Below are 275,598 nucleotides of genomic sequence, written 5' to 3'. Positions count from 1 at the left end.
GTGATTTTTTTGCGATTCGAACATAGTGCTCACCATAAGTCTGCTGCAGAGGGACTAGAGAGAGACATGAGAATTTGTTTTGATCAGTCATGCAAATGAAAGTGCTAAAAACAAATGGAGTCCCTATTTATTTTGTACCTTTATTTAACCAGGCAAGTCAGTTAAGAACAAATTCTTATTTTCAATGTCAGCCTAAGAACAGCAGCTTAACTGCCTTGTTCAGGGGCAGAACAACAATTTTTTTACCTTGTCAGCTCGGGGATTCGATCTTGCGACCTTTCGGTTACAAGTCCAACGCATTTAAAAAATAAGATGTAGAACAAGCTATGTGTCACGACTTCCGCCGAAGTCAGCCCCTCTCCTTGGTGAGTGTTCGGCGGTCGACGTCACCGGCTTTCTAGTCACCACCGATCCATGTTTCAGTTTCGCTTTGTTTTGTCTGTGTTAATCACACCTGGTTTCAATTCACATATCATCTTCCTTATTTAACCCTCTGGCATACATTTCTGTTATGTCCATGATTGTTGGTGTCTTTAGTGGTTGTTGATTGTGCTAGTATATATGTATGTTCCTATTTGGAATTTTTTGAGTAAACTCCATTGTGTTGCTCAAACCTGTGTCCTGCGCCTGACTCCGCTACATCTCTGCACCCAATCGCTGACACTATGAAAGAAAAATACTGGCATTTTGGTGCTGGTACAGCCAACTTGCACAAAAATAATATTGCAATATTGTCAAAATGATACAATATGATATACCGTTAAAAATGATATCCCGAAATGTAACTATCGTTTTTCCCCCCCCCATCACTAACACTTGGTTTAGATACTCAATCTAAGATCCTAGATGGGGTCACATTTCACTAATCAATTATTAGCATGAAACACAATGGAATGTGTAGATGCCTAAAACTATTGTTTACTTCCTGACCCACCTTGTAAAAACACTTTAACTCATGATCAACATACAGGGATCAATAGGTGGATTGAGCGGGAATAACAACCAAGCTAATTGGATTCCCTGGCTCCAATACAAGCCAATTAACCTTACAATGAAACAATTAAAGGTGAATGGAGTGGTTCGATATCACAACACTGAGGCCTCAGAATAAGCGCCTCATGGAATAGTTTATCTCCATAGGAATGATTAGAGAAGGGATTCATAGCTCTCTAACAACCTAACATATAGGCCTATTTAGTAACATGATTGTGCTATTACATGTTTTAATGAGGATTCATTCCTGTCACTCCGCCCCTGTAGTTGGACAGGGTTAACATTACATCACTGTGCATGTAAATGACGGCTCTCTTTTAGAGTGAGGCTCTCAGAGTGCTGCAGTGAGGGTTGAGGGTTGAGGGGTGAGGGGTGAGAGGTGAGGGGGAAGAGGACAGAGAGCAGAACAGGTTTAAAACCTCCGCCCCCCTGGGACCAACCACAGAGCTAGCTAGTGATAAACACACGATTAGGACGACAAATGATCATTTCCCGCCCACCATGATCATTAAAAGAGCACAGAGCAACAATAGATCTGTACTAATTGGTAGAGGAATATCACCATGACAACACATTACAGCCATCAATCACAGTCTGACTTTGAGGTGTACTTGAGTTGACCTCGTGATTTACTGCTGTGTAGCTGTTTTGTTTTTGTAAGAGAGCATATTCTCTCTTTTAAAAGTGGTCAAGGGCATAACTGAACTTTTTTGTTATTTAGCTGCGAACAACACAGTGCATGATGTCTTACCTAGATGTATTTTTCTTCTGATTTCCTATTCTAAACAGGTATTGGATTTCTTCATTGCAATAAAAAATAATAACCTGCATAACCGCGTTCAGCTTTATACAATTAACTGACCAATGTTTTGGATAATGACAGGGCTTTGACATTTTCCTATTGTCCATCAGTTAGTGAGGTGAGGAAACCTCAGGAAACCTCAGCATTGTTCCAGTCCACACTCTGCCCACCCAGAGAACCGTAAATCACCTCGGCATTGTTCCAGTCCACACTCTGCCCACCCAGGGAACCTTAAATCACCTCGGCATTGTTCCAGTCCACACTCTGCCCACTCAGGGAACCTTAAATCACCTCAGCATTGTTCCAGTCCACACTCTGCCCACCCAGGTAACCTTAAATCACCTCAGCATTGTTCCAGTCCACACTCTGCCCACCCAGGGAACCTTAAATCACCTCAGCATTGTTCCAGTCCACACTCTGCCCACCCAGGGAACCTTAAATCACCTCGGCATTGTTCCAGTCCACACTCTGCCCACTCAGGGAACCTTAAATCACCTCAGCATTGTTCCAGTCCACACTCTGCCCACCCAGGGAACCTTAAATCACCTCGGCATTGTTCCAGTCCACACTCTGCCCACCCAGGGAACCTTAAATCACCTCAGCATTGTTCCAGTCCACACTCTGCCCACTCAGGGAACCTTAAATCACCTCGGCATTGTTCCAGTCCACACTCTGCCCACCCAGGGAACCTTAAATCACCTCAGCATTGTTCCAGTCCACACTCTGCCCACCCAGGGAACCTTAAATCACCTCAGCATTGTTCCAGTCCACACTCTGCCCACTCAGGGAACCTTAAAGCACCTCAGCATTGTTCCAGTCCACACTCTGCCCACCCAGGGAACCTTAAATCACCTCAGCATTGTTCCAGTCTACCCTCTACCCACTCAGGAAACCTCATAGCACCTCGCCATTGTTCCAATCTACCCACTCAATAATCAGTGGGGGGAGAGGAAGCTTAACCTCCCTATGACCCATGGAGTTGACCAGCCTACACTCTTAGAAAAAAGGGTTCCAAAAGGGTTCTTCGGCTGTCCCCATAGGATAACCCTTTTGGTTCCCATCTAGAACCTTCTGTGGAAAGGGTTCTACATGGAACCCAAAAGCGTCCTACCTCGAACCAAAATTGTTCTACCTGGAACCAAAAAGGGTTCTTCAAAGGGTTATCCAATGGGGACAGCCAAAGAACCCTTATTGGTTCTAGATAGCACCTTTTTTCTAAGAGTGCAGAGGGAGAGAGGTGAATGGCCTTGTTCCCCTGCCTCCTCTACTCTACTCTTCTCCTCAACACACATAATGATCAGATCACAGGTACTGTATATCTCATCCACCTGTCAAACTGCATTGGTCCACAGTGAAGTATGGAAAGTCAATAGCAAGTAGCAACACAATGTGATGACTCACACAGGTTCAGAGGTCAGAGGAGAAGACAGAGTTGCAGGCGAGAGTGATTAGAACTAGACAGTGAAACCAAAATGGTGATCAGATTATTGACATACTGTAAATGACCAGTGTGATTTGTGAGGGTGGATTTCAGACAATGTTCTCTATTCAGCCGAGGAGGAGAAATAAATGTACTTTTAATAATCTCAAACTTGTTACTTAGTAATTGGTGTAAAGTAAAATGTATGTTATGGAACTAATGAACTAGTGGAAGGTATTATTAATAATACATATATGTATATATATACTGTATATATAATATTAATGAACCATAATATTTGTCACTAGTTTACACAGTTTAGAATAGATGCTCTATTCACTAAAAAGCAACTGGATGAGAAAAAGGACCAACGGTCCCTAAATTGAAGTGCCTGTGTGTTTGTGTGTCTCTGTGTGTGGTCTTGCTCAGAGAGTAAACAGATTGACTGATTGGACAGGTGAAGGAGAAGAGAGCAATGAGAGTAGAAGCTTCCATTAAAACAGGTGACAGAATGCCCTCTAGATTCTCAGCATGACCTCAGTCTGTTAACCACCTGACAGAGGTTGACAGAGCTCCACACTGACACTGCCTACTCTCCCTGCACTCTTAGAAAAAAAGGTGCTATCTAGAACCTAAAAGGATTATTTGGCTGTCCCCATAGTAGAAACTTTTGAAGAACCCTTTTTGGTTTCAGGAAGAACCCTTTTGATTCCACGTAGAACCCTTTTGAGTTCCATGTAGAACCCTTTCCACAGAAGGTTCTACATGGGTTTCTAAGAGTGTGGCTTACACATGAGTTAGTCAACAGGAAATATCAACCTGACTGACCAAGGTGTTAGACTGTGTGGGCTATGTAGACCAACAAAACACTGTCATGACCTAGGGACTCCAATCGGCTCTTTATGACATTATGACACGCTGAGAGATGGGGCTCTACAACAAATTCACACATGCAGGGTCAAACTGGTATTAAACAAATGGGTGTTTATCACATGGTTTATAGGCTTGTCAAAGGTTCTGAACCTGTGCTCTAACAGCTTAAGGGCATTCTAAAAACACCTTAACTAAAGTTTGTCTGATATATAGTGATACACTATATACTGTATTGGGAAAAACAATAAAAAAATGTGTCCTCGATAAATGTACATCTTGCAGATGTGTATCTCGTTCAATTTGCATTAAACTTTTGTCCTTCAATATTGTTGCCAACCAGCCAAAGGCAAAGACACTCAGTGCCAAGTCCAATGGCATAAAATGTTTTAGTACTCTTTATAAAACACTAGAGTACTTTATTCTCCGTGAGTGCCCCTCTTTGTGTAACATTTATTTTTTTCTGAGATCAAACGGAACTCTTTGGAGCTCCGAATTGGCAGTCGTTGTAGCCACTGTCCTTTGGGCCATAGTTCCTATTGGGAGACTGAAGCTTTCTAAGGTGACTTTAAAGAAACATCTCTTTGATGCTGCGGCAGCTAAAAGACCCATGTCCAGCCAGCCAGGCAGGATGATCATTGAACACGCATAGAAAAAGGCACCATGGATCCACAGGAGTGTATGCTAATAGAGGATAACTACCTCACAAGTATTCTCACATGCTAGGCACATCCCACCCCCCTATCCCACACGGGCCTTCACGTCTTTGTCAGTCTGTTTGAGCACCTGATGTGCAGGGAGAGAAATAAAGCACTATTCAGCACCTAGGATACTTGTATGTGCCTCCCTCCTTCCATCTCCCTATCTCCTTCAAACAAACTCATACTACCCTAATTACCTTCCTTTTAACTTTCCACCAACCCCTCTCCACCAAATCAGATGTCTTCCTTGACCTAGGATGCCCCCTGGTTTCCCTTTCAGCACAGATCCCACAGATCTCACAGTCATCCACATTCTGAGGGACCAAAAAGGCACAATGAGAAGAGAGGAAAGTGGGAAATATTATGCAAGCGCTGCATGTCACTGACAAATAGCAGTAATCCTGTTTTCTAATTTCTGTCCTTTTTTCAGGTAAAAACATTATATATACCATTATATATATGATAATTGATAATACAGGTATAAATTGCATTTAGGATATACAGGTACATTTTGACTTCCTCAGTGGAGGATCTTTATTTGATCTGGTGAATGGTAGATGAAAGGCTTCCTATGGTAGCATCTACAATGAGGAGGAATTAGGTGCATGGTTGAAGACCAGAACACACAACATTGTACAAAATGCTACTCTTCATCTGGTACATTTCCAGGAGCAATGTGCATCTGTTCAGCTGACTGTACTTCAATATATCCATTGGCCTGCCAAGCCATGAGTAATCAAAAGGGATGCTCTCACAGTCCGTTCTACATTCAGCTTGATCACACTGTAGAAACAACTACAAGAACTTATAGGTCAAAATAAAAGGTAGACATAATATACACATCCATTGTCTTTGGGTCAACAATAACACATAGTTGTTGAAGGGTGTGAAGTGGATTTACACAATGTATGAGAATAGAATAGTGCAAACAAAGCACGTACTGCTATCGAAATAAATAGTCCCCATTGTAATGCTAACAACACAGCCCTGCTATTCCTCTGCTGTGTGTGTTGTGACCCTCATGCTTCGTCTCCAGCCGGAGTAGGGCTTAGACTGGGGGAATCAAAGCTGAGGCAGGACTGGTGGTTCAGCTGACAGGATTAGGCTGTCAGTCTTCCAAGATGCAGCTCCATTCCACTGTCACTCGTAATGCCATGTTTATTTCTACTCTTCTCCTCACGCTCTCTCCCTGTCAGGGTGTGAGGGTAAGTTAAAGCATAATCTGTAATGAATAGGCAGCAATGAAGCAACCGCCTGACTGATGCATATTTACAGATAGAGAAAGGAATAGGGATGGGTACTGGGTACTGAGAGATACTGGCCCCGGAGCTGTGGCTCTTTAATGCAGCATCTTAGACTCAGGCTGGGTCTAGGGACCCTCATACCGAAGATATTGAACTGTTCTTTTCACCCTACAATCTCAAGGTTTCTTAATTTTTTTTCTTTCGGTGGGACGTTGGTTGAATCCTTAAAGCTAACCAATTTACACACCATGCATTCACACACAAGCGTGCAAGCACACACACACCTCCAGAGACAAATGAACATTTAATCAAAACACTCGTTGGTGTCCTTGTGTGCTCTGTCTATTGTTATGCGCTAGGAAATTGGTCACATTTTATTTAGATAGTCCTATAGATGCTCTACAGATGGTCAACCTATCTACAAATTATCTGTTGATAAGTACCTGCTTCCTTAGGTTACGGTTAGGGTTAGGTTTAGAATAGCGGTTAGGCTAAGGGTTAAGGTTAGGGCTAAGGTTAAGTTTACGGTTAGGATAAGGGTTAAGGTTAGGGTTAGTGGATAGTTAGTTGAAATGTGGTTGACAGTTATTGAACATCTGTGGAACATCGACTAATCATCTACTTGGGACTATTCAAATAAAGACCAATCTGGAATTTTTGTCATTCAATCATTCAAATATGCCCTCTGCTCTTTCTGAATTTCATCGCACAGCCTATTGTTGCATTTCCAATAGACTTATTTAGCTATCCATCAATCCATCCAAACAACTACCACGCATTCATCAGTAAAAAAAAACACTTAAAAAAAACAGTATTGAAATTTAAGTAATCCTCAAAGTTAGTCCACAGGTTTGTGAAGCGTAAAGAATTGACTGGTAGTGTTCCGACAAGCATTAATATCAATTACAGCTGGCAACTGCTTGAATGTGACTTCACCACTGAGATAACTACAACCCCTATTTCAGTGTGTTGCACAGAAAACCAAATGGTCATCCTGTAAATGGAATCCATATATAATCGAGTACAAGGCAATGCATTTCACACTCCACTAAAAGCAGTTAAAAGCAGGATTTAAGAGTCCTATAGCCAAGAGAGCCCCGAACACAAAAAGCCATCACATGGCCTTTCTTGCCTTTGCTCCAGTCATAACTGCAGTGGTGGACATTTCTCATCCAAGGCCACAGTGAATGGTGAACGTATTGGCACTATGCACAGAGTCTTATAATGGCAACAAAGGGAGGCAGTGGAGTGAACACAGCTGGGTTATGTAATCAATATGGCTGGTCACTCAGAACAGAGAAGGGTGAGTCCATGCCGCCATGCTGCTGACTGAACTACTGTTTACAGTACATAGATTTCTCTTCCCCACACTGCAGCATTCAAAGAAAGACCAACCTGATTGAAAGCACCTTCTTAAGTGCCAAGGGCCGTGACCCGCTTTAAAACAGAGCAAGGTCACAGCAAAGTTGCTTATCTCTGTAAATGATCTTGGAAAATCGACGGATGATTTCAATTAAACTATACTCTGTCTGAACAGGGCTCCAGGAGCTATTCAAGAATGCTGTAGCTTCATCACCTACAAATGATTCCCTGCTGAGATTGAAAGGCATCGAAAAAACAAATAGAGATTGGTCCTCAAGAATCGTTTCACCACTGCCCCATCCTAATCCATCCGGACCTGTCCTGTCAGTTCGTGGTAGAGGTTGACGCCTTAGACGTTGATGTGGATCTTTCAAAGTACCACCCGGTTGTCCTCGGTCGAGTTTACTAGACTAAAGTACTTTAACAGCTGCAGACTGAAAGTTCCTGTGTAGTCTTCTTCTTCTTCTTCGAGAGAGAGAGTTTCAGAGTTTCTAACCATTTCAACATTCAGCCACACTCCACATTTGTCTGGTCTAATAGAGTCTGACCATTCGTAATGTCTGGTTCAATACCTTCTACCTGGATGGTCTGATGTCAATTTCGTTAGGAGGGGTTTTATGCACTCTGGCAAAAGGAGCATTCCATGACGCTAACATAATGTCTGTGCTCATGTGGGTGTGGTCACTGACTGGGTAGAACTTTTATATGAAAAACGATTGTCATTTAGAAGGCATCCCATTTCATCTTCTCACAAATAGTTTCATATTTAATCTTATAACTTCCACAACATTTGGATGTAAACCTGACAACTGGGGAAAATATACACATTCAGAGATACAGTTATGTTGTTATGCCATCCATAATGAGATCCCAAAACAACAACTGATCTGACGTAATTGTTCTTTAAGTACCCACGGACAAATCCAACTGCTAGGATTAAAGAAATATTGTTTCATTATCCAATATTGGATGTCACAGTACTACAAAATCTCTCTCTGTTGTAACAAAGGGATTTTTATTTTATTTTTTATTATTATTTATTACAAAAACACAAGGAAGGGGTAACAAAGTATTAGAACATGAAGGACAAACAATACAGCATCAAGACACTATCAAACATGTATGTCTTTCCGCAACAGAGCAGAGCCATCCTTATGTGTGAGGATGTGTGCATGATAGTGATATAAAATATTGTCATAGTTTCATCTTGTGAAACCAGAACTCTCAAAGATCCCCCCACAGTTCCCCAATAGCCGTCCCTCAACCATTCGAGACACCTCCCATAGTCCCACCCACCCCCCCACCCCCCGGAAGAAGAAAAAATACCATTAATTCCATTCCCCACCCCCAAGAACCCCCCAATGCACCAACAACCAAGAGAATGAACTAACGAGAAAAAAGGAAAAGACAGAAGAAAACAGCAAACAACAATGCAGCATTTTTTTAAACAAAATAATACATTTAAAACACAGTACATCAAGGACAACTGAAATCATAACAGCAATGCCTGCTTTATATGTTTGTGTGCATGTCTGGAACTATTACATGCATGTGTGTGTTCTTGTATGTGTGTATTTGAATGAGAGTGTGTGTATATGCATGTGTACAAATACTGCACGGCATCAGTCTCAGGCAAACCGGCATTAGTTGTAAAAATACTGCCACTTAGTGTCATTCAAATTTACATTTATTATGTTTTATTTGGACTTTTTTTCCTTTATCTTTTGACCATCATTCTCTCTCTCACACAACAACTCCACTCCCACTTGTCTCCAATTCCACATGCCAACCCTCAGCTTCCCTCAGCTCATCCAATCTATCTCTGCTGGCCACCCACTTCATGTTTCTACGCAACACATATTTTTCAACTATGCTATGATGTTTAACATTGGGGCGGCAGGGTAGCCTAGTGGTTAGAGAGTTGGACTAGTAACCAAAAGGTTGCAAGTTCAAATCCCCCAGCTGACAAGGTACAAATCTGTCGCTCTGCCCCTGAGCAGGCAGTTAACCCACTGTTCCTAGGTCGTCATTGAAAATAAGAATTTGTTCTTAACTGATTTACCTAGTTAAATAAAGGTTTAAAAAAAACTTTCTATTGAATAGAATCTACAGATGGCGTATTGAAGATAAATACTTTTACTAAGAGTATTAGTATATTAGTAATTGACTGAGTACTATTACTAGGGTCAATTTCAGATCAATGTTATGCATTTTCAGCCATTCCTGAACCTGAGACCAGAAACAGGCTACCTGAGGGCAATACCAAAATAAATGCTCTATTGATTCTGTATCCTCACAACAACATCTGCAGAGCTTCGATGATTTTATGGCCCAAATATTCAACATTTTGTTGGTGGCAAGAATTCAAAATAGTAATTTTAGCTGAAAAGCATGAAGTCTTGAATCTTGCGTTGTTTTAAATATCAACTCATACACCCTGTACCATGGAATCGGTACATAAACAATCTCTTCCCAACTATTTTGCAATCTGTATGGTACAGTTGTCAGCATCCTGGTCCTCAAATGAAACTGGTATACTTTCCTATTTATGCTATTTTTATTCCTCTGCCAGTTTTGATCCTTTATATGGGGCAGACAGACCAGTTCTCTGCCTCCTCCTGCTGGCACCCGCCTCCTCCATTTTTGGGGCAATGCTGTAATCAATTGGTTGTACTCTTGGATTGAACAGACATTCCCGTACAATTCTGATAACTCCATGAAGGACATAACTCTACCATTACAATTTACAATATCATTTAAGAACAAAATACCCTTTTCAAACATCTTTCCCATAAATACAGGTATTTTATCAACCAGCACATTTGAGTTCAGTCATAATATTTGTTGTAATATTTGCTCTATCTTTTCAGGGGGATGCAATTGAAACTGTAGCCAGCTCTGCAATGCTTGTTTGAAAAAGATAGATACTTTGAAAAAAGTATAATTTTCAAGTAATCGAAAATGAGACATGGCAATCTGCAGAAAGGCAAAAAGGCCATTTTTAAACAATGGATGAGCTTTTCTTATTAATCTACTTGAGAACCATTTAGGGTTCAAATAAAACTTTTGAATTAGTGAAACGTTTAGAGAGAGCTTTAGTGCTTTTATATTTAATAATCTCAACCCACTCAATTCATACTCATTATATACATAGGCTCGTTTTATTTTGTCTGGTTTAGCGTCCCAGATAAAGCTAAATATTTTCTGCTCATGTGATTTGAAAAATTAATTTTCAGGAGTAGGCAGCGCCATAAGTAAGTGAGTAAACTGAGATATGACTAAGGAGTTAATCAGGGCAATTTTTGTATTTACCTCTCCATGGTTGCAGGATCTTGTCTATTTTTACAAGCTTTCTATTGAAATTCATTGTGGAGAGCTTATTTATATATTTTGTGATATGAATACCGAGTATATCTACTTCACCATCAGCCCATTTTATAGGTAAGCTGCAAAGTAATGTAAAAGTTGTATTTTTTAAGGATCGAATACATAATATTTCCGGTTCCGGTTGGAGCGAGCGGTCGCATCTACACTTCGGTCCGCAGGTAGTATAACTTTTCATTACATTTCGTTATAGTACAACGGTTTGATTTGTCTAATCTTGTCTAATCTTAGCAATTTCTTCTTAGCCAGCTACATAGCCGTCTTTGTATCAACGACAATTGCATAATTATCGTATTTCGTCGTCCTAACGTATCTGCCCAGCAGCTAGCTAAGCAGCTAGCTAACATCCACTGTCCACTAGCACTGTAGAAACTATTACACTCAACTGAACGACTCGATTAGCGTAGTGTCAGCTAGCTACATAGTTGTCTTCGCTGTCTTCGTATCCAAGATAATTGTGCAGTTTAGAGTGTGTAGACTTAGAGTGATTATCTTAATTTACCGAGGTTAGCTAGCCAGCTATTTGTCGTCCTTAACGTAGGAAATGCTGCTAGCTAGCTAGCCAACAGCTAGCCAACCTCTACCGAATTGAACTCCAACTACCCGGTCAACATTCCGCGTCGCTCCACAGGTAGTATCACATTTTCATTTCACTTCATTACAGTACAACGGTTTGATTTGTTTGATCGTAGCTAGCCAGCTACATAGCCGTCTTTGTATCTAGACAATTGTGTAGTCTAGAGCGATTTTCTAGGTTAGCTGGCCAGCTATTGTCGTTCTTCTAACGTAGCTAGCCAGCTAGCCCCGAATAGCAGCACTGTAGTAACTATTACAGTACAACGGTTTGTTTTGTTTGATCGTAGCTAGCTAGCTACATAGCCGTCTTTGTATCTAAGACAATTGTGTAGCCTAGAGCGATTTTCTAGGTTAGCTGGCCAGCTATTGTCGTTCTTTTAACGTAGCTAGCCAGCTAGCCCCCGAATAGCAGCACTGTAGTAACTATTACAGTACAACGGTTTGTTTTGTTTGATCGTAGCTAGCTAGCTACATAGCCGTCTTTGTATCTAAGACAATTGTGTAGCCTAGAGCGATTTTCTAGGTTAGCTAGCCAGCTATTGTCGTTCTTTTAAAGTAACGTAACGCAATTAACCTGCTAGCTAGCCAGCTAGCCCCCGAATAGCAGCACTGTAGAAACTATTACACTCGACGGAACGACTTGATTAGTGTAGTGTCAACATCGCAGCCACTACCAGCTAGCCTACTCCAGCAGTACTGTATCATTTCAATCATTTTAGTCAATAAGATTCTTGCTACGTAAGCTTAACTTTCTGAACATTCGAGACGTGTAGTCCACTTGTCATTCCAATCTCCTTTGCATTAGCGTAGCCTCTTCTGTACCCTGTTAACTATGTGTCTATCTATCCCTGTTCTCTCCTCTCTGCACAGACCATACAAACGCTCCACACCACGTGGCCGCGGCCACCCTAATCTGGTGGTCCCAGCGCGCACGACCCACGTGGAGTTCCTGGTCTCCAGTAGCCTCTGGAACTGCCGATCTGCGGCCAACAAGGCAGAGTTCATCTCAGCCTATGCCTCCCTCCAGTCCCTCGACTTCCTGGCACTGACGGAAACATGGATCACCACAGATAACACTGCTACTCCTACTGCTCTCTCTTCGTCCGCCCACGTGTTCTCGCACACCCCGAGAGCTTCTGGTCAGCGGGGTGGTGGCACCGGGATCCTCATCTCTCCCAAGTGGTCATTCTCTCTCTCTCCCTTACCCATCTATCTATCGCCTCCTTTGAATTCCATGCTGTCACAGTTACCAGCCCTTTCAAGCTTAACATCCTTATCATTTATCGCCCTCCAGGTTCCCTCGGAGAGTTCATCAATGAGCTTGATGCCTTGATAAGCTCCTTTCCTGAGGACGGCTCACCTCTCACAGTCCTGGGCGACTTTAACCTCCCCACGTCTACCTTTGACTCATTCCTCTCTGCCTCCTTCTTTCCACTCCTCTCCTCTTTGACCTCACCCTTTCACCTTCCCCCTACTCACAAGGCAGGCAATACGCTCGACCTCATCTTTACTAGATGCTGTTCTTCCACTAACCTCACTGCAACTCCCCTCCAAGTCTCCGACCACTACCTTGTATCCTTTTCCCTCTCGCTCTCATCCAACACTTCCCACACTGCCCCTACTCGGATGGTATCGCGCCGTCCCAACCTTCGCTCTCTCTCCCCCGCTACTCTTTCCTCTTCCATCCTATCATCTCTTCCCTCTGCTCATACCTTCTCCAACCTTTCTCCTGATTCTGCCTCCTCAACCCTCCTCTCTTCCCTTTCTGCATCCTTTGACTCTCTATGTCCCCTATCCTCCAGGCCGGCTCGGTCCTCCCCTCCCGCTCCGTGGCTCGATGACTCATTGCGAGCTCACAGAACAGAGCTCCGGGCAGCCGAGCGGAAATGGAGGAAAACTCGCGCTCCCCTGCGGACCTGGCATCCTTTCACTCCCTCCTCTCTACATTTTCCTCCTCTGTCTCTGCTGCTAAAGCCACTTTCTACCACTCTAAATTCCAAGCATCTGCCTCTAACCCTAGGAAGCTCTTTGCCACCTTCTCCTCCCTCCTGAATCCTCCTCCCCCTCCCCCCCTCCTCCCTCTCTGCAGATGACTTCGTCAACCATTTTGAAAAGAAGGTCGACGACATCCGATCCTCGTTTGATAAGTCAAACGACACCGCTGGTTCTGCTCACACTGCCCTACCCTGTGCTCTGACCTCTTTCTCCCCTCTCTCTCCAGATGAAATCTCGCTTCTTGTGACGGCCGGCCGCCCAACAACCTGCCCGCTCGACCCCATCCCCTCCTCTCTTCTCCAGACCATTTCCGGGGACCTTCTCCCTTACCTCACCTCGCTCATCAACTCATCCCTGACCGCTGGCTACGTCCCTTCCGTCTTCAAGAGAGCGAGAGTTGCACCCCTTCTGAAAAACCTACACTCGATCCCTCCGATGTCAACAACTACAGACCAGTATCCCTTCTTTCTTTTCTCTCCAAAACTCTTGAACGTGCCGTCCTTGGCCAGCTCTCCCGCTATCTCTCTCAGAATGACCTTCTTGATCCAAATCAGTCAGGTTTCAAGACTAGTCATTCAACTGAGACTGCTCTTCTCTGCATCACGGAGGCGCTCCGCACTGCTAAAGCTAACTCTCTCTCCTCTGCTCTCATCCTTCTAGACCTATCGGCTGCCTTCGATACTGTGAACCATCAGATCCTCCTCTCCACCCTCTCCGAGTTGGGCATCTCCGGCGCGGCCCACGCTTGGATTGCGTCCTACCTGACAGGTCGCTCCTACCAGGTGGCGTGGCGAGAATCTGTCTCCTCGCCACGCGCTCTCACCACTGGTGTCCCCCAGGGCTCTGTTCTAGGCCCTCTCCTATTCTCGCTATACACCAAGTCACTTGGCTCTGTCATAACCTCACATGGTCTCTCCTATCATTGCTATGCAGACAACACACAATTAATCTTCTCCTTTCCCCCTTCTGATGACAAGGTGGCGAATCGCATCTCTGCATGTCTGGCAGACATATCAGTGTAGATGACGGATCACCACCTCAAGCTGAACCTCGGCAAGACGGAGCTGCTCTTCCTCCCGGGGAAGGACTGCCCGTTCCATGATCTCGCCATCACGGTTGACAACTCCATTGTGTCCTCCTCCCAGAGCGCTAAGAACCTTGGCGTGATCCTGGACAACACCCTGTCGTTCTCAACCAACATCATGGCGGTGGCCCGTTCCTGTAGGTTCATGCTCTACAACATCCGCAGAGTACGACCCTGCCTCACACAGGAAGCGGCGCAGGTCCTAATCCAGGCACTTGTCATCTCCCGTCTGGATTACTGCAACTCGCTGTTGGCTGGGCTCCCTGCCTGTGCCATTAAACCCCTACAACTCATCCAGAACGCCGCAGCCCGTCTGGTGTTCAACCTTCCCAAGTTCTCTCACGTCACCCCGCTCCTCCGCTCTCTCCACTGGCTTCCAGTTGAAGCTCGCATCCGCTACAAGACCATGGTGCTTGCCTACGGAGCTGTGAGGGGAACGGCACCGCAGTACCTCCAGGCTCTGATCAGGCCCTACACCCAAGCAAGGGCACTGCGTTCATCCACCTCTGGCCTGCTCGCCTCCCTACCATTGAGGAAGTACAGTTCCCGCTCAGCCCAGTCAAAACTGTTCGCTGCTCTGGCCCCCCAATGGTGGAACAAACTCCCTCACGACGCCAGGACAGCGGAGTCAATCACCACCTTCCGGAGACACCTGAAACCCCACCTCTTCAAGGAATACCTAGGATAGGATAAGTAATCCTTCTCACCACCCCCCCTTAATGATTTAGATGCACTATTGTAAAGTGGCTGTTCCACTGGATGTCAGAAGGTGAATTCACCAATTTGTAAGTCGCTCTGGATAAGAGCGTCTGCTAAATGACTTAAATGTAAATGTAAATGTACACTATTGTACACACATCATAATTAGGTTTTAGTCCAAAGAGTACAGAAAAGTTATCTAGATCTTTAATGGACATTGCAGAGATCTAGCTTGCGGACTTAACATAAAACTTGAGTCATCAGCATACATGGACACCTTTGTTTTTAAGCTTTGGATTTCTAATCCTCTAATGTTGTTATTGGATCTGATTTTAATAGCTAGCATTCCGATGGCAGTAACGAATAGATATGGTGACAGCGGACACCCTTGTTTAACTGCCTCTTGACAATTTAAATTTACTCTCTGAGAAGCAACGGTTATTTACACCTGGGGTTGCTATATATTATTTTTACCCATTTTATAAGAGAATTACCAAAATTGGAAAATGTCCAGGCATTTATAAATAAAATCCATTCTTACTTTATCAAATGCCTTTTCAACATCCGCTATAAATACCATTCCTGGCTTCTTATGTTCTATTATTTCTAGTAGTTGTCATATATTATCTCCAATGTATCGTCCATGTAAAAAACCTGTCTGATCAGAATGAACAATACCTGGTAAAATCCTTTAAATTCTGAGTGCTATGCATTTTGCTAGTATTTTTGCATCACAACTGTAACGTTCGTTGATGGAAGAATCGGACCAAGGTGCAGCGTGGTAGGCGTACATCTTACTTTATTCAATGCACACCGAAAAAACAACAAATACAAATTAAACGTAAAGTTTAGTAGGGCTAAAGGGCACAGTACCAAAACAAGATCCCACAAACAACAGGTGGGGAAAGGGTCCTAAGTATAATCCCCAATCAGAGACAACGATAGACAGCTGCCTCTGATTGGGAACCATACCAGGCCAACAAAGAAATAGAAAACATAGATTGCCCACCCTAGTCGAACCCTTACCTAACCAAATAGAGAATAAAAAGGCTCTCTAAGGTCAGGGTGTGACAACAATATTGAAGTATAAGGGGCCTCCAGTTATTTAGATAGACCGGGTCTTTATATTTGCCATCTGTGTCTTGTTTTAATAATAGAGAAATCAGACCTTCCTGCTGAGTACCTGACAGACTACCATTTCTATAGGAGTAGTTAAAACAATCTAACAATGCAGCTTTTAGTATATCAAAAAATACTTGATATACCTCTACCGGTATGCCATCAAGCCCTGGCGGTTTTCCAGACTGAAAGGATTTAATAGCATCAAAAAGTTCTTCCTCTCTAATTTGGCCTTCTCACTGATCTTTCTTTACATTTGTTAATTTTCATTTTTTTATATATATTATTTGGAAAGAATTCCTTACCGTAACCCTCACGTAACCCTCATTCAGTGGGAGAGGATGAGACGGAAAAGAGAACATCTGCCTAAAATCATTAGCTTCCTCTTTTAAAATATAATTCGGAGAATCATAGATGACTCCGTCTTCAGTAACGAGTTTCTGCAAGTTATTTTTGTTAGCGTTCCTGTATTAGAGATTCAGGAAGAATTTAGCATTTTGCATTTTTCTCCATATTCCATCCAGTTTGCTTTATTTTTTATAATAGATTGCATTAGATCGTTCTTGAATAAGTTCCTCAAGTTCTTTTTGTTTTTCCTCTAACTTATTTTGTATCTCTGTAGTATCGTTTTTATTGCTATCTACCTTTACTATTAGTTCATGAATTTCCCTTGTTAGTCATGTTTCTTTAGCCATTAACTGATTTTTTATTATTGATGAATATTGAATTGAATGACCATGAAGGTACATTTAAAGGTATCCCAAACAATAAGGGGATTTGCTGAACCTATATTATACTGGAAAAATTAAAATATACTGTTATAAATGATTTTGTCTTAGTTAAAAATAAGTTGTCCTCCAGTAAACTTTGATAAAATTTCCAATATCCCTGTCCACGTGAAAAATCTATGGGAGTTATGTGAAGGCCAATTAGATGATGATCTGATCGCATCCTGTCTCCTATTAAAACTTTTTTAACCTTTGATGCAAGAGAGAAAGAGACAAGAATGTAGTCAAGATGACTAGCTTGATTAAGTCTCCTCCATGTATATCTCACTAAGTCTGGGTTTTTTAGTCTCCAAATATCCACTATTTCTGATGTGTCCATAATATTTGTGATTTCCTTAAGGGCACAGTGAGGATAAAGTGATTACCTTTACGGTCCATTGAGGTACTTAAACACTGTGTTATAGTCTCCTAACATAATGATTAGATCACAAAGGGACAAAGGGATTTTAAACTTCCATTTCTGCAGAGTGGAAGAGAGAGAGAGTTCCTGCAGGTATTTACGACCGTCATAATATGACAAACTTCACCCCTCTCCCCCTCTGCGGGAGAGAGAGGGCACTGTAGAGCGGACCCACTGTAACCTGATCCTTCAGATTTTCACAGGAGAGTCATGACAGTGGTAATTACAATTATTGAACCATTGATTCTATTCTCGGATTATACAATGTATAAATGTACACCAAGGTAATTATTTGTCATGTCTCATCTCATCAGGATCGGATAGTGACCTGGGTCTCATCGGGGTCAGGCAGCCAGGAAAGGCTAGTCTGTGACTGCACAGAGGTGAACTTTTTCAGATACAACACTTTATTCCCTCTCTACAGCAAACACTGGACAAGCCAGAAGCTTCAAAAATTGAAACTATTTTAAGGCAGTCTGACAAACCTCTAAAGTTTCAAATGTTGATAGAGACATGTAAAACAAAAATGTGAGGAAGACCTAGGAGACACTATTGATGATAATGAATGGATACAGATGTTAGAATGCCCAGTCATGATCATATAATCTCAGACATACACTACCATTCAAAAGTTTGGGGTCACTTGGAAATGTCCTTGTTTTTGAAAGAAAAGCAAATTCTTTGTACATTAAAATAACATCAAATTGATCAGAAATACAGTGTAGCCTTCTTTTTATGTTGTAAATGATATTTGAGCTGGACACAAATTATTTTCTATGGAATATCTACAACCATCACTCCTGTGTTCCAATGGCACGTTGTGTTAGCTAATCCAAGTTTATCATTTTAAAAGGCTAATTGATCATTAGAAATCCCTTTCGCAATTTAGTCGCAATGTTAGCACAGCTGAAGACTGTTGTGCTGATTAAAGAAACAATAAAACTGTCATCACTGGGGTGATGGTTGCTGATAATGGACCTCGGTGCGCCTATGTAGATATTCCATAAAAAAAATAATTAGTGTACAGATACAATAGTCATTTACAACATTAACAATATCCATACTGTATTTCTGATCAAAAGTATGTTATTTTAATGGACAACATGTTTTACTTTTCTTTCAAAAACAAGGACATTTGTAAGTGTATATTTATTTGCACTGATCTTAACTTTTACATACATAATCTTTCTGTCATCGTTTCCTATTCCTGAGAACAGCTTCTGGACATCAGAACAGCAATTACTAACCTCAATTTAGATGAGGATTTCTACTTCAATGAATCAGAGGCAAAGGACATACAGCTTATTCCGTACCAGTCCCAAATCCCTGACACTCGGAAGAGGCGGCGTTATAGAGGCCAGCGTGTGGGATACCTGAAGAGACTATGTCGGGGAGTGGATAAACAGCCTTTTGAACGGTCTATTCATTTCTGCAGTTTAAGACCTTCCAACGAACATACTATATGCCAGTGAAACGGTATGTCATGCGCTCAGAAATGAATTTATTCAGCTGGAGGTGTAAAACAGAAAGGGGACATATTTGCATCTGCTATGGTGTTGTGGCTGGCTGAATTCTGGCAAAGAGTATGTTCTTTTATCTCAGCATGTCTACGGAGTGTAGCTTCTCCCTGTTTTTGTTTGATTGGAAATGTTGATACTGGAGATTGTTATCAGAAGAAAATGTATAACCAAGCATTTATAGCAGCTAAGAAATGCATATCCATTAATTGGAAGGTTGGTTATCTTCCAACAATGGATGGAAGAAATGTCAAGTTATGTATCACTAGATTTGATTTATTACAAGATTAAGGGTATACTGTGCAACTTCCATAAGGTCTGGATGCCTTATATGGAATACTGGTACGACAAAAGGGGTCTTTATTGAAAACATGCCCAATGGATGGAAGAAATGTCAAGTTATGTATCACTAGATTTGATTTATTACAAGATTAAGGGTATACTGTGCAACTTCCATAAGGTCTGGATGCCTTATTTGGAATACTGGTACGACAAAAGGGGTCTATATTGAAAACATGCCCATGCTGCTCAGTCCTGGCTCTGGGGGTCTGCCATGCTGTTTGTTGTCACTCTGGACTTGGCCTTACACACTTGAAAACAATACTGGATGTTTCACTAAGATCCTAAAGCTGAGTGGGGTGTGTTGGGTCCGAGCGCTGCAGGGCCATGGACCACTTGGGATAGGGTGGGGTGACCCAGCTGTATTGTGTGCAAGTAAAACGAGCCAGGCCTGTGATATGAATTATATGGAGAATGTACTGTTTATGTGTGTTTATGTGTAGGTGTATGTCTGTTTTTATAAAAAAATTGTTTTCCAAAACTTTCCCTTGAGACATTTAAAAACAACATGGGAAGGAAGTTGTGTTGGGGAATTATTGACTAGACTGGTGGGTGTCGGACTTGCAGGCAGCTTGGGCTGGCTGGTTGGTCTGGCTGGTTGGTCTGGCTGGTTGGTCTGGCTGGTTGGGCTGGCTGGTTGATCTGGCTGGTTGGGCTGGCTGGTTGGTCTGGCTGGATGGGCTGGCTGGTTGGTCTGGCTGGTTGGGCTGGCTGGTTGGTCTGGCTGGTTGGGCTGGCTGGTTGGTCTGGCTGGTTGGTCTGGCTGGTTGGTCTGGCTGGTTGGGCTGGCTGGTTGGTCTGGCTGGTTGGTCTGGCTGGTTGGGCTGGCTGTTTGGGCTGGCTGGTTGGTCTGGCTGGTTGGGCTGGCTGGTTGGGCTGGCTGGTTGGTCTGGCTGGCTGGGCTGGCTGGTTGGTCTGGCTGGTTGGTCTGGCTGGTTGGTGTGGCTGGTTGGGCTGGCTGGCTGGTTGGTCTGGCTGGTTGGTCTGTTTGGCTGGTTGGTCTGGCTGGTTGGTCTGGCTGGTTGGTCTAGCTGGTTGGTCGAAATTTGATAGAGGATATCTTAATAAGACAATCAAAGTTAGGGCTGTACTTCATTTGTAAGAGTTGTTCATTTGTTAGGCTATTGGCGTAAAGGTGCAACACAATATTGATTATTGAATTATCATTGATCTAGTTCAGTCTTATCAATCACGAAAAATATTGAATAATGATCTTTAACCTAGCTTGATGACTGTGCACATTTTTGTCTAAACATTTTGTTGTTCTAAATAGAGATGGCTAGAATGGTCATGGGCCGTATCAGATTGCGTAGAAATTCAGAAAATTAGCTTTAGATGCCCCCAAAAATGAGTGGATCCCTAGACCCTGGCGGTGGCACGAAAGGGATGGGTTTTGATGAATAAACAAGTTGTGGGTGTGTTGAGGCTTGGCCCCTCACTAGTCAATCAGAACATGCTCCATGTTGGTTGCTTCAAGTTGTGTATTTACAGTCTTTTATATACTGCCTTAGAATCAACTCCAATTCCAATACTATTCTGTTATAGTTTCTGAAATAGCTTACAGAAACACAATTACACAATTTTGACCTATCACATCTTTGCTAAATATTGTATGTTATATTGAATCTGTTCGCAGAAACTAAGTAATTGCATGGCTTCAAAGTGGAAATATATACATAGCATTTCCATTGAAATAGAATGGACATGCCAAATGTTGTCGATAAGCAAGATTAAATTCATTATTGATAAGGCCTAATCAAAGGCCAAAGATGCAATATAAAGAGAAAGGGAGAATGTCCACTTACCGTTGTATTGCTGTCAAATATGTTTTATAAACATATTGGAACCATCTAACAGATCGCATTCACACTTCTCCAGAAGTTGCATAGCATGCGTGCCACATATGTTCTCACAATTATTTATTTATGGCATAAAACCAGGACGGTGAATCATTCTAATATGTTTGTTATTAATAAAAATGTAACGAAAAACAACAATAAATGAATACATGTCAAATGTAATGATATCACAAAATCGGCAGGATAAAAGAAAGACACGAAACATTGCTGTTGAACCAGCCTTCATTACAGTAGGCCTATAGGGTAAGGTAAGGGTTGCCTACCCGGGGATTTTTTGTTGTTTTATTTGGCAGTTGTAACAGGAAAATACCTTCTAAATAACTTGGCGGGAGGTCTGCAGCACAGGGATGATCTTTTGGGGCTGTGAAAACAGCAAAAATATTTCTGACACACCCCAGAACCTATAGCAGTACCGCCAGTGCTTAGATTTATCATTGCATTGCATTTGTTAAAATAGAGCCCTGAGACTACCACATTGACTGATACTACCACAGAGACTGATACTACCATAGAGACTGATACTATCCAGGAGACTGATACTGAGACTGATACTACCATAGAGACTGATTGTACCACAGAGACTGATACTACCATAGAGACTGATTGTACCACAGAGACTGATACTACCATAGAGACTGATACTGAGACTGATACTACCATAGAGACTGATATTAACATAGAGACTGATACTACCATAGAGACTGATACTACCATAGAGACTGATATTACCATAGAGACTGATACTACCACAGAGACTGATTCTACCATAGAGACTGATACTATCCAGGAGACTGATACTGAGATTGATACTACCATAGAGACTGATTGTACCACAGAGACTGATACTACCATAGAGACTGATTGTACCATAGAGACTGATACTACCATAGAGACTGATACTACCATAGAGACTGATAGACTGATACTACCTACCATAGAGACTGATACTACCATAGAGACTGATGCAGACTATACTACCATAGAGACTGATAGACTGATGCTACCATAGAGACTGATACTACCATAGAGACTGATACTACCATAGAGAGACTGATACTACCGTAGAGACTGATGCTGAGACTGATGCTACCATAGAGACTGATGCTGAGACTGATGCTACCATAGCGACTGATACTGAGACTGATACTGAGACTGATACTACCGTAGAGACTGATGCTGAGACTGATGCTACCATAGAGACTGATGCTGAGACTGATACTACCATAGAGACTGATACTGAGACTGATACTGAGACTGATACCATAGAGACTGATACTGAGACTGATACTGAGACTGATACTACCATAGAGACTGATGCTGAGAGACTGATACTGATACCCATAGAGACTGATACTACTGAGAGACTGATACTACCATAGAGACTGATGCTGAGACTGATACTACCATAGAGACTGATGCTGAGACTGATACTACCATAGAGACTAGAGACTGATGCTGAGACTGATACTACCATAGAGACTGATACCATAGCTGAGACTGATGCTACCTGATACTGAGACTGATACTACCACAGAGACTGATACTGACTGAGACTGATACTACCATAGAGACTGATACTGAGACTGATGCTGAGACTGATACTACCACAGAGACTGATACTGAGACTGATACTGAGACTGATACTACCTGATACTACCATAGAGAGACTGATACTGAGACTGATACTACCACCATAGAGACTGATACTGAGACTGAGACTGATGCTGAGACTACCATAGAATACTACCATAGAGACTGAGAGACTGATATGATGCTGAGACTACTGATACTGAGACTGATACTGAGACTGATACTACCATAGAGACTGATTCTGACCATAGAGAGACTGATTCTACCATAGAGACTGATTCTACCATAGAGACTGATACTGAGACTGATCCTACCATAGAGACTGATGCTGAGACTGATACTACCATAGAGACTGATGCTGAGACTGATGCTACCATAGAGACTGATACTGAGACCGATACTACCACAGAGACTGATACTACCATAGAGACTGATTCTACCATAGAGACTGATTCTACCATAGAGACTGATACTGAGACTGATACTACCATAGAGACTGATACTGAGACTGATACTACCATAGAGACTGATGCTGAGACTAATACTACCATAGAGACCTATACTACCACAGAGACTGATACTGCCATATAGACTGATACTACCATAGAGACTGATACTACCACAGAGACTGATACTACCATAGAGACTGATTCTACCATAGAGACTGATGCTATCCAGGAGACTGATACTGTCCATAGAGACTTAATCTACCGGAGAGACTGATTCTACCATAGAAACGGATTCAACCATAGAGACTGACACTACCATAGAGACTGATACTACAATAAAGACTGATTCTACAATAGAGACTGAACGGGAGGGTAGTACAGTTAGGATGATTGCCTGTTCATTAATCTATCTCAATCACTCTTTAGAATGGTGGAAAACAGCAAAGTGCACAGTCATAGATATGCGATGTTCCTTTTCAATGTTATTTTGAAAATATGCCTATCAAGAAATTGTTTTGATTGTGAGTTTGTCATACAGGATATTTTGCATAAATTAACAAAAATGTAGAATGACTCAAGCAAGCAACTGTAGAAACAAATATGTTTCCCGTTTGTTGAATCTAAGCAAGCAGTGGTCCATCGCATGCAAAATACAATCTCTGGCTTTTCCCTGTAAGATTAATAGGATGTAGTGGTGGTCTTTGTCATCACAAGTGAAAGAAATGCATGGCCTAGGAAGCAGAGGCACTTAAGGTAATTACATTCCAGTGAACGAAAGAGACGAGAGAGGAAGTTGGAAAATAAGGGATGAGAAAGAGAGAACAAAATAGTGGTTAGAGCTTCAGGCCGGTAACCGAAAGGTCACAGGTTCGATTACCCGAGCCGGCAAGGTGAAAAAACTGTCGGCTTACCTTTGAGCAAGGCACTAAGCCCTACTTTTCTTTTCTTTTTTTCTTTCTTTTTTTAAATTTATGGACATTTTTTGTTAGGGAAAATCAAGTCTGACATTTTAAAGTGGAAAATATAACCACTTTAAACCTCAAAAACACTACAAGTTTGCATTCTCAGCAACAAAAGAGTGATCAAATGAAGATCCTACATCTGTAGAGGAGCTGAACTCTGGTGCTCAGGTCTGATTGATAGACTTTAATTTAAAAGGAACAGCTGTCTCTCTGTCCATCAGTCATGACGCTGTGACCTTAGACCCTCTCTCTACTGTTTTAACATGGACCCCTCTTTCTGTTTCTCCTCTATCCGTGGCCCTCTCCCTCACTCTCTCACTCTCTCACACACACACACACACACACACACACACACACACACACACACACACACACACACACACACACACACACACACACACACACACACACACACACACACACACACACACACAAACACACTGTCACGGCCCCTCCTCTGATTAATTTGATCTCTAATTCTGCTTTTGTGACTATCTTTGGCTGGGAAAAAATGGCTGTGTTTTTTTGGATTTGGTGGTGTTCTAACATAAATATGTATTGTGTTTTCGCTGTAAAACATTTTAAACATCAGACACGATGGGTAGATTAACAAGATGTTTATCTTTCATTTGCTGTATTGGACTTGTTAAAACCTCTTGAACCTCTGGGGGCAGTATTTCATTTTTGGATGAAAAACGTTCCCGTTTTAAACAATATATTTTGTCACGAAAAGATGCTCGACTATGCATATAATTGACAGCTTTGGAAAGAAAACACTCTGACGTTTCCAAAACTGCAAAGATATTGTCTGTGAGTGCCCCAGAACTAATGCTACAGGCGAAACCAAGATGAAATTTCATACAGGAAGTGAGCCAGATTTTGGAGGCGCTGTGTTCCAATGTCTCCTTATATGGCTGTGAATGAGCAAGGAATGAGCCTACACTTTCTGTAATTTCCCCAAGGTGTTTGCAGCATTGTGACGTATTTGTAGGCATATCATTGGAAAATTGACAATAAGAGACTACATTTACCAGGTGTCCGCTCGGTGTCCTCCGTCGAAACTATTGCGTAATCTCCAGGTGCGTCCACTTTTCTATTTAGTTCAGAAGAGAAAGTCAACTGCCCCGAATGATTTATCATCGAAAGATATGTGAAAAACACCTTAAGGTTTGATTCTAAACAACGTTTGCCATGTTTTTGTCGATATTATGGAGTTAATTTTGAAAAAAAGTTTGCGTTGTAATGACTGAATTTTTTGGGGTTTTTCTGAGTCAAACGTGATGAACAAAACGGAGCGATTTCTCCTACACAAATAATCTTTTTGGAAAAATTGAGTCTCCTCATTGAAAACATCCGAAGTTCTTCAAAGGTAAATTATTTTATTTGAATGCTTTTCTTGTTTTTGTGAAAATGTTGCCTGCTGAATGCTAGGCTTAATGCTATGCTAGCTATCAATACTCTTACACAAATGCTTGTGTAGCTATGGTTGAAAAGCATTTTTTGAAAATCTGACATAACAGTGTTGTTAACAAAAGGCTAAGCTTGTGAGCCAACATATTTATTTCATTTAATTTGCGATTTTCATGAATAGTTAACGTTGCGTTATGGTAATGAGCTTGAGGCTATAATTACGCTCCCGGATACGGGATTGCTCGTCGCAACATGTTAATGTGTGAAAGTTAAATATTTCAAAAAAATATTTTTGATTATTCAGCGGAATGTTGAGGGGGGGGCGTGGTGGCGCTAGCGGAACCCCTAGCCACAAGAAGTTTTAATTAACCTAGTTTGTATCTTCTCTCTGGTGACCCTTACGGGCTGTCTGTGCCTCTTTCCTCTTAAATTGCTCCCCAGGTACCAGGGCTGCCGAGTTTGAGGGGCGGACAGTCAGTTGGCCCCTCAAGAAGTTGGCCTTAGCTTTCCTGACTGACTTAGCTTTCCTGACTGACTGAGTGTATTGGTTCCTGACTTCCCTGAACAGTTGCATATCGCGGGGACTATTCGATGCTATTGCAGTCCGCCACAGGATGTTTTTGTGCTGGTCGAGGGCAGTCAGGTCTAGAGTGAACCACGGGCTGTATCTGTTCTTAGTTCTGCATTTTTTGAACGAAGCATGCTTATCTAAAATGGTGAGGAAGTTACTTTTAAAGAATGACCAGGCATCCTCAACTGACGGATGAGGTCAATGTCCTTCCAGGATATCCAGGCCAGGTCGATTAGAAAGGCCTGCTCACAGAAGTGTTTTAGGGAGCGTTTGACAGTGATGAGGGGTGGTCTTTTGACTGCGGCTCTGTAGCGGATACAGGCAATGAGGCAGTGATCGCTGAGATCCTGGTTGAAGACAGCGGAGGTGTATTTGGAGGGCCAGTTGGTCAGGATGACGTCTATGAGGGTGCCCTTGTTTACAGAGTTAGGGTTGTACCTGGTGGGTTCCTTGATGATTTGTGTGAGATTGAGGGCATCTAGCTTAGATTGTAGGACTGCCGGGGTGTTAAGCATATCCCAGTTTAGGTCACCTAAAAGAACAAACTCTGAAGCTAGATGGGGGGCGATCAATTCACAAATGGTGTCCAGGGCACAGCTGGGAGCTGAGGGGGGTCGGTAGCAGGCGGCAACAGTGAGAGACTTATTTCTGGAGAGAGTAATTTTCAAAATTAGTAGTTCGAACTGTTTGGGTATGGACCTGGAAAGTATGACATTACTTTGCAGTCTATCTCTGCAGTAGACTGCAACTCCTCCCCCTTTGGCAGTTCTATCTTGACGGAAGAGTTTATAGTTGGGTATGGAAATCTCTGAATTTTTGGTGGCCTTCCTGAGCCAGGACTCAGACACGGCAAGGACATCAGGGTTAGCAGAGTGTGCTAAAGCAGTGAGTAAAACAAACTTAGGAAGGAGGCTTCTGATGTTGACATGCATGAAACCAAGGCTTTTTCGATCACAGAAGTCAACAAATGAGGGTGCCTGGGGGCATGCAGGGCCTGGGTTTACCTCCACATCACCCGCGGAACAGAGAAGGAGTAGTATGAGGGTGCAGCTAAAGGCTATCAAAACTGGTCGCCTAGAGCATTGGGGACAGAGAATAAGAGGAGCAGGTTTCTGGGCATGGTAGAATATTTTCAGGGCATAATGCGCAGACAGGGGTACGGTGGGGTGCGGGTACAGCGGAGGTAAGCCCAGGCACTGGGTGATGATGAGAGAGGTTGTATCTCTGGACATGCTGGTTGTAATGGGTGAGGTCACCGCATGTGTGGGAGATGGGACAAAGGAGGTATCAGGGGTATGAAGAGTGGAACTAGGGGCTCCATTGTGAACTAAAACAATGATAACTAACCTGAACAACAGTATACAAGGCATATTGACATTTGAGAGAGACATAAAGCGAGGTGTACAGTAATCACAGGTGTTGAATTGGGAAAGCTAGCTAAAACAGTAGGTGAGACAACAACAGCTAATCAGCTAGCACAACAACAGCAGGTAAAATGGCGTTGACTAGGCAACGGGGCCAACAGATAAAACATAAACAAGCAGAATGGAGTACCGTGATTATATAAAGAAATGTATAAAGAAATGAAGTCAGAAAAAAAGGAATAGAATAATAGAATAATAAAAATGTATGTAAGAACACTTCCAGTGTCAAGGAAATTAGAATCTTCTGAACAAGACAAGAGTATTACTGTTAGCATGATTTATAAAACTGTCAAAAAATCGCTGAAGTTTCCAAATGCACCTGTACAATCCACCCTCACCTTGATTCACCTAAATCTCTTTGCCCATTATGCCTTTCAGGACCTTGCTACTGTATTTCTAACCCAGTGATAAGACTGGACAAACCTATAAGGAAGGGAGAAAGACAAATGCAAATCATTCATTGTGCAGTGTAAAACAGACTATCAATTCCTTGTAAAATTACTGTAAACTAAATTCTTTACAAAACCGTTACAGTGTTAACCTGGGGGTAGCTTTATGACAGTCATAAATACCTCTCCCCCCCCCCCTTTTTCCTCTCTCTACCCTACTGATGTGACATGGTTAACATAGAGATTCTGGGAACATCAGAAGGTGGGGGGAAATGAACTATATTCTGGTAATCTGACCAATTGAACATATGCGGTGGTACTTAATGAATATGATGTCAGTTCTGTTGTCATCTGAGACATTCTCATCAATGATAGGATGACAAACTCTAGTGTAAAGTCTGCACATTGTAGTTATTGGATTCACATGGAATTGTTCAATTGAAATGTTTGAATATACAATTATTGGTGAAAATATGAAATGTTATTTTAGCTTCCAAATGGGAGATTTGGGCTTTCATAAGGTTAGAGCTCTGCTCAATCAGTGGCCCGCCCCTGTGAAGAGACATGGGTTATAACTTTTCAAACACACCCTTCTCGCTCCCCTATATAAAGCCTTGACAAATATGTAACCTGTTCCGAGGATGTGAGGATGACGGTCTGTACGTTAAAAGGACTAACATGTCAACTACAGAACTAAGCCAACCTCAGCGTGAGCTTTGGTTGCGAATGGGATGAACTTTGAACTGTTATTCACTACAGAAGTGATATCTCCTAGCCGTTGAGTTGGCAACAGCAGCTGCAAACGTGGGCTATGAAAGAACAGAGTATTCTGTCTACCACACAACGACGTTACTACAACGTATCCAATTTACGACCAGATATATTCTTCAAAGGACAAAGGACTCGGTTGGGCAACACGGCCTTCCATCTACCACCAACCTACCGAAGCGCAGCTCAGAGTAAATATTTATTGCATTTTCCTTTTCCAAATGGGTGGTAATTTAGAATGCATAAGATTCTGTATTTACGATAGACATCACTTCTACCTTTGTTCCTCAGTCTTCCCGCTCTTTCACTCAAACCCAGCCCCTTTTCTTTGTGTAAACAGCTGACAAATCTGTTCCGCCTGCTAGGGACGTTTTCCTTCATGATATAATTTGTAATCAAGGTATGATTTATTCTGTGTAATTCTGTGTATTAGTTAGGTATTTAGTAAATAAATAATTAAACCCAATTTTGTATTGCTGATTCAAATTGCTAGCCAGGGTTTGTGAAGATTTACAACTTTCAGATAAGACTGAAATAAGGTGACGATTAATAGTGACTGCTATTGTGTCACGCCTTGGTCCTAGTATTTTGTGTTTTAGTTTATTAGTTAGTCAGGCCAGGGTGTGACATGGGTTTATTGTTTGTTGCATTCGTATTGGGGTTTGTAGAATTTGGGATTGTAGCTGATTAGGGGTGTGTGTGTTTAATAGGTTTGGCTGCCTGAGGCGGTTCTCAATCAGAGTCAGGTGATTCTCGTTGTCTCTGATTGGGAACCGTATTTAGGTAGCCTGGGTTTCGCTTTACATTTCGTGGGTGAATGTTCCTGTCTCTGTGTTAGTTTCACCAGTCAGGCTGTAATAGGTTTCACGTTCCGTTTGTTTTTTTTGTATTTATTAAGTTATTTCATGTATAGTTTGTTTGTTTGTTTTCACATTAAACATGAGTAACTTACACTCTGCATTTCGGTCCGACTTTCCTTCAACAAAAGAAGAACGCCGTTACATATTGATGTAAAATATTACTAGGTCTTTAAGAGTTTATTCGGAAGATAACAGCTCTATCAATAAATTTTGTGGTGCCCGACTCTCTAGTTAATTACATTTACATGATTAGCTCAATCAGGTAATATTAATTACAGAGAAAGGATTTTATAGAGTAGCATGTCATATCACTTAATGTGGCATAGCCAAAGACACGACAACAGTATTAACACCAGTAACTTCCCCTCTGTCCGTCTCATTTTCCTGAGAATATGTATGTTTCTGCCAAGAGAAATAATGGGAGTTATTCCCCATGCCATGCTTGTCCAGTGCTTATTTTGTTTGTAGCCAGTAGCGTACCCATCGGTGTGATGGCTGGTAAGTGATCACTATCATGGTCCAGTGTATTTGGAGACACCACTGGATTTTTAGCTGGCCTATTTCAAGTGATTTCATGGATGCTACACCTTCAAGGTTTTTAATCTGAAATGCACCACTGTGTTTACACAAAAGCTCAAAATGAAAAGCATATCCCTTAAAATTTGCTTAATTTGATTTTCTTTCCCAACTTCGAAAGACTTGCCTTAGGTCAACTGATCTACCACCCTCTATTGGAGAGCAACATCAGCATGTATTCTTATAATCACATTTGGTTAAAACCTAATTAGCATAGGCAATCAATGAATAAATTGAGGGCTTTCAAATTGATTGGGAAAAAACATACATTTCAAAATAAAGCAAGCGTGGCCATGTAAATACCATCTATGTTACGTTTTCCTTGGAAAAGCGTAAGCGAATGAGTTGGAAACGATTCTGACTGAAAATGTGTGTTGGGAATAAGAGTGATGCATCAACAAACTCTCCTAGATATCCTCCACAATCAGATAAAATATCAATTAGGGGGCTCAGCCTTACCCACTGTGGAATGATATGCAATGTTATGTCAAGAAGCAAGCACCAATCAGCCATTGCACCAGACTCCCTTTCCCCATCACAATTAGAGGGTACCGCATCAGTTAACCCACATACATATTCAAGCACATTATGTGGCAGATCCTCGTCTTGATGCAACGCCTTGTGGGGGGGTTGTCTCAGAGCATGTGAAGTAGAGGAAGAGGGTGGAGAGAGGAAAACGGGCATCACACCCTAAAGCGACATTGCAGCCAAAGTACCCAGAGTCCTCAGTGATATCCCAGAGAGAGGGGGGGTAGAAATAGAGAGAGGGGGTGGGGAGATACGTAGCGAGAGAGAGAGAGAGAGAGAGAAGAGAGAGAAAGCGAGAGAGAGGGGGCAGGAGAAATACATAGAGAAAGAAAGAGAGAGAGTTGGTGTTCGCAGGCCAGACCTATTAGAGATGACACAGGCCTCTGATGGGTGTCACCTTACTCTCCCTCCAACATGCCCCCGGCCCCTGCTAATGAAACCAGAGCAACTACGCGGCACAGCAAGGCCTTTGATATCATCTGCCGGGGCATTTTAAGATGGAATCATGTTAATTGTGCCTAATAAATCCACCTGTTCCCCTCCATCTTCCCTTCCACCACCATACTCTCAGTCAGTGGGCTGAGCTGTGCCTGAAACCCCTTGGACGGAAGCCAGCCAGGGAGCAGGGAGAGACGCAACGTAATGAAAGAAGGCTGTGCAAAACGGAGCCAAAAATATATGCACACACACACATACTCACACACACACCACGTTACTTATTTGTTTTATAAATATGCAATAACGCCAGCTCCTGGAGCATTACAGATACATCTAACTGCTACAGATTTCCAGAATCAGTCAGCGTGAGTAATCAAGGCTTTCATTGTAACTTCTTTCAGTAATACTTATTCTTCAGGAACGTCTTAGTAATGCCCTCATTGGCTGCATGACTATAATATCTACTGCAAGTAATAAGAGTCAGTTGATCTCTAGGAATAAAGCCTTTTCTTTATTGTTCTGTGTGGAAGTCTAATCCTGATCGTCCATGTCTGAGCATGGCCATGACAGACACTGGAGACCAGTCATGAGCCCTATCCTCTATTCTCACCCAATCTATCTGCTCCACAATATAATCCAGTCCTTTATGTCTGCAGCCCTCCACTTCCCCTCTCATCATTCAGCCTGAGCCCAGATAAAGGGTTTTACATGGGAGATTATGGAAGCTGGAGAACAAAAGAGCCAAGAAGATAACAGAGACCCACTGTGATTAGAACATGTTTCTGATTCTAAATCAGAATAGAGCATGGGCAATTTAAGAGATTACAAAGTAGAAATATTCAACGTACTTCTTTTTATTTCTTATTAAAGTATGTAGTAGTTCATTTAAGTGCAGAGAACATACGCACTGGCCATAGACTTTTTTTTTCAAATCTAATATGTTTTCACATTGATTCAATGTAATCACGTTGCATTTTTGGGTTGAAATGATGTGGAAACAATGTTGATTCAACCAGCTTTTGCCCAGTGGTTACTGTATGAATGCCAACAGTCAGTTTATTGTGTTATAGTGGATGAGCTGTAGGCATAGAAAAGCAGGGTTGTTGGTAACATTGATCATTGAATCAATTAAAAAAAACACTATAGGAGGTTTGTTTTAAGTATTTACCTGGCTGTGTTAGCTGGATGTGTTAGCTGGCTGTGTTAGCTGGCTGTGTTAGCTGGCTGTGTTAGCTGGCTGTGTTAGCTGGCTGTGTTTGTATTTGTATTTTTATTTATTAAGGATTCCCATTAGTTCCTGCCATGGCAGCAGTTACTCTTCCTGGGTTCCAAACACAGTAAGACACATCACACAAAACAAAAAGATAAAACAGTACATCATATAACATTATTACACCACAACATATCTACAATACAAAATGTTTAATACCACCATTGTCAGGAGCCGGTTTCGAACCTGGGTCTCCGGAGTGAGAAACAGTCACTTAACCAACTGAGCCACGAATAGTCAGCAGAACCCAGAAGATGAGGCAGACACAGCAGTACTTAAGACGGTGTATTTAATAAAGAAAAAGGAGAAGTCCTACAATACAAAAATGGCAAATCCAAAAGGTGGTAGGTATAGCACAAAAAGCCTCAAAAGATACTCAAAAAACAAAAAAACAGAAAGCCACAAGAGCATCCACTGGAAACGACAAGAATACACAGAACACTAGGGCTGGGTGCTAACATACAAACACAGAGCACAGAACTGAGGGAAACAAAGGGTTTAAATACAATCAGGGAAAACGAGACACAGGTGCAAATAATAATGGGGATCAAGGGAAAAACATAAGGACAAAAAGCACAATGGGGGCATCTAGTGACCAACAACCGGAACAACCCTGGCCAAATCCTGACAGAATCCCCCCTAGGAACGGCTCCTGACGTTCCTACCAGCTCTCTCAGGGTGGAGGGCCCTGAACTGACGAATGAGGTCAGGGTCCAGTATGTCTTTGGCAGGAACCCAGGAGCGCTCCTCAGGACCGTAGCCTTCCCAGTCCACCAGATACTGCCAGGACCGCTGCACCCGACGGGAATCCAGTATCCGGTGGACGGTATAAGCCGGCTGGCCTCCAATGACACGAGGCGGAGGGGAGGTCTGTCTGCCGGGACAAGGGGAGAAAAAACAACAGGTTTTAACAATGAAACGTGAAATGTGGGATTAATCTTAAGGGATCTGGGTAAGTGTAGGCGATAAGAAACTGGGTTAACTCTCCTGGCAACCTTGAAGGGACCGATGTATTTTTGGGACAGCTTGCGAGACTCCACCCGTAGAGGTAAGTCTCTTGTGGAGAGCCAGACTCTCTGGCCGGGGCGCAGGGTAGGCCTGGGACGGCGACGTCTGTTGGCTTGTTGTTGATACCTCTGTGAGGAACGCATAAGATTAAGACGGGTCTTCCTCCACATAAGCCGACAGCGTCTGACGAACTTCAAGGCTGAAGGCACTCTGACTTCTGCCTCCTGGTCCGGGAACAATGGAGGAGCATAGCCAAACTGACACTCGTGCGGGGACATACCAGTGGAGGAGGAGCGCAAGGTGTTGTGCGCGTATTCGGCCCAAACAATAAAGGATGACCATGTGGACGGGTTGTCACGAGTCATACATCGGAGGGTGGTTTCCAGCTCTTGATTCATCCTCTCTGTTTGGCCGTTGGACTCCGGATGGTACCCTGAAGATAGACTGGCAGAAGCCCCCATGAGTTGGCAGAAGGCCTTCCAAAACCTTGAGGCGAACTGGGGACCTCTGTCAGAAACCATATCTTGAGGAATGCCGAAGACTCGGAACACATGATTAATTACCAACTCAGCCGTTTCCTTGGCAGAAGGTAACTTAGTCAGAGGGACGAACCTGGCCGCCTTTGAAAACCTGTCGATTATGACTAGGATAGTAGTATTGCCATGGGATGGAGGAAGTCCAGTAATAAAGTCCAATGAGATATGGGACCAGGGTCTGTGGGGAACAGGTAAAGGGTGAAGGAGTCCTTGAGGGCGGAGGTGAGAAGATTTGCCCTGGCAGCACACGGGACAGGCATTGACGAAAGTGGCAACGTCTTCTCTTATGGTAGGCCACCAGAACTTACGCTGGATGAACTCCAAGGTGCGACCTACGCCCGGATGACAGGTGAGGCGAGAGGAGTGCCCCCACAGAAGGACCTGAGTCCTCACTGCCTTGGGGACAAACAACCGATTGGCAGGACCTCCTTTCGGGTCCGGTTCGCTAGCTTGAGCACGTCTCACGGTATCCTCAACTTGCCACGAGATCGGAGCCACAATCTTAGCAGCAGGAAGGACAGGCATGTCCGTGTCATCTCGAATGGCAGGAGCGTAGACTCGGGACAGGGCATCCGGTTTGAGATTCTTCGACCCGGGCCGATAGGTGAGGATAAACTGGAATCGATTGAAGAAAAGAGACCATCTAGCTTGTCTAGAGTTCAACCGCTTCGCCTGCTGGATATACTCCAGATTTTTGTGGTCCGTAAGCACTTGAAACGGGTGAGAAGCCCCCTCGAGCCAGTGTCTCCATTCCTTCAATGCCATCTTAACCGCTAGGAGTTCACGATCCCCACATCGTAGTTCCTCTCAGTCGGGGTAAGCCGGTGTGAGAAGAAAGCGCACGGATGAAGCTTCTTGTCTTCACCCCTCTGAGACAGGACAGCTCCAACACCAACCTCTGATGCGTCTACCTCCACCACAAATGGTTCATCCGTAGTCGGTAGTATCAGGATGGGAGCAGAAGAACGCGCTGCTTGAGTCCTTGGAAGGCTGTCTCAGCTTCTCTTCCCCACAAAAACCTTGCATTGCCACCCTTGGTTAAAGCTGAGAGAGGGCTGCCACCAAGCTGAAGTTCTTGATGAACTTGCGGTAGAAGTTTGTGAAGCCCAGGAAACGCTGAACTTCCTTAACGGATTTGGGGGTGGGCCAATCCGCTACCGCCCCTACCTTCCTGGGGTCCATTTGGACTCGACCGGGTTCCACTACAAATCCCAGGAATTGTACTCGGGATGAATGGAATTCACATTTTCCGGCTTAACGTACAGATGGCTGTCCAGGAGGCGTTTGAGTACTTGTCTGACATGCTTAGTGTGTTCTTGAAGGGAGCTCGAAAAGATGAGGATGTCATCCAAGTAAACGAACACAAATATGTTAAGCATATCCCTAAGCACATCGTTTATGAGCGCTTGGAACACCGCTGGGGCGTTGGTCAGGCCGAAGGGCATCACCAAGTATTCATAGTGACCAGTAGGTGTGTTGAAAGCGGTCTTCCACTCGTCACCAGGTCTGATCCGCACAAGATGGTATGCGTTCCGCAGGTCAAGCTTAGTGAAAACAACTGCTTCCTGAAGCAGCTCGAAGGCTGTGGCCATAAGGGTAGCGGGTAACGGTTACGGACGGTTATGGCATTGAGTCCCCGGTAGTCGATGCAGGACGTAATCCACCGTCTTTCTTGGCCACAAAGAAAAACCCTGCTCCCGCCGGGGATGTGGATGAACGCATGAGGCCTGCTTCCAGAGCGTCCTTGATGTAGGTATCCATAGCAGCTCGTTCGGGTGGAGATAGGGAAAAGATCCGACCCCTGGGGGGCAAGTGCCCGGAAACTGGTCGATGGGGCAATCGTAAGGTCTATGGGGTGGTAGCATGGTGGCCCTCTGTTTGCTAAACACCAGTTTGAGGTCATGGTAACACTCGGGAACTCGGGTCAGGTCGATGGATTCTAAAGACTCGGGAGTAGAACTCGGGAATTCTGGAAAATACAAGTAGCTTGGCACGTAGGACCCCACTGCTTGATAGTGCCCACAGACCAGTCGATGTGAGGGTTATGGCTGTGAAGCCAGGGGTATCCAGGACGAGAGGGAACTCGGAACAGGAGATCAAATGAAATTTCATCAATTCCTGGTGTTGTGAAACTGAAAGTCGCAAGGAGGTAGTGACATGAGTGACAAGTCCAGATCCCAAAGGGCTTCCATCCAATGTAGTGACCCTCATGGGTTCACTTAGAAGTTCAGAGGAACGCCATTCTCCTTCGCCCAGACACCATCCATGAAGTTACCTGCGGCTCCAGAGTCTACCAAGGCTTGAAGGTGAAGCTTGTGGTTGTCCCAGGAGAGGGTGACTGGAATGAGCAGACGGGAGTTGGACGGATGGGAGGAGGTTATGTTTCCCGTTACAGTTCCCCCGGTCTGTACGGGACAGAGCGTTTCCCTGGAGCCCGGGACACGTGGAACGGAAATGGCCCGGTTTGCCGCAATATAGACAGCGCCGCTCCCTCATCCGGCGGTCTCTCTCAGCCTGGGAGATGCGTCCAATCTGCATGGGTTCCGGTGGAGCCAGCGATGATAAAGGTGGGGACTCGGAGCTGGGACTGATAGGGGCTAGAGGTCTACGGTTGAGTTCTCTCTCTCAGACGCTGGTCAATGCGTGAGGCCAACTTGATCAGGGACTCGAGATTGTCCGGTGGTTCCCGAGTAGCCAGTTCATCTTGGATAGTGTCGGAAAGGCCTTTCAGAAAGCACACCGTGAGCGCCTCGTTGTTCCAGCCACTCGCTGCTGCCACCGTGCGGAACTGGATGGCATAGTCCGTCACGCTGCGCCAACCTTGATGGAGAGTCAGGAGCTGTTTGGCTGAGTCAGAACCACTGCTTGGGCCTTGGAACACTCGTTTGAATTCCTCAGCAAAGGCAGAGTAGCTGGCACAGCAGGAACTATGGGCATCCCACACAGCAGTAGCCCAGGCCAGGGCTTTTCCGACAGCAGGGTGATGATATATGCGATCTTAGACCGGTCGGTGGGAAGCGACGAGGGTTGCAGCTCAAAGGAGAGAGAACATTGAGTGAGAAAACCTTTACAAGCACTTGGATCACCTGAGAACCGTTGGGGAGGTGGAAGACGAGGTTCAGCCAGGGGTTAACTGCCATGGGTACGTGAATCTGAGGTACTGGGACGGGAACTGTTGCCGGGGTAAGTCGATCAGATATTTGCTTAATGGAAGTCAGCATCTCCGACAGAAGATGAGAATGTCTAGCCATTAAGGCCTCTTGCTGAACCAGGGCGGCTTCGTGGCGTTGGACAGTCTCCTGGTGGTGGGACAGCGTGGCAAAAGGTCCTGGGAACTGGCTGCCTCTGGGTTCATTTTTGGCTCTGTGTTTCTGTCAGCACCCAGTTTTGAACCTGGGTCTCCGGAGTGAGAAACAGTCACTTAACCAACTGAGCCACGAATAGTCAGCAGAACCCAGAAGATGAGGCAGACACAGCAGTACTTAAGACGGTGTATTTAATAAAGAAAAAGGAGAAGTCCTACAATACAAAAATGGCAAATCCAAAAGGTGGTAGGTATAGCACAAAAAGCCTCAAAAGATACTCAAAAAACAAAAAAACAGAAAGCCACAAGAGCATCCACTGGAAACGACAAGAATACACAGAACACTAGGGCTGGGTGCTAACATACAAACACAGAGCACAGAACTGAGGGAAACAAAGGGTTTAAATACAATCAGGGGAAACGAGACACAGGTGCAAATAATAATGGGGATCAAGGGAAAAACATAAGGACAAAAAGCACAATGGGGGCATCTAGTGACCAACAACCGGAACAACCCTGGCCAAATCCTGACAACCATACAACAATATTACAACGTACGTTGATGTAGAGAGCGTGTGCTAGCGTGTGTCTACGTGTGTCTGTTCCTGAGTGTGTGTCTCTTCCTGAGTGTGTGTCTGTTCCCGTGTGTGTGTCTGTTCCTGAGTGTGTGTCTCTTCACTGTCCCCGCTGTCCCATAAGGTGTATTTGTATCTGTTTTTTAAATCAGATTCTTCTACTTGAATCAGTTACCTGATGTGGAATAGAGTTCCATGTAGTCATGGCTCTATGTAGTAATGTGCACCTCCCATAGTCTGTTCTGGACTTGGGGACTGTGAAGAGACCTCTGGTGGTATGACTTGTGGAGTATGCATTGGTGTCCGAGCTGATTACTAGTAATTTAAACAGACACATTGGTGCATTTAGCATGTCACCATTTCTTACAAAAACAAGTTATGATGAAGACAATCTCTCCTCTACTTTGAGCCATGAGAGATTTACATGCATATTATTAATGTTAGCTCTCTGTGTACATTTAAGGGCCAGCCGTGCTGCCCTGTTCTGAGTCAATTGTAATTTTCCTAGGTCCCTCTTTATGGCACCTGACCACACGAATGAACAGTAGTCCAGGTGCGACAAAACTAGGGCCTGTAGGACCTGCCTTGTTGATGGTGTTGTTTTAAGAAGGTAGAGCGCACTTTATTATGGACAGACTTCTCCCCATCTTAGCTAATGTTGCATCAACATGTTTTGACGAAGAAAGTTTACAATCCAGGGTTACTCCAAGCAGTTTAGTCAGGTCAACTTGCTAAATTTACACATTATTTTATAGCAAGATTTAGTTGAGGTTTAGTGGACGACTTGTCCCAAATACAATGCTTTTAGTTTTTTTTTGTGCTAACTTATTCCTTGCCACCCATTCGGAAACGAAAGCCAGTGAAATGAAAGCTTTACTCAAAGCCAGTGGCATATCATTAGTAAAGATTGAAAAAGGCTTAGACAGCTGCCCTGGAGAATTCCTGATTCTACCTGGATTATGTTGGAGAGGCTTCCATTAAAGAACACCTCTGTCTTCTGTTAGAGAGGTAACTCTTTTTCCACAATATACTGTAGCAGGAGGTGTAAAGCCATAACACATAACTTTTTCCAGCAGCAGACTATGATCCATAATGTTAATAAAAGCCACACTGAATTCTAGCAAAACAGCTCCCACAATCTTTTTATCATCAATTTCTCTCAGCCAATCATCAGTCATTTGTGTAACTGCCATGCTTGTTTGATGTCATTCCCTATTAGCGTGCTGAAAGTCTGTTGTAAATTTGTTTCCAGTAAAATGGTATTGAGATTTTGGTTAAACACTATTTTTCCCAAAAGTTTACTACAGGTTGGTAACTGGCTGATTGGTTGGTTATTTGAGCCAGTAAAAGAGACAAAAATAATAGCTAAAGTTAATGAGCTAGCTAGCTAACGTTAGCCAACTTGTGGATAGCTCTAACTAATGGTACAATTGTACATCATTAAATTGACTTAACAAAGGCTATAAAACATGTCCACACACACAACAGCTGTTAGATACATCTACCCGACAGTTAGCTAGCTAGAGCCGAACTGGCTGTGGTAGCTAATAGCTAGCCAACTGTCTGATAGTAGTTCATTCACTTCGGTGAAGAGGGGATGAAACCTTAGCTAACGTTACATGTCAGTTACACTACTGGCACTGCACTGGGAATGTTTTTTTTTCTGTCAAACAGCAATTACCTTGACAACTACATCAGTCAACTAAAGAGTAGCCAGTTTCTGTTCTGCTTGCTTTTACAACTTGGAGAAAAAGCGCAACACACACACAGACAGCAGATGCCTCTGCTCTTGTGCTGGTCATACATGCCAGCCTTTCAGCAGCATTGCCTTCACACAGCCTGTCCACAAGCTCTGTGGTGTCGCTGCGGTCATAAATCCAGCTGAATTAAACCACAAAACAGTCTACCCAACCGCTCTGTGGCGTCAGCATGGTCCTAAAGCAGTGAAAGTTGCGTCCCTGCTCTTACCCACTATTGCCTGACACCATATGAGTCAGTCAACACCTCAGGCCCACTGGCTTTCATGGTGTCTGAAACTGGGAGAGAGAGGTAGAGAGAAGGGGAAAGAGAGAGGAAGAGAGATTGGGAAAGCTATATAGAGACAGAATAAGAAAAAGAGAAGAAGGTGAAGAATATAGAGAGAGATCCCAATAGTCTCTCTGATCCTGCTGTGACACAGAAGTCCATGGAGCTCCATGTAAGAAATGAGGCAGAGAGCAAACATCCACTCAGAGTCACCCCAGGCAGTGGCTGAGACGTCAGGGTGAGAATACAAAACCACAGGGCGTCTGTCTGGACCCGGAGGAACATAGGGGGGAATACATTGAGAGGGTTGGAAAACAGTGTTGTGGTGTGTGAGTGGTGCCTAAAAACAAAATTCTGTAGAGGGTGAAGGTTGCAATAGATGCTCTTGGTAGACAAAAGATTGCGATTGGTTTCAAACACACACACACACATGTTTGTTGCACTATCCTTGTGGAGACCAAATATTTGATTCCCATTCAAAATCCTATTTTCCCTAACTCTTAATCTAACCCTAACCTTATCCGAAACCCTAAACCTAACCCTAATTCCAACCCTAACCCAACCCTAAAATACCCTTTTTTCTTTTGTGGACTGGCGGACTGAAAAGAAAGAAAGGGGGACACCTACAACTAAAACGAGTCTTCCGCATTCACCCCTCTGAATCAGAGAGGTGCAGGTGGCTGCCTTGATCAACATCATTGGAGCCCGGGGTGTTGGTGTTACATTCTGGTCTGTTTAACCAGTGGTTGTGCTTGTCTCCACCCCCCACCAGGTGTCTCCTATCTTCCCCCATTATCCCCTATGTATTTGTACCTGCCTGACTGATTTGGATTACGACTCTTTGCCTGCCCCTTGTGCTGTACTAATCTCTGAGACTCGTAAATCCGCCTCCTGTGTCTGCATCTGGGTCTTAGCCTGAGCCGTGCAACGGGGGGAGTAGTTGTTTGACTGCCTTGCTTAAGGGCAGAATGGCAGTCTTTTCTACCTTGCTGGATTAGGGATTTGAACTAGGGTCCTTTTGGTTACTGGCTCTTAACCACTAGGCTACCTGCTGCCCTCCTTGTCCCCACTTGTCCAAATGTTCCTTGTTTTACTGTCCTTGTGAGGACTTCTTGTCCCCACAAGAATAGTAAAACCAAAAACACACACACACTCAAACGCATGGAGAGACATGTCCATGTGGGTTAGGTAGAGGGTATGGGATGGTATGGTGGTATCACTACAGTCTGTCACTACAGCCCAGCAGGAGTCTGACTCTGGGCTCTGTAAGCAGACATAATTACTGAGACAGTGTGCGTTACTGAGGCTGAGTGTGTTACTGAGGCTGAGTGTGTTATTGGGGCTGAGTGTGTTACGGAGGGAGTGTGTGTTACTGAGGCTGTGTGTGTTATTGAGGCAATGTGTGTTACTGAGGGAGTATGTGTTACTGAGGGAGTATGTGTTACTGATGGAGTATGTGTTACTGAGGGAGTATGTGTTACTGAGGGAGTGTGTGTTACTGAGGGAGTATGCGTTACTGAGGGAGTATGTGTTACTGAGGGAGTGTGTGTTACTGAGGGAGTATGTGTTACTGAGGGAGTATGTGTTACTGAGGGAGTATGTGTTACTGAGGGAGTATGTGTTACTGAGGGAGTGTGTGTTACTGAGGGAGTGTGAGGGAGTGTTACTGAGGGTAGTATGTGTTACTGAGGGAGTATGTGTTACTGAGGGAGTATGTGTTACTGAGGGAGTATGTGTTACTGAGGGAGTATGTGTTACTGAGGGAGTGTGTGTTACTGAGGGAGTATGTGTTACTGAGGGAGTATGTGTTACTGAGGGAGTGTGTGTTACTGAGGGAGTATGTGTTACTGAGGGAGTATGTGTTACTGAGGGAGTATGTGTTACTGAGGGAGTGTGTGTTACTGAGGCAATGTGTGTTACTGAGGGAGTGTGTGTTACTGAGGGAGTATGTATTACTGAGGGAGTATGTGTTACTGAGGGAGTATATGTTACTGAGGGAGTGTGTGTTACTGAGGGAGTATGTGTTACTGAGGGAGTATGTGTTACTGAGGGAGTATGTGTTACTGAGGGAGTGTGTGTTACTGAGGGAGTATGTGTTACTGAGGGAGTATGTGTTACTGAGGCAATGTGTCTTACTGAGGCAGTGTGTCTTACTGAGACAATGTGTGTTACTGAGGCAATGTGTGTTACTGAGGCAATGTGTGTTACTGAGGCAATGTGTGTTACTGAGGCAGTGTGTCTTACTGAGGCAATGTGTCTTACTGAGGCAATGTGTTATTGAGGCAATGTGTGTTACTGAGGCAGTGTTTTACTGAGGCAGTGTGTTATTGAGGCAATGTGTGTTACTGAGGTTGTGTGTGTTACTGAGGTTGTGTTTGTTACTGAGGTTGTGTGTGTTACTGAGGTTGTGTGTGTTATTGAGGCAATGTGTGTTACTGAGGTTGTGTGTGTTACTGAGGTTGTGTGTGTTACTGAGGTTGTGTGTGTAACTGAGGTTGTGTGTGTTACTGAGGTTGTGTGTGTATTCAGTCTCCCTGTGATGCTGCAGTATCATCTCAATGTCTCTCATTCTCCCTTTCCCTTTCCCTTTCCCTCTCCCTTTCCCTCTGCCTCTGCCTCTCCCTCTGCCTCTCCCTCTCCCTTTCCCTCTCCCTTTCCCTCTGCCTCTGCCTCTCCCTCTGCCTCTCCCTCTCCCTTTCCCTCTCCCTTTCCCTCTGCCTCTGCCTCTCCCTCTCCCTTTCCCTCTGCCTCTGCCTCTCCCTTTCCCTCTCCCTTTCCCTCTAACTCTCCCTCTCCCTCTCCCTCTGCCACTCCCTCTCCCTCTGCCTCTGCCTCTGCCTCTGCCTCTCCCTCTCCTTCTGCCTCTCCCTCTGCCTCTCCCTCTGCCTCTCCCTCTGCCTCTCCCTCTGCCTCTGCCTCTCCCTCTGCCTCTGCTTCTCCCTCTCCCTCTACCCCTCTAACTCTCCCTCTCCCTCTGCCTCTCCCTCTCCCTCTGCCTCTCCCTCTGCCTCTGCATCTGCGTCTGCCTCTGCTTCTCCTTCTCCCTCTCCCTCTACCCCTCTAACTCTCCCTCTCCCTCTGCCTCTCCCTCTCCCTCTCCCTCTGCCTCTGCCTCTGCCTCTGCCTCTGCCTCTGACCTCTCCCTCTCCCTCTCCCTCTCCCTCTGCCTCTCCCTCTGCCTCTCCCTCTCCCTCTGCCTCTCCCTCTCCCTCTCCCTCTCCCTCTGCCTCTCCCTCTCCCTCTCCCTCTCCCTCTCCCTCTGCCTCTCCCTCTGCCTCTCCCTCTCCCTCTGCCTCTCCCTCTCTCTCTGCCTCTCTTTCACCATGAACATGAAAGTGAATAAATGTACAGTATTAACAGTAACATTAGAATGAGGTTCAATGACCAACACTGACCCATAAAGTTTTAATGACATTAATCTTTCCAACTGCCAGGGAGACATCTGTTTACTTCCGACAGGAAGTAGAAAAGAGAGAATGATTCAGATATGGATCTCTGCTCCTATTCCTGTCCAGTTGTTGTCTTAACATTGTCAAGAGCAAATGCATCATTAGGACCATAATATTCTGTCAGATTTGATTTCTATTTGCTTTCCCTAGCGAGAGTGACACAGAGATATTGGAGGAAAGTGTATCACCCACTCCACTCCACAACACAACAGTACAAACTAATATCCTGCTGATTGCACCTCATCTGTATTGGAGCCTGAAATAAAGTCTCCGGTGCAGGGGACACATAATGTATAGGAACTGACAGTAACCAGGGTGGGCAGAGAGCACTCCTGGGAGTTATGACAAATATGATATGACAGATGAGATACTATCTATGTCATCTATACTAATTCATCGTAAAACATAATGATTATCCCCCATTTAATATACAAAAATTCAGAGTTACTGAAGAGGTACTGTGTTTTGTTTGGTATTAGCAAGACACATTGTGTATGTTTGGATGTGGGGTAGATTACTAATGTATCGCACATAGTGGACCAATAATTGCTTTGTCAGGACTTTCACGGGGCAGTGGGCATTCGTTTGAAAAGAATCCATCGGTTTAATTATTCGTTTGTATTTCACAGAGAGAGAAACAATCCTTGTGGGAGGGGACTAACGTATTCTGCACAAAATCAACAATAAATAAATGTAATTAAGCCTGCAGCAATTATTTAATTGATTTGATTGGCAACCTCTCATTAAAGCCCACTAAAGACAAACCATTTAATGTGAACCTACTGGAAGGATCTCTGTTTCTGCACACCCCAGCTCTTTCTCATTCCAGTAAGTGATCAAAGCATGTAGTCATTCATTTACACTAGACAGACAGCCACACAGGACAGGACTACCACTCTCTCAGGCTGCTGTCTCCTGGTAGAATACAACACTACCTTCTGCCTTCTGTAGTGTTCAGGCCCTGGACATGTAATAAAAGGATGAAGACAGAATGTACCTTATACAAATATGGGATCTTAATTGGACCAGTTTCATCGCAGGAGTAAAATAATCCTGCAGCAGGAGTTGTACATTTGAATGTTGCAGTTGTAGGACATTTACTTTGTCTGGTGCTTTAGCTTTTCTGTGAGCGAGAGAGGACAGATAGTGTTGGAGTCGTGCTTGGCCACGCAGTCATGGGTGAGCATGTTAAACAGGAGGGGACTAAGCACACACCCCTGAGGGGCCCCGTGTTGAGGGTCAGCATGGTAGATGAGTTGTTGACTACCCTTACCACCTGGGGGCGGCCCGTCAGGTAGTCCAGGATCCAGTTACAGAACGAGGTGTTTAGTCCTAGGGTCCTTAGCTTATTGATGAGCTTTGTGGGTACTATGGTGTTGAACGCTGGGCTCTAGTCAATTAACAGCATTCTCACATATGTGTTCCTTTTGGGGCAGTGTGGAAAGGGCAGTGTGGAGTGCGATTGAGATTGTGTCATCTGTGGATCTGTTGGGGCGGTATGTGAATTAGGGTGGGTCTAGGGTTTCCGGGATGATGGTGTTGATGTGAGCCATGACCAGCCTTTCAAAGCACTTCATGGCTACCGACGTGAGTGCTACAGGGTGGTAGTCATTTAGGCAGGTTACCTTCGCTTTATTGAGCACAGGGACTATGGTGGTCTGCTTGAAACATATAGGTATTACAGACTCGGGCATGGAGAGGTTGAAAATGTCAGTGAAGACACTTGCCAGTTGGTCGAAGCGAGCGTAAAATGGATTTAGCCTGTCTGGTAGGCTCGTGTCACTGGGCAGCTCGCGGCTAGGTTTCGCTTTGTAAATGTTGCTCTTTGTTGTCTCATGCAGTGTTGTGTTCCCCAAACACTGGATAGGCAGACAGGAATGTAATCCTATTGGAGCACCATTCCAGACACAAGGAGAAACAGAATGAACCAGAGAGCAGTTCTGCCAGCTCTAAAGTCTTCTTATGAACAAGAGGGCTGGATTACAGTAAGAGGCAGACAATCACACATACTCATCCAACAAACTCTAAAACAGAAGACCAACAAAACCAACACAATGCCTCTCAATATGTGGTATATGATAGGGTCCTCTGACTATTATTGCCATAATACATTCTGGTGTTTACAGACCTTACCAACAAAGAGCCTCTGTTGTGCTTAGTGCTCAGAGGCTCACGGCTCCTCATCATTTCATTTAGATACAGCTACAGGCAAATTGTTTGTTTGCTAAATAATTTGACTGTATATCTTTGATAGTGGCAGGTTATTAAAGCCAAATGGTTGTTTGACATGTCATAAGTGTTTCCAGTAGCATTTCTGCTGTAATGTTGTGATAGACAATTGTGAGTTAGTATGGATGTGTTTGACAAACCGTCTGACTAACTGAAGCCCTTTGAGGTAGAGAGAGGATGACAGGCTGCTCTCCTCCTGCAGAATCAAATAAAAACCATGTTCTGTGGCTTTTCTGGAGAACAGATGAACTTTTCCCATTAATCACCTCCATTAACATACTTCCTAAATATGCCAATTCCTCACTTTAAGGGGCTACCACAGCTATTTCCATATCCACATATCTACATCAAATAATATAGCATATTTACCCAGGCATGGTTTAGTCTGAGTTGAGTCTGAGGTTAGTCTGAGGTTAGTTTGAGGATAGTCTGAGGCAGTGGGTAAGTAAAAATACTTGAAAGTACTACTTATAATTTTTACAACTTTTAATTTTACTTCACTACATTCATAAAGAAAGGTATATAATTTTTACTCCATACATTTTCCCTGACAACCAAAAGTGCTCGTTACATTTTGAATGCTTAGCAGGACAATAAATGGTCTACTTCACACTTATTAAAATAACATCCTTGGTCATCCCTACTGCCTCTGATCTGGTGGACTCACGAAACACATGCTTTGTTTGTAAATGATGTCTGAGTGTTGGTGTACCCCAGAGGCTATCCATAAATACATTTTAAAAACTTTCAAAAATGATGCTGTTTGATTTGCTTAATATAAGGACTTTGATACTTAAGTACGTTTTATAAATTCCATTTTCTTTTGATACTTAAGTATATTTAAAACCAAATACTTTCAGACTTTTACTCAAGTAGTATTGTACTGGGTGACTTCCACTTTTACTTGAGTCATTTTCTATTAAGGTATCTTTACTTTTACTCAAGTATGACAATTGGGTACTTATTCCACGACTGGTTAGTCTGAAGTTAGGTCATAACTCTTTCCACTCTCACTTGATAGAAGTTTGTAAGAGAGCCCAGAGGGCATGTGACATACTGTATGTAGAGTCAATATTTCAAAGATTACTACCAAGAGGAGGACAAAAGAAACATGTTGTCTCTGTTCTGCCAAGGCATAAGCAGAGCTGTCAGGGTTTGACAGGGAATAGTTAAGTCCTCCTCTACTTGAGAGAGGAGAGGGACACAAGTGCGGTTTTGATCACCCCTGACTCCTGATTAGTGAAGAAGGCTGAGGGACAGTGGCACAGCCAGGGGCTCACTGATCACACAGATGCATTCTGGGCTGGGAGAAAAGACAGATAAGGCATAGTGCTTCTATCCATCTCTGGAAAGAGTCTAGTTTGTTTGGCACACAGACACTGCCTGAGGCCCAGACCTCCAGGAGTCAGCACTGACATTACCATATACAGATGTAGGCTCTTCATTTGAGACAGTTTGCTACTGCAGGAAAAGAATCCTGCAGCGACAGGAAATATGAATAATCCTGTGGATTATAATTCATAGATAGTTTTGTAGGGGTTGATACATTTTTCGTAAGGGAAAATCAAGTCTGAAATTTCAAAGTGGAAATGAAAAACTTCAGAAGCCTTTTTAGACCTCAAATATACAACTTGTTTTAAATGTCCTGCATTGCAGGAAAGTTCTCCTGCAATTGGGTGATCAAATTAAGATCCTACATCTGTACTGTATATCTCTGTCTTTATACATGAGGCAGCTAGCTCCAGGTCATGGTAAGTGAAATGAACATTCAAGTGTTGAATTCGAAGCAGGTCACAAATGCATTAATGTGAGATTGCTCCTGGAGAGAGTTTAAAAATCTTATGAATGGAAATAACAGTTAACAAATGTTTTGTCAGTGCAAGTAAACAGCATGTTCTACTGCTAAGCTGGCATCTTGTGCACATATAATACTGCTCCCATTCTGCACACATAGACCTATATGTTGATTCTTGTTTTACAGATTCTCTCTAAACCCCTTATTATTTGGCGCAGACTTGATTGATAAGAGTGTATTGGAAAAGCCATGCATCTGGGCCGACCTTTACAACATTGCAATAACTTTGATTCCTGCTTAAAGTCAATGAACACAAGAGAGAGGAAGGAATACGATACTTTTGGCCAGAAAAAGTGCAAATGAGGGAGGTGATATTTCTTAAAGCTTTGAACCCTGTCCAATAACATTGGATTCCAGTGACCTTTCCTAGCAGGGGATCTGTTCACTGAGGGGCTCCATGGATTAAGCACAGCATCATTAGAATGACCCATGCTGACAGATAGACTGCCCACATCGCAATGAAACCAAATACTACAGCACCTTATGGAGTGTGAAAGGTTAACCGAGTAGGCAAGTAAGGAAAAGGAGTCGGAAGAATATGGAGTGCAGATCATGTATACATTCCAATCACACTGCATTGTTCCGACACTACACAGAGTCAATTACATTTCATAGGAGAGTCTCTTAGAGAACATTCACTTTTTTCAGAATTCAGAAAATGATTCAGAACACTCCTTGGCACCTTCGTAAAAGCAATTTGATATTAATAAACGGACATATTCCATCTCCACCAGCCAGGTCCAAAGTTCCATGCCGTGCGGTCGGTGTCTGAGTCTTTTGTAGCCTGTTTAGCTTGCCTGGCGCTGGGGGAATAGCCCCTTATGGTGGGCCCAATAGTCAGATCAGCGGAGCCACCCTGGCCATGTAAATGGCCATGTCAGAGGCCCAGTAATTGATATGGATGATTACAGGCCTCTCTATGGCCCACAGGAATAAGGACCAGGAATATCCTGCTAATTGTCAGTGAAGGATTCAAACTGGCTGCAAGTCTACATTTTTCCCCACTACTCCCAGTAGCCTCTTCTGCTCCAAAACACACTCCTCGGCCCTATAAACTGAGGATAATACTGCCACACCAATATGCTTAGAGTCTGACTCGAGCTGGAATGCGAAGGCGGAAAGTATGGTAGATTTAATGTAGAGAGTGAAGACCTCACCAACATCCTCTGTGCTCTTGGAAGATCATAAATCAAACTTTAGAAGTTACATTTTATTTTTCTATTTTGTTTTTATTCTTATCGACAGTCTCAATAGCCTTGGTTTCTCAAATGACTACCTCGCCTGTTTCACCAACTACTCCTCAGATGGAGTTTAGTGTGTCAAATCGAAGGGCCTGTTGTCCAGACCTCTGGCAGTCTCTATAGGGGTACCACAGGGTTCAATTCTCAGGCCGACTCTTTTCTCTTTATATATCAACAATGTTGCTCTTGCTGCAGGTGGTTCCTTGATCCAACTCTACACAGACAACACCATTCTGGATACATCTGGCCCTTCTTTGAACACTGTGTTAACAAACCTCCAAACGAGCTTCAATGCCATGCAACACTCCTTTCGTTGCCTCCAACTGCTCTTAAATGCTAGTAAAACTAAATGCATGCTCTTCAACCGATCGCTGCCCGCACCTGCCTGCCCGACTAGCATCACTACACTGGACGGTTCTGACTTAGAATATGTGGATAACTACAAATACCTAGGTGTCTGGCTAGACTGTAAACTCTCCTTCCATACTCACATCAAGCATCTCCAATCCAAAATTAAATCTAGAATCAGCTTTCTATTTCGCAACAAAGCCTCCTTCACTCATGCTGCCAAACATACCCTCGTAAAACTGACTATCCTACCGATCCTCGACTTCGGCGATGTCATTTACAAAATAGCCTCCAACAGTCTACTCAGCAAACTAGATGCAGTCTATCACAGTGCCATCCGTTTTGTCATCAAAGCCCCATATACCACCCGCCATTGTGACCTGTATGCTCTCATCTGCTGGCCCTCGCTACATATTCGTCGCCAGACCCACTGGCTCCAGGTCATCTATAAGTCTTTGCCAGGTAAAGCTCCTCAGCTCACTGGTCACCATAACAACACCTACCCATAGCAAACGCTCCAGCAGGTATATCTCACTGGTCATTCCCAAAGCCAACACCGCCTTTGGCCGCCTTTCCTTCCAGTTCTCTGCTGCCAATGACTGGGACGAATTGCAAAAATCGCTGATGATGGAGACTTATATCTCCCTCACAAATTTTAAACATCAGCTATCTGAGCAGCTTACCGATCGCTGCAGCTGTACACAGCGCATCTGTAGATAGCCCATCCAACTACCTACCTCATCCCCATATTGTTTATATTTACTTTTTTGCTCTTTTGCACCCCAGTATCTCTACTTGCACATCATCATCTGCACATCTATCACTCCAGTGTTAATTTGCTAAATTGTAATTACTTCGCCACTATGACCAAATTTATTGCCAAACCTCCTTACTCCATTTGCATACACTGTGTATAGATTTTTCTATTGTGTTATTGACAGTACTTTTGTTTACCCCACGTGTAACTCTGTGTTGTTTGTGTCGCACTGGTTTGCTTTATCTTGGTCAGGTCGCAGTTGTAAATGAGAACTTGTTCTCAACTGGCCACCTGGTTAAATAAAGGTGAAATAAAAAATATATATACAAAAATAACCCTTGTGTAGTCTGGACATTCTATACACTCTCAAATGATCCGCCTTCACTAAACCCCTCAAATAAAGCAGCTTAATTGAAGTTTAAACCCCAAATCTATTTTGCATGAAGAAACAACCTGTCATTCATCACAAACTTTGTGAATATTTGGGTTTTCCCTCTTCACAATGCAGAAAGACTGCTTTTAATCAGTGGACACCACTTTTATTACAACACATCTGTCATTATTGTTTTCTTTACTGAGGTAGAGGTTTATTATTATTATTATTATTGCTAAAGGTACTGCATAGGTGTAAACATAACCTTTTTGCAAGAGATTGCACTTGTATAGCATAAGAAAGTAGCAGAAATGTGCAGAAAGTAGTTTTGAATGCATTTTATTGAAGGGAAATAATAACAGTCAAAGATTTTTGGCAACATAGTGATATATTCTTATATACTGTACAATGAGGAATTCAACAAAATACTAGTCTTCTCCCATTATTTTACTATTGCCCCCACCCACAAGGTGTATAAACAACAACAATAAATACAAATACAATAGGATAATAGATACAAAACAACAATTTGAAGAACATAAATCAATCAACTCTAATTAGCACATGTAGGACAGTATGCAAGTGTGTGTGCATGGACATTGCAGATGTATTTCTCACATGTGCATCACATAGTATTTGTTTTACAGTCCTTCTTTTGGGGGGGGGGCAGAATTGGCATCTCCTCTTCTTGCCAGTCCCAGCTGCAGCCTTAGGTGGATCAGAACAAGATTCAGCGCCCTGAACAGCTTTCACAAGCGCTGTAAAGGCTGCTGTGCGGGAGAGGCACTCCCTTCTTTGAATGTGTGGTGTTACAAGTGCCTTTCCCATCTGCTCCAGGAACACCCTCCTCTTGTTCCACTTACCAGGCATCCAGGTAGGGTTGATCTTGTTCCATATCACAAAGGCATTGTAACATCAATGACGTTATGGAAGACGACCAGGGGCCAGTGGGCAGTCATCCTCCTGCAGCTGTAAGTTCCAATTACCTTGTCCAGGTTTTCCGCGCCTCATTTGTTGTGGTTGTAGTCCAGGATGATGGCTGGATTCCTGTCCTCACGATCACTGATCTCAGCCGTTTTGTGCAGTGCTCAGGAGGACCACATTCTTGTTCCTCTTCGGGAGGTAAGAAACTGGAGTGGTGGTGGGGGTGAGGGCAAACTTTGATGAGAAGGCCTCTCTCCCACTTGTTGTGAGGAGTGCAGAGGGGAGCTCAGGCTTGTTCTTTCTAACTGTGCCAACCATGGTGATCTTCCTCTTCAAGAGCTTCCGGCTGAGTTCAATCAGTAACACACATCATCTCAATTTCTCATTGTGTGTGTGTGTGTGTGTGTGTGTGTGTGTGTGTGTGTGTGTGTGTGTGTGTGTGTGTGCGTGCGTGCGTGCGTGCGTGCGTGCGTGCGTGCGTGCATGAGTGCGTGCGTGCGTGTCCTTGTGTTTTTATGATATTAAAACTGCTGGCGGAAATAACAAATATGTTTAAAAAAAGAAACAAGGTATTAAAAGTCAGAATTTGAAAAATACTGCAGTTACAATAAGATTGTTGCCTGTTTCAGTCGGAGCGATGGAGTAATAACTCACTTGGACTAAGTGAAATGAGACCAGAGCACTCCTTCAGAGACACATAATGGAAGTTAATGAAAACCTTGTGGAGTTCAGGTCCTCCTCCGGGCTGTAGGCTGGAACAGGGAACAGGGTTATGTGTGTAATTACTCTCCCTGTGTGGCACTGCTTCAGATGCCATTACAATAAACTCCATCGGGACAAGGCTACATCAGGACAGGGCTAGGCTATATCAGGATAAGGCTACATCAGGACAAGGCTATATCAGGATAAGGCTACATCAGGACAAGGCTATATCAGGACAAGGCTACATCAGGACAAGGCTATATCAGGATAAGGCTACATCAGGACAAGGCTATATCAGGATAAGGCTACATCAGGACAAGGCTATATCAGGACAAGGCTACATCAGGACAAGGCTACATCAGGACAGGGCTATATCAGGATAAGGCTACATCAGGACAAGGCTACATCAGGACAAGGCTACATCAGGACATGGCTACATCAGGACTAGGCTAGGCTACATCAGGACAAGGCTACATCAGGACAGGGCTAGGCTATATCAGGACAAGGCTACATCAGGACAGGGCTATATCAGGATAAGGCTACATCAGGACAAGGCTATATCAGGACAAGGCTACATCAGGATAAGGCTACATCAGGACAAGGCTATATCAGGACAAGGCTACATCAGGACAAGGCTACATCAGGACAAGGCTATATCAGGATAAGGCTACATCAGGACAAGGCTACATCAGGACAAGGCTAGGCTACATCAGGACAAGGCTAGGCTATATCAGGATGAGGCTACATCAGGACAAGGCTATATCAGGATAAGGCTACATCAGGACAAGGCTACATCAGGACAAGGCTAGGCTACATCAGGACAAGGCTACATCAGGACAGGGCTAGGCTATATCAGGACAAGGCTACATCAGGACAGGGCTATATCAGGATAAGGCTACATCAGGACAAGGCTATATCAGGACAAGGCTACATCAGGATAAGGCTACATCAGGACAAGGCTATATCAGGACAAGGCTACATCAGGACAAGGCTACATCAGGACAAGGCTATATCAGGATAAGGCTACATCAGGACAAGGCTACATCAGGACAAGGCTAGGCTACATCAGGACAAGGCTAGGCTATATCAGGATGAGGCTACATCAGGACAAGGCTATATCAGGATAAGGCTACATCAGGACAAGGCTACATCAGGACAAGGCTACATCAGGACAAGGCTATATCAGGATAAGGCTACATCAGGACAAGGCTACATCAGGATAAGGCTACATCAGGACAAGGCTACATCAGGACAAGGCTACATCAGGACAAGGCTATATCAGGATAAGGCTACATCAGGACAAGGCTACATCAGGATAAGGCTACATCAGGACAAGGCTAGGCTACATCAGGACAAGGCTACATCAGGACAGGGCTAGGCTGTATCAGGACAAGGCTACATCAGGACAGGGCTATATCAGGATAAGGCTACATCAGGACAAGGCTATATCAGGACAAGGCTACATCAGGATAAGGCTACATCAGGACAAGCCTATATCAGGACAAGGCTACATCAGGACAGGGCTATATCAGGACAGGGCTATATCAGGACAAGGCTACATCAGGACAAGGCTACATCAGGATAAGGCTACATCAGGACAAGGCTAGGCTATAACAGGACTAGGCTACATCAGGACAGGGCTAGGCTATATCAGCACAAGTCTACATCAGGACAGGGCTATATCAGGACAAGGCTACATCAGGACAAGGCTATATCAGAACAAGGCTATATCAGGACAAGGCTACATCAGGACAAGGCTATATCAGGACAGGGCTAGGCTATATCAGGACAGGGCTAGGCTATATCAGGACAAGGCCACATCAGGACAGTGCTATATCAGGGTAAGGCTACATCAGGACAAGGCTATATCAGGACAGGGCTACTTCAGGACAAGGCTATATCAGGACAAGGCTACATCAGGACAGGGCTATATCAGGATAAGGCTACATCAGGACAAGGCTATATCAGGATAAGGCTACATCAGGACAAGGCTACATCAGGACAGGGCTAGGCCATATCAGGACAAGGCTACATCAGGACAGGGCTATATCAGGATAAGGCTACATCAGGACAAGGCTATATCAGGACAAGGCTACATCAGGATAAGGCTACATCAGGACAAGGCTATATCAGGACAAGGCTACATCAGGACAAGGCTACATCAGGACAAGGCTATATCAGGATAAGGCTACATCAGGACAAGGCTACATCAGGACAAGGCTAGGCTACATCAGGACAAGGCTAGGCTATATCAGGATGAGGCTACATCAGGACAAGGCTATATCAGGATAAGGCTACATCAGGACAAGGCTACATCAGGACAAGGCTACATCAGGACAAGGCTATATCAGGATAAGGCTACATCAGGACAAGGCTACATCAGGATAAGGCTACATCAGGACAAGGCTAGGCTACATCAGGACAAGGCTACATCAGGACAGGGCTAGGCTATATCAGGACAAGGCTACATCAGGACAGGGCTATATCAGGATAAGGCTACATCAGGACAAGGCTATATCAGGACAAGGCTACATCAGGATAAGGCTACATCAGGACAAGCCTATATCAGGACAAGGCTACATCAGGACAGGGCTATATCAGGACAAGGCTACATCAGGACAAGGCTATATCAGGATAAGGCTACATCAGGACAAGGCTAGGCTATAACAGGACTAGGCTACATCAGGACAGGGCTAGGCTATATCAGCACAAGTCTACATCAGGACAGGGCTATATCAGGACAAGGCTACATCAGGACAAGGCTATATCAGGACAAGGCTATATCAGGACAAGGCTACATCAGGACAAGGCTACATCAGGACAGGGCTAGGCTATATCAGGACAGGACAAGGCTATATCAGGACAAGGCCACATCAGGACAGTGCTATATCAGGGTAAGGCTACATCAGGACAAGGCTATATCAGGACAGGGCTACTTCAGGACAAGGCTATATCAGGACAAGGCTACATCAGGACAGGGCTATATCAGGATAAGGCTACATCAGGACAAGGCTATATCAGGATAAGGCTACATCAGGACAAGGCTACATCAGGACAGGGCTAGGCCATATCAGGACAAGGCTACATCAGGACAGAGCTACATCAGGATAAGGCTCCATCAGGACAAGGCTCCAGCAGGACAAGGCTACATCAGGACAAGGCTACATCAGGACAAGGCTACATCAGCACAAGGCTACATCAGGACAAGGCTACATCAGGACAGAGCTATATCAGGATAAGGCTCCATCAGGACAAGGCTCCATCAGGACAAAGCTACATCAGGACAAGGCTACATCAGCACAAGGCTACATCAGGATAAGGCTACATCAGCACAAGGCTACATCAGGAAAATTCTACACAAATACACTATTCAATGCAGTCCAAACCCAAAGCTAGGCTGAATTTTGGTTAAATTCTCTGACCCCAGTACAATCACTGGTGCAAAGTTTTGAATAAAAATAGAAATATAGATCGTAATGATGTACTGAAGGCTCCAGTTATTTCTCAGAATGACAGTCAAAAAGACACTCCGTTTTCATTTTGAAGAATAATACAAAGTGAGAGCAAAGTTTCTGCTAGCTACACCATGAATCTGAAATCCACACGCTGTGTTATGCAACATACACTCTCATCATCAGCTCTATGTTCCTCCTCTTGGTGAGATTCTTGTGTGGATGTTGTCTGGCGGGTTGGATCTGCATCAGCAGCATCACATAGCAGAAGATAAAGAGCAAAGGGTTTGTTTGTGCTGTATGCTATTGATTAGAAACCCCTTGATTAATCAATGAACTTGAACATGCTAATTGTTGCACTGAATATCTGTGTGTAATGTCATGTCTACCAAACGTTGCAGATGGATGAGTGGTTTGGTTTTTAATTAATGACAGTAGGAAAATGTAATCATTACTAATCATCAAAGAATGAAATACAAGTATTGTTTTTTTTTCACAGCTCTCATTACATTGGGGTTGTATGAGAGTACCAGTAAACATGCTATTACAGTAATGCCTGAGTTCAATACCTTTCCCCAGGGCTTGAATGAAAAGACATGGAAACTGTGTGACCTGATATTTATGTCAGTTTTCTTGAGAAAACAAGTACTTTTTAAAAGTCATGCATCACTTACTGGTCATTGTGTATCATTAAACTCTGACAAAATGAAACATTAAATGTGACTTCCAGAAAAAGAAAATTCAATGCGAAGAAGAAAATGTAGAAAGATCGAAAGATTCAATTTCAAGACCCATTTTTTTCACACTATAATTGTACTGTTCAGCACTAAATCCAGTACATTTCATGAGCCTTTAAGAAGACTTGGTTATATTACTATTTTATGAGCATAAAATGGGGCAGTTTATCTAAATGATGTGCATTTCATCTCCTCTAATTGTACCAGGCTCCAGGAGCTTTTTAAACCCAGTGATCCTGGACACCACTGATATATTGAGGACAAGGGGCTATTACTCCAAGGAGGACAAAGGGAGATAAAGCACAGTACAGCAGGATTATGTAGAGTGATCGTAAGACTCTCGTAAGCATAAGACCCTCGTAAGCGTGTGTGAATGGAACAGCCAGTTTGTGCTCCCTGGTTACAACCTGCAGTATACACCTTCTCTTTTCCTTCCTATCCCAACTCAGTTAATGAAAGATTATTTCCCCTCCCAAAGTCCACAAACAAATATTGGATGTTGAAATAACGTGAGATGGAAGAGAGGGGAGAGGAGAGGAGAGGAGAGGCGAGAGATGTGAGGTAGGAGAGAGGTAACAGGTAAGAGGGTATGAGAAAGGAGAGGAGAGAGGTGAGAGGGTAGGAGAGAGGTGAGAGGGTAGGAGGGAGGAAAGGAGAGAGCAGAAAGGGTAGAAGAGAGGAGAGGAGAGAGGTGAGAGGTAGGAGAGAGGAAAAGAGAAGAAGATAGAAGAAGAGAGGAGAAGAGAGTAGAGGAGAGAGGTGAGAGGGTAGGAGAGAGGTGAGAGGTGAGAGGTTAGGAGAGAGGAGAGGAGAGGGGTGAGAGGCAGGAGAGAGGAAAATAGAGGAGAAGAGAGCAGAGAACAGAGGGTGGGATAGAGGAGAGGTGAGAGGGTAGGAGAGGAGAGGAGAGAGTTGAGAGGATAGGAGAGAGGAGAGAGGGTAGGAGAGAGGTGAGAGGTAGGAGAGAGGAGGAGAGAGGTCAGAGGGTAGGATAGAGGAGAGGAGAAAGGTGAGAGGGTAGAGGAGAGGAGAGGAGAGGAGAGAGGTGAGAGGATAGGAGAGAGGAGAGAGGTGAGAGAGTAGGAGAGGAGAGAGATGAGAGGTAGGAGAGAGGAGAAGAGAGGAGAGAGGTCAGAGGGTAGGATAGAGGAGAGGAGAGAGGTGAGAGGGTAGGAGAGAGGAGGGGTGAGAGGGTAGGAGAGGAGAGGAGAGGTGAGAGGTAGGAGAAAGGTCAGAGGGTAGGATAGAGGAGAAGAGAGGTGAGAGAGTAGGAGAGAGGATAGGAGAGAGATGAGAGGGTAGGAGAGAGGAGAGAGATGAGAGGTGAGAGGGTAGGAGAGAGGAGAGGAGAGAGGTGAGTGGTAGGAGAGAGCAGAAGAGAGGACAGAGGTCAGAGGGTAGGATAGAGGAGAGGAGAAAGGTGAGAGGGTAGGAGAGAGGAGAGAGGATAGGAGAGAGGAGAGAGGAGAGAGGAGAGAGTAGGAGAGAGGAGAGGAGAGAGTTGAGAGGATAGGAGAGAGATGAGAGGGTAGGAGAGAGGAGAGGAGAGGTGAGAGGTAGGAGAAAGGTCAGAGGGTAGGATAGAGGAGAAGAGAGGTGAGAGGAGGTGAGAGGAGAAAGGATAATAGAGGTGAGAGGGTAGGAGAGAGGAGAGGAGAGGAGAGGAGAGCATCCGAGCGAGTGAGAGGAGAGGAGAGGAGAGGAGAGGAGAGGAGAGGAGAGGAGAGGAGAGGAGAGGAGAGGAGAGGAGAGGAGAGGAGAGGAGAGGAGAGGAGAGGAGAGGAGAGGAGAGGAGAGGAGAGGAGAGAGATAGGACCACAATAGCAACTACAGCAGACCTGTAGTGGAGCCGGCTGTCTTGACCTTTTCAGGTATGTGTGGTGATCCCTCCACATGACTCCAGACTGAGAGGGCTCAGAGACAGGGATTTATTACCGTGGATACATGTGCCTCATATCTCATACCTTATTCCATGATTTGCTTTGTCTACGTATGTTTCAGACATTATTGTTATGGTGAAACACGTCTTTCCATCCCAGTATTTTAAGTGTCAATAAAAAGCCAGTTAGCAGCTAATAAACCTCAGTCCACAGTCCTCTTTCTAGGCTCTGAGAATAGCTTGATCACTGGATGATATTATAATGCCAAGTCTTCCATGCTCAGTGGTTTTAGTACATTTTAAAGACAAGGCATTATTAGTTGATGAACCTCAGTTAGCTGGCACTAACCTCCATCAGGGCCTCAGCTTCATGGAGATGAATACAGTGGTCTGTTAAACAGCCAATGAATGGCATCAGAGTGTAATCACTGCTTTGAGACAGCCTGTATCACTGTGCCTGTTCCTCTATGAGCTGTACTGGGATTGGCTGCCTCAGTCTGCTGCATCCAGAATGTCTGTATCAGTCATTCCATCACTGAGGGAGGAGAGGCCTCTCACAGTCAGTGATTCCATCTTGGGATGAAAGTGACAAAATTAAGGCCTGTCCCTCTCCATCACTCTGTAGCAGTGAAATGAGTACTGTCACATGGCGTCTTCGTTTGGGGTGAAGAGGCCAGGCTCTGATGGGGCTGAAAGTTTCTCAAACAAAACGTGTCTTCAGAAAGAAATGAGGGTCAACCTGTCTCATTCTCTCAGCTCTCTGCCATTACTGGGTTTTCTTACAGGTGACAAAGCTATCAATCATTGTCACTTTTGGCAATAGGGTTGGAGCCTACATGCAGATTCTATATACAGTGGCGTGTAATTCCATTCAATTCACAAGAGGCTGAATGTGTCTCATAGGAGAAAGCATCCGAGCGAGTGAAACAGCGCCCCCTCTGTTTCTCTACGTGTAGGTCATCTATCTGATGCTGTAGCATTGAAGGCAATGGAAGCCTGCCAACATCTGGCCTCCCTTGACAAAAAAAAGTATAAAAATTTGCCAGTCACCGTTGAGCTAAACTGAGCGAGCTCAATTGTGAATGATCCTGCAACTCCAAAAAAAGTGTCAAGGGAAACTAGCTTAGATTTGGCGTCACTCCTTACAGCCAGCTAGATAAAATTGTCTCTTTATAAAATTAGCCATAGATAGAGATAGGGATTTGGAACGCACAAACACACACACGCACACAGAAATCAGAACCAAGGACAGCCACATGATATTTAGCTTATGTTGACTGGACTAAATTGTTGTTGGTATATTATAGTTGTCACTGTATTAGACTAAGCAGTGGTGATTTAATAATGTTGAAATGGTGCTGGAAAAGTGGAGGCAGCTCCTGTTTTCTTTGTGACTTGTGAACTCTCCATGGTTCTAAATCAATAGCTGTTTAGTGGTCCGAAAATGTCAGAAACGTTAACTTGTTTGACCATGCTGTAGGTCATGTTACCATACTGTACATGCAATATGCTTTGTGGACTTCACTGGATAGAGGTTGCTCTCAGGTTTTGTGATGAAACGAAAGTGTGGTTGAATTTATTCTGCCACTGTGTCTTCATATTGTCTCGGCCTTTTGGCCTATATATCACGGTGGCAAAGCATACGAACTAACAGGTTATATATATATATATAGGAGAGAGGAGAAGAGAGGACAGAGTATATACAATATATAATGACGCAATTATCACACCAGTGTTTATATGACGGCGCCGGAGAAGATGGCTGACGTTTTACGTGCTCCTTTGCGTTGTTTGTAACTTATTGTTTTACTTATTTTGTACATAATGTTGCTACTACTGTCTCTTATGACCGAAAATTACTTCTGGACATCAGAACAATGATTACTCACCACAAACCGGCAGAAGATTTTTTTTTCCGTTAACAAGTCCTACGAGCCCAACGTGAACGACATACTGCTTTCCCGGGAACAGGCCCAAAACCCTGTCATTTGTGTGAAGAGAAGACGGAGAAAAAAAAGACAGAGGTCGGGCTGCCTTCTGAGAATTTGTAGGCGATTGAATAAACCCCCCTATTCCGTTCTTCTAGCTAAAGTGTAATCACCTACGGGGAAGATTAAACTACCAACAGGACATTAAAAACTGTAATATCTTATGCCTCACGGAGTCGTGGCTGAACGAGTAAAGAGGCGGAGAAGGACTATGGTGGAGTGGGGCCCACGTCCCGCGCCAGAGCCGCCACCGCGGACAGACACCCACCAAGACCCTCCCCTATAGGTTTAGGTTTTGCGGCCGGAGTCCGCACCTTTGGGGGGGGGGGGTGTATGGTCAGGGCGTGAGTTGGGTGGGTTAGCCATGTTCGTTTACAGGACTGTTTCAGTTTCATTTTGTTCTCTTTGTTGTTTTATTATTTAGTGTTCTGAGTTATAAATAAATATAATGAACACTTACCACGCTGCGCATTGGTCCTCCGATCCTTCTTACTACTCCTCCTCGGAAGAAGAGGACGAGAATCGTTACAGCAGAATACAAGACTATATACATAATCATGTTTCAGGAGATGTTGTGATCTGCAGTGATATGTTTCTGCTGACTCCTCTGAATCATAGAAGTGGTTCATTAAAGATGACACTAACTTCCCTCAAGTTCACTGTAATATAGGTTCAGAACACCAATAGAACCTTCTTCCCACCAATCCCTCCAATAGAACCTTCTTCCCACCAATCCCACCAATAGTATTCCAATCCTGTTTGGAACACAACATCCTGTCCCTTTCATATGCCACTGGCGTCCAATGGTTGGTAATTACCGTGGTTATCCTGCCTTTGACGCCAGCTGGCTGGTAGAAAGCAAACCCTGTTTCCGTCCCATAAAAGAGCTTATCAGGAAACTGTCAATGACTTGAAGCCATTTCTGACCACAGAAATCACCACAGAAATCACCACAGAAATCACCACAGAAATCACCACAGAAATCACCACAGACATGCAAACAAGATCACCTGGCTACTGAGGATGATGATCAGCAGCCTGGTAAACAGGGTACAACTCAATACTTGTGGACACAAGTGGATTTTTCACCAATGGTGAAGTTGTGTCTGACCGCTGTTTATCTAGCAAACATCGAGGAAACAGAGGAGGTGAGATGCTGCTGAGAAAGAAAGGACACAATTAGCTATGCAATCAATTTGTCAGGATGAGGGGCTAAAAATCAATGGTCTGACTATGCATGCGATCATCTGCTTCCAATGAGATCAAATCATCAATGAACCCAGCTAAAGCAGGAGAGATCCATCTATGGGTGATCTATACCGCGTGTGTGAAGGGGTGGTATCAATGAACCCAGCTAAAGCAGGAGAGATCCATCTATGGGTGATCTATACCGCGTGTGTGAAGGGGTGGTATCAATGAACCCAGCAAAAGCAGGAGAGATCCATCTATGGGTGATCTATACCGCGTGTGTGCAGGGGTGGTATCAATGAACCCAGGCAAAGCAGGAGAGATCCATCTATGGGTGATCTATACCGCGTGTGTGAAGGGGTGGTATCAATGAACCAAGCTAAAGCAGGAGAGATCCATCTATGGGTGATCTATACCGCCTGTGTGCAGGGGTGGTATCAATGGAACCGTATCAAACATATAGAAACCACGTCCGACTCTATTCCATTTATTCCATTCCAGCCATTACAATGAGCCCGTCCTTCTATAGCTCCTCCCATCAGCCTCCTCTGATATACAGATAGACGTGTACAGAAGGGTAACTTAAAAAAGAGAGTGAAAATGAAAAATATCATGACTGTTAAACCAAGACCCAAAAGAAGAGAGAATCCCTGGAAGTCAAATCCCAGCTTCCTTGCATTCCACATCATCCAGATGAGAGGTAGGGTGAGAAATAATTGAGCCAGGACATAGACATGTATACAGGGGTGTGGTGGAGGGGGTAACATGCCACCACATATGTAAATGGAGACAACTCATCTTCTCCCCAGGAGTCCATGATTTCACTTTAATTATCTAATTTGTAAGTTGAAACTCTCTGTGGCACCTCCAGGTCTCTGTGGGGAGTCAGATACATGTTTCAAAAGAGAATGGAATGAAGGGAAAGGTCTGGATATTCCACATTATACTTTACTCTTTTCCAAAGAACTAGATTTAATTAGAACCCTGACACACACAACTAAAAGAAGCTTCAAAAGCAGCTTTCATTATTTTCTTAAATTAGGAGAAAATGTGGCAAACTTGATATGGAAATACAGATGCTTGGTTCATACTGATATATCACACAGTGTTTTGTCTTTGAATGACAGGGGGTTGGTTCGTACTGATATATCACACAGTGTATTATCTTGAGTGACAGAGGGTTGGTTCATACTGATATATCACACAGTGTTTTGTCTTTGAATGACAGGGGGTTGGTTCGTATTGATATATCACACAGTGTATTATCTTGAGTGACAGAGGGTTGGTTCATACTGATATATCACACAGTGTTTTGTCTTTGAGTGACAGGGGGTTGGTTCGTACTGATATATCACACAGGGTTTTGTCTTTGAGTGACAGAGGGGACTCTAATTCAATACAGGAAGTCCAGCATGTCTTGGCCCTCACACTTGAAGTTAGGAAAGAGTCTAGGATACCAGCAAAGAAAAGGAACCAGAGATTCGATATTCATGACATTTCAGGGGCCGTGTTCTTTATTCTCTCCACACAGGTCAAAAGATTTGTTCTCTGTGAAGGATTCAACATCAGAAGACTCTCTGTATCTATTGACTTGCAGGTTGCCTTTGCCACTCACACGTGGTTAATGATGATTCAGCCTCTGAACTATGTCCAGCGATCCTAAAACTGGTGGTGGCATTTCTCAGTCCATTATTGTGCATAAATCATCAATTACGTTGAGATGTCTCCTATTCTCGCTATACACCAAGTCACTTGGCTCTGTCATAACCTCACATGGTCTCTCCTATCATTGCTATGCAGACGACACACAATTAATCTTCTCCTTTCCCCCTTCTGATGACCAGGTGGCGAATCGCATCTCTGCATGTCTGGCAGACATATCAGTGTGGATGACGGATCACCACCTCAAGCTGAACCTCGGCAAGACGGAGCTGCTCTTCCTCCCGGGGAAGGACTGCCCGTTCCATGATCTCGCCATCACGGTTGACAACTCCATTGTTTCCTCCTCCCAGAGCGCTAAGAACCTTGGCGTGATCCTGGACAACACCCTGTCGTTCTCAACTAACATCAAGGCGGTGGCCCGTTCCTGTAGGTTCATGCTCTACAACATCCGCAGAGTGTATGCCTCACACAGGAGTGGCGCAGGTCCTAATCCAGGCACTTGTCATCTCCCGTCTGGATTACTGCAACTCGCTGTTGGCTGGGCTCCCTGCCTGTGCCATCAAACCCCTACAACTCATCCAGAACGCCGCAGCCCGTCTGGTGTTCAACCTTCCCAAGTTCTCTCATTCAATCACCCCGCTCCTCCGCTCTCTCCACTGGCTTCCAGTTGAAGCTCGCATCCGCTACAAGACCATGGTGCTTGCCTACGGAGCTGTGAGGGGAACGGCACCGCAGTACCTCCAGGCTCTGATCAGGCCCTACACCCAAACAAGGGCACTGCGTTCATCCACCTCTGGCCTGCTCGCCTCCCTACCACTGAGGAAGTACAGTTCCCGCTCAGCCCAGTCAAAACTGTTCGCTGCTCTGGCCCCCCAATGGTGGAACAAACTCCCTCACGACGCCAGGACAGCGGAGTCAATCACCACCTTCCGGAGACACCTGAAACCCCACCTCTTCAAGGAATACCTAGGATAGGATAAGTAATCCTTCTCAACCCCCCTCCCCCTTAATGATTTAGATGCACTATTGTAAAGTGGCTGTTCCACTGGATGTCAGAAGGTGAATTCACCAATTTGTAAGTCGCTCTGGATAAGAGCGTCTGCTCAATGACTTAAATGTAAATGTAAATGTTCTATCCTGCAGGTTTGATCAACAAGGAGGTCCAGTCTTTTGAGGTTGGGATGGAAAGAAGAACTGGGTTTGGGGGGCAACCAGGGCCCACCAATCAGGGTGTGCCAGATTCTTCAGAGATGAAAGCAGAGTGCACCTGGCAGAGCCGCGCTCTGTACCATCTTTGGTCCACTGTGACGAACATCGCAGCCTCTGTTGGGGGCTTTGTGAGGTGACCAGCCTGCGACACACTCCATCCCCCAGTGCCAATCTACAGTATAAAGAGTCCCACTCTACAATGGGTAAAGTAGAACATGGATACAGTCCAGAAAATTATAGCAATTCTGCTGTCTGTAAAGGCAATGGAACTCTGAATTGATCCATCAATAATGATACCAGGGAAATTTCACTGCAATTACCCTGAGAGTTAGCTGTTATTTGTGGACATAGAAAAGATGCTACAGTGTGTACTGTGAGAGGTGTTTACGGGTTTCTAGGGCCATACAAACCAAGAGATTGTTATTGCAGATGTACAATGGTCCTCTAAAAACACTCCACACCGCTGCTTCTGACACCCTGCAATCACTAGCACTATCATCACCACTTGCAGACATGTGTTTTCCATCAATTTTACTGTACATTGGGAGGCTATTCAAATTCTGCTAGTTTCATAAAATGTGCCTGTATAGAGGGAAGCGTACAGACCATACACTGTAGAATGAATTTGTTTTGTATGTGTCCTATTCCTCTCATTGATAATCACTGGTATAGACACTGGTGATGTCCAGAACATACTGTATGGAACATGTAATAATACTGGATCAAATGCTTTGAGAACAGCAGTAAAATGAAGAAAATGCCAGATTATATCATTTGTTGAAAGAACCGTGGGTTTTTTCTCCCTTTGTTGAAAGACCAGTGTTTTTTCTCGCTGCCTAGTAGGTACTGTTTGTCCCCTTTAGTGAAGATGCTTGTGATTTTTTCATGATAATGGTCCATGTTCTTTTCCCTTGATGATAAGTAGCCAGCAGAGCTCTTAGTAATCAGCTCCTCAGCTAGAGTGTAAGATGCTATACAGTAGCGCTGACTTGCTACAAACCCATTACACTACAGTACACTAAGCTATGTTTGGGAAAGTTACATTCTATGTTACATTTGATGAGAGCACTTTCAAAAGATGTAAGGCATAGATTGAGCTGTTGCTGAAAAAAGAATGGGTAGATAATATATCATTATTGAACATGCCGTAAAAAATAAAAGCAATTAATTACATTAAGAGTGCCTTGGTCGTTCCTGTTTTTTATGGTAAATATTGTAATCTACAATAGTAGACTCAGGCCTAGCAGACTGTCATGTATATCATCTTGCTTGTAAAAAATAATTGCTCCCCTGGCAACTTGCAGGCCAGAGTGGATACTCCATTAAAACAGTGTTACTTACATTACATTACCTTAACTAGGAGATATTAAGAGGTCTGTCCACCATGTTCCATCAAGAGGTCTGTCCACCATGTTCCATCAAGAGGTCTTTCCACCATGTTCCATCAAGAGGTCTGTCCACCATGTTCCATAAAGAGGTCTGTCCACCATGTTCCATCAAGAGGTCTGTCCACCATGTTCCATCAAGAGGTCTTTCCACCATGTTCCATCAAGAGGTCTGTCCACCATGTTCCATCAAGAGGTCTTTCCACCATGTTCCATCAAGAGGTCTGTCCACCATGTTCCATGTTCCATCCATCAGAGGTCTGTTCCATCCATGTTCCATCAAGAGGTCTGTCCACCATGTTCCATCAAGAGGTCTTTCCACCATGTTCCATCAAGAGGTCTTTCCACCATGTTCCATCAAGAGGTCTTTCCACCATGTTCCATCAAGAGGTCTGTCCACCATGTTCCATCAAGAGGTCTTTCCACCATGTTCCATCAAGAGGTCTGTCCACCATGTTCCATCAAGAGGTCTTTCCACCATGTTCCATCAAGAGGTCTTTCCACCATGTTCCATCAAGAGGTCTTTCCACCATGTTCCATCAATAGGTCTTTCCACCATGTTCCATCAAGAGGTCTGTACACCATGTTCCATCAAGAGGTCTGTCCACCATGTTCCATCAAGAGGTCTGTCCACCATGTTCAATCAAGAGGTCTGTCCACCATGTTCCATCAAGAGGTCTTTCCACCATGTTCCATCAAGAGGTCTTTCCACCATGTACCATCAAGAGGTCTTTCCACCATGTTCCATCAAGAGGTCTGTATCACCATGTTCCATCAAGAGGTCTGTCCACCATGTTCCATCAAGAGGTCTGTCCACCATGTTCCATCAAGAGGTCTTTCCACCATGTTCCATCAAGTCTCCATCCATCAAGAGGTCTGTCCACCATGTTCCATCATGTTCCATCAAGAGGTCTGTCCACCATGTTCCATCAAGAGGTCTGTCCATGTTCCATGTCCCATCAAGAGGTCTGTCCACCATCCATCAAGAGGTCTGTCCACCATGTACCATGTTCCATCAAGAGGTCTTTCCACCATGTTCCATCAAGAGGTCTGTACCACCATGTTCCATCAAGAGGTCTGTCCACCATGTTCCATCAAGAGGTCTGTCCACCATGTTCCATCAAGAGGTCCATCAAGAACCATGTCCATCCACCATGTTCCATCAAGAGGTCTTTCCACCATGTTCCATCAAGAGGTCTTTCCACCATGTTCCATCAATCTGTCCACCATGTTCCATCAAGAGGTCTGTCCACCATGTTCCATCAAGAGGTCTGTCCACCATGTTCCATCAAGAGGTCTTTCCACCATGTTCCATCAAGAGGTCTGTCCACCATGTTCCATCAAGAGGTCTGTCCACCATGTTCCATCAAGAGGTCTGTACACCATGTTCCATCAAGAGGTCTTTCCACCATGTTCCATCAAGAGGTCTGTACACCATGTTCCATCAAGAGGTCTTTCCACCATGTTCCATCAAGAGGTCTGTCCACCATGTTCCATCAAGAGGTCTGTCCACCATGTTCCATCAAGAGGTCTGTACACCATGTTCCATCATCAAGAGGTCTTTCCACCATGTTCCATCAAGAGGTCTTTCCACCATGTTCCATCAAGAGGTCTGTCCACCATGTTCCATCAAGAGGTCTGTCCACCATGTTCCATCAAGAGGTCTTTCCACCATGTTCCATCCACCATGTTCCATCAAGAGGTCTGTCCACCATGTTCCATCAAAAGGTCTGTCCACCATGTTCCATCAAGACCATGTTCCATCAAGAGGTCTGTACACCATGTTCCATCAAGAGGTCTGTCCACCATGTTCCATCAAGAGGTCTGTACACCATGTTCCATCAAGAGGTCTGTCCACCATGTTCCATCAAGAGGTCTGTTGTTCCATCAAGAGGTCTGTCCACCATGTTCCATCAAGAGGTCTTTCCACCATGTTCCATCAAGAAGTCTTTCCACCATGTTCCATCAAGAGGTCTTTCCACCATGTTCCATCAAGAGGTCTGTCCCATGTTCCATCAATAGTTCCATCAAAGAGGTCTGTCCACCATGTTCCATCAAGAGGTCTTTCCACCATGTTCCATCAAGAGGTCTGTCCACCATGTTCCATCAAGAGGTCTTCCACCATGTTCCATCAAGAGGTCTGTCCACCATGTTCCATCAAGAGGTCTTTCCACCATGTTCCATCAAGAGGTCTGTCACCATGTTCCATCAAGAGGTCTGTCCATCTCAAGAGGTGTTCCATCAAGAGGTCTTTCCACCATGTTCCATCAAGAGGTCTGTACACCATGTTCCATCAAGAGGTCTTTCCACCATGTTCCATCAAGAGGTCTGTCCACCATGTTCCATCAAGAGGTCTGTCCACCATGTCCCATCAAGAGGTCTGTCCACCATGTTCCATCAAGAGGTCTGTACACCATGTTCCATCAAGAGGTCTTTCCACCATGTTCCATCAATAGGTCTGTCCACCATTTTCCATCAAGAGGTCTGAACACTATGTTCCATCAAGAGGTCTGTCCACCATGTTCCATCAAGAGGTCTGTCCACCATGTCCCATCAAGAGGTCTGTCCACCATGTTCCATCAAGAGGTCTGTCCACCATGTTCCATCAAGAGGTCTGTCCACCATGTTCCATCAAGAGGTCTGTCCACCATGTTCCATCAAGAGGTCTGTCCACCATGTCCCATCAAGAGGTCTGTCCACCATGTTCCATCAAGAGGTCTGTACACCATGTTCCATCAAGAGGTCTGTCCACCATGTTCCATCAAGAGGTCTGTACACCATTTTCCATCAAGAGGTCTGTTTACATAGCTGACAGGATTATTAAGATTTTACATTAAGTGTCATATGTACATTTTAAATGTATTTACAGTAACAATCAAACGTTTGGACACACCAACTCGTTAAAGGATTTTTCTTTATTTTAACTATTTTCTACATTGTACAACAATAGTGAAGACATCAAAACTATGAAATAACACATATGAAATCATGTAGTAACCAAAAAATTGTTAAACAAATCCAAATATATTTTAGATTTTAGATTCTTCAAACTAGCCACCCTTTGCCTTGATGACAGCTTTGCACATTCTTGGCATTCTTTCATTCTTTCAACCAGCATCACCTGGAACGCTTTACCAACAGTATTGAAGTAGTTCACACATATGCTGAGCACTTGTTGGCTGCTTTTCCTTCACTCTGCAGTCCAACTCATCCCAAACCATCTCAATATGGTTGAGGTGGGATGATTGTGGAGGCCAGGTCATCGGATGCAACACTCCATCACTCTCCTTCTGAGGAGATCATCCGTTCAACTACCCTGCGTCTCACAAAGACATGGCGATTTAAACCAAAAATCTCAAATTTGGACTCATCAGACCAAAGGACAGATTTCCACTTGTCTAATGTCCATTGCTCATGTTTTTTGGCCCAAGCAAGTCTCTTCTTATTATTGGTGTCCTTTAGTAGTTGTTTCTTTGCAGCAATTTGGCCACGAATGCCTGATTCACGCATTCTCCTCTGAACAGTTGATGTTGAGATGTGTCTGTTACTTGAGCTCTGTGAATAATTTATTTGGGTACCAAATTCTGAGGCTGGTAACTTTAATGAACTTATCCTCTGCAGCAGAGGTAACTGTGGGTCTTCCTTTCCAGTAGAGGTCCTCATGAGAGCCAGTTTCATCATAGCGCTTGATGGTTTTTGTGACTGCTCTTCAAGAAACTTTCAAAGTTATTGACATTTTTTCGGCTTGACTGACTCTCATGTCTTAAAGTAATGATGGACTGTCATTTCTCTTTGCTTATTTGAGCTGTTCTTGCCATAATATGGACTTGGTCTTTTACCAAATAGGGCTATCTTCTGTATACCACCCCGACCTTGTCACAACACAACTGACTGGCTCAAACACATTAAGAAGGAAAGAAACTCCACAAATTAACTTTTAACAAGGCACAACTGTTAATTTAAATGCATTCCAGTTGATTACATCATGAATCTGGTTGAGAAAATGCCCTGACTGTGCAAAGCCTCTATCAAGGCAAAGGGTGGCTACTTTGAAGTATCTAAAATCTAAAATACATTTTGATTTGTTAAACACATTTTTGGTTACCACATGATTCCATACAGTGTATGTGTTATTTCATAATGTTGATTTCTTCACTATTATTATACAATATAGAAAACAGCAAAAATAAAGAAAAACCCTTGAATGAGTAGGTGTTCAAACTTTGACTGGTTCTGTACACAAAAATGAAAAGTATTTTAATACAAATGGGTCTTTCTAAAATACCTCCACCACCTTCAAGATGTCATGGCTAAGGCTACCAATGAAAGATAATTCCATGTCCTCTGTGGCAAACAAAGCAGTACTATTCAGCAGTAGATTGCCTAGATTTCCTAGACTGCCTATTGCTAGCTTGCAGTTTCTGGCATTCCATCATCATCTGGGCCTATTTAGAGCAATGGGCGTAAATACAGTGCCTTGTGAAAGTATTCGGCCCCCTTGAACTTTGCGACATTTTGCCACATTTCAGGCTTCAAACATAAAGATATAAAACTGTATTTTTTTGTGAAGAAACAACAACAAGTGGGACACAATCTTGAAGTGGAACGGCATTTATTGGATATTTCAAACTTTTTTAACAAATCAAAAACTGAAAAATTGGGCGTGCAAAATTATTCAGCCCCCTTAAGTTAATACTTTGTAGCGCCACCTTTTGCTGCGATTACAGCTGTAAGTTGCTTGGGGTATGTCTCTATCAGTTTTGCACATCGAGAGACTGAAATTTTTTCCCATTCCTCCTTGCAAAACAGCTCGAGCTCAGTGAGGTTGGATGGAGAGCATTTGTGAACAGCAGTTTTCAGTTCTTTCCACAGATTCTCGATTGGATTCAGGTCTGGACTTTGACTTGGCCATTCTAACACCTGGATATGTTTATTTTTTAACCATTCCATTGTAGATTTTGCTTTATGTTTTGGATCATTGTCTTGTTGGAAGACAAATCTCCGTCCCAGTCTCAGGTCTTTTGCAGACTCCATCAGGTTTTCTTCCAGAATGGTCCTGTATTTGGCTCCATCCATCTTCCCATCAATTTTAACCATCTTCCCTGTCCCTGCTGAAGAAAAGCAGGCCCAAACCATGATGCTGCCACCGCCATGTTTGACAGTGGAGATGGTGTGTTCAGGGTGATGAGCTGTGTTGCTTTTACGCCAAACATAACATTTTGCATTGTTGCCAAAAAGTTCAATTTTGGTTTCATCTGACCAGAGCACCTTCTTCCACATGTTTGGTGTGTCTCCCATGTGGCTTGTGGCAAACTTTAAATGACACTTTTTATGGATATCTTTAAGAAATGGCTTTCTTCTTGCCACTCTTCCATAAAGGCCAGATTTTTGCAATATACGACTGATTGTTGTCCTATGGACAGAGTCTCCCACCTCAGCTGTAGATCTCTACAATTCATCCAGAGTGATCATGGGCCTCTTGGCTGCATCTCTGATCAGTCTTCTCTTTGTATGAGCTGAAAGTTTAGAGGGACGGCCAGGTCTTGGTAGATTTGTAGTGGTCTGATACTCCTTCCATTTCAATATTATCGCTTGCACAGTGCTCCTTGGGATGTTTAAAGCTTGGGAAATCTTTTTGTATCCAAATCCGGCTTTAAACTTCTTCACAACAGTATCTCGGACCTGCCTGGTGTGTTCCTTGTTCTTCATGATGCTCTCTGCGCTTTTAACGGACCTCTGAGACTATCACAGTGCAGGTGCATTTACACGGAGACTTGATTACACACATGTGGATTGTATTTATCATCATTAGTCATTTAGGTCAACATTGGATCATTCAGAGATCCTCACTGAACTTCTGGAGAGAGTTTGCTGCACTGAAAGTAAAGGGGCTGAATAATTTTGCACGCCCAATTTTTCAGTTTTTGATTTGTTAAAAAAGTTTGAAATATCCAATAAATGTCGTTCCACTTCATGATTGTGTCCCACTTGTTGTTGATTCTTCACAAAAAAATACAGTTTTATATCTTTATGTTTGAAGCCTGAAATGTGGTAAAAGTTCGCAAAGTTCAAGGGGGCCGAATACTTTCGCAAGGCACTGTAGTGTATTTTTGAAAGTGCTTCAACAGTATTAATTTATTTAAAGATATTTAGTGATGGTGCATTCATCGTGAATATAGAACCCTGTTGGTTTGACATGTGTTCTCTGCTGATCTAACACAGGGCTGACTTGACATGTGTTCTCTGCTGATCTAAAACAGGGGTGACTTGACATGTGTTCTCTGCTGATCTAACAGGGCTAACTTGACATGTGTCCTCTGTTGATCTAACAGGGCTGACTTGACATGTGTCCTCTGTTGATCTAACAGGGCTGACTTGACATGTGTTCTCTGTTGATCTAACAGAGGGGTGTCTTGACGTGTGTTCTCTGTTGATCTAACACAGAGCTGACTTGACATGTGTTCTCTGTTGATCTAACACAGAGCTGACTTGACATGTGTTCTCTGTTAATCTAACAGGGCTGACTTTACATGTGTTCTCTGTTAATCTAACACAGGGCTGACTTGAGACTGGAGGCAATTCAGGCTATACTGTAAAAAATGCCTCATCTCCCATCTGCACTCTGTAACTCCCCTCTCTTTTCTCCTTCCCTTTCTCTCCTTCCCTCTCTCTCTTGCACTCTTTCTCCCTCTCATCTTTCTCTCTATCTCTAAGACCATGTCTTATACCCAGTAGAGATCATTTCTGCCACAATTCATCTCTTTCTAAATGAGGCCAACAGGGGTGAGGGAATCAATGTGGGGGGTTTTGCTGGTCACAGAAAACAGCTTTCATGCTATCTTCTAGCTGTTACAGAGCAGTGGATCGTCCCCTTCCCATCCGCTCATAATAAACCACATCACCTGAATTAATTATATTAGTCATCTCTCCCAGCTACATCCACAGATAGAGGAGTGGATAGAGGAGGGGAGAGAGGAATAGATAGAGGACATAGAGGGGAGAGAGGAGGAGAGAGAGGGGAGAGAGGAGGAGAGAGAGGAGAGGATAGAAGAGGGTAGAGAGTAGAGGAGAGAGGAGGGGAGAGAGAGGGGAGAGGACGAGAGAGGGGAGGGGAAAGAGGATGAGAGAGAGGAGAGAGAGGATGAGAGAGAGAGGAGGAGAGAGAGGATGAGAGAGAAGAGGGGAGAGAGGAGGATGGAGAGGATGAGAGAGAAGAGGGGAGAGAGGATGAGAGAGAGGAGAGAGAGGAGAGAGAGAGGAGGAGGAGAGAGAGGAGAGAGAGCAGGGTAGAGAGGATGAGAGAGAGAGGAAAGGGAGGAGGGGAGATAGGAGGAGAGAGAGGAGAGAGAGCAGGGTAGAGAGGAGGTGAGAGAGAGGAGGAGAGAGAGGACGGGAGAGAGGAGGGGAGAGAGAGGGGAGAGGATGAGAGAGAGGAGGGGAGAGAGGAGGAGAGAGAGAGGAGAGAGAGCAGGGCAGAGAGGAGGTGAGAGAGAGGAGAGAGAGGGGAGAGAGAGAGGAGAGAGAGGGGAGGAGAGACCAGGGTAGAGAGGAGGAGAGAGAGAGGAGAGAGACCAGGGTAGAGAGGAGGAGAGAGAGGAGAGAGAGGAGAGAGAGCAGGTTAGAGAGGAGGTGAGAGAGGAGAGAGACCAGGGTAGAGAGGAGGAGAGAGAGAGGAGAGAGAGAGAAGAGAGACCAGGGTAGAGGGGAGGAGAGAGAGAGGAGAGAGAGCAGGGTAGAGAGGAGGAGAGAGAGGAGAGAGACCAGGGTAGAGAGGAGGAGAGAGAGAGAAGAGAGACCAGGGTAGAGGGGAGGAGAGAGAGAGGAGAGAGAGCAGGGTAGAGAGGAGGAGAGAGAGGAGAGAGACCAGGGTAGAGAGGAGGAGACAGAGAGGAGAGAGAGAGGAGAGAGACCAGGGTAGAGAGGAGGAGAGAGAGAGGAGAGAGAGAGGAGAGAGACCAGGGTAGAGAGGAGGAGAGAGAGAGGAGGGGAGAGAGAAGAGAGAGAGAGGAGAGAGAGGAGGGGAGAGAGCAGGGTAGAGAGTAGGAGAGAGAGAGGAGAGAGAGCAGGGTAGAGAGAGAGGAGAGAGAGCAGGGTAGAGAGGAGAGAGAGGAGAGAGACCAGGGTAGAGAGGAGGAGAGAGAGAGGAGAGAGAGGAGAGACCAGGGTAGAGAGGAGGAGAGAGAGAGGAGAGAGAGCAGGGTAGAGAGGATGAGAGCAAGAGGAGAGAGAGAGGAGCGAGAGCAGGGTAGAGAGGAGGAGAGAGAGGAGGAGAGAGAGAGAGAGAGAGCAGGGTTGAGAGGAGGAGAGAGAGAGGAGAGATAGGAGAAAGAGTATGGTAGAGAGGGGGTGAGAGAGAGGAGAGAGAGGAGGAGAGAGGATAGATAGAGGAGAGAGAGGAAAGAGAGCAGGGTAGAGAGGAGGAGAGAGAGAGGAGAGAGAGCAGGGCAGAGAGGAGGTGAGAGAGAGGAGAGAGAGGGGAGAGAGTGAGGAGAGAGAGGGGAGGAGAGACCAGGGTAGAGAGGAGGAGAGAGAGAGGAGAGAGACCAGGGTAGAGAGGAGGAGAGAGAGGAGAGAGAGCAGGTTAGAGAGGAGGTGAGAGAGAGGAGAGAGAGAGGAGAGAGAGAGGAGGAGAGAGAGAGGAGAGAGAGCAGGGTAGAGAGGAGGATAGAGAGAAGAGAGAGCAGGGTAAAGAGGCGAGAGAGAGGAGGAGAGAGAGGAGAGAGAGAGCAGGGTAGAGAGGGGAGAGAGAGGAAGGGGGAGAGAGGAGGAGAGAGAGAGGAGAGAGAGCAGTTAGAGAGGAGGATGTAGAGGAGGAGAGAGAGAAGAGAGAGCAGGGTTGAGAGGAGGAGAGAGGAGTTAGAGAGGAGGGGAGAGAGGAGGAGAGAGAGAGGAGAGAGAGAGGAGAGAGAGAGGAGGAGAGAGAGAGGAGAGAGAGCAGGGTAGAGAGGAGGATAGAGAGAAGAGAGAGCAGGGTAAAGAGGCGAGAGAGAGGAGGAGAGAGAGAGAGAGAGAGAGCAGGGTAGAGAGGGGAGAGAGAGGAAGGGGGTTAGAGAGGGAGGAGAGAGAGAGGAGAGAGAGCAGTTAGAGAGGAGGATGTAGAGGAGGAGAGAGAGAAGAGAGAGCAGGGTTGAGAGGAGGAGAGAGGAGTTAGAGAGGAGGGGAGAGAGGAGGAGAGAGAGAGGAGAGAGAGCAGGGTAGAGAGGAGGAGAGAGGAGTTAGAGAGGAGGAGAGAGGAGGAGAGAGAGGGGAGAGAGAGGAGGAGAGTGGAGGAGAGAGAGAGGAGAGAGAGCAGTTAGAGAGGAGGATGTAGAGGAGGAGAGAGAGAAGAGAGAGCAGGGTTGAGAGGAGGAGAGAGGAGTTAGAGAGGAGGAGAGAGGAGGAGAGAGAGGGGAGAGAGAGGAGGAGAGTGGAGGAGAGAGAGAGAGGTGAGAGAGAGGAGAAGAGAGGAGGAGAGAAAAAGGAGAGAGATAGGAGAGAGAGAGGAAAAGAGAGAGAGGAGAGAGGTATGAGAAAGAGCAGGGTAGAGAGGGGGTGAGAGAGAGGAGGAGAGGGGAGAGAGAGAGGAAAGAGAGCGGGGTAGAGAGGAGGCGAGAGAGAGGAGAGAGAGCAGGGTAGAGAGGAGGTGAGAGAGAGGAGAGTGAGGGGAGAGAGAGAGAGGAGAGAGAGGGGAGGAGAGACCAGGGTAGAGAAGAGGAGAGAGAGAGGAGAGAGACTAGGGTAGAGAGGAGGAGAGAGAGAGGAGAGAGAGGAGGTTAGAGAGGAGGTGAGAGAGGAGAGAGAGAGGAGAGAGAGGAGGAGAGAGAGATGAGAGAGAGAAGAGAGAGCAGAGTTGAGAGGAGGATAGAGAGAAGAGAGAGCAGGGTTGAGAGGAGGAGAGAGGAATTAGAGAGGAGGGGAGAGAGGAGAGAGAGCATGGTAGAGAGTAGGAGAGAGAGAGGAGAGAGAAAAGAGAGAGGAGAGAGAGGAGGAGAGATGAGGAGAGAGAGAGAGGTGAGAGAGAGAAGAAGAGAGGAGAGAAAGAGGAGAGAGATAGGAGAGATTGTGGAAAAGAGAGAGAGAGGACAGAGAGCCGGGTAGAGAGGAGGTGAGAGAGAGGAGAGAGAGAGGAGAGAGAGAGGAGGAGAGAGGTGAGAGAGAGGAGAGAGAGGAGGAGAGAGGAGAGTGATCAGGGTAGAGAGGATGAGAGAGAGAGGAGAGAAAGAGGAGATAGACCAGGGTAGAGAGGAGGAGAGAGAGAGGAGTGAGAGCAGGGTAGAGAGGAGGAGAGAGAGAGGAGAGGGAGAGGAGAGAGACCAGGGTAGAGATGATGAGAGAGAGAGGAGAGAGAGAGGAGAGATAGAGGAGAGTGAACAGGGTAGAGAGGATGAGAGAGAGAGGAGAGAGAGAGGAGAGAGGCCAGGGTAGAGAGGAGGAGAGAGAGAGGAGTCAGAGCAGGGTAAAGATGACGAGAGAGAGAGGAGAGGGAGAGGAGAGAGACCAGGGTAGAGAGGGGGAGAGAGAGAGGAGTAGAGACCAGGGTAGAGAGGAGGAGAGAGAGAGGAGAGAGACCAGGGTAGAGAGGAGGAGAGAGAGAGGAGCGAGAGGAGAGAGATCAGGTTAGAGAGGAGGTGAGAGAGGAGAGAGAGGAGCGAGAGCAGGGTAGAGAGGAGGAGAGAGAGGAGAGAGAGAGGAGAGAGACCAGGGTAGAGATGAGGAGAGAGAGAGGAAAGAGAGCAGGGTAGCGAGGAGGAGAGAGAGAGGAGAGAGAGAGGAGTAGAGACCAGGGTAGAGAGGAGGAGAGAGAGACGAGAGAGACCAGGGTAGAGAGGAGGAGAGAGAGGAGAGAGAGGAGAGAGAGCAGGTTAGAGACGAGGTGAGAGAGAGGAGAGAGAGAGGAGGAGAGGGGAGAGAGAGAGCAGAGACAGAGGAGAGAGAGAGCAGGGTAGAGAGGATGAGAGAGAGAGGAGAGAGAGAGGAGAGAGACCAGGGTAGAGAGGAGGAGAGAGAGAGTAGCGAGAGCAGGGTAGAGAGGAGGAGAGAGAGAGGAGAGGGAGGGGAGAGAGAGAGAGGGGAGGAGAGAGGAGAGAGAGCAGGGTAGAGAGTAGGAGAGATAGAGGAGAGAAACCAGGTTAGAGAGGAGGAGAGAGAGAGTAGCGAGAGCAGGGTAGAGAGGAGGAGAGAGGAGAGGGAGGGGAGAGAGAGAGAGGGGAGGAGAGAGGAGAGAGAGCAGGGTAGAGAGTAGGAGAGATAGAGGAGAGAGAGCAGGGTAGAGAGGAGGTGAGAGAGAGGAGAGAGAGAGGAGAGAGAGCAGGGTTGACAGGAGGAGAGAGAGAGGAGAGAGAGAGGAGAGAGAGCAGGGTAGAGAGGAGGAGAGAGAGAGGAGAGAGAGAGGAGAGAGACCAGGGTAGAGAGGAGGGGAGAGAGAGGAGAGAGAGAGGAGACAGAGGAGAGAGAGCAAGGTAGAGAGGAGGAGAGAGACGAGGGGAGATGAGAGAGAGAGGAGAGAGAGCAGGGTAGAGAGGAGGAGAGAGAGGAGGGGAAATGAGAGAGAGAGGAGAGAGAGCAGGGTAGAGAGGAGAGATAGGAGAGAGAGAGAGGAGAGAGAGAGGAGGAGAGAGCAGGGTAGAGAGGAGAGATAGGAGAGAGAGAGAGGAGAGAGAGAGGAGGAGAGAGCAGGGTAGAGAGGAGAGATAGGAGAGAGAGAGAGGAGAGAGAGAGGAGGAGAGAGCAGGGTAGAGAGGAGAGATAGGAGAGAGAGAGAGGAGAGAGAGAGGAGGAGAGAGCAGGGTAGAGAGGAGAGATAGGAGAGAGAGAGAGGAGAGAGAGAGGAGGAGAGAGCAGGGTAGAGAGTACGGTAACAAAGAGGCAGCAGCAGCACTGCTCCATCGGGGGACCTGTATCAGTCTCAGGCTCCTGGAACACATATGTCTGCTCTAATTAAAGACCTTTCACTTTCAATACCTTGTCATACTGTATGAAGGCAGTAGAGGGAGAATATGGTGAGAATGGGGGTGAGAGGGGAGAAGAATTGGGAGAGGAGGTTTGGAGCCAATGAGATGGCTTGAGTGAATAAGCCAAATGCAATTAAAAGTTAAGGCGAACCCTGTGTGTATATGGTAGCATGCGTTACATTAGCGGGACCAGCCCTGCTCTCCCTGGATGCCCTTAGACACCGCCAGCATGCATAATATCAGGCCCTCTGTGCCAAATGCTGGGGGGCAAAGCCAAGACCACACCTCCCATAACATAGACCACAACCGTCCTCCTCTCAACCACAGCAAATGCCATACAGCAGCCCCAGTAGGAGCCTCCCTCTCTCCTCCTCCATCTCCTCCTCTTCAGTCATACACTGCCTTCCCTTCTCCCTTCCCCTCCCCCTCTCCTGTAATTTCGTCATCATCCCCTGAATCAGGAAGTGTGTGTTATTGTAATCAGGCACACATCTGCAGACGGAGACAAGAGCTCGGGATGGGAATGGGGCTGGGGGCTGAGGCTACAGTCTTAGAAAAAAAGGTGCTTTCTTGAACCTTAAAGGGTTATTAATCGCTTGTCCCTATAGAAAAACACTTTGAAGTACCATTTTTGGTTTGAGGTAGAACCCTTTTGGTTCCAGGTAGAGCCCTTGTGGGGTCCATGTAGAAACCTTTCTCCAGAGGGTTCTATATGGAACTCGAAAGAGATCTACGTGGAACCAAAAAGGGTTCTCCTATGGGAAGAGCTGGAGAACCCTTTTGGAACCCTTTTCTTCTAAGTGTAGGGGTGAGGGCTTGGGCTGGGGGAGAGGAGGTTTATTAACCATGCAACCTGAAACCAAACAGCCAGGGCTGAGAGCCAGGGAAAGGTGGTGAAATGTCTTTGTCATCACCCCAATGTATGCATGTCACTTAAATTACTTTCATTGTTTTAATTAAAGATAGGGAGCGGGAGGAAGGTGGAGGATGTGTGTGGGGGGAATATTTTAGAAGAGCGTCTGAGCACAGCACAGGCAAGAGCGAAGGCCACTACGTCCATATTCATAGGACCCCTCCTCCGTGACCTTCCTCTGTTAACAAAGAATATTAAACACTAAATCAGAACTTGATATCATTGGCCACTTTAATAAATGGAACACTAGTCACTTTAAGAATGCCACCCTAAGAATGTTTACATATCTCACATTACTCATCTCATATGTATATACTGCATACTGTATCCTTCACTATCTATTCTTTACTCTCTCTTACTTTACTCTCTCTTTACTCTCTCTTTACTCTCTCTTTACTCTCTCTTTACTCTCTCTTTGCCGCTCCATCACTGCTCATCCATATGTTTTATACTTACATATTCTCATCCCATTCCTTTAAAAGATTGTGTGTGTTAGGTTTTGTTGTGGAATTGTTAGATATTACCTGTTAGATACTGCTGCATTGTCAGATCTAGAAGCATATGCATTTCACTACACTCACAATAACATCTGCTAACCATGTATATGTGACAAATTAAATTTGATTTGAACTAGACTAATGAACACATATTACCACGCTGAGTAATTCATTGACAAACATCTTCCTCCATGAAATATTTATTGAAACAATTTTTCTGAGCTGGTCAAATTAAATGGGTCTGTTTGGACTGAGGCTCTTACACTACATAACTAGTAGGTATGTGCACACCTGTTCGTCATACATCACATTCCAAAATCATGGGCATTAATATGGAGTTGGTCCCCCCCTTTGCTGCTATAACAGCCTCCACTCTTCTGGGAAGGCTTTCCACGAGATGTTGGAACGTTGCTGCTGGGTCTTGCTTCCATTCAGCCACAAGAGCATGTGTGAGGTCGAGCACTGATGTTGGGCGATTCGGCCTGGCTCACAGTTGGCCTTCCAATTCATCCCAAAGCGGTTCGATTGGGTTGAGGTCAAGGCTCTTTACAGGCCAGTCAAGTTCTTCCACACCGATCTCAACAAACCATTTCTGTATGGACCTCGCATTGTGCACGGAGGCATTGTCATGCTGAAACAGGAAAGGGCCTTCCCCAAACTGTTGCCTCAAAGTTGGAGGCACAGAATCATCTAGAATGTCATTGTATGCTGTAGCATTAAGATTTCCCTTCACTGGAACTAGCACGAACCATGAAAAACAGTCCAAAACCATTATTCCTCCTCCACCAAACTTTACAATTGGCATTATGGATTTCCGCAAAACCCAGCTTTACACCACTCCAGCCGACGCTTGGCATTGCACATGGTGATCTTAGGCTTGTGTGCTGTAACGATTCTCGTCCTCATCTGATGAGGAATATGAAGGATGAGACCAAAATGGAGCGTGGTACGTGTCCATGTTAACTTTATTGATCTGAACACAAAATAACAAATATGAAACAACGAAAAAAACGAAACAGTCCTATCAGGTGACAAAACACAAAACAGGAAACAACTACCCACAAACACAGATGGGAACAGGCTACCTTAGTATGGTTCCCAATCAGAGACAACGATAGACAGCTGCCTCTGATTGGGAACATTACCAGGCCAAACACATAGAATTACAACACACAGAACAAAACATAGAATGCCCACCCCAACTCACGCCCGGACAGGCGAGAGACTCTGGCGGCGCCGGACAGGCGGGAGACTTTGGCGGTGCCGGACAGGCGGGAGACTCTGGCGGCTCAGGACTGACGGGCGGCTCTGGCGGCTCCGGACTGATGGGCGGCTCTGGCGGCTCCGGACTGATGGGAGGCTCTGGCGGCTCAGGACTGACGGGCGGCTCTGGCGGCTCAGGACTGACGGGCGGCTTCGGCGGCTCCGGACTGACGGGCGGCTCCGGGCAGACAGGAGGCTCTTGCGGCTCCGGACAGATGGGAGGCTCTGGCGGCTCCGGACAGGAAGGCGGCTCTGACGGCTCCGGACTGGAGAGAGAACCTGGAGGGAGGAGACGGAGAGACAGCCTGGTGCGTGGAGCTGCCACAAGACCCACCAGGCTGGGGCGACCAACAGGAGGCCTGGTGCGTGGAGGAGGCACCGGATGGACCGGGCTGTGGGGGAGCACTGGAGCTCTGGTGTGCAGCCTTGGCACCACTCCTCCAGGCTGGATGACCACTTTAGCCCGGACCCTCCAGAGTGCAGGCACAGGTTGAACCGGGCTATGGGGGAGCACTGGAGATCTGGTGCATACTACTCGCACCTCTACCTTAGGCTCAATGCACACATTTTCCCAGCACGGGCGGAGCGCAGGCATAGGGCACACTGCACCCTCCCAGCACCCCGGAGACACAGCACGCAGAGCCGGCGCAGGATACCCTGGGCCGAAACGGTGTACCAGAGACCAAACACGTTGAGCCGGCACAATACGCCCTGGCTGGATGCCCACTCTCGCATGGCACTTGCGGGGGGCTGGCCTATAGCGCTCCGGGCTATGAGCGCATACTGGCGACTCCGTGCGCTTGACCGCATAACACGGTGCCTGACCAGTACGACGCTTCTTCCGGTAAGCACGGGGAGTTGGCTCAGGTCTATCGCTTGACCCCGCCAATCTCCCCGGGTGCCCCCCCCAAAATTGTGGACTGCCTCTCGTGCCTGTTGCGCTGCCTTACCTCATATCACCGCCCCTCAGCTTTAGCTGCCTCCAGTTCTTCTTTGGGGCGGCGATAGTCCCCAGCCTGTGCCCAGGGTCCCTTGCCATCCAATAGCTCCTCCCATGTCCATTTCTCCAGATAGCGCTGCTCCTCCTTACCATGCTGCTTGGTCATTTTGTGGTGGGTAGTTCTGTAACGGCCGTTGGTGGAAGAAGGTGAGGACCAAGGTGCAGTGTGGTACGTGTTCATTTTTTATTTGGAACTGAACACTGAATACAAAAAACAACAAAGAGAACAACAACCCACAAACACAGGTGGGAACAGGCTACCTAAGTATGGTTCTCAATCAGAGACAACGATAGACAGCGTTCTCTGATTGGGAACCATACCAGGCCAAACACATAGAATTACAACACACAGAACAAAACATAGAATGCGCACCTCAACTCACGCCCTGACCAAACCTAAATAGAGACACAAAAAAGGAACTAAGGTCAGAAAGTGACATGTGCGTCTGCTCGGCCATGGAAAGCCATTTCAAGAAGCTCCCGATAAACAGTGATTGTGCTGACGTTGCTTCCAGTGGCAGTTTGGAAGTCGGTAGTGAATGTTAGAAACGAGGACAGATGATTTTTATGTGCTGCGTGGATCACCACTCAATGGTCCCATATCTGTGAGCTTGTGTGGCTTACCACTTTACAGCTGAGCCGTTGTTGCTCGTAGATGTTTCCACTTCACAAGAATTGCACAGTTGACCGGGGAAGCTCTAGTAGGAAGGAACACACAGGATCCTTGAGTCGACTTCTGTATAAATGAAAATGAATAATAAAACTTACAGCGAAGAACAGGAATTATCACTGTGAATCATTGTTATGTTTGTTTATGTGTTAATTAATCCCATAAGGGAAGGGGTGCCAACTGGCGATTTTACAATTAATTAATTCCTTCATACAGTATGTCAAAGAAGTAGCCAGAAGTGTATTGCCTGAATCTAGTCTCAAGTCTTGTAATCAGTCTGTGTAGAGTCATCGGTCTGTGTAGAGTCATCGGTCTGTGTAGAGTCATCGGTCTGTGTAGAGTCATCGGTCTGTGTAGAGTCATCGGTCTGTGTAGAGTCATCGGTCTGTGTAGAGTCATCGGTCTGTGTAGAGTCATCGGTCTGTGTAGAGTCATCGGTCTGTGTAGAGTCATCGGTCTGTGTAGAGTCATCGGTCTGTGTAGAGTCATCGGTCTGTGTAGAGTCATTGGTCTGTGTAGAGTCATGTGACGTGTCTCTCGTGGCGCTGTCAGTCTTAGGGTGAGGAGAGATGGCTATTGGGCTCCCTCTGTTGGTTCTCAACCCCCCATCTGTTTCCTCTTGTCCACTGGCTGGCTATATATACTCAAGTGAAGGGGCTATGGCTTATGTCTCCATGATTTTATTATATGCCAAAACCATAAAAACAAATGAGTACAAATAATTCCTTGCCCAAATCTAGGACACTATTATTGTGTTTCTACCAACGGCTGTCGATTATCTTATTTTCACCTTTCCCCGGGCAGGTAGTCCTAATATTGTACTCCATTCATTTACAACATCAGTTCACCTCAAATCATTCTGGTGACCTGGTGTGATTAGATGGGACCGATCCTATCAATTCACTAATCATGGTGCCAGTCCAACAGTCAACTTCCCAAACACATTTCCCTGTGATGAATAATACATGGACCAAAAAAGCAGAACCCGAGCTCATCCATCAGCATCACAAATGAATAAATATATAAACAACCCGGTTCAGAAATAGCTTAGCCTTGAATTCCAGTTCAATCATTCACTATCCATTACTGAGTTAAAGCAACCCTTATGGTTATATTTCCTTCATTTATAGTAAATCGTGGGTGTGCTTAAAATAATTTTATCAATTTGGCCAAGGTCAACAGCAAGCGTATTATTACTTACACAAATAGAATGTCCTCAGGCTTGATAATATGAACAAATGTGCTGGACAAAGAATGATGTGTTTCGCAACCTCACAGCACAATGAAGAGTGCCTTACCTTCTAACCCAGTCTATTGGTAGACACTTTATTTTCTCTAACTTAAAACAGTCCGTCCTCAAAGGAGACTTCAAAGTTAGTATTTTTTGCTTAAGCAGCAGGATCTCATGGAAGTTTCAAGGGGGTTAAAGTCCAAAGAAATAGCTCTGCTATCAACACTGCTTGAAACATATGTACGCTCAGTAGAGACCTGTCCCAGAGGAGGAGGTCCTCACGTTCCCAGAAATCTACATCTTTTTTTACATAGTGTGTAAATAAACCAACCAAAAACATACCATCCTATCCTGTAGTTCTGTGAAGTCACCTATTTTTTCAAACTGTCTGGGATTACTACTATCCCCTCAGGGCCAACAGGAAACAGCAAACAGACGTTTTCTGAACATGACACAAAATCTATAGCTTGGAGTTTCAAGATTTTTTAGTCACGTGCACACGTGCAGTGAGATGCTTAACTTGCAATCGCTACCCAACAGTGCACTATTCAATATCAAACCGGGTTGGTAGTGGAGTCCTATGGCATGTTGCAGCAGCACCTCAGATAACAGGGTTGGTAGTGGAGTCCTATGGCATGTTGCAGCAGCACCTCAGACAACAGGGTTGGTAGTGGAGTCCTATGGTATGTTGCAGCACCTCAGACAACAGGGTTGGTAGTGGAGTCCTATGGCATGTTGCAGCAGCACCTCAGATAACAGGGTTGGTAGTGGAGTCCTATGGTATGTTGCAGCAGCACCTCAGACAACAGGGTTGGTAGTGGAGTCCTATGGTATGTTGCAGCAGCACCTCAGATAACAGGGTTGGTAGTGGAGTCCTATGGCATGTTGCAGCAGCACCTCAGACAACAGGGTTGGTAGTGGAGTCCTATGGTATGTTGCAGCAGCACCTCAGATAACAGGGTTGGTAGTGGAGTCCTATGGCATGTTGCAGCAGCACCTCAGACAACAGGGTTGGTAGTGGAGTCCTATGGCATGTTGCAGCAGCACCTCAGACAACAGGGTTGGTAGTGGAGTCCTATGGTATGTTGCAGCAGCACCTCAGATAACAGGGTTGGTAGTGGAGTCCTATGGTATGTTGCAGCAGCACCTCAGATAACAGGGTTGGTAGTGGAGTCCTATGGTATGTTGCAGCAGCACCTCAGACAACAGGGTTGGTAGTGGAGTCCTATGGTATGTTGCAGCAGCACCTCAGATAACAGGGTTGGTAGTGGAGTCCTATGGCATGTTGCAGCAGCACCTCAGATACCAGGGTTGGTAGTGGAGTCCTATGGCATGTTGCAGCAGCACCTCAGACAACAGGGTTGGTAGTGGAGTCCTATGGTATGTTGCAGCAGCACCTCAGATAACAGGGTTGGTAGTGGAGTCCTATGGCATGTTGCAGCAGCACCTCAGATAACAGGGTTGGTAGTGGAGTCCTATGGTATGTTGCAGCAGCACCTCAGATAACAGGGTTGGTAGTGGAGTCCTATGGCATGTTGCAGCAGCACCTCAGATAACAGGGTTGGTAGTGGAGTCCTATGGCATGTTGCAGCAGCACCTCAGATAACAGGGTTGGTAGTGGAGTCCTGCCACATGTTGAAGGCAGAGTGGGTGAGTGGATGGGGCAACAGGATTTGGAGTGGAGTCCTGTGGCATGTTGAAGGCAGACTGAGTGAGTGGATGGGACAACAGGGTTGGTAGTGGAGTCCTATGGCATGTTGCAGCAGCACCTCAGACAACAGGGTTGGTAGTGGGGTCGTGTGGCATGTTGAAGGCAGAGTGGGTGAGTGGATGGTACAACAGGGTTGGTAGTGGAGTCCTGTGGCATGTTGAAGGCAGAGTGGGTGAGTGGATGGGACAACAGGGTTGGTAGTGGAGTCCTATGGCATGTTGAAGGCAGAACTTCACATCATTCAGCAGCAGTGTCACAATCTAGTTTCTTCCCCTTCACCTGCAGGCCAGTGAGATGAGTGAATAAACAAGCAATGCCTCTGTGACTACATATCCAGCACATAACACGTACATATCCAGTACATATCCAGTACATAACACGTACATATCCAGAACATATCCAGAACATAACACGTACATATCCAGAACATAGCACGTACATATCCAGAACATATCCAGAACATAACACGTACATATCCAGTACATAACACGTACATATCCAGTACATATCCAGTACATAACACGTACATATCCAGAACATACCCAGTACATATCCAGTACATATCCAGTACATAACACGTACATATCTAGTACATAACACGTACATATCCAGTACATATCCAGTACATAACACGTACATATCCAGTACATAACACGTACATATCCAGTACATAACACGTACATATCCAGTACATAACACGTACATATCCAGTACATAACACGTACATATCCAGTACATAACACGTACATATCCAGAACATAACACGTACATATCCAGTACATCAAATCAAATCACATTTTATTTGTCACATACACATGGTTAGCAGATGTTAATGCGGGTGTAGCGAAATGCTTGTGCTTCTAGTTCCGACCATGCAGTAATATCTAACAAGTAATCTAACCTAACAATTTCACAACTACCTTATCCACACAAGTGTAAAGGAATGAATAAGGATATGTACATAAAAAATATATGAATGAGTGATGGCCGAATGGCATAGGCAATATGCAGTAGATGGTATAGAGTACAGTATATACATATGAGATAAGTAATGTAGGGTATGAAAACATTATATAAAGTGGCATTGTTCGAAGTGGCTCGTGATACATTTAATTACATCAAGATGGCAAGATGCAGTAGATGGTATAGAGTACAGTATATATATATATGAGATGAGTAATGTAGCGTATGTAAACATTGTATAAAGTGGCATTGTTTAAGTGGCTAGTGATACATTTATTACATCAATTTTTCCATTATTAAAGTGGCTAGAGTTGAGCCAGTATGTTGGCAGCAGCCACTCAATGTTAGTGATGGCTGTTTAACAGTCTGATGGCCTTGAGATAGAAGCTTTTTTCAGTCTCTCGGGTCCCCGCTTTGATGCACCTGTACTGACCTCGCCTTCTGGATGATAGCGGGGTGATAACAGGCAGTGGCTCGGGTGGTTGTTTTTGGCCTTCCTGTGACATCGGGTGGTGTAGGTGTCCTGGAAGGCAGGTAGTTTGCCCCCGGTGATGCGTTGTGCAGATCTCTCTACCCTCTGGAGAGCCTTACGGTTATGGGCGGAGCAGTTGCCGTACCAGGCGATGATACAGCCAGACAGGATGCTCTCAATTGTACATCTGTAAATGTTTGTGAGTGTTTTTGGTGACAAGCCAAATTTCTTCAGCCTCCTTAGGTTGAAGAGGCGCTGCTGCGCCTTCTTCACTACGCTGTCTATGTGGGTGGACCATTTCAGTTTGTCCGTGATGTGTACGCCGTGGATCTTAAAACTTTCCACCCTCTTCACTACTGTCCCATCAATGTGGTTAGGTGGCTGCTCCCTCTCCTGAAGTCCACGATCCTCTCCTTCGTTTTGTTGACATTGAGTGTGAGGTTATTTTCCTGACACCACACTCCGAGGGCTCTCAGCTCCTCGCTGTAGGCCGTCTCGCAGTTGTTGGTAATCAAGCCTACCACTGTAGTGTCGTCTGCAAACTTGATGATTGAGTTGGAGGCGTGCATGGCCACGCAGTCGTGGGTGAACAGGGAGTACAGGAAAGGGGTGAGAATGAACCCTTGTGGGGTCCCAGTGTTGAGAATCAGCGAGGTGGAGATGCTGTTACCGACCCTCACCACCTGGGGGAGGCCCGTCAGGAAGTCTAGGACCCAGTTGCACAGGGCGGGGTCGAGACCCAGGGTCTCGAGCTTAATTACGAGTTTGGAGGGTACTTTGGTGTTAAATGCTGAGCTGTGATCGATGAACAGCATTCTTACATAGGTATTCCTCTTGTCCAGATGGGTTAGGGCAGTGTGCAGTGTGATTGCGATTGCGTCATCTGTGGACCTATTGGGGCGGTATGCAGATTGGAGTGGGTCTAGGGTGTCAAGTCGGGTGAATTTAGGGAGCCTTGTTTTCAGATTAGCCTTATTAAAATCCCCAGCTACAATGAACGCAGCCTCAGGATATGTGGTTTCTAGTTTACATAGAGTCGAATGAAGTTCTTTCAGGGCTGTCGATGTGTCTGCTTGGGGGGGGAACATACACGACTGTGATTATGATCGAAGCGCTTTCTCTTGGTAGATAATGCTGTCGGCATTTGATTGTGAGGAATTCTAAGTCAGGTGAACAAAAGGATGTCTCGTTAATCATAAGGTATACATCCCCGCCCTTCTTCTTACCAGAGAGATGCTTGTTTCTGTCGGCGCGATGCGTGAAGAAACCAGGTGGCTGTACCGACTCCAATAGTGTGTCTCGAGTGAGCCATGTTTCTCGGAAACAAACAACGTTAGTCTCTGATGTCTCCCTGGAAGGCAGCGCTTGCTCGGATTCTGTCTACCTTGTTGTCAAGAGACTGGACATTGGCGAGTAGTATGTTCACGATGTGCCCGTCTACGGAGCCTGACCAGAAGACCGCTCCGTCTGTCCCTTCTACGGAGTCGTTGTTTTTGGTCGTCGGCTGGGATCCGATCAATTGTTCTGGGTGGTGGGCCAAACAGAGGATTCGCTTCGGGAAAGTCGTATTCCTGGTCGTAATGTTGGTGAGCTGACGTTGCTCTTATGTCCAATAGTTCCTCTAGACTGTATGTAATAAAACCTAAGATGTCCTGGGGTAACATTGTAAGAAATAACACATAAAAAAACAAAATACTGCATAGATTCCAGAACAATTCAAGAACATATCCAGTACATAACGAGTATTTGACTCTTTGCAAACTGGAATCCATACATCCTGAGGCTGCATTCATTGTAGCTGGGTATTTTAACAAGGCTAATCTGAAAACAAGACTCCCTAAAATGTATCAGCATATCGATTGCGCCACCAGGGCTGGCAAAACCTTGGATCACTGTTATTCTAACTTCCGCGACGCATATAAGGCCCTGCCCCGCCCCCCTTTCGGAAAAGCTGACCACGACTCCATTTTGCTGATCCCTGCCTACAGACAGAAACTGAAACAAGAAGCTCCCACGCTGAGGTCTGTCCAACGCTGGTCTGACCAAGCTGATTCCACACTTCAAGACTGATAGTGGAATTTCTAAATTCCTGTATGTTTTATAGCCAAAACCAAATTCGCACTCATTTCTAATTCATTAATGATTTGTAAGTTCATTAATTATACATGACGTAGATTGAGACCAGTCTTAAAAGCCAAGGTAACAGCGTTTAATTCAAGTGAGTACTAACCGCATACACATATTTCCACAGGTTATAAACTGAAAATGACGTCAGCGTTTTCTAAACGTTCTATCTATTTCACAAGTAGAGGAGCCCTCTAGCTCTCGAGCCTTCGCGTTATCAGCATGAAGTCAAGGCCAGTCAGTATAAATCAACATTCTAGACAATCTGGAGATGGGCCGTTCCCGCCACCTGGAGATTGTACAACTGAATGAACTAAGGAACAGACCTTCATTGTTACTAAACTCCTGACTACATTATATACAATTGGGAATGGGAGCAAGAGAGAAAGTTCACATGTACAGTACATTATAGCATTTTGACTAGTCAGTTCTGATTGGAATGTATACATAATTAGTCATGTCAACCATAATTTCCTCTATCAAAGACTGCTTCCATCACGTGGACTGAGACATGTTTTGTATTGCGTCAGGCAACAACATTGACGAATACGCTGATTCGGTGTGCGAGTTCATTAGAACATGCATTGAAGATGTCGTTCCCATAGCAACGATAAAAACATTCCCTAACCAGAAACCGTGGATTGATGGCAGCATTCGCGTGAAACTGAAAGCGCGAACCACTGCTTTTAATCAGGGCAAGGTGACTGGTAATATGACTGAATACAAACAGTGCAGCTATTCCCTCCGTAAGGCTATCAAACAAGCTAAGCGTCAGTATAGAGACAAAGTAGAATCTCAATTCAACGGCTCAGACACAAGAGGTATGTGGCATGGTCTACAGTCAATCACGGACTCTAAGAAGAAATCCAGCTCAGTCACGGACCAGGATGTCTTGCTCCCCGGCAGACTAAACAACTTTTTTGCCTGCTTTGAGGACAATACAGTGCCACTGACACGGCCTGCAACGGAAACATGCGGTCTCTCCTTCACTGCAGCCGAGGTGAGTAAAACATTTAAACGTGTTAACCCTCACAAGGCTGCAAGCCCAGACGGCATCCCCAGCCACGCCCTCAGAGCATGCGCAGACCAGCTGGCTGGTGTGTATTCATATTCAATCAATCCTTATCCCAGTCTGCTGTTCCCACATGCTTCAAGAGGGCCACCATTGTTCCTGTTCCCAAGAAAGCTAAGGCAACTGAGCTAAACGACTACCGCCCCGTAGCACTCACTTCCGTCATCATGAAGTGCTTTGAGAGACTAGTCAAGGACCATAGCACCTCCACCCTACCTGACACCCTTGACCCATTCCAATTTGCTTACCGCCCAAATAGGTCCACAGACGACGCAATCTCAACCACACTGCACACTGCCCTAACCCATCTGGACAAGAGGAATACCTATGTGAGAATGCTGTTCATCGACTACAGCTCGGCATTTAACACCATAGTACCCTCCAAGCTCGTCATCAAGCTCGAGACCCTGGGTCTCGACCCCGCCCTGTGCAACTGGGTATTGGACTTCCTGACGGGCCGCCCCCAGGTGGTGAGGGTAGGAAACAACATCTCCACCCCGCTGATCCTCAACACTGGGGCCCCACAAGGGTGCGTTCTGAGCCCTCTCCTGTACTCCCTGTTCACCCACGACTGCGCGGCAACTCACGCCTCCAACTCAATCATCAAGTTTGCGGATGACACAACAGTGGTAGGCTTGATTACCAACAACGACGAGACGGCCTACAGGGAGGAGGTGAGGGCCCTCGGAGTGTGGTGTCAGGACAATAACCTCACACTCAACGTCAACAAAACTAAGGAGATGATTGTGGACTTCAGGAAACAGCAGAGGGAACATCCCCCTATCCACATCGATGGAACAGTAGTGGAGAGGGTAGTAAGTTTTAAGTTCCTCGGCATACACATCACAGACAAACTGAATTGGTCCACTCACACAGACAGCATCGTGAAGAAGGCGCAGCAGCGCCTCTTCAACCTCAGGAGGCTGTAGAAATTTGGCTTGTCACCAAAAGCACTCACAAACTTCTACAGATGCACATTCGAGAGCATCCTGGCGGGCTGTATCACCCCCTGGTATGGCAACTGCTTACATACTCATCTCATATGTATATACTGTACTCGATACCATCTACTGTATCTTGCCTATGCTGCTCTGTACCATCACTCATTCATATCTTTATGTACATATTCTTTATCCCCTTACACTGTGTATAAGAAATTCGTTTTGGAATTGTTAGTTAGATTACTTGTTGGTTATTACTGCATTGTCGGAACTGGAAGCACAAGCATTTCGCTACACTCGCATTAACCTCTGCTAACCATGTGTATGTGACAAATAAAATTTGATTTGATTTGACATATCCCGTACGTAACCAATACATAACCAGTACATGTCCAGTACATATCCAGTACGTATCCAGTACATGTCCATGGCACATGTGATCATGTATGACTGGGAGATTAAGCAGGCAGACTTAATGGAGTCTGGAATCCCAGACAAACAGGTGGTGTTGGGTTCTCTGTCAACCAGGGTCCAACTGGGACCAGAAATCGGCCCTGGCATTTCTAACACAACAGACCTTTTTTTTCTTTGTGGCCCCCATTATTAGCCAGATAATATAATTTTGCACCAAAAAAAAACAAGTCAGACAGGCCCACTGGGCTAAAAATGGACCAGCCCATCTGGCATTTGCCCGAAATGCCAGATGGCCAGTCCGCCCATGCTGGCAACACAACAGCATGCTGGGCATTTTTTTGGCATGTCTGACATTTCAGAAGGGACTGTGTTAACCCTTTGTCTCTGACACAAAGCCATCCGTCTGCTGAAATATTTATGAAGTGTGTGCGTGTGTGTGTGTGCGCGCGTGCATTGGTTGGAAGAGAGGTGGTGGGGAAAGGTGTTTGTGTTCCCCATAAATAACTTGACTTTGAAAGGTCAAGCAGAATCCATCAGTTTGACAGCAGAGACTATCACACATGATGGTGATGTTTCGATGGGGTATGGCTATAGATGACGTCCTACAATACCTGCACTGAGGAATCTCCTACAGGAGATTAGGTTTATCTTTTCAGTTTTTGTCATTTTTAAATATGACTGAAACAGAGACAGATAACGGAGTTACTATACTGCCTGGCAAAGAATATCAGCAGCTGCCAACACCTTCGGTCTGTGTTTGACCTTTACTGCCAGGATGGGGGTGTTTAGAGGAGGCTGCCCTGCGTGGCAAGCTGATGGAGCGCTGTCTTTAATGATGGGGCTGGGGCCGCTGTCTCTCTCGACGTTTAATTAGACAATTATGCACCCTACTGGGGGAGCGAGGCCATCTGGGGTCACCAGGGAGGGGGAAAGCGCTGGCTGCCATGGTGCCACCCTACCTGTCACATAGGTAACGGGTTTAAATCACGGGTGAGTCCCTGTAATGAGGGGAGAGGAGGCCCAGCTACCCACCTGTCCTATTGGGAGCCATTATGAGACCATCCTATTTATATGCAGGTTTAGCTGTCTGTCTGGTGGTAATATTATGTAATGAGGTGGGTATGACACCAATCTGAAGGTACATTAACACCTGTAGTGTTATGTTGTTCTATGGATTTTTATGAAATTCATTATTACCCTTCAGAGATTGACAATAAAGGACATTTCTCCATAGAAGATCAGTCAACCTTTGGCCAGATAAACAAAGACTTGAGAGAGTGCCGTTTGACATGGAGACAAGACTGCATTCCACCAGTCCTCCATTTTCTCACTAGATAATTCTGATTATAGATTCATTGTCATCTGGTAGACTACCCATGCGTGTCTCTGCCCATTTCTCACTGGTGCCAAAACATGGGCCAAATTCTTCCACACTGCATTGCTTTACCCTCATGCCTGGAGTCCCCATAGCCATGAGAAGTAGGGGTGCTGATGGTGCTGCAGCACCCCCTAAAAAATCAGAACAATAAAACAAATATTTTTTCACAAAAGTAGTGAACTGGGTCTTTGCTAGTCCTGTGTTAGCGGACCAATATAGAAAAAAATCATCTGCATCTCTACTTTGGCAAAAAAAAAAATTGTTGTATAATTTAGAACAGCATCTGGTAGGATTCAATAGTTGGTCTGTTGAATCCAGAAACAACAAAACCCTGTACTCAAATATTTACACAAAAGGTGCAAAGTTATTGGCAAAGACCCCAAATATTTTTCTTGATCAAACATGGAAAACAATCACTTTTTTGTGTGGTATTAATTTACCATCCTTACAAACCACTTAATGTAAATGTACATTACTGTATTGTTCATAGGCTGGTCATCTAGGTTTGTACCTAGATGACCATCACCATGAAGAATCACCATCACCATCACAACACCATGAAGAAAAACAATGTACAATACAGTAAGGGTCTTTACTAGTCCTGTATTAGTGGAACAATATAAACTTCTGTAGCGCTGCCCAACCTCCCTGTCGACGATCACAGCACCCCCAAACTTCTTCCCGCGTCTATGGGAGTCACTATGGGTGTGTACAGTACATGTTCACAAAGCAAGCCCAGAAGAACAGTACGTGAGAGATGTGCACTTATACTAAGGCTGGAGGCTGAGACAGTACAGGTAGAAAATACAGCTGGCTTGATTCTCTTCCTCGTCTGAAGGCAACCATAACTCAAATAGATGAATTGTCTGAAATCTAGCAACAGATGAAACCAAATTAATTTCAGTGATATATGGAACCACTCTCTGACCAACAGTTTGTGTGTGTCAGGATGACGAAATGCCCTCCATTTCCTGTGTCTGTCTGTCTCTTTTCTTTAGCCCTCAGGTGGTGAGGCAGGAGACTAGGTCCCTGTCCAACACAGATGCAGTGTGTGTCACACAGCCTGATCACAAACAGCTAAGACTAATGGACAGTGTCTAGCTATAAAGCACAATGTAAAATACCATTTTTGGACCACTGATGACACAGTAATGGCCACTTAAATTTACATTTGTGAAATGACCCACGTCTGAGTGGCAATAATGGAAAAGTGTGTGTATGACTTTTTGTATCAAAACCAGATTCACAGGTAATGTCTAAATAAGTCCCCAATCAAATCCTGTAGGAGTAGGTGACTGTAGTGACACCGTCACTCGCGCTACCTTTTTATATGGAGATCATTATATTGGCTCTTGTTGGCTACCACTATAGTGTTAACAGCCGTGGGTGAAATGTCCTGTTCTCCACATTCACCACCATGCAGCATCCTCCTTGTTGACCAGAAATCATCATCAAACTCCAATCTTTCCTGCACGTATTCATACGAAATCCTGAAAATCAGCGACATGTCCCAGGGAAGCGGTTACCCAGCAGAGAGCTATACATCATCTCTCACCACTGCCTGCCAGTGAGTGGCTATAGCTGGGGACATACACAGCGCCAAGAGCACTGAATCATTCAATCACTCTGCATGAAAACACACTCACACTCAGAGGGAGAAACACATCCTGGTATATAGAACCCATCTATCCGTACTCCTCTTCCATTCTTAAGACTGACATCAGGGTGAAATGGGGACAGATCCACTTCAAGACTGAACACACATGTGGGCGATAATGGGGGAATCGGCAGCATTTGATAGAGTCAGCTGCCGGAAAGGATACATATGTAAATAGACCCAGCAGTGGAGCATTATGGTGGCGGTGGAGGGGAAGAGGAGGCTTCAGTAGACTCCAGGAGGTTAACGTTTTTCTCCACAACACCACAGAGATACAACAATTCATACCCCTTTCAGTTGCAGTACTGCTCTCTGACACGGATGTGCTGTTCACAGCTTACAGAGGCCAACCTTGAATAGCCCTCTCTGTAAGCATGCAGGGGAGATAGAGAGGAGAGGTAGAGGGACTGATATAGTATATTGTCTAAAACTACTCTCCAATTACATGTTTGAAAGTTCAATACAGTTGCACTTCCTTCTGTTTAAGGGGGAAGGTAGCCTAAAGGCAGGTAGCCTTGTCGTTAAGAGTGTTGGGCCAATAACCAAAAGGTTGCTTGAATCCCTGAGCCAACTAGGTGAAAAATATGCCGATGTGCCCTTGAGCAAGGCACTTACTCCTAATTGCTCCTGTAAGTCACTCTGGATCAGAGCTTCTGCAAAATTACTGAATTGTGTACCTACATTCTCCTACATCAGTTAGCTCAGGGGGTAATGTAAAATCAGCTGCTTTGGAGCAGGACAGAAACCCTATAAACAAAGCTGAAAACTCCTTTTCAAAAGCCTCAACAATGAATATGCCATGAAGCTCACATAGTGAACGATCTCTCTCTGATCCTGTTCAGTACAGAGTAAACACATCCCTGAGAGAAATGTCCCTGTTTCTGTTGGACCTGGCGTGTCCTGTCTGCAGACATTAAGGCACACAGTTCCTTTGTGGGCAGATGGTTGAAGTAAACAAGCACAACAGGGAGAGAGCCTTGTCCCATGTCCTTACAGAGAGCCTTGTCCCATGTCCTTACAGAGAGCCCTGTCCCATGTCCTTACAGAGAGCCTTGTCCCATGTCCCTACAGAGAGCCCTGTCCCATGTCCTTACAGAGAGCCTTGTCCCATGTCCCTACAGAGAGCCTTGTCCCATGTCCCTACAGAGAGCCTTGTCCCATGTCCCTACAAAGAGCCTTGTCCCATGTCTCTACAGAAAGCCTTGTCCCATGTCCCTATAGAGAGCCTTGTCCCATGTCCTTACAGAGAGCCTTGTCCCATGTTCCTACAGAGAGCCTTGTCCAATGTCCTTACAGAGAGCCTTGTCCCATGTCCCTATAGAGAGCCTTGTCCCATGTCCTTACAGAGAGCCTTGTCCCATGTTCCTACAGAGAGCATTGTCCAATGTCCTTACAGAGTGCCTTGTCCCATGTCCCTACAGAGAGCCTTGTCCCATGTCCCTACAGAGAGCCTTGTCCCATGTCCCTACAAAGAGCCTTGTCCCATGTCTCTACAGAAAGCCTTGTCCCATGTCCCTATAGAGAGCCTTGTCCCATGTCCTTACAGAGAGCCTTGTCCCATGTCCTTACAGAGAGCCTTGTCCCATGTTCCTACAGAGAGCCTTGTCCCATGTCCCTACAAAGAGCCTTGTCCCATGTCTCTACAGAAAGCCTTGTCCCATGTCCCTATAGAGAGCCTTGTCCCATGTCCTTACAGAGAGCCTTGTCCCATGTTCCTACAGAGAGCCTTGTCCCATGTCCCTACAAAGAGCCTTGTCCCATGTCCCTACAAAGAGCCTTGTCCCATGTCTCTACAGAAAGCCTTGTCCCATGTCCCTATAGAGAGCCTTGTCCCATGTTCCTACAGAGAGCCTTGTCCCATGTCCCTACAGAGAGCCTTGTCCCATGTCCCTACAAAGAGCCTTGTCCCATGTCTCTACAGAAAGCCTTGTCCCATGTCCCTATAGAGAGCCTTGTCCCATGTCCTTACAGAGAGCCTTGTCCCATGTTCCTACAGAGAGCCTTGTCCAATGTCCTTACAGAGAGCCTTGTCCCATGTCCTTACAGAGAGCCTTGTCCCATGTCCCTACAGAGAGCCTTGTCCCATGCCCCTACAGAGAGCCTTGTCCCATATCCTTACAGAGAGCCTTGTCCCATATCCCTACAGAGAGCCTTGTCCCATATCCCTACAGAGAGCCTTGTCCCATGTCCCTACAGAGAGCCTTGTCCCATGCCCCTACAGAGAGCCTTGTCCCATGTCCTTACAGAGAGCCTTGTCCCATATCCCTACAGAGAGCCTTGTCCCATGTCCTTACAGAGAGCCTTGTCCCATGCCCCTACAAAGAGCCTTGTCCCATGTCCTTACAGCGAGCCTTGTCCCATATCCCTACAGAGAGCCTTGTCCCATGTCCTTACAGAGAGCCTTGTCCCATATCCCTACAGAGAGCCTTGTCCCATATCCCTACAGAGAGCCTTGTCCCATGTCCTTACAGAGAGCCTTGTCCCTTGTCCCTACAGAGAGCCTTGTCCCTTGTCCCTACAGAGAGCCTTGTCCCGTGTCCCTACAGAGAGCCTTGTCCCGTGTCCCTACAGAAAGCCTTGTCCCGTGTCCCTACAGAGAGCCTTGTCCCGTGTCCTTACAGAGAGCCTTGTCCCATATCCCTACAGAGAGCCTTGTCCCATGTCCTTACAGAGAGCCTTGTCCCATATCCCTACAGAGAGCCTTGTCCCATGTCCTTACAGAGAGCCTTGTCCCGTGTCCCTACAGAGAGCCATTTCCCGTGTCCCTACAGAGAGCCTTGTCCCGTGTCCCTACAGAAAGCCTTGTCCCGTGTCCCTACAGAGAGCCTTGTCCCATGTCCCTACAGAGAGCCTTGTCCCGTGTCCCTACAGAAAGCCTTGTCCCGTGTCCCTACAGAGAGCCTTGTCCCATGTCCCTACAGAGAGCCTTGTCCCATGTCCCTACAAAGAGCCTTGTCCCATGTCTCTACAGAAAGCCTTGTCCCATGTCCCTATAGAGAGCCTTGTCCCATGTCCTTACAGAGAGCCTTGTCCCATGTCCTTACAGAGAGCCTTGTCCCATGTTCCTACAGAGAGCCTTGTCCCATGTCCCTACAAAGAGCCTTGTCCCATGTCTCTACAGAAAGCCTTGTCCCATGTCCCTATAGAGAGCCTTGTCCCATGTCCGTACAGAGAGCCTTGTCCCATGTACCTACAGAGAGCCTTGTCCCATGTCCCTTACAAAGAGCCTTGTCCCATGTCCCTACAAAGAGCCTTGTCCCATGTCTCTACAGAAAGCCTTGTCCCATGTCCCTATAGAGAGCCTTGTCCCATGTTCCTACAGAGAGCCTTGTCCCATGTCCCTACAAAGAGCCTTGTCCCATGTCCCTACAAAGAGCCTTGTCCCATGTCTCTACAGAAAGCCTTGTCCCATGTCCCTATAGAGAGCCTTGTCCCATGTCCTTACAGAGAGCCTTGTCCCATGTTCCTACAGAGCCTTGTCCAATGTCCTTACAGAGAGCCTTGTCCCATGTCCCTACAGAGAGCCTTGTCCCATGTCCCTACAGAGAGCCTTGTCCCATGCCCCTACAGAGAGCCTTGTCCCATATCCTTACAGAGAGCCTTGTCCCATATCCCTACAGAGAGCCTTGTCCCATATCCCTACAGAGAGCCTTGTCCCATGTCCCTACAGAGAGCCTTGTCCCATGCCCCTACAGAGAGCCTTGTCCCATGTCCTTACAGAGAGCCTTGTCCCATATCCCTACAGAGAGCCTTGTCCCATGTCCTTACAGAGAGCCTTGTCCCATGCCCCTACAAAGAGCCTTGTCCCATGTCCTTACAGCGAGCCTTGTCCCATATCCCTACAGAGAGCCTTGTCCCATGTCCTTACAGAGAGCCTTGTCCCATATCCCTACAGAGAGCCTTGTCCCATATCCCTACAGAGAGCCTTGTCCCATGTCCTTACAGAGAGCCTTGTCCCGTGTCCCTACAGAGAGCCTTTTCCCGTGTCCCTACAGAGAGCCTTGTCCCGTGTCCCTACAGAGAGCCTTGTCCCGTGTCCCTACAGAGAGCCTTGTCCTGTGTCCTTACAGAGAGCCTTGTCCCATATCCCTACAGAGAGCCTTGTCCCATGTCCTTACAGAGAGCCTTGTCCCATATCCCTACAGAGAGCCTTGTCCCATGTCCTTACAGAGAGCCTTGTCCCGTGTCCCTACAGAGAGCCTTTTCCCGTGTCCCTACAGAGAGCCTTGTCCCGTGTCCCTACAGAAAGCCTTGTCCCGTGTCCCTACAGAGAGCCTTGTCCCATGTCCCTACAGAGAGCCTTGTCCCGTGTCCCTACAGAGAGCCTTGTCCCATATCCCTACAGAGAGCCTTGTTCTGTGTCCTTACAGACAGCCTTGTCCCGTGTCCTTACAGAGAGCCTTGTCACGTGTCCTTACAGAGAGCCTTGTCCCATATCCCTACAGAGAGCCTTGTCCCATGTCCTTACAGAGAGCATTGTCCCATGTCCTTACAGAGAGCCTTGTCCCGTGTCCTTACAGAGAGCCTTGTCCCGTGTCCTTACAGAGAGGCTTGTCCCATGTCCTTACAGAGAGCCTTGTCCCGTGTCCTTACAGAGAGCCTTGTCCCGTGTCCCTATAGAGAGCCTTATCCGATGTCCTGACAGAGAGCCTTGTCCCATGTCCTGACAGAGAGCCTTGTCCCATGTCCTGACAGAGAGCCTTGTCCCATGTCCTGACAGAGAGCCTTGTCCCATGTCCTGACAGAGAGTCTTGTCCCATGTCTCTACAGAGAGCCTTGTCCCGTGTCCTTACAGAGAGCCTTGTCCCATGTCCTTACAGAGAGCCTTGTCCCATGTCCTTACAGAGAGCCTTGTCCCATGTCCTTACAGAAAGCCTTGTCCCATGTCTCTACAGAGAGCCTTGTCCCGTGTCCTTACAGAGAGCCTTGTCCCATGTCCTTACAGAGAGCCTTGTCCCGTGTCCTTACAGAGAGCCTTGTCCCGTGTCCTTACAGAGAGGCTTGTCCCATGTCCTTACAGAGAGCCTTGTCCCGTGTCCTTACAGAGAGCCTTGTCCCGTGTCCCTATAGAGAGCCTTATCCGATGTCCTTACAGAGAGCCTTGTCCCATGTCCTTACAGAGAGCCTTGTCCCATGTCCCTACAGAGAGCCTTGTCCCATGTCCTTACAGAGAGCCTTGTCCCGTGTCCTTACAGAGAGCCTTGTCCTATGTCCTGACAGAGAGCCTTGTCCCATGTACTTACAGAGAGCCTTGTCCCGTGTCCTTACAGAGAGCCTTGTCCCATGTCCTTACAGAGAGCCTTGCCCCATGTCCCTACAGAGAGCCTTGTCCCATGTCCTTACAGAATGCCTTGTCCCATGTCCTTACAGAGAGCTTTTCTAATCCTAGTGGCTGGGAGCACCACTCTATTATTTGCTTGACATACAAAAGCCCAAAAGACAAACCACCACCAGTCCCATTGATAGGGAAGGCTGCAGGGCAAAATGACTGATGTTGAACCTAATTCAGTCAAATGGGCCCAACCAAAGATTTATTTAAACACACACACACACACACAGAGCAGTAACCCATGGGATGGTTGGGTTATCATAGTGTTCAATAATCAACATCTAAATGGTTTTCATTACAAAATATCCTTTGTGGCATATAAGGTACTGCATCCATGAATATCAATTAGGGAAGGATATGAAAAAAAAACACAAATTCGCTTCTCTCAATGCTGCAGCACAATATCCTGGGCATTCACAGTAATTCATGAGGGGCTGAATTTAATCCAGTTTGAGCAAAACACCATATGCCAACCAGTACCCACGTACCCTGGGCAGACGGGCCTGGGAGCCCACCTCCACAGTGGGATATGCATTTGTGTGCATGTTTTCAACTCACGGCTCAAGGTCGTGGTTCTCTCTGGTTCTGCTCTGTTCTTCCCTGGCCTCGGTATTGGTGCAGTACACTGCTCTGCTCTGTCTGGCCTCAGTATTGGTGCAGTACACTGTTCTGCTCTGTCTGGCCTCAGTATTGATGCTGCACACTTTTCTGCTCTGTCTGGCCTCGGTATTGGTGCTGTACACTGCTCTGCTCTGTCTGTCTGTCCTCAGTATTGGTGCAGTACACTGTTCTGCTCTGTCTGGTCTCAGTATTGATGCTGCACACTGCTCTGCTCTGTCTGGCCTCCGTATTGGTGCAGTACACTGTTCTGCTCTGTCTGGCCTCCGTATTGGTGCTGCACACTGTTCTGCTCTGTCTGGCCTCGGTATTGATGCTGCACACTGTTCAGTTCTGTTTTACTCTGCTCTGCTCTGGCCTCGGCGTTGGTGCTGCACACCATTCTGCTCTGGCTGGCCTCAGTATTGGTACTGCACACTGTACTGTTTTTCTCTGGCCTCAGTATTGGTGCTGCACACTGTTCTGCTCTGTCTAGCCTCGGTATTGATGCTGCACACTGTTCTGCTCTGTCTGGCCTCGGTATTGATGCTGCACACTGTTCTGTTCTGGCCTCAGTATTGATGCTGCACACTGTTCTGTTCTGGCCTCAGTATTGATGCTGCACAATGTTCTGTTTTACTCTGTCTGGCCTCGGGATTGTTGCTGAACCCTGTTTTGCTCTGCTCTTGCCTCGGTATTGGTTCTGCACACTGTTCTCAGACAGGGCCTTGCTGTCTCAGGTTTCTGTCCCCAATTCGCAAATGCTGCCCTCACCCTCAGGACCTCCCTGTCAACACATGGGGGAATGGGGGTAGAGAGGGAGTAGAGGAATAAAAAATAAAGAATGAGAAGAAAAGATGCAGTAGAGAGAGAGAGAGAGAGAGAGAGAGAGAGAGAGAGAGAGAGAGATTGAAATGCCTGCTCCTCTCATTTTCCCCATATATATCAGCTCAGAGGGCAGCCGGCCTCCCATCCCTTTCCATTCACTTCTTCACCATTGGCTGCAGGTGAAAGGAAAAAGGCAATTTCCCCTCAGCCACCTGAACACACTGCTCCATTCCTCATTGATAAAGTGTACTTTTAAAAGGTGTGGAAGCTAGGGCATTCATCATCAAGGACTCAGGGCTCGTCCGCTGCTCCCCTCTCTGCAGAACAGTAAAAGCTGGGAGATGCAAGCACCTCTGATGAATGGTTTTCTCCTTGTGCAGTTAAAGAGCTTGTGGCAGGGCTACTGTCTGTCAGGGAGGGCCAGTGGTGGGCACAGTGCCGACCTAATTGACTTACTGAGCACCGGGCAGTGTGCCCACCACCCACTGAAGACACAGAGCAGAAAGGCTCAGCCTGTCTGACTTTTATCTCTGAGATCCTCCATGCTGGGCATGCTAATGAAGAGACCAGGGGTCTGTTCCAAGTCCAACCAGAACTCGAGCGCTCTGTCCCTCACACACATAAGTTTAGTCAGAGATGCTGAGGTAAGAGAGGGAGTGTGAGAGTCATGGGATGTGAAAGAACAAAAACAAAATAAGCTGAGGTGTTAGGAAGGTTGTGGATCCAGAAGTGGATGCCTAGATTTAGAATGCAGAGGCCAAACTAGAATAGCTTTATTCTTATTCTATCAATAATTCCTAGAAGCTGCAACAGGAATAACTCTACATGATCCCTGACAAGGTAGCAATACCAAGCCAACGTGCTCTTTCTGTCCTTCTCTAGTTCTCTTTCAAATCAAATAACATTTTACCTACAAGCCCATAACCAACAATGCAGTTAAGAAAGAGTTAACAAAATATTTACTAAATAAACTAAAACTTTTTTTTTTAAGTAATCAAAAAGTAACAATGTACATTTGCATAACAATAACAAGGCTATATACGTACAGGGGTAGTGGTACCGAGTGGTGCGGGGGGTACAAGTTAGTCCAGGTCATTTGTAAAGTGACAAGGCATAGATAATAAACAGAGAGTACTTCAGAGAGATGGAGAGGAGATAAGAGAAGGGTCTGGAAGTATAGGTGGATGATTATTCAGGCTCTCTCTCTTCCCATTGATCCCATCAGAGGAGTTATACATATTCATACCAGGGCTTTGTTTTAGAACACTGTGAATATCAGACAGCAGAACAATAGACATATCTGGACATGTATTTTCTGTGGAGAACCTGCAGAGCTTCACTGCGGGAGGGGAGTATTGAGGGGCCCCAGCCTGTCTCAGTGTGTTAGAGTGAAGGGCACCTCAAGGGGACCAGATTCCAATGAGTCACTCAGTGGGTTGGCAGACAGCCGTGTAGTGAAAGTACTCCCGCATCACACCATGCAAACACACAACACAAGCTTATGTAAACATACGGTAGGTGAGTGCACACATACACACTGCATGAATACAAACTTGTACCAAAACACACAGATAAACATACATTGAACCTTACACAATAACAAAAAGGGAGAAAAATGAGACTTGCAACCACTCAAAATAAAATTGCAGTTATAATAATTCAAAAGTGTTTTAATAAACCTACACTACCGGTCAAAAGTTTTAGAACATCTACTCACTAAAGGGATTTTCTTTATTTTGTACTATTTTCTACATTGGAGAAAACTAGTGAAGACATCAAAACTATGAAATAGTAATAGTAATAATAATAGTAATCATGTAGTCATATGTAATCATGTAGTAACCTAAAAAGTGTTAAGCAAATCAAAACATATTTTATATTTGAGATTCTTCAAATAGCCACCCTTTGCCTTGATGACAACTTTCCACACTATTGGCATTCTCTCAACCAGCTTCACCTGGAATGCTTTTCCAGCATTCTTGAAAGAGTTCCCACATAATGCTGATGTTCCTTTACTCTGCGGTCCGACTAATGAACACAAGGGGAGACAGAGAACTGGTATCAAATGCAGGGTGCAGCAGGTGTTTATTGCAAAGGACCATAGAAGGCAGGTAGCTGGGTCCAGGGGCAGGCAGAAGGTCATACAGTGGTTTAAGAAAGTATTCACCCCCTTGGCATTTTTCCTATTTTGTTAAATTACAATCTGGAATTAAAATAGATTTTTGGTGGTGATGATTTGATCATTTGATTTACACAACGTGACTACCACTTTGAATATGCAATATATATATATTTTTTGAAACAAACAAGAAATAAGACAAAAAAACTGAACACTTGAGCGTGCATAACTATTCCCCCCCCCCAAGTCTCTTGGGGTGTCTCTATTAGCTTCGCACATATAGCCAATGGGATTTTTGCCCATTCTTCAAGGCTAAACTGCTCCAGCACCTTCAAGTTGGATGGGTTCCGCTGGTGTATGGCGATCTTTAAGTCATACCACAGATTCTCAATTGGATTGACTTCTGGGCTTTGACTAGGCCATTCCAAGACATTTAAATGTTTCCCCTTAAACCACTTGAGTGTTGCTTTAGCAGTATGCTTAGGGTAATTGTCCTGCTGGAAGGTGAACCTCCGTCCCAGTCTCAAATCTCTGGAAGACTGAAACAGGTTTCCCTCAAGGATTTCCCTGTATTTAGCACCACCCATCATTCCGTCAATTCTGAGCAGTTTCCCAGTCCCTGCTGATGAAAAACATCCCCACAGCATGATGCTGCCACCACCATGCTTCACTGTGGGGATGCGGTTCTCGGGGTGATGAAAGGTGTTGTGTTTGCACCAGACACAGCATTTTCCTTGATGGCCAAAAGCTCAATATTAGTCTAATCTGACCAGAGAACCTTCCTCTATATGTTTGGGGAGTCTCCCACATGCCTTTTGGCGAACAACAAACGGGTTTGCTTATTTGTTTCTTTGAGCAATGGCTTTTTTCTTGCCACTCTTCCGTAAAGCTCAGCTCTGTGGAGTGTATGGCTTAAAATGGTCCTATGAACAGATACTCCAATCTCCGCTGTGGAGCTTTGGTCTTTGATCTTTGGTCGCTTTGTTTCCACTCAGATTAATGCCTTCCTTGCCTGGTCTGTGAGTTGGGTAGGTGGCACTCTCTTGGCAGGTTTGTTGTGGTGCCATATTCTTTCCATTTTGTAATAAATGGATTTAAATGGTGCCCCGTGGGAGGATCAAATTTTCTGATATTTTCTTATAGCCCAACCCTGATCACTACCTCTCCACAACTTTGTCCCTGACCTGTTTGGAGAGCTCCTTGGTCTTCATGGTGCCACTTGCTTGGTGGTGCCACTTGCTTAATGGTGTTCCAGACTCTGGGGCCTTTCAGAACAGGTGTATATATACTGAGATAATGTGACAGTTTCATGTGACACTTAGATTGCACACTGGTGGACTGTACTTAACTAATTATGTGACTTCTGAAGGTAATTGGTTGCACCAGATCTTATTTAAGGGCTTCATAGCAAAGGGGGTGAATACATATGCACGCACCGCTTTTCTGTTTAATTTGAGCATTTTTTTAAATTTCACTTCACCAATTTGGATTATTTTGCATATTTCCATTACATGAAATCCAAATAAAATCAATTTAAATTACAGGTTGTAATGCAACAAAATAGGAAAGACGCAGAGGGGGATGACTACTATTGCACGACACTGTACACAGGGGGTCCAAAAGGACAACAGTACAGGCAGAGAAAAGGCTATAACGTAGTCCTGGAGATCAGGCAATATCAGGCAATAGGAAATCCGAAAGGCCAAAGTACAGGCAGGGAATAGGTTAAAGGCATCATTAGTGAGGCAGGCAAAAACTATCATACACAGGAGTAAATCATGGGAAAAACAGCTCTGAAGACGTGTGTCACAAAACAAGTACTACCTCACATTTATGGGGTGTAAAGAAATAACTAAATAGTGTGTGATAATGACATACAGGTGTGTGAACAGGTGACTGGGATCTGGAGAGTGAGCTGTGTTCGGGGAATCTAGGTGTTTGAGAGTGTGAGCTGGAAAGTGGGCTGCGTTCAGGGGATCTACCTGTGATGGTGTGAGTTGAAAACAGATGTTACACTGACTCATCCCACACCATCTCAATTTGGTTGAGGTCCGGGGATTGGAGGCCAGGTCATCTGATGCAGCACTCCATCACTCTCCCTGGTAAAATAGCCCTTACACAGCCTGGAGGTGTGTTGGGTCATTATCCTGTTGATAAATAAATGATAGTCCCACTAAGCGCAATCCAACATCAGTTTATGCAATGGAACTGACAGAGTGTTCAAACCTATTCCCCTAATTAGAACACTAGTCCCCAAATCAGTGTTAGCAAAGAAGGGTAACAGACACCAACACAAATGATTCAGAGGCACTTGTGTATCAGGATCTTCACTGGCACTAGGTCCTTACTTCCTAACATAGATACAAAACCCTCTGTAATGAAAGGTAAATAGTCTGGGTCAATATGGACTTTCACATGTCCCTGTGCATGAGACAATGTGTCAGGAGTGAACTGATGTGGAAAAGGCACAACTAAAGCCGTAGGCTTAGATTTAACGTAAGCACAAGTACTGAATATACCCCAAGCCCTGAGAACCGGACATTCATTTTTCCAATGACCCGAACCTTGACAGTAGTGACACTCTTGACCAAAGTCAGCTTAACCACGGGAGACAGGCTCAACCCTAGGTGAATGGAACTTTGCCCGTGAACCAAAGAATCTCGGTGAGCGAGGCACAAATCTCTCCGAACGACCCCACTCACTCTGAATACGGGGCTCTGCAAAGACACTTGTGAATCAAAACATACTCATCCGCCAAAACTACAGCGACAGTCTTTACTTTTTGTTCATGTACGTGGCTATATGATCAGGGATTGTGTCCTTAAATTGCTCTAGTATAATCACATTACACAGCCCTTGGAAAGTAATAACCTCAGAGGGGGAACACCAGCGATTAAACTGAAGATAATTCTCACGCAAACGCAACATGAGTCTTTATCATCCCTTTTTAAAGTTCTAAATTGTTGGCGGTAAGACTACTGGAACGAACCGATGGAGCGGTCATTGTAACGTTACAGGGAGGCAGCGACTCCTCAGCAGAGGCTGCTCCAGTGGTAACTTCAACAATACCGCTCCATCAGATTGGCCTTCAATATTAACCTAATAGAATTTTAGGCATTTATCACTCATTTCAACCTTTGTGTTCAGCAACCTTCAACAGTTGTTCCTTAGTACATAATTTTAACAGTTCCTCTGATGGAAAGCGAATGAACTCAGCTACGTAAGACACCATATCCACAAGAAAATACAAAATAAAAATCTCACGCTTCCCCTCTGCTGAGGACACCAGACCAAAACCAGAGAAATGACAATCACACTGGGCACCACAGAAGAGAGATGAGATATGGAGCTTCCCCAAAACCTACAATAACTCAACCCTAGTCTTCGTGCAGATTTGTGGTGGGTAACACACTGTAGCCCGCTGGCAAGTAAATAAACCACCCAACACGCTGGCAGGGGCCTGGGATCTAACAAATGTACTTTCTCCAACACAACACACAACAAACTACCTACCGCAGCGGCAAGTTTACCAAACAAACAAAGGCAACCTGTACTGGGCACCAAACATTACAACTCAAACAAGCTGATGCAAACAAAGCAACTACAGAGTTTAACATTAACTCCATGTTTTCTCCCAAACACAACACACATACTAGTAAACCAAACAACACTAGTATTAGTGCTTCATAATGCAACAAAGTGCTATACGCCAAAATGTCTAGGAACCAACCTTATTATCCTGGATGAGCCCCCACTTGTCACGAACAGGCTCAAAGTCCGTAACAAAAAAGGAGACAATGTGGAGATAAGGAATAACAAAATATATTTAACTAAAGTAAACTAAATATAATTAACAAGGGTGTGTGTAATCAGTAATGTAAGTGAGTGGTTGCGAGCATAAATGTGATAATGAGGGGTATTGACCGGTGCCACTGCAAACCAAAACCAGCCACAACCAAAAATCTGCATCTGCATGGAGAGAGTCTCCCCAAGGAATGGGGAAGAGGTGTATTTATCCTGGGACACACCCGAGCCCAAGTGTGTCCTATTTCGCTGACGACCCTCCCGGCTCCACCCACTGACATCCTATTAAGGAAAACAAGAGCTAAGAAACAGAATATGGAAGACAGAGTGGGAGGGTCATCATAATATTGACCTCATTCCATCAGTAGAGGATGCCTGGTTATTCTTTAAAAGTGCTTTCCTCACCATCTTAAATAAGCATGCCCCATTCTACTAAGAACAGATAGAGCCCTTGGTTCACTCCAGACTTGACTGCCCTTGACCAGCGTACTGCATTAGCATCGAATAGCCCCCACAATATGCAACTTTTCAGGGAAGTTAGGAACCAATATACACAGGCAGTTAGGAAAGCAAAGGCTAGCTTTTTCAAACAGAAATTTGCATCCTGCAGCACAAACTACAAAACGTTCTGGGACACTAACGTCCATGGAGAATAAGAGCACCTCCTCCCAGCTGCCCACTGCACTGAGGCTAGGAAACACTGTCACCACCGATAAATCTACGATAATCGAGAATTTCAATAAGCATTTTTCCATGCTTTCCACCTGGCTACCCCTACCCCGGTCAACAGCTTTGCACCCCCTACAGCAACTTGACCAAGCCTACCCCTTTTCCTTTTACAGACCTATATCTATCCTACCTTTCCAAAGTCTTTGAAAGCCAAGTTAAACAGATTACCGACCATTTCGAATCCCACCGTACCGTCTCCGCTATGCAATATGGTTTCCGAGCTGGTCATGGGTGCACCTCAGCCACGCTCAAGGTCCTAAACAATATTATGACCGCCATCGATAAAAGACAATACTGTGCAGCCGTCTTCATCGACCTGGCCAAGGCTTTCGACTCTGTCAACCACCGCATTCTTATTGGCAGACTCAGCAGCGTTGGTTTTTCAAGGGACTTCCTCACATGGTTCACCAACTACTTCTCAGACAGATTTCAGTGGAGTCAAATTGGAGGGCCTGTTGTCCGGACCTCTGGCAGTCTCTATGGGGGTGCCACAGGGTTCAATTCTCAGGCCAACTCTTTTCTCTGTATACATCAATGATGTCGCTCTTGCGGCTGGTGATTCTCTGATCCACGTCTACGCAGACGACACCATTCTGTATACTTCTGGCCCTTCTTAGGACACTGTGTTAACAAACCTCCAGACGAGCTTCAATGCCATACAACACTCCTTCCGTGGCCTCCAACTGCTCTTAAATGCAAGTAAAACTAAATGTATGCTCTTCAACGGATCTGTCACGGCTGCGGAAAGGAGCGGACCAAGGTGCAGCATGGTGAACGTTCATGTTCTTTACTTAAGAAAAAGATGCCGAACAAAACAATACACACCACAAAACAAAACCGTGAAACTTAAGGCTAAGTGCCATAAAGAAAGTCAACTTCCCACAAACACAGGTGGGAAAAAGGGTACCTAAGTATGGTTCCCAATCAGAGACAACGATAGACAGCTGTCCCTGATTGAGAACCATACCCGGCCAAAACATGAAGATAGAAAATCATAGAAAAACAAAACATAGAAATACCCACCCCAACTCACGCCCTGACTAAACCAAAATAGAGACAATAAAAGGATCTCCAAGGACAGGACGTGACCTGGACTCCGGCCGCACCGTTGGTGTGACAAGATCGCTGCCCGCACCCGCCCGCCCGTCTAGCGTCACTCCTTAGAATAATATCTAACTTAGAATATGTGGACAACTACAAAGACCTAGCTGTCTGGTTAGCCTGTAAACTCTCCTTCCAAACACACATTAAGCATCTCCAATCCAAAATTAAATCTAGAATCGGCTTCCTATTTCACAACAAAGCATCCTTCACTCATGCTGCCAAACATACCCTCGTAAAACTGACTACCCTACTGATCCTTGACACTGTATTGTTTGAGTCGCACTGCTTTGTTTTATCTTGGTCAGGTCGCAGTTGTAAATGAGAACTTGTTCTCAACTGGCCTACCTGGTTAAAAAAATGTAAAAAATATTTATATTTTATTTTTATCCACCACGAAGTGAGGCGTGCAAAGCTGTCATCAAGGCAAAGGGGGGCCATTTGAAGAATATATTTTGATTTGTTTAACACTTTTTTGGTTACTACATGATTCCATATTTGTTATTTCATAGTGTTGATGTCTTCACTATTATTCTACAATGTAGAAAATAGTCAAAATAAAAAACACTTGAGTAGGTGTTCTAAAACTTTTGACCGGTACTGTACATGCACCTTGAGAAGAAGCTAAACACAGAGGTCAGAGCTGAGTCCCAGTAGACCTCCCATTCATTATGGTGTAATTTAGTCTACAGTGGCAAAGTGTGTGTGGCCTCCATTTTCTCCTCATGATCCGACCAATAAAGCCCTGGGTTGGAGTCTGTGGGTGAGGAGCCCTCTGCCTAGTTGAATCACTTAATTCAGCATCTAGCCAGAGATAACACACCAACCACCCTGCCTGGGGGGGGGGGCTCTTCACAGCATCGGACCAGACAGTGATGGAGGGTCTGGCCCACTGAGGTTAGGGACAAGCACAGAGAATAGCCTACTAAGACAATGGCTTTCCACAGTAGCCATCCTATCAGACACTTCTAAAGTCTACTTTCTCTGTTTGATAGGAAGCATGTGGTTTAATGCAGGTCTTTCCTCAACCCCATTTACACTCCAAGAAAAAAGGGTTCCAAAAGGGGTGTTCGGCTGCCCCCATAGGATAACCCTTTTCGAGATCCAGGTAGAACCCTTTTTGGTTCATGTAGAACCCTCTGTGGAAAGGGTTCTACATGGAACACAATAGGGTTCTTCAAAAGATTCTCTAATAAGGACAGCTAAAGACACTTCTAAAAGGTTCTAGATAGCACCTTTTTTTCTAAGAGTGTAGAAATAATAAGTATGATATGGGGGTGGTTTCTAGAATGGAACAGATTGATGATACAATAGGGTCCTATGGGATGTTATGCTTGCTCAGCCCTAGTGCATGGCTATTAGGAGCCACGTCCACAGGAGCACAGGACCTGTCTGTATGATGTATAGGGGCAGTGAGGGGAGACAGACGATAGGGAGAGGATAACAGCTCACTGGAAGGCCATGCTACATACAGACACAACCCTTCTCTAAATCTGACTCTCTGACTCTAACTCTGGCCCTCTGACTCTGACTCTCTGACTCTGAATGACACACTGCAGTGCTCCACATCACTGTGGATATCTGGACAACGCAAGGTGTGGCTGAGGGTGCTAAAATAGACAAATGTACTGTATGTGTTGTCTATAAGCTGTTTGTAACATTCAGAAGTAATTGTGCATTGTCACCATTATTTAGAAATATACTGTATGTGTGTGTGTGTGTCATCATAAATCTGTCATTATAAAATGCACCTCCTTTGATTTTAAAAATGCAATTATTGAATTAAATATGGAAAAGAGATTGATGAAATTGTAAGAGAATACCATCACATTTCCCATTGAAAGTGAACAGAACTATTAAAGGAGATGCATATGGCCTCCCCTCTACTCCACTGTACAGACTGGCAGGTCACGACAAACTGTGATGATTGCCAACAGGAGATTGTGGCTATGAGTATACACTCCACTGCTCTAACTATATGAGGGGGCTTTCGGCTGCCTCTGGCTTAACGGATCAACCCTATTGGGAGATCCAGGCAAGGTGTGCACATGCATTCCATTCTGTGTGCCACTTGAGAACCCTCAGACAGACCTGTATACAAGGTTACCCGCTCCACATCCAGCCCAGGAGTGGGCCAGGCCTCCCATGGCTGCCTGTGACAGTGCCGGGCGGAGCAGAGCGTCGCCCATGTCACGCTCCGATAGCTCAATTTAAATGGAAATTGGATGAACTGTTGGAAGTGATCCAACCATCCAGAACAATTAACCCATATTACCGGCAGGCCTAGAAGGAGAGGTTTAGCTTTGAATGAGTATGGGGGGAGAGCCAGTGCTATTTAACACTGGTGGAAACACAGTAGCCTGCAGTGCAGAAATGATTTTGTTTTGTACTTTCTGCTATGGGATGCTAAACGCAGGCCAACTTTGTTTCTAAGCTTCTCTTTTCAAATCATGGTGACACTAAGCTACTGTTTACAGCTAGCGAGTACTGTATAATAAACAGCTGGGATATGTTCAATGGCATGTTGCCCAATCCTTTTTGTGACTGACTCATTGTGATGGTTGGTGTGATCTGACATGTATGTGTGTGAGTACGTCATTTACCATTTCTGCATTTTAGTCCACGAAAAGGGGATCCATGTATTGCTACATACACAACAATATGTATACATGCAGGTACTATCTATAATAGAAGTACACATTCAATCATCCACTTTGAACCAGACCCATTGTACACACATTAACATAACTGGAGAGAGAGAGAATATAGAAAGAGTTCCCAATATTCTCTCAGATACAGGGAGTTTATTATACAGCTGTCTCAGAGAAGCCTTCCTTATCACTGATTTATAAAAAAGCATGCCGGCATGTGTCAAAAGAAAGTCACCCACGAATCATCAAGCTCCATCTCGATTTCAGAATCGATTGACATGGTGTAATACACTCGACAGGCGGCAATTCAGAGAGAAGCCTAATATCACAGAGGTTACAGTGGAGGGCACCCAGACAGACACTGGTCATGTTTTAGAGATGGGAGAAATGAAACATGACATGGAGTCTCACATCAACTCTGTCAATAACAAGAAAATAACTGATAGTGGGTGACTGAAAGGCCCGTTTTGCTTTTGTTTTTTTGGTGGCTTGGTGTTCAACCCCTGAACAAAAGAGGCATGTCAAGAACCGAAAACATAAGGGGCCAAATAAAAACCGGGTAGACAATGTTCCATCACTATTGAGTTAGGTGACATTTGACACACTCACACACACACACACACACACACACACTCACACACACACACACACACACACTCACACACACACACATGAACTCTTTCACACACATACTGTAAAGACACAAGCACCAACCAAAACAGACACTGTAACTTGCATAAAACACAAACTTGCCAGAAATAAAAGATTGGGGAACTTGGAGTGCAGTAATAGTGTATTCTTTATAGGAAAATGATAGGGTTTAACATACACAACAAAACAATGATTAAATAATTAACAAATAAATAAATCTGTCAGAGCCAATAGTCCAAAGACAATATCCACAATAGGTTTGAGTCCTTAAATCCAAGTCCAAATCCAAGGAAGTATACTGTATATAATCCAATGACAACAGATGTCTAATTTCTACATAGAGTTAGTTAGAGGACCTATTTTGCATGGACATTGCCATTGAGGGCTTTCGCAATTTTAAAGTAGTCTGGGTGGCGATTACTATGGCTTGGGAGCGATCAGCCCATGATCTGAGCGTTGTATTCTTCAAATCTGGTTGATTGGTTTGTAAATTACTTTAAGCTAAATCACTGCCATCTAGTGGCCACAATAAATAAATGAAACACAAGATTTGGTTCAGGACTCCGATACTGCAGTTGGAGGTAAATCACCAATATTAGATTGATGCTTTTTTCAACAACAAAAAAATGGACTACTTCAAAATGGAGATAGTCTCAATGGCACTGCCCATGCTCTTACATATGCCGTAATGGGACAGATACAAAGATGAGTCCTCTAATTAGCTCTATGATTTTCTAACAAAGCAGTGTGAAATGATGGTTGAAAAGAGGCCTGAAGTAGAATACAATGCTCTCCAAACAATTGGCTTGTAGCTTATTTCAAAATGGCACCTGTGAGTTGGACAAGCCTCCAACCGCACCCATGCCTGTGGCCTTATGCTGCATTCATAACATGACGTAAATACCGGCATACCACTGTGTGATAGTGAATCAAATCAAATCAAATCAAATAAAAGTTTATTTGTCACATGAGCTGAATACAACAGGTGTAGACCTTACAGTGAAATGCTTACTTACAGGCTCTAACCAATAGTGAAAAAAAGGTATTAGGTGAACAATAGGTAAGTCAAAAATGAAAACAACATAAAAAAAGACTGAAAATAACCGTTGCGAGGCTATATACAGTAGTGAGGCTATACAAGTAGCGAGGCTAAATACAGACACCGGTTAGTCACAGGCTGATTGAGGTAGTATGTACATGTAGATATGGTTAAAGTGACAATGCATATATGATGCACAGAGAGTAGCAGTAGCGTAAAAGAGGGGTTGGCGGGTGGTGGGTGGCGGGACACAATGCAGATAGCCCGGTTAGACAATGTGCGGGAGCACTGGTTGGTCGGGAATAACAGTAACAGAGTAACAGCAGCGTAAAAGAAGGGTTGGGAGGAGGCACACAATGCAAAAAGTCCGGGTAGCTATTTGATTACCTGTTCAGTTTTATGGCTTGGGGGTAAAAACTGTTGAGAAGCCTTTTTGCCCTAGACTTGGCACTCGGGTACCGCTTGCCATGCGGTAGTAGAGAGAACAGTCCATGACTGGGGTGGCTGGGGTCGTTGACAATTTTTAGGGCCTTCCTCTGACACCGCCTGGTGTAGAGGTCCTGGAAGGCAGGCAGCTTAGCCCCAGTGATGTATTGGGCCATTCGCACTACCCTCTGTAGTGCCTTGTGGTCAGAGGCAGAGCAATTGCCATACCCGGCAGTGATACAACCTTTTGAGGATCTCAGGACCCATGCCAAATCTTTTTAGTTTCCTGAGGGGGAATAGGCTTTGTTGTGCCCTCTTCGTGACCATCTTGGTGTGTTTGGACCATTCTAATTTGTTGGTGATGTGGACACCAAGGAACTTGAAGCTCTCAACCTGCTCCACTACAGCCCTGTCGATGAGAATGGGGGCGTGCTCGGTCCTCCATTTCCTGTAGCCCAAAATCATCTCCTTAGTCTTGGTTACGTTGTGGGATAGGTTGTTATACTGGCACCACCCAGCCAGGTCTCTGACCTCTTCCCTATAGGCTGTCTCGTCGTTGTCGGTGATCAGGCCTACCACTGTTGTGTCGTCTGCAAACTGAATGATGGTGTTGGCCCGGCCATGCAGTTGTGGATGAACAGGGAGTACAGAAGGGGACTGAGCACGCACCCCTGGGGGGCTCCAGCGTTGAGAATCAGCGTGGCAGATGTGTTGCTACCTACCTTCACCACCTGAGGGCGGCCCGTCAGGAAGTTCAGGATCCAGTTGCAGAGGGAGGTGTTTAGTCCCAGGATCCTTAGCTTAGTGATGAGCTTTGAGGGCACTATGGTGTTGAACGCTGAGCTGTAGTCAATGAATAGCATTCTCACATAAGTGTTCCTTTTGTCCACGTCGGAAAGGGCAGTGTGGAGTGCAATAGAGATTGCATCATCTGTGGATCTGTTTGGGCGGTATGCAAATTGGAGTGGGTCTAGGGTTTCTGGGATAATGGTGTTGATGTCAGCCATTACCAGCCTTTCTAAGCTCTTCTTAGCTACGGACGTGAGTGCTACGGGTCTGTAGTCATTTAGGCAGGTTGCCTTTGTGTTCTTGGGGACAGGGACTATGGCGGTCTGCTTGAAACATGCTGGTATTACAGACTCAATCAGGGACATGTTGAAAATGTCAGTGAAGATACCTGCCAGCTGGTCAGCACATACCCAGAGCCCACGTCCTGGTAATCCGTCTGGGCTTGTGTATCTTGACCTGTTTAAAGGTCATACTCACGTCGGCTACGGAGAGCGTGATCACACAGTCGTCCGGAACAGCTGATGCTCTCATACATGCCTCAGTGTTGCTTGCCTCGAAGCAAGCATAGAATAGCTCATCTGGTAGGCTCGTGTCACTGGGCAGCTCCCGGCTGTGCTTCCCTTTGTAGTCTGTAATATTTTGCAAGCCCTGCTCCATATGACGAGCATCGGAGCCGGTGTTGTATGATTCGATCTTAGCCCTGTATTGATGCTTTACCTGTATGATGTTTCGTCGCAGGGCATAGCAGGATTTCTTGTAGAGTCCCGCACCTTGAAAGTGGCAGCTCTAAATCAAATCAAATCAAGTCAAGTCAAATGTATTTATATAGCCCTCCTTACATCAGCTGATATCTCAAAGTGCTGTACAGAAACCCAGCCTAAAACCCCAAACAGCAAGCAATGCAGGTGTAGAAGCACGGTGGCTTGGAAAAACTCCCTAGAAAGGCCAAAACCTAGGAAGAACCCTAGAGAGGAACCAGGCTACGAGGGGTGGCCAGTCCACTTCTGACTGTGCCGGGTGGAGATTATAATAGAACATGGCCAAGATGTTCAAATGTTCATAAATGACCATTATGGTCAAATAATAATGATCACAGTAGTTGTTGAGTGTGCAACAAGTCAGCACCTCAGGAGTAAATGTCAGTTGGCTTTTCATAGCCGATCATTAAGAGTATCTCTACCGCTCCTGCTGTCTCTAGAGAGTTGAAAACAGCTGGTCTGGGACAGGTAGCACGTCCGGTGAACACTGAGCTACCCTTTAGCTCAGTGCGAATGTTGCCTGTAATCCATGGCTTCTGGTTGGGGTATGTACGTACAGTCACTGTGGGGACGACGTCCTCGATGCACTTATTGATAAAGCCAGTGACTGATGTGGTGTACTCCTCAATGTCATCGGAAGAATCCCGGAACATGTTCCAGTCTGTGATAGCAAAACAGTCCTGGAGTTTAGCATCTGCTTCATCTGACAACTTTTTTATAGACTGAGTCTATAAGCCTTCCAGGTTATGTCGATATAGGACACGTTTTACTGTGGATATAGATACTTTTGTACCTGTTTCCTCCAGCATCTTCAAAAGGTCTTTTTCTGTTTTTCTGGGATTGATTTGCACCTTTCGCACCAAGGTACGTTCATCTCTAGGAGACAGAACACGTCTCCTTCCTGAGCGGTATGATGGCTGCGTGGTCCCATGGTGTTTATACTTGCGTACTATTGTTTAAACAGATGAATGTGTCACCTTCAGGCGTTTGGAAATTGCACTCAAGGATTAACCAGACTTGTGGAGGTCTACAATTTTTTTCTGAGGTCTTTTCTGATTTCTTTTGTAAAAAGCAGGACTGGATCAGCGGGGAGGAGATTGTCATTCTGTTGTGTGGACGAGGGAGAAGAAGGGAGGATAGCGGGAGAGAGGGAGAAGGAGAGAGAGGGAGAAAGGGAGTGTCAGTACTTCTGCCGAAGTCGTTGCCTCTCCTTGTTTGGGCGGTGCTCGGCGTTCGACGTCACCGGTCTTCTAGCCATCATTGATCCTTTTTTCATTTTCCATTGGTTTTGTCTTGTCTTCCCACACACCTGTTTTCAATCCCATTCATTACCTGTTGTGTATTTAACCCTCTGTTTCCCCTCATGTTTAGTTGTTGTGTTGGTGCGCGACGGGTCCTCGTACCCATGTTTTTTCATGTCTGTACGTTTTAGTGTTATGGAGCATGTTCTGTGGACATTTATTAAAATACTCCATTTACACTCCATTTTGATTCTCCTGCGCCTGACTTCCCTGCCACCTATACACACGACGCTGACAGGGAGAGAGAGTCTGGAAGCACCCTAGTCTGTATGCAGTAGACTCTGTGTAGCCCTGTGTGTCTTGTCCAGTCAGGTAACGGGTGGAATTCTTATAAATCACAGTGCTGGCAGTATTTATCTCTGTCTCAGACAACCCTACTGGGACATGAGGACGGGCGGTGAAATGAGAATCAACAGCCTGGGACCCCTCCTCTCCAACCTCCCATCAGGTCATGTCATCTCCTCCTGCTACACCTCCATGGCAACATGTGAAAAGAAACATATAAATACAAAGCAACTGACTCAGACATTCCTCAGGTCAATTTAATGTACTTGGTCCAAACTCAAATAGACCTGCAGTCTCTCCTGGTGTATTTACATGGAAAGACTTGATTTAAAGGTTTTAGTGTCTCTTTAGAATAGTCCCCACCACACTCACTCATCATCCACAGCCACAGTCCATCCACAGCCACAGTCCATCCACAGCCCATCCACAGCCACAGTCCATCCACAGCCACACTCCATCCACAGCCCATCCACAGCCACACTCCATCCACAGCCACAGTCCATCCACAGCCACACTCCATCCACAGCCACACTCCATCCACAGCCACAGTCCATCCACAGCCACAGTCCATCCACAGCCACAGTCCATCCATCCCACAGCCACACTCCATCCACAGCCACAGTCCATCCATCCATCCACAGCCACAGTCCATCCACAGCCACAGTCCACAGCCACATCCACCATCCACAGCCACAGTCCATCCACAGCCACACTCCATCCACAGCCACACTCCATCCACAGCCACAGTCCATCCACAGCCACAGTCCATCCACAGCCACACATCTCCCATCCATCAGCCACAGTCCATCCACAGCCACAGTCAGCATCCATCCACAGCCACAGTCCATCCACAGCCACAGCCACAGTCCATCCACAGCCACAGCTCCATCCACAGCCACAGTCCATCCACAGCCACAGTCCATCCACAGCCACAGTCCATCCACAGCCACAGTCCATCCACAGCCACAGTCCATCCACAGCCACAGTCCATCCACAGCCACAGTCCATCCACAGCCACAGTCCATCCACAGCCACAGTCCATCCACAGCCACAGTCCATCCACAGCCACAGTCCATCCACAGCCACAGTCCATCCACAGCCACACTCCATCCACAGCCACAGCCACACTCCATCCACAGCCACAGTCCATCCACAGCCACAGTCCATCAGCCACACTCCATCCACAGCCACACTCCATCCACAGCCACAGTCCATCCACAGCCACACTCCATCCACAGCCACACTCCATCCACAGCCACAGTCCATCCACAGCCACAGTCCATCCACAGCCACAGTCCATCCACAGCCACACTCCATCCACAGCCACACTCCATCCACAGCCACAGTCCATCCACAGCCACAGTCCATCCATCAGCCACAGTCCATCCACAGCCACAGTCCATCCACAGCCACAGTCCATCCACAGCCACACTCCATCCACAGCCACAGTCCATCCACAGCCACAGTCCATCCACAGCCACACTCCATCCACAGCCACAGTCCATCCACAGCCACAGTCCAGCCACAGCCATCAGTCCATCCATCCAGCCACACTCCATCCACAGCCACAGTCCATCCACAGCCACAGTCCATCCACAGCCACAGCCACAGTCCATCCACAGCCACAGCCACACTCCATCCACAGCCACACTCCATCCACAGCCACAGCCACAGTCCATCCACAGCCACACTCCATCCACAGCCACAGCCACAGTCCATCCACAGCCACAGTCCATCCATCAGCCACAGTCCATCCACAGCCACAGTCCATCCACAGCCACACTCCATCCACAGCCACAGTCCATCCACAGCCACAGTCCATCCACAGCCACAGTCCATCCACAGCCACAGTCCATCCACAGCCACAGTCCATCCACAGCCACAGTCCATCCACAGCCACAGTCCATCCACAGCCACAGTCCATCCACAGCCACAGTCCATCCACAGCCACAGTCCATCCACAGCCACAGTCCATCCACAGCCACAGTCCATCCACAGCCACAGTCCATCCACAGCCACACTCCATCCACAGCCACAGTCCATCCACAGCCACAGTCCATCCACAGCCACAGTCCATCCATCCATCAGCCACACTCCATCCACAGCCACAGTCCATCCACAGCCACAGTCCATCCACAGCCACAGTCTCCATCCACAGCCACAGTCCATCCACAGCCACAGTCCATCCACAGCCACAGTCTCCATCCACAGCCAGTCAGTCCATCCACAGCCACACTCCATCCACAGCCACAGTCCATCCACAGCCACAGTCCATCCACAGCCACACTCCATCCACAGCCACAGTCCATCCACAGCCACACTCCATCCACAGCCACAGTCCATCCACAGCCACAGTCCATCCACAGCCACACTCCATCCACAGCCACAGTCCATCCACAGCCACACTCCATCCACAGCCACAGTCCATCCACAGCCACACTCCATCCACAGCCACACTCCATCCACAGCCACACTCCATCCACAGCCACTTTAAGGGGCACTCATCATCAGTTCTAATCAATAGCTAATCTTTGACTTTGACTTAACATAGGTCTATTCCTCATCCCAAAACATCACAGATATTCCTTTCTGCCAATGGCAGGTCTTTAATTGAACATACTGCCGCTCTGTTCAGTCCCCAAGCCCATAAAGATGACATGCAAGACCCTATCACAGTGGTGTGTGCCATTATGGTGGTAGTTTGGGTGTGCTGAAACATTGGGATGGAGCAGCATTGGGCCTAGGCTGAGGAAGGACGGAGAAAATAGGGAAAGGTGGAAATATAATAATAATAATAAACCATTTCAAGCCTCATCTTCATGCTTCTCTCATTCCTCTCCCTGGAGACAGCCAGTGAGCCGCCCAGGATTATAATCATGGCTGTTGTTAGATTGCTACCCCAAGTGAGATTGAGTTCATTGCTTGAACAAATTTACAAAGTAACAATGCAATTTGTTGCTGTGCGCCACTGAAGGATTGGTCTCTGTGAAACTGGGAGGATCTCTGGAGCAAGAATGGGATGGAGAAGTCATCTCTTTCTCAAAGGGACTCGTGTTTTCAGTAGATTATTCTTACTCTTGATGAGTACACCTGTAAACCAATCAACAGGCTCATTTAAGCATGGGCTCTGCTTCACTAAGACTCTGAAGAGTGGTGAGGAATCATGACTTAAATGAAGTACACGTCTCAGTTCTTTGAGCTCACAGACAACAAGGTGTTGTTGCCAGGATTCTGTTGTATTTACAAACATCTCAGACACAGTTTCAGAGTGTTTCCTTCAAACTAATAAGATGTGTCATTTCTATGAACTATAATCACTGACCATAACAGACTGACAGTGCTCTCTGAACAGGCTTGATATGGGAATAGGAATTGGTCTGTCATCTTAGGCTAACGATGAAACATTCCAGGGAGACAGAAGAGCGCTTCAGAAAAATGGCCTGCCATCCACTCATGAACATGACACTTCCTATTCTCAGAAGTAATTACTCTGTAATAGACTTGGACCAGTTTTAATACAGAAGAGGTGAAGGAGGAGAGGACCAAGGTGAGAGAGAGGGGAATATATTTGTCTGGAAAGAAAAGGCCAATGTCTTTTGTGAAAGACTTGCGACAGGTTCAGAGGCTGTGTGTGCATACTGGTAGTACATACATGTACATGCATTCTACATCCGCTGTGTTTTACAACAGGTGTATATATACGCTATGTCTGAGGCAATACAAGCTGGGATTTAAGATAAGTGTCAGAGAAATCAAAATCAGGGGGCACATAGATGTCAATTTCCAAACATGCACTTTTATTTTCTTCCCTATCTCCAACCTTTTCCTCTGACAATGATACATTCAATAAGGAGAATTACAGTGCATGCTGGGGAGATATTTTACGTGTCCAGAAAGCATATGCTGTCATTTTGATGAATCCATGTCTAAAATGAACACTCTCTGATTGAAGAAAATATTCACCCTCCATACCAGCGAGCACAAATTAAAGTCAGCTCCCTGCAAAGCAGGATAAAACCAAGGGGGAAATTCAGCTTCTAACACCTCTTAGTGGTATGTCACGCCCACTAACGTGACTACCAGAGGAGAGAGGGTTAAGGAATATGCCCTTTGAACCTTTCACTCAATGCACATGGGACGAGAAACAAAAGACACCGAAGGAACCTTCCATTAATAGGACCAGACACATGTATTTGCATAATATATTCCCCATGAACATCCCCAAAATCAAACTGAATCAATCAACCATTTTCAGTCACATTACATTTGATGTGCTCTGAATATTGTGTTATAGGAGACATGACAAAGGAAACATAAAACCATCAGCCCTGAAGAGAAAACGTAATAGAAAAACTCTGGCATTATTTGTGGCCTACATTTATCTTGATTATGTATAGTACTACCTCAAAATACTAAAAAGCTTTTGACACATAGGATGTCTAAAGATAGTTGCATTTTAATTTTGCCATGAAAGGCTAGAAATGTAAACAAAACATCTGAAAGCCAACATCAATACGCCCACATGATGAATAGGTCCACATGATGAACATCAATACGCCCACATGATGAACATCAATATGCCCACATGATGAATACGCCCACATGATGAACATCAATACGCCTACATGATGAACATCAATACGCCCACATGATGAACATCAATACGCCCACATGATGAACATCAATACGCCCACATGATGAACATCAATACGCCTACATGATGAACATCAATACACCCACATGATGAACATCAATACGCCCACATGATGAACATCAATACGCCTACATGATGAACATCAACACGCCCACATGATGAATACGCCCACATGATGAACATCAATACGCCCACATGATGAACATCAATACACCCACATGATGAACATCAATACGGCCACATGATGAACATCAATAAGCCCACGTGATGAACATCAAAACGCCCACATGATGAACATCAATACACCCACCTGATGAACATCAATATGCCTACATGATGAACATCAATACGCCCACATGGTGAACATCAATACGCCCACATGATGAACATCAATACGCCCACATGATGAACATCAATACGCCCACATGATGAACATCAATACGCCCACATGATGAACATCAATATGCCTACATGATGAACATCAATACGCCCACATGATGAACATCAATACGCCCACATGATGAACATCAATACGCCCACATGATGAACATCAATATGAACTCCATCGCCCACATGATGAACATCAATCACCCCACATGATGAACATCAATACACCCACATGATGAACATCAATACGCCCACATGATGAACATCAATACGCCCACATGATGAACACATCAATACGCCCACATGATGAACATCAATACGCCCACATGATGAACATCAATACGCCCACATGATGAACATCAATACGCCCACATGATGAACATCAATACCCCACATGATGAACATCAATACGCCCACATGATGAACATCAATACGCCCTACATGATGAACATCAATACGCCCACATGATGAACATCAATACGCCTGGAAAGAAAAGGCATGATGAACATCAATACGCCCACATGATGAATACGCCCACATGATGAACATCAATACGCCCACATGATGAACATCAATATGCCACATGATGAATACGCCCACATGATGAACATCAATACGCCCACATGATGAACATCAATACGCCCACATGATGAACATCAATACGCCCACATGATGAACATCAATACGCCCACATGATGAATACGCCCACATGATGAACATCAATACGCCCACATGATGAACATCAATACGCCCACATGATGAACATCAATACGCCCACATGATGAACATCAATACGCCTACATGATGAACATCAATACGCCCACATGATGAACATCAATACGCCCACATGATGAACATCAATACGCCCACATGATGAACATCAATACGCCCACATGATGAACATCAATAAGCCAACATGATGAACATCAATACGCCCACATGATGAACATCAATACGCCCACATGATGAACATCAATACGCCCACATGATGAACATCAATACGCCCACATGATGAACATCAATACGCCCACATGATGAACATCAATACGCCCACATGATGAACATCAATACGCCTACATGATGAACATCAATACGCCCACATGATGAATACGCCCACATGATGAACATCAATACGCCCACATGATGAACATCAATACGCCCACATGATGAACATCAATACGCCCACATGATGAACATCAATACGCCCACATGATGAACATCAATACTCCTACATGATGAACATCAATACGCCCACATGATGAATACGCCCACATGATGAACATCAATACGCCCACATGATGAACATCAATACATGATGAACATCAATACATGATGAACATCAATACGCCCACATGATGAATACGCCCACATGATGAACATCAATACGCCCACATGATGAACATCAATACGCCTACATGATGAACATCAATACGCCCACATGATGAACATCAATACGCCCACATGATGAACATCAATACGCCCACATGATGAACATCAATACGCCCACATGATGAACATCAATACGCCCACATGATGAACATCAATACGGCCACATGATGAACATCAATACACCCACATGATGAACATCAATACGCCTACATGATGAACATCAATACGCCCACATGATGAACATCAATACGCCCACATGATGAACATCAATACGCATCAATACACATGATGAACATCAATACGCCTAAATGATGAACATCAATACACCCACATGATGAACATCAATACGGCCACATGATGAACATCAATACGCCCACATGATGAACATCAATACGCCACATGATGAACATCAATACGCCCACATGATGAACATCAATGCGCCACATGATGAACATCAATACGCCCACATGATGAACATCAATACGCCTACATGATGAACATCAATACGCCCACATGATGAACATCACGCCCACATGATGAACATCAATACGCCCACATGATGAACATCAATACGCCCACATGATGAACATCAATACGCCCACATGATGAACATCAATACGCCCACATGATGAACATCATCATACGCCTACATGATGAACATCAATACGCCCACATGATGAACATCAATACGCCCACATGATGAACATCAATACGCCCACATGATGAACACACATGATGAACATCAATACGCCCACATGATGAACATCAATACGCCCACATGATGAACATGATGAACATCAATACGCCCACATGATGAACATCAATACGCCCACATGATGAACATCAATACGCCTACATGATGAACATCAATACGCCCACGTGATGAATACGCCCACATGATGAACATCAATACGCCCACATGATGAACATCAATACGCCCACATGATGAACATCAATACGCCCACATGATGAACATCAATACGCCTACATGATGAACATCAATACGCCCACATGATGAACATCAATACGCCACATGATGAACATCAATACGCCCACATGATGAACATCAATACGCCCACATGATGAACATCAATACGCCCACATGATGAACATCAATACGCCCACATGATGAACATCAATACGCCCACATGATGAACATCAAATACGCCCACATGATGAACATCAATACGCCCACATGATGAACATCAATACGCCCACATGATGAACATCAATACGCCCACATGATGAACATCAATACGCCCACATGATGAACATCAATACGCCCACATGATGAACATCAATACGCCCACATGATGAACATCAATACGCCCACATGATGAACATCAATACGCCCACATGATGAACATCAATACGCCCACATGATGAACATCAATACGCCCACATGATGAACATCAATACGCCCACATGATGAACATCAATACGCCCAATGATGAATATCGCCCACATGATGAACATCAATACGCCCACATGATGAACATCAATACGCCCACATGATGAACATCAATACGCCCACATGATGAACATCAATACGCCCACATGATGAACATCAATACGATGAACATCAATCCACATGATGAACATCAATACGCCCACATGATGAACATCAATACTCCTACATGATGAACATCAATACGCCCACATGATGAATACGCAATGACATCAATACGCCCACATGATGAACATCAATACGCCCACATGATGAACATCAATGATGAACATCAATACGCCCACATGATGAACATCAATACGCCATGATGAACACATGATGAACATCAATACGCCCACATGATGAACATCAATACCCACATGATGAACATCAATACGCCCACATGATGAACATCAATACGCCCACATGATGAACATCAATACGCCCACATGATGAACATCAATACGCCCACATGATGAACATCAATACGCCCACATGATGAACATCAATACGCCCACATGATGAACATCAATACGCCCACATGATGAACATCAATACGCCCACATGATGAACATCAATACGCCCACATGATGAACATCAATACGCCCACATGATGAACATCAATACGCCCACATGATGAACATCAATACGCCCACATGATGAACATCAATACGCCCACATGATGAATGACATCAATACGCCCACATGATGAACATCAATACGCCCACATGATGAACATCAATACGCCCACATGATGAACATCAATACGCCTACATGATGAACATCAATACGCCCACATGATGAACATCAATACGCCCACATGATGAACATCAATACGCCCACATGATGAATACGCCCACATGATGAACATCAATACGCCATGATGAACATCAATACATGATGAACATCAATACGCCCACATGATGAACATCAATACGCCCACATGATGAACATCAATACGCATCCACATGATGAACATCAATACGCCCACATGATGAACATCAATACGCCCACATGATGAACATCAATACGCCCACATGATGAACATCAATACGCCCACATGATGAACATCAATACGCCCACATGATGAACATCAATGATGAACATCAATACGCCCACATGATGAACATCAATACGCCCACATGATGAACATCAATACGCCCACATGATGAACATCAATACGCCCACATGATGAACATCAATACGCCCACATGATGAACATCAATACGCCCACATGATGAACATCAATACGCCCACATGATGAACATCAATACGGCCACATGATGAACATCAATACGCCCACATCAATACGCCCATGAAACATCAATACGCCCACATGATGAACATCAATACGGCCACATGATGAACATCAATACACCCACATGATGAACATCAATACGCCTACATGATGAACATCAATACGCCACATGATGAACATCAATACGCCCACATGATGAACATCAATACGCCCACATGATGAACATCAATACGCCCACATGATGAACATCAATACGCCCACATGATGAATATGATGAACATCAATACGCCCACATGATGAACATCAATACGCCACATGATGAACATCAATACGCCTACATGATGAATACGCCCACATGATGAATACATGATGAACATCAATACGCCCACATGATGAACATCAATGACGCCCACATGATGAACATCAATACGCCCACATGATGAACATCAATGAACGCCCACATGATGAACATCAATACGATGACATGATGATGAACATCAATACGCCCACATGATGAACATCAATACGCCCACATGATGAACATCAATACGCCTACATGATGAACATCAATACGCCCACATGATGAACATCAATACGATGAATACCCCACATGATGAACATCAATACGCCCACATGATGAACATCAATACGCCTACGATGAATACGCCACATGATGAACATCAATACGCCCACATGATGAACGTCAATACGCCACATGATGAACATCAATACGCCCACATGATGAACATCAATACGGCCACATGATGAACATCAATACGCCCACATGATGAACATCAATACGCCTACATGATGAACATCAATACGCCCACATGATGAACATCAATACGCCTACATGATGAATACGCCCACATGATGAACATCAATACGCCCACATGATGAACATCAATACGCCTACATGATGAACATCAATACGCCTACATGATGAACATCAATACGCCACATGATGAACATCAATACGCCCACATGATGAACATCAATACGCCTACATGATGAACATCAATACGCCTACATGATGAACATCAATACGCCCACATGATGAACATCAATACGCCCACATGATGAATTCCTACAATGCAACAGCTTCTTGTCTTTCCCTTTTTCCATCTCTCCAGTACATCCTAGTTTTCTAGCTCAGCAGGAGAGGCTGTCTGGCGCGGTTCATCCATTGTTTCCTTCCCTCCTGATTCGTGTGAAGTTGATCCACCTCAGTGTTGTGCAAACTACCCTCCTGTGGTTTTGATTGATTCACTATGACCTGACTGACTCAGAGCCCAACGGTGTCTTTCCTGATTACCAGAAACTACAGATCTCCAAAAAAGAGGAAAAACAAAAGTAACCATCTCAATAAACGCACATTTCCACCAGAAAGCCTCTAAGGGTTTTGAGAATCCTCATTCAGTGAAGTGGATATATTCACACCATGAGAACCAAGAGGAGGATGCATCCTACAGGGATTTCTACCATCTCTCCCAAACCTTGATACCAGGTTTAAGATGAAGCTGCTGTTCACTTCCTTTATCCAGGCTGTTCTCTCGATGTGTGATTAAAGTGCTCAGCAGTGAAGATATGAGCCCACTCCACAGCTCTTAGAGGAAAAGCAATGTTCCACAAGACTACACATTCATTACTCAAGATAAATCTCCATTACACAAATGCCGTATGCATAATTATAGAAATAATTATAGTTGTGATTATTTTCTCCGTGAGCCGAACTCCTTTAAATTGTGATTGACACATAGTGTGAAAGACTAACACATGCACATGTGAATAAATAAATCTAGTCACATACACTCACACACGTTGAATATGCATTAGAAATGTGTTTCAGCGTGATGGCAAACAGTAGAATAAAGAAACATAACAACGGGACTCAGCATGGATGGCTAAAAACATACCACCGCTCATTCATAATGATATGGAACAGTATGAATACATTTGAGGATACAGGAAAATCAGAGACAGAAATAATTATATTTCCTTGCTTTTGAAGAGCACATTTTCATGTAAGTACATAATTTTCTAATAGAGATAATAACTAAGGTCAAATCTATAGCATGTTGTTTAAGCATACAGATGTATAGGCTAAAAGAAACTCAGTTGTGGGTGGAAGTATGGGAGGGTAGCAGGACATTGATATGGATCACCTCCATCAACAAGGCAGTGAACTCAGACACCCTCCCACTGTGAGCCAGCATGCCTCAAACTAATCAAACTACGGTACAAATGAGAGACGAGGGAACACAAGCAAAACCCCAAACACACAACCAACCCAGTCTGAATGGGGCAGGGAGCTGGCCGATCCCTTATAAAGGACCTGATTACCGCCAAGCCCTTGATGTGTCCCACAGCGCAGCAGTGCAGTCTCGCTGGCAGGGAATAGGAGAGATATCCTCGTGATGAGTGTCCATTACACGTCTGGGCCTGGACCACTTGATGTGCACCTTTCCCCCCAAAGTCATCTCCTATGGAAACAATAACCAGCCTATATACAGCATCCCTCCCTGGGCCTTTTGATTTCATCCCTCCCTGGGCCTTTTGATTTCATCCCTCCCTGGGCCTTTTGATTTCATCCCTCCCTGGGCCTTTTGATTTCATCCCTCCCTGGGCCTTTTGATTTCATCCCTCCCTGGGCCTTTTGATTTCATCCCTCCCTGGGCCTTTTGATTTCATCCCTCCCTGGGCCTTTTGATTTCATCCCTCCCTGGGCCTTTTGATTTCATCCCTCCCTGGGCCTTTTCAATACAACAGGAGGGGGAAAGCATACAGACATGAATTAACAGGTGACATGGGGTGACCTCTGCATGTTATTCACGCATGGGCCTTGCACCAATAGAGAATGATAGAGGCCAAAAGGCCTTATTAGCATGGACAGCGCAATTGAGGGCTTCCACCATTTTAATCTAGTCAACTGGGTGGGACTTCCAAATTCATTGGCTGATCCTTCCTGGTGACCCTGTTGGAGTCATGTCCAACCGGGTCATCAGGAGGGATCAGCCAATCGTGAAGATTGACTACTTAAAAATTATCCTCAATGGCGCTGCCCATGCTGTCACATACTCTACAATGGCACAGATAAAGAGTAGTCCTCTATCTATCTCTATGCTTGCACCTCTCACAATACATTTGGTAAAACCAATGTCAGCAGGTTTCATACATATGCAAAGGACTAGACAGCCTGCACAGTCTGGCTTCGCTTCCATTTTAATGGGATTACCAGGAATGTCAGATAAAAAAAACATTGATTGAAAATTGAGGATTTATGTGGTTCTACCACCAGTTACAAAAAGGAGACAATTAACAGACTAATCCACAACTGCCTTTTGGAATACAATCTCACCAATCCACATGGCTTCACACAAACACGTCACACCAAAACCATGAAAATTATTCCATTAAGCGGGTGAAAAAAATATGCAACACCAAAAATAAGATATGTTCACATTTATTTCTTGTGCAGGGACTTTTATATACAGATACATTTTATACACCTAATTTACATGAATTGTGAAATAAATGTATCAGCTCATGTTCCAATATTCCTAATTTTTAATGTTGACTTTGGAAGTACTAACATAACAGAATTAGAAAAAGGAGCACAATGATAAGTGAACAGTGACATGAGATACAGTATAGTATTATACAATTCAATCCAGTCTAATTATGTCAGATATGTAAAATATAGAAACACTGTTTAATTTTGTTAGTCAAATAACTATTGCACTAAATACTTCTGACAAACACATTTCATCTGTATTTTATTATTATTTTTACATAAAAACCACAACTAGTCTGATTTGTTCTCTAATACAATCAATAATGAGCAACTGTGCAACTGCTCCTTAGTAGTGTCCATTCTAGTGTATGAAAACAATAGAAAATACATTACGTAGAGGGACCATGGCCCAAACAGAGCAAAAAGTGGTACAAAAAAATGGTAATAAATAAAATCATAAATCATTCTCTCAATGTTATCCCTGTCCCAGGGCGGTGACTAAGGGAGACAGATACTGACCTGCTCTCAGCTACTCAGTGGAAAGGACCTGACAGTGACAACTAATCTACTACTAGCTAGCTTATATATTGATAGATACGGATACAGGCTAGTGACATGCCTTACAAACACTTATTAACAGGTACAGAATAAAGCCTCTTTACCATGAAGTAGCACACATCTAGTATGTTACAATAACGAAGAGTTCAGCACTAAACCGCTGCAGGCAGATATGAACCTGGTTATTCCTCTAAGCTATTAAAACATGCAGTGTGTGGTGAAGTCCTACACTACTATTTGGTGGTGGTGGTTACCAGCTGCGGTTGACTGACTCAGATAGAAAACTCAGGCCTTGAGCTGTTGTGTTTTCTAAGTCACTTTTCCATGATCAGAAGTCTATTTTCACCATTGCCTCTTGTTGTTGGCTGAGCCCTAGTCAGATATAGCCAGGCCCCTACATTAAAGAACCCACAGCACAGTGTGTGCTGCTATATAACCGTTTGGAAGCCATTCTACCAACACCACATACAGGAAAGTCTGATTATTGCACAGAAGCACTGAACTTGCAAATGTTCATGCAAATGTAGGGGAAACGCAACTACAGTACACTCTGAAATCACTGGTTGTCACTACGACGTGACACGATTATTCACTTCTTTAATGGAAGACTAAAACACACTGCTTGCAGTGGGGGACATGAAGCTCTCTAGGTGACTCTCTACTTGGGCTCTTAGAGCCTCAGTTGGACAGGAGTAGAGGCTGAGGAGTGTACAGGGTAATGACACGGTAGAAAACAAACATCAGGAGACTCTACGAGGCTCGACAGTGACTGCATGACCTTCTTCAGACACCAGTAGAACATTTAAAAAAAAGAGGTGCTGTTACTGTTTGGGGAAGAGCACGGCCCCATGACTCTAAAAGAGGTGCTGTTACTGTTTGGGGAAGAGCACGGCCCCATACTGTTTGGGAAGAGCACGGCCCCATGACTCTAAAAGAGGTGCTGTTACTGTTTGGGGAAGAGCACGGCCCCATGACTCTAAAAGAGGTGCTGTTACTGTTTGGGGAAGAGCACGGCCCCATGACTCTAAAAGAGGTGCTGTTACTGTTTGGGGAAGAGCACGGCCCCATGACTCTAAAAGAGGTGCTGTTACTGTTTGGGGAAGAGCACGGCCCCATGACTCTAAAAGAGGTGCCCCATGACTCTAAAAGAGGTGCTGTTACTGTTTGGGGAAGAGCACGGCCCAATGACTCTAAAAGAGGTGCTGTTACTGTTTGGGGAAGAGCACGGCCCCTCTAAAAGAGGTGCTGTTACTGTTTGGGGAAGAGCACGGCCCCATGACTCTAAAAGAGGTGCTGTTACTGTTTGGGGAAGAGCACGGCCCCATGACTCAACCATAGTTGCAAAGAAATTAGATGTATTTCTGTGTAGAATCCTCCTAGCTTCCTACAGTGAAGTAACATGTAGTTACATCCCATAATATGAACGCTTCCTGCCAGACATGGTTTCTGCTAAAACACAAAAATAGTGACAAACAGATTAAATCCCAAAAACAGAACAAACAATGGGCTGTTGTCAGGGCTCATTCAGTTTGAGTACAAAGCTAAAGGAGAGTTATACAGTAGATGTATAGAAAAACACTAGTAAGTAAGCATTAGTAAGTAAGCATTTCCTCAGTTACATATAACTCCATGCACTAATGAAAGGACTATCTCTAAGGAAGGCCAAAAGGAGTGTAAGGCCGACAGAAATGGCAGAAAGCGAGAGAGAAAGAGGAGAGAGGAGTGGAGGAGTGAGCTGGAGCTGCTGTGATGGGTTAGTGTTGGTGGGGAGATCTTCTCTCTTCTGCTCAGGGGGAATGGGACCCTGACCTGTACTGCTTGAAGCTTCCCAGCAGACTCTGGACCCCCATCCTGACCCGGCGGGCCATGGAGTCAGCAGGCGGAGTGGGCAAGCAGGAGCCCAGGCTGGGAGGCCTCGCGTCCAGACACTTCTGGTAGCGCAGCTGTGGACAGAACACACATACACAGCAGGACTCCATCAGTACAGACACTGAAACACATCAATACCATTCCAGTTTATTAATAAAATGTTCTATACTATAGACAACATATTCAAATTTCAAATGTATTTATATAGCCCTTCGTACATCGGCTGATATCTCAAAGTGCTGTACAGAAACCCAGCCTAAAACCCCAAACAGCAAGCAATGCAGGTGTAGAAGCACGGTGGCTAGGAAAAACTCCCTAGAAAGGCCAAAACCCAGGAAAAAACGTAGAGAGGAACCAGGCTATGTGGGGTGGCCAGTCCCCTTCTGGCTGTGCTGGGTGGAGATTATAACAGAACATGGCCAAGATGTTCATAAATTACCAGCAGGGTCAAATAATAATAATCACAGGCAGAACAGTTGAAACTGGAGCAGCAGCACGGCCATATCATCCTTCAGCCCGTCTCTCTAGACCACTGATTAATCAGTCTGTTGACTCACCATGCAGGCGGCCTGCACCGCCTCACTCAGGCTGGCAGCGTTGGGCTCACACCAGAACATGTGACAGATGAAGTCCCCGGGGCCCTTGGCCATGATGAAGGCAAAGGTGTGGATGTCCTTTCCCACACCCATGAAAGACAGGAACCGCACCCGGCACTCTGACATCACCTCCTCAGTCTGGGGAGGACAGAGGACACAGCATGGTCAGGAGAGAGCCATACTGACATGACTGCTACCAAATGTCTGTGTGTAACGGAGATGATGTTGTGGATGGGTTAGTTAGTAACTACCTCTCTGGTGAGGATGGTGAGAGTGGCAGGGGCCACGTTGACAGAGACGGGGGTCCAATCCTGCTTCCTTGTGCTGTTCATTGCAGCCTCCAAAGCATCATTGATTGTGTCCACACCTAGGAGACGAGAAAGTTTGACTGTTAACAGTATCCACAGGGCAAGGTAACCTGCATGGGAGTAGCTAGCTAGCCACATGTGAAGTGAAGCAAAACACAGTCCCACACAAAGCACAGCCATATGCTTTATTGCACAGCTAGATATATTGACCTAACTACTAAGTAAATAAAAGATGTCCTTACCCATGCGTCCCTTACCTACAGGCTTGGTCACAGGTACGTTACCAAGGTAATACACAAGGAAACGTTGGAAATGCTCATTTTTTGGAACGGGAAACTCTGAAGAGGAAGAAGATAGGGATGGAGTTAGTGTCTGGTGTTTTACTTCTGTTCTGAAATTAACTTTAGAACTATCACAGGGGTTACCTTGAGTAGGAATCTCCATGGCTTTGCACTGGTCAGAATTGTACCTGCTCAGAAATGGCTTGGATAGTTTCCTCTCCGTCATTATCTGAATGTAAAGAGAGACATGTTCAGCTCATCGTGAAACGAGATTCCACAGGAAATAGTATATTAGATATGTGACATACAGTGGAAGTTTGCATACATCTTAGCCAAATGCATTTAAAACTCAGTTTTTCACAATTCCTGACATTTAATCCTAGTAAAAAATCCCTGTTTTAGATCAATTAGGATCACCACTTTATGTTAAGAATGTGAAATGTCCGAATAATAGTAGAGAGTGATTTATTTCAGCAATAATTTATTTCATCACATTCCAAGTGGGTCAGAAGTTCATAAACACTTAATTAGTATTTGGTAGCATTGATTTAAATTGTTTAACTTGGGTCAAACGGTCCAGGTAGCCTTCCACAAGCTTTCCACAATAAGTTGGGTGAATTTTGGCCAATTCCTCCTGACAGAGCTGGTGTAACTGAGTCAGGTTTGTAGGCCTCCTTGCTCGCACACGCTTTTTCAGTTCTAACCACACATTTTCTATAGGATTGAGGTCAGGGCTTTGTGATGGCCACTCCAATACCTTGACTTTGTTGTCCTTAAGCCATTTTACCACAACTTTGGAAGTATGCTTGGGGTCATTGTCCATTTTGAAGACCCATTTGCAACCAAGCTTTAACTTCCTGAATGATGTCTTGAGATGTTGCTTCAATATATCCACATAATTTTCCATCCTCATGATGCCATCTATTTTGTGAAGTGCACCAGTCCCTCCTGCAGCAAAGCACCCCCACAACATGATGCTGCCACCCCCATGCTTCACGGTTGGGATAGTGTTCTTCAGCTTGCAAGCCTCCCCCTTTTCCCTCCAAACATAATGATGGTTATTATGGCCAAACAGTTCTATTTTTGTTTCATCAGACCAGAGGACATTTCTCCAAAAAGTACGATCTTTGTCCCCATGGCGGTTTGTCTTCTTCCTTGCTGAGCGGCCTTCCAGGTTATGTCGATGTAGGACTAATTTTACCGTGGATATAGATACTTTTGTACCTGTTTCCTCCAGCATCTTCACAAGGTCCTTTTCTGTTGTTCTGGGATTGAATTGCACCTTTCGCACCAAAGTACGTGTGTGGTCCCATGGTGCTTATACTTGCGTACTATTGTTTGTACAGATGAACGTGGTACCTTCAGGCCTTTGAAAATTGCTCCCAAGGATGAACCAGACTTGTGGAAGCACCATTTTTTTCTGAGGTCTTGGCTGATTTCTTTTGATTTTCCCATGATGTCAAGAAAAGAGGAACTGAGTTTGAAGGTAGGCCTTGAAATACATCCACAGGTACACCACCAATTGACTCAAATGATGTCAATTAGCCTATCAGAAGCGTCTAAAGTCATGACGTAATTTTCTGGAATTTTCCAAGCTGTTTAAAGGCAGAGTCAACTTAGTGTATGTAAACTTCTGACCCAATAGAATTTTGATACAGTGAATTATAAGTGAAATAATCTGTCTGTAAACAATTGTTGGAAAAATTACTTGTGTTGTGCACAAAATAGATAACCTAATCGACATGCCAAAACTATAGTTTGTTAACAAGAAATGTGCGTAGTGGTTGAAAAATGAGTTTTAATGACTCCAACCTAAGTGTATGTAAACTTCCAACTTCAACTGTAGAAGACATGGGAGTCTCACCCTGGAGCACATCTCATGCAGACTGGTGGCGATGTTCTTGGCAGGTGAGTCACAGCGGAACACGTGACACTTGAGTACCTGGGTCAGGTTGTCTCGCGCTACATAAGCAAAGTCTCTGTTGTAACAAATACAGAAAAGTACACCATTTACATACTGGTACATGAACCCATGCATTTCCCCAACTTTAATGATAACAACCCACAAGAAAAAAACTGGCAAAACAAGAATGATTGCATGCAATTATGTTAGATATGACAATACAATACAATTAACTATATGTAGGATAAACAACATCGGACATGAGAATACATTTCTCAAAGAAAAACTGCAAATAATCATTTCTGTACAATACCTTTCCCTGTATAGGGCAGCAAAATGCAGCATGAAAATAAATAATGATCAGTTAATCACAGTTACTACAAAAACACTAGCAGAAAATTCAAATCAGATTCGTAGTGAATGTCATTGAAAGGAAATGTTATTGCAATACCATGGACAACCCACCAGAGGGCAGCTGTATGGACAACCCACCAGAGACAACCCACCAGAGGGCAGCTGTCTCATTGCAACACCATGGACAACCCACCAGAGAACAGTGTTGTCTCATGGGTGCAGTTCTGTATTTAAGCATGCCAATGCCAAGTTGGGTTCAAATCCTGTTTGGACCCATAGGCCGCATTTACAAAGGCAGCCCAATTGAGATATTTATTTCACTAATTGTTCTTTTGACTAATCAGTTCAGGTCTAAAAAATTCTAATGTGAAAAAATCTGATGTGATTGGTCAAAAGATCAAAATATGGAAAAAATATCAGAATTGGGCTGCCTGTGCAAATGCAGCTGTAATGACTCACACAGCTGGGCAAAGAACTGCTATGTGCAAATTCAGCAGGAAAACAGACCCATATCCACAGGATGGGAAAACACTACCCGAAGGCATGAAGATGAACATGTTTTAATAACACTTCTTTATTTTTTAAATTTATTTCACCTTTATTTAACCAGGTAGGTCGACCTGGCCAAGATAAAGCAAAGCAGTTCGACACAAACAACAACACAGAGTTACACATGGAATAAACAAACATACAGTCAATAATACAGTAGAAAAAAGTATATATACAGTGTGTGCAAATGAGGTAAGGGAGGTAAGGAAATAAAGTAGGCCATAGTGGCAAGGTAATTACAATATAGCAATTAAACACTGGAGTGATAGATGTGCAGAAGATGAATGTGCAAGTAGAGATACTGGGGTGCAAAGGAACTAAATAAATACAGTATGGGGATGAGGTAGTTGGATGGGCTATGTACAGGTGCAATGATCTGTGAGCTGCTCTGACAGCTGGTGGTTGAAGTTAGTGAGGGAGATAAGTCTCCAGCTTGGAGAGCGTGCTGTGGATGGGTGCTGCTATGGTGACCAGTAAACTGAGATAAGGCAGGGTTTTACCTAGAAAAATGTAATGCTGCAATATCTAACCTTTTGGGGGGGCCCGACCATGTTCACATACAAATGAGAGTTATAGATCTGTCACTCATTGAAAGCAAGTCTAAGAAGTGGTAGATCTATTCTATGTGCACTATTTCTATGCTTCAATGAGAATGAATATTTTTTGTGTACACCAAATTCAAACAGCTGAAAAAACAATATTTTTAGTTATGCAAAATATATTTCACAGTGGTTTAGAAGGTACAAACATTCTCTACACTTAAACTTGCTTGTTTTGCCACAAACTGAAATTTGGTAAACTATTAGAATTTTTGCAACCAGGAAATGGAGTAGCAATTTCTACAGTGTGCATCTTTAAGAAAATGGCCCAAATTACCAGCTATAAAGTCATTCCCAGTGTCTAATATCTCTTAATTTGGTGTGGATGGGTCATGATGAAGTAATAGTTAAGTGACGGCTAGACCAAGATTGTGCTAAATAAACACTATATCAAATAGTACAAATTCCAAAGAGTTAAACAGCATTTTCTGTTCCTGTAAAAGTAGCTCCACCACTTTATCGGACTACAACAGTTGTGCAGTGCTTTACAACCTCCAGATGTGGTGCCAAACGGTGACTAACTAGTAGACACTGACCTGCCGTTGTCTCGGCCCACACCCCACACGCGGATGCTGGCAATAGGCTGGGAGTGCAGCAGAGTCTGGCCTAGTGGGTCGATCAGATTCATAGTGTCATTCTCCAGGACCATCAGCATGTCCTTACCCTGGTAACACAACACAAACATATCACGATCCTCCTGAAGCACCACCATGCACAGCAAATTGAACCAAATTACATTTGAATGTGCCATCTGTTCTACAACTGAGAATATTCTAGCAAACACCTGTTAGACTTGGTCCCGTTTTAGATCGAGACATTCCCAAGCATTGGTGCATATGGATGACTATAATTACTCTGATGTCCAACATTATTCAACACAGAGCAGCTACAGGGAATAGCAGTAAATGTGAGAGGTTGCTGGGTAAAAATAGACCAAGCAAGGTAAACAGAGGGTGTTGCCCAGACATCAACCCCATGCCCAGGCTCTTCCCCCAAACAGGAAGAGCACACCCCAGTCCCTTACTGTAGCCCTGCTCCTCAGACTCCCACCCCAGTCCCTTACTGTAGCCCTGCTCCTCAGACTCCCACCCCAGTCCCTTACTGTAGCCCTGCTCCTCAGACTCCCACCCCAGTCCCTTACTGTAGCCCTGCTCCTCAGACTCCCACCCCAGTCCCTTACTGTAGCCCTGCTCCTCAGACTCCCACCCCAGTCCCTTACTGTAGCCCTGCTCCTCAGACTCCCACCCCAGTCCCTTACTGTAGCCCTGCTCCTCAGACTCCCACCCCAGTCCCTTACTGTAGCCCTGCTCCTCACAGTAGCCCTGCTCCTCAGACTCCCACCCCAGTCCCTTACTGTAGCCCTGCTCCTCAGACTCCCACCCCAGTCCCTTACTGTAGCCCTGCTCCTCAGACTCCCACCCCAGTCCCTTACTGTAGCCCTGCTCCTCAGACTCCCACCCCAGTCCCTTACTGTAGCCCTGCTCCTCAGACTCCCACCCCAGTCCCTTACTGTAGCCCTGCTCCTCAGACTCCCACCCCAGTCCCTTACTGTAGCCCTGCTCCTCAGACTCCCACCCCAGTCCCTTACTGTAGCCCTGCTCCTCAGACTCCCACCCCAGTCCCTTACTGTAGCCCTGCTCCTCAGACTCCCACCCCAGTCCCTTACTGTAGCCCTGCTCCTCAGACTCCCACCCCAGTCCCTTACTGTAGCCCTGCTCCTCAGACTCACCTCTCCCCAGATGCCAGCAGTGTCGTGGAGGTTGTGTTTATGGTAGGACAGCTGTCTAATGCAGTTGTTGACAGCCACGCTGCTCTTCGCTGGTGCCATGTCCTCTTCAGACATCTCCACCCAGCCCAGAGAGCGCACAGCAAAATACTGGAATAGCAAATTGATGCAGGAGAGAACACAGGATGGCCCGGAGAGAGGGAGAGGGTAAACCGACAGACGCAGTCCAATTAGGAAAGGGAAGAGTAGTTGTATGTTGACAGGGAAGAGACAGATGACTACAGTCTTCCTGCCTCAGTGCATTAGTGAGTGTAAATGTAAGTGAATTTGAATGTACCTTAGCCTCCAAGTCAGTGCCATGGGGATCAAGGTTCTCCTCTTCCTCAGATTGGGAACAGCTAGTTACCAGTCAGGTATAGTTTGAGAAAGAATAAGAGAAGGGTTTAAGAGAAACTCTTTTGGCTGAGAATGAGAAAGCTTATCACATAATGTACTACCACCACACCACTTACTTCAGGTTGATGGATGCATAGCGCAGGGTTGCCCCTTCAAACTCCTTCAGGCTCTGATCAGAAGCCAGCTCTCCCTCCTGCAATCACAAAAAATACGAAGAATTTGTCAATTCATTATCACCAAGTTGATCAACATCCAGATGTGCTGCATTCTAAACTCCACTGTTTCTAAAAACTGAAATATTGAGGGTTGAAGCTGGGAAAGGTTGTGTGCTCTGTTATTGTATTATTATTTTGGCTATTGAAGCGTAATGCTCTGCTTCTGTCCCTTAGTACATGCCAAGAGAGTAAAAAAAAAACCATAAGCCTACTTTTTCCCATGTCAACTATTTTCCACATAATAAGGATTTATCCGCAGTCTGTGGTGAGAGTTTACGTTGAATGTATATTACAAATTATGTTTTTCAATGAATAATCGGAGACATAAAAATTTCGTTTTCCATACTCATTAAAATAAATAGAACTTATTTTAACTGTCAGTGTTGACCTTTTGGTATAGGATATCCTAAATGTGAGGTCTTAGCCATGTCAAGATTCTCATTAGTACTTATTAATATTCCCTCTGTCTCTTACCTTCCACAACTCTCCATCACTTGTCCCTTCATCTGGGTTAGAGAGGTCTCCCCATGTTTCCTAGGAGTCAGACAAAAACATGATGCCGTTTTTATTCTAAATTGGGAGAGCATAGATATAAGTCTTCTACGAACAGAACATGTCACAAATCATCCCTAAGGCCTATGAGTAAGAGCTCACCTCCTGCTCTTCCTCACAGGGTGTTGTCTCCAGGGACATACTGGAGGACATCATAGAGTCTCCCACCTTGTCCAGAGGGGAGGGGGGCTCCCACTGAGTAGTGCCAGTAGGGATGTGCCAGTAGTAGGTGCCTGAAGTGTCTCGAACCCGCATCCACCCAGAGGGCAGGTCTGTGTCCGCCTCAAAGGCCTCAGAGTCCCAGAAGGACTCTGTGTGGAGAGAAGGGAAGGGTTAGAACGAGGAGTTCGCCAACGTTGCTTGCAACCTGAGAAGCACTTGTTATGTTAGACTAGACTATAATCATCATTGCTCCAACAAAACAGTCACACGACTGATTTCAACAACTCGCCCTTACCTTTGTTTCCATTTGGAGGGATTTCAGCAGCGCTTTCCTGAGACAGTGCAGGCCAGTTGGTGTCTTCATCACTTGGTGTTCCATTCACATTAGAAAACAGCAGACAGGGATTTCTAGCCACCTCACCTCCCTCTCTTTCAGCCTCCACATTACTCTGTTCGGACTCCCTCTCTTCCTCTTTAAAACTGCAGGCCTCTTCATCTGCCTCAGATGGATCTTCCTTTTCTTTGTCATGTTCTTCGCCCTCACCCTCTTTATCCTCGGCAGACAGTAGAGTATCAATGAGTACTGGCTCCTTGAGGATGGTCTTGGCGGTCTTGGGAGATTTGGTCTGCTCCTCGTTCCTCTGCTCCTCCTCAGTGGTGTTATGAGGGGAGAAGTCCTCTTGGTTCCCATTCTGGTCCTGATGTTTCTCAGCAACTTTCCTCAGCTGGTTCTGGCCCTCCTTGACCCACTTAGCATTGTTACCGCCAGTGGATTCTTGGTCACTCCAAAGGCCACTGTCATTCAATTTGTTTTTTAGCACTTCATCTTGATGATGGTTGTTGGCTACATGATAAGACATATCATCATCATCATCATCATGGCCACCCATGGTACTATACAGCAGCTCTGAGGGGAATACAGGGGGTATAGTTTGAGAGAAAACACATGCCTTTACCCATCTGATCACTCGAATGTCCAGAAAAATAACTATTGAGAGGTGTGTCAGTTTAGTAATGAGAGAAAGTGACCTGGCTGGCTAGTCAACTGTTTGACATTGTAAGGTTAACTAACATTAGTTAACTTCCCAGCGAGGTAAATGTAATGTTAGCAAGCTAGCCAGGTAGCTAGCTACCCAGCCTAACTAGTTCGCTAACTAACGTTGACATATTAAAGTAGTAAGCTAGGTAGCTAATGTTAACTGCGCCATTAGCAAGCTACAGTACATTATCCATGATGACACAAATCGCTACGCTATACAGCTAGCAAACGTTACTAAATAACGATAGTTTGCTAGGCCTCTCTAGCTAGCTTGCTAGTTGCTAATTTAGCAATCAATCAATAACAATGTAAATGCCATGATATTGTCAAGCACTAGCTACTGTATTATTGCTAAGTTAGCATACCAGCAATGTGGCTTAGCTAACGTTAAGTCAACTGAAAGGCAAGGTACGCGGCTTCATTAGCCTCCTCGCTAGCTAGCTACAGAAAGTAGCTAGGTGACCATCTGAAAAAAGGACATCATCCGCCATCATCATCCCATAATATAGCCAGAATTGGTACACGAACACAAAGGACGGCACTTTAAAATGTGCGCCATTAACTACTAAATATACTTACTTGTGCTGTCAGTGTGTCTTCGATTAAATATGTTCTCGTTATTGTTACATATTTCCACACGTATAGAGGGGTCGTTTATCTGGATTCCCAGGCAATACTGATGCTGCGCTGTTGTGTATAGTGATGATGAAAGATGGGAAGGGCGAACGTCAAGAATGTGTCGCTCTGTGTTGCCTCGAGGTTCTGTGCCTCAACCCTCTTACGATCGCTGATCGGAGTCCACAGAATACATTATCAAAATAGATTTATAGAGGTGTTTTCGTACTAAATCAGTGCCATAGTACAGTTGTATGAACTAAATGACTATCGCCCCATAGCACTCACTTCTGTCATCATTTAGTGCTTTGAGACTAGTCAAGGATCATATCACCTTTTTATTTTTTATTTATTTTTACCAGGCAAGTCAGTTAAGAACAAATTCTTATTTTCAATGACAGCCTAGGAACAGTGGGTTAACTGCCTGTTCAGGGGCAGAACGACAGATTTGTACCTTGTCAGCTCAGGGATTTGAACTTGCAACCTTCCGGTTACTAGTCCAACGCTCTAACCACTAGGCTACCCTGCCACTTTACCTGGCACCCTAGACCCACTTCAATTTGCTTACAATTTGCTTAGCTCCAATAGCCCTATCCCATCTGGACAAGAGGAATACCTATTTACAAATGTTGTTCATTGACTATAGCTCAGCATTCAACACCATAGTACCCTCCAAGTACATCATTAACCTTGCGGCCCAGGGTCTCAACACCGCCTTGTGCAATTGGGTCCTGGACTTCCTGGCGGGCCACCCCCAGGTGGTGAAGGGAGGGAACAACATCTCCACTTCGCTGATTGTCAACACTGGTGCCCCACAATGGTGCGTGCTCAGCCACCTCTGGTACTCCATGTTCACCAATGATGCCTCCAACTCAATCAAGTTTGCAGACGACACAACAGTAGTAGGCTTGATTACCAACGAGACGAGACAGCCTACAGGGAGGAGGTGAGGGCTCTCAGAGTGTGGTGTCAGGAAAATAACCTCTCACTCAACGTCAATCAAACAAAGGAGATGAGCGTGGACTTCAGGAAACAGAAGAGGGAGCACCCTATCCACATAGACGGGATAGTAGTGGAGAAGGTGGAAAGTTTTAGGTTCTTCGGCGTACACATCAAGGACAAACTGAAATGGTCCACCCACACAGACAGTGTGGTGAAGGCGCAACAGTACCTCTTCAACCTAGCTGAAGAAATTTGAAGAAATTTGGCTTGTCACCTAAAACCCTCACAAACTTTTACAGATGCACAATTGAGAGCATCCTGTCGGGCTGTATCACTGCCTGGTATGACAACTGCACTGCCCACAACTGCAGGGCTCTCCGGAGGGTGGTGTGGTCTGCACAACACATCAACGGGGGCAAACTACCTGCCCTCCAGGACACCTACAGCACCCGATGTCACAGGAAGGCCAAAAAGATCAAGGACAACAACCACCCGAGACACTGCCTGTTCACCCCGCTACCATCCAGAAGGCAGGGTCAGTACAGGTGCATCAAAGCTGGGGCCGAAAGACTGAAAAACATCTATCTCAAGTCCATCAGACTTTTAACAGCAATCACTAGCACAGAGGCTGCTGCCTTCATACATACTTGAACTCATTGGCCACTTTAATAAATGGAACACTAGCCACTTTAATGATGTTTGCATATCTTGCATTACTCATCTCATATGTACACTACCGGTCAAAAAGAAATGTCCTTTCTCATTTGCTCATTTCTTGTCCATTAAAATAACATCAAATTGATCAGAAATACAGTGTAGACGTTGTTAATGTTGTAAATGACTATTGTAGCTGGAATCGGCAGATTTTTTATGGAATATTTACATGGGCGTATAGAGGCCCATTATCAGCAACCATCACTCCTGTGTTCCAATGTCACGTTGTGTTAGATAATCCAAGTTAATCGTTTTAAAAAGGCTAATTGATCATTAGAAAACCCTTTTGCAATTATGTTATCTCAGGTGAAAACTGTTGTTCTGATTAAAGAAGCAATAAAACTGGCCTTTAAACTAAATGAGTATCTTGAGCCTAAGCATTTGTGAGTTCGGGTTACAGGCTCAAAACGGCCAGAAACAAACAACTTTCTTCTGAAACTCGTCAGTCTATTCTTGTTCCTAGAAATGAAGGACTTTCCATGCGAGAAATTGCTAAGAAACTGAAGATCTCGTACAGCGCTGGGTACTACTCCCTTCACAGAATACCCGCAAAGCACCAGTCTCAACGTCAACAGTGAAGAGGTGACTCCGGGATGCTGGCCTTCTAGGCAGAGTTGCAAAGAAAAAGCCATATCACAGACTGGACAATAAAAATAAAAGTTTTAAGATGGGCAAAAGAAAACAGACACGGGACAGAGGAACTCTGCTAGAAAGCCAGCATCCTGGAGTCACCTCTTTACTGTTGACGTTGAGACTGGTGTTTTGCAGATATATATATATATTAAAAGGAAGTCCGGGTTTAAAATTACACTTGAAAGTTGGAATTGTAAAATGCACAAGGTACAATTCAGAAATGGGGTAGTGCATCATCAGTTCCTCTTGTCTGTTAATCATTGCATACCTTAGAGCTATCTATAACGTGTCAGAAATGTCCAGAAACTAGCCTGTCAGCTAATCTTTTCCCCCAATGCTGGAAGGGGGGGCCCCAAGTGAAAAGGTTTGGAACCCCTGATAAACACTGAACAAAAATATAAATGCAACATGTAAAGTGTTGGCCCCATGTTTCATGAGCTGAAATGAAAGATTCCAGAAACTTTCCATACAAAAGCTTATTTCTCTCAAAATGTATGCACAAATTTGTTTTCATCCCTGTTAGTGATCATTTCTCCTTTGCCAAAATAATCCATCCACCTGACAGATATGGCATATCAAGAACCTTGTGCTGGTGACAATAAAAAAACAAATCTAAAATGTGCAGTTTTGCCACACAACGCAATGCCAGAGATGTCAAGTTGAGGGAGCGTGCAATTGGTATGCAGGAATTTCCACCACAGTTGTTGCCAGAGAATTAAGTTAATTTCTCTACCATAAGATGCTTTCAATGTCGATTTAGAGAATTTGGCAGTACGTCCAACCGGCTTCACAACCACACCAGCCCAGGACCTGCATATCCAGCTTCTTCACTTGCAGTATCGTCTGAGACCAGCCACCCCGAAAGCTGATGAAACTGAGTATTTCTGACTGTGGGGAAAAACTCATGATTGGCTAGGCCTAGCTGCCCAGTGGGTGGGCCTATGCCCTCCCATGGCTGCGCCCCTGTCCAGTCATATGAAATAAATTCATTAGGCTCTACTTTATGTAAGTTCACAGATTTCTTATATTAACTCAGTAAAATAGTTGCACTTATATTTGTGTTCAGTATAGTAGACCTAATATATTTTTTTTAAAGTCAGATAATTGAGGACAAGCATTTCACTACACCCACAATAATATCTGCTAAATGTGTATGTGACCAATAAAATTTGATTTGACAAACTTTGTAGTAAATGCTGGTAATTCTGCCAGATACTTTCCTGTCTGTGCCTACCTGCATGGATTAACCTCCACTATCATGCACTAGTCTGAGAAAAACACCAAAACAAGATCTTTCGGACTAGATACCAATATTTTTTTTATTCATATACTTATAAATTACATACATTTGTATAAGACATGCTTGGTTTTGACTTTTACCCCAGTGATTTGGCAGAAATAAGCAAGCTGGTGGAGGCACGAAGAACTTATGTTCAAAAACAAATAAGTAAAACATTGACAATAAAGACGGAACTCATATCAGGGCACAACAATGCAGTGAAGTCAAAAAGCAAGCGGAAACAAAGCAACAAGATAGACAATAAGGGGATAACATTAACATTCTGCTATTTCATCTTCACTCGCCTGGGAAAAGTTGAGAATTGCCTCAGGCATAAACATAGCCACAGAATTCAACGAAGATGAGAGTTGAAGAAAACAAATCCCAATGATCTGAGGGCAGAAAATAGTGATAAAATATACCAAACTGTCTGATGCAGTGCACAGAGAGGTATGCTTCCCAGTCGAAAAATGGCATTTGTTTTGGTGTTCAGCAGCATTCGACAGGTGTTTTTTTTCACCTGTTACAGCACACTTCTCTTCCTTGATGCAAGCTGAAGTTTGGTAGCCAAAGACCACGCCCTTTCATCAGTGATTGGTCAACAGGAATTCTTCAATTACATGTTGTCATTCTATGAGAAGTTTTCACACACATTTTGTTAACTTGAGAAATACTGCAACATGCAGCTTAGATGTAAAATTGTGCAACTAAGACCTCAGCAAAAAGGTCAATATTGATTACAGATTCCTTGATTTATGTTAGATTAATTCAGGCAATTTTGAGGAAGTATTATGGCTGTGTTGTTGTACGGCTTCTGATGCGGGCTGAAGTAATATTGACGCTTCTTTCTCGTTTTTCAAACAAATGTCTTGATGAAGTATGCAAGGCACAAACATTCCCGTCGCCTAACCAAGTTATGCTGGGATCAAACCAAACCTAGTATGCGGATGCCTTATAAAGTCAGATACTATACTTCTGACTTCCCACTCAGAGGGCAGTTCCCTCTTTCAACATCCATTGGAATCAAAGATGAACAATTAACACAAAGTAGCGCACGTGTAAAAAGTGGTTCCGCTCATTCCCCTGCACTTCCTGAAGAATACTGGACATGGAAATGCTTTGTTGGATAAATAGTCTAACAGCAGGAGCAGTCCTATAACCCTGTTTGAATACATACTACTTGCACTTGAAACAATAAAGGAAACAAGCCATATATAGTACACACTCAGTTCCACAAGACAAGCTTCAGGATAATACAGCAAGGTGTTGTTTTCGTAAGAGCTTTCATTATCAGGAATAATAGGTTACAGGTCACTTTACAGCGTCTGACCCCTAGTTAGTGACACCTCCTCCAAAGGTAAAGAAAGGAAGCAGTGCGAAAGACAGATTGTCATCCTGACCTCCACAGGTTATTCAGTCACAGAGGCTTGTACTCAGTCCACATGATTAGAACACAGTCGTAAGTGTCAGTTCTTAGCTCCAGCATGGACGCGATAAGACAGTGACGTAGATGAAAGTACTGATAAAAACGTGTCTTGATAAGTCAAGTAAAAATCATAATCAAGAATAGAATAAGTGACTGTCGCCGGTTTCAGAGGCTTAAGTGAGTGACATTGAGGGCAGCGGTAAGTAGTGAGAGTAGGTCGAAGGCACCACTGGGAAGCACCACATCTCTGGATGATATCTGGGGTTTTGCTCTGCTCAAGGCAGAGCAAAAAAGCAGTTCACTTGTCCTGCATTTTCTCTAGGATGGGTACGATCATGTCAAATTTAGGCCTCTTGGCTGGATCTTCGTTCATACAGATCTTCATGAGCTTGCAGATGTGGGGTGAGATGCCCGGAGGAATTGTGGGTCGTAGGCCTTCCAGGGCCACCTGAGGGCAGAACAGAGATAGAACCATGTCAGAGACACTGGGAAGGACAAGACTAAACTGAGACATGTGTTTTGAGATTCCTGTTGTAACGAATCCTATAACTTCCAGCACCCTGAGCTCCAGCGGTCTCACCTTCATGCCAATCTCCATGTTGGAGAGGTCAGCGAAGGGCACCTCCCTGGTCACCAGCTCCCATAGCAACACAGCAAAGCTCCACATGTCTGCTGACCGCCGGTTGATCTCCTCAGGCTTCTTCTGCAGGGCTGCATGGGCACAGGACAGAGAGAAAGATGATTCATTCATAGCTGTAGGAGTTGTATGCCTTCTAGTTACATAAAGCAAATATTTACATTCTCAACGGTGAAAAGCGATAAGCAGAGAAAAAGTTGCTGAGTGTGTAATGTACCTTCAGGGGCTACCCATGCTGGGGAGTACATCCTGCCAGGACACTGGAAGGAGAACTTGACGTCTGACATGCTGATCCTGGCTGTCATGTCCTCGTCGATCTGTCAAGGAATATCAGGGCATTATAACAGTGGGTTTCGAACACAAAGTCAGTCATCTACCAAGGCATAAGAAGCATGAGTGAAACACATGACAACTACAATACATCACTGTAGTGAATGCCATGTTAATGTGAGGTCATCTCTCACCATGACACTCTTGCTGTTGAGAGAGTGCCGCGAGATCATGGGCTCGAGCGTGTGGAGGAAGGCCATCCCACAGGCAATGTCCAAAGCAAACTTCACCGCCTGTGTCTGGTCAACCACAAAGTCTGACAGAAGACAACAGAGCCATGTCAGTCATTTTCACACGTCAGCAACAGCTGTAACATTGTACTCCGTCTCTAGTAACTAGTACAGTAATATGAATTGCTCTCTTCTCCAATACTTAAGCCTGCACTTCCAAAAGACGTCCAGGAATATTCTATGAATCAATGACCTTATTGGAAGTCTTTAGTACAGTGCAGGTTAAGGTAGTACTCACTGGTGCCCTCGTGAAGCACGTTGTAGAGGGAGCCATAGGGCATCCAGTGTGTGATGATGATGGGGTGAGGGGCGGGAGGAGACTGACACGCTCCCAACATGGGCAGCACATTGGGGTGGGAGAATATCCTGGGATGGGCCCGAGGAAGAGGGACAGGGGGGAGGAGACAGACAAATATGCATATAGGATGGGACATATGAGGGACAATCCAGTAAATAAAAAAAGGTACAAGAGGAAGACAGACATGATATCTACACAACAGGAGAAATTACACCTACAATGAACAATAAGCAGGTAAACCGGTATTACCGAAGTTTGGGATACTCCTCATTGAAGTCTCTGCTTTTTCTGGTGGACCAGTCGCGAACCTTCAACACTTTCACCACAACCTCATTCCCCTGCCAGCGGCCTTGCCACAACTAAAGAAGAAAGAAGCATTGAGACAGTTCAGGCATAACCTCCACAATATGACAATATACAGTGTAACTATGCAAAACAAAACCTATGCTGGTGTGAGATTGATCACTTTGTAACATGCCTTATTGTGGACATCAGTAACAGATAAAACAACAGTTATGTAGAAACAACAGCTCCATACCTCTCCAGACTGGTTCTCATTGATCTTAGCCAGGAGGGAGAGCTGTTTGAAGTCAATGCCCGCTGCTTTGTTCAACGTGCCGTTACCTGCACGCATTGACGCACAGAGGACAGAGTTGAAGAGCATAGCTAAAGCCCTAGGCCTGGCAAAAATATCTACTATTTCTGCACAATTTAGCACACTGAAAGGCAGTGGAAATGTCATCAGGCACCTTGGGGACTACCAGAGACCTCAGTGGGACATTTACTGGATATTCATTCCTACAAACTGTACCCTATATTCACTTCTCTTCTTGCTAGTAAATGGCTTTGTGGCTGTGGGACTTACGGGGTCGAGTTCTGGTGGTGCCTTTCCAGAACGTGTCCTTGAAGGGGACCTTGGTCAAACTCTGGCCCAACTTCTCTGCCTTCTCTGAGAGGGGGGCGAACACAAAGCACGCATTGATTAGGTAACAGGGCTAACACACAGATAATAATCACCTTTTTCTTGCCAACATTGCAGAGTAATGGGATGTTGAATACCTTGGAGGGCTTCACGCAGGTGAGGTTTGGCTTTGTCCAGAGGAGTTTCTCCATACTTATTACAGATGTTCACCTGAGCTCCATTAGTCACCAGGTCCTGAGGAAGACAGACATTAATGTAACTCTAGTGGTACAAAAGCTGTTGTTCACACAGAAAACAGAGAGTAGCCAGAGTAGGCCACCAGGGGGCATACTGACCTCAGCCACTAACTCCTGTCCCCAGAAGCAGGCGTAATGCAATGGTGTGTTGCCGTGCTCATTGGCAGTGTTGGTGTCTGCTTTGCACTGGATCAGCTAGGAGACCGAAACACAAGATTAGACACAACAAAAGGCTGTCCAGATCCTGTTTGGATTATATACAGTGATGCTAGTAATCCAACTATGGCAGGCCTGGAAAAGGATATCTCCTGTCTGCTCACACATTCCAGAGGTTATCGTGACATGTCTAATATTAAACCAAATCATAACCATGGTGATGCAGCGCTACCAAACCAGAAACTGTGACTGATGTCAGTCAGCACTGCAACAAGAGCAGACAAATCATAACCATGGTGATGCAGCGCTACCAAACCAGAAACTGTGACTGATGTCAGTCAGCACTGCAACAAGAGCAGACAAGTCTTAACCATGCAGTGACTTGGGGTGTTGGGCAGCCAGCAACTATGGTTTCTTACGTTCCTTCATGGCCTTTAATAGCTGAAGCTATATCAACCTAAAGAGAAGCTGTATCAACCCAATGATATAATTGACATCAAGTGTTTGTAGTAAGTGCAGTGTGTATGTATGTAAGTAGTTTTTGTGCAGTGTCTCCACTCAGCCCCACCTTGCCCACGATGTCTCTGTGGCCGTGGCTGGAGGCCAGGTGCAGGGGCGTGTCATCTCCTCTGTTCATGACGTTGATGCGAGCCCCTCTCATGATGAGCATGTCCACCACGCTGGAGCGGCCTTCCCTGCAGGCCCAGTGGAGAGGACTGAAGCCATGGTCATCCCTGAGGACAGAATAACATCACACCATACTGCTTTCACACCACGGACCGTTTACTACCATCAAGGAGGAAACTACTAGCCCCTGGTCATTTAACAACAACCACCCAACCCTGTCATATAACAGCAGTATAGAACTGAAAGCACCTAGCAGGACTCTGTCTGACTAATGGTGTAGGCCTATCTGGATTCTCAGTACTAAAGGACATGATACTGCTACCTACAGCATAGCCTTGTTCATAACTGAGAGGTAAGCAAAAACTCCCTGTGCCTGCTTGGCCTAATGGCTTATAGAAGCATGAAGTGCCTTTAAGTAAGCCTAAGCCTATCTAGTTAAAACAGAAGAGTTTGGCAGTAGGCAGGGGAATGCAGTGCAGCAATGCACAGCTGTGAGCAAAGAACAGAGAAATGGTGAAAACAGATGATCATGACTGATAGTGAAATTCTGTCAACATCCAGCCAGGAAACAGGAACTGAATATGAACTCAGCCTGCCCTGCAGTCAGTCACAGAGCAACAGAGGAGATGTGCTGCTGGCAGTGGCAACCCGTCCCACTCTGCCTTAGTCACATTGACAGAAACACATGTTAGGACAGTGGCCCGACAGGACAGGAGTGACACCTCATGACAGCGTCCCCGCGATGACCTTAACAACCATAACAGTGACAATGACAGTCAGACAGAGGGGCAAGAGAGCAGGGTTAGTGCGTTCAATCCGATTGGACGTTTGGTACGTTGCGTGACGCTTTGTACTGAACAACATGTTTCTCCAAAGCTTTCACAGGAACGGTTTAACTGAAAATGTCACATTTTTCTTTTTCATACTGAACCCAGCCCAGGCAGAGAATGTGTGCATGAAAAGGAAAGTAGAAATGTGGACAAACAGAGCTGGCCGGCGTATGGTAGAGGCAGTGGGGACACACCGAGAGCTGGCCGGCGTATGGTAGAGGCAGTGGGGACACACCGAGAGCTGGCCGGCGTATGGTAGAGAGGCAGTGGGGACACACCGAGAGCTGGCCGGCATATGGTAGAGAGGCAGTGGGGACACAACAAGAGCTGGCCCGGCGTATGGTAGAGAGGCAGTGGGGACACACCGAGAGCTGGCCGGCGTATGGTAGAGAGGCAGTGGGGACACACCGAGAGCTGGCCGGCGTATGGTAGAGAGGCAGTGGGGACACACCGAGAGCTGGCCGGCGTATGGTAGAGGCAGTGGGGACACACCGAGAGCTGGCCGGCGTATGGTAGAGGCAGTGGGGACACACCGAGAGCTGGCCGGCGTATGGTAGAGGCAGTGGGGACACACCGAGAGCTGGCCGGCGTATGGTAGAGGCAGTGGGGACACACCGAGAGCTGGCCGGCGTATGGTAGAGGCAGTGGGGACACACCGAGAGCTGGCCGGCGTATGGTAGAGAGGCAGTGGGGACACACCGAGAGCTGGCCGGCGTATGGTAGAGAGGCAGTGGGGACACACCGAGAGCTGGCCGGCGTATGGTAGAGAGGACACACCGAGAGCTGGCCGGCGTATGGTAGAGGCAGTGGGGACACACCGAGAGCTGGCCGGCGTGGTAGGCCTGATCACCAACAACGACAAGACAGCCTATAGGAAGGTCAGAGACTTGGCCGTGTGGTGCCAGGACAACAGTCTCTCCCTCAACGTGATAAAGATGATGATCGTGGACTACAGGAAAGAGAGGACCGAGCACGCCTCCATTCTCATCGATGGGGCTGCAGTGGAGCAGGTTGAGAGCTTCAAGTTCCTTGGTGTCCACATCAACAAACGAACATGGTCCAAGCACACCAAGACAGTTATGAAGAGGGCACAACAAAGCCTATTCCCCCTCAGGAGACTAAAAGGATTTGTCATGGGTCCTCAGATCCTCAAAAGGTTCTACAGCTGAACCATCCTGACTCGTTGCATCACTGCCTGGTTTGGCAACTGCTCGGCCTCCAACCGCAAGGCACTACAGAAAGTAGTGCGAATGGCCCAGTACATCACTGGGGCCAAGCTTCCTGACATCCAGGACCTCTAATACCAGGCGGTGTCAGAGGAAGGCCCTAAAATGTGTCAAAGACCCCAGCCACCCTAGTCAAAGACTAGTCTCTCTGCTACCGCACGGCAAGCAGCACCGGAGCACCAAGTCTAGGTCCAAGAAGCTTCTAAACAGCTTCTACCCCCAAGCCGTAAGACTCCTGACATCTATTCAAAATGGCTACCCAGACTATTTGCATTGCCCCCCCCCCCTTTTTACAGTGCTGCTACTCTGTTATCATCTATGCATAGTCACTTTAATAACGCTACCTACATGTACATATTTCCTCAATTACCTCGACTAACCGGTACCTCCATGTATATAGTCACGCTATTGTCATTTTACTGCTGCTCTTTAATTACTTGTTACTTTTATTTCTTATGTTTTTTTTTAACGGCATTCTTGGTTAAGGGCTCGTAAGTAAGCATTTCACTGTAAGGTCAACACCTGTTGTATTCAGCGCACGTGACTACTAAATTTGATTTGGTATAGTAGTGAGGCAGTGGGGACAGACAGAGCTGGCTGGCGTATAGTAGTGAGGCAGTGGGGACAGACAAAGCTGGCTGGCGTATAGTAGTGAGGCAGTGGGGGCAGACAGAGCTGGCTGGCGTATAGTAGTGAGGCAGTGGGGGCAGACAGCTGGCTGGCGTATAGTAGTGAGGCAGTGGGGACAGACAGAGCAAGCTGGCGTATAGTAGTGAGGCAGTGGGGACAGACAGAGCTGGCTGGCGTATAGTAGTGAGGCAGTGGGGGCAGAGAGAGCTGGCTGGCGTATAGTAGTGAGGCAGTGGGGACAGAGCTGGATGACGTATAGTAGTGAGGCAGTGGGGACAGACAGAGCAAGCTGGCGTATAGTAGTGAGGCAGTGGGGGCAGAGAGAGCTGGCTGGCGTATAGTAGTGAGGCAGTGGGGGCAGACAGCTGGCTGGCGTATAGTAGTGAGGCAGTGGGGACAGACAGAGCTGGCTGGCGTATAGTAGTGAGGCAGTGGGGACAGAGAGCTGGCTGGCGTATAGTAGTGAGGCAGTCACGAAAGAGGGACTAAAAGAACAACAGGACAAGCATTCTCTGCAGGCCTTATAAGGGTCGGGGAGACTTCCTTCACCAGGGGCACACACACACACACACACACACACACACACACACACACACACGACTCCCCAGCTGCTATGTGTTATGTCATGCTGCATTTCTCAGGCCTCTGCTGCTTTATCCTGTCACTGGCCTTCATCACCTCAGCCCCCCTCCACTCCAGATAGTTCCTGCACACGCCAAAACTTCTCCACTACCCTCCCGTCTACCACAAGCTCCCTCCCGCTTTCCTTCTCTCTCTCACAGCCTGTCAACAAATGGAGAGGAATTTGACGATGAAATTTTCCATTCTCCACTCATTCCTGAATGTCAGAAGAATTCCATAGGGCACTGATGTGCTTATGATTTGTGCCAAGATGTGTGACGCTCTGTGTATAAATTAAATCATGCTGCACTTGCTAGAAACACGACAGTGAGAGAAAAGTGCTGAATGTTTCGATCTGGAAGTTGAGAACTGAGGGGGTATTGTGATGAAAACAGCCCCCTTTATGTGTTCCAGGGAAAACAGCATCAATGAGGCCCACAGAGACCCTGCCTCCCCGAACACACACCATCCAGAAACCTGGGTGGATGACCTGTAGATGTGCTCAGAACAGATTTAGCCCAATGTACTCATACAGCAGCCCTCTCCAGCAGACAATGATATCAAGTAGGACAGTAATTGTAAATCAATAATCCCAGCAGAGTTCATTCAGGATGAATACTAAGGCTGTACAATATGGGCCCCAAAAATTCTAATTGCAATTTGTTTTCACCAAATATTGCAATTTGACACACAATATGAAGCAAAACACTTAGATGAACTGTTGGAATCAAAGAAATGTAATGACTTGTATTAAGAAGTAAAGTGGAAAGCAGCATCGTTCTAGTTTGGAACAATCGGTTGACCACATTTGACATAACAGAACAGCATGCACATTTATATTGAATCTTAACAGCGGGGAGGAGGACCCGCACTCTTTGAGTGACAGGGGGCGGAGCTTGGTGTGTGTGGGAAGCAGCCACAAGGAGAAGAAACAGAGTAAACAATAAATGGAGATGCATTTCAAAATATTGCATGCGATATGGATATTGAGCGTCAATATTACGATTTCAATGTGAATTTGATTAATTGTGCGACCATAGTAAATACAGGCCATTTAAAGCGACCTATCAACCACTCAGTTGGTCACTAAAGAGAGCAGCGGTGTAGTGGTGCTTGGAGAAATGGGTATACTCAAATTTAACAAAACATTTACCAATTTGCCCACCAGGCAAAGATAACCCCCATGAAAAATGTAATGCGAAATAGTGACATTCCCTCTGAATGACCTAAAATGATCAATCAAACATTGGTCTTTCACAGTAAGGACAACCCAAGCTGTAAAAAGAGTCAACTGAGCCAGAAATTCACAGGTTTCAGATTCTTTTTTCCCCCAGTCACTTTTTTTAATAGAAAAAAACATAAATTCTGTTGTCAAAGTCCGTAACAATGCTTAAACCACAACAACACTTGAGGTCTGTAGTTAGTTACCCTTTAATTCCAGTGCACAGGCACCTAGAACTGTTGTTGGGTTAATAAGGTTTCTCTAGCACATGACATGGAGGTTGCTAAACAAATGGCCACTGGAATGATGCAAATAATCATGGCGTCTTTGTAGCTCGTTAACATTTAATTGAGGTTTTTCGGAAAGCCTTCCCCTCTACCTGAAGACTGTTAGGCCCATCATTAGCATTGCTATATTTTTACTGTTCCTTAATTGTTTGAAATCTGGACGTTTCACTTGATATTATGAGGCATGTCTTAATTAACTTGTTTCAAAGTACCCTATTGCCCAAATCCCACCATAGAAACATGGAGGCAATAATTTGATAAAGGCTTCCTCATATGCATTCTCTTGTTCTAGGACCATGCCCCAGGACTACCTGACATGATGACTCCTTGCTGTCCCCAGTCCACCTGGCCGTGCTGCTGCTCCAGTTTCTGCCTTATTATTATTATTCGACCATGCTGGTCATTTATGAACATTTGAACATCTTGGCCATGTTCTGTTATAATCTCTACCCAGCACAGTCAGAAGAGGACTGGCCACCCCACATAGCCTGGTTCCTCTCTAGGTTTCTTCCAAGGTTTTGGCCTTTCTAGGGAGTTTTTCCTAACCACCGTGCTTCTACACCTGCATTGCTTGCTGTTTGGGGTTTTAGGCTGGGTTTCTGTACAGCACTTTGAGATATCAGCTGATGTACGAAGGGCTAAATAAATAAATTTGATTTGAAATTTGATTCTATTGGTTTTCTAAATTCTTTGTCTAGAAGCCAAAGCCATTATTCCTAGTGTTCCATCATAAGAGCTCTCCTCTAAATTTCTAACAGATATTTCCATCTCTGTCCATGAAACTGCTCACATAAACAGTGCGCATTTTAGAAAGGTCTTTTCCCACAAATTGCATTTTGGAACTTTCACACGTATACCAGTGGCGGATTGTGCCGTTTAAGTTGAGGGAGGACGATTATTTTTCTCTCTTCATGAGCATGGCCTTATTACTATTACAGCATATTGGATGACTGTGATTCATATTCCATTCACCCAGTTCAATTTAACAGCAGTAGGTTTAGGCTACTCCATGATACTCTAATTTTCCTTATACCCATCATGAGGTAGCTACAGCCTAGACTATGAATGAAAGTTTACTAGGTGCACAGGTCGAGAGAAGATTGAGGTGACACATGGACAGACAGTGACACATTCAATAACGCCTCGCACACTCTTGCCTGTATCTAGCTGATCTAGGGTGTAATCATTAGTCCAAACAGCTGCATAAGAGTTTCTATTATACAAATATAGAAATGTTTAACACCATTTCATTCACTTCCATTGAAGATTTTTTTATTTATTTCCCCAACAGAATCAGCAGAATGAATACACCCTTGAGCACACATAGCAGCCACGTTGTGTTCCTTCTTGCATCTATGTGCTCGCCTCTTATGACCCTTTCCCTTCGTTTGTGGACATCAAATGCACAACACATCAGTTGTTTTAACAGGCCAAACAAATAAATCAATTCCAAGCCTAACCATATGAGGTCGACCGATTATGATTTTTCAACGCTGATACCGATTATTGGAGGACCAAACAAAGCCGATACCGATTAATAGGCCAATTTGTGTTTCGTTTTTATAATTATGACAATTACAACACTGAATGAACACTTAACTTAATACATCAATAAAATCAATTTAGCCTCAAATAAATAAACATGTTCAATTTGGTTTAAATAATGCAAAAACAAAGTGTTGGAGAAGAAATTTAAAGTGCAATATGTGCCATGGAAAAAAGCTAACGTTTAAGTTCCTTGCTCAGAACATCAGAAAGCTGGTGGTTCCTTTTAACACGAGTCTTCAATATTCCCAAGTAAGAAGTTTTAGGTTGTAGTTATTGTAGGAATTATGACTATTTCTCTCTATACCATTTGCATTTCATATACCTTGGACTATTGCTTGAAGTATTGCGAAGAGCTGCTGGCAAAACGCACAAAAGTGGTGTTTGAATGAATGCTTACGAGCCTGCTGGTGCCTACCATCGCTCAGTCAGACTGCTCTATCAAATCATATACTTAATTATAACATAACACACAGAAATACGAGCCTTAGGTCATTAATATGGCCAAATCCGGAAACTATCATTTCGAAAACAAAAACGTTTATTCTTTCAGTGAAATATGGAACCGTTCCGTAACGGATGGCATCCCTAAGGCTAAATATTGCTGTTACATTCCACAACCTTAAATGTCATAATTACGTAAAATTCTGGCAAATTAGTTTGCAATGAGCCCCAACTGTTGCATATACCCTGGCTCTGTGTGCAATGAACGCAAGAGAAGTGACACAATTTCACCTGGTTAATATTGCCTGCTAACCTGGATTTCTTTTAGCTAAATATGACGGTTTAAAAATATATACTTCGTTGTATTGATTTTAAGAAAGGCATTGATGTTGATGGCTTGGTACACGTTGGAGCAATGACAGTCCTTTTTCGCGAAAGCGCACCGCATCGATTATATGCAACACAGGACACGCTAGATATCTAGTAATATCGTCAACCATGTGTCGTTGACTAGTGATTATGATTGACTGTTTAATAAGAGAAGTTTAATGCTAGCTAGCAACTTACCTTGGCTTCTTACTGCATTCGCGTAACAAACAGGTTCCTCGTGAGGCAGGTGGTTAGAGCATTGGACTAGTTAACCGTAGGGTTGCAAGATTGAATCCCTGAGCTGACAAAGTGAAAATGTCATTCTGCCCCTGAACAAGGCAGTTAACCCACCGTTCCTAGGCCGCCATTGAAAATAAGAATGTGTTCTTAAACCTGTTAGAGCTAGGGCTACTTTTTTCAACATTTTGTTAAAAATCGCACAACATTTCAACGTCCTGCTACTCATGCCAGGAATATAGTATATGCATATGATTAGTATGTGTGGATAGAAAACACTCTGAAGTTCCTAAAACTGGTTAAACCACGGCTGTGACGATAACAGAACGTGTGTCTCGGGGAAAATCCCAAGGAAAACTGATCACCCAAAAGAAAAAAAATATCAATGCGCCAGTTGCCTGTATTGTCTATGGGAAGAGAAAATAGATGGCTCCCAGTTGACAATTCCTACAGCTTCCACACGATGTCTCCAGTCTTGGCAATTGGTGTGACGTTATTCCTTGGTTCAACGAAGAAGAGGCACTTCCTGTCATCGCTGCATCACAAAGGAAGTTTTGGTAGAGAGAATATCGACCATCATCTCAAGACTTAATGCTATTGAATACAGATCGCCCTGTGATGAATTCAATCGCGTATTAACGTTTACTAATACCTAAAGTTGGATTACAAAAGTAGTTTGAAGTGTTTTGTCAAAGTTTATAGGCAACTTTTTTAATTTTAAAAAATAACGTTGCGTTTAGAAACTGTGTTTTTCCTGGATCACACAGTCTTCATAAATTGACATTTTGGGTATACAAGGACCGATTTAATCGGAAAAAAGACCCAATTGTGATGTTTATGGGACATATAGGAGTGCCAACAAAGAAGCTCGTCAAAGGTAATGAATGTTTTATATTTTATTTCTGCGTTTTGTGTAGCGCCGGCTACGCTAATTCTTTTGTTTACGTCCCCTTCGGGTATTTCGGGGTGTTGCATGCTATCAGATAGATTCTCATGCTTTCACCGAAAAGCATTTTAAAAATCTGACTTGTTGGCTAGATTCACAACGAGTGTAGCTTGAATTGAGTACCCTGCAAGTGTGTTTTAATGAACGTTTGAGTTTTAACGAGTGCTATTAGCATTTGGCGTAGTGCATTTGCATTTATTGTTGGCAAGGTGGGACGCTAGCGCGTCGGGTTGCCCAGAGAGGTTGACTGACTTGTAAAAATAAATGTAATTATTTTTTTATTTTTTTTAAATGTGCCAAAATTGGCGTCCAAAAATACCTATTTCCAATTGTTATGAAAACTTGAAATCGACCCCAATTAAACTGCCATTCCGATTAATCGGTCGACCTCTAAACCATATCCTAACTGCTATACACAACTTACATCGTTGACACCATATTACCTAAGGTCAACATAGCAGGTTAGTTCTATTAGCTACAAACACACAGTAATGTTACAGAGTAGAGGTCGACCAATTAATTAGTGCCGATTTCAAGTTCTCACAACATTCGGAAATCGGTATTTTTGGGCGCCGATTTCAGATTATTTTTTAAATGTTTACATTTTTTTATACCTTTTATTTAACTAGGCAAGTCAGTCAAGAACACATTCTTATTCTCAATGACTGCCTAGGAACTGTGGGATTTTCACCTTGTCAGCTCAGGGGTTCCAATCTTGCAACCGCACAGTTATCCAGTCCAACGCTCTAACCATTGCACTCCACGAGTAGCCTGCCTGTTACGTGAATGTAGTAGAAGCCAAAGTAAATTGCTAGCAAGCATTACTTATCTTATCTTATAACTAGTGATTATGATTGTTTCTTATAACTACTGATCCAGTTTAGCAGGCAATATTAACCAGGTGAAATTGTGTAATTTCTCTTGCGTTTATTGCACGCAGAGTCAGGGTATATGCAACAGTTTGGGCTGCCTTGCTCATTGCGAACTAATTTCCCAGAATGTTACATAATTATGACATACATTGAAGGTTGTACAATGTAACAACAATATTTAGACTTAGGGATGCCACCCGTTAGATAAAATACCGAACGGTTCCATATTTCACTGAAATAATAAATGGTATATGAAATACAAATGGTATTGAGAGAAAGTCCTATAAATACTATATTAACTACAACCTAAAACTTCTTACCTTGAAATATTGAAGTTATGTTAAAAGGAACCATCAACTTTCATATGTTCTCATATTCTGAGCAAGGAACTTAAACGTCAGCTTTTTTTACATGGCACATATTGCACTTTTACTTTCTTCCCCAACACTTTGTTTTTGCATTATTTAAACCAAATTGAACATGTTTCATAATTTATTTGAAGCTAAATTGATTTTATTGATGTTTTATATTAAGTTAAAATAAGTGTTAATTCAGTATTGTTGTAATTGTCATTATTACAAGTTGATTTTTTTTTTATAAAATCGGCTGATTAATCGTATCGGCTTCGTTTGGTCCTCCAATAATCGGTATTGAAAAATCATAATCGGTCGACCTCTATTGCAGAGTACAGTCAGTAAGCGTTTAGCACTTACACCACCGGTAATAAATTAGTAAAACCAAAAACGTACCATGATTTGGAAGAGTTCCAGTGTTGTGTTGGATAGTCATAGCCTGCTAGCTAACATAGCATCCCTCTGTTTGAGAAAGGTGTTTGAGTAAGCTAAACTAGCTAGCTGCATTTGCTAGCTAAGTAAGTGAAACTGGAAAAATAGACAAAATCTCTCTTCTCCTTCATTTCGGAAGAAATTCATTTTTAAAAACTGTTCAACTATTGTATTCATCTCTCAGAGTCAACAACTCACCACATTTAATGAACTGCAGTTCTAGCTAGCTGTAGCTTATGCTGGGGCGGCAGGCTAGCCTAGTGGTTAGAGCGTTGGACTAGTAACCGGAAGGTTGCGAGTTCAAACCCCCAAGCTGACAAGGTACAAATCTGTCGTTCGGCCCCTGAACAAGCAGTTAACCCACTGTTCCCAGGCCGTCATTGAAAATAAGAATGTGTTTCTAACTGACTTGCCTGGTTAAATAAAGGTCAAATAAAAAATAATTTTAAAAAATGCTTTCAGTACTAGCTTCATTCTCAGATCCTTTGATTGGGTGCACAACATGTCAGTTCATGCTGCTAGATGTTCGAGGACATCCTCCAGAAATTGTCATAATTTCGGTGTAAGTCTATGGAAAGGGGTGAGAACCATTAACCTCCTAGGTTTTGTATTGAAATCAATGTACCCAGTGGAGGATGGAAGCTAGCTGTCCTCCGGCTACACCATGGTGCTAACCTACAGTGTTGAAGGTCTACAGTAGCTTCATTGCAAAAGTGTTTTATCTATTATTTGGTGACATTAATATATTTAGTAGTTCTCTAAAAAGGATAACTTTTAAAATGTTTCACAATTATATTTTATTCACCCTTCCTCCTTTGAGGAGCATCTACTGACGTAGATCTACCGCCGTGTGCCCATTTCTATGCCTAAAATGTTAAGAACCATTAACATTTTAAGATAAACATTCTGATTGGTTCCATCAGTCTTAATTGTTACGGTGTGTGGGGATTAAGTAGTGAGTATTCTCAATGTCAATTGAAGAATACATGGGTATACAGCGTATACCCTCCACTACACCACTGCAGGAGATATTATTTCACAGAAAATAATGCTTGTTTAGTTGTCTGAGTTGAGTGACAAAGTAGATTACTGCCCTCTAAGGTCTCTTCGTTGAGCAGAGCAGCCCAAGCAGAGCCGTTGCTATGGATACTCAGAGCCGCAATAAGCAGAGTGCATGCAGAGGAGAAGCTAACGGATTTACTAAAAGGAAGTTATTTCTGATTTCGCCCTGACCCAGGCCAATGAATCAGTCAGTGGAGCCAGGAGTGGGGGTGTCTCCAACCTTTCCCAGCAAGGTTGCCCAGGCCAGGGGGCTTCAGAGGTGCTTTCTCCTGCCTGTCCCGCCCCTCCCAACCCCCTGGGTGGGGTTATTTCAGGCAGTTCCACCTGCCAACAGGGCTCAGATTTGTAGACTGAAGAGCCCCATCTACACCCCGTCTGTCTCTATGCTGAGCTCACTGTGAGATCATATGACTCACATCAATAGGCTGATACGGATTTACTCTTTCACACTAGTCTATTTGCACACTCGAAAACACACAAGAAACACGCCATCCACACAGCCACAGAAAAGAGAGTCAAGCTACCAATTAAAGAGGTATGACCTTGATTTGAGAAATCTCATACTTGTTTTGTGTCTGACTGTAGCCTACAGTAGGATTGGTTGCAGCTGGCTCCAGTGGGAGCTGGGAAGGCCCAGAGTATACAGCTGGCTCTACAGTACACACCCCAGTCCCGGGCCATCCCCTCTCACACAGACGTAACGTTAGTGGTCTTGGAGGGTCACCAACCTATGTGATCTGCCCAGTCAGAGGCTAGGTGGGTGAACAATATTTACCAACCTCCCCTGGGGAATTAAATATAAACAGCATTCTCCATGACCATACACAACCCACCCTGCCTCCTCACCAAACAAGGAGCCTCTAACTCATTACCATGGTATATCACAGCACTGAATATAGACTGGAGGTCGACCGATTAATCGGAATGGCCGATTAATTAGGGCCGATATCAAGTATTCGTAAAAATCGAAAATCTGTATTTTGGGGCGCCGATTGCAGATATATATTTTTTTTATCTTTATTTAACCTGTTGAAACTCCCCATCCCGGATCCGGGATCGTGACTAAAGCCTCAGGCTCATTAGCATAACGCAACGTTAACGATTTCTGAAAATCGCAAATAAAATTAAAATAATGCGTTTGCTCTCAAGCTTAGCCTTTTCTTAACAACACTGTCATCTCAGATTTTCAAAATATGCTTTTGAACCATAGAAATTGACTAATTTGTGTAAGAGTATGCAAAGCTAGCATAGCATTTTGTGTAGCATGTAGCACGCAACATTTTCACAAAAGCCAGATAACCAAATAAATAAAATCATTAACTTTGAAGAGCTTCGGATGTTTTCAATGAGGAGACTCTCAGTTACATAGCAAATGTGCAGTTTTTCAAAAAAATATTATTTGTGTAGGACAAATCGCTCCGTTTTGTTCACGTTTGGCTATGAAAAAACCCTGTTTACAGTTATAGCCTGAAGCTCATTAGCATAATGTAACGTTAACGATTTCTGAAAATCGCAAATAAAATGAAAATAATGCATCTGCTCTCAAGCTTAGCCTTTTCTTAACAACACTGTCATCTCAGATTTTCAAAATATGCTTTTGAACCATAGAAATTGACTAATTTGTGTAAGAGTATGCAAAGCTAGCAATGCATTTTGAATAACATGTAGCACGCAACATTTTCACAAAAACCAGATAACCAAATAAATAAAATCATTTACCTTTGAAGAGCTCCTGATTTTTTCAATGAGGAGACTCTCAGTTACACACCAATGCGCAGTGTTTCCTGAAAGCGTCTGTGTGTAGGAGAAATCGTTCCGTTTTCTACATTGCGCAGGGCTAATGAAACGAACCGAAAATGCAGTCACCTACAACGTAAAACTTTTTCCGGATTAACTACATAATATCGACCGAAACATGGCAAACGTTGTTTGGAATCAGTCCTCAAGGTGTTTTTTCACATATCTCTTCATTGACATGCAGTTCGTGGAAGCTTGCTTTACTCTCTGTATTGTTTGGAAAAATACTGGCAGGTGACTTTTGCGCACCAATTTCGGCGCAGGACACCGGGCGGACACGTGGTAAATGTGGTCTCTTATGGTCAATCTTCCAATGATCTGCCTACAAATACGTCACAATGCTGCAGACACCTTGGGGAAACGACAGAAAGGGCAGACTCATTCCTCTTGCGTTCACAGCCATATAAGGAGATCATGACAAACAGAGCCTCAAAAATCCTTGTCATTTCCTGGATGCCATCTCATCTTGGTTTTGCCTGAAGCTCACGTTAAAGGGCACGCACAGAGAAGATCTTTGTATTTCTGGACACGTCAGAGTGTTTTCTTTCGAACAGTAGCAATTATATGCATAGTCGAGCATCTTTTTGTGACAAAATATCTTGTTTAAAACGGGAACGTTTTTCTTCCAAAAATGAAATTGCGCCCCTAGAGTTTCAACAGGTTAACTAGGCAATTCAATTAAGAACACATTCTTATTTTCAATGACGGCCTAGGGACGGTGGGTTAATGGCCTTGTTTATTTTCACCTTGTCAGCTCGGGGGATCCAATCTTACAGATAACTAGTCCAACGCAATAACGACCTGTCTCTCTCTCGTTGCACTCCACAAGGAGACTGCCTGTTACGTGAATGCAGTAAGCCAAGGTAAGTTGCTAGCTAGCATTAAACTTATAAAAAACTATCATAATCACTAGTTAACTACACATGGTTGATGATATTACTAGATATTATCTAGCGTGTCCTGCGTTGCATATAATCTGACTAAGTATACAAGTATCGGACTGAGCGATGGTAGTCAGAAGCAGGCCTGTAAGCATTCATTCAAACAGCACTTTCGTGAGTTGCCAGCAGCTCTTCGTTGTGCGTCAAGCATTGCGCTGTTTATGACTTCAAGCCTATCAACTCCCGAGATGAGTCTGGTGTAACCGAAGTGAAATGGCTAGCTTGTTCGCGCGCACAAATAGCGTTTCAAACGTCACTCGCTCTGAGCCTTCTAGTAGTTGTTCCCCTTGCTCTTCATGGGTAACCGCTGCGTCGATGGTGGATGTTGTTGTGTTGCTGGTTCGAGCCCAGTCCTATAATAACTACAATCTAAAACTTCTTACCTGGGAATATTGAAGACTCATGTTAAAAGGAACCACCAGCTTTCATATGTTCTCATGTTCTGAGCAAGGAACTGAAACGTTAGCTTTCTTACATAGCAGATATTGCACTTTTACTTTCTTCTCCAACACTTCGTCTTTGCATTATTTAAACCAAATTGAACATGTTTCATTATTTATTTGAGGCTAAATAGATTGTAATAATGTATTATATTAAGTTAAAATAAGTGTTCATTCAGTATTGTTGTAATTGTCATTATTAAACTTTTTTTTATTTTTTTTGGCCGATTAAATCGGTATCGGCTTTTTTGGTCCTACAATAATCTGTATCAGCGTTGAAAAATTATAAAAATCAGTCGACCTCTAATATAGGCCTAATGACAGCTTTTTACCTACAGCAGAAATCTACAGAAGTAGTCAGCTAGACTAGAGAAGAAATTAAAGCAAGAATCCTTAACATGAATTATACTTCTTGAATGTGCTTTGACTATACTACGCCTCCAGCCATGGTTCACACTCCTTTGCCACCCAGCAAACTGGCGGAACAGTCCACAACACAAACAAGGTATTTTCAAGAGTGGGGAGTCGCATTTGTAATGTTCTGGTGTCGGCTTTTTCTATGCGAAGTGGACCAAATACACTGACCGTCTGAAAAACCTGCGTTTACACAGGCAGCTCTATTCTGGTCTTTTGACAAATTGATCAGCTCTTTTGCCAATAATTGGTCAAAAGATAGGAATTGGGCTGCCTGTGTAAATGTAGCCAATATTATCTTTAAGAGCCTCAATCTTCAGTGTAGGAATATTCTCAAATGTTCAATTACAGTTTCAGTTAAAATCAGAGATGGGTATAAGAGAAAATAAAAAGTAGTATGATAGAGTTGGCCTAAATGAAAGATTCAAATTCAAGAAATAGCCTTATGCTGCATTTAAAAAAAGTGTCACTCATTTGCGTACGTTTGTAATTAGCTGGTCCATCGTGAGGAAATGTTGAGGGGACCATCTAATACAACTGGGAGAGGAGTACAGGAAACAGAAGAATGATTGAGAGGAAGATGTTATGGCTCTGCCTGTGCATTCCTTCTGCAAAAACTCACAAACTACATTTCATCCATAGTCAAGTAATTCTGTATAAAAGAAAAAACAATTGCTGTGATGGAAATAGGAAGTTTCGGTACAATTTTATAAATGGCGACAGAATTTGTTCGTTCAACATGGAGGGATCATTGTGTCTGTAAATCTCATCATGCAAAAAAAGGCGGTGGAAAGAGCTTTATGCACAAATAGATTAACCAACATCAACTACATTATATGGAATTGTTTTAACAAGGGCAAACCAAGGAACATTTTACAATTTGATATTGAATTAAGACACCTTGAAGAATATAAAAAATATATAAGTGAAAAACATTGTGTTTGCTTTACTTTACAAATGCATTGAATAACAGATTCACAACATGGAACATTTTGTCCCCCAACAAAATCTAAAGGAAGTGTGTTCTGAAGTGTCTGTCCTATATCTGACAGGAAAGATCAGGAAACCTTTCCATTTATTTAATGTGTTTTTAACCCTTTATTTTTGGCACTAAAAGGTCTCCATATGTACTTCCATTCATTTTTTCAGCTGGTACCAGGGACCTTCAGACAGAGTTGTTTTATTACGCTAATTAGACTTCTGCGGGGGCGTGAACATCGACCTTAGGGGCTTAAGATAACATTTTAGAGGCCCACATCTTGGCATTGTAGAAAAATCTTGCCAATTTAAAACCAATTTGCAGCTACTCTACAAATGTCTTCATGGAGCAGAGATAATTGTTTGCCTTTTAAAAACAAATTTACTGCAATTTCATGCAGTTTGCCATGGATAAAAAATACAATAATGCTAAAGTCTATTTTAGCAATTGTTGGTTCTCAAAGATTATTCAAAGAAATATATAGGTCCATCATCTTTTCTACATACTGTATATATGTTTTTAGTCATTTACGTTTGCACAGAAAGCATTTTACCGTCCCGGAAATGTATTTTAAAAAATTATACATTTTTAACTGTTTGTACTTAAGTGTCCCGAAATCCACAAGCGGCCAACACAAGGATTTCAATGGCAGAAAAATCCTTGCACACACTAAGGCTGTGTTTGCCCAGGCAGCCGAGTTCTGATCTTTTTTCCACTAATTGTACTTTTGACCAATTACATCAGAGATTTTTCAAAGCTGATCTGATTGGTCAGAAGACCAACTAGTGAAAAAAAGAGATCAGAAATGTGCTGCCTGTCTACATGCTGCCTAACACACGTTTGCACCCTACGTCCAGCCCACAACAATTCCCTGGTTTACACCTCCCCCTTTCTCTTGCTCATTTTTGCCGTGTTATTCCTTGTAAGGGAATTCAGCATTCCACTACGGTCCTTGTCTCATATTTACATTTGTGCATTATCCACACGGACAAACGAGCTCACAATCACCTTCACTAAACCATCAATGAGAACGTGTGGGATAGGAATATATAGGATATGGTGGGATTCAACAGGGTGGATGTGGGTGTTTGTACAGTCAGCTATAAAACCCATGTAATCACAGTTATTGCAGGGGCTGAAAGGCCCAGTAGGGATGTGTTTCTCCCATTGGGAAAATATACATCAACATAACAACACAAGTGGGACTTGACAGGCAATCGGCTAATGGAGAATGGTCACACGTGTTAGGTTGGCCGTGCAAACTCACAAATACAATAGATCCATGCATGTGTATCCCATCGGCTACTTACAGTGAAGTACACACAATAGTATGAACGCAAAACTAAAATGAAACAATGAACGCTGGTAAATAAAATCTATGCATAGTGCTCTGTAATGTCTAAGCAAGGTAAGCAAGGTAATCAACAACAATCAAGCCTCTGCATGAGACTGAGAAAAGCAGCTTCAGACAGCATGCCCTGGGGGCAGCAACTGTGTCTCTCTATAGTTCTGAATGCAAGAGACAACAGGCCTGATATAGGACAGATGAGGTTAACATTTTTTTGTATATTTTCTTTTAAGTCACCTTCCTCCAGAAATGTCTGAGATCCAGCAGTTGCACCAAGGATACATACAGGAGAGGCCAGGACGCATGATGTAGCCTGCTTTGTAAGGCTGTATTTTTTTCCACAATTGGCCTTTTGACCAATCACAGATTTTTTCACATGGGATATTTTTCTGAGTTGATCTGACTGGTCAAATGACTGAAAAAAAAAGTTAGAATTGGGCTGCCTGTCTAAACGCAGCCTAATGGACCTCCAAATGCAACCATTAGAGCAAGGCTATAGCTTTGCAGTCTACAATAGTCAAATGAAAACAGCCACATAAACAAGCTAAGGCAGGAAACACCCATTATTTTTTATTTATCTTCTCTCTGTCTTTGCCCAGTAACCTGATATAAATGGCAAGCCAAACAAATGTTCAGGGCAGTGCACATTTCCAAGACATTTGCCATCCTTGGCTTCATTTTAAGTTCACATACCAAGCCAAGTCACATGTTCAGAAAGAAGTGGATTCAAATCTCAGGTCACAATCACACAGAGTTGGGGAGTCGGGCTGGCTAGGAGTCCAGCAACCCTCAACAACAACCACATCAAAAGAAAGACAATAACAGTGCAATTACCCAGCAATGTTACCCATCAGCTTTTGATGTACTAGTAAACCAATACACATTCATGTCCTCTCATTGTACATGGGATGGTGTGGTGGGTATCTGTACATTCCTGGAAGTTTTCCCCATTTCAGCTGTGTGGAACTAATTGTATGCACAACTCAAGGGTCATAACATCACAGGGGATTGGCAAAGAAAAGATGTAAAAGTATTAATTGCCAATATCTGAACCCATTGAATGACTCCACCAAGCAACTGCATCATTTGTGTATTACACTATAGAATAATGACTGAGCAGTCCAACATTTGGATGTGATATCCTATTTTAACATTGAAGAGTGTCCAATAGAGACATGGCTTCCTGATAGCGGGTCACAAGCTCCTGCCTACATGCATGATTGTGAGACTTGATACTGATAGCAGGTGAATTAATATCCTTGTACGTGCAATTCAACATCTGACACAAAAATGTTTATGTAAAAAAAGGAGCTGATAAGTTACTCACCCCTGATTGAGGTCATTCTCTGTGTTGTCCAACCACAGGCGAACAGCTACTGCGTTGCCTTCCCGGCACTGGGTAAAAATATCATCCATGATAGCTCACTCTGCTTCTTCTGCTAACTTACACTCACACTCAGAGATGTTGATGGGACTGGGATACACAAGGGAGGCAGCCAAAGGAATTCAGGGGTGGCCTGGAGTGCATTCGTCCCTTAGCAAGGAGACAACAGCTACAGTCAGGGACACTGACAGGAGACGTTCAGCTACACTGGAGTTCCAGTGACACAATCCTGAAAAGACAAACACGAGAAGAAGTATGATGCTCGACGAACGGAACTACAGACAAAGATTCCTCGCAGTTCTTAAATACATTCTAAAACATGACAGTGAACACTGTTCCGATGACCAACCAATGTAATCTATAGACTAAAAACTTTGACGAGGTCACAGCAGGCTTTCAGGGCCCCCATTAGTTTCACAGCACAAGGATTGTCTAGTTGCACTGCAACAGGAGACCTCTCAGGCATTGGGCAATCCAGTCAAACTCTGAATCAACTGCATTGGGTGTGCAGTCAAGCCAAGTTGTTTGTGATTTACCTAATGCAGTGTTCCCCAAATGCTGGGTGCACGTTTTGGTTATTACCCTAACACTACACAGCGGATTCAAATTATAAAACTTTGATGATTAGTTGAATCAGCGGTGTACTGTGCTAGGGCAAAAACCAAAACGATTACCGAGTTTGGGATACCCTGACCTAATGCCTGGTCGTGACTCACACCTTGACAAACTCTGCAGTAATCCACTACTCGGAGTGGAGTTAAAACCCTGTTTGAACAATTTTCTGAAGGCTTCTCAGGGCTCGAGCACAAACTGCACACACTTTCATTTTGGGTTTAGTGAAGACTGATATGAAATTCATAGATTAATTTATTTGTAAAGTCAAGCAATGGTCATATTAGTGCTATTGGTAGATATTATCGTACATGCACAGATAAATAGCCCATGAGACCCCATGGCATGAGCAGTGGCTGTCAGGGAGCATTCCACATTACATTTGACTTGCTAATCGCATAAAACTAATTAATTTATAGTACCTGACAGTTAGTTAGAGCAAATGTTCTTGCTAGGGTTCTTTCCCAAAATACAATTGCTAGTTAGCTATAGCCATTTAGGTAGTTAGCCTAGTAGTTAGTGACGAATGATATATTTGAGATTAATTCAAATAACTCTGCTGTGTAAATTACTGTGTTGAAGCAAAGTGTATTATTGTGTAAAAAATAATGTACAAAGAGTACAAATACTGTATCTACCATTGTAGACACTGACAACAGCAACAATCAGGAATCATTGGCCAAAGGCAGCCCATCATGAATGTCATATCTAGTTACAAACGTTATACTAAGTTAGCTGGCCCGCTACTCCTACTATAGTACAGTACCTGGCTTTCGAGCTAGTTTGATAGTTAGCGTTACTTAGCAGCAGTTTTGAATACTGATAATAGGCTGTTTTCAGTCCACAGTTATACTGTGGCTAGTTACTGCACTAGGTACTTAACCTTGTTCATCAACCATTTATACTTAGTTACATTATCAAGCCCCGTAAGGAGGGAAAACAGTTGGAGCCGTTTTTCCGCCTCTTCTTTTTCTTCGACTTCAGACCGGACGCCTGAAGCTAGCAATCTCGATAGCAAACAAACCAAATACATATTATGATTTCTAAGTGTGAATATACATCAGCGTAAAAAAAAGACAACTGAATTGAACTTACCCTATGGATTCAACAGGCTATATTATCACACAGAAAGAGTTAGCTGGATTGGGATTGAAGCAGATTGTCTACGTCCCCCCAGCGTCCACACCCTGACCGTAGTTTTACGTGGGAGGAAAAATATTTGCCCTCGTCCACTACCAAATTACCCATACTAGCGCCCTCTATCGGAAAACAGCCACTTCTTTCCTGTGTGAAGATTCATTTCCGTTCCTCCAGGGCACGTTTTTCTCTCAGGTTTTAATGACACCTTTATTCTCGGTTTAGCTGTATATTTTCATTTCACCGAACCCAACATGACAACAAACATGTCCATTAAGAAGTCTCTGCTGGGGGGCTCCAACTGTGGTGAAGACGAGAGAATGAGGAGAGGACAGTGAAAGTACCCTCCAGACTTAATGATGAAAAGTTTTTTTGGCTGTGGCCATGCATCTTGGATGGTGATTCAAAGATAGTAGGAAGTTCTACGCTTTGAGAATAAGTGCTGAGGTATGTAATAAATAACATGTAAATGCAATGTATCATCCTTATCACTAGGTGGCAGTAGAAACCAGCTTTTCTCGACAATGATAGGCAAATGAGCAGAAGAGCCAGAGCCCCAAGCTGTCTGCAGCATGTTTAAGATTCACTCAAAGAGTTGAAAGAGTAAAGAAGATGACATTTCATTCTGCTTGTCTCCTTCTCTCCAGGGGGTTTAGGGGTGTTCCACTGTGTTACACTAGAAAATCTTATGCCTCAGAAATCAAGGCTACAGGCAATCTTAATGTGGATGAGATACAAAGCAACAAGCTCACTCATGAATTTGCACATTGAGATACATTTACACTTTTTCTCACTTGCTGAAGCACACACGCACCAGACTGATTGCATACATTTCACCCGCTCAAATGCACCCATTCTCTTTGGTTGTAGGACTGACCAGGACAGAACCTCCACACTTGGGAGATGAGAGCTTCTCTGTATTAAACTGAGCAGAGGATGCATTCGAGTCTCTCCTGATTCAAGCATATTGGAAATAAGAATAACCACAGAATCTATTTTGTATTTAGGAAATAAAAGGCAAATTACATTTCTAAAGCAACATTTGTCTATTTTACATTTTATTCCTCTGTTCCCATTCCTCAAAGAGGGAACATGTGGGTTAAGAGAATGCAGCATGATTTATATATACAGTACCAGTAAAAAGTTTTTCTTTTTTTTTTTTTTTTACAGTTTTCTACAATGTAGAATAATAGTGAAGACCTCAAAAACTATGAAACAACACATATGGAATCATGTACAGTTGAAGTCAGAAGTTTACATTCACCTGAGCTAAATATATTTAAACTCAGTTTAACAATCCCTGACATTTAATCCTAGTAAAAATCCCCTGTTTTAGGTCAGTTAGGATCACCACTTTATTTTAAGAACGTGAAATGTCAGAGTAATAGTAGAGAATTATTTATTTCAGCTTTTAATTATTTCATCACATTCCCAGTGGGTCAGAAGTTTACATACACTCAATTAGTATTTGGTAGCATTGCCTTTAAATTGTTTAACTTGGGTCAAATGTTTCAGGTAGCTTTCCACAAGCTTCCCACAATACATTGGGTGAATTTTGGCCCATTCCTCCTGACAGAGCTGGTGTAACAGAGTCAGGTTTGTAGGCCTCTTTGCTCGCACACGCTTTTTCAGTTCTGCCCACAAATCTTCTATAGGATTGAGGTCAGGGCTTTGTGATGGCCACGTCAATACCTTGACTTTCTTGTCCTGAAGCCATTTTGCCACAACTTTGGAAATATGCTTGGGGTCATTGTACATTTGGAAGACACATTTGCGACCAAGTTTTAACTTCTTGACTGATGTCTTGAGATGATGCTTCAATATATCCACATCATTTTCCAGCCTCATGATGCCATTTATTTTGTGAAGTGCACCAGTCCCTCCTGCAGCAAAGCACACCACAACATGATGCTGCCACCCCCGTGCTTCACGGTTGGGATGGTGTTCTTTGGCTTGCAAGCCTCCCCCTTTTCTTCCATACATAACAATGGTCATTATGGCCAAATAGTTCTATTTTTGTTGCATCAGACCAGAGGACATTTCTCCAAAAAGTACAATATTTGTCCCCATGTGCAGTTGCGAACCGTAGTCTGGCTTTTTCTAATGGCGGTTTTAGAGCAGTGGCTTCTTCCTTGCTGAGCGGCCTTTCAGGTTATGTCGTTATAGGACTCGTTTTACTGTGGATGTAGACACTTTTGAACCTGTTTTTTGTTCAGCATCTTCACAAGGTTCTTTGCTGTTGTTCTGGGATTGATTTGTACTTTTCGCACCAAAGTACGTTCATCTCTAGTAGACGGAACACCTCTCCTTCCTGAGCGGTATGATGGCTGTGTGGTCCCATGGTGTTTATACTTGCATACTATTGTTTGCACAGATGAACGTGGTACCTTCAGGCCTTTGGAAATTGCTCCCAAGGATGAACCAGACTTGTGGAGGTCCACCATTATTTTCTGAGGTCTTGGCTGATTTCCTTTGATTTTCCCAAGCAAAGAGGCACTGCGTTTGAAAGTAGGCCTTGAAATACATCCACAGGTACACTTCCAATTGACTCAAATTATGTCAATTAGCCTATCAGAAGGGTCTAAAGCCATGAAGGGTCTAAGCCTGTTTGGCCCTGTCCGGGGGTGTCATCGGATGGGGCCACAGTGTCTCTTGACCCCTCCTGTCTCCGCCTCCAGTATTTATGCTGCAGTAGTTTGTGTCGGGGGGCTATGGTCAGTTTGTTATATGTGGAGTACTTCTCCTGTCCTATCCGGTGTCCTGTGTGAATTTAAGTATGCTCTCTCTAATTCTCTCTTTCTTTCTCTCTCTCTGAGGACCTGAGCCCTAGGACCATGCCTCAGGACGACCTGACATGATGACTCCTTGCTGTCCCCAGTCCACCTGGCCGTGCTGCTGCTCCAGTTTCAACTGTTCTGCCTGTGATTATTATTATTTGACCATGTTGGTCATTTATGAACATTTGAACATCTTGGCCATGTTCTGTTATAATCTCCACCCGGCACAGCCAGAAGAGGACTGGCCACCCCACATAGCCTGGTTCCTCTCTAGGTTTCTTCCTAGGTTTTGGCCTGTCTAGGGAGTTTTTCCTAGCCACCGTGCTTCTACACCTGCATTGCTTGCTGTTTGGGGTTTTAGGCTGGGTTTCTGTACAGCACTTTGAGATATCAGCCGATGTACGAAGGGCTATATGAATAAATTTGATTTGATTTGATTTGATGACGTAATTTTCTGGAATTTCCCAATCTGTTTAAAGGCACAGTCAACTTAGTGTATGTAAACGTCTGACCCACTGGAATTGTGATACAGTGAATGATAAGTGAAATCATCTGTCTCTAAACAATTGTTGGAAAGATTCCTTGTGTCATGCACAATGTAGATGTCCTAACCGACTTGCCGAAACCATAGTTTGTTAACAAGAAATATGTGGAGTGGTTGAAAAACGCATTTTAATGACTCCAACCTAAGCGTATGTAAACTTCCGGCTTCAACTGTGGTAACCAAAAAAGTGTTAAACAAATCAAAATATATATATATATTTTTTTACATTAGACCGGTGGAAATCTGAGATGAGTCCAAATCTGAGTTTTTTGGTTCCAATCGCAGTGTCTTTGTGAGATGCAGAGCAGGCGGACCAAAATGCAGCGTGGTTATTGTGATACATCTTTAATAAAGATGAAAATAGAATAATATACAAAAAAAACAAGAAACCGTGGAAAAAGCGAAAACAGCCCTATCTGGTGTAACAAACACAAAGACAGGAACAATCACCCACCAAAACCCAACACCAAACAGGCTACCTAAATATGGTTCCCAATCAGAGACAATGACTAACACCTGCCTCTGATTGAGAACCATATCAGGCCAAACACAGAAACAGACAAACTAGACACACAACATAGAATGCCCACTCAGATCACACCCTGACCAAACAAAACATAGAAACATACAAAGCAAACTATGGACAGGGTGTGACATTCTTGTTGTTATTCACTATGGCTAATGTCTTAACAAGATATTTGTAATTTTGGTATAGAATTCTGGAATTTTTGTTTGTGTATAAAGTATTAGGCAGCAAGAATAAAAAGAATCACAAAAATGTCAATGGTCTTGTTATCATTGCAATAGTAACATATTATATCCTTCATGTTAAAAACATAGGTAGTGTTAAAAAAGGTAGATAAGTACACTGCAAGGTTTTTCCCAAAAATATATATCACAGATTTACATTCATAGAACAAGTGAGTCAGATATTCACCATATTTTTCACAGAAAACGCAGATATCATCAATATCAACAAAGTTCGACAACATAGAATTACATGGATATATCTTATGTAGAACCTTAAAAGTGCAGTTCCTTAAATTTGTTTGGTATACAATATTTGTAAGGCATCAACCAAGCTTTTTTACATACAATGTCAGGAATAAGCATGTTCCAGAACATTTTTCCTCTTGTCGTAAGTTGGTTCCAGGAATGGAAAATGTGTCTTATGTATTTGTTACAACAAGATTTCTCAAGCTCACACCTTCCAAACGGAGTTCTGGATAAGCTCTGTGGTCATCACCAAAGTTAAGATGAGTTTTCATTCGTGTAGTAAGACTACTGGGAATGGCTTTGATCACAGAAATAAACTATCTGAAAGGTATTGGAAACTCATTCAATGTTATAAATTGAAATGTGAAAGAAACATGAAAGAATATTACCCCTGTTGTCAAAAACATCAAGATCAAAGTTTATATTCTTTCTTCTCATGCCAGCCAGGGTAGAACAATTACTTATTCTTTACGGTTGTGTCTGAATTATGCCACAAAAGAGCTTTGTGTTGTTAAAAATTGTGCAGGAAACATATTTTCCAGGACATTAAAGCAGATAAACTTTCAGGAATATAATTACATTTCAGTTCAAACTGAATACCTCCCAATTTATTAAACACATTGTTTAGAATTAAATACCAAATTGATTCTGTATTGACCAAACATATTTTCAACCAATTGCTCTTGAAAGTGTTATTTATGTCAACAAAATCCAACACTTCCAGACCTTCAGATATTTTATTTGAGAGGACTGACGTTTTTAGTTTGTAAAATGTATTTTTCCAGATGAAGTCAATAAAGGTGTTGTTGATGTCTTTGTAGGTCGAGGGATTTACAAATAAAGATAATGAGGCGTACACAAAGCGAGACAGTCCCTCTGCCTTGGACAGAAGCACTCTCCCAAGTATAGAAAGATCCCTTTGTAGCCAATTATTAAATATATTCTTGGTTTTCTTCATTTTAGGAGAGAAATTCATGTCTGACTAAGTGTTTTTTGGGTAGATGTATACCTAAATATTTAACACAGCCCTTTACAGGAATATGTTCTATTTCTTTACATCAGAGTCATAGAATCATAAGATTTCACATTTAGAAATGTTCAGTTTGAATTCAGATGTGATAGAGCATGCAGTGATAGCATTAAGGGTATGGACGACCTGGTCTTTGTCTTAACAAAAAAAAAGGAGAGTAGTATCATCAGGCAGTTGGGAAATTTTGATTGCTATGTAAAAATGGATACGCCATGCAGATTTGTATTATTAAGAATATCTAGAGATAAAGTTCCACTACCAAAATGAATAAAAAGGCTGAAATTGGGCATCTCTGTTGTACACTTCTGTTGATACTGAATATTTTGGAAGTAGTAAGGTTTAATATCACATAACTATTTATCTATGTAAAAAAAAATGTGAATGACTTTGAAAACATTTTCCCCGAAACCAAAATGTTTAAGAGACCGAAAGAGAAATGAATGTTCAATTGTGTCAAAGGTTTTACAGAAGTCCAAAACTAAAATGACAGCATCGGAGTCAATTGCATCTGAACACTAAACGAATGGTGGAGCTTAAATGACGCCCCTTCATACATATTTTGTCATAAACCAGAGCAATACATTTGAAATCAATATTTAATAAAGTAATTGGTTTCCAATTGTCAATGAAAGAAGGGTATTTGTCAGGCTTCGGAATCAAATCAAATCAAATTTTATTTGTCACATACACATGGTTAGCAGATGTTAATGCGAGTGTAGCAAAATGCTTGTGCTTCTAGTTCTGACAATGCAGTAATAACCAACAAGTAATCTAACTAACAATTCCAAAACTAATGTCTTATACACAGTGTAAGGGGATAAAGAATATGTACATAAAGATATATGAATGAGTGATGGTACAGAGCAGCATAGGCAAGATACAGTAGATGGTATAGAGTACAGTATGTACATATGAGATGAGTATGTAAACAAAGTGGCATAGTTAAAGTGGCTAGTGATGCATGTATTACATAAGGATGCAGTAGATGATATAGAGATAATATAGAGTGAATCAGTGAAATAAGGCCCCTTTTCATAGTGGAGACTATTTTACCATTTTCAATGAAACCTTGAAACATATTAAAAATAGGGTATTCTAGTATCTCCCAAAAGTGCCTATAGAATTCATCTGACAGGCCATCAGGGCCAGGTTATTTCCCTTTTTCATTGAATTCAGAGCCTCATCTAATTTCTTCGATTGACACAGGTGAATCGCAAACTGGAACTAATCTTCAATTTCAGGGACATAATTCTGAATGTGGCAAATGTAGCTATCACAGCCATCTTCCTGAAATTGTGAGTTGTAAAGGTTTTCATAAAAGGACTAGACAAATGTTGATAATATCAGCTATTGTAATGGGAACTTTGCATTATTTTACTAGGCAAGTCAGTTATGAACAAATTCTTATTTTCAATGAGGACCTAGGATTAATTAATGGGTTAACTTGCTCATTTTTACTTTGTCAGCTCAGGGATTCGATCTTGCAACTTCTCGGTTATTAGTCCAACGCTCTAACCACTAGGCTACCTGCCGCACCACATACGTCATTAATTTTGAGTGCCATTACAAATTTTATTTTGTAGTATCTCTTTTCAAGCGCAAACAAATAGTTGGTGTTTCTTTTCGAGTTCTCAGTTGTTTCATGTAGGGTGGCCTCTCAAAACGTCATATCCTGTTTGTGAGCGTTTGGACGGGGCCTGCTGATTATAATTGAAGCACCAGCAATAACAGGGGACTGAAGGTAAAAGCAAAGATTGTTATAACGTAAAAGGGAGAACAATAATGCCGGAAAAAAATACATATGAACTGTAATTCCAAATCATAACGATTTGTAATTCTTTAAAAGTTGACGAGTAAAAACTAACGTATAATTCGCGAGTTTACACGACCACCGTTTTACTAACGTTATTTTGCTAGCTAACGTTATGCTAAGTTAGCTAACTAACCTGCAATAACACGCCGCCGTTGTGGAAAGAAAAATAAGCTCAGCTGGCATTCGTTGGTTATTTTTTGGAGGATGTGAGACAGAGATCAATACACCACCTTGGAGAATCTGCAGAGGATTTGCTACTTCGTGAGAGCATTATCCAGTTTGCTATTATTTCGGGGAGAGGGTCTCTTTGGCTAAAGTATCTAAAGAAGTCAAGGTAAGGAGCTTATCGTCAGCCGACGCAGAACTCGAATGATTGAGAACTAGCTGTTAGGAACTAACCAGCAAATGTTAGCCAGCTAGCTGCTAACAACACACAACTAAAGGCAGTAAACCATTAATTTACTATTCAATTCAAATGGCTTTATTGACATGGGAAACATGTTTACATTGCCAAAACAAGTGAAATAATCAATACAAAATGTACAGTAAACATTACACTAACAAAAGTTTCAAAGGAATAAAGACATTTTAAATGTCATATGGCTATGTACAGTGTCATAATGATGTACAAAAGGGAAAATAAACATAAATATGGGTTGTATTTACAATGGTGTTTGTTCTTCACTGGTTGCCCTTGTGCCAACAGGTCACAAACATTTTTGCGGTGATGGCACAATGTGGCATTTCACCCGATAGTTATGGGAACAAAATGTAATATGTTTTCAAATTCTTTGTGGATCTGTGTAATCTGAGGGAAATATGTGTCTCTAATATGGTCATACATTTGGCAGGAGGTTAGGAAATCCAGCTCAGTTTCCACCTAATTTTGTGGGCAGTGTGCACATAACCTGTTTTCTCTTGGGAGCCAGGTCTGCCTAGGGTGGCCTCTCAATAGCAAGGCTATGCTCACTGAGTCTGTACAGAGTCAAAGCTTTCCTTACTTTTGGGTCAGTTACGTGGTCAGTTATTCTCCCTCTGTACTCTCTGTTTAGGGCCAGATAGCATTCTAGTTTGCTCTGTTTTTTTTTTAATTCTTTCCAATGTGTCAAGTAATTCATTTTTTGTTTTCTCATGATTTGGTTGTGACTAATTGTGTTGATGTCCTGAGGCTCTGTGAGGTCTGTTTGTTAACACAGCCACAGGACCAGCTTGCTTAGGGGACTCTTCTCTCGGTGTTGACTTTGTTATGGAAGGTTAGGGAATCTTTTCTTCGGGTGGTTGTAGAATTTAACGTCACTTTTCTGGATTTTTATAATTAACGGTTATAGGCATAATCCTGCGCTGCATGCTTTATTTTGTGTTTTACATTGTATAAGGAAGATGGATGTTTTAGCAGAATTCTGCATGCAGAGTCTTTTTTAATTTGTGGTTTGTCCCATTTTGTGAATTCTTGGTTGGTGAGCGGATCCCAGACCTCACAACCATAAAGGGCAATGGGTTCTATAACTGATTCAAGTATTATTTTGCCAGATGCTAAAGGCCCTCCTTGTCTTGTCACTCCGTACATGTTGGACCACCAACAGAGCTGATGGAAATGACTAATCAAGCCATGTCTTTGTTGGTAAATAGCAGTTTGTTTGGTTGATACCGTTAATGTGAACAAATTGGTCAGGTCGTTGGCTAACTTTCACAGGTTACCGGCATCTTTGGCCTTATTTTAGCATGTTTAGTAAGTAACTAGCTATCTACTAAGGTTAACATTTTGTCTTGCTAACGTTGCTTAGTTAATGTTAGCTAGCAACGCTAGTTAGCCATCCTGTATGGCTTACTGAAATTAATAGCTAATTGTAACTTCATTTTGTAAACATCAGTCATTGGTAGCTCGGTAGAGATAGCCAGATGGCTAGCTAACCGGCCATTGTTCACAGCAGGTCCTGTAGAGGCGAATTTAGTTCAGAGTGTGTTAACTAACCATTATCCATTGTTGTTCATTCACCCACGCCTCCATGCAGTGGTGACATTTTATCTGTCAACAACATTTTTACAAGGGGCAGGTGTAGATGGCGACCTAGCCGATTAAACTAAACTAAACTCCACGATTTATGATGTGTTGAGTCGGCTAATATCGATTCCTGGTCACCGTTCGACGTAACTTTTACTCTGAAAAGGCCCGGTCATTTAAGGCTTCAGTTGAGGTAGCCTCATATGTTTAATGCAGTAATGCTATTTAGCTAAGTCATGTCACCCACACGCAAGTTTTTCTTTTGAAAGTAGCAACCTACCCACCTAGTTGATGCTGTTATTGGTGTTGTTTGAATTTGTATCAATTCAAGTGTCTTACTGGTACCCAGTTCTCATCAAAATCAACCCATTAAATAGCCCACAGATTAACACTTGATTATTTTAATAATATATTTGGAATTGACTAAGTGGAAGGGATCCATTGGATTTTATCTCTGCAAACAGTACAGTTCAAACAGACACCAGTCACTTCTGTGTAATGTCAGGCCCCTCTCACTGTTTATCATTTTATTGTGTTAACAAATAATCATTGAACATTTGACTACTCCTCTCCCAATATAATATGGTTAAATCTATGTAGCCTATCCTGTAGCAGAACGTGTTGTCCCATTGTGTTTCTAGGAATTGATCATGCTGGTTCCCCTGTGGGGAGGCAGGTAGCCTAATGGTTAAAGGACAATTTCACCCAAAAATGGTATTTTGGTATTTGTTTCATTAGTCTCTATTTTCAAAGTTAAATGTCTTAAACATGATTGCTGACATGCAAAACATTTTGGGACTATATCAATAATGGACTAATAGTTTTTGGGTTGAGTTTTCCTTTTAAGAACTTTGGGCCGGTAACCAAAGGTCCCCGAGCTGACTAGGTGGGAAATCAGTCGATATACATTACATTTACATTTAAGTCATTTAGCAGACGCTCTTATCCAGAGCGACTTACAAATTGGTGAATTCACCTTCTGACATCAGTGGAACAGCCACTTTACAATAGTGCATCTAAATCATTTAAGGGGGGGGTGAGAAGGATTGCTTTATCCTATCCTAGGTATTCCTTGAAGAGGTGGGGTTTCAGGTGTCTCCGGAAGGTGGTGATTGACTCCGCTGTCCTGGCGTCGTGAGGGAGTTTGTTCCACCATTGGGGGCCAGAGCAGCGAACAGTTTTGACTGGGCTGAGCGGGAACTGTACTTCCTCAGTGGTAGGGAGGCGAGCAGGCCAGAGGTGGATGAACGCAGTGCCCTTGTTTGGGTGTAGGGCCTGATCAGAGCCTGGAGGTACTGCGGTGCCGTTCCCCTCACAGCTCCGTAGGCAAGCACCATGGTCTTGTAGCGGATGCGAGCTTCAACTGGAAGCCAGTGGAGAGAGCGGAGGAGCGGGGTGACGTGAGAGAACTTGGGAAGGTTGAACACCAGACGGGCTGCGGCGTTCTGGATGAGTTGTAGGGGTTTAATGGCACAGGCAGGGAGCCCAGCCAACAGCGAGTTGCAGTAATCCAGACGGGAGATGACAAGTGCCTGGATTAGGACCTGCGCCGCTTCCTGTGTGAGGCAGGGTCGTACTCTGCGGATGTTGTAGAGCATGAACCTACAGGAACGGGCCACCGCCATGATGTTAGTTGAGAACGACAGGGTGTTGTCCAGGATCACGCCAAGGTTCTTAGCGCTCTGGGAGGAGGACACAATGGAGTTGTCAACCGTGATGGCGAGATCATGGAACGGGCAGTCCTTCCCCGGGAGGAAGAGCAGCTCCGTCTTGCCGAGGTTCAGCTTGAGGTGGTGATCCGTCATCCACACTGATATGTCTGCCAGACATGCAGAGATGCGATTCGCCACCTGGTCATCAGAAGGGGGAAAGGAGAAGATTAATTGTGTGTCGTCTGCATAGCAATGATAGGAGAGACCATGTGAGGTTATGACAGAGCCAAGTGACTTGGTGTATAGCGAGAATAGGAGAGGGCCTAGAACAGAGCCCTGGGGGACACCAGTGGTGAGAGCGCGTGGCGAGGAGACAGATTCTCGCCACGCCACCTGGTAGGAGCGACCTGTCAGGTAGGACGCAATCCAAGCGTGGGCCGCACCGGAGATGCCCAACTCGGAGAGGGTGGAGAGGAGGATCTGATGGTTCACAGTGTCGAAGGCAGCCGATAGGTCTAGAAGGATGAGAGCAGAGGAGAGAGAGTTAGCTTTAGCAGTGCGGAGCGCCTCCGTGATACAGAGAAGAGCAGTCTCAGTTGAATGACTAGTCTTGAAACCTGACTGATTTGGATCAAGAAGGTCATTCTGAGAGAGATAGCGGGAGAGCTGGCCAAGGACGGCACGTTCAAGAGTTTTGGAGAGAAAAGAAAGAAGGGATACTGGTCTGTAGTTGTTGACATCGGAGGGATCGAGTGTAGGTTTTTTCAGAAGGGGTGCAACTCTCGCTCTCTTGAAGACGGAAGGGACGTAGCCAGCGGTCAGGGATGAGTTGATGAGCGAGGTGAGGTAAGGGAGAAGGTCTCCGGAAATGGTCTGGAGAAGAGAGGAGGGGATAGGGTCAAGCGGGCAGGTTGTTGGGCGGCCGGCCGTCACAAGAAGCGAGATTTCATCTGGAGAGAGAGGGGAGAAAGAGGTCAGAGCACAGGGTAGGGCAGTGTGAGCAGAACCAGCGTTGTCGTTTGACTTAGCAAACGAGGATCGGATGTCGTCGACCTTCTTTTCAAAATGGTTGACGAAGTCATCTGCAGAGAGGGAGGAGGGGGGGGGGGGAGGAGGATTCAGAAGGGAGGAGAAGGTGGCAAAGAGCTTCCTAGGGTTAGAGGCAGATGCTTGGAATTTAGAGTGGAAGAAAGTGGCTTTAGCAGCAGAGACAGAGGAGGAAAATGTGGAGAGGAGGGAGTGAAAGGATGCCAGGTCCACAGGGAGGCGAGTTTTCCTCCATTTCCGCTCGGCTGCCCGGAGCACTGTTCTGTGAGCTCGCAATGAGTCGTCGAGCCACGGAGCGGGAGGGGAGGACCGAGCCGGCCTGGAGGATAGGGGACATAGAGAGTCAAAGGATGCAGAAAGGGAAGATAGAGAGTCAAAGGATGCCCTTGAGCAAGGCACTTAACCGTAATTGCTCCTCTAAGTTGCTCTGAATCAGTGTGTCAAATAAATGACTAAAATATATAATGTTATGCTATTTCTGCCATCTTGGAGATGGGATCCAAAACATTTTGCTTCCTAACAGACGTCTGAACTGTTAGTTGATGAAGGGAAAAGCTCATCCTCTAAAGCAGAATAACTTCACATGTGATTCTTTGAAACTCACGTGTCAATCTATTGGCCAGGAGACCAGTTGCCATGATGAGCTGCAGTTTGGATTGTGCTTTGTAGTAGAGGTCGACCGATTAATCGGTATGGCCAATCGGAAATCTGTATTTCCGATTTTTATTTTTTTATTTTTTTTCTTAACACCTTTATTTAACTAGGCAAATCAGTTAAGAACGCATTCTTATTTTCAATGACTGCCTAGGAACAGTGGGTTAACTGCCTTGTTCAGGGGCAGAACTAGTCCAACGCATTAACGACCTGCCTCTCTCGTTGCACTCCACAAGGAGACTGCCTGTTAGGCGAATGCAGTAAGCCAAGGTAAGTTGCTAGCTAGCATTAAACTTATCTTTATAAAAACAATAAATCAATCATAATCACTAGTTAACTACACATGGTTGATGATATTACTAGATATTATCTAGCGTGTCCTGCGTTGCATATAATCTGACTGAGCATACAAGTATCTGACTGAACGGTGGTAGGCAGAAGCAGACGCGTACACATTCATTCAAACAGCACTTTCATGAGTTTTGCCAGCAGCTCTTCGTTGTGCGTCAAGCATTGCACTGTTTATGACTTCAAGCCTATCAACTCCCGAGATGAGTCTGGTGTAACCGAAGTGAAATGGCTAGCAAGTTAGCGTGCGTTAATTGTCGTTATGTTGCAGGTTCGAGCCCAGGGAGGAGCGAGGAGAGGGACGGAAGCTATACTGTTCCACTGGCAATACTAAAGTGCCTATAAGAACATCCAATAGTCAAAGGTTAATGAAATACAAATAGTATTGAGGGAAATAGTCCTATAATTCCTATAATAAATACAACTTAAAACTTCTTACCTGGGAATATTGAAGACTCATGTTAAAAGGAACCACCAGCTTTCATATTTTCTCATGTTCTGAGCAAGGAACTGAAAAGTTAGCTTTCTTACATGGCACATATTTTACATGGAACATATTGCACTTTTACTTTCTTCTCCAACACTTTGTTTTTGCATTATTTAACCCACATGTTTCATTATTTACTTGAGGCAAAATGTATTTTATTGATGTATTATATTAAGTTAAAATAAGTGTTCATTCAGTTTTGTTGTAATTGTCATTATTACAAATAAATAAATCGGCCCATTAATCGGTATCGGCTTTGATGGTCCTCCAATAATCGGTATCGACGTTGAAAAATCATAATCGGTCGACCTCTACTTTGTAGGTCTAATCTGAGATTTGACACTGCAGTGTTCAGGCATGTTGCCCATCCCTTGGAACAAAACAAATCGCTAGTGACATACCAGTAGAGAGCTCATCTCTTTACCTGGCAACACCAGAGTACCAGTACTGTTGCCTACCTCCATCTGTCATTACAACTTGCATCATGCCATTTTCTTTTGAAATGTCAGTTGGAAGTCAGAGTAATGGGTTAACAAACCGAAAAGAGGTGACAGCTCAAGCTAGCTGCAAAAGATTTTACCCAATAAGGTCATGTTACTACCATGATGGTAGCACTAGTTCTGTTTGTCTTGTTCCTCTAGAGCAGTGGTTCCCAAACTGAGGGGTCGGCAGGAACTCAACTTACTCTTTAAAGTTGTAATTGTAGAATGCACCTTGGGTATTGCATCGTTAGTTCTTCTGGTCATGTTTTCTAGCCCATATATATTGTTTTAGTCACTCAAATATCACATGAATACACATGGCAAAATGTATAGAATTGCAAGAAAATTTGCTTTAAACCCACAAAATAGGGGGTTTGAACAGTTTGTGTCATTGGCAGTGCTTGTGCGCATAGAAATAGACGTGGATCATGCGCGGGGGTAAGGCAAGATGTTCCCCAATGCTGGAATGGCGGCCTGAGTGAAAATGTTTGGGTATCCCTGCTCTAGAGGACTTCACGTGTGTATGAGTTGGGTAAATGAGATAAGGAAGCAGCAGCGGGGGGTGGGGAGATGAAAGGCAGTTGGCAGTTATTTGATTGTGTAGCCTAGTTGTGTAACAGCCGGTGGGCAGTGCATCACAAGGTGGGGATTATTCGGTAGTGCGGTGCCCATGGTAACCAGGAGTACGGCCAGCCTGTGCCGGTGGCCGCCAGGCTCTAATTGAACAGAGCTGGCTGCAGAACAGACACAGACCCAACACTTTCTGGTGACGAGGATTCACATACACATGGGCCAGAATCAGAAAGAGGAGTCAGTCAACAGAGACTTGATGATTTAATAAAAAACATGTCAGCCTTGCTGGTCCAATTTTATTTTTTTGCTCTCCTCATTTTACACCTGCATGCCTGTAAAGGCATCCACATACTTCCCAACCATAACAGTTTGGGCATATGTTTTGACATTTTGAACAGATATGTAATTGTTAATTGGATCAGTCTAAAACTTTGCACATACACTGCTGCCATCTAGTGGCCATAATCCAAATTGCACCCGGGCTGGAATAATACATCATGGCTGTTCTCTTTCTCTCTTCAAAGATGGTACAAAAACAAAACTCATGTTTATTTTCTTTGTATTACCTTTTACCAGATGTAATGTTAAATTATCCTACATTAATTTCACATTTCCACAAACTTCAAAGTGTTTCCTTTTAAATGGTATCAAGAATATGCATATTCTTGCTTCAGGTCCTGAGCTACAGGCAGTTAGATTTGGTCATTTTAGGCAGAAGGACTACTAAGTCAAGTTTTTCTTTATTATTATTACTTTCAGAGATGGAAAAACGTGTTAAATATTTATTTATTTATTTATATTTTATATATAATCTTTAAGAACTTACAAAATAGAAGCTAGAAAGGCAGAATAGAACATTCCAAAAACATTGAATTTAGAAGTATTTTATGTTTGAGAAAAAGAACACCGGGCAAAATCTATAGAATTGCAGGAAACTAGCTTTAAAACGGCAAAATGTTCTCTCAGCTCAATTGAGAAATTTGTACAATTTTAGGAAATTGGCTTCTGCGGCACCAAGATGGGGGCCTCTATAATGTACTCTAAAATGTAGCCTCCCCGACGACCAACCACGCTCATTGCCACGCCCCCTGCCATGCAACAGTGTTTTTCCTATTTGACAGTGCCTCTTATTTCCAGTTTACATTACACACACATCTTGGAAAGTGATGTTTATGTAATCGTCATGTGGGCAATTATTTTCCATTGTCATAAGCCAACGCAGTGACTTGTTTTCATGATCATCAGTACTCAGCTTTTCATTTGTAATAATAATCAATGAATATGTATTCTCTTTCAATTGCGGCTAATATCTTTATCTTTGGTCTTTCTGTCCCCCAGGTATTGAGTGACGTTTTTGTCAGAGACACATCTGACGCCCTTCGCCAACAGTCACAGCCCCCCCCCCCCTATTCCCCCTGTGACCCCACCCTGACACCCAGCAACCCTCCGTCCTCTGCCCCAGCATGAACGACATCAGTGTGGTCAGAGAGGGCTGGCTCCATAAGAGGGGTGAGCTGAGCTTCACTAGTTGCTGTTTCACTGCGTCTGTTACTCTGTTTCTTGGACACTGTGTCCACTTTACTCAGAATTAGTTAAACATAAACCCTAATACAGTGGGGAGAACAAGTATTTGATACACTGCCGTTTTTGCAGGTTTTCCTACTTACAAAGCATGTAGAGGTCTGTAATTTTTATTATAGGTACACTTCATCTGTGAGAGACGGAATCACATTGTATGATTTTTAAGTAATTCATTTGAATTTTATTTCATGACATACGTATTTGATACATCAGAAAAGCATAACTTAATATTTGGTACAGAAACCTTTGTTTGCAATTACAGAGATCATACGTTTCCTGTTGTTCTTGACCAGGTTTGCACACACTATAGCAGGGATTTTGGCCCATTCCTCCATACAGACCATCTCCAGATCCTTCAGGTTTCGGGGCTGTCGGTGGGCAATACGGACTTTCAGCTCCCTCCAAAGATTTTCTATTGGGTTCAGGTCTGGAGACTGACTAGGCCACGCCAGGACCTTGAGATGCTTCTTACAGAGCCACTCCTTAGTTGCCCTGGCTGTGTGTTTCGGGTCGTTGTCATGCTGGAAGACCCAGCCACGACCCATCTTCAATGCTCTTACTGAGGGAAGGAGGTTGTTGGCCAAAATCTTGCGATACATGGCCCCATCCATCCTCCCCTCAATACGGTGCAGTCGTCCTGTCCCCTTTGCAGAAAAGCATCCCCAAAAGAATGACGTTTCCACCTCCATGCTTCACGGTTGGGATGGTGTTCTTGGGGTTGTACTCCTCCTTCTTCCTCCAAACACAGCGAGTGGAGTTTAGACCAAAAAGCTCTATTTTTGTCTCATCAGACCACATGACCGTCTCCCATTCCTCCTCTGGATCATCCAGATGGTCATTGGCAAACTTCAGATGGGCCTGGACATGTGCTGGCTTGAGCAGGGGGACCTTGCGTGCTCTGTAGGATTTTAATCCATGACGGCGTAGTGTGTTACTAATGGTTTTCTTTGAGACTGTGGTCCCAGCTCTCTTCAGGTCATTGACCAGGTCCTGCCGTGTAGTTCTGGGCTTATCCCTCACCTTCCTCATGATCATTGATGCCCACGAGGTGAGGTCTTGCATGGAGCCCCAGACCGAGGGTGGTTGACCGTCATCTTGAACTTCTTCCAACTTCTAATAATTGCGCCAACAGTTGTTGCCTTCTCACCAAGCTGCTTGCCTATTGTCTTGTAGCCCACCCCAGCCTTGTGCAGGTCTACAATTTTATCCCTGATGTCCTTACACAGCTCTCTGGTCTTGGCCATTGCGGAGAGGTTGGAGTCTGTGTGGACAGGTGTCTTTTATACAGGTAACGAGTTCAAACAGGTGTAGTTAATACAGGTAATGAGTGGAGAAAAGGAGGGCTTCTTAAAGAAAAACTAACAGGTCTGTGAGAGCCAGAATTCTTACTGGTTGGTAGGTGATCAAATACTTATGTCAAGCAATATAATGCAAATTAATTACTTAAACCTCGTATGGTATAGGGGACGCTTGCGTCCCACTTGGCCAAAAGCCAGGGGAAAAGCAGTGCGGCAAATTCAAATAAATTGATATCAAAATCAAAATTTCATTAAATCGCACATGTAAGTTACTAAATTAAAGCTACACTCGTTGTGAATCCAGCCAATATGTCAGATTTTAAATAAGCATAAGAAGCTATTATCTGATGATAGCACAACAGTAAACAAAGAGGGTAGCATATTTCAACCCTGCAGGCGCTACACAAAATGCAGAAATAAAATATGAAACCCGCATTACCTTTGACGAGCTTCTTTTGTTGACACTCCAATATGTCCCATAAACATCACAATTGGTCATTTTGTTTGATTAATTCCGTCCATATATATCCAAAATGTCCATTTATTTGGCGTGTTTGATCCAGAAAAAAACAGTTTCCAAATTGCGTAACGTCACTACAAAATATTTAAAAAGTTGCCTGTAAACTTTGCCAAAACATTTCAAACTACTTTTGTTATACAACTTTAGGTATCTTTAAACGTTAGACCCGTCTTCAATTTGATTGACTACTATCTGTGTTCAATACAGGAAGACAACAAACCAAGCTACTTTTCAAGTTTTGCGCAACTCTCAACAGTGTTACGCAGTTCCTAGATGGCCGTACTTCTTCATTGCACAAATTAATAACCTCAACCAAATTCCAAAGACTGGTGACATCCAGTGGAAGCGGTAGGAACTGAAAACAAGTTCCTAAGAAATATTGTTTCCCAATGAGACCTCAGTGAACAGACAGACTTTTAAAAAATATTCTGAACGGTTAGTCCTCTGGGTTTTGCCTGCTAAATAAGTTCTATTATACTCACAGACATGATTCAAACAGTTTTAGAAACTTCAGAGTTTTCTATCCAAAACTACTAATAATATGCATATCTTATATTCTTGGCATGAGTAGCAGGAAGTTGAAATTGGGCACACTATTTTTCCAAAAGTGAAAATGCTGCCCGCCCCCTATATCTTAAGTTAAAAATCATACAATGTGATTTTCTGGATTTTTTTGTTTTAGATTCCGTCTCTCACAGTTGAAGTGTACCTATGATAACAATTACAGACCTCTACATGCTTTGTAAGTAGGAAAACCTGCAAAATCGGCAGTGTATCAAATACTTCTCTCCACTGTATGTATGGCTCATGTGCCCCTCTAACTCCTGCTCTCCCCCCTCTCTAACTCCCGCTCCCTGCAGGAGAGTACATTAAGACGTGGAGGCCGCGGTACTTCATCTTGAAGAGCGATGGCTCCTTCATCGGCTACAAGGAGAAGCCAGAGATGTCGTCTGACCACAGCCTCCCACCCCTCAACAACTTCTCTGTGGCAGGTTGGTCTCTGTCATTTTTGGGCCAACTTCTAGAGCCTGGTGGTACTTGGATGAGGATGAGAGTTGCTTGGTGGTGTTCACACAGATTGGCTCTCTTAATTTAAAAAAAAAAAAATGCTTGTGTTTCCTCTCCTGGATTCCTCTCCTGACATCATAAGATGACTTTTTCAGGAGGTTTTTAGAGAAGACTGGAGGAGAGGAATCGAGGGACGATTATTGAGATTCACTCAGTGTCTACAGTAGCACACTAACCTCTCGATTACTCCCTGTCTGCAGAGTGCCAACTGATGAAGACAGAACGGCCCAGGCCCAACACGTTTGTCATCCGCTGCCTACAGTGGACCACAGTCATAGAGCGCACCTTCCACGTGGAGAGTAACGAGGAAAGGTGAGAACAGAAAGGTCCAGAGGCAGGGACAACATGGAAGAGTTGAGTGGGTGTTTGTTTCTCTGTAAACTGGTCAATGCCCTCCTTCTCCAAGTTGTATTATTTTTACTTAACCAACTTTCAGGATTAAATGTCTGCAATTGACCCCATTAGTGACCTCCATTGACCTCACTAGTTAATCACCCTCATATCCACCGTATCTACACACAAACACACACACACACTCAGTCAATGTACATTAATGTCTTTTGGGCTTGAAGTGATCTACATTTAACCTCCTCTCTCCATCCAGGGAGGAATGGATGAGGGCGATCCAAGCGGTGGCCAACGGCCTGAAGATGCGAGAGGAAGAGGCGCCCATGGATGTCACGTTTGGCTCCCCCAGCGACTGCAGCAGCATGGAGGAGATGGATGTGGCCATGTCCAAGTCCCGCAACAAAGTGGTCAGTGTTCTGCTGCCAACCTAGCAGACCTGTCATTGTCCCCCTAGCAACCTAGCAGACCTGTCACTGTCCCCCTAGCAACCTAGCAGACCTGTCACTGTCCCCCTGGCAACCTAGCAGACCTGTCACTGTCCCCCTAGCAACCTAGCAGACCTGTCACTGTCCCCCTAGCAACCTAGCAGACCTGTCACTGTCCCCCTAGCAACCTAGCAGACCTGTCACTGTCCCCCTAGCAACCTAGCAGAACTGTCACTGTCCCCCTAGCAACCTAGCAGAACTGTCACTGTCCCCCTAGCAACCTAGCAGAACTGTCACTGTCCCCCTAGCAACCTAGCAGAACTGTCACTGTCCCCCTAGCAACCTAGCAGAACTGTCACTGTCCCCCTAGCAACCTAGCAGAACTGTTACTGTCCCCCTAGCAACCAAGCAGAACTGTCACTGTCCCCCTAGCAACCAAGCAGAACTGGCACTGTCCCCCTAGCAACCTAGCAGAACTGGCACTGTCCCCCTAGCAACCTAGCAGAACTGTCACTGTCCCCCTAGCAACCAAGCAGAACTGTCACTGTCCCCCTAGCAACCAAGCAGAACTGGCACTGTCCCCCTAGCAACCTAGCAGAACTGTCACTGTCCCCCTAGCAACCTAGCAGAACTGTCACTGTCCCCCTAGCAACCTGGCAGACATGTCCCCCTAGCGGACCTGCCCTCCTGTCCCCCTAGCGGACCTGCCCTCCTGTCCCCCTAGAGGACCTGCCCTCCAGTCCCCCTAGCGGTCCTGCCCTCCAGTCCCCCTAGCGGTCCTGCCCTCCAGTCCCCCTAGCGGTCCTGCCCTCCAGTCCCCCTAGCGGTCCTGCCCTCCTGTCCCCCTAGCAGACCTGTCCCCCTAGCAGACCTGTCCTCCTAGCAGACCTGTCCTCCAGTCCCTCTAGCATACCTGTCACTGTCCCCCTACCAACCTCGCGGACCTGTCCTCCAGTCCCTCTAGCAGACCCGTCACTGTCCCCCTACCAACCTAGCATACCTGTCAGTGCTCTTTGTGTTTGTCCAACAGCCCTCCTCTAGATGTGGCTGCGTTTGTCCATTGGAAACTCTGTATCCTAGTTCTGAATATCTCCTCCTTAGTAACAGTACCTCATCACAGCGGGTTTACCATCTCCCTATGTGACCTGGGCCATAGTGTGTGTTGGTGCGTTTTCTGCTCCATTCTCTGCCCGTTCTTCACCTAAAACCGTTGTGCAGGTCTATGTAAACTCTTTATTACTTATACTCTCTGTAATTGTCATGGTCAAATAAATCCTGTCATCCAAACTGTCTTGAATAAGCCTGAGATCTGAACTCTCATGGTGTTTGTCTCCCCCCCACAGACCATGAGTGACTTTGACTACCTGAAGCTGCTAGGGAAGGGAACGTTTGGTAAGGTGATCCTGGTGAAGGAGAAGGCAACAGGAATGTACTACGCCATGAAGATCCTAAGGAAAGAAGTCATCATCGCTAAGGTAACCATTTGGCATCAAAGGAAATGACAGTCGCTCAGACAGAGGCGTCCAAATGGTTCCTTATATATGGCGCTACTTTTGACCGGTACCCATAGGTCACTGGTCAAAACTAGTAGTGCACTATATAGGGAAAAGTGTTCCGTTCTGTACGAGGCCAGACTTCTGCACCATACCCCTGGAAGTATGCTGCTTTTGATGACTGTTACTTCTTGGTTCTATTGTGGGTTCTTGAGTGGCTCAAAAGTCCAAGTCCAGCTGTGCACTGCTGGGTGAATGTCTGTCCCTCATGGTGTGTTTTTGTGTGATGTGTTCCATAAGGATGAGGTAGCACACACGGTAACAGAAAGCAGAGTCCTTCAGAATACAAGGCATCCCTTCTTAACGGTGAGTTCCTATCTAACATCATCTGACCTTACTGAACACTGATTACAAGATTTCATCAAGGAGCCCCCTGATTCAAATGTGGTCACTAATTCTGACTCCTCCCCCCACCTCACACACAGACACTGAAATACGCGTTCCAAACACATGACCGGCTATGCTTTGTGATGGAATATGCAAACGGAGGAGAGCTGTTCTTTCACTTGTCACGGGACCGCGTGTTCACAGAAGACCGGGCACGGTTCTACGGTGCGGAGATTGTGTCTGCGCTGGAGTACCTCCACTCACAGGACGTTGTCTACAGAGACCTGAAGGTAATGGCCGCTTCCCTGACTGGATGTCTGGCTGATGTTTCCCTGACGCACCTCCTCACATTGAAAGTATATTCTCAAGACTAACATTTCGCACAATATGAAATATGGTCTGTTTTCCTGGACCCAGATGAAGCCCAGTCTTGGACTAAAAGTGCTTCTGAATTAGTATAGGACTAGGCTCAATCCTACCACAGACTGCTTAATCTGGGTCAAGGAAAACAGACCATATTTCCTATTGTTTGAAATGTTTCCGTACTGTTTCACCCATTTCATATGTACATTCTGTATTCTTGTCAAGTCCATTCTATTCAGCTATAGCTGTGTGTGACTATTCTATCCTACATGTTCTTCAGATATACTACATATTCTGTCCACAACGTCTATACATCCCATCATATATAAATATGTGTATGCGACAATACATTGTGATTTGATTTGAGCACCAGCCTCTTGGTGAAAAGCCTGTAAGTCTGTGGTCCATTCTACAGTTAGCTGTCATGTCAGCGGTGGTGTTTTCTGCTGCTGATTCTCCTGTGGTCACTCACTCTTCATTCTCTCTGTCTTCCTCTTCCAGCTGGAGAACTTAATGCTGGATAAAGATGGACACATAAAGATCACAGATTTTGGACTGTGTAAAGAGGGAATCACAGATGGGGCTACCATGAAGACCTTTTGTGGGACTCCAGAATACCTTGCACCTGAGGTAACTACTTTGAACAGGACATGGCAGTGTGTCCAGTTAACAATTCCAGATGCATTCCTTGCTGGTTTCTCATCTTGGATTGGTTTCCAGTCAATAATTCTCTATCCCGCAAAGAATGCTTAACATAAAAAGTTAATAACTCTACCATTGTAAAGTAAATGATTATCAACCAGAATAGACAGCCCGTAAGCAAATAGTTAATTGTTCACATTGCAATGGCTTCCATAGAATTGGATTTGCTATTTCTCTTTGTATCTCTCTCCCCTCCAGGTCTTGGAGGACAATGACTACGGCCGAGCGGTGGACTGGTGGGGTCTGGGTGTGGTCATGTATGAGATGATGTGCGGTCGACTGCCCTTTTACAACCAGGACCACGAGCGGTTGTTTGAGCTCATTCTCATGGAGGAGATCCGCTTCCCCAAGAACCTGGCCCCCGAAGCCAAGGCCCTGCTTGCTGGCCTGCTCAAAAAGGACCCCAAGCAGAGGTGTGTATTTCTGTCTTATATATATTGAGTGAAGAAAATGGTGACGATGCTGATAATTACTGATCATTTTGTAGGCTTGGAGGTGGACAAGAAGATGCCAAAGACGTGATGAGTCATATGTTCTTCACCACCATCAACTGGCAGGATGTGGTAGAGAGGAAGCTCTTGCCTCCCTTCAAGCCCCAGGTGACATCGGAGACGGACACGCGCTACTTTGACGATGAGTTTACGGCACAGACCATCACCGTAACGCCCCCGGACAAGTGTGAGTTGAATGTGTCTCTGTTTGTCTCACTGTTTAAAAATGTTTTTTAATTGTAGGAAGAAAAATAAAACATTTCCTTGTTTGTGTATTAAATCTCCTGGTTCTGTCTACTCCAGACCACAGCTTAGACGCAGAAGACCAGGACCAGCGCACACACTTCCCTCAGTTCTCTTACTCCGCCAGCATACGGGACTGACCTCTCTCGCACACACTTCCCTCAGTTCTCTTACTCCACCAGCATATGGGACTGACCTCACACACACACACTTCCCTCAGTTCTCTGACTCCGCCAGCATTTTGGACTGACCTCTCTCGCACACACTTCCCTCAGTTCTCTTACTCCGCCACCAGCATACGGGACTGGCCTCACACACTCACATGATCAGGCAAGCTACCACATGTTCACACACTAGCACTGCTGGGGAAATGGGTGCGTGCGTGCACACAAACTGACACACTCAAACAAACACTTGCACAAGACACACACACCAGGAAGTGGTGAAAACATGGATCCTAGAGCATGACGTGATGACTGACCTCAGCAGGCCTGTGTGGATAGACTGGCGGCCCTGTCTCTCATTCTGACGGGACCAGGTGGAACAGGACAGGGCTGCCCTTGGCCATGCCTGCAGGACCCCACCTGTCTGCCCTCCACACTACTACTACACTGGGCACATCAAAACACAGACAAAACTTTACCATCCCTGGGTTATGCCAGCAAATACCACTCCACCACCAGCCAAACGCATGCTGCACCTATCCAACACACACAAACACTCTGACAAGCAACACATCAATCCTTCCATACACTGCAGATGATTTTATTTTTATTTTTTACTACTGGATTAAAAAAAATAATAATAATAATCCAAACAAATGTAGAAACACATGAAAGAAGAAGAAAAATATTTTTGGGGGAGGGTGAAAAATATTTAAACTCGTTTTTATTTTGATTGTTACGGTTAGAAAAGCCATATTTCTGCAATTTACAAGTGCTCTTGCTGTTACAAGTCATGTGGACTGTTCCTACAGAGGGAAAGTGGGTCGGGAGTGGGGTAAGAAGAAGTGTGTACCTTGAAGAGTAGCCATTTCCCTGCTTGCACTGTGTATAGGAATGGGTTTGAGTGTGTGGAAGAGAATGTATGAACAACCATTTGAATTTCAACATCAGTTTTATGTTTATGCATCTGCATGGATATCTTTGGATTCTGCATGTCGGCTAAACAAGGAGAAGAAAGGACACTACAGCACAGTTGATGAGACTTTTAAAGGGAAAAGAGAGGTGGTGGAGTTGTAGCTTCAGCAGCCCTGTGGATTGACTTGTTCCCCTGGTGGTTAGAACGGTCATGAGAAAAGAAAGAATAGAAGAGTGACCACAGCGCCAGCCTGACCAATCCCCTGTCCGGAGCCCAGTCCAGATCCCCACACAGCCATTCACGTTTTTCCAGTAGCTGTCACTCCCTCTGAGCAGAAATATCCTGGAGAATAGCTGTCAATAATTTTTTAGAATCATCTGTTCACTTTTTATTTTGATGTAAAGATCTGTTGTTTTTTAAATAATTGGAATGTTTCCATATTTAAGGATGAAAACGTTTTAATCATGGATCAATTATTATTTGTGATGAGGCCAAGCTAGACTCATTACGAGGTTGATATTGAAGGTTGTGGTTTGTATTTTTAAAGTAATATAAGACACAGACTAAGTCATTTGTCAGTATGCCGGAGTAGAACCATGTAAAAAGGGTTGGGGTCAATTTAGGAAGTCAACAGCGTTAGTCATGGATTGAAATGGAATTGACTCCAATTCTGGTGTGATGCTGTATATAATGACGAGATGGTCTTGTCTCTGCTCAAACAAAGGGAGTCGTCCCAAAGGCGGGAGGGTAGTCAATCTGCTTATCGCTGTATTCTCTCCTAGACAGATTGACGGGAGCGGAACCCTCACATGATGCTTCAGTCTTGAATGCGTGCCTACTCCCCGTAAGGCATATAGAGAAGTGGTCACAGGTGAAACAACCATTGTGAGCCACAACTAAGTGCTGTGACATTTCATTTTTGCCTTAAAAAAAAAAAAGATTCCTTCACTCATGGAACATTTCATTTATCTTTGTTCTTGATATAAGTTGTTCCCTTTTGGTCCAACTATTCCAAAACTTTGGAAGACATTGTCTCAATTATGTATTATATTAAGTGTGTGTGTGTAAAATAACAAGTTTAAACATGTTGATATTTCTTTAGGTTGTTCATTTCGATCATTCGTGTGTGTGTGTGTGTGTACTCATGCACAGCAGCAGGTTGATGTGGGGCATTGTAGAACAGCTCTCGAGTCTGTGCTCTGTACCTGTATCCTCCGTACCTCAGTGGGTTAGTATAGTCTGACTGCTGTACTCCAAGGCTATGGGAAACATCCCTCCACCATCCCTTCTTGACTAAGGCCCATATTCAGCCCTGGTAAATGCAGCTTCAGAAACGGCAGGACCGGATTTCAGGAACAACCTCCCTCTGATGGACCTCTGATGTCGTTTTCAATGTTAGGATGGCCACGAGGGGGTGTTGTGGACCTTTTGTAATGTTGACATTGGCAGTAAAGCCACACGTCTCTGAACCTTGTTGCTCTCTGTCTCAATAAATTGAACATGCTTTGTCTAGTAGTGTGTACACCTAACATGCAAGCCAACACCCCTGACCTCTCTTGTAGGCTTTACACACAGACAATCAATATGGAACTCTTCACTGGCAATGTAAATACCAAAAAGGTTTGATGAATGCATCATTTATAGGCTAGAAGAGGGGAAATCCACAGCTTTGTAGATAGAATGTGAGTTGTAGTTTTACAATGATTACCTTGCTTCTCTGTATTTTGAATGTGATCAATAGTCACGAATGTCATATCGCAATGCTGGTGTACCAAGAATTCTTAGCTTGTTTTTGAGTTGAGGTTTACCTGGGGAGGAGCTATGTTTTTAGGGAGAAGACTATGTCCTGGTAGACAGCTTCAGCTCCCTTGTTACAATCATGTGCCAGTAAAGACTTACTGAATTAAGTGTTTGTCTCTTTCTTCATTTGGTTACCAGCTTCAATGTCCCATATGCTACCTTCTGCCGTTGTGCCCTCGAGCAAGGCACTATAGCCCTAATTTCTCCGGTGCCCTGCTCCCAGCCTGTGATGTGTTCGAGGACCGAGCACGTCCCCATTCTCATAGACAGGGCTGCAGTGGAGCAGATTGAGATCTTCAAGGTCCTTGGTGTCCACATCACCAACAAACTAACATGGTCCAAGCACAAAAAGACAGTCATGAAGAGGGCACGACAAAGCATATTCCCCCTCAGGAGTTTGAAAAGATTAGGCATGGGTCCTCAGATCCTCAAAAGGCTCTAGAGCTGCACCATCCGGAGCATGGTTGCTGGTTGCATCACTGCATGGTTTGGCAACTGCTCGGCCTCTGACCGCAAGGCACTACAGAGGGTAGTGAGAACGGCCCAGTATCTCACTGGGGCCAAGCTTCCTGACATCCAGAACTTCTATACCAGACGGTGTCAGGGGAAGGCCTGAAAAATTGTCAGACTCCAGCCACCCTAGTCAAAGACTGTTCTCTCTGCTACAGCACGGCAAGGGGTACCGGAGTGCCAAGTCTAGGTCCAAGAGGCTTCTAAACAGTTTCGACCCCCAAACCATAAGACTCCTGAACATCTAATCAAATAGCTGCCCCGACTATTTGCATTCTGTATCTGTACCCCCCGGTATATAGTATTGCTATTGTTATTTTACTGCTGTTTAATTACTTGTTACTCTTCTCTTATTCTTAAATGTTTTTTTAACTGCATTGTTGGTTAGCGGCTCGTAAGTAAGCATTTTACTGTAAGGTCTACACACCTGTTATATTCGGCGCATGTGACTCATGCCTTTTGATTTGATGTTGTGTGTCCGTTTGGGTATCGTGACAACAAAAATTCAAATAGACTAATAAAGCAAGCATTGTATTGTAAAAGTTTTGAATTACAAATTGATTGATGTTGGCTAATTCCTCATCTGCCAAATGTATGCTGAATATGTAAGAGTGTAAACTGATCAGGGATCAGTCACACACATGCAAATCATGACGTCTACCTCCCCAACCCCAATTAGTCAATCACGTGTGTTTATTAGCCGACTGTCAGATAATGTTGACTTGTTTTGTGTCTCGCGTCTCATCTGCCACTCCTCGTGGTTTCAAGTAGCTGCAGCGCCTCGAAGTGAATTTGCTCTCTCCGGATCGAAGCATCATGGCCAAGACCGGATTCTGCGATTCCATACCACTGCTGGACTTGCACAAGAAGGTGAGTTTAAAGTTGAAATATAATGCGTACAGTTTTGTGTATTCGACGTCCCATAATGTGTCCAAACATTTAAATGGCGCACAACACCGGTGACCCACACCTGCGAGTTTGTTTATCCCTTTCCAAGTAAATCACATTTAATTTGTCACATTCGCCGAATTTAACAGGTGTTAACCTTCCCGTGAAATGCTTACTTAGAAGCCCGTAACTCTATTTTAACTGCGTGATTGGTGAATAAAAGATTTACTAAATAAACTGGTTATATCTTCATACCCGTCGCACGACCCACTGGTTGATGCTCAAGTTATAAAACCCTCTTCGGCCTCACTCACCCTAAGATACCTACTTTAGCCCTCGTCCTCCACATACAAACCCAGTTCTGTTCTGCCAGTCACATTTGGTTAAAGGTCCCCAAAGCACACACCCCTGGTTCGGTCCTCTTTTCAGTTCGCTGCAGCTAGCGACTGGAACGAGCTGCAAAAAAACACATCTCCATCTCTTCATTCAAAGACTCAATCATGGACACTTACATACAATACATCACGCGAAGCAGCTACAACCGTATCAGCCTTACCTTTGTGCTGTTGTCTTTGCCCAATAATGTTTACCATGTTTTATGCTGCTGCCATGTTGTGTTGTCATGTGGCGCTAACATGCTGTGTTCTTAGGTTTCTTATGTATTGTGGGTTCTCTTGTCGTGATGTTTGTTTTCCTATGTTTTTAATCCCAACCCCACAGGGGGCTTTTGCCTTTTTGGTTGGCGGCAATTTGTAAATAATGTGTTAGTAACATTACTTGCCTAGTTAAATAAAAGTATTAAAACAATTTACATTAATTTTCTGTTTTTGGGTGGGAATGGTTTCATAGATCATTTGAAGCACTTGATCATGATGCTCTGGTCCATTGGACAAAGGCATCTTCTGTAGGAGGGAGTTTTGTTATTAAGGGTGTTTACACATCGTCCTCTTAATAAAATATGCCATCTCAGTCTTTAAAGGGAACTCTGGGGTAAAATAAATGAAGGCAAAATCATTTTTTTGTACTGCCTTTGGGTGAGAACTCAGCTCTTTTGCCAGTTCACATCCCTTTTTTTCTGTTCAGGCTTATGTTCTCGTTGCATTCACATTGCTATATTTAGGAACAAACCTAGGTATTTTTACAACAGTCACTCAATGCTCTCCGGGTTTTACATAGTAAAGCACAAGCCATTCAATCAGGATGTGTTATTGAACAGCATATATATGTGTGTGTGTGTGTGTGTATATGTATACATGTACATTTAGGAAGCTAATAGATTGCATTTAGTTAAAAGATTAGACGTAATTGTAATCAGAAGCTACTGTTAACATGTAAATAGTATTGGTAACAGAAGAAATGGCAGAATAACTGCAGATTAATAACTGCTTTAAATTAAATTGTAAACCCAAGGTAGGTTACTGCCCCTTAAAGAGCTAGAATTGCTTTTTTATTTTACAGATTTATTTGATTGTGATTCCCACCAACTGTTGCCTAATCACACTATTCAACCCCCACAATCGAGTAATCAGTTTGACGCTGACTTGGCCTATAGATCAAATACTACATACAAATAATCACAACTATAAAACATCCCCCCCCCCCCACGAGGCTGCACGTCATCTTCTCTTGTTGGGTAATGGTAGGGAAAACTGTGTTGCACTAGTTTAGTGTGTGGTGTGGGGATAATGACAAACGCACCTGGGGAGCTTTGTTTTCACATTGCCCTGAAAAAGGGAAACAGACTGAGAAATTCAAGCAAATCAAACTCAGACCAACTCTCAACAGGGGCTCTTTGAGGGGTCTGAGTTCCTTTTGGAGTGTTAACACTGAATGAAAAATGAAGCAATCCGCACTGAGTTCACACACATTGGCTGAAAGGGACAAAGTGAGGACATCCTAACACGTTGCTTGTCATATGGTTTATGAAACAAAGACTTTACCTTTCATATCAGCAAGAATCCCCCAAAAAATAATATAGTACACAACTTTAGGGTTTCCACGCGGCCGTGTGGTGTTAGGGTTTCCACGCGGCCGTGTGGGGTTAGGGTTTCCACGCGGCCGTGTGGGGTTAGGGTTTCCACGCGGCCGTGTGGGGTTAGGGTTTCCACGCGGCCGTGTGGGGTTAGGGTTTCCACGCGGCCGTGTGGGGTTAGGGTTTCCACGCGGCCGTGTGGGGTTAGGGCACTAAAAAATACTGTTGGCTGCAACTGTTATAACCAGTTAAAACTGTACAGCAGTGGAGGCTGCTGAGGGGAGGACGGCTCATAATAATGGCTGGAAGGGAGAAAATGGAATCTGTATTCGATACCATTCCGCTCCAGCCATTACCACAAGCCCATCCTCCCAAATTAAGGCACCACCAGCCTCTTGTGGTATGCAGTGTATTTTGCATTTGTGAAATACTTTTGATGTAATATGAAAGTAGAGGGATTTGTTTCTAGAACTATACCGCAACTGAGCATTGGTTCACGTTTAGATGCATTTGGCTGTTTTTGTTTGCCTGGTTTTATAAAAGTAAAAAGCCTTTAAACATGTCATGCTATTCTACATACTTTTACATATTACCAGATTTTATTTATTTTTATACCACACAAATGACCTAAATTACAGGCGAAGAATGGACAGCGATTCTTTAACTGCTGGCTCCTCTTCTGTGAGTAGCTAAAACAAGAGGCAGCTTATGGTAGAGAAATTAACATTAAATTCTTTGGCAACGGCTCTTGTGCTCCCTTCAACTTGAGACATCTGTAGCGACATGTTTTAGTGGCTTTTTTCCATAGCACAAGGTGCACCTGTGTAATGGTCATGCTGTTTAATCATCTTCTTGATATACCACAGCTGTCAAATGGATGGATTATCTTGGAAAGGGGGAAATACTCACTAACAGGCTTGTAAACAAATTTGTGCACAATTTGAGAGAAGCTTTTGTACTTATGGAACATTTCTGAGATCTTTTATTTCAGCTCATGAAATATGGGACCAACGCTTTACATGTTGTGTTTCTAGTTCAGTCTTGATTACTTCCCAAGCAAAGTTTGCCTCTAAATATCAATAACAATACAAGGATATCCCAATATGCATCTGATGTAATGTAAGTTACTTGAATCTGGTGTATTGTGAAGTCAATAACTCTGATAAATACATCATGGGAAAGAATTATTGTAGTAGTAGCAGCAAGCTATCAAAGTTGCTCTCTGGTCCTCTATGCACTCTCCTTCTTACCCTGAACAGAACATAGACTGGTCTGCGCACAATATGGTATACTTTGGGGGGGGGGACCAAGCCTAATCAAAAACTATTTTTGGCAGAAACCGTTGACTCCCCTCCTGAACTGCCACCGTAAGCTCTACACTGCACAGCCATTGGTTAAGAAGCACACAAACGATTTTGATAAGCAAGAGAAGAGAAGAGAAGAGAAGAGCAGACAGACGGGCACAGGGTTGGAATATCTATTGCAGTGTGTAAAAACAGCCTAGTTTTATTTACACCATCCCAGCATCTTAGAAATATAACTTTGATTTGTGCTTAGTAGCTTGTTAATCAAAAGATTGAGAACACATTAAATGGCCTATAGGCGCGTTTGATATTGCCCGCCCAGGGGAGAATCAGAGATGAGGGGTGGCATCGCGCACGTGTGTGTGCACTTCATTTGGAAAGTATTCCCTTCCACAGTTTGTTTCATTACAGCCTTACTCTAAAATGGATTTTTTTTAAATACAATCTCATCAATCAAGACACAATACCCCATAATGACAAAGCGAAAACAGGTTTTCAGAAATGTTGGCTAATTTAAAAAAAAAACATACCTTATTCACTTACGTATTCAGACCCTTGCTATGAAATTTATCTCAGGTGCATTCTGTTTCCATTGATCATCCTTGAGCTGTTTCGAAAATTGATGAGTCCACCTGCGGGGAATTAAATTGATTGGACATGATTTGGAAAGGCTCACACCTGTCTATTGATACGGTCCCACAGTTGACAGTGCATGTCAAAGAGAAAACCAAGCCATGAGGTCGAAGAAATTGTCTGTAGAGCTCCGAGACAAGATTGTCAAGGCACAGGTGTGGGGAAGGGTACCAAAAAATTACTGTCATTGTTGGGCCCCTTCGAACACAGTGGCCTCCATTATTCTTAAATGGTGGTTCCAAAGTACTTCCAAGACTCTTCTTCTGGCCAAACTGAGCAATCGGGAGAGGAGGGCCTTGGTCAGGGAGGTGACCAAGAACCCGATGGTCACTCTGACCGAATTCCAGAGTTCCTCTCTAAAGATGGCAGAACCTTCCATAAGGACAACTATCTCTGCAGCACTCCACCAATCAGGCCTTTTATGGTAGTGGCCAGATGGAAGCCACTCCTCAGTAAAAGGCACATGACAACCCGCTTAGAGTTAGCCAAAAGACACCAGAAGGACTCTCAGAACATAAGAAACAACATTCTCTGGTCTGATATAACCAAGATGGCATTCAGGCCAAAGAATTCAAAGCGTCACATTTGGAGGAAACCTGGCACCATCCCTACGGGGAAGCATGGCGGTGGCAGCATCATGCTAGGGGGGATGTTTTTCAGCGGCAGGGACTGGGAAACTTGTCAGGATTGAGGCAAAGCTGAACGGAGCAAAGTACAGAGACCCTTGATGACAACCTACTCAGGACCTCCGACTGGGGCGACGGTTAAACTTCCAACAGGATAACAAGCCTTAGCACACAGCCAAGACAACACAGGCATGGCTTCTGGACAAGTCTCTGAATGTCCTTGAGTATCCCAGCCGGAGCCAAGACTTGAACATCTCTGGAGATACCTGAAAATGGCTATGCAGCAAAGCTCCCATCTAACCTGACAGAGCTTGAGAGGATCTTCAGAGAAGAATGGGAGGAACTCCCCAATACAGGTGTGCCAAGCTTGTAGCATCACACCCAAGAAGACGTGAGGCTGTAATTGCTGCCGAAGGTGCTTCAACAAAGTACAGAGTAAATGGTCCGGCTACTTATGTAAATGTTTCCGTTTTTAATACAGTTAATTTCTAGACCTGGTTTCTCTGTCATTATGGGGTATTGTGTGTAGATTGATTAATAGGGGGGTGTTGAATCCATCTTAGAAGGCTGTAACGACATGTGGAACAAGTGCAGGTCTGAATACTTTCTAGATGCATTTTCAATTTCAGACAAGTGGATGGTTTAGTGATTTTTAAATCTAGTCCAGGGAGGGGCGTTGTAATTTCTGTTTTTAGAATGCTTATTAGGATTTAAACTCAGCAAAAAAAGAAACTTCCCTTTTTCAGGACCCCGCCTTTCAAAGATAATTTGTAAAACTCCAAGTTATTTCACAGATCTTCATTGTAAAGGCTTGAAACAGTTTCCCATGCTTGTTCAATGAACCATGAACAACTAATGAACATTAAATCAAAGTTTATTTGTCACGTGCACCAAATACAACTGGTGTAGACCTTACAGTGAAATGCTTAACATGCACCTGTGGAACGGTCGTTAAGACACGAACAGCTTACAGACGGTGGGCAATTAAGGTTAGTTATGTAAACTTTGGACACTGAAGAGGCCTTTCTACTGATTCTGGAAAAACACCAAAAGAAAGATGCCCAGGGTCCTTGCTCACCTGCGTGAATGTGCCGTAGACATGCTGCAAGGAGACATGAGGACTACAGATGTGGCCAGGGCAATACATTGCAATGTCCGTACTGTGAGACCCCTAAGACGGCACTACAGGGAGACAGGACGGACAGCTGATTGTTCTCACAGTGGCGGACCACGTGTAACAACACCTGCTGGACAGGTACTAAATGGCAACAACTGCCCGAGTTACACCAGGAACGCGCAAACCCTCCATTAGTACTGACTGTCCACAATAGGCTGGACTGAGGGCTTGTAGGCCTGTTGTAAGACAGGTCCTCACCAGATATCATTACACCGAGGCCTGTGCTCTGGAACGGGATCGTGTTGTTGCTGGAGGTTCCGTCATGTTCTGGGGTGGTGTGTCACCGCATCTTCTGACTTTGCTTGTCATTGCAGGCAATGCTGAGTTTATATAGGTAACCTTTGTGTACATTTTCACCTGTCCCTAAGATGTATTTTTGGCTGCCTCCAACACAGGTGGCGGAAGAGAGACGAGCCCCCTTAAGAGCCTTGGCCAATGCCTGTGTGCCCAAAGAGCGTTGGCAGCCACAGGAGGGAGAGTCCAAGGGGACCTTCCAGAAAACTGAGCCAGAGGCCAGATGGGTACACCTCTTTCATTCTAATTGAGCCTGACCTGCCTTCTATTCCATTTCCTCTTCCCCCTGTTAACGCTCTTCCGTCTGTTCTGGAGTGTAATCATTAGTCCATACTGTAAAATTTGAGGTTCTATTGGACAAATTCAGGTAGGTTCCTTTCAGTTGGCTTATGTTTAAGGAGTGTTTTGCAACAGAATTGGCATAATGAATAAACCCCAGCTGCGAAGGCCCACATTCAAGTGCATATACTGTCTCACCCCATTGCTTGCTCTCTAGTCTTGATTCATTGAGTACACTTCACATCAAATCATTTATTGAAGTCTCAGAACAGTATGTGGAGTCTCCATATTAATGCATTCTTACAATACCATATTTTGATATCTTATCCTTCCTCTGTGCCACGCTCTGTGTTAATGTAATTGTCCTGCTGTGTATGTCTGTGCAGGCCAGGAGGCTGCCTGTGTCAACAGATGATGGCATTATCATGGGCTTCCATGAGGACGACAGCCCCTCTCATTCAGGTCACTGCAATATATTCCTGTACCAAATATAACACAATTGTGTGTCAAGCCATGTCTATACTAAGTTAACCCTATCTCTACTAAGGTCAGGTGGCTGTATGGAGGAAGAGGCTGTGCTGATCTACCTGCATGGCCTCCAGGGCCTCTATAGCCTGCAGGCGTTGGTGCCTGGCATGCTTCGTCATGAGACTGAGCTGGCCATGGAGACGCTTGGTCTTATCTACGACAGGAGCTACGCATGGGACATCTTCTCTGACATGATGGTGGGGGGTGTAATAGAGGTGGTTCCATGTAATGAGTAGCCTTGTGTCAGACCCAGATAGTCTTGTTAGATCCCAGAGTTAATTCCTAGGGATTTTAGCTTCCTAGGCTTTAGCTCACACTCTTGTCACAATTTAGGAAAGTTGAACAAGATTGGGAGTAGGCTTGTAGCGTTAGTCAAGAATCACTCTACATTTGAATCAGTAAATAGGTTTCTATCTACAGTTTTTATGCTGGTAGTCATACCATAGAATTAAAAAAAATATCAAGTCAGCTGTGCTGCAACAGGAAGTTTTGGTACAATTTTATAAATGCGGACAGCAACATGGTGTGATCTTTCTGTCTGTAAAATTAATTCAGCAAGCTATTGATTTTAGCAACCATAAACTTTGAGTCACGTAGGCCAGAGTCTGCACATTTGCTATTTAATGCAACCGTTTTTGTGACAAAACTATCGGTAGAGTTGAAGCTGTGATTGAAATGCAAATTGAAATGCAAACTTATTTTTGTCTGCAAATTTCAATTTGGTTGAAACGCCACTGGGAAATTGTTTGAATATCCGCATAAATCTTTTGCCAATGGGCTGGAAACCAAGCTAGTGGAGTTATTTTGTTGGTTTGCTGTACTTCTGTCATTGACACGAGGTCGGCCGATTTAATTAGGGCCGATTTCAAGTTTTCATATCAATCAGACATCTGTATTTTAGGGCACCGATTTGCCTTTTTTTTATATATACCTTTATTTAACATGGCAAGTCGGTTAAGAACACATTCTTATTTTCAATGACGTTCTAGGAACGGTGGGTTCACTGCCTCGTTCAGTGGCAGAAGGACAGATTTTCACCTTGTCAGATCAAGGGATCCAATCTTAGTTAACTAGTCCAACACAATAACGACCTGCCTCTCTCTCGTTGCACTCCACAAGGAGACTGCCTGTTACACGAATGCAGTAAGCCAAGGTAAGTTGCTAGCTAGCATTAAATTTATCTTGTAAAAAAACTATCATGATCACTAGTTACCTGCACATGGTTGATATTACTAGATATTATCTAGTGTGTCCTGCATTGCATATAATCTGACTAAGCATACAAGTATCTGACTAAGCGGTGGTAGGCAGAAGCAGGCGCGTAAACATTTAGTCAAACAGCACTTACGTCCGTTTTGCCAGCAGCTCTTCGTTGTGCGTCAAGCATTGCACTGTTTATGACTTCAAGCCTATCAACTCCCGAGATGAGGCTGGTGTAACCGAAGTGAAATGGCTAGCTAGTTAGCGCGCGCTAATAGCGTTTCAAACGTCACTCGCTTTGAGCCTGTGGTTGTTTCCCTTGCTCTGCATGGGTAACGCTGCTTCGATGGTGGCTGTTGTTGCTGGTTCGAGCCCAGGGAGGAGCGAGGAGAGGGACGGAAGCTATACTGTTACACTGGCAATACTAAAGTGCCTAGAATAACATCCAATAGTCAAAGGTTAATGAAATACAAATGGTATTGAGGGAAATAGTCCTACAAGAACTACAACCTAAAACTTCTTACCTGGGAATATTGAAGACTCCTGTTAAAAGGAACCACCAGCTTTCATATGTTCTCATGTTCTTGAGCAAGGAACTGAAACGTTAGCTTTCTTACCAAGCACGTATTGCACTTTTACTTCCTTCTCCAACACTTTGTTTTTGCATTATTTAAACCAAATTGAACATGTTTTATTATTTACTTGAGGCTAAATTGATTTTATTGAAGTATTTTATTAAGTTAAAATGAGTTTATTCAGTATTGTTGTAATTGTCATTATTACAAATAAACTAAAAATATCGGCCGATTTAATCGGTATCGGCATTTTTGGTCCTCCAATCTGTATCGACGTTGAAAAATCATAATTGGTCGACCTCTAATTGACACTGCCTCCTTTTCCAGAGAAGTCAGTTGCGGTTCACCTTCCCCAATGCAGACCTACCCAGACCTTTCACATACACCACCCGTGCTATCCTGGTCGACTGGCTCATCCAAGTCCATGTGAGTTGCCCTCGTGTCCCTCTACTATTTATCTAAAAGGATTTCCTGGTTAAAATGTACTCAACTTGCTACTTCTCAAATTTAGAAAATGTGCACTTGACAACAGGTTGACCCTCTAAAGTGAAGCAGGTTTTAAGCAGATGCCCTTCAGCGTACCAAAGACTAAATGTATGTGGTAGAATTCAGGCCATTGTGTCCTCCCATCACCCCTGCCTCTTACAGGAGGTGTTCCATTTCTCAGAGGAGACCCTCTACCTGTCTGTCCACCTCCTGAACCGCTGCCTACACCAGATCAAGGTGAACACAGCCAAACTGCAGCTACTGGGAGTGGTCTGTCTCTTCCTGGCTGCCAAGAAAGAGGAGTGTCTTCTCCCTGAGGTACTCTACATCAAACCTATGTCAGATACATATGGTGTTCTTCACCAATTTATTTCCCTCACTGAAGCCATTATGCATAGCTTGGTGTAGCATAATCAATTAACAGTTGGATATATGTCTGGTTTTTCCAGACTTTCAAACACTGACGGTGGGAGCTAGAGAAGGGGATTGAGCAGGGTTGTTTTTGGACCAGGGCTTTCTCTAGTGTTCTCCAAACCCCTCCCTCTCTCCAGGTGTCTGAGCTGTGCTTCCTCATGGAGAATGGCTACTCCAATAGACAACTGCTTCGTATGGAGCGCCGAGTCCTCACTGAGCTGAAGTTTGAGCTTTCCCACTGCTCTCCCCTGCACTTCCTGCTCCTCTCTGCCTCAATCGCCCACTGCAGTGCCAAGGTGGGTGAACCCTCAACACTTTAACCCTGAGCAGTTCGGCCAGATTCTAGAATGGATGCCATGTTGGCTCCTTTATTCTCTAAATGTTGGAGAGTTAACAAGACGAGTGCCTCCGAGTTCCCTCAAATGACAGAGCAGTGAATTTAACACCCGTTTTGTTTTGTTTAGCATTCAGGATAATATGTAAATTGGTACGGTATTGTGATGTCAACAAATTGCATGTCTCCCTTCACTGGACATCTTATAAAACTTTCAGAAACAAACTGCACAATGCAGAATGTCAATTAGAAAGTGCTATGTGGCGCCCTGGGAATGTTCAGACAGAAACCGCTTTGGCCAAATGACTGCTTTAACCTAGTTGCTAGTCAAACTGCTCAGATTATCAGATCCACATGAAAATATTAGTAATCTGAGATGTGCAGCACAACCGCAATTAAGACAACCTGGAACGTCCCATTTTACGTGCGTCTACGTCCAGGTGGTGTGGATGGCCCGTTACCTTCTGGAGCTCTCTCTGTTGGAGGGACAGTGTGTGGTGTTCCTGGCTGCCCACCTGGCTGGTGCTGCCCTCTGTCTGTCCCGCAGGGTACTGCAGGAGCCCCCCACCCCAGAGGGAGAGACTGCCTGGTGTGTTGCCTCAAGTATCCACGTAGGCAGGTGAGGAGACTCTTTTCTTGATTGCAAATATACTTGACATGATACCCAATAATTTTCACTACTAGACTTTGAAGTAGAATGTACTTCTGTTGTGTTTTGACCCAACCTTTTTGTCCTGTCTGCCTCCTTCAGTGAGACGACCCTGCTGAGGATAATGCTCATCCAGGCAGGGGCTGCAGCCCGGGCCCAGAGCAAAGACACTCGCGCTACTTTCCTCAAGTACTCCACAGCAGGGACCATGCATGTCAGTAGCCACCCGTCCCTGCTGAGTGCCCCCTGTCTGTTGGGCCTGCCAACTACACACACCTGAAGCCCCACAGTAGCCTAAACATGAGGTGCCCGTCACTGTTTTTCTCTGGGAATGGGCCATTTTAGGAGGAATCAGTATCACATTTTGAGGAAGGGAGACGGACATCCTAAATGAGGACTGCTGGCCCTTAGTCACCTTTTACTTCCAGACATTTCATATTGTAAACGAGAGAGCTTGAGATGAAGGCTTGCGAGATTACATTTGACCCACCACATCAAGAAGAGGTGTGAGGGGGAGGAAGGGGACGTCAATATAATATGCATTACCAAACTGACTTGTATGGTTAAGCAGGACTTTAGTGCCTGTTCTGGACTGGCCAGTGCCACATTTCTTTTATGCTCTTATCTTGGATCTAATTGCGAATAAAATTTAAAAAAAATGTTTTGTCTTTTGATGATGTTTATCTTTTTTACTGTTTCTTGTAAAATGTTGGGACAAAAAAAGCAGGCTTCCATTGTTTAAATGTGAGATGGTTTAATGGAACTTTTTTAATAATGTTAAATAAAGTTGTCTGCTAGCATTTGTTGTAAGCTACCTCTAAGTTTCTGCCTGCACTTATTTATATAGCCTGGCTACATCTGCCCCTTAGCTCAGGGATTCTTGAAAGTTGGGACAATCCTTGTCCAGCAGATAAACTGTCGACTGTGATTTCGGAAAGTATTCCAACCTGTTTCTCCAGATTTTGTTACATTACAGCCTTATTCTAAACATTTATGAAAAACAATTTAATACCTCTACATATAATGACAAAGTAAAAAAGGCTATTAGGAAAAAAATGTGCCCATTTATTATATATTTTTTAACCTGTTTGGGATAGGGGGCAGCATTTTCACATTTGAATGAAAAGCGTGCCCAGAGTAAATAGCCTGCTATTCAGTCCCAGTTGCGAATATATTTTCTATCCAATAATAATCTGAAGTTTCTAAAACTGTTTGAATGTCTGAGTATAACAGAACTGATATGGCAGGTGAAAACCTGAGAAATCCAACCAGGAAGTGGGAAATCTGAGGTTTGTAGTTTTTCAAAGCTTGGCCTATCGAATAGTGTCTACAGTATCTAGTACTCGTACCTCATGAAGATGGATTTACTGGGCTGAGCGCGCTAACGACAAGTAGCTATTTGGACATAAATGATGAACTTTATCGAACAAATCAAACATCTATTGTGGAACTGGGATTCCTGGGAGTGCATTCTGATGAAGATCATCAAAGGTAAGTGAATATATTTCTGACTTATGTTGACTCATGGTGGATATCTTTTTGGTGTTGTTTTGGTCTCTGATTGCTGTACTCCGATTATTGCATAGTATGCTTGGTCCGTAAAGTTTTTTTTTTTTTTTTATCTGACACAGCGGTTGCATTAAGGAGAAGTCTATCTTTAATTCTGTGAGTAACACTTGTATCTTATCAATGTTATGAGTATTTCTGTAAATTGATGTGGCTCTGCAAACTCACCGAATGTCTTGGAAGCAAAACATTACTGCGCGCCAATGTAAACAGATGTTTTGATATAAATATGCACTTTATCGAACAAAGCATACATGTATTGTGTAACATGATGTCCTATGAGTTTCATCTGATGATCATCAAAGGTTAGTGATTCATTTGATCTATATTTCTGCTTTTTGTGACGCCTATCTTTTGGCTGGAAAAATGGCTGTGTTTTTGACTTGGCTCTGACCTAACATAATCATATGTTGTGCTTACGCTGTGAAGCATTTCTTAAATCGGACACAATGAGTTGATTAACAAGACGTTTATCTTTCATTTGGTTTATTGGACTTGTTAATGTGTGGAAGTTACACATTTCTAAAATATATTTTTGAATTTTGTGCGCTGCCTTTTCAGCGGAATGTTGAGGGGTTCCGCTAACCATAATCCCTTAAGTATTTAGACTCTCTTGCTATGAGACTCAAAATTGAGCTCTCGTGCATGCTCTCGCCATTGAGCATTCTTAAATGTTTCTACAACTTGATTGGAGTCTACCTGTGGTAAATTCAATTGATTGGACATGATTTGGAAAGGCACACACCTGTCAAGTCTGTCAGTTGACTACATGACAGAGTAAAAACCAAGCCATGACGTCTGTAGAGCTCCGAGACAAGATATGGGGATGTTTTTCAGCGGCAGGGACTACAAGGCTAGTCAGGATTGTGGTAAAGATGACCTGTGCAAAGTACAGAGCGATCCTTGATGACAACCTGCTCAGGACTTCCAACTGGGGGGACGGTTCACCTTCTAACAGGATAACGACCCTAAGCACACTGCCAACACAACACAGGAGTGGCATCGGGACAAGTCTCTTAATGTCCTTGAGTGGCCCAGCCAGAGCCTGGACTTGCTGACGGCACTCTGGATCATTGCTTCTCATACAAAGCCCTGCTTTCGGCAAATCTGAGACTCCATTTTGTTGCTCCCAGCCGATAGACAGAAACTAAAATGGGAAATACCCGTGCTCACGTCTGTTCAACGCTGGTCCGACCAATCTGATTCCATGCTTCAAGATTGCTTCGATCACGTGGACTGGGATGTGTTCCGTATAGCCTCAGACAACAACATTGATGTATACGCTGATTCAGCGAGTGAGTTTTAGCAAGTGCATTGATGAATTCGTACCCACGGTGACGACTAAAACCTTCCCCAACCGGAAACCATGGAATGGTGGCCTTGAGAGGATCTGCATTCGCTGCCATGGTTTAAATCATGGCAAGGTGACCGGAAACATGGCCGAATACAAACAGTGTAGCTATTCCCTCAAAGGCAATCAAACAAGCTAAGTGTCAGTATAGAGACAAAGTAGTCTCAATTCAACGGCACAAATACGAGACGTACAGTGGGGCAAAAGTATTTCGTCAGCCACCAATTGTGCAAGTTCTCCCACTTAAAAAGATGAGGCCTGTAATTTTCATCATAGGTACACTGCAACTATGACAGACAAAATTAGGGGGAAAAAATCCAGAAAATCACATTTATAGGATTTTTAGTGAATTTATTTGCAAATTATGGTGGAAAATAAGTATTTGGTCACCTACAAACAAGCAAGATTTCTGGCTCTCAGACCTGTAACTTCTTCTTTGAGGCTCTTCTGTCCTCCACTCGTTACCTGTATTAATGGCACCTGTTTGAACTTGTTATCAGTATAAAAGACACCTGTCCACAACCTCAAACAGTCACACTCCAAACTCCCACTGTGGCCAAGACCAAAGAGCTGTCAAAGGACACCAGAAACAAAGTTGTAGACCTGCACCAGGCTGGGAAGACTGAATCTGCAATATGTAAGCAGCTTGGTTTGAAGAAATCAACTGGGGGAGCAATTATTAGGAAATGGAAGACATATACAACACCACTGATAATCTCCCTTGATCTGGTGCTCCACGCAAGATCTCACCCCGTGGGGTCAAAATGATCACAAGAACGGTGAGCAAAAATCCCAGAACCACACGGGGGGACCTAATGAATGACCTGCAGAGAGCTGGGACCAAAGTAACAAAGCCTACCATCAGCAAGGGCAATGAAGATGAAACGTGGCTGGGTCTTTCAGCATGACAATGATCCCAAACGCACCACCCGGGCAACGAAGGAGTGGCTTGGTAAGAAGCATTTCAAGGTCCTGGAGTGGCCTAGCCAGTCTCCAGATCTCAACCCCATAGAAAATCTTTGGAGGGAGTTGAAAGTCCGTGTTGCCCAGCAACAGCTCCAAAACATCACTGCTCTAGAGAAGTTCTGCATGGAGGAATGGGCCAAAATACAAGCAACAGTGTGTGGAGACTTACAGAAAACGTTTGACCTCTGTCATTGCCAACAAAGGTTATATAACAAAATATTGAGAAACTTTTGTTATTGACCAAATACTTATTTTCCACCATAATTTGCAAATAAATTCATTAAAAATCCTACAATGTGATTTTCTTTCTCATTTTGTCTGTCATAGTTGAAGTGTACCTATGGTAAATTACAGGCCTCATCTTTTTAAGTGGGAGAACTTGCACAATTGGTGGCTGACTAAATACTTTTTTGCCCCACTATATACCGTACTCTATACCATCTACTGCATCTTGCCTAAGCCGCACAGCCATCGCTCATCCATAAATCTATATGTACATATCCTTATTCATTCCTTTACACTTGTGGATAAGGTAGTTGTGAAATTGTTAGATTACTTGTTGGATATTACTGCATGGTCGGAACTAGAAGCACAAGCATTTCGCTACACTCACATTAACATCTGCTAACCATGTGTATGTGACCAATAAAATTGTATTAGATTTTGACTTGAACCTGATCAAACATCTCTGGAGAGACCTGAAAATGGCTGTGCAGCGAAGCTCCCTATACAGCTTGAGAGGATCTGCAGAGAAGAATGGGATCAACTTCCCAAATACAGGTGTGCCAAGCTTGTAGCGTCATACCCAAGACTCGAAGCTGTAATCGCTGTAATACTTATGTAAATATATTTCCATTTTTTAATTTAGTGTAACCAATGTGAAATGGCTAGCTAGTTAGCGGCTAATAGCGTTTCAATCAGTGACGTCACTCGCTCTGAGACCTTGCCGGAGTTGTTCCCCTTGCTCTGCCAGGGCCGTGGCTTTTGTGGAGCGATGCTAATTGTTGATGTGTGCAGAGGGTCTCTGGTTCGAGCCCAGGTAGGGGCAAGGAGAGGGAAGGAAGCTATGCTGTTACATTGATGCCGTTGACCCGGATCACTGGTTGCTGCGGAAAAGTTGTTATTGAGTTGTTATTTTACCTGAAATGCACAAGTTCCTCTACTCCAACAATTAACCCACACATAAACAATTCTGTTTGCCGTTTTGTAGTCATCTCTCCTCCTCCCAGGCTTTTTCATCTTTGAACTTATATGGTGATCGGAATCTAAACTTTCATTGTATTACTACACCGACCGGCAACACAGTTCGTCTTTCAATCACCCACGTGGGTATAACCAATGAGGAGATGGCACATGGGTACCTGCTTCTATAAACCAATGAGGAGATGGGAGAGGCAGGACTTTCAGCAAGAACTGCGTCAGAAATAGAAAGGAGTTCCATTTTAGCCCTTGGCAACGCAGACGCTCGTTGGTGCACACGAGCAGTGTGGGTGCCATAATTGAATAACATGGATTTCTAAATTTATTTTGTGATGCTCGCTACGTGTCAGGTCTGGTCAGCACGTAAGAATCGCTCTCGCTCTTCAAGGGACTTTATTGGCATGGAAAACATGATAGCATTGCCAAAGCAAGTGAAGTAGATGTATACAGTTGTAACGATGTGAAAATGGTTGAAGTTAAAAAGGGAAAATAAACAAATTGGGTTGTATTTACATTGGTGTTTGTTCTTCACTGGTTGCCCTTTTCTTGTGTTAACAAGTCACAAATCTTGCTGCTGTGATGGCACACTAGTATTTTTTTCCACCTTTATTTAACCAGGTTGGCCAGTTGAGAACGAGTTCTCATTTACAACTGCGACCTGGGCAAGATAAAGCAAAGCAGTGGCGACACAGAGTTACACATGGAATAAACAAACAGTCAATAACACAATAGAAAAATCTATATACAGTGTGCAAATGTAGTAAGATTAGGGAGGTAAGGCAATAAATAGGCCATAGTGGCGAAATAATTACAATTTAGCAATTTAACACTGGAATGATAGATGTGCAGAAGATGAATGTGCAAGTAGAGATACTGGGGTGCAAAGGAGAAACAAACAAAAAACAGTATGGGGGTGAGGTAGTTGGATGGGCTGTTTACAGATGGGCTATGTGCAGTGATCTGTGAGCTGCTCTGACAGCTGGTGCTTAAAGTTAGAGAGGGATATATGAATCTCCAGCTTCAGAGATTTTTGCAATTTGTTCCAGTCATTGGCAGCAGAGAACTGGAAGAAGAGGTGGCCAAAGGAGGATTTCAGCCAGTAGATATGGGAATTTTTCCAAATCGGGTTTGTTTTCAAATTCTTTGTGGATCTGTGTAATCTGCGGAAACATGTATCTCCAATAGCATTACATGGGCTTGCTCCTACCTATCTCTCTGATTCTGTCCTGCCGTACATACCTACACGTACGCTACGGTCACAAGACGCAGGCCTCCTAATTGTCCCTAGAATTTCTAAGCAAACAGCTGGAGGCAGGGCGTTCTCCTACAGAGCTATGGAACGGTCTGCCTACCCATGTCAGAGACGCAAACTTGGTCTCAACCTTTAAGTCTTTACTGAAGACTCATCTCTTCAGTGGGTCATATGATTGAGTAGTCTGGAAAAGGAGTGCTCTGGAGCAACGAACCGCCCTTGCTGTCTCTGCCTGGCCGGTTCCCTTCTTTCCACTGGGATTATCTGCCTCAGCCCCTGTAATAGGGTTAGAGTCACTGGCTTGCTGGGGCTCTCATGCCGTCCCTGGAAGGGGTGCGCCACCTGAGTGGGTTGATTCACTGATGTGATCATCCTGTCTGGGTTGGCGCCCCCCCTTTGGGTTGTGCCATGGCGGAGATCTTTGTGGGCTAAACTCAGCCTTGTCTCAGGATGGTAAGTTGGTGGTTGAAGATATCCCTCTAGTGGTGTGGGGGCTGTGATTTGGCAAAGTGGGTGGGGTTATATCCTTCCTGTTTGGCCCTGTCCGGGGGTGTCCTCGGATGGGGCCACAGTGTCTCCTGACCCCTCCTGTCTCAGCCTCCAGTATTTATGCTGCAGTAATTTGTGTCGGGGGGGCTGGGTCAGTTTGTTATATCTGGAGTACTTCTCCTGTCCAATTCGGTGTCCTGTGTGAAGTGTACGTTCTCTAATTCTCTCTTTCTCTCTCTCTTTCTCTCTCTCGGAGGACCTGAGCCCTAGGACCATGCCCCAGGATTACCTGACATGATGACTCCTTGCTGTCCCCAGTCCACCTGGCCGTGCTGCTGCTCCAGTTTCAACTGTTCTGCCTTATTATTATTCAACCATGCTGGTCATTTATGAACATTTGAACATCTTGGCCATGTTCTGTTATAATCTCCACCCGGCACAGCCAGAAGAGGACTGGCCACCCCACATAGCCTGGTTCCTCTCTTGGTTTCTTCCTAGGTTTTGGCCTTTCTAGGGAGTTTTTCCTAACCACCGTGCTTCTACACCTGCATTGCTTGCTGTTTGGGGTTTTAGGCTGGGTTTCTGTACAGCACTTTGAGATATCAGCTGATGTACGAAGGGCTATATAAATAAATTTGATTTGATTAATATGGTCATACATTTGGCAGGAGGTTCGGAAGTGCAGCTCAGTTTCCACCGCAAACTAAGTAGTATTTATTGTTCTACATTCTCCCAGATTGGGGCTCGAGGGCAGCGCACAAACAATTCCTTAATATCGACGGGAACAGTTTGTCGTTCTAGCAAGGGTAGGGTCGTCACAAGTTACCACAGCCACAAAGTCAAACACGCATGTCTGCAATGTATCCTCTTAAACTGTGATTTTAAACTTAACCATACTGCTAAACTTAAATTACGACAAAAAAGCTATTGTTTTCATGAAGTTTTACAATCGGCCAATAACCAATTTTGACTGTGGCTGTGGCAACTAGTGGAAACCAGAGGGGAGGTCTCGGAAGCGGGGTTTTTCTCAGGTTGGGTACCGATTTATCAATTTTAGGACTGAGAATCGTCTCGTATGAACTAACCGTTAGGCTTCAGGCAGTCTTCACATCCCGGCAGATAGATTATAAACTAAATGAGATAGGTGTAATAGAAACGCAGCGATAGACGCTTAGAGATGACGTAAAGAAAGATCTAGAAATTAGGTGCTCTAATCAACTATAAGGCGAGACGGAGCGCTATGCAAGGGAAGTGAGCCTCCAGTGGCAAAGAGTGTCAATTATTATTGGAGGTAAACTGTTGGTGATTTTTATATATATATGTACTTTGAGACAGATTTTTAAAACAATTTTATTAAAAGTTCAATGACCACAGTTGCTTAAGAAGCACGTACAGACAAATTTGACAAGTATTGTTAAGTAATTTTCTTTCTTAGATGTATTTTTTAGGCCTAATTATTTGACTTATTTCATGCGTTTTGTATGTGGGGTTTGTTAACGTGTGCGAAAGCAATGGTTCCCGAGCAGGGGTACTAGGACCCCTGGGGGTACTTGGCCTATCCACAGGGGGCCTATCCACAAAATGTACTTCAGGGGTACTCCAGGCAGAGCACAATTCAGTTAGTGGTACAGTAACCAAAAAAGGGTAGGGGAGGAGCCGCAGGTTGTGACATCGCACGTTTGACACACATCATGCACGTTTGTCCTAGTGCCCCTTTGTTTACTGAAGAACACCATAGAAATTTACCCATAAACAAAAGCTTAGTTGGAACATCATGAAACCTGCCATTGGGTACCATCATGTACAAGAAAGTGTCAGTTCTGCATCTATATTGGCCCCTGAAAACACTACTTTGTGCCTGCTAAAAAGCTTGAAGCGCAAATAGATGTAATTTTGTCAACTTTGGTTAAAAATGTATGTAATAAACAAATCATTCTGCTTTCAAGTCTGTCCAAATACTGACTTAAATCTTTTCTCCATGATGTGTGTGTGTGTCAGTCAGAACAGAAAGGATGGGGTCGATCGGGTCAGACTCAAGTTGTTATTTTCAATGACAGCCTAGGAACAGTGGGTTAACTGCCTTGTTCAGGGGCAGAACAACAGATTTTTACCTTGTCAGCTCGGGGATATAATCTTGCAACCTTTCTGTTATGAGTCCAACATTAACCACTAGGCTACCTGCCACCCCAGATGTCAGAGAGGTGGAGCTCATGCTGCTGGTTATGTATCCAGCAGCATACATAATTATTTTATTTCAAACCACAAAAGAAAAACTCCTCACAAGGTCATTTTGTCCTTTTACTCGGAGCCGAAGTGTCTCATATGACATGAGCTTTTTGAAGTACCATCTGCCTATGCATTTCAAACATATTCCAGTGAAATGTTACATCAGTGCTCAGAATGCCTCTGGAACAGGGTTGTCTATAATAATATAATAATAATATATCCCATTTAGCAGACGCTTTTGTCCAAAGCGACTTACAAGTCGGCTGGGGCCACTACTTTTACATATGGGTGGTCCCAGCGGGAATCGAACCCACGACGCTTGGCGTTGCAAGCGCCATGCTCTACCGACTGAGCCACGCGCATCCAGCAAGAATACCCAGGACAGGAGCAACCCTGTCACCCTCCTGGCCTCAGAGTACTGCAGACAGAGTCCATTGGAAGAGGCTCTAGCAGCGATGCTGAAAAATATTCTGGATATTCCGGTGAGGGAGAACGTTCCGGACACTCGCCCCAAAACGTGTCACCCTCCCGCCCACTTGCTCTTACTCACTCATTGTGTTTCCTGTAAACTCTCACACTGCCAGACTCCCTCATGAGTCATGACACACACAGGCTAGGCAGTGCAAGTCACAGCTTCTAATAGGATGGGTTACTGACGACAGTATGACAATTATGTGATGTGCAACCAATCAGTCAGAGGTGTTGTATTCATGCACACTGGCCCTCTACTCGGTAGTATTGCTGATAGAATTTCATGAATTCCTTCATGAGGGCTACTACATTACTGTCCTTGATGATGTGTGAGTAGGACTTCACAGGTACCAGTGGGAAATGTATAACAGGAATCATGTGTCACATTTCTTGTGAGGACAGCTCCCATCCCCCCTGTATTCCCTTTCAATCTGTCTGTAATTCAAGTCTTTACTCTCAACTCTTCCCTTAACCTGCTTGTCTCTCTCTCCCTCTCTCCCCTTCTTCCTCTCCTCCAGACAACAACAGCTGTACAGACTGGCTCCATGCGGATGGGGAGGACCGGGGTAGCAGCATGAGTGAGCCCAGGGGAAGGAGGGTCTTCAGGGCCAGGTAAAGTCCGAGCAGGTCCCTCTCCAGGGGAACGACCCGACCTCACCCCCACCTTCATCATCAAGAACATGATGTTCAAATATGTGAGAGGTGGGAGGCAGGCTTGGGGTCAATTCCATTTCAGTTACAGTCAATTGAGAAATTAGTCCAAATTTCAAATGTTCCTAATTGAAAAACATGGAACTGACCCCAATCCCTGGTGTGAGGAGGGAAACGGAGGAAGAGAGCATGGAACTGGAACAAGAGTGTAGGAGGTTGCCAATCATAGGACAGCAGAACTGAAAGGAGAGAAATAAATGTTGACAGGTGGAGGAGAAAGAGGTTGTGATAGGTGGAGGAAGAAGAGGTGACAGGTGGAGGAGGAGGAAGAGGTGACTGGTGGAGGAGGAAGAGGAGGAGGAGGTGATTGGTGGAGGAAGAGGAGGAGGAGGTGATTGGTGGAGGAAGAGGAGGTGACTGGTGGAGGAGGAAGAGGAGGTGACTGGTGGAGGAGGAAAAGGAGGTGACTGGTGGAGGAGGAGTAAGAATAGGTGACGACTGGTGGAGGAAGAGGAAGAATAGGTGACGACTGGTGGAGGAGGAGGAAGAATAGGTGACGACTGGTAGAGGAAGAGGTGACAACTGGTGGAGGAGGAGGAGACGACTGGTGGAGGAGGTGACTGGTGGAAGAGGTGACTGGTGGATGACGAAGAGGAGGTGACGACTGGTGGAGGAGGAGGAAGAGGTGACGACTGGTGGAGGAGGAGGAAGAGGTGACTGGTGGAGGAGGTGGAAGAGGTGACTGGTGGAAGAGGTGACGACTGGTGGAGGAGGAGGAAGAGGTGACGACTGGTGGAGGAAGAGGTGACGACTGGTGGAGGAAGAGGTGACTGGTGGAGGAAGAGGTGACTGGTGGAGGAAGAGGTGACTGGTGGAGGAGGTGGAAAAGGTGACTGGTGGAGGAGGAAGAGGAGGTGACTGGTGGAGGAGGAAGAGAAGAGACGACTGGTGGAGGAGGAAGAGAAGAGACGACTGGTGGAGGAGGAGGAAGAGAAGAGACGACTGGTGGAGGAGGAGGAAGAGGTGACGACTGGTGGAGGAGGAGGAAGAGGTGACGATTGGTGGAGGAGGAGGAAGAGGTGACGATTGGTGGAGGAGGAGGTGACTGGTGGAGGAAGAGAAAGAGGTGACTGGTGGAGGAAGAGGTGACTGGTGGAGGAGGAAGTGACTGGTGGAGGAGGAAGAGGAGGTGACTGGTGGAGGAGGAAGAGAAGAGACGACTGGTGGAGGAGGAGGAAGAGAAGACACGACTGGTGGAGGAGGAGGAAGAGGTGACGACTGGTGGAGGAGGAGGAAGAGGTGACTGGTGGAAGAGGTGACTGGTGGAGGAGGAGGAAGAGGTGACTGGTGGAAGAGGTGACTGGTGGAGGAGGAGGAAGAGGTGACTGGTGGAAGAGGTGACTGGTGGAGGAGGAGGAAGAGGTGACTGGTGGAGGAGGTGGAAGAGGTGACTGGTGGAAGAGGTGACTGGTGGAGGAAGAGGAAGAGGTGACTGGTGGAGGAGGAGGAGGTGACTGGTGGAGGAGGTGGAAGAGGTGACTGGTGGAAGAGGTGACTGGTGGAAGAGGTGACTGGTGGATGAGGTGACTGGTGGAGGAGGTGACTGGTGGAGGAGGTGACTGGTGGAAGAGGTGACTGGTGGAGGAGGAATAGGAGGTGACTGGTGGAGGAGGAAGAGGAGGTGACTGGTGGAGGAGGAAGAGGAGGTGACTGGTGGAGGAGGAAGAAGAGGTGACGACTGGTGGAGGAGGAGGAAGAGGTGACGACTGGTGGAGGAGGAGGAAGAGGTGACTGGTGGAGGAGGAGGAAGAGTTGACTGGTGGAGGAAGAGGTGACTGGTGGAGGAGGAGGAAGAGGTGACTGGTGGAGGAGGAAGAAGAGGTGACTGGTGGAGGAAGAGGTGACTGGTGGAGGAAGAGGAAGAGGTGACTGGTGGAGGAGGAGGAAGAGGTGACTGGTGGAGGAAGTGGAAGAGGTGACTGGTGGAAGAGGTGACTGGTTGAAGAGTTGACTGGTGGAGGAGGTGGAAGAGGTGACTGGTGGAGGTGGAAGAGGTGACTGGTGGAGGAGGAAGAGGAGGTGACTGGTGGAGGAGGAGGAAGAGGTGACGACTGGTGGAGGAGGAGGAAGAGGTGACTGGTGGAGGAGGAGGAAGAGGTGACTGGTGGAGGAGGAGGAAGAGGTGACTGGTGGAGGAGGAGGAAGAGGTGACTGGTGGAGGAGGAGGAGGTAGAGGTGACTGGTGGAGGAGGAGGAAGAGGTGACTGGTGGAGGAGGAGGAGACTGGTGGAGGAGGTGGAGACTGGTGGAGGAGGTGACTGGTGGAGGTGGAAGAGGTGACTGGTGGAAGAGGTGACTGGTGGAGGAGGAAGAGGAGGTGACTGGTGGAGGAGGAAGAGGAGGTGACTGGTGGAGGAGGAAGAGGAGGTGACTGGTGGAGGAGGAGGAAGTGACTGGTGGAGGAGGAAGAGGAGGTGACTGGTGGAGGAGGAGGAGGAGGTGACTGGTGGAAGAGGTGACTGGTGGAGGAGGTGGAAGAGGTGACTGGTGGAGGAGGAAGAGTAGGTGACTGGTGGAGGAGGAAGAAAAGGAGGTGACTGGTGGAGGAGAAGGAAGAGGAGGTGACTGATGGAGGAGGAGGAAGAGGTGACTGGTGGAAGAGGTGACTGGGGGAGGAGGTGACTGGGGGAGGAGGTGACTGGGAGAGGAGGTGACTGGGAGAGGAGGTGGAAGAGGTGACTGGTGGAGGAGGTTGAATAGGTGACTGGTGGAGGAGGTGGAAGAGGTGACTGGTGGAGGAGGTGACTGGTGGAGGAGGTGACTGGTGGAGGAGGTGACTGGTGGAAGAGTTGGAAGAGGTGACTGGTGGAGGAGGTGGAAGAGGTGACTGATGGGTAGTGGAGGTGGTTTTGACAAAGTATTGTGATTTTAGACTAAATACTGTATACTGTGTAGTAGAAAAAGTGTGTGTGTGTTTGCTTATTGAGTCTCATCTAAGGGAGTGCCAATACACACATTTCTATGTGACAAAGACAAAACACGCTTCATTTTTACTCTACTTTAATTGGTGTTTCTAGAAAAACATCCTGTTTCTGATGTCTAGTAAGGATTATAAAAACGTTGAGGTAAAGCACTAATTTGCAAAGCAAAAATGCCATTAGTCAGAGTTGCTGTATATTAGCCAAAGGTGGTCTTTCATAAAAAGAAACTGACAACTAGGTGGCTTGAGGTTATGTCCTTTCAAATGGAAGGTGGCAACACTTCAAATACAGAACATGATGACACTGTATTGAAACATGCACCATTGTTCATTATCAATGGGTTTCTCTCAACGTGTTGGTAAAGATACAAGAGTTCAGCTAGGTGATAAAATAAACGTTCAATATATGAAGAGCTTTGACACAGAAGCTTTTCTGGGTGTGTGTCAGTTGTCTGTGCTTTCCCCTGCTGCAGTCATGAGTGTACCTCCATCTCTGCTCCAGAGGACAGCTTTTCTCTTCCGGGTCAACGGGAGGTCATTGTCTGGCCGACACAAGTGGAGGAAACGCTGGGGAGTTGAGGGGAAAGTCAGCACATCAACATGTCAACTTTAGTGGTTGTTGGTTTCTTCAATCATTTATAGTGAATTAATAATACCTACCCACTCAGTTTACAAAAATCATTTAAGATCTATATGTCCTCCAATTTGACCCTCTAAAGGAAACCTATGACCAATCCACAAAGGAAACCCAAGTTTTAACTCCAGTCACAGGGCAGTCCCACTCTCACCTCTCTAAGGCTGCCTGTCACAGGGCAGTCCCACTCTCACCTCTCTAAGGCTGCCTGTCACAGGGCAGTCCCACTCTCACCTCTCTAAGGCTGCCTGTCACAGGGCATTCCCACTCTCACCTCTCTAAGGCTGCCAGTCACAGGGCAGTCCCACTCTCACCTCTCTAAGGCTGCCTGTCACAGGGCATTCCCACTCTCACCTCTCTAAGGCTGCCTGTCACAGGGCAGTCCCACTCTCACCTCTCTAAGACTGCCTGTCACAGGGCAGTCCCACTCTCACCTCTCTAAGGCTGCCTGTCACAGGGCATTCCCACTCTCACCTCTCTAAGGCTGCCTGTCACAGGGCAGTCCCACTCTCACCTCTCTAAGGCTGCCTGTCACAGGGCAGTCCCACTCTCACCTCTCTAAGGCTGCCTGTCACAGGGCATTCCCACTCTCACCTCTCTAAGGCTGCCTGTCACAGGGCAGTCCCACTCTCACCTCTCTAAGGCTGCCTGTCACAGGGCAGTCCCACTCTCACCTCTCTAAGGCTGCCTGTCACAGGGCAGTCCCACTCTCACCTCTCTAAGGCTGCCTGTCACAGGGCATTCCCACTCTCACCTCTCTAAGGCTGCCTGTCACAGGGCAGTCCCACTCTCACCTCTCTAAGGCTGCCTGTCACAGGGCAGTCCCACTCTCACCTCTCTAAGCCTGCCTGTCACAGGGCAGTCCCATTCTCATCTCTCTAAGGCTGCCTGTCACAGGGCAGTCCCACTCTCACCTCTCTAAGGCTGCCTGTCACAGGGCATTCCCACTCTCACCTCTCTAAGCCTGCCTGTCACAGGGCAGTCCCACTCTCACCTCTCTAAGCCTGCCTGTCACAGGGCAGTCCCACTCTCACCTCTCTAAGGCTGCCTGTCACATGGCAGTCCCACTCTCACCTCTCTAAGGCTGCCTGTCACAGGGCATTCCCACTCTCACCTCTCTAAGCCTGCCTGTCACAGGGCAGTCCCACTCTCACCTCTCTAAGCCTGCCTGTCACAGGGCAGTCCCACTCTCACCTCTCTAAGGCTGCCTGTCACAGGGCAGTCCCACTCTCACCTCTCTAAGGCTGCCTGTCACATGGCAGTCCCACTCTCACCTCTCTAAGGCTGCCTGTCCCGGTGCAGATCTGCAGCAGGGCCCACCCGGGGACCAGGACGATGGAGGAGAGGGCCAACAGCCAGCCCAAAATATACACCCATCCTGGGTACACATACCAGCGGTTGAAGGTCAGGGGCTGGTACTCCACCAGAGAGCAGATGAACGACACCTGGGAGAGACGAGGGAATGAGGATTTCTTCAACATTAATGCTTTTAACTTCTAGAATAACTCCAGATCAGTCCTGGTTGACGTGAGCATGTGAACATAGTTGCTTGTGTAAAGCAAGTCAACGTCCAAATGCAACAGGTACCATTTGGCAAAACATGAATTTGTAAACTATTGCATTGTGATAGTGCCATCTCCTGGTGCCTTAGAGGATTGCACAATGTGAGTCTTGCTTGCCGTTACTGTCTATCAAAGCCTGAAACTCACCAGGGAAACCAGAGGGGTCAGGTAGAGCCAGCAGAGCTTGAAGATGGGGTTAGGCCTCATCCCTGTCATGTCCTCTATTACACCACACATACGCTCTGCACCTGGTGGGCAAGATTGGGTGCACGTTAATGACATTATCGACGTGTTGTATTGATATCTGGTTTATCATCTCAATAAGATTGATAGTGGAATGATACTGGTTTACCATTCTATAGGATTCTATGGCACTACAGTGTTTATCTTTTATAAATGATGTTTTTTATTCGACAGAAATCATTGACAGAAATGTATTCCAGGTTAGTTCACATCAGCCTCACCAAATATCCATCCCATGGCCAGGGACTCGAACACAGAGAGGAAGAGCAAACAGGTTCCGTTACAGGCGTAGTAGTCAAACAGCTGGAACACATACATCCCACCCTGGGGACAGGAGGAGAGAGGTGTGACTAGGACAAACACTCTCTTTAAGTAGATCACAGAGAGCTGGAACACCATTCCTGGCATTTCTCTCTCTCTCTCTCTCTCTCTCTCTCTCTCTCTCTCTCTCTCTCTCTCTCTCTCTCTCTCTCTCTCTCTCTCTGCTCTCTCTCTCTCTACCCTCTCTTTCTCTCTGACCTCTGTGACCATGATGAGTTGGAAGAAGAAGCAGGTGAGACAGAAGAAGAGGAGGAAGAGCTCCCTGCGCCCAGTCCTCCGCAGCACCGTGGGAAACAGGTCTGATACTGACGTCATCACCACCTCCATGGAAACAAACTGGATGCGGGAGGAATACAGAACGCCGTTAAACTTTAGAGATGAATGTGTGAACTGTTGTGTGTGGACTGTGTAGATAATAGCTAACCTGTGTATCCAGACCCAGTAGAATGATCATGATGAAGAAACAAGCAGCCCACATCTGAGGCAGGGGCATCATAGCTACTGCCTGGGGGTACGCTATGAATGCCAGCCCAGGACCTGAAAGAACCCAGTTTAAAATACAATGTATTTGTTTCACTTCATTTCATCCAAGTGTCCAACTGTCCTGAAAATAACAATAAAAACTAATTTGTGCAGTACCTGACTCCGCCACCTCCTCAATGGGGACGCCCTGTTCATGAGCCATGAACCCCAGGACTGAGAAGACTGCGAACCCAGCAACCACGCTGGTGATGCTGTTCAGCAAGCACAGCCACAGGCAGTCTCTGAAACATACACAGACATAACATTCGGCACACACAGTGTCAACACACACAGTGTCAGCACACACAGAGGATAAGGACTCACTTGTAGCAGTTGTTGTTGTAGGTATTGTAGGAGCCCAGCACGTTTAAGGAGCCCACTCCCACACTGTAGGAGAAGAAGATCTGGGAGCCAGCCTCCATCCACACCTGGGGGTCAGAGAGCCGGTCTGGTTCAGGGTAGAGGTAGAACAGGACCCCCTGCAGGGCCCCTGGCAGAGTCAGGCCTCTGATCAGTAGTACCAGCAGCATCACGTAGGGGAAGGTAGCAGTGAAATATACAACCTAGAGAGAGAGCGTGTGTATGGATGGAGACAGGGAGAGGGTGTAAAATCACAAACACAGAAAGCCATGAGAGAAAAAGGATAAGTGATTGTACTCTTTCAATGCTAAACAGAACATATGCTGTGTGTGTGTGCATATATGCTGTGCACAAACACACACACCTTGCCTGTTGACTTGACCCCTTTCCAGATGCAGAAGTAGCAGATGACCCACATGACGATGAGACAGAGCAGCACCTCCCACCTGACACTGCCCACCTCCTCTATACCCCCCGAGATGGACAGCACACGACGCCTAGGTGGATAGAGGGGAGAGACACAGAGGGGAGAGACAGAGAGAGGGGAGAGACACAGAGGGGAGAGACACAGAGAGGAGAGACAGAGAGGGGAAAGACACAGTGGGGAGAGACAGAGAGAAGGGAGAGAGAGGGGAGAGACAGAGAGAGGGGAGAGACCGAGAGAGTGGAGAAACATAGAGGGGAGAGACAGAGATAGGGGAGAAGCAGAGAGAGGGGAGAGACAGAGAGAGGGGAGAGACACAGAGGGCAGAGACACAGAGAGGAGAAACAGAGAGGGGAGAGACACAGAGGGGAGAAACAGAGAGGGGAGAAACAGAGAGGGGAGAGACACAGAGGGGAGAGACAGAGAGAGGGGAGAGACAGAGAAAGGGGAGAGACAGAGAAAGGGGAGAGACAGAGAAAGGGGAGAGACAGAGAAAGGGGAGAGACAGAGAAAGGGGAGAGAAGCAGAGAGGGGAGAGACAGAGAGGGGAGAGACAGAGAGAGGGGAGAGACAGAGGGGAGAGATAGAGAGAGGGGAGAAACATAGAGAGGAGAGACACAGAGGGGAGAGACAGAGAGAGGGGAGAAGCAGAGTGGGGGGAGAGAGAGAGGGGAGAGAGAGAGAGGGGAGAGACAGAGAGGGGAGAGACAGACAGAGGGGAGAGACACAGAGGGGAGAGACAGAGATAGGGGAGAAGCAGAGTGGGGAGAGAGAGAGGGGAGAGACAGAGAGGGGAGAGACAGAGAGAGGGGAGAGACAGAGAGAGGGGAGAGACAGAGAGAGGAGAGAGACAGAGAGAGGAGAGAAATAGAGAGGGGAGAGACACGGAAGGGAGAGACACAGAGAGAGAGGGGAGAGACAGAGATAGGAGAGAAACAGAGGGGGAGAGACAGAGAGAGGGGAGAGACAGAGAGGGGAGTGTCACAGAGAGGGGAGAGACAGATAGGAGAGAGAGAAGAGAGGGGTGAAAGAGAGGGGGAGAAACAGAGAGAGGAGAAACAGAGAGGAGGGACAGAGAGAGGAGGGACAGAGAGAAGGGAGAAGGGAGAGACAGAGAGAATGGAGAGACAGGGAGAAGGGAGAGACAGAGAGAGGGGAGAGACACAGAGGGGAGAGACACAGAGGGGAGAGACACAGAGGGGTGAGACACAGAGTGGTGAGACACAGAGATAGGGGAGAAGCAGAGAGGGGGAGAGAGAGAGAGGAGAAGCAGAGAGGGGAGAGAGAGGGAGGGGAGAGACAGAGAGAAGGGAGTGACAGAGAGAGTGGAGAGACAGAGAGAGGGGAGAGATAGAGAGAGGGGAGAGACACAGAGGGGAGAGACAGGGAGAGGGGAGAGACAGATAGGAGAGAGAGAAGAGAGGGGTGAAAGAGAGGGGGGAGAAACAGAGAGAGGAGAAACAGAGAGAGGAGGGACAGAGAGAGGAGGGACAGAGAGGGGAGAAACAGATAGGAGAGAGAAACAGTGAGGGGTGAAAGAGAGAGGGGAGAAACAGAGAGAGGAGGCACAGAGAGGGGTGAAAGGAAGACGGGAGAAACAGAGAGAGGAGAAACAAAAAGAGGAGAAACAGAGAGAGGAGGGACAGAGAGGGGGGAGAAACAGAGAGGGGAGAAACAAAGAGGAGGGACAGAGATGGGAGAGAGAGAGGGGGGAGGAACAGAGAGAGGGGAGAGACACAGAGGGGAGAGTCAGAGAGAGGGGAGAGACACAGAGGGAAGAGTCAGAGAGGGAAGAGTCAGAGAGGGAAGAGTCACAGAGAGGGGAGAGACAGAGAGAGGGGAAGACAGAGAGGGGAGTGTCACAGAGAGGGGGGAGAGAGGAAAAACAGAGAGAGGATGGACAGAGAGGGGAGAAACAGACAGAGGAGAAACAGATAGGAGAGAGAAACAGAGAGAGATGAAAGAGAGAGGGGAGAAACAGAGAGAGGAGAAAAAGAGAGAGGAGGGACAGAGAGGGGGGAGAAACAGAGAGAGGTGAAACAGAGAAAGGAGGGACAGAGAGGGGAGAAACAGAGAGAGCGGAGAAACAGAGAGGGGGGAGAAACAGAGAGAGGATGGACAGAGAGGGGAGGAACAGAGAGAGGAGAGAGAAACAGAGAGGTGTGAAAGAGAGAGGGGAGAGAGAGAGAGGGGGGAGAAGCAGAGAGAGGAGAAACAGAGAGGGGGTGAGACAGAGAGGGGAGAAACAAAGAGAGGAGGGACAGAGAGAGGAGGAACAGAGAGGGGTGAAAGAGAGAGGGGTGAAAGAGAGAGGGGAGAGAGAGAGAGAGGGGAGAAACAGAGATAGGAGAAACAGAGAGGGGGTGAGACAGAGAGGGGGTGAGACAGAGGGGAGAAACAGAGAGAGGAGGGACAGAGAGAGGAGGGACAGAGAGGGGTGAAAGAGAGAGGAGAAACAGAGAGAGGAGAGACAGAGGGGGGGAGAAACAGAGAGAGGAGAAACAGAGAGAGGAGGGACAGAGAGGGGAGAGACAGAGAGGGGGGAGAAACAGAGAGAGGAGAAACAGAGAGAGGAGGTACAGAGAGGGGTGGGACAGAAAGATGGGTGAGACAGAGAGATGGGTGAGAAACAGAGAGAGGAGAAACAGAGAGGGGAGAAACAGAGAGGGGGAGAAACAGAGAGGGGGAGAAACAGAGGAGGGACAGAGGGGGGAGAAACAGAGAGTGGAGAAACAGAGAGAGGAGAAACAGAGAGGGGAGAAACAGAGAGGGGGGAGAAACAGAGAGAGGAGGGACAGAGATGGGAGAGACAGAGAGGGGAGAAACAGAGAGAGGAGAAACAGAGAGAGGACGGAGAGAGAGGGGGGAGAAAGAGAGGGGAGAAACAGAGAGAGGAGAAACAGAGAGAGGAGGGACAGAGAGAGGAGGGACAGAGAGGGGAGAGACAGAGAGGGGGAGAAACAGATAGAGGAGGGATAGAGAGGGGGTGAGACAGAGAGGGGAGAAACAGAGAGAGGAGGGACAGAGAGAGGAGGTACAGAGAGGGGTGAAAGAGAGAGGGGAGAAACAGAGAGAGGAGAAACAGAAAGGAGGGACAGAGAGGGGGTGAGACAGAGAGGGGAGAGACAGAGAAAGGAGAAACAGAGAGAGGAGGGACAGAGAGAGGAGGGACAGAGAGAGGAAGGACAGAGAGGGGGGAGAAACAGAGTGAGGAGAAACAGAGAGAGGAGGGACACAGGAGAGGGGAGAAACAGAGAGGGGGAGAAACAGAGAGAGGAGAAACAGAGAGAGGAGGGACAGAGAAGGGAGAAACAGAGAGAGGAGAAACAGAGTGAGGAGAAACAGAGAGGATGGACAGAGAGGGGGTGAGACAGAGAGGGGAGAGACAGAGAGAGGAGAAACAGAGAGAGGAGGGACAGAGAGAGGAGGGACAGAGAGAGGAGGGACAGAGAGGGGGGAGAAACAGAGTGAGGAGAAACAGAGAGAGGAGGGACAGAGAGAGGGGAGAAACAGAGAGGGGGAGAAACAGAGAGAGGAGAAACAGAGAGAGGAGGGACAGAGAAGGGAGAAACAGAGAGAGGAGAAACAGAGTGAGGAGAAACAGAGAGGAGGGACAGAGAGGGGGTGAGACAGAGAGGGGAGAGACAGAGAGAGGAGAAACAGAGAGAGGAGGGACAGAGAGGGGGGAGAAACAGAGTTAGGAGAAACAGAGAGAGGAGGGACAGAGAAGGGAGAAACAGAGAGAGGATAAACAGAGAGAGGAGAAACAGAGAGGGGAGTAACAGAGAGGGGGGAGAAACAGAGAGAGGAGAAACAGAGAGAGGAGGGACAGAGATGGGAGAGACAGAGAGGGGGGAGAAACAGAGAGAGGAGGGACAGAGAGGGGGGGAGAAAAAGAGAGGGGAGAAACAGAGAGTGGAGAAACAGAGAGAGGAGGGACAGAGAGAGGAGGGACTTAGAGGGGAGAGACAGAGAGGGGGGAGAAACAGAGAGAGGAGGGACAGAGAGGGGGTGAGAGAGATGGGTGAGAAACAGAGAGAGGAGGGACAGAGAGGGGGTGAGACAGAGAGATGGGTGAGAAACAGAGAGAGGAGAGACAGAGAGAGAGGAGGGACAGAGAGATGGGTGAGAAACAGAGAGAGGAGAGACAGAGAGAGGAGGGACAGAGAGGGGGTGAGACAGAGGGAGGAGAGACAGAGAGAGGAGGGACAGAGAGAGGAGGGACAGAGAGAGGAGGGACAGAGAGATGGGTGAGAAACAGAGAGAGGTGAGACAGAGAGAGGAGGGACAGAGAGGGGGTGAGAGGAGAGACAGAGAGAGGAGAGACAGAGAGATGAGGGACAGAGAGGGGGTGAGACAGAGAGAGAAGGGACAGAGAGGGGGTGAGAAACAGAGAGAGGAGGGATGGAGAGGGGGTGAGACAGAGTTGGTTGAGAAACAGCAGGAACTCCCACGTGACACTGCCCCCTCCCCTTACACCCCCCAGATGACCAGCACATGACGCCTAGAGAAAGAGACTGGTGGAGAATGTAAACAAACTGACATTGTCTTTTATGTTGTGGCCAACTGGAAGATCAAGGTATGTTGATTCCGTAAACTTACTCCCAGAATTCAGTGGCTGCAGAGGTTGAGTTCATCTGTCCAGTCCAATTGAAAGTACGGTTTTGAGAGGAGAAGTCAACACAGTCATCTAATGGGGAAGAGAGAACATAATGTTTCCAACTAAAACTTGCTCTAACAATTCTTATGGTAAAGAACACCCTTTATGTTATAATTTTTTACTATTTTACCAGGTGATGTTGACTGAGAATACATTTACAGCAATGACCTGGTGAAAGTTACAAAACATAGTCAAAATACATACCAAAAGCGTGAGTGAAATTCACCTGGAGGAGAGTTGGAGTACTATGTACCAATGGTGCAGCCGGCCCAGGGTACCTACCATTGTTCCAGGGGTTGGTGCAGCCGGCCCAGGGTACATACCAGTGTTCCAGGGGATGGTGCAGCCGGCCCAGGGTACATACCATTGTTCCAGGGGTTGGTGCAGCCGGCCCAGGGTACATACCAGCGTTCCAGGGGTTGGTGCAGCTGGCCCAGGGTACCTACCAGCGTTCCAGGGGTTGGTGCAGCCGGCCCAGGGTACCTACCAGCGTTCCAGTGGTTGGTGCAGCCGGCCCAGGGTACCTACCAGCGTGGCAGGGGTTGGTGCAGCCGGCCCAGGGTACATACCAGCGTTCCAGGGGTTGGTGCAGCCGGCCCAGGGTACCTACCAGCGTCCCAGGGGTTGGTGCAGCCGGCCCAGGGTACATACCAGCGATTCCAGGGGTTGGTGCAGACGGCCCAGGGTACCTACCAGCGTCCCAGGGGTTGGTGCAGCCGGCCCAGGGTACATACCAGCGTCAGCCGGCCCAGGGTACATACCAGCGTTCCAGGGGTTGGTGCAGCCGGCCCAGGGTACATACCAGCGTTCCAGGGGTTGGTGCAGCCGGCCCAGGGTACATACCATTGTTCCAGGGGTTGGTGCAGCCGGCCCAGGGTACCTACCAGCGTCCCAGGGGTTGGTGCAGCCGGCCCAGGGTACATACCATTGTTCCAGGGGTTGGTGCAGCCGGCCCAGGGTACCTACCAGCGTCCCAGGGGTTGGTGCAGCCGGCCCAGGGTACATACCATTGTTCCAGGGGTTGGTGCAGCCGGCCCAGGGTACCTACCATCGTCCCAGGGGTTGGTGCAGCCGGCCCAGGGTACATACCATTGTCCCAGGGGTTGGTGCAGCCGGCCCAGGGTACATACCATTGTTCCAGGGGTTGGTGCAGCCGGCCCAGGGTACATACCAGCGTCCCAGGGGTTGGTGCAGCCGGCCCAGGGTACATACCAGCGTTCCAGGGGTTGGTGCAGCCGGCCCAGGGTACCTACCAGCGTCCCAGGGGTTGGTGCAGCCGGCCCAGGGTACATACCAGCGTTCCAGGGGTTGGTGCAGCCGGCCCAGGGTACCTACCGGCGTCCCAGGGGTTGGTGCAGCCGGCCCAGGGTACATACCAGCGTTCCAGGGGATGGTGCAGCCGGCCCAGGGTACCTACCAGCGTCCCAGGGGTTGGTGCAGCCGGCCCAGGGTACATACCAGCGTTCCAGGGGTTGGTGCAGCCGGCCCAGGGTACCTACCAGCGTCCCAGGGGTTGGTGCAGCCGGCCCAGGGTACATACCATTGTTCCAGGGGTTGGTGCAGCCGGCCCAGGGTACCTACCAGCGTCCCAGGGGTTGGTGCAGCCGGCCCAGGGTACATACCAGCGTCCCAGGGGTTGGTGCAGCCGGCCCAGGGTACCTACCAGTGTTCCAGGGGTTGGTGCAGCCGGCCCAGGGTACATACCAGCGTTCCAGGGGTTGGTGCAGCCGGCCCAGGGTACATACCAGTGTTCCAGGGGTTGGTGCAGCTTGCCCAGGGTACATACCAGTGTTCCAGGGGTTGGTGCAGCCGGCCCAGGGTACATACCAGTGTTCCAGGGGTTGGTGCAGCTGGCCCAGGGTACATACCAGTGTTCCAGGGGTTGGTGCAGCTGGCCCAGGGTACATACCAGTGTTCCAGGGGTTGGTGCAGCTGGCCCAGGGTACATACCAGTGTTCCAGGGGTTGGTGCAGCTGGCCCAGGGTACATACCAGTGTTCCAGGGGTTGGTGCAGCTGGCCCAGGGTACATACCAGTGTTCCAGGGGTTGGTGCAGCTGGCCCAGGGTACATACCAGCGTTCCAGGGTTGGTGCAGCTGGCCCAGGGTACATACCAGTGTTCCAGGGGTTGGTTCAGCTGGCCCAGGGTACATACCAGTGTTCCAGGGGTTGGTGCAGCTGGCCCAGGGTACATACCAGTGTTCCAGGGGTTGGTGCAGCTGGCCCAGGGTACATACCAGTGTTCCAGGGGTGGTGCAGCTGGCCCAGGGTACATACCAGTGTTCCAGGGGTTGGTGCAGCTGGCCCAGGGTACATACCAGTGTTCCAGGGGTTGGTGCAGCAGGCCCAGGGTACATACCAGTGTTCCAGGGGTTGGTGCAGCTGGCCCAGGGTACATACCAGTGTTCCAGGGGTTGGTGCAGCTGGCCCAGGGTACATACCAGTGTTCCAGGGGTTGGTGCAGCTGGCCCAGGGTACATACCAGTGTTCCAGGGGTTGGTGCAGCTGGCCCAGGGTACATACCAGTGTTCCAGGGGTTGGTGCAGCTGGCCCAGGGTACATACCAGTGTTCCAGGGGTTGGTGCAGCTGGCCCAGGGTACATACCAGTGTTCCAGGGGTTGGTGCAGCTGGCCCAGGGTACATACCAGTGTTCCAGGGGTTGGTGCAGCTGGCCCAGGGTACATACCAGCGTTCCAGGGGTTGGTTCAGCTGGCCCAGGGTACATACCAGTGTTCCAGGGGTTGGTGCAGCTGGCCCAGGGTACATACCAGCGTTCCAGGGGTTGGTGCAGCTGGCCCAGGGTACATACCAGTGTTCCAGGGGTTGGTGCAGCTGGCCCAGGGTACATACCAGCGTTCCAGGGGTTGGTGCAGCTGGCCCAGGGTACATACCAGCGTTCCAGGGGTTGGTGCAGCTGGCCCAGGGTACATACCAGTGTTCCAGGGGTTGGTGCAGCTGGCCCAGGGTACATACCAGCGTTCCAGGGGTTGGTGCAGCTTGCCCAGGGTACATACCAGTGTTCCAGGGGTTGGTGCAGCTGGCCCAGGGTACATACCAGTGTTCCAGGGGTTGGTGCAGCTGGCCCAGGGTACATACCAGTGTTCCAGGGGTTGGTGCAGCTGGCCCAGGGTACATACCAGTGTTCCAGGGGTTGGTGCAGCTGGCCCAGGGTACATACCAGTGTTCCAGGGGTTGGTGCAGCTGGCCCAGGGTACATACCAGTGTTCCAGGGGTTGGTGCAGCTGGCCCAGGGTACATACCAGTGTTCCAGGGGTTGGTGCAGCTGGCCCAGGGTACATACCAGTGTTCCAGGGGTTGGTGCAGCTGGCCCAGGGTACATACCAGTGTTCCAGGGGTTGGTGCAGCTGGCCCAGGGTACATACCAGTGTTCCAGGGGTTGGTGCAGCTGGCCCAGGGGAGCTGAGCGCTGAAGGAGAAGAACAGGTAGAACAGAGCCCAGGCCAAAATGATGATGTAACACATACTGGTGTAGAGGAGGATCAACTGCCCTGCATAGCCGATACCTGAGAGGGAGACACATTGACAGACTACATAACCAGATGATTTTCACATGGTCCTGAATGGACAGGTGTTACACTAACCCTAACTTTATCAAGAGTGAATTACCACACTTTCTTTCTGCCAAAGGTTGGGGAACACAGCTCAGACAAACAGTTCCCACTCATCTTCCATCTCTTCAAAAAGGAACTTGATTACTTGATTACAAAAAGGAACTATTACTCCCCTCTCCCTCTAACAAAATGTAATAAAACCTTTCCTGCTCTAACACTTGTCTTTTCCTTCTAGCACTGACTTTGCTGATAGCTGCTCTACTGAATGAAAACATGTACTTACTATTACTGTGATATTTTTTTTTTTTTTTTCACCTTTATTTAACCAGGTAGGCAAGTTGAGAACAAGTTCTCATTTACAATTGCGACCTGGCCAAGATAAAGCAAAGCAGTTCGACACATACAACGACACAGACTTACACATGGAGTAAAACAAACATACAGTCAATAATACAGTATAAACAAGTCTATATACGATGTGAGCAAATGAGGTGAGATAAGGGAGGTAAAGGCAAAAAAGGCCATGGTGGCAAAGTAAATACAATATAGCAAGTAAAACACTGGAATGGTAGATTTGCAATGGAAGAATGTGCAAAGTAGAAATAAAAATAATGGGGTGCAAAGGAGCAAAATAAATTAAATACAGTAGGGAAAGAGGTAGTTGTTTGGGCTAAAATATAGGTGGGCTATGTACAGGTGCAGTAATCTGTGAGCTGCTCTGACAGTTGGTGCTTAAAGCTAGTGAGGGAGATAAGTGTTTCCAGTTTCAGTGCTTTTTGTAGTTCGTTCCAGTCATTGGCAGCAGAGAACTGGAAGGAGAGGCGGCCAAAGAAAGAATTGATATGTGTTTTGTCTCACCTAGCCACCCTAAGCTGATTGAACTAACTATACGTTGCTCTGGATAAGAGCATCTGACTCAAATGAAAAATGTATATGTAAATGACAGAAGCATTTACCTTTGATCTGTGAGAAAGTGTCACCAGACTTGGCACATGTTGTGCCTCCAGCCTGCTTACATGTTAACCCCTCTGTATTCACAAATGAACCTCTTCATGTCATTCTTATCCAGTGGTACCGAGGCCTTAGGTGTCAGTGTTTTCGGCCTCCTAGAACGGCCATGGATTCCTTTCATTTGTCGTCAGGAGTTTGTGTCAACTTATTTAGGATTAATTGAAAATCCACCCTAATTACACAGTCCAATTCAGATTAATTGAAATAGTTTGAGCATCATGTATTCCTATGTTCTTCTGCCTGTCCTATCTACAGCCCTGTTTCTGTGACTCCTCAGTGGGTGGGGGTGTCATCGTGTTGCCATGGTGCTCACCCTCGGCCAGTGGGCACAGCCTCTTCCAGCAGGTGATGCCCCCCTCCTGAGTGTACTGTCCCATGGCCGTCTCCAGCAGGAACAAGGGCACCCCGCAGGTAATCACAAACACCAGGTACGGCACCAGGAACGCCCCTGACAAATACACACCACCAGATCACTACATGAGAACAAAATGATAGCTACTATATAGCTACTATAAAGTACCTTATAGAAACAAGAAGAGAAATGCAATGCTTCCATACCTTGACTTTGTCTTGTGACCTCTATACCTGGTCTGTACGAACGGTACTGTATCAAACATACTGTATGATACAGGGGTTTAAATTATCTAAGTTGCCTAATTTGATCAGCTGATCATCATTTGAAAAACAATGGCACCCTCTCCTTCATGGACTCACCTCCACCATTTTTGTAGCAGAGGTAGGGGAACCTCCACACGTTACCTAGTCCCACCACGTTCCCTGCTACGGCCAGAAGAAATTCTGTCTTGCTGCCCCAGTGACCTCTCTCCTCCATCTTCACCTTCGCTGATCCCTCCTTCACTGCACATCCTTCCTTCACCATCACCAACATTTCCTTCTGACCCAGGTCGTCATCCTTTCTTTTTTCGCCCTCTATCCAGGCTTTTCCTTTAGTTCCATCTCTCCCATATGCCTGTCCATCCATTGTGTTCTGAAGGCTGGAATCTATCCCAAGTTCAGCCAGCGTGACTGAAGCAGCAGGAGTCTGAAATGTACTCATTGACTCAGACAGACACATTCCAACTTCTGCCGTTGCGTTTGGACGACTACAATCCTTCAATAATTTACTGAGGCCTGAAAGGACCCTACTCAAAGACAAGGGCTCTAGAGTTCATCAATGAGTTACTGAGGCCTGAAAGGACCCTACTCGAAGACATGGGCTCCAGAGTTCATCAATAATTTACTGAGGCCTGAAAGGACCCTACTCAAAGACATGGGCTCTAGAGTTCATCAATGAGTTACTGAGGCCTGAAAGGACCCTACTCAAAGACATGGGCTCTAGAGTTCATCAATGAGTTACTGAGGCCTGAAAGGACCCTACTCAAAGACATGGGCTCTAGAGTACATCAATAAATTAGCATGATGAGTTATGATTAACCTACACAATCTACTTCGGTTTCAAAACAATAAAATGTTCAAAGAAAGGGGAGGAATGGCATTCCATCTCCTTGCATTCATAAAGTTTTTAATTGAAATGGAAATGTCTTTTGTCTCAACCATTAACACTGTGCCATTTGTTATGTTCAACAGTGTGATCATGATTCCTGACAGAAATGAAGGGGAAATTCCTCACTAGTCGAACCTGTCTGCTGTACGTGTAGGAGGAAAACTGACGTGCTACTCGGAGTCTGTGATGCAGTCTTTGCAAGGGACCAATCAGTGTGTTGTACAACAAGTTAATGAGGCTTTGTCAACAAACCCACAGTAACAAAAGTGTGAATGGAAACTCGTCTCTTCACACTCAAGGTGCACACATCCATCTTCACATGAAGCGTATCTTGATTTGGGCTCTGCTTTGCAGCCATACCATACCATACCACATCATACCATATCATACCATATCATACCATATCATACCATACCATACCATATCATATCATACCATACCATACCATATCATACCATACCATATCATACCATAACATATCATACCATACCATACCGTATCATACCATACCATATCATATCATACCATACCATATCATACCATATCATACCATATCATACCATTTCATACCATATCATATCATACCATTTCATACCATATCATATCATACCATACCATACCATATCATACCATACCATATCATACCATACCATACCATACCATATCATACCATATCATACCATACCACACCATATCATATCATATCATACCATATCATATCATACCATATCATACCATATCATACCATATCGTACCATATCATACCACACCATATCATACCATACCATATCATACCATACCATACCATATCATACCATTTCATACCATACCATATCATACCATATCATACCATACCATATCATACCATATCATACCATACCATATCATACCATACCATATAATACCATTTCATACCATATCATATCATACCATACCATATCATACCATTTCATACCATATCATATCATACCATATCATACCATATCATATCATACCATACCATATCATATCATACCATACCATACATACCATACCATACCATATCATACCATACCATACCACACCACATCATACCATAACATATCATACCATACCATACCATATCATATCATACCATACCATACCATACCATATCATACCATACCATACCACGCCACATCATACCATAACATATCATACCATACCATACCATATCATATCATATCATACCATACATACCATACCATACCATATCATACCATACCATACCACACCACATCATACCATAACATATCATACCATATCATACCATATCATACCATATGCAGGTGGGTGTATTTAAGGACATTTACATGGCACATGTATTCTTTATATTAATCACATTAACCATATCTTTACTTAACATATTTACAATTACATTTTCTCTCTGCATGTTCTGTTATCCAGATGCTCAGGTCCTCCATCGACATCACATAGGGTCAGAGGGTGTGGCAGGTGTTCCAGAGTTCATGGGGTCGTGGAGTGTAGATGACAGAACCATCCTCCAGTATGACAGTAGCATCATGCACATGGACGCTGACGCCCCAATAGCTGATTGGCTCAGCAGCAACAAGGGTGTCTCTCGTTGGAGGGGAATGAACTTCGTCTCCAGAATCATTCACAGGTTTTTGGGATTCACCTGGACTACGATTGGGCAGCATGATAACCTTACAGGTGAGTGTTTGTCGACTCTGTCTTTGTATAACCATTAGATTATCATCTTGATCATTTATTTACAAAATAACAAGTTAAAACAGGATGTCGTTTTTTTCTATTTCAATTCCATTGAAGAATAATGAACTGTATGTATGTACTCCTCCATATACACCCCTGACAAGTCTGGGCAGACCTGGGCGGCTGCAGTCCTTCAAGCTGTCCACGTCATAAAGTGCAGAGCCAACGGGGCATTTGATCTGGAGAGTTTTTACGAGTGCATTGACAGGCTAAAGACCATTTAAGTACGCACCTTGGATCCACGACAAGAAAAGGTAGATAAAGTTTAGTAGTCTTGAAATGAAAATGATGTCAGTAGTAGAGACAACGTTGACAACACTATGAACGTTGAGGTGGCTTGATTACACCTGCCGTTCTCGCAGTCCCTCAAGTGTGTGTTATTGATTGAAGAGGCCTACAGATGACCTCCACCTTGGAGGGTATGTGACAGGGTTCTACCCGCAGGCAGTGCAGGTGGAGTGGCTGGGCGCACAGGGTCTTCCCCTGGTGGACAGGGTGAGCAGTGAAGAGGTGCTGCCCAACAGAGATTGTTCGTACCAGCTGAGGAAGAGCCCGAGTGTCCCACAGGGATCCCAGGACACCCAGAGATACAGCTGTTCCACAGCGGTGTAGCAAGGAACATCACAGTAACCCGGGATAAGGGAACATGAATTTGTGTCATCTTTCCATTTGGTAAGGAATGGACTGTTACCTACAGTATGAGGAAAATGTAACCTGTTCATTTGGAACATCATTTTGAAATGACTGACACTTTGAACTGTCTTCATGTATGTCCACAGTTCAAGACCTGATCCAGCTTCTGGAGGAACAGTATCTTAACAGTGATTGGCTGTCTGTTTCAGTCTGTGTTGGTCTGTTGTGGAGGAGAGGAGCAGTCAGAGAGACCTCCACTGTGACTCCCAAGTCTGACCACGGCATGACCCAGTCCAGGTACTGCAGGTCACACGTCACTGTTTTGCGTCAACCGAGAGGAAGGAGCTCATTTGCTATAACCAGTGGCTTGGTTGATGTGCTGTTATCCTCAGCCTATGACAAGACAGAGGCTTAAACCAGACGTGTAAAAACCTGTCATACTCTAATGAACACAATAGGAGACACAGAGCTGAAGGTGTTTAATGGAAGGGACCAGGAGGCAGGCAGGTCATACACAGTAGGTCCAAAGTGGCAACAGTACAGTGAGGGACTAGGCAGAAAGCAATGTGAGTGAGGCAGAAACCAACATAGGACTGAAGGATGGGAAAAAGAGCTGCGAGAGAAGTGTCACAAAACAAACAAACAAACCTCTGTTAGGTTCTAATTTCTCAGAGTAAATAACTCACGGACACTAGAGAAGCTTAACCAAGTTTAATTATTCCCCAAGGGTCGTTACAGCTGTAATTCTGACAAACATTCACTGATTTTTAACCCTCTCTCCTAGGCGGAGTCTCCTACACAACTGAACATCCAATGCATCTGTTGCCAAACAGAACTTTAGTGATATCTGTTCTTCCTCACTTCATCTAACCTGACCTCTACCCCAAAGTGCTCACTCCTCCCCAAGTCAAGGCTGTCGTGGTGATTGATACAAGGCTGTGTCTACTCCCCTCCCAGGGTATTCCTGATGGCTAACAATAACATATCCTGACAATTTAAACATTACCCTCACCCTCAGTGACATATTCTGACATAATGTAAACATTATACATCACCCTCAGAGACATATCCTGACATAATGTAAATGTTACACATCACCCTCAATAACATCCTGACATAATGTAAACATTATACATCACCCTCAGTGACATATTCTGACATAATGTAAACATTATACATTACCCTCTCTCCCTCAGTGACATTGTTAGTTTCCAAGATCTCCACCCAACACATCCCAAAGCCATCTGTCTTTCCACAGACAACCATTAACTTCTGACATAAAACCCAGTCTCTTTCACTCCTTATATTTTATGCTTCTGCTCTATAATGTATTTCCTATCTCGATGTTCAAAGTTGAGCCCAAATCCAACCCTCACGGCAATGGGGTGCAAGGAACTGAACTAAATAGTGTGGGATGATGACATGCAGGTGTGTGAACAGGTGATTATAATTCCGGTGGTTGGGATCTGGAGAGAGAGCTGGAAAGTGGGCTGCGTTCCGGGGATCTAAGTGTTTGGGAGTGTGAGTTGGACGCAGGCGTTACACATACACTTCAAGATAGGATGTGTACCGTGGAACACTGATGTACTGTACTATATGCTGTGTTGAAATATTAGCGTCGTCTAAATTTATACCAACAAGGAAGTCTGATCTTATTTTTAGGTGTTCTATTTTTAGGTGTTAGGTTTGGGAGATGGCTGGAGAATTCCCAGAATGGTATTGAAAACTTGTATCATATGAAGCATTGATCAGACCACCATTCATAGCTTAATACACAGAACACTAACAAACAAGCAACAATAAAATATTTGTATATTTCTATGGCACATTGTCAATAAAATATAGTGAAAAAAATCACATGTAGGCCAACAACTTATTAGTATTGTTTCCAGTTACAGTGGTTTTCCTATGAGAAATTTAACAAAAATGTACTATACACAGAACACTAACAAACAAGCAACAATAAAATATTTGTATATTTCTATGGCACATTGTCAATAAAATATAGTGAAAAAAATCGCATGTAGGCCAACAACTTATTAGTATTGTTTCCAGTTACAGTGGTTTTCCTATGAGAAATTTAACAAAAATATACTTTGTGGCCCATGATGAACACAAAGGTATTTTGGTAAGTTAATCCACAAAGTGAAATGTTTATGTTTGTGCACGAGCACGTGTTTAACCTGCACTGGTCCCCAATCGTGTGTGTCTTGTCAAAGGGATTTCCAGTGCTAGGTTGAGTGGTTTCCACCGGTTGCTTGAGTTCGATGTCTTTTACTGGTCTCACAGCAGAGCTTGAGTTGTGTCCATATGCCACGCATGCTGACCTACAGTAGAACAGTCCAAATTAAACTCAAAACCAGATATAGCTTGGCAGCCAAGGTTCTTATTTTATCATGGATATAATCTTTTTTTGCATGGACATTGCCATTAAGTGCTTCCACCAGCTTGATTTTGACTTCTGACATTTGGCTTGCGTAGTAAACAGCACAGTAAGTAAGCATTTCACTGTCAGTGTAACGCTCCTGGTGTCGTGGGTGTGGAGTCAAAAGCAGGAGACAGAGAGTTCAATGCTGTGCGTCTTTAATAGCACCAACGCACCACAGGGTGCTCACAATAGGTACGTTCCCAAACACAGGGAATCAAAATGTACAACGAAAAATACACGACCAAGTACTAACACGTACCTCTACAACAGAGCCGAAGGTTACATTGAAATAATCCCGCACAACAACCAGGCGGGCCGGCTGTCTAATAAAGACAAACTAATTAAACATACACAGGTGCTACCACTAAACATACAAGGAGGGGGAGGAAAGACAATCAGTGGCAGCTAATAGGCCGGTGACGACGACCGCCGAGCGCCACCCGCTCGGGAAAGGGAACCACCCTCGGTCGGACTCGTGACAGTCAGTCTACACCTGTTGTTTACAACTCTTCTTCCGTGGCTTCCAACTGCTCTTAAACGCAAGTAAAACTAAATGCACGCTTTTCAATCGATCGCTGCCCGCACATGCTCGCCCGTCCAGCATCACTACTCTGGACGGCTCTGACTTAGAATACGTGGACAACTACAAATACCTGGGTGTCTGGTTAGACTGTAAACTCTCCTTCCAGACTGACATTAAGCATCGCCAATCCAAAATTAAATCTAGAATCAGCTTCCTATATCGCAACAAAGCATCCTTCACTCATGCTGCCAAACATACCCTTGTAAAACTGACCATCCTACCTATCCTCGACTTCGGTGATGTCATCTATAAAATAGCCTCCAACACTCTACTCAACAAACTGGATGCAGTCTATCACAGTGCCATTTGTTTTGTCACCAAAGCCCCATAAACTACCCACCATTGCGACCTGTACGCTCTCGTTGGTTGGCCCTCACTTCATACTCGTCGCCAAATCCACTGGCTACAGGTTATCTACAAGTCTCTGCTAGGTAAAGCCCCGCCTTATCTCAGCTCACTGGTCACCATAGCAGCACCCACTCGTAGCACACGCTCCAGCAGATATATCTCACTGGTCACCCCCAAAGCCAATTCCTCCTTTGGTCGTCTTTCCTTCCAGTTCTCTGCTGCCCATGACTGGAACGCTTGAGACTCACATCTCCCTCACTAGCTTTGCACCACTCCAGAATCGAACCGCTGCACCACTCCAGAATCGAACCGCTGCACCACTCCAGAATCGAACCGCTGCACCACTCCAGAATCGAACCGCTGCACCACTCCAGAATCGAACCGCTGCACCACTCCAGAATCAAAACCGCTGCACCACTCCAGGATCGAACCGCTGCACCACTCCAGAATCGAACCGCTGCACCACTCCAGAATCGAACCGCTGCACCACTCCAGAATCAAAACCGCTGCACCACTCCAGGATCGAACCGCTGCACCACTCCAGAATCGAACCGCTGCACCACTCCAGAATCGAACCGCTGCACCACTCCAGAATCAAAACCGCTGCACCACTCCAGGATCGAACCGCTGCACCACTCCAGAATCGAACCGCTGCACCACTCCAGAATCGAACCGCTGCACCACTCCAGAATCGAACCGCTGCACCACTCCAGAATCGAACCGCTGCACCACTCCAGAATCGAACCGCTGCACCACTCCAGAATCGAACCGCTGCACCACTCCAGAATCAAAACCGCTGCACCACTCCAGGATCGAACCGCTGCACCACTCCAGAATCGAACCGCTGCACCACTCCAGAATCGAACCGCTGCACCACTCCAGAATCAAAACCGCTGCACCACTCCAGGATCGAACCGCTGCACCACTCCAGAATCGAACCGCTGCACCACTCCAGAATCGAACCGCTGCACCACTCCAGAATCGAACCGCTGCACCACTCCAGAATCGAACCGCTGCACCACTCCAGAATCGAACCGCTGCACCACTCCAGGATCGAACCGCTGCACCACTCCAGAATCGAACCGCTGCACCACTCCAGAATCGAACCGCTGCACCACTCCAGAATCGAACCGCTGCACCACTCCAGAATCGAACCGCTGCACCACTCCAGAATCAAAACCGCTGCACCACTCCAGAATCGAACCGCTGCACCACTCCAGAGCCCTAAAAAAACGTCAGAAGTGGGATATTCTGTCATTTGACTCAAGCCAACTTCCTCTTGCACTTCAGCTCATAAGCTGTGTTCATGAATACACCAACAAGAATATACTATTGGCAATATGATAACCACAATTGTAAATTCATTAATGCAATTCTCCATCCTAGGTTCATTCATTATTTGAGTTATGCTTTTGGAATTCTTGTCTCACCAAGTTGTATCATAGTACAACAAACCAAATGCAGTTTTACTTGGTATACTTTTGTTTAAAGGCTAAACCCAGCAAACACAACGACTACACAATGTTGTCTTAATGTTTTCTATTGAAACAGGCTACAGAAACGATAACTTCAAATGTTGTCTTCCAGCCCCTCCTCTTCATTGCATCGCAACCCAATGGATCTTGAATCCAAAACTCGTCCATTAAGTAATGATAGATGATGTCATTGTCTATTAGTACAACAGCAGTGGCAAACAAGAGGCTGTGATGCCAGAATGGTTGAACCACCCTGAGGGAATTGAATTCTGGCGGGACGTTAATCGAAATCTGAATTGTAATCGATATGTAATGGATACGGCTGTGAGAATAACAAGTGAACATTACAATCATTAACATGGTAAGACAAAATATGTGTGCCAAGACAGTGCAACAGAGAGCTAAAGGCATGGCTATACAAGCCGTCAGATTTGACACGTCTAGCACTGAGATGCAGCGCCTTAGACCGCTGCGTCACTCAGGAGCCCAAGTGACTAAGTTGCATTTGTTGAGTAAGGAATGGACGGTAAGGCACAGGTACATTTCCCAATATCATTTACAATTGAATTGGCTGGAGATTTACTACATCATGCAGTGGAAGCTGAGGGGAGAACCATTCATAATGATGGCTGGAATGGAGTATAATGGAGTGAATGGAATGGTATCAAACACAAGAAAAACCATTCTGACCATTTTTATGAGCCGTCCTTCCCTCAGCAGTCTCCACTGACAGCATGTAGTATGTTCACACGTGTGAACTTTCTATCCAGTTCCAAAGAAGAACCTGGCCAACATGTACATAGTGAAAGGCATCATTTGGGCGGCAGGTGGCCTCGTGTTTAGAGCGTTGGACTAGTAACCGAAAAAAGGTCAAATAAAAAATGGTATCTGTCAAATTCATCTTAATACTCGCTGTCCTGTTCAAGAGGGGTGTGATTGGGCCTTTCATTGCAATTGTGGATCATTCCAACTTAGTATGGAGGAGAGTAGTAGGTAAGAGTCCATCTTATAACCTCTTGCTACACTAGGTGTTATGTTTGGTCAGAGTAAAGTAAACAAGCCACATATTATTTCATCTCAAAATCAAGAGGAAGAGGGTGACCAATGATTCATTAAAAAGTCATTTTCAGAAGTGGAGAGAGATGAGGTGCATATCATTTACAGTTCTATACTGCACTTGCCAAGTATTATCTAACAGTGTTTATTTCTGGTCTTCCAAGTGCTAGCTCATATTCTGAGCGATAAAGGGCTTTGTATTTCAGTTAACGAAGTAGTTGATCTGAATACATTTCTGAACACCAAAGAAATATCTGTATGAATTTGTGCTCTATAAAAACCTAGTAATTTACAAATGGTAGACTTTCTGCTTTTGTTGTTGTGGTTGATGTTGTAAAAACAAATCCTGTTAATTGTTATTTTACTGTTACATTAGCTGCAAGATACACTTGAAACCACAAATCAACATTTCAGCATTGAAGGAGTGGTTAGCATCAGGAAGTAGATCCATGGAGGAGGATTTATCGATCTGTTCCAGGGCTGGAGAAGACACAGAACAATCTATGTGTTGTGATAATGGCATTGTTTGCTCTATAACCTGTTCATATGCCTTGCCACTGTGATATAGAGGCCTAAGGCCGAGACAATACGAAGACACAGTGGCAGAATAAACTGAACCACACATTTCTTTCATTACAAAACCGAAGAGCAACATCTGTCCAGTGAAGTCCACAAAACATATTGCATGTAACAAACAGTTACATGACCAACAACATGGTCAAGCGAGTTCATGTTTCCGAAATGTTGGGACTACTAAACAACTATCACTTACAACCTGTTACAGCAAGTGGCAAAGAAAACAGTCGCTGCCTCCACCATTCCAGCACCATTTCAACATCATCTCATCCCCTACAATATGCTTAGTCGAATACAGTGACAACTAAAATGTACCAACAGCTATTTAGTCTAATGAATGTCATCTAAATATGACGTGACTGTCCATGGTAATGATTTATGTGTGTGGTGTGTGCCCATGCGTGTGTGCAAGTTAAAAACCAAGAACATGTTGACCAGTGGCAGTCGATGCCGTTTAAGATGAGGTTGGACTTCTTTTTCATGAGCATGGCCTTATTTTTATTACAGCATATTGGATGACTGTCATTCACATTCCATTCACCCAGTTCAATGTTACATCCATAGGTTTAAACTACTACATGATACTAAACGTTTCCCTATACCCATCATGAGGTTGCTACATCCTCGCCTTTGAATGAAAGTTTACAATGTAGGTGCACACAGGTGATTTGATTTGAACACCACCGTGAATGGTTCGGACTGGGTGAACTACATTCACGGGTACTTCAAATCTGGTGCAGCCGTCTAAGGCACTGCATCTCAGTGTTAGATGCGTCACTACAGACCCTGGTTTGATTTCAGGCTGTGTCACAACCGGCCGTGATTGGGAGTACCATAGGGCAGGGCACAATTGGCCCATTTTCGTCTGGGTTAGTATTTGGCCGGGGTAGGCCGTCATTGTAAATAAGAATGTGTTCTCATCTGACTTGCCTAGTTAAATAAAAGGTAAAAAGGACACAGCATTTATTTGTCTCTAACACCTTGTAGTGGTGTAAACAGTCTGTTCGGGAGTCAGCGATGGGACAAGACTGTAACTACCAATTGGGAAGAAAAAGGGGTAATAAAAAAAATATTAACAAAAACAAATGACAACAAGGATAAGGGTTTGTATGACACAATGTCAATAAAGTACTATTTAAAAAACAACGTAATTCATCATTGTCTGCTTTCCAGTGAAAGGTTCAAGTGAGGAACTGAAGTCTAAAGTGTGCTTTTAGTGACCCATAAAAACAGAAGCCTTTTGGTTACAGAACATCTTTAAGGTTATTTGACATAGAGAAATGATCCCACATCAACCAACAGTGGAACAGTCCAAATCAAACTCAACATTGAAAACAACAGGAAGCAACTTTGCAGCGGCATCTCTCCAGCACTGTTTGACACTCCACTCCTCTCCCGTATACCTCTCTGCTGGCTGGCGGTCAGATGGCAGCGCCTCATATTTCCGGCCCCGTCCCACACCAGGAGCTCCGCCTGGGGGGAGCAGCAGGGGGAGGTGTACCTCACCCACAGAGGCTTGGGCAATCTACCTGTCCACTGGGCCACGTTCAGAGGAGGGTTACCTTGTACCAGCCTGGGATCCAGTTCAGCATAGCCATTCTCCCCATGTGCTGGGCTTGTCCTCTCCCTGTCTCTCTGTTTCTGGGGTTTGTGCTTGGGGGTGGGCTGGTTCTCCTCCAGGCTGTCCCCTAGGGGGTCTGTGGGGCTGTGGAGCAGGGTGAGAATGCCCTGACCCTGGGAGAGCTGGAGGGAAGCCAGGCCAGAGCACCCCCTGTCTGTCACAGCCAGAGAGACAGTCCATCTGACTCCTGTGCACTGAGTCGGGCCTGGGCAGGTGTGTTCTACTCGCATGATGGAACATGATGGGGGAGACACGTCAGGATCCTGGGGGAGAAGGGGACAGGATGTGATATCAGGGATACTACACAGGAAATTATGACATAAAGGGGGGTGGGCAAGTTGATTAGTATGTGTATATTAAATAGACATTTCCCTATGTATTTTGAATAATTGATTCCAGTGAGCTTCTGATCTCCAAAGCTGAAATTCAAAAGGCCTTGTTGCTACAGTATGTATGTATTGTACTCATAGAAGAAGCTCGGTTGTCTCAGTGTATGGGTCTCACCGGAGGAACCACAGTCAGGTGCAACACTGCGTAGTTGGAGTCCAGGGAGTCCAGCACTCGCACTGTCAGAGTCATAGTGACAGCCCCTCCAGCCTCAGCCCCCTTAGGAGTTTGGAGCTCCACCTCACCCCTCACTGACCCTCTCTCCCCCACAGAGAGGCTGAGAGAAAAACATTTTAGAACGAGAAATAACATAGAGTAGGGAGCAGGGATTACTATCTGCTATACAGTATATATTTTTTAATTAATTGTTGTTTATTTTGCTTAACAAGAGCTTTGCGATTCTGTCTGTAATGCAAAGTGCTATAAAAGTGTAATAAATGATTAATTATTATAATAATTAGCCATTTTGTGACAGTTTGACATTGTTGGTCAGTTTTGCCCTGTCTACCTGCGTGGTCCTCTCTGAGAGAGATATCCCCGGTCATCATCAGCGGTCAGGGTGAGGTTTCGGGCGGGACCGTGGTTCTGAACATCAAAAAATACTGTCGTACTGTGGCCAGGAACCAGACGTGGGATAGACAGGACCTGAGGGAGGGAGGGAGGGAGGGAGGGAGGGAGGGAGGGAGGGAGGGAGGGAGGGAGGGAGGGAGGGAGGGAGGGAGGGAGGGAGGGAGGGAGGGAGGGAGGGAGGGAGGGAGTGCATAATGTCTTACTCTTTCTTCTATTGTGTTCATGGCTGTGTTGTGCTAGACTGTCTTGTTATTTGTAATGTTCTGCTTGACAACTGATTTTTGTGGTGTGTTCTGTTATGCACAGTGCAGCATTGTGCTCTGCCTTATTGTCCATGAGGTCCAGATGTTGGGCTGTACAGTATCAGTTGGCTGTTTGTTGCTGTTGTTGTTGTACCTGTATCTTAATGTGTGTGTGCTGGATCATCTCCGTGGAGACGCGTTCCAGGCGGTTCCCTCCCCCGTCTCTGCCAGATAGACGGACACAGAACGGCACCCTGGGAACAGAGGGCATCCAACCAACCAGCTCCTCTCCAGAGGACGCAGATGAAGAGGACGAGTTTAGCCACACTTTCTGGAGGCTCTCCCCATTGGCTCCCAGCAGGGTCACGTGACTGAAAGAGGCCTTCTCATTGGGCAATAGACCTGTGACAGCCAGCACTAGAAAGGTTGGGACACCTGAATGGACATGAAACAGCAAATGGATGAATAGATGTGATCATGATTTTTTAGTCATGAAGCGTATAGGCTAGACAAATGAAGGATAAATAAATATATACTGTATTCTAGCCAAAAACCGCACCCCCCTCACCTGCGATTGGACTCCCATCCACTTTAGCGAGGCCTGGATGCGTTCCATTGGCCTCCACAGCAAAGTAATACAGGAAGTCCACATTGCTGTCAGCTTTGGAGACAGGTGTTACTCTGTTATCAGTCGGCCTACTCGAGTTTTGCTCATTATTACTCTGTGGGAACAGGTACTGTGTGTAGTATAGTGACAGACGGGGTACCTATGGCATTAAAGGTGACGTGACCATCAGCAATGGTGTTGAGGTGCCACTGGCCTGGCTCTATAGGGGACAGCAGGCTGATCCTGTACAGACCCTGAAACTGCTCACACTCTGCCAGGGGACCCTGCTGATTCAACAGAGACTGAGTACGATCTGGGAGGGGTGGAGGGAGACAATGAGAGAAGGAAGATGTCATACAGGAAGGCTGTCGTCCATGTGTGTATCTACATGTCAGTGTGTGAAACGTGTAGAGTCGTACCAGTTGGGCTGCTGAGGACACATTGTCTGAGGTCTCCAGTGAGGTGAAGGGTCACGCACTTCACTGCATTGTCCACACTGAAGGAGTGGGATAAGTTGGAGTCACTATCACTCTCTGCATGTAGCAGAGTCACCTACAGAGGGAGACAGAAGGCTTTGGCGTGAGGGCAGTGTTTCCCAAATTACGTATTGTCGTCTACAAAATCCCAGAGCTAGGGCAACATGTGGGAGGCAACTCATCTGCCTGGGGATAATACCAATGACAGGTCACCTGCCTGAAAAGAATAAACAGAGAAGTACCATTCTAAGAAACTATTTTATTTAGCATTGTATCATATAGTAACAAAACCTATTAATTTCAGACAAATAGTGGATCAGTATGGGCAGGTGTACCTCTGTAGATAATGATTGTACTCTACCACAGTGAGCATTTTGCCTTGTTGCAGTACCTTATCTACAGCTGTGTTGTCCTCAACTATGGCAGAGACACGGTGGATGTCTGAGTTAGTGGTGAAGACAGTCAGTCCCCCGGAAACAGAGGACAGGGAGGAGTAGAGAGCGAAACGGTCAGGGGACAGAGTCTCCCTCCTCCTCCTCCTCCTCCTCCTCTTCCTCCTGCTGCCCTTCATCTTGTGACTGGGGTCTTCAGTCAGGAGGAAGGTCATCTGGTGGAGCCAGAAGGGATTGGATTGTTTATCTGGGATCCTTTGTTATCATTTATCATTTTGATCACAAAAACAAAAAGTGTTACCTTGCATTGTTTCTCTAGTATAAGAGCCCTCACAGCATTGTACAGGTGAGCATCTTTAGGGGAGGCATCAGTGAATACAAATATCTCTGACAGGGGTGGGCTATGAGTGAGGGCCAGCTGTAACACACAGGTACATGAATGTACATAAGACTATCAACAAAGAGAGGGTAAAAAAAACTGATAAAATATGAAATCCTCTGAAAATGATGATTTGGCTGTTGCTATGTACAATTGATGTTTTGTTTACTGTATGTTATCCTATGCTGTTAATAGAAGATAATAATTTGATGTCAAATCAGCTGTAGCTACTCTCTGTGTTACCTGTATGGCAGAAAGACACATCTCAGGTTCATCTCCTCCACCCAGAGCCATCAGGTTCTCCATATAGCTCATGAACTCCTCCGGTTTCTCTGTCTCATACACCGGCCCCACCCCTGGAGCACAGAGAACACCGGGAAATGTATTCACTTCAGCACCATACACACTGCGTGGGTTACACTGGTAGCACCGCAATATAATTATATATACAGTGCATTTGGAAAGTATTCAGACCCCTTAACTTACTTTCTTTCTTTTTTCTAATTACAGCCTTATTCTAAAATGTATTAAATTATTTTTTTCCTCATCAATCTACACACAATACCCCATAATGACAAAACGAACACAGGTTTTAGGTTTTTTGTGCAAATTTATATAAAAAAAAAACAGATATACCTTATTTACATAAGTATTCAGACCCTTTGCTATTAAACTCAAAATTGAGCTCAGGTGCATCCTGTTTCCATTGATCATCCTTGAGATGTTTCTACAACTTGATTGGAGTCCACCTGTGGTAAATTCAATTGATTGGACATGATTTGGAAAGGCACACACCTGTCTATATAAGGTCCCACAGTTGACAGTGCATGTCAGAGCAAAAACCAAGCCATGAGGTCGAAGGAATTCTCCGTAGAGCTCAGAGACAGGATTGTGTTGAGGCACAGATCTGGGGAAGGGAAACAAAACATTTCTGCAGCATTGAAGGTCCCCAAGAACTCAGTGACCTCCTTTCTTAAACGGAAGAAGTTTGGAACCACCGAGACTCTATTCAGAGCTTGCCACCTGGCCAAACTGAGCAATCGGAGAAGGGCCTTGGTCAGGGAGGTGACCAAGAACCCGATTGTCATTCTGACAGATCTCTAGAGTTTTTCTCTAGAGATGGGTGAACCTTCCAGAAGGACAACCATCTCTGCAGCACTCCACCAATCAGGCCTTTATGGTAGTAGCCAGACAGAAGCCACTCCTAAAAGGCACATGACAGCCCGCCTGGAAAGATTCTCAGACCATGAGAAACAAGATTCTCTGATCTGATGAAACCAAGATTGAACTCTTTGGCCTGAATGCCAAGTGTCACGTCTGGAGAAAACCTGGCACCATCCCTACGGTGAAGCATGGTGGTGGCAGCATCATGCTGTATTCAGCGGCAGGGATTGGGAGACTAGTCAGGAACGAGGGAAAGATGAACGGAGCAAAATACAGAGAGATCCTTGATGAAAACCTGCTCCAGAGCACTCAGGATCTCAGACTGGGGCAAAGGTTCACCTTCTAACAAGACAACGACCCTAAGCACACAGCCAAGACAATGCAGTAGTGGCTTTGGGACAAGTCTCTAAATGTCCTTGAGTGGCCCAGCCAGAGTCCAGATTTAAACCCGATCAAACATCTCTGGAGAGACCTGAAAATAGCTGTACAGGGACGCTCCCCATTTAACCTGAGCTTGAGAGGATCTGCAGAGAAGAATGGAAGAAACTCCTCAAATACAGGTGTGCCAAGCTTGTAGCGTCATACCCAAGAAGACTTGAGGCTGTAATCGCTGCCAAAGGTGCTTCAACAAGGTACTGAGGGTCCTAATACTTATGTACATTTTTAAAACATTTGCAAAAATGTATAAAAAACCGTTTTTGCTTTGTCATTATGGAGTATTGTGTGTAGATAGATGAGGGGGGGAAAACGATTTAATCAATGTTAGAATACGGCTGTAACCTAACAACGAGGAAAAAGTCAAGGGGTCTGAATACCTTCCGAATGCACTGTATACATATATTTTTTTCATGTAATATAGTTTTATGTGGACCCCAGGAAGAGGAGCTTCTCCACGTGCAGTAGCTAATGAAGAACCTAATAAACTAAACTAATAACTTGTATATTGCAGCTATAACATTAACATAATGCCTGTCATATAGGTTTGATATTCTTGTAGACAATTACACGTAAAATGGTGCCCCAAAACTGAAGAAAGGAGTTTAGCCTGTAACACATTTTTGGCACAGGTAACATTTAGGGTTCCATGGTTTGGCCCTGACCCTAACCCTGTCAACTAACACACTGGCCTGGTCATGCCCTCTCCCTCACCTGGGTCATGGAAGGGCACCAGCAGGAAGGTGCCAGGCTGCTCGGGAGTGTTGGCGCGGGCCTGGATGATAGAGTGGGCACGGAGGCGGGCTGCGGTGATCTCCTCAAACATGCTGCCTGTGGTGTCCATGACAAACACCAGCGCTGGAGGCTGCTTCACACTGAAGAGTCTGCCCTCAGAATAGTACAGCCAACAGAAGGAAACAGTCTGCCCTCAGAATAGTACAGCCAACAGAAGGAAACAGTCTGCCCTCAGAATAGTACAGCCAACAGAAGGAAACAATCTGCCCTCAGAATAGTACAGCCAACAGAAGGAAACAATCTGCCCTCAGAATAGTACAGCCAACAGAAGGAAACAGTCTGCCCTCAGAATAGTACAGCCAACAGAAGGAAACAATCTGCCCTCAGAATAGTACAGCCAACAGAAGGAAACAATCTGCCTTCAGAATAGTACAGCCAACAGAAGGAAACAGTCTGCCCTCAGAATAGTACAGCCAACAGAAGGAAACAGTCTGCCCTCAGGATAGTACAGCCAAGAACAGGAAACACAGTAGCATGAGTAGTTACAACACATTATATGATACGTTCTGTGTACTATTTTTACCATGTTTAGAATATCAGCACAAATGGATTGTCTATAGATCAAGTTAATATACTCATATCAAACTTTATTTAAAAAAGTGTATATAACATCATAATGAATTTTTATTTTTTTAGTTTACCTTTATCTTACTAGGCAAGTCAGTTAAGAACAAATTCTTATTTTCAATGACGGCCTAGGAACAGTGGGTTAACTGCCTGTTCAGGGGCAGAACAACAGATTTTGTACCTTGTCAGCTCAGGGATTTGAACTTGCAACCTTTCGGTTACTAGTGCAATGCTCTAACCACATATAGACCCCACCTGAGGAAGCTGATGTTGCCCACACTGTCTCGGAGGTCTCTGAGCACAGTAAGGGTTGCCATGGTAGCGAGGCGGGCAGCCTCCACATGGAGGTAGTGATGGGGGGAGAAGAGGGGGGAGGTGCTGTCCTTATTGATGCCCCCCTTGGCCCCCTGGTGACGACTGCTGTCCAGTACACCCCCGTGACTACACTTCCCTGAAAAACACAGTATTTATAATGATTCTTCATCAAAGATAAAGTTATTAAAAAGTGTGACAGAGATTTTTTCAAATGGAAACCACACTCATGTTGAAGCTTGCAGACATTTGAAGTATTTCAATTTTTTTTTTAAAGATTACAAATAACTGAATCAATATACTGTATCTGGCTCAGATGTCAGTTCTTCAATCTACACAGGAATGAAAATAGCTAGGCCTCCGTACCTTGTGGTTTGGGTGGGTAGGTGCTGAAGTACCCGGTGGTGAGGAGTAGAGGGTACTGCTGACTTTGGGTCAGTCTGGGCAGGAGGTTATCTCTGCAGGTAGCGCTGTGACACTCCATACAGGTAGGAGTGTCCTCTGGGGAGGACAGATAGACAAAGAGAACTATGAACACAGATCTCGTTAATTTAACCCACAATGTGTTTTAACTGTACCTGTGGCTACAGGGAAGGCTGGCTGCCCAGGATGCAGCAGGTGGAGGTATATTGAGTGCTGACCCATCTCCACCCAGTTACTATGGCTGTAGAAATCCTGTTCACAGAGACAGACAGTCAGCATCCTGCAGGTCAGACACTGGGGACCACTCCTGTCATTCTCATGTAAAAGGCTCATTGCATATTCAAATTTCCACAACGCCAATTATTATTGGATGAGTGATATTTACATTTGACATGATGTGCTATCTTACAGAGTATCGTGTGTTTTGTCTATTGTACCTGCAATGAGTGTAGCAGCTGTCCCAGACTGTGTCTCGCCCCCTGGTACTCTTTGGCTCGTGCAGAGAGCAGGGTTTGGGCCCAGAACTGCCGTAGCATCGCCATAGATTCCTCCACGCGTTCTGAGTCAAAATGGTAGACTGGGTCGGACCGTGTGGAGCTCAGGAAGTCCATGGCTGCATTGGAATGCACCACCTCCCCCACTGCATGCCAGAACCCCCGACCCAGACCTGCCTGTGAGACCGTCAACATCATCATCATCATCATCCAGCAACTGAGTTTATTCATCATCAGCATCATCATTGTCATCGTCATTATGAATTCACAGCGCCATTATGGATTCCACTAATTCCACTTCAGCCATTACCACAAGGCCTTCCTCCCCAGTTAAGGTGCCACCAACCTCCTGTGATATCTGACAAATGCAGCGTTCAAAACAACTATGAACTCAGAACTCGGAAATCTCCAACTTCTGACTTCAGTGTGTTCAAACTGGGAACTCAGGAAACAAAACTAGCTCCGACTGGGAAAAATAGTTTTGAACTCGGAATTCAAAGTCGGAGAAGTCGGGAACTCAGGCCTCTTTCTAGAGCTCCGACCTCCCGAACTTAAAATCACAGACGTCATGATATGACCTCGTTTTTTCTCAATTCCCAGTTGTCTTGAACGTACCATAAGGTCATCATAACAGGGTGTCAGAAGTGCTTACACCTTGTCAAATTTAAGATAGGAGTGATTATTTCAAAAACATTGTTATGTACCTTGACGGAGTTTTGAGTGACCAAAAGTAGCTAACAGCTAACTGCTCTCTCATGTCTCTTCATTAGTTGAGCAGAGCCAGAGATAATTTAAAGGAGATTGGAAACACCCTTTGAATTGTATTAACGGCCATTGTGTATGCTGCCCATGCTACATCAATGGGCCGCGCGGTGCAATCTGGGCGATTCTGGGACGAGGAGCGCTCTCCTTCAAGGAGTGAATGGAAGTCAATTGGGCACGAGCTCAAAAACCCAACATTAGCATGACTTTCATCAACAAGAAGAACAACATTGCAAATCTTTTCCAAGATGTGAGATAATTAATTTGCTATCTGTAATATTGTATTGTTTTGGAATCGTGACATTAAGTACTATCGAGGAAAATAGGCACGTTTATTTGTTACATTTGACTGTGTAAAACCTAGTAGTACTACTTATTTCTCTGAGAGTGAGGTGGATATATAGCATTTTGCAAAAAAAAACAACATTGTTATTTGTTTCTCTGAAATGAAACCAGATGGCGTAAAGGAGCTTGCAAGGATTTGAAGTCTTCCATGATATCTACTTTGATGCTAATTAGTATTTTCGAATCTGAGTATTGATAAAAGTCATGTTGTCTGAGAGTGATTTACATGGTTATCAAAGCATCACGCCAGGGTAAGCCTACACGAAACACAGACCTTGTTTTAAGCGTTTCTAAAATCCGCTATGGGGAAAATTGTGGGAAAAAACGATTGGAATAATTTTCCTGTTTGAACGCTAGGTTTTATGGGTATTATGGCTCATAATGTGTTACTATTGAACAACCCCATGCCATGATTAGATAGTGAAAAACACACCAATCTCTTTCATTATTTCTTTAAACAATAAAAGCTAATTTACCAACATTTCTGAAAATTGATATATTGTCACGACTTCTTCCGAAGTCGATGCCTCTCCTTGTTCGGGCTTGTGCTCGGCGGATCGACGTCACCGGTCTTCTAGCCATCATTGATCTATGTTTCATTTTCCATTGGTATTGTCTTGTTTTACACACCTGGTTCCAATCCCATTCATTAAGTGTTGTGTATTTAACCCTCTGTTTCCCCTCATGTCCTTGTCAGAGATTTGTTATTGTTATGTTCATGTTTTATGGATTGGTGTGCGACGGGTTCTTGTACCCACATTTATTTTATTATGGACTTTGGTTTCGGAGTTTGTGTTTTAAGTTATTAAAATACTCCCATTTGTACCGAATTTGATTCTCCTGCGCCTGACTTCCCAGCCACCTACATACACGACGTGACATATTTAGGGTTTTGGAATTAAACTCTTCAACTCATTCTTTGCATATGTATTCCTAATGAACCATACATCAGATTCTCTCCAGATTTTGTACATGAAGGAATATAGTTATTATATGATATTACTTGCTTTGTTATCCAACTGTGTCCTTTCTGTCATCCTGTGAACCCTGTTCATTGCTGCTCACAGCTACTGTATATTTTTAATTCTGATTCTGTATTTTATTACCTTTAACTAGGCAAGTCAAAGAACAAATTATTATTTTCAATGATGGCCTAGAAACAGTGGGTTAACTGCCTTGTCCAGAATGACAGATTTTTACCTTGTCAGCTCAGGGATTCGATCTTGCAACCTTCTAGTTACTACTCCAACGCTCTCACCACTAGGCTACTAGGCAGCCAAAGCAACATTTCCCAAAAGCAGCAATAAAACAATGCTGGTCGTGATACTGACAGCAGTCATCATCATCATGGTGTCTATAGACATGTTTGTGTCTATAGACAGCCTTCCATGCATTACCTGGAGCTGGATAAAACGTTCTTAAGATGGAACACAGTACTGCAATGTGATTATGTGTGTTTACACACACACCACAGCCTCACCTGCTCCTGTGTGTGCTGGTGTGTGTTGGCCATGCTCAGTGTCTCCAGAGTGACGTTGAGGACACCCTGCTCAGTGATGAATTGGTGTGTGTAGGAGTCCAAGGACAGGGTTAACACACGGGACCAGAAGTTGGGGAGGAAGCCTCTGCAGCCTGGTAGAGTCAGTACCACACACAGCAGAACATACAGCTCCCTCATCCAAACCCCTGACCCACCATGACCCCTGCTCTGTGACATCATCAGTTCCTGGGCAATAGGGTGGGGAGAAGAAGACCTGAAACATATTATTTCCATTAGACTTTGGTCTTAGGTATGTTGTTTTGATAATTGTATCTTTACACAAAATGCAATGTTAGTTGTGAGAACAGGAGGATGAGTGTCTTGAACCTTGTGGCCACATAAACAATTGTTTGTGGTGACATAGATTTTCCAAATAGAACAAAATAGGCCATGAACCCCTTTTGCATTTATCCACCATGTTTATGGGGCATTGATCAGTGAAGTCTCCTAAATACCCCTCACCAAATGTCAAACCTCCAACTGAACAGTGTTCTGGAATCTCTGAAGCCTTCTAGCACATTCTCTGTTGTGCATCCTCACCACAGTGACTATCAGTTTCATGTCTCTAACCTCAACCACTTTTGCTACTTGTCTTATCACGAGCCTTGTTTTCATCAATACCCGAAAACATATTTTATTCTATCTGTCTCTCTGCTTATCTTGCTGTAGGAAATTGTTAAAATGTTTAGCACAGTGAAGCCTAATTTAACTTTGAAGTACATGCTCACCAGAAATGACATGGTGAGAGTCACAATACACTGTACTGAAATAAGGATGCTTACCTGACATAGTATGTCTTGATGACTAGATTAACTGGATTGTGAGTGGTACCCATCACTGTGATGTTTTCTTGACAATTCTGATGTTGAACCCTAATTAAAGGGTGTGTTTCTAAATTGCCTCCAGTGAGTCAGAGTGCGCTCTGGGCCATTTGTAAATTCAGAGCGTTGTCAGAGTGTTTCGCTCTCTGAGTGTTCAGAGTGCACACTGGACGCTCTGGCTGAGGAGTAGGGTTGATCAGAGTGTTCTGACCTCAGAATGGCAGTCAAGCTCCCAAGCTAACTGGCTAACGTTGGCGAGCTACTTCCAGACACAAATGAGAGAACACCTCACTCTGACCATTTTACTCCCCATAGCAGAGCTAGTTAGGCTGTTTTCATGCTATCTAGTGCATTAGTGACTGTAACTGTGCTGCTAGCGACAATTTAATAATTTTTTTTGCCAACCTTTACTGACACCTGTCATATTCAATGGGTGTTCTGCGTTAGTAAATTCATCAGTTATTCTGCATTCTGGCACACTCAAAGGAGAGTGCTCTGAAATCGGAATACATAGCCAAAATGAATTTACTAACACGCCCAAAGTTAGCTAATAATATGTATGATCATCGCCATAGTAACAACGTGTTGTGTTAGTTGTGAGAACAGGCGGATGTGCATTTTTGATAGCATTTTTGATAACATATCTACAGTATTTCACTTTTTATGTGTATAGTATTGCTTACTAGGTGTTGTCCAATGAATTATGTAACCACTCCCTCTTCAAATCAGGGTTGATTGGAAAAAGCTGTTCAAAAGAGGACATTGTATTGTCATATCTTTGTACTCCCTGACGAAGGCCATGCATCTGAAACGCGTCTGAGTTTTGAAACTTTGTTTCCATTGGACATGCCATACAAATAAAGGCATTTTAATTCATTATATGAAGAGTGCCTTTGTCCTCCTTTATTTTTGAGGAGGATGTGTGTCTTGAACCTTGTGGCCACATAAACAATTGTTTGTGGTGACAGAGATTTTCTAAGTAGAACAAAATAGGCCATGAACCATTTTGCATTTATCCACCATGTTTATGGGGCATTGATAAGTGAACTCTCCTAAATACCCCTCACCAAATGTCAAACCTCCAACTGAACAGTGTTCTGGAATCTCTGAAGCCTTCTAGCACATTCTCTGTTGTGCATCCTCACCACAGTGACTATCAGTTTCATGTCTCTAACCTCAACCACTTTTGCTGCTTGTCCTATCACAAGCCTTGTTTTCATCAATCTAGAGCATTAGTGACTGTAACTGTGCTGCTAGCAACAATTTAATTCTGTTTTTTTGCCAACCTTTACTGACACCTGTCATATTCAATGGGGGTTACGCGTTAGTAAATTCATCAGTTATTCTGCGCTCTGGCACAATCAAAGGAGAGTGCTCTGAAGCCGGAGTAGCCAAAATGAATTTACAAACGCACCCAAAGTTAACTAATAATGTGTATGATCATTGCCATAGTAATAAAGTAAACAACGTTGTACATACATGTATTATATAACATTGTATTAGATAAACAATTTTAGTCCCATGTGCTAACTTGTAACCATGGATTTCAGCCATAGAAATATGAACCTAAAATTATTTAAATAAATACCATTGAATTGCATTGCATTTCATAAGCAGTTGTTACTTATAATTACTTTAGTTACTATAATTTCTTGGTGTATATCAGATGAGGAAAGCCCTCATCTTCAACTTGATAATCTAATGTATTACTGTGCGTATGTACGCCGCATAGTCATTTTTTCACCTTAATTCATGACCTGTCTTTATCCTGTTCCATCTACTTCCTGCTTGATAAGTGAGTTTGATATATCTCCAGAGTTCAGACACTATTGGCGTACGTGTCAGACATGCTGTGTCAACTGTCTGTAGAGGAAATCCACATGTGAGTTCTACTGAGCCTTCAACCACAGTCTGTAACCAGAGAAAAGTTCTTTAGAATATCACACCGTTATTGAGTCTTCCAGTCCGTTGTCCTTGGGCCTTGTCTCAAGATGTCCTCTCTGGTATGAAAATACATAAATAAGTAATAGATGGGATGGGCGCCGCTGATGCAGCTTGCATGAGAGTCTGGTTGACACTGAGTCTTTCTGAGGGGGTAAACGGAAGGCTGAAGGTACCCCCCCCCCCCCCCCCCCATTAATGCACGGTGCATTGACTCTCCACAATAAGGCTGCATATATTACCAGCCATAGTGTTCAACTGAAGGCCCCCCTCCCCCTTCTCGCAATCCCTAACTCCCTCTCTTTTCTCCCAGGAAAGAAAAGCATTGGGCCGGCCTCTCTGATGAAAAACACCCTCTCCACACCCTCTCCCTCCTAGTAGATCCTTTCTTTTGACTTTATAAAGAAAGGGGGTCAGTTGCTAACCAACGAAAGACTCAGCATTGCACTTCAGCTCGTTGGCCTGTTTGTTCTAAGAAGAGATGGGGCACAGAGAGGTTAGCTGTAAAATATCCAGTACAGTGGTGGAACAAGTACCCAATTGTCATACTTCTGTAAAAGTATTGATACCTTAATAGAAATTTACTCAAATAGAAGTCACCCAGTAAAATATTACTTGAGCAAAAGTCTAAAGGTATTTGGTTCTAAATATATTTAAGTATCAAAAGTAAATGTAATTGCTAAAATATACTTAAGGATCAAAGTAAAAGTATAAATAATTTAAAATTCCTTATATTAAGCAAAACAGATGGCACCATTTTGTTGTTTTTTACATTTATGCATAGTCAGGGCTACACTCCAACACTCAGACATAATTTACAAATGATGCATTTATATTTAGTGAGTCTGCCAGATCAGAGGCAGTAGGGATGACCACATGTTCCCTTGATAAGTGCGTGAGTTATACCATTTCCCTGTCCTGCTAAGCATTCATCATGTAACAAGTACTTTTGGGTGTCAGGAGAAAATGTATGGAATAAAAAGTACATTATTTTCTTCAGGAATGTAGTGAAGTAAAAGTAAAAGATGTCAAAAATATAAATAGTAAGGGCCTCCCGGGTGGTGTAGTGGTCTAGGACACTGCATCGCAGTGCTAGCTGCGCCACCAGGCTCTGTCGCAGCCGACCGGGAGGTTCATGGGGTGACGCACAATTGGCCTAGCATCATCCGGGTTAGGGAGGGTTTGTCCGGTAGGGATATCCTCGCGCACTAGCGACTCCTGCGGCGGGCCGGGCGCAGTGCTTGCTAACCAGGTCGCCAGGTGCACAGTGTTTCCTCCGACACATTGGTGCAGCTGGCGTCCAGGTTGAATGCTTGCTGTGTTAAGAAGCAGTGGTTGTGTTTCGGAGGACATTTGGCCTTCATCTCTCCCGAGCCCATGCGGGACTTGTAGGGATGAGACAAGATAGTAACTAGTAACAATTGGATACCACGAAATTGGGGAGAAAAGGGGGTAAAATCAACAAGAGAAAATATATATAAAAAGTAAAGTATAGATACCACAAAAAACTACTTAAGTAGTACTTTAAAGTATTTTTACTTAAGTACTTTACACTACTGATCCAGTAAAGATAGCTGTTTACCTGAATTGTATAGCTAGTATTCCATTCCAGCCATTCCGTTGCCGTGTGTCTCACAAGTAACTCAGCCCAGGCAGTTAATCATATGATCATGTTCAAGCAGCCAGGCGCCAGCTGACAGACCATCCAAGGGCCATTTTTTGGGGGAGGGGATGCACGCCGGCAAAGTCACAACACAACACATCACTAAACAATACATTAATTGCACTATAACGGTGAAAAACCCTGCCCACAAGCTGTTAGGGCCTACATAAAGCTGTCCCAACAGCAGAGTCCCAACACCTTACCACTGCTAGACCTGGCTATCAGCGGAGCTTTTTCTGGCAGAGAAACAGTTCATTCAGGCTTATTTACTGCCTTTAAAAAAAACATAGCTGCTGCGGCTGACTTGCTTAAACAAATGTTGTTTCTACTGACAAATTGAGATGTACAAACTATGGCATAAGAGGACAATCCGTAATTTTGATTAAGACATTAATGAGCAAGTTCGGACAGACATAGTCAATATAAATATTTGTTCAGCACTTTTGAAATGTACAGCTACAGAATTCAGAACATGGGCCGTTCTTACAGTGTTCTCCCGGTACACCAAGTCAGAACCGTAGGATAAATAAATGGGACATTTAAGCAGACAATGAAAGCTCTTACAATATTCAATGATTACATTTCTCTAAAAAAGGTTATAGGCTACATAACACCAAGTCAGAACAGTAGGCAAAATTATTAGGGCCAGGCACATGGGCTACTAACAGCTTACTACACAACATGCACTTAGTATTACTTTCTTAGCTACAGTATACATGGTCTCCCTGGCAGATTACATAATTTATACAGCAACATACAAGACATTTTGGCTGCCGTTTTACAACCAATTGTTCTACTGTGTATGTTTTTTCACATTATTTGTAACTTATTTAGTACGTAATGTTTCTGCCACCGTGTCTTATGACAGAAAAGAGCTTCTAGATATCAGGACAGTGATGACTCACCCCATACTGGAGGAATACTTTTCCTTCTTTCGGGCGGGAAGGATTTACTTTAGACGCCTAACAAGGCCCTCATCACCGTCATTCGCAGAAGAAAGAGACGGAGGTATTGAAGACGACGTTCGGGGTGCCTTGCAAGGATCCAACGCTGAGAGGGTAATCTACGTTTATCATCGGTCCTATTAGCCAATTTACAATCAATCAGTAATAAAATAGACAAACTACAATCACGTATATCCTCCCAACGGGACATTAAAAACTGTAATACCTTATGTTTCACCAAGTCGTGGCTTGAAAGACAACATGAATAACATACAGCTGGCGGTTTTAAGCTTTTTCAGCAGGATAGAACAGAGGCCTCTGGTAAGACAAGGGGTGGCGGTCTATGTATATTTGTAAACAACAGCTGGTGCACAAAATCTAAGGAAGTCTTTAAGTTTTGCTTGCCTGAGGTAGAGTATCTCATGATAAGCTGTAGACAACAGCTTAGAGCTTTCATTTGTATTTTTTGTAGCTGACTATATACCACCACAAACTGATGCTGGTGCTAAGACCGCACTCAATGAGCAGTATACGGCCATAAGCAAACAGGGAAACACTCATCCAGAGGAAGCGCTCCTAGTGGCCAGGGACTTTAATGCAGGAAAACTCAAATCCGTTTTACTTCATTTCTACCAGCATGTTAAATGGGCAACCAGAGGGAAAAAAACTCTAGACCAGCTTTACTCCACACACAGAGACTCGTAAAAAGCTTTCCCTCTCCCTCCATTTGGCAAATCTGAACATAATTCTATCCTCCAGATTCCTGCCTACAAGCAAAAACTAAAGTAGGAAGCACCTGTGACTCGGTCAATAAGAAACTGATCAGATGAAGCAGATGCTAAGCTACTGGACTGTTCTGCTATCACAGACTGGAATATGTTCCGGGATTCTTCCAATGGCATTGAGGAGTACACCACATCTGTCACTGGCTTTATCAATAAGTGCATCGAGGATGTCGTCCCCACAGAGACTGTACGTACTGTACATACCCCAACCAGAACCCATGGATTACAGGCAACATCCACACTGAGCTAAAGGGTAGAGCTGCCGCTTTCAAGGAGTGGGACTCTAACCCGGGATATTATAAGAAATCCCGCTATTCCCTCCGACGAACCATCAAACAGGCAAAGCGTTAACACAGGACTGAGACTAAATCGTACTACACCAGCTCCAACGCTCGTCGGATGTGGCAGGGCTTGCAAACTATTATAGACTACAAAAGGGAAGCCACGAGCTGCCCAGTGACACGAGCCTACCAGACGAGCTTAATTACTTCTGTGCTTGCTTCGAAGCTAGTAACAGTGAAGCATGCATGAGAGCCTGAGCTGTTCCGGATGACTGTGTGATCACGCTCTCCATAGCCGATGTGAGTAAGACATTTAAACAGGTCAACATTCACAAGGCCGCTGGGCCAGACGGATTACCAGGACGTGTACTCTGAGCATGCGCTGACCCACTGGCAAGTGTCTTCACTGACGTTTTCAACCTGTCCCTGACCGAGTCTGTAATACCAACATGTTTCAAGCAGACCACTATAGTCCCTGTGCCCAAGAACACTAAGGTAACCTGCCTAAATGACATTCCAACCCGTAGCACTAACATCTGTAGCCATGAAGTGCTTTGAAAGGTTGGTCATAGCTTACATCAACACCATTATCCCAGAAACCCTAGACCCACTCCAATTTGCATACCTCCCCAACAGATCCACAGATGATGCAATCTCTATTGCACTCAACACTGCCCTTTTCGACCTGGAAAAAAGGAACGCCTATGTGAGAATGCTATTCATTGACTACAGCTCAACACCATAGTGCCCTCAAAGCTCATCACTATGCTAAGGACCCTGTGACTAAACCTCTCCCTCTGCAACTGGATCCTGGACTTCCTGACAGGCCGCCCCCATGTGGTAAGGGAAGGTAACAACACATCTGCCACACTGATCCTTAACACGGGGGCCATTCAGGGGTGCGTGCTTAGTCCCCTCCTGTACTCCCTGTTCATGCACCAAGTCAAGGTCCAAAAGGCTTCTTAACAGCTTCTACCCCCAAGCCATAAGACTCTTGAACAGCTAATCAAAGGGCTACCCAGACCCATCTTTTACGCTGCTGCTACTCTCTGTTTATAATCCATGCATAGTCACTTTAACTCTACCTAGATGTACATATTACCTCAATTACCTCAAGCCCCCGCACATTGACAATCTACCGGTACCCCCTGTATATCGCCTCGCTATTGTTATTTTACTGCTGCTGTTTAATTACTTGCTACTTTTATTTTAAATTTTTTACTTAACACATTTTTTCTTAAAAGTTCTCAAAGCATTGTTTGTTAAGGGCTTGTAAGTAAGCATTGGGGCGGCAGGGTGGCCTAGCGGTTAGAGCATTGGACATTTACCCGAAAGGTTGTGAGTTCAAACCCCCGAGCTGACAAGGTACAAATCTGTCATTCTGCCCTTGAACAGGCAGTTAACCCACTATTCCCAGGCCGTCATTGAAAATAAGAATTTGTTCTTAACTGACTTGCCTGGTTAAATAAAGGTAAAATTAAAAAAAAAATAATAATTTCACTGTAAGGTTGTATTTGGCACATGTTAAATAAAGGTTAAATAAAATACAAATGTGACAAATAAAATTGGATTTGATTTGAGTATGGCATTTTCTGGATTTATGGTGCTTTCCAGACAACTGGGGAAAACAAGATTGAGTCATGATGACGTCAGTGATCTTCAGGTCGTAGCTTTAGAAAGAGGCCCGAGTTCCCGACTTACAATTCCAAGTTGGATGACCTTTCAAAATTTGTTTTGCCGGTCTGAGCTCGTTTTGTCCCGAGTTCCCAGTTGTCTTGAACTCACTGAGGTCAGATTTCCCAGTTCTATGTTAACAGTTGTTTTGAGCGCAGCAGAAATCATGCTGGATTGACAGCATGGCCAATGTTGAATGTCTATCCTTTTAAGCTTGGAATAGAGACCATTCAACCCAGAATTAGGACCACACACCCACTCCACTGAATAGCAGGCTAGTGATTGCTTTGCAGTGCTTTGCACTGATTAAATCCACTCTCTGACTGCTCTGCCTTCAGAAAAGCTGTTGGACACTTCTGTTCTCTCTCGTCTCTCTGTCTCTGTCGCTCGCTCTCTCTTCTCCCAGGCTCCTTAATGGGTGACCCAGTGGTTATGTTGAGCTTGTACCCAGAGTTCCCCAAGGATGTGATGTCATCGATGACCTCACACGGGGAGTTCCTGTTTGTAGTGGATCGCTCTGGCAGCATGGAATGCCCCATGCACCTTGGGTCTGGGTCACAGGACCGTATTAGCAGTGCCAGGGTATACACACACACACACACGCACACACACACACACACACACACACACACACACACACACACACACACACACACACACACACACACACACACACACACACACACACACACACACCCCTATTCTAGTGAATGAACAGCTCAATCTGCACAGAATTCACCACATGGTAGTTTGGAGTTAAATCCAATGCACAGTGGTTACTCTGTCCTAGTTCTTTAAGACTGTCCTATAAGGTTTATTAAAGAGTAAAGACACTTGTTGGACTTCTCTCTTGCAGGATACTCTGCTGCTCTTGCTGAAAAGCCTGCCCATGGGCTGCTACTTCAACATCATCGGCTTTGGGTCCAGTTATGAGTCCTTCTTTCCGTGAGTGTTTTCTCCTTCCAACCCCTGTTTCAATCTTGTTTACATCTAATAATTTGCAGCAGGTAGGGGAAAGATTCAAATGTCCATGGCTTTGGTCTGTCATATGTTGTGGTGATGACCCTTTGACCTTGTGTGTGTGTGTATATCTATCTGGACGTCAGTAAGAGTGTGGAGTACAGCCAGAAGACTATGGATGAGGCTCTGCAGAAGGTGAAAGAAATGAGGGCTGACCTGGGAGGTACAGAGATCCTCCAGCCTTTAAAACATATCTACAGCCAGCCCTGCCTCCCCGACAGGTAGCTAACACAGTTTACTCATACACCTTATACATACCTCATACACAAACACTGTAATTCACATGGGCTCCTCCTGAAACCCCTGAAACGCCTCCCACCTTTCCATGACTACAATCACATGAACCTTATGTTCACTATAATGGCATGTTTAGTTGCACACTTCCACCCAACCAATGGCATGTTTAGTTACACACTTCCACCCAACCAATGGCATGTTTAGTTACACACTTCCACCCAACCAATGGCATGTTTAGTTGCACACTTCCACCCAACCAATGGCATGTTTAGTTACACACTTCCACCCAACCAATGGCATGTTTAGTTACACACTTCCACCCAACCAATGGCATGTTTAGTTACACACTTCCACCCAACCAATGGCATGTTAAGTTACACACTTCCACCCAACCAATGGCATGTTTAGTTACACACTTCCACCCAACCAATGGCATGTTTAGTTACACACTTCCACCCAACCAATGGCATGTTTAGTTACCCACTTCCACCCAACCAATGGCATGTTTAGTTAGAGTAACACCCTAGCAAACAGTGTATTTTGAGTGTGGTATTACTGGGACACCAAATAGACCTGTGTTTTTGGTTGCTAAGGAAACTTCTCAGTATCAGTGCTGCATGTACATTATTTAACGTTGACATATTATCAACATACCCGCTCTGTCCTCAACAGCTCTTCTTGTTCACTGACGGTGAGGTGGGGAACACCAAGGAAGTCCTGGATCTGGTGAAGACTAATGCCGGTTCTCACAGGTGGGCCCACAAGCACTGTTTCCCCTATCATTACCTAGTTGGGGTAGAGATCCCATAGCTAGCTCTGTCACCTCCCACCTGAAATAATTGGACTAACTGGTTTTAATAGAGTTTGTTACAGAACCCATTGCACCTGTCTGGAAAGTAAAGGTCTAACCACGGGTCTTTTTGACTCAAAAGATGAATTGTAAAACCCAATCTAAAGTAAACCTACCCAACCTGTCTGTGAGCAGCAGTGTGGGAGAGTTCTGTAGGTTAGGGCTTTTTCACCAGTTAGAAAACGAAAGCCTTCTTATTGATGATTCTTCCTGTAGGGGTTAGTGGGGTAAGTTGAACCATTTTTACACGCAGTATCACCTCGTCAAGAGAAATACAGTATTCTTTCTAACAAAGAGATCTACATATACTGTATTTCAGGATGTTCTGTATCCCTGGAAATAATCACAATTATTAACATTAGCGTAGCATATTTGACATTTAAGTGGAAAGCTTTTTGATAAGCGGCTTAACAAAATAAATACGTCCCGTATTAATCTGCAAACAGTTCCGTTAATGGCCACCGTACTATTTTGTTCAAGACATATCCGTTTAATTTTGTTAAAAAATGACACCAACCTCGTTTCCTACCAACCTTGCCTGTCAACTTTTCATTGCGTAGCCCGGTGCGCCCTCCTGTGGACTCTTAAAAAATGGTTCTTCACCAACATATTCAGTGTTGTATTCAAATGTCTGATCGTTTGTTTCACAGATTAATCTTATGTTTTGAGAAAGTAGTTTAATACTAAAATATAAATTAGTATGAATAATTTACATCAAATAAAACGTTAATTACAGTCATGTGCATTGACATAAACAATTAAAATAGTGTTGGAGTTTGTGTTGCAGAGATGCACTTGGAAAGTAAAGGAAGAAATACACAAGATGGGTTGAATAAAAATATGTATATTATATTTTAGACATGTATTTTCTTTTTTACAAATAAATAATTTCATATGAAAACAAACAAAACAAACAATTAAATCTCGACCTCCATCCCTATATTGTCACAAAAAATCATCTCCAACGTCACCTCTGGATCCCACAGCACACACCTGCAGCGGAACTAGTGCTGGGAGAAGTCACAGCACACACTTACAGTGGAACCAGTACTGGCAGGAGTTACAGCACACACTTACAGTGGAACCAGTGCTGGCAGAAGTCACAGCACACACTTACAGTGGAACCAGTGCTGGGAGAAGTTACAGCACACACTTAAAGTGGAACCAGTGCTGGCAGAAGTCACAGCACACACTTACAGTGGAACCAGTGCTGGCAGAAGTTACAGCACACACTTACAGTGGAACCAGTACTGGCAGGAGTAACAGCACACACTTACAGTGGAACCAGTGCTGGCAGAAGTTACAGCACACACTTACAGTGGAACCAGTGCTGGCAGAAGTTACAGCACACACTTACAGTGGAACCAGTGCTGGCAGAAGTCACAGCACACACTTACAGTGGAACCAGTGCTGGCAGAAGTCACAGCACACACTTACAGTGGAACCAGTGCTGGGAGAAGTTACAGCACACACTTACAGTGGAACCAGTGCTGGCAGAAGTCACAGCACACACTTACAGTGGAACCAGTGCTGGCAGAAGTTACAGCACACACTTACAGTGGAACCAGTACTGGCAGGAGTAACAGCACACACTTACAGTGGAACCAGTGCTGGCAGAAGTTACAGCACACACTTACAGTGGAACCAGTGCTGGCAGAAGTCACAGCACACACTTACAGTGGAACCAGTGCTGGCAGAAGTTACAGCACACATTTACAGTGGAACCAGTGCTGGCAGAAGTCACAGTACACACTTACAGTGGAACCAGTGCTGGCAGAAGTTACAGCACACACTTACAGTGGAACCAGTGCTGGCAGAAGTCACAGCACACACTTACAGTGGAACCAGTGCTGGCAGAAGTTACAGCACACACTTACAGTGGAACCAGTGCTGGCAGAAGTTACAGCACACACTTACAGTGGAACCAGTGCTGGCAGAAGTCACAGCACACACTTACAGTGGAACCAGTGCTGGCAGAAGTCACAGCACACACTTACAGTGGAACCAGTGCTGGGAGAAGTTACAGCACACACTTAAAGTGGAACCAGTGCTGGCAGAAGTCACAGCACACACTTACAGTGGAACCAGTGCTGGCAGAAGTTACAGCACACACTTACAGTGGAACCAGTACTGGCAGGAGTAACAGCACACACTTACAGTGGAACCAGTGCTGGCAGAAGTTACAGCACACACTTACAGTGGAACCAGTGCTGGCAGAAGTCACAGCACACATTTACAGTGGAACCAGTGCTGGCAGAAGTCACAGTACACACTTACAGTGGAACCAGTGCTGGCAGAAGTTACAGCACACACTTACAGTGGAACCAGTGCTGGGAGAAGTCACAGCACACACTTACAGTGGAACCAGTGCTGGCAGAAGTCACAGCACACACTTACAGTGGAACCAGTGCTGGGAGAAGTCACAGCACACACTTACAGTGGAACCAGTGCTGGGAGAAGTTACAGCACACACTTAAAGTGGAACCAGTGCTGGCAGAAGTCACAGCACACACTTACAGTGGAACCAGTGCTGGCAGAAGTTACAGCACACACTTACAGTGGAACCAGTACTGGCAGGAGTAACAGCACACACTTACAGTGGAACCAGTGCTGGCAGAAGTTACAGCACACACTTACAGTGGAACCAGTGCTGGCAGAAGTCACAGCACACACTTACAGTGGAACCAGTGCTGGCAGAAGTTACAGCACACACTTACAGTGGAACCAGTACTGGCAGGAGTAACAGCACACACTTACAGTGGAACCAGTGCTGGCAGAAGTTACAGCACACACTTACAGTGGAACCAGTGCTGGCAGAAGTCACAGCACACACTTACAGTGGAACCAGTGCTGGCAGAAGTTACAGCACACATTTACAGTGGAACCAGTGCTGGCAGAAGTCACAGTACACACTTACAGTGGAACCAGTGCTGGCAGAAGTTACAGCACACACTTACAGTGGAACCAGTGCTGGGAGAAGTCACAGCACACACTTACAGTGGAACCAGTGCTGGGAGAAGTCACAGCACACACTTACAGTGGAACCAGTGCTGGCAGAAGTCACAGCACACACTTACAGTGGAACCAGTGCTGGGAGAAGTCACAGCACACACTTACAGTGGAACCAGTGCTGGCAGAAGTTACAGCACACACTTACAGTGGAACCAGTGCTGGCAGAAGTTACAGCACACACTTACAGTGGATCCAGTGCTGGCAGAAGTTACAGCACACACTTACAGTGGAACCAGTGCTGGCACAAGTCACAGCACACACTTACAGTGGAACCAGTGCTGGCAGAAGTCACAGCACACACTTACAGTGGAACCAGTGCTGGGAGAAGTCACAGAACACACTTACAGTGGAACCAGTGCTGGCAGAAGTTACAGCACACACTTACAGTGGAACCAGTGCTGGCAGAAGTCACAGCACACACTTACAGTGGAACCAGTGCTGGCAGAAGTCACAGCACACACTTACAGTGGAACCAGTGCTGGCAGAAGTTACAGCACACACTTACAGTGGAACCAGTGCTGGGAGAAGTCACAGCACATTCCTGCAGTGGAACCAGTGCTTGCAGAAGTCACAGCACATTCCTGCAGTGGAACCAGTGCTGGCAGAAGTCACAGCACCCCCATGGCACCTCGGATCTACACTTCTGCGGGGAGCTTGCAGGCCGATCACGCTCCCTGCGAGCACTGCAGATGGTGTCTTCTTTTATGTGAAAAAGATATATAAACACATGAAAGTGATTAACGTGGTTTTGCCAAATGTAGAAGTACTACAGAAACAATAGTAATTGATACAACTGAGAGAGAGAAAAACAAACAGATTCTGAAGTACCTGAGAATGGTGCCATGGGTGGTGTGACAGAGGTGGCCGGGGAAGCTTTTCTCTTCCTTTTCTGTGCTACAGTTGAGAGAAAAAGTAGTGTTAGACAGAACATGTTTCATGAAAACCCCTTTCAACTTTTTTACATCAATACCTCTGGAGGAAGCTGCAGAAGTCTTGGAGGAGGTGGACATGCCTTGAGGGCTGGTGCTATGGACTGTAGATATGTAAAGAGAGAAAAAAAGTTTAAACATTGCAGTTTCATAAAACACATAAACAGTCATTTTTTGGTAATTTAACATGTGTTTACCTGGGGAGATGACTGTATTCAAATTGCAGGGAACAGGGACACAAAACGAGGCTGCTATGGTGGTGTGACTAAGCGAAGGACCTTGGGACTAAACACCTCCCTCTACAACTGGATCCTGGATCCAGGTGTTAAGGGTAAGGAACAACACATCCTCAACATGGCCTTCAGGGGTGCGTGCTCACTCCTCTCCTGTACTCCCTGTTCACTCATGACTGCAGGCACAACTCCAACACCATCATCAAGTGACACAACAGTAGTAGGCCTGATCACCGATAATGATGAGACAGCCTATAGAGAGGAGGTCAGAGACCTGGTCGTGTGGTGCCAGGACAACAACCTCTCCCTCAACGTGAACAAGACAAAGGAGATGATTGTGGACTACAGGAAAGGGAGCACGTCCCGGTTCTCATCGTCAGGGCTGCAGTGAAGCAGGTTGAGAGCTTCGAGTTCCTTGGCGTCCACATAACCAACAAACTAACATGGTCCAAGCACACCAAGACAGTCGTGAAGAGGGCACGACAAAACTTATTACCCCTCAGGAGCCTGAAGAGATTTGGCATGGGTCCTCAGATCCTCAAAAGGTTCTACAGCTGCACCATCGAGAGCATCCTGACTGGTTGCATCACTGCCTGGTTTGGAACTGCTCAGCCTCCGACCGCAAGGCACTACAGAGGGTAGTGCGAACGGCACAGTACATCACCGGGGCCAAGCTTCCTGCCATCCAGGACCTCTACATCAGTTGGTGTCAGAGGAAGGCCTCTGGTCATATACTGTAGTGCCAAATCTCGGTCCAAAAGGCTTCTAAAACAGCTTCTACCCCCAAGCCATAAGACTCCTGAACATCTAATCAAATGGCTACCCAGACTATTTGCATTACACCCCCCCTCTTTTACACCGCTGCTACTCTGTTGTTATCATCTATGCATTGTCACTTTAATAACTCTACCTACATGTACGTATTACCTCAACTAACCGGTGCCCCTGCACATTGACTCTGTACCGGCACCCCCTGTATATGGTCTTGCTATTGTTATTTTACTGCTGTGCTTGAATTACTGGTTACTTTTATTTCTTATTCTTATTCATTTAAAAAATATTTTTTTACTGCATTGTTGTTTAGGGGCTGTTGTATTCTGCGCATGTGACTAATTCAATTTGATTTGATTTGAAACCACTTCCTGAACTGGTCCCTGTCAATGTAGCCACTGTTTGACTGTTCATACAAGGCTTGGGGGGGGCTCCAAGTGTGTAGTGCCTCCTGGGAAACACTTGGGGTAGATGATAAACAGGGGGACGTCCTCCCCAGCTGCGTTGAAGAAGGCCAGCACTGTGATGTGTTCCTTGGTCCCGGAGCCTGCTGGTACACTTGTTTTGCGCCCCAGGGAGCAAGCATTCTGTGCCTGCTCTGGTCGCTACAAAAGTGCACAAATTAATGTTGTTCCTATGACCAGAAAAAGTGAAATATTCCTCAATATTAAAACAGACATGACACGCTGCTAATAATAATAGAAATGCAGGGTTATCGATACACTTGGCCACTCATTCCTTGCAGCTGCAGCGCAAATGGAAGTAGGGAGAAGTTTGTTTGATGTTTTGTAATAGTGTTGGATTAAACAGTGTTGACAGTGCAGAATAAAAACTTAGAATGAACTCACTCATGGGCTCCTGAGTGGCGCAGCGGTCTAAGGCACTGCATCTCAGTGCTAGAGGTATCACCACAAACACGCTGGTTCAATCCAGGCTGTATCAAAACTGGGCATGATTGTGAGTCCCATTAGGCGGCACACAATTGACCCAGCGTTGTCGGGGTTTGGCCGGTGTAGGCTGTCATTGTAAATAAGAATTTGTTCGTAACTGACTTGCCTAGTTAAATCATAAAAACAGCAGCTCTTTGCTGTATTCTTTGACAGTCTCTCTCCGGTCATAGTTTGAAAATCTCACGTAGGCTCATATCAAACTTTGCTGTGGCCAGGGTCATGATTTGAGCTATTGAATTGGTCAGCCCAGTAGGCGCACTGATTTCGCCACAGATCTCCCAGTCCACCTATTTGTCTTTTCAGACAAATATTAAATAGTTCTAAAAAAAAAGGGAACAAGTTTTTATCAAAGACAACTCTGTGCTTTTATCAAAGACAACTCTGTGTTTTTATCAAATATAACTCTGTGCTTTTATCAAAGATAACTTTGTGCTTTAATCAAAGACAACTCTGTGCTTTTATCAAAGACAACTCTGTGCTTTTATCGATGGCTTTTCAACAGAAATTTTTGGTGATCGACTATGGATGCCTTGAAGATCGAATAGTTGATCATGATGATCAGTTGGTGACCATTACTCTTACACAATACTCTAACACAGAAAATTTTTGGACCTAACTTACCACTTTTTCCATGTGGTTTCTTCCTTCACAGACACCATGAAATGATGGCCTCTTCCTAAATCTTTGGTCAAATTAATAATGTTGTGTATGGTTTCTGAGAAATAAATGTGGCTCAACTTACACCTTTTTCCGTAGCAATGTCCCTCTAAGGCTCTTCTGCTAGCTTGCTATCTCCGGCCCGCTAGCTGTCTGAATCACCGTGTCTCCAGCCCACCGAGCTACTCACTGGACCCCTATGATCACTCGGCTACGCATGCCTCTCCCTAATGTCAGTATGCGTTGTCCATTGCTGTTTTGGTTAGTGAGTATTGCCTTACTTCACTGTACATTTACATTTAAGTCATTTAGCAGACGCTCTTATCCAGAGCGACTTACAAATTGGTGAATTCACCTTCGTAAAGCCTCTAGCCCTGCTCAATACGCCTTAGATAACTCTTTAGTTCCACCTCCCACACATACAGTGACCTCACCTGGTTTAAATTATGTTTCTAGAGACAAAATCTCTCATCGTCACTCAATAAATAGGTTTACCTCCACTGTATTCACATCCTACCATAACTTTGTCTGTACATTATGCCTTGAATCTATTCTACCGTGCCCAGAAACCTGCTCCTTTTACTCTCGGTTCCGAACATACTAGACGACCAGTTCTTATAGCCTTTAGCCGTACCCCTATCCTACTCCTCCTCTATCCTCTGGTGATGTAGAGGTTAATCCAGGCCCTGCAGTGCCTAGCTCCACTCCCATTCCCCAGGCGCTCTCATTTGTTGACTTCTGTAACCGTAAAAGCCTTGGTTTCATGCATGTTAACATTAAAAGCCTCCTCCCTAAGTTTGTTTTATTTACTGCTTTAGCACACTCTGCCAACCCGGATGTCCTAGCCGTGTCTGAATCCTAGCTTAGGAAGACCACCAAAAACCCTGAAATTTCCATCCCTTACTATAACATTTTCCGACAACATAGAACTGCCAAAGGGGGCGGAGTTGCAATCTACTGCAGAGATAGTTTGCAGAGTTCTATCTTACTATCCAGGTCTGTGCCCAAACAATTTGAGCTTCTACTTTTAAAAATTCACCTCTCCAGAAACAAGTCTCTCACTCTTGCTATAGACCACCTTCTGCCCCCAGCTGTGCCCTGGACACCATATGTGAATTGATTGCCCCCCCATCTATTTTCAGTGCTCGTGCTGTTAGATGACCTAAACTGGGACGTGCTTAACACCCTGGCCATCCTAAAATCTTGATGTCCTCACTCTCACACAAATTATCAAGGAACCTACCATGTACAACCCCAAATCCGTAAACACAGGCACCCTCATAGATATTATCCTAACCAGCCTGACCTCCAAACACACCTATGCTGTCTTCAGCCAGGATCTCAGTGATCACTGCCTCATTGCCTGCGTCCGTAATGGGTCTGCGGTCAAACGACCACCCCTCATCACTGTCAAACGCTTCCTAAAACACTTCAGCCAGCAGACCTTTCTAATCGACCTGGCCCGGGTACCCTGGAAGGATATTGACCTAATTCCGTCAATAGAGGATGCCTGGTTATTCTTTAAAAGTGCTTTCCTCACCATCTTAAATAAGCATGCCCCATTCAAAAATAATTAGAACCAGGAAAAGATATAGCCCTTGATTCACTCCAGACCTGACTGTCCTTGACCAGCACAAAAACATCTTGTGGTGTACTGCATTAGCATCAAATGGCCCCTGCGATATGCAACTTTTCAGGGAAGTTAGGAACCAATATACACAGGCAGTTAGGAAAGCTAAGGCTATCTTTTTCAAACAGAAATCTCCATCCTGTAACACAAACTCCAAAAAGTTCTGGGACACTGTAAAGTCCATGGAAAATAAGAGCATCTCCTCCCAGCTGCCCACTGCACTGAGGCTAGGAAACACTGTCACCACTGATTAAATCCACGATAATTGAGAATTTCAATAAGCATTTTTCTACAGCTGGCCATGCTTTCCACCTGGCTAACCCTACCCTGGTCAACATCCCTGTACTCCCCACCGCAACTTGCCCAAGCCTCCCCCATTTTTCCTTCACCCAAATCCAGATAACAGATGTTCTGAAAGAGCTGCAAAATCTGGACCCCTACAAATCAGACGGGCTAGACAATCTGGACCCTCTCTTTCTAAAATGATCCGCCAAAATTGTTGCATCCCCTGTTACTAGCCTGTTCAACCTTTCTTTTGTATCGTCTGAGATCCCCAAAGATTGGAATGCTGCCGTGGTCATCCCCCTCTTCAAAAGGGGAGACACTCTAGACCCAAATGGCTACAGACCTATATCTATCCTACCCTGCCTTTCTGAGGTCTTTGAAAGCCAAGCTAACAAACAGATCACCGACCATTTTGAATCCCACCGTACCTTCTCCGCTATAAAATCTGGTTTCCGAGCTGGTCATGGGTGCACCTCAGCCATGCTCAAGGTCCTAAACGATATCATAACCGCCATCGATAAGAGACAATACTGTGCAGCTGTATTCATCAACCTGGCCAAGGCTTTCGACTCTGTCAATCACCACATTCTTATCGGCAGACTCAACAGCCTTGGTTTCTCAAATGACCTCCTCGCCTGGTTCACCAACTACTTCTCAGACAGAGTTCAGTGTGTCAAATCGGAGAGCCTGTTGTCCGGACCTCTGGCAGTCTCTATGGGGTGCCACATGGTTCAATCCTCGGGCCAACTCTTTTCTCTGTATACATCAATGATGTCGCTTTTGCTGCTGGTGATTCTCTGATCCATCTCTACGCAGACATCCCCATTCTGTATACTTCTGGCCCTTCTTTGGACACTGTGTTAACTAACCTCCACACAAGCTTCAATGCCATACAACTCTCCTTCCGTGGCCTTTAACTGCTCTTAAATGCAAGTAAAACCAAATGCATGCTCTTCAAATGATCGCTGCCCACACCTGCCCGCCCGTCCAGCATCATTACTCTGGACGGTTCTGACTTAGAATATGTGGACAACTACAAATACCTAGGTGTCTGGTTAGACTGTAAACTCTCCTTCCAGACTCACATTAAGCATTTCCAATCCAAAATTAAATCTAGAATCGGCTTCCTATATCGCAACAAAGCATCCTTCACTCACGCTGCCAAACATACCCTCGTAAAACTGACCATCCTACTGATTCTCAACTTCGGTGATGTCATGTACAAAATAGCTTCCAATACTCTACTCAGCAAATTGGATGCAGTCTATCACAGTGCCATCTGTTTTGTCACCAAAGCCCCATATACTACCCACCACTGCGACCTGTATGCTCTCGTCGGCTGGCACTCGCTTAATATTCGTCGCCAAACCCACTGGCTCTAGGTCATCTATAAGTCTTTGCTTAGCAAAGCCCTGCCTTATCTCCTCGCCTTATCTCAGCTGACATTCTGGTCACCATAGCATAACCCACCCGTAGCACACCCTCCAGCAGGTATATTTCACTGGTCACCCCCAAAGCCAATTCCTCCTTTGGCTGCCTTTCATTCCAGTTCTCTGCTGCCAATGACTGGAACGAACTGCAAAAATCACTGAAGCTGGAGACTCATATCTCCCTCACTAACTTTAAGCACCAGCTGTCGAAGCAGCTCACAGATCACTGCACCTGTACATAGCCCATCTGTAAACAGCACATCCAACTACCTCATCCCCATATTGTTATTTATTTTTCTC

The 275,598-nt window shown here is 44.9% G+C and overlaps 7 protein-coding genes across 11 annotated transcripts; 3 read left to right on the top strand and 4 right to left on the bottom strand.

The window, feature by feature from the left end:
• Positions 1–130,267: 130,267 nt before the first annotated feature.
• On the bottom strand, positions 130,268–140,345 carry LOC135553131 (amyloid beta precursor protein binding family B member 1-like). 2 transcript variants are annotated; one of them, XM_064985269.1, is made up of 14 exons: positions 140,192–140,345; positions 138,869–139,480; positions 138,514–138,722; positions 138,334–138,393; positions 137,761–137,837; positions 137,586–137,646; positions 137,252–137,398; positions 136,059–136,186; positions 133,982–134,096; positions 132,262–132,346; positions 132,079–132,174; positions 131,780–131,895; positions 131,490–131,666; positions 130,268–131,006 (listed from the first exon to the last, which is right to left on the bottom strand). In XM_064985269.1, exons 2-14 carry the CDS (start codon positions 139,461–139,463, stop codon positions 130,851–130,853), a joined length of 2,022 nt encoding a protein of 673 aa, XP_064841341.1. In that variant the 5' UTR covers positions 139,464–139,480; positions 140,192–140,345; the 3' UTR covers positions 130,268–130,850. The 2 variants fall into 2 exon arrangements, with proteins under 2 accessions (XP_064841341.1, XP_064841342.1); XM_064985270.1 differs by having other exon boundaries at positions 132,094–132,174.
• A 3,464-nt stretch (positions 140,346–143,809) lies between these two features.
• LOC135553130 (integrin-linked protein kinase) lies at positions 143,810–168,869 on the bottom strand. Its single transcript, XM_064985268.1, has 13 exons — positions 168,744–168,869; positions 166,980–167,265; positions 148,599–148,764; positions 147,974–148,069; positions 147,776–147,872; positions 147,582–147,665; positions 147,255–147,340; positions 146,966–147,075; positions 146,657–146,784; positions 146,323–146,444; positions 146,076–146,175; positions 145,802–145,932; positions 143,810–145,669 (listed from the first exon to the last, which is right to left on the bottom strand). Exons 2-13 carry the CDS (start codon positions 167,066–167,068, stop codon positions 145,520–145,522), a joined length of 1,359 nt encoding a protein of 452 aa, XP_064841340.1. The 5' UTR covers positions 167,069–167,265; positions 168,744–168,869; the 3' UTR covers positions 143,810–145,519.
• Positions 168,870–175,791: 6,922 nt separating this feature from the next.
• Positions 175,792–195,096, top strand: akt2 (v-akt murine thymoma viral oncogene homolog 2). Of its 3 annotated transcripts, none has more exons than XM_064985266.1 (13): positions 175,792–175,873; positions 184,529–184,699; positions 187,450–187,581; positions 187,858–187,969; positions 188,262–188,412; positions 189,538–189,648; positions 189,774–189,905; positions 190,224–190,289; positions 190,409–190,600; positions 191,175–191,303; positions 191,574–191,788; positions 191,863–192,053; positions 192,170–195,096. In XM_064985266.1, the coding sequence occupies exons 2-13, from the start codon at positions 184,654–184,656 to the stop codon at positions 192,247–192,249; spliced, it is 1,557 nt and encodes a 518-aa protein (XP_064841338.1). In that variant the 5' UTR covers positions 175,792–175,873; positions 184,529–184,653; the 3' UTR covers positions 192,250–195,096. The 3 variants fall into 3 exon arrangements, with proteins under 3 accessions (XP_064841338.1, XP_064841337.1, XP_064841339.1); XM_064985265.1 differs by having other exon boundaries at positions 175,814–176,279; XM_064985267.1 differs by lacking the exon at positions 189,538–189,648 and having other exon boundaries at positions 175,816–176,279.
• A 1,176-nt stretch (positions 195,097–196,272) lies between these two features.
• ccnp (cyclin P) lies at positions 196,273–207,672 on the top strand. The gene is made up of 9 exons (XM_064982760.1): positions 196,273–196,369; positions 202,495–202,620; positions 203,059–203,134; positions 203,225–203,397; positions 205,303–205,401; positions 205,624–205,779; positions 206,013–206,171; positions 206,650–206,828; positions 206,961–207,672. Exons 1-9 carry the CDS (start codon positions 196,316–196,318, stop codon positions 207,136–207,138), a joined length of 1,200 nt encoding a protein of 399 aa, XP_064838832.1. The 5' UTR covers positions 196,273–196,315; the 3' UTR covers positions 207,139–207,672.
• Positions 207,673–220,454: 12,782 nt separating this feature from the next.
• Positions 220,455–234,253, bottom strand: LOC135553444 (sodium- and chloride-dependent GABA transporter 2-like). The gene is made up of 13 exons (XM_064985560.1): positions 234,034–234,253; positions 233,633–233,767; positions 232,120–232,260; positions 228,679–228,766; positions 224,017–224,149; positions 223,617–223,855; positions 223,410–223,534; positions 223,195–223,307; positions 222,969–223,106; positions 222,671–222,773; positions 222,354–222,454; positions 221,919–222,089; positions 220,455–220,577 (listed from the first exon to the last, which is right to left on the bottom strand). Exons 1-13 carry the CDS (start codon positions 234,206–234,208, stop codon positions 220,455–220,457), a joined length of 1,785 nt encoding a protein of 594 aa, XP_064841632.1. The 5' UTR covers positions 234,209–234,253.
• A 9,914-nt stretch (positions 234,254–244,167) lies between these two features.
• vwa7 (von Willebrand factor A domain containing 7) lies at positions 244,168–265,527 on the bottom strand. Of its 2 annotated transcripts, none has more exons than XM_064985263.1 (17): positions 265,206–265,527; positions 255,126–255,399; positions 252,482–252,715; positions 252,200–252,296; positions 251,988–252,122; positions 251,565–251,760; positions 250,662–250,831; positions 248,592–248,704; positions 248,271–248,387; positions 247,969–248,184; positions 247,521–247,653; positions 247,262–247,414; positions 247,063–247,155; positions 246,649–246,929; positions 246,191–246,327; positions 245,800–245,959; positions 244,168–245,558 (listed from the first exon to the last, which is right to left on the bottom strand). In XM_064985263.1, the coding sequence occupies exons 2-17, from the start codon at positions 255,363–255,365 to the stop codon at positions 244,938–244,940; spliced, it is 3,096 nt and encodes a 1,031-aa protein (XP_064841335.1). In that variant the 5' UTR covers positions 255,366–255,399; positions 265,206–265,527; the 3' UTR covers positions 244,168–244,937. The 2 variants fall into 2 exon arrangements, with proteins under 2 accessions (XP_064841335.1, XP_064841336.1); XM_064985264.1 differs by lacking the exon at positions 265,206–265,527 and adding an exon at positions 257,953–258,070.
• LOC135553443 (von Willebrand factor A domain-containing protein 5A-like) lies at positions 261,431–264,539 on the top strand. Its single transcript, XM_064985559.1, has 4 exons — positions 261,431–261,530; positions 263,701–263,876; positions 264,151–264,239; positions 264,401–264,539. The coding sequence occupies exons 1-4, from the start codon at positions 261,431–261,433 to the stop codon at positions 264,537–264,539; spliced, it is 504 nt and encodes a 167-aa protein (XP_064841631.1).
• Positions 265,528–275,598: the final 10,071 nt, after the last annotated feature.

Source organism: Oncorhynchus masou, chromosome 13, assembly GCF_036934945.1.
Source record: "Oncorhynchus masou masou isolate Uvic2021 chromosome 13, UVic_Omas_1.1, whole genome shotgun sequence".
Lineage (NCBI taxonomy): Eukaryota > Metazoa > Chordata > Actinopteri > Salmoniformes > Salmonidae > Oncorhynchus > Oncorhynchus masou.
The sequence above is the reverse complement of the archived record's forward strand: the minus strand, read 5'-3'. Positions and strand labels throughout refer to the sequence as shown.

Excerpts from the sequence above, each read along its gene's own strand:
- ccnp (XM_064982760.1), top strand. The coding sequence starts at position 196,316 with ATGGCCAAGACCGGATTCTGCGATTCCATACCACTGCTGGACTTGCAC. Across the intron at positions 196,370-202,494 it reads TGCTGGACTTGCACAAGAAG|GTGGCGGAAGAGAGACGAGC; the intron begins GTGAGTTTAAAG and ends CCTCCAACACAG. Across the intron at positions 202,621-203,058 it reads CTGAGCCAGAGGCCAGATGG|GCCAGGAGGCTGCCTGTGTC; the intron begins GTACACCTCTTT and ends ATGTCTGTGCAG.
- LOC135553444 (XM_064985560.1), bottom strand. The coding sequence starts at position 234,208 with ATGTTGGTGATGGTGAAGGAAGGATGTGCAGTGAAGGAGGGATCAGCG. Across the intron at positions 228,767-232,119 it reads CACCAACCCCTGGAACACTG|ATGACTGTGTTGACTTCTCC; the intron begins GTATGTACCCTG and ends CTTCCCCATTAG. Across the intron at positions 223,535-223,616 it reads TACAACAACAACTGCTACAA|AGACTGCCTGTGGCTGTGCT; the intron begins GTGAGTCCTTAT and ends TGTATGTTTCAG.
- vwa7 (XM_064985263.1), bottom strand. The coding sequence starts at position 255,365 with ATGATGTCACAGAGCAGGGGTCATGGTGGGTCAGGGGTTTGGATGAGG. Across the intron at positions 245,960-246,190 it reads TCTCAGAGAGGACCACGCAG|CCTCTCTGTGGGGGAGAGAG; the intron begins GTAGACAGGGCA and ends TTTTTCTCTCAG. Across the intron at positions 245,559-245,799 it reads ACCTGACTGTGGTTCCTCCG|GATCCTGACGTGTCTCCCCC; the intron begins GTGAGACCCATA and ends CTTCTCCCCCAG.
- LOC135553130 (XM_064985268.1), bottom strand. The coding sequence starts at position 167,068 with ATGGATGATATTTTTACCCAGTGCCGGGAAGGCAACGCAGTAGCTGTT. Across the intron at positions 148,070-148,598 it reads ACAGAGACATCGTGGGCAAG|CTGATCCAGTGCAAAGCAGA; the intron begins GTGGGGCTGAGT and ends TCGGTCTCCTAG. Across the intron at positions 147,666-147,775 it reads CCTGCGTGAAGCCCTCCAAG|AGAAGGCAGAGAAGTTGGGC; the intron begins GTATTCAACATC and ends CCCCCCTCTCAG.
- LOC135553131 (XM_064985269.1), bottom strand. The coding sequence starts at position 139,463 with ATGGGTGGCCATGATGATGATGATGATGATATGTCTTATCATGTAGCC. Across the intron at positions 132,175-132,261 it reads CATGGAGATTCCTACTCAAG|AGTTTCCCGTTCCAAAAAAT; the intron begins GTAACCCCTGTG and ends CTTCCTCTTCAG. Across the intron at positions 131,896-132,078 it reads TGTAGGTAAGGGACGCATGG|GTGTGGACACAATCAATGAT; the intron begins GTAAGGACATCT and ends CTCGTCTCCTAG.
- LOC135553443 (XM_064985559.1), top strand. The coding sequence starts at position 261,431 with ATGTTCCGGGATTCTTCCAATGGCATTGAGGAGTACACCACATCTGTC. Across the intron at positions 261,531-263,700 it reads CGTCCCCACAGAGACTGTAC|GCTCCTTAATGGGTGACCCA; the intron begins GTACTGTACATA and ends CTCTTCTCCCAG. Across the intron at positions 264,240-264,400 it reads AGTTATGAGTCCTTCTTTCC|TAAGAGTGTGGAGTACAGCC; the intron begins GTGAGTGTTTTC and ends TCTGGACGTCAG.
- akt2 (XM_064985266.1), top strand. The coding sequence starts at position 184,654 with ATGAACGACATCAGTGTGGTCAGAGAGGGCTGGCTCCATAAGAGGG. Across the intron at positions 187,970-188,261 it reads GTGGAGAGTAACGAGGAAAG|GGAGGAATGGATGAGGGCGA; the intron begins GTGAGAACAGAA and ends CTCTCCATCCAG. Across the intron at positions 188,413-189,537 it reads CCAAGTCCCGCAACAAAGTG|TACCTCATCACAGCGGGTTT; the intron begins GTCAGTGTTCTG and ends CCTTAGTAACAG.